General features: G+C 37.0%; 6 protein-coding genes across 7 annotated transcripts; 3 read left to right on the top strand and 3 right to left on the bottom strand.

Annotated features, from left to right (window-relative positions):
• Positions 1–24,034: 24,034 nt before the first annotated feature.
• LOC140135654 (uncharacterized) lies at positions 24,035–29,613 on the bottom strand. Its single transcript, XM_072157230.1, has 4 exons — positions 29,508–29,613; positions 28,028–28,163; positions 25,938–26,261; positions 24,035–24,933 (listed from the first exon to the last, which is right to left on the bottom strand). Exons 2-4 carry the CDS (start codon positions 28,053–28,055, stop codon positions 24,557–24,559), a joined length of 729 nt encoding a protein of 242 aa, XP_072013331.1. The 5' UTR covers positions 28,056–28,163; positions 29,508–29,613; the 3' UTR covers positions 24,035–24,556.
• An 18,378-nt stretch (positions 29,614–47,991) lies between these two features.
• Positions 47,992–63,612, bottom strand: LOC140135653 (deubiquitinase OTUD6B-like). Its single transcript, XM_072157229.1, has 9 exons — positions 63,493–63,612; positions 59,024–59,196; positions 58,501–58,599; positions 56,867–57,004; positions 55,688–55,753; positions 52,207–52,315; positions 51,808–51,869; positions 50,456–50,562; positions 47,992–49,524 (listed from the first exon to the last, which is right to left on the bottom strand). Exons 1-9 carry the CDS (start codon positions 63,575–63,577, stop codon positions 49,434–49,436), a joined length of 930 nt encoding a protein of 309 aa, XP_072013330.1. The 5' UTR covers positions 63,578–63,612; the 3' UTR covers positions 47,992–49,433.
• A 2,130-nt stretch (positions 63,613–65,742) lies between these two features.
• On the top strand, positions 65,743–84,756 carry LOC140135652 (geranylgeranyl transferase type-2 subunit alpha-like). Its single transcript, XM_072157228.1, has 12 exons — positions 65,743–65,814; positions 69,240–69,350; positions 70,373–70,497; positions 72,331–72,518; positions 73,933–74,130; positions 74,970–75,053; positions 76,137–76,321; positions 77,085–77,187; positions 78,189–78,329; positions 79,520–79,725; positions 80,488–80,686; positions 83,124–84,756. Exons 1-12 carry the CDS (start codon positions 65,812–65,814, stop codon positions 83,279–83,281), a joined length of 1,701 nt encoding a protein of 566 aa, XP_072013329.1. The 5' UTR covers positions 65,743–65,811; the 3' UTR covers positions 83,282–84,756.
• A 9,985-nt stretch (positions 84,757–94,741) lies between these two features.
• Positions 94,742–184,389, bottom strand: LOC140172465 (uncharacterized). Its single transcript, XM_072195611.1, has 46 exons — positions 184,280–184,389; positions 181,061–181,117; positions 179,848–180,003; positions 179,246–179,334; positions 177,573–177,620; positions 176,867–176,986; positions 175,791–175,846; positions 173,911–173,996; positions 173,634–173,697; positions 171,654–172,797; positions 166,090–166,188; positions 164,120–164,279; positions 163,247–163,438; positions 162,241–162,375; positions 161,067–161,168; positions 158,308–158,352; positions 157,389–157,583; positions 156,850–156,978; positions 155,603–155,723; positions 154,454–154,596; positions 153,871–154,005; positions 153,265–153,329; positions 152,403–152,505; positions 151,420–151,698; positions 150,827–150,979; positions 149,954–150,016; positions 146,678–146,869; positions 146,379–146,464; positions 142,409–142,525; positions 141,300–141,543; positions 139,996–140,130; positions 136,615–136,764; positions 135,685–135,768; positions 132,277–132,338; positions 113,531–113,665; positions 113,081–113,141; positions 112,017–112,084; positions 110,814–110,945; positions 110,147–110,272; positions 109,603–109,678; positions 108,170–108,267; positions 105,036–105,437; positions 104,456–104,569; positions 102,770–102,932; positions 96,386–96,482; positions 94,742–95,599 (listed from the first exon to the last, which is right to left on the bottom strand). The coding sequence occupies exons 2-46, from the start codon at positions 181,085–181,087 to the stop codon at positions 95,421–95,423; spliced, it is 6,630 nt and encodes a 2,209-aa protein (XP_072051712.1). The 5' UTR covers positions 181,088–181,117; positions 184,280–184,389; the 3' UTR covers positions 94,742–95,420.
• A 260-nt stretch (positions 184,390–184,649) lies between these two features.
• LOC140135651 (T-cell activation inhibitor, mitochondrial-like) lies at positions 184,650–215,997 on the top strand. Of its 2 annotated transcripts, none has more exons than XM_072157227.1 (10): positions 184,650–184,957; positions 188,050–188,193; positions 202,834–202,978; positions 205,353–205,494; positions 206,671–206,920; positions 208,292–208,512; positions 210,254–210,345; positions 213,872–214,122; positions 214,824–214,955; positions 215,413–215,997. In XM_072157227.1, exons 2-10 carry the CDS (start codon positions 188,162–188,164, stop codon positions 215,642–215,644), a joined length of 1,497 nt encoding a protein of 498 aa, XP_072013328.1. In that variant the 5' UTR covers positions 184,650–184,957; positions 188,050–188,161; the 3' UTR covers positions 215,645–215,997. The 2 variants fall into 2 exon arrangements, with proteins under 2 accessions (XP_072013328.1, XP_072013326.1); XM_072157225.1 differs by having other exon boundaries at positions 206,668–206,920.
• A 23,128-nt stretch (positions 215,998–239,125) lies between these two features.
• LOC140135650 (large ribosomal subunit protein mL38-like) lies at positions 239,126–255,773 on the top strand. Its single transcript, XM_072157224.1, has 8 exons — positions 239,126–239,302; positions 244,183–244,314; positions 249,618–249,829; positions 251,062–251,134; positions 251,298–251,343; positions 253,285–253,443; positions 255,246–255,382; positions 255,599–255,773. The coding sequence occupies exons 1-8, from the start codon at positions 239,158–239,160 to the stop codon at positions 255,712–255,714; spliced, it is 1,020 nt and encodes a 339-aa protein (XP_072013325.1). The 5' UTR covers positions 239,126–239,157; the 3' UTR covers positions 255,715–255,773.
• The last annotated feature ends 13,262 nt before the right edge of the window (positions 255,774–269,035 follow it).

The following is a 269,035-nucleotide window of genomic DNA, read 5'->3' as shown; positions in this document are numbered from 1 at the left end:
CTTTAGTTTGCATTTAGTTAATAATGAAGCCAATTCTATATACATCAAACAACCGTGGGCTAAGATGCCTTAACCTTAGCATATCGCAGTCTAAACCCAGATAAGACATCTAAACCCCAGATAATGCGCCGTAACCCCAGATAAGGGACGTAGACCCAGATAAACCAGTCCCAACCCCAAATAAGGCGCCTTAACCCTCAATAAGGAACATAAACCCCACATAAGGTGTTTTAACTCTAGATAAGGGCCGTAAACCCCAGACAAGGGTCGTAAACCCCAGATAAGGGTCGTAAACCTCAGATAAGGCATCTAAACCCACGGTAAGGTGCCTTACAGTGTTCTTAATTAACCGGTAAATTATAAACAGCGGTTAATTAACCGGTTAATTAACGTTAATTAACCGGTAAGATTGGTTAATTATGGTTGGAAAACATATAAATCCGAGCTTGGAATTCACTATGCCATCATACTGAAGAACATTGCACAAGCATTTATAACATGAGCAGATGAAGTGTTCTTGTCCACCTTTAGCTTTAAAACATTCCATTTGAAAATTTGAAAATTAAAAAATTATTTTCATATTTACTTATATCAATTCAACCTGTTTAAAACAAGAAATGTCTTTAAAAAAAGACAATGCCTCCAAGATACCAGTGGACACCTTTTGTTATTAGTTACGGAGATACTTATAATGCTAGCTTTAATCTTTTTTAAGGTACCGCTATTGGATATAGATTTTTGTCTGATTAAAATATGTGAGTCCATTTTCTCCTAATACAAGACTTTTATTTTAATCGGATATTCGGTTACCAAAATATGGCCTGTCAAAATGGAGCGAAACCAAGTCGTTGGCAACAACTTTCTTTTATTTTTGTTATGCAATGTTGTCAGGTAGGCCTTATTTTCTAATTATATATGCAAGAATTATGCAAAGTAAAATTTTCAGATAGGCTACAAAATAAGATATAAAACCCATGGATGCATTTAGCAAATTTGAACACCACTGCAACAGTCCGACACACCGCTAGTCCGAATCTAAAAACACTTTAACAGTCCGACACACCCCTAGTCCGAAATACACTGCGCTAGTCCGAGTCTGGAAAACACTTCGTCAGTCCGAAACTGCAGAAAACCAAAGCGGTAGTCCGAATCTGAAAATCACAGCGCTGGTCCGAATCTGAAATTACGGCGCTAGTCCGAATATCGGACTAGCGCAGTGTTTCCTAAATTCAGATTCGGAATAGCGCCATGTTTTGCAAATTCGGACTAGCGCAGTGGTTTTCAGTTTCGACTGGCAGAGTGTTTTTAGATTTGGACTAGCGCTGTGTCGGAGGAGTGTTTTCCAGATACTGCCAACTGCCAAGGGCTAGTAAAGGACTAGCCCCGGGCCTAGCCCTAGACTAGTCATGCTAGCATCATGCACTCAGTCATGTACTACACATAACTGTGCGACATACAATGTAGATTTGACACGGGTTCTGTTTTGTATTTTAATTGAGGTCAAACTCATGAACTTACCATTTAAATGTTGATATCAAGATGAACAGAAATAAATAATCCATTCTACTTTCTAGTCATAAACCGGCACGGATCTCACTGTTTAGTGTCATGTATGGTCACTGATGGTATATGGTCATGAGTTTGCAATATTGAAATTGTTATTGAAATCAGTTTGCTAGCCCGGGCCTAGCCCTAGACTAGTCATATGCTAGCATCATGCACTCAGTCATGCACAACACATAATTGTGCGACATACAATGTAGATTTGACATTGAGGTCAAACTCATGAACTTACCATTTAAATGTTGATATCAAGATGAACAGAAATAAATAATCCATTCTACTTTCTAGTCATAAACCGGCACGGAACTCATTGTTTAGTGTAATGTATGGTCACTGTCACTGATGGTCATGAGTTTGCAATATTGAAATTGTTATTGAAATCAGTTTCTTCCAAGTTCAAGATAAAAGTAACATGATTGTATTGAAATGTAAGTTATAAACATTCTTTCTGCTGTCCAGCGGGTATGAACTATTATTATGATGTAGACACGATGATTGCGGCCTAGTCGAGCCTAGCATGCTAGCCTGCATGTCAGTCGGTCTGCTGACTCGCCACAAAAATACCTCCAATTTTGCACAAAACAATCCATGATGTCAAATTATCACATCCAAAGTGTCGCCATGAACGTCAGCTTCAACTTCTCCAGCCAAAGTTTTTCCATTGATAATCAGGTTTCATGTAATCATGAAATTAAACCTTGTTTAATGTGTATTCCCATTGCCACACACAGCATAACGGTTGTCCGACTTTATTTCTACGATATTGCTGATGTGATGAGGCTACAATCCATAATTAAATACCGAATTAAAAAAAATACTAGTTTGCGTCTGACGTCAGGACAAAGGCGCGCTGTGATTGGTTGCTGACCTGCGCAGTATGGCATTTTTGGTCTGGTTGACAGGACGGCATACGCAAGCTAGTCTTTTTAATTCGGTCTTCAATTATACAATATATGAGTTTAAAAAATTATAATGCATAATTCATGAGCTTGATAGACCCGCACCATTGGCGCCACGTGCTAGGTGTTTCTAGAATCCCTATAGAATAAGATTAATTTTAATGCTAATTTATTGCACATGCTGAGGAAGCGTGATACCTTTTTGAACATTCGGAAATGGCGATAGGCGAATTTATGTATGGCGCAAAGAGGTGGGGGATATTTATTGGGCTCTCGATATTGGGCGGAAATTAGAGTACTTGTCAGAATATAAATTTGTACAATCGGCCTACATGCCGCGCAATGTGCGGCATTTTAGGTGTAAATTTCAAAGCATACTACCTCCTGCGGAGGCAGAAAAATTTACACAATGAGTTGACACAGATGCACAATGGCACTGTAAGTCTGAGACTCGCATACATTTGCATTTGTACAACGGTGGTGTGGGGGGGGCGTACTGCCTGGTTGAAGATATACAATGTGCCACGGTTTTGGGATACCTTTTCAGCAATTTTGGTATATCTATGGGTAAAGACGGAAAATGTGCGATGCGCAAAAAGCGCTGAAATTTGCACATTTTGGGTCATCAATTTGTAAGCGCTCTTTAGCAATGTCATTCATTGAATTTACAACTGTATGACAAAACAGATGAAAATAGTAACTTTTTGCACAAAATTTTTCAAAGAAACACCCCCCCCCCCAGATTTGTACATGTGCGCGCATAGACCATGATATAGTCTGCATGGTCTATGATGATAAATATGATATTTACTATTTTAATATTTCCGGTCGCATGTCACAAATAGGTCACCTATTTGGCATCCTTGTAATATAAGCTTTCCAGAAATGTATACTTTTAATGGTCTAAAATGTATTCATTAAAAGTTGTGTTGAAGTGAATCAAAATTGGTGATATTTTTATCATTAAACATTATGTTACACAAAAGATGACCAATTCATGACATGCGACCTTCCAGTGAAAGTGATATTTAAATGTTAAAACTTAAAAAGTGTCAGAAACTCAGAATAATTCAAAATTCAGAATTAACCTATTTTACCACCGGTTAAGGCCGTATAAAATTAATATTTTGGTCCTCGTCCAGAGGATTTTCATGAATTGATGAGGGCGGGAGGTGTTTTTTTTTTTTTTTTTTTTTTTCAATGTAAAATCAGCATTGTCAGTAGTTTTCGGTCTTTTCAAACAGTGCTCGAGGAAACGATGAGGCGCTTTTCTTTTTTTTTTTCAAATGTGAGATTCTGAGGATAAACCCCTAGGGTACCACAAAAAGACTTGGAAGTGATCCTTGTTCTCTAATAAACTTATTTATATGTATGAAAAATTCATGAATCATTCCAAAGTCTAAAATAATTGAAAAATCTATAAAAAAACAAAATATATGACAAATCCCAGAAATTGACGAGGGAGGGGACGAGAACCAAAACATTAATTTTATACGGCCTAAATATGATGCGGTTAATTAACCGGTTAATTAACTGGTAAGATTGAGGTTAATTAACCAACTAAGAACACTGGTGCCTTAACCACAGATAAGAGACGTAAACTCAGATATGGCAGTCTAAACCCCAGATAAGGCGCTTTAACCCCAGATAAGGGACGTAGACCTCAGATAAAGCAGTCCCAACCCCAAATAAGGCGCCCGAACCCTAAATAAGGAACATGAACCTAAGATAAGAGAAGTAAACCCCAAATAGGATAGTCTAAACCCCAGATAAGGCGCTTTAACTCCAGATAAGGAACGTAAACCCCAGATAAGGCGCCTTAACTTCAGATGAGGGACGTAAACCTAGGATAACACAGTCTAAACCCCAGATAAGGCATCTAAACCCCATATAAGGCGCTTTAACCCCAGCCATGAGACGTAAGCCCAGATAAAGCAGTCTAACCCCCAGATAAGACGCCTCCAATCAGATAAGGAGCGTAAACCCCAGATAAGTCATCTAAACCCCAGATAAGGGACGTTAACCCCGGTTAAAGCTGAAATGATATACCTAATTCTTCCCTAACCATTACTTTTTCATAATTAGCCAAAGAAAAGGGAGTTAATTCATGATCCTAGGTGCTCCCACTCGAAAATTACATTCACGCTCTACCAAATGGGGGCCATCTTTGATTTCTGGGCAAAAATTATGTTATAACGTCAAATTAATGTCAAATTCGGATTTCTTGGAGTCGACTTACCCGAAAAAGTGTCTTTGTACACGATTTTAGGTACTCTGGTTCAAAACTTATTTTTTCAAGACTCGGCGCCGGCGGCCGCCATCTTGGATTTCTGGGTAAAAATGAGGTTATAATGTCAAAGTAATGTCAGATTTGAAATCCTTGTGATCGATTTATCCAAAAAAGTGTCTTTGTACACGATTTTAGGTCCTCTGGTTCAAAACTAAATTTTTCAAGATGGTGCCGGACACCATCTTGGATTTCTGGGTGAAAATGATGCCGTAATGTCAAACTAATGTCAGAATCGGAATCCTTGTGCTCGACATACCCGAAAAAGTGTCTACATGATTATAGGTTCTCAGGTTCAAAACTTAATATTTCAAAATGGTGGCGGCGGCCATTTTGGATTTTGGCCTCTAGTGAAAAATGCCGGGATTTTCGCGAGGGACATGGGGGCTAATTTTTTTTCTAAATAGTCCTTAGAAGTCAAATCAATCGTCAAACCTTACTAGCCAGAGAATGGTCACGGAATTGAGGTTTTTGCCTACACTATATTGATATATTAAGAATAACGATTAAGCATCATTAATTTGATCTCGTGCGCTAGTTTGTAATGTTTCCATGTTCCAGTGTATGATGCGTAAGCCTCTTTCTCTGTTTGTACAATGTAGACGATAATTGAAAATATTTACTAAATCAAAGGTTAAAGTGTTCTTTGTATTGTAGTTCTGATTTCTGTTAATCACTACTCCATCGTAGTGAATATAGTCCGGTGGCAGACCAAGGTAGGTTGGTTTTGCCAGTTAAAGTGTTTTTGTTTGTTGATTATTGTTCTATGGTGGTACAAAATTAAATTCCGATGGGTGTAAAATTGTCACCCCTAAGCTATTCGAGATCGAAGGTCAAAGTTTATACAGAGGTCAAAATTAAAAACGTGTCCATGAAAGAGAGCAAAGCACCCCCGGCTGAAGCCACATGGTCCAGCTATAGTGCGGTAACCGCTCTGGTTTATTTATTTAGTTTACTTTGAACTTTGTCATTAGGCCGTGTAAAATTAATATTTTGGTTCTCGTCCTCTCCCTCCTCATTTTTTGGGATTTGTCAGATTTTTTTTTTTTTTATAGATTTTTCAATTTTTTAGACTTTGGAATGATTTATGAAATCTTCATACATATAAATAAGTTTATTAGAGAACAAGCATCACTTCCAAGTCTTTTTGTGGTACTCTAGGGGTTTATCCTCAGAATCTCACATTTGAAAAAAAAAAAGGGCCTCATCGTTTCCTCGAGCACTGTTGGAGAAGACCGAAAACTACTGACAATGCTAATTTTACATTGAAAAAAAAAAAAAAAAAAAACACCTCCTCCCTCATCAATTCATGAAAATCCTCTGGACGAGAACCAAAACATTAATTTTATACGGCCTTATAATGAAGATAAGAACATGCGTAATGACCGTGCTACATACCAATCGGCATACACTTGAGTTTGAACATAAGAAATGAAGAGCTTATTTCCAAACCGTGTTAAGTCCACCCACCTTCAAAATTGAGATTTTGATGAAAATGGGTAGTGAGTAACTAGGGCTATCCAGCAATGTGTTTGTTTTTCCCCAAAATTAGTCAAGTTCCGAAATATTGACACACAAAGTATCGATTTTTTTCCAAAACGTGTATAAAGTCCAATCCAGTTTTGTAGCAAACTGTGTTAAGTCCACGAACACTGCCCTTGTGGGCAGCTTGTAGGCAAGTAGCACGGCATACTGGCTTCCAATAGTTATTCACCAACGTTCTTGTTTGGTCCTGAGACTAGTATACATGAATTTGGTCTGCATAAAAAGTTGTTGTTGTTGTTGTTGTTTTTGTTTTATATTAGTAGGCTTAGTTTGTATGGGATTTCTGAAATATTTGATAGATACCTCCAGAAAGACATGAATAGGGTGGGAAGGGGGAGAGGGAGAGGCTGTGATGGTAGAATTAATGTTAGAGGATGGTTTGATATTATTATTTTGTATGATTATCAAAATGTGCTACTAAATTCAAGGTATAATTTTAAAGTTAAAGGTATAAAAAAACTTAGGACTTAAAAACTTATGACTGTCAATATGAGATTAGGGTGGCAGCATGGGGGGAGGGGGAAATATTTGTGATAATGTGATAAAACAAGTGGATATTTCAGGTCATTACTTATTGTCAGTGAAATGATGTTTATTTAATTCTGAGAAATGCAATTCAACTAAGTTTTGAATTTTGAACTATTTTAAACGTCAAATTTTGGTAAAAAATGGGCAGCAGGAGGGGGTTCGAGATGCAAGGTGTTTTGTGGCAAAATTGTGTTTTATAGTAGAGAGAATCACATTTTGTATGTTTTTAATAAATTTGTTTTCTTTTAAGACTAGTTTGAGAAAAATATGGTTAGTTCTGTGTTACAGATACTATATTTTGTGTTAAAATGTGTTAAGTCCATGCCAGAAATTGCGTTTTGTGTCAAAACGTGTTAAGTCCATGCTATTTTTAAAACAAATTAATTCATTAAAAAAAATCATAAGTCTCTAGATTTTAACTTAACATGTTTTTATGGTCCTATATATGTCACCTTCACTTCATTGTAATTTTATAGAAATCAAACTTTTTTTCATTGCCATAAAGAAAATTCCTGATTTTCTTCAAAGTGAATCTTGTGGACTTAACACGGTTTGGAAATAAGCTCTTCAAATACTGCTTCACCTAGTAAGTTATAGGTAGCAGAAGTAGTGAAGAAGTCTTTTGAAGATACTGATTGTCTATGGCCATGGATTCATCTTCTAACAATAATCCAAGACCAGCCATAGGACCAGAGTATTCATTTGGTGTGTGCCGCGAACACTAGGAACCGCCCTCACCAAATGTCTGAGTTATGTTGACGGAATACAAGTATTCAACGAGCCTTGTGGAAGCGCATTTTCTTATGTCCTGAAGGGAAAACTCCAAGTCCGGATCTTTCCAATTTCATAGACGGTGCTTCTTCAAACGAACAAGTGATATTCGAACATGCCTTCGATGATAGCAAGTGCACCTATGCATGAAGCGGATCGCGACATCATGAAAACATGGAAAGGATCTCGTATTCTTCTACAAGGAAATCTATTGGAGAATGAAGGGGGTATCTATGAAAATGCAATGAAAAGCAGTAGGTTCCTTCCGGGGACAGCAACACCCAAACGTAGCGAATTGTCACAAGATATTCAGGAAGCTGCAGATTACTCTATGCCCTTTTATGAAAAAATGTACCAAATGCGTCTAAAACCGTAAACTACAGACTGTAGCAATAAAAAATTATACGATTACAAATTCGCTTGTTAGAAACAAATGATATATTCAGTGGAGTCAGTAAATATTGGCTAACAGAAAAACTTGGTTTCTTTACCAGTTCGGGCTCATATCAAGCTTGCATCGCGTAATGTTGACTTTCATGACAAGCAATTGCATTTTGCTTTTCAAAAAAGAATAAATAAATATAAGAGGTCATAGCGTAAATGTGATATCCAATAGAATCAGTAATATCTTGGCTAACAGAAAAACTTTACTTAGTTTCTTTCATGGTTCTGGTTCAAACGCTTTGTCCGATTATCGCCCGAGTTGGGCCCGGGAGTTGGGTCACCTATTGCCATGTTCGCACGTATCAAGTTTGGTTTGTACCGCGTAAAATGAACTTTCGTGCTTATCGCCAAAGATTTCAGAACAAAAACAAAGGTTTGTCATGTTTTTCTTTCACCTAATTGACATTAGTAAATAAATTATGATATTTATTTCAAATCTATCAATTAAAATAGGCCCTACCACTTCAAATGCCACATTGTATACAATTACCCACCTTAAGAGCACCGACCAGATGTCCCGCATATGGTTCATGATGCAATTCAGTCACTTTTGCTATACAAAGACACGAAAGTGGTCCAAGCTGATTTAGGACTATTATATACTTTCCTCAATTGGCCATATTTTCGCTTGTAGACCACCGGTGTTATTGAAACAAAACTTATGTATAGTAGCTTAAGAATTTCCTTGACGACCAAGTAAAATTGAATACAATCTTGAAATAAGTGACTTGTTTGCCTAATACTATTTTCTAAATTGTATACATTTGTTTTGTTCCAACCTGTATAACAATAAATATATATTACCATTGATTAAAAAAGAGATGCGAACATCTAAAATGAATCAACAAGAAGCTGTCGGACCACTAAATCATAGGTCCAACCCTATATCTGACTGAAGAAATAATGTTTCCATTCGCTGACCATACCTGGTTGATTTTAATGAAAAAAAAAAGGATTTGGAATCTTAAAAGGCTGATGTGTCCATTTTTTGTGACAGTTGTGCTGTGTGGATGTTTTTCTCACTATCTACATGATCTAAGCATAAACAAATTGAAAACAACATTACAATTCTGAAATTTTAGGAAGATTTTTTTTGTTCTGTTCACCAAATTACGTCACAACATAGAGACGCTGTGCTGCAGAGCTTGGGATGCAGAGAGTTAAAAAATATATTTTAAAAATAACATATGCAAATTTGCACGCAATAAAGCTAATTGTTCGTGTTACATTGTAGATATAAACAAATAATAATACAAACATATCCTAGCCCTTGCTGTCACTATACAGTTGGGCCAATTAACTTAAAATACCGTGATGAATAATTTGAATAAAAAATATGTCGAAAAGGCTGAATTTTCTGTGACAGTGTTTGATATAAATAAGATTGATTGAGCCCATATTTATTGGTCGAGCTATAAGTTTTAATATATTTCAAAACTCATAGCGAGACCAACAATGTATCATTATTATGTTTTGGATCCAAGATTTTCACACACTTGGACTCATCAAAACATAGCTCGAAAACGCATTTTCCCTTCACGTACGCCACTATGTGTTGCGACCGACAACTATCTACTGCTGATAGCACGCTACTTCATCAACTATCTACAGCTGATAACACACTACTTCATCCACTATTTACTGCTGATAACACACTACTTCATCAACTATCTACTGCTGATAGCACACTACTTCATCCACTATCTACTGCTGATAGCACACTACTTCATCAACCATCTACTGCTGATAGTGCACTACTTCATCCACTATCTACTGCTGATAGCATACTACTTCATCACATATCTACTGTTGATAGCACACTACTTCGTCACCTATACTGCTGATACCACACTACTTTATCCACTATCCATTGCTGGCAACACACTATACATCAACTATCTACTGCTGATAACACACTACTTCATCCACTATCTACTGTTGATAGCACACTACTTCATCAACTATCTACTGCTGGTAACACACTACTTCATCCACTAGCTACTGCTGATAGCACACTACTTTATCAACTATCTACTGCTGATAGCATACTACTTCATTAACTATCTACTGCTGGTAGCACACTACTTCATCACCTATCTACTGCTGATAGCACACTTCTTCATCAACTATCTACTGCTGATAACACACTACTTTATCAACTATCTACTGCTGATAACATACTACTTCATCAACTCTCTACTGCTGATAGCACACTACTTCATTAACTATCTACTGCTGATAACACACTACTTCATCAACTATCTACTGCTGATAACACACTACTTCAACTATCTACTGCTGACAGCATACTACTTCATCAACTATCTACTGCTGATAGCACACTACTTCATCAACTATCTACTGCTGATATTGCACTACTTCATCCACTTAGCGCTGATAGCACGCTACTTCATCAACTATCTACTGCTGATAACACACTACTTCATCCCCTATCTACTGCTGATAACACACTACTTCATCACCTATCTACTGCTGATAACACACTACTTCATCACATATCTACTGCTGATAGCACACTACTTCGTCACCTATACTGCTGACAGTGCACTACTTCATCCACTGTCTACTGCTGATCCACTATCCACTGCTGGTAACACACTACTTCATCAACTATCTACTGCTGATAGCACACAACTTTATCAACTATCTACTGCTGATAACACTCTACTTCATCCACTATCTACTGCTGATAGCACACTACTTCATCAACTATCTACTATTGATAGCACACTACTTCATCACATATCTACTGCTGATAGCGCACTCCTTCGTCACCTATACTGCTGATAGTGCACTACTTAATCCACTATCTACTGCTGATCCACTATCCACTGCTGGTAACACACTACTTCATCAACTATCTACTGTTGATAGCACACTACTTCATCACCTATCTACTGTTGATAACACACTACTTCATCACCTATCTACTGTTGATAACACACTACTTCATCACCTATCCACTGCTGGTAACACACTACTTCATCACCTATCTACTGCTGATAGCACACTACTTCATCACCTATCTACTGCTGGTAACACACTACTTCATCACCTATCCACTGCTGATAGCACACTACTTCATCAATTATCTACTGTTGATAGCACACTACTTCATCACATATCTACTGTTGATAGCACACTACTTCGTCACCTATACTGCTGACAGTGCACTACTTCATCCACTATCTACTGCTGATCCACTATCCACTGCTGGTAACACACTACTTCATCAACTATCTACTGCTGATAACACACTACTTCATCCACTATCTACTGTTGATAGCACACTACTTCATCAACTATCTACTGCTGGTAACACACTACTTCATCCACTAGCTACTGCTGATAGCACACTACTTTATCAACTATCTACTGCTGATAACACACTACTTCATCAACTATCTACTGCTGATAGCACACTACTTCATTAACTATCTACTGCTGGTAGCACACTACTTCATCACCTATCTACTGCTGATAGCACACTTCTTCATCAACTATCTACTGCTGATAACACACTACTTCATCAACTATCTACTGCTGATAACACACTACTTCATCAACTCTCTACTGCTGATAGCATACTACTTCATTAACTATCTACTGCTGATAACACACTACTTCATCAACTATCTACTGCTGATAACACACTACTTCAACTATCTACTGCTGACAGCATACTACTTCATCAACTATCTACCGCTGATAGCACACTACTTCATCAACTATCTACTGCTGATATTGCACTACTTCATCCACTTAGCGCTGATAGCACGCTACTTCATCAACTATCTACTGCTGATAACACACTACTTCATCCCCTATCTACTGCTGATAACACACTACTTCATCACCTATCTACTGCTGATAACACACTACTTCATCACATATCTACTGCTGATAGCACACTACTTCATCAACTATCTACTGCTGATAGTGCACTACTTCATCCACTTAGCGCTGATAGCACGCTACTTCATCAACTATCTACTGCTGATAACACACTACTTCATCCCCTATCTACTGCTGATAACACACTACTTCATCACCTATCTACTGCTGATAACACACTACTTCATCACATATCTACTGCTGATAGCACACTACTTCGTCACCTATACTGCTGACAGTGCACTACTTCATCCACTGTCTACTGCTGATCCACTATCCACTGCTGGTAACACACTACTTCATCAACTATCTACTGCTGATAGCACACAACTTTATCAACTATCTACTGCTGATAACACTCTACTTCATCCACTATCTACTGCTGATAGCACACTACTTCATCAACTATCTACTGCTGATAGCACACTCCTTCGTCACCTATACTGCTGATAGTGCACTACTTAATCCACTATCTACTGCTGATCCACTATCCACTGCTGGTAACACACTACTTCATCATCTATCTACTGTTGATAGCACACTACTTCATCACCTATCTACTGTTGATAACACACTACTTCATCACCTATCTACTGTTGATAACACACTACTTCATCACCTATCCACTGCTGGTAACACACTACTTCATCACCTATCTACTGCTGATAGCACACTACTTCATCACCTATCTACTGCTGGTAACACACTACTTCATCACCTATCCACTGCTGATAGCACACTACTTCATTAACTATCTACTGCTGGTAGCACACTACTTCATCACCTATCTACTGCTGATAGCACACTTCTTCATCAACTATCTACTGCTGTTAACACACTACTTTATCAACTATCTACTGCTGATAACACACTACTTCATCAACTCTCTACTGCTGATAGCATACTACTTCATTAACTATCTACTGCTGATAACACACTACTTCATCAACTATCTACTGCTGATAACACACTACTTCAACTATCTACTGCTGACAGCATACTACTTCATCAACTATCTACCGCTGATAGCACACTACTTCATCAACTATCTACTGCTGATATTGCACTACTTCATCCACTTAGCGCTGATAGCACGCTACTTCATCAACTATCTACTGCTGATAACACACTACTTCATCACCTATCTACTGCTGATAACACACTACTTCATCACATATCTACTGCTGATAGCACACTACTTCATCAACTATCTACTGCTGATAGTGCACTACTTCATCCACTTAGCGCTGATAGCACGCTACTTCATCAACTATCTACTGCTGATAACACACTACTTCATCCCTTATCTACTGCTGATAACACACTACTTCATCACCTATCTACTGCTGATAACACACTACTTCATCACATATCTACTGCTGATAGCACACTACTTCGTCACCTATACTGCTGACAGTGCACTACTTCATCCACTGTCTACTGCTGATCCACTATCCACTGCTGGTAACACACTACTTCATCAAGTATCTACTGCTGATAGCACACAACTTTATCAACTATCTACTGCTGATAACACTCTACTTCATCCACTATCTACTGCTGATAGCACACTACTTCATCAACTATCTACTATTGATAGCACACTACTTCATCACATATCTACTGCTGATAGCACACTCCTTCGTCACCTATACTGCTGATAGTGCACTACTTAATCCACTATCTACTGCTGATCCACTATCCACTGCTGGTAACACACTACTTCATCAACTATCTACTGTTGATAGCACACTACTTCATCACCTATCTACTGTTGATAACACACTACTTCATCACCTATCTACTGTTGATAACACACTACTTCATCACCTATCCACTGCTGGTAACACACTACTTCATCACCTATCTACTGCTGATAGCACACTACTTCATCACCTATCTACTGCTGGTAACACACTACTTCATCACCTATCCACTGCTGATAGCACACTACTTCATCAACTATCTACTGTTGATAGCACACTACTTCATTCATTCATTCATTCATTCATATTTTATTTCCATAAAAATCAAAGACATTACAAAAAAATATATAAAAACACGGTACATATGGAGGAAAAGGCTGGAAGACCAAAAAGGTCTGAAAGTTAGCCTTTCCCTGAAATCAAATGAAATTAACAAAATAAATCAACATTACATAACATAACCAAAAGACAAGGGAAGGGGAGGGGGTGCTCACGAAAAAGATTAATTATATTTAGAGATCAGTTTTGTTTTGAATTGATTACGGAAATGTTTAACAGATTTTGAAGCTTTCAGATTTTTATCTAAAGAATTCCAAAGAATGGGACCTCTTGTACGTATAGCATGATCAGAAAAGACTTTCTTATTTTTGGTTAGATTTAGGTCATTTACATATCGTGTCTTGTAGTTATGTATGTCAGAACGTTTGGTAAAATAATTATCAAATGAACAGGGCAGCTCATTTATAGAGTGCCTGTACATGAATGTACCTAATTCCAGTGTGTACATATCTTCAACTTTTAATATGTTATAATTAGCAAACAATGGCACTGTGTGGTCTCTATAGTGAACGTTTGCCACCGTTCTAATAGCCCATTTTGAATTTTTACAATTTTATTTAAGTAAGTTTTACATGTATTTCCCCATAAAAGTACTCCATAATTCAAATAAGGCAATATTAACGTACAATAAAGTGTAAATAAAATACGACTTGGAACAAAATGTTTCAATTTATTCATGACACCGACATTTCTTGAAATTGTTCTAGATACGCAATCTATGTGACATTTCCAAGTGAGACATTCGTCTATTAGTACACCAAGGAATTTAGTTTGATGCACTCTTTCTAAAGCCGTGTGATCTAGTGTGATTTGCAGGTCTTGATTCATCGATGTCATTTTGGGTGTGCCAAGTATCATGTAATTTGTTTTGGTAGCATTAATTGACAATTTATTAGCTTTAAACCAATTGCTTACTTCCTTTAACTCTTCATTAACAAGGTTTGTCTGGCGTTCTACGTTTTTATGGGAGTATAAAATGGTGGTATCATCTGCAAAAAGGACGAATTCGAGTACTTTAGATGCATTAGTTATATCATTAACATAGAGTATAAATAGAAGTGGCCCCAGGATTGATCCTTGTGGAACACCACATATAATATCGTGTGATTCTGATTCATAAGAATTATAATAAACATATTGTTTTCTGTTACTTAGATAATTTCTGAACCATTCTAACACAATACCACGAAAGCCATAGTGTTCTAATTTATGTAAGAGTATGTTATGATCGATTGTATCAAAGGCTTTTGATAAGTCCAGAAATATTCAATAGTTGTTTCGTTTCTTTCAACTGCTGCAGTAACTTTGTCTACCATTTGCTCTATAGCCATAAAGGTGGAATGTTTTGACCGAAAGCCAAATTGTTTGGGGTTAAGGATTTGCTTATTGTCAATGTAATCCGTACATCTGTTAAAAACCAACCTTTCAAGAATTTTTGAAAAACACGGTAGTAGAGAAACTGGACGATAGTTTGAGAATGCCTCGGCATCATCTTTTTTCTATATCTACTGTTGATAGCACACTACTTCGTCACCTATACTGCTGACAGTGCACTACTTCATCCACTATCTACTGCTGATCCACTATCCACTGCTGGTAACACACTACTTCATCAACTATCTACTGCTGATAGCACACTACTTCATCAACTATCTACTGTTGATAACACACTACTTCATCACCTATCTACTCAGTAGCGGAGCCAGGATTTCAGTGTGAGGGGGCAAAGCCAAATTTTCCCAATTTTTTGTCCCATTTTAGTCATCCTAAAGACACTTTACTCTTTGCCGTCACACATCTTCCCCGGGTCATTTTCACGCATTTCAACACATTTTGAAACATCAATTTAAGACCCATATTCAACTTCATGCAAATTTTGTTTCAAAAAGGGGGAGGCATTATATACGAGGTCAGTCAGTATGTTTAAGAGTTGACTCGTGACGTCATATGTGGATTGTTTTCATGGCATTTCTCAATGATAAAATAAACACTGTGCCTTTGTCTTTCAAACAACACATGTAAAAATTATATCATACACATGATTACGTAACAGCATTAGCATAAAATCAATAGACTCGGGACACTGCCAAATCACGCAAAAAGGCGGGCCTAGTTTTAAATTACAGCAAAGACACGTGTTTAAAATGTCCGAGAACAACAAAAGTACAGGGTGCATATGGCTAGTTTTGGGCAGGATTTAACACTAGGTCCTCAGTTTGCATTTGGTCTACTGCTTCATCAACTATCATCTACTACTTCATTCCCTATCTACTGATAACCCACTACTTCCACCACCTAGAAATGGTGAAAACACACTACTTCATCAACTATCTACTTCCGATAACACACTACTTCATCACCTATCTACTGCTGATAGCACACTACTTCATTAACTATCTACTGCTGATAGCACACTTCTCCATCCATTATCTACTGCTGATAGCACACTACTTCATCCATTATCTACTGCTGATAGCACACTACTTCATCAACTATCTACTGCTGATAACACACTACTTCATCACCTATCTACTGCTGATAACACCCTACTTCATTACCTATCTACTGTTGATAACACACTACTTCATCATCTATCTACTCAGTAGCGTAGCCAGGACTTTGTGTGATGGGGCAAAGCCAACTTTTCGTCCCCATTTGTCAATCATGTCAATTTTATGTCCCATTTTTAGTCATCTAAAAGACATTTTACTCTTTGCCGTCCCCATTTTCTCCCTGAAAAATTTCTGTGGGGAAGTTTGCCCTCCGCCCCCCCCCCCCCCCGGCTACGCCCCTGTATCTATTGCTGATAACGCACTATACTTTATCCACTATCTAATGCTGATAGCACACCACTTTATTACCTATCTACACACTACTTCATCACCTATTTACTATTGATAACTCACTACTGTACTTCATCAACTATCTCCAACTGATAGCACATTACTTATCACATATCTACTGCTGATAGCACACTACTTCATCACCTATCTACTGCTGATAGCACACTACTTCTAAACATATCTACTGCCCATGATAGTACACTACTTCATCACCTATCTTCTGCTGAGAGCACACTACTTCATACACTATCTACTGCTGATAGCACACTACTTCATCCACTCTCTACTGCTGATAACACACTATGCTTCACGTATCTACTGCGGATAGTGCACTACTTCATCCATTATCTACTGCTGATAACACACTACTTCATCACCTATCTACTGCTGATAACACATTACTTCATCAACTATCTACTGCTGATAACATACTACTTCATCACATATTTACTGCTGATAGCACACTACTTCATCAACTATCTACTGCTAACACACTACTTCATCAACTATCTACTGCTGATAGCACACTACTTCATCTACTACTGATAGAACACTACTTCATCCCCTATCTACTGCTGATAACACACTACTTTATCCACTATCCACTGCTGGTAACACACTACATCATCACCTATCTACCGTGGATTTCAGTGTGAGTGGGCAAAGCCAAATTATCGTCCCCATTTGTCAATTTCTTGTCCCATTCTAGTCATTCTAAAGACACTTTACTCTTTGCCACCCCCTGGCCGTTTTCTCGCATTTCAACACAAATAGTCATTTGAACCATCAATTTAAGACCCATTCAACTTCATTACAACCAAAATTAATTAGTGGCAGGTCCTATTTGTGCAAAGTTTTGCGCGAAATTGTTTCAAAATGGGGGTGGGGTGCCATTATGTATCCTTAGCCCTGGGCGGCACAACGCCACTGATCTACTGCTGATAATACACTATACTTTATCTATTAACTACTGATGGTAGCACACTTATAGCACACTACTTCATCACCTATCTACTGCTGATAGCACATTACTTCATCCACTATCTACTGCTGATAGCACACTTCTTCATCCATTATCTACTGCTGATACCACACTACTTCATCAACTATCTACTGCTGATAGCACACTACTGCACTATCTACTGCTGATAGCACACTACTTCACCAACACACTATTTTATCCACTATCTACTGCTGATAACACACTGCTTCATCCACTCTCTACTGCTGAAAACACACTACTTTATCACCTATCTACTGTTGATAGCACACTACTTCTTCATCTATATCTACTACTGATAGCACACTACTTCGTCAACTATCTACTGCTGATAGCACACTACTTCATCAACTATCTACTGCTGACTAAACATATCTACTGCTGATAGCACAGTACTTCATACACTATCTACTACACTACTTCATCAACTATCTACTGTTGATAGCACACTACTTCATCATCTACCGCTGATAACACACTACTTCATCACATATCTACTGCTGATAGCCCACTACTTCATCAACTATCTACTGCTGATAATACACTACTTCATTAACTATCTACTGCTGATAACACACTACGTACTTCATCAACTATCTACTGCTGATAGCACACTACTTCATCAACTATCTACTGCTGATAACACACTACCATCTACTTCATCACCTATCTACTGCTGATAACACACTACTTTATCACCTATCTACTGTTGATAGCACACTACTTCTTCATCTATATCTACTACTGATAGCACACTACCGTCAACTATCTACTGCTGATAGCACACTACTTCATCAACTATCTACTGCTGACTAAACATATCTACTGCTGATAGCACAGTACTTCATACACTATCTACTACTGATAGTGCACTACTTCATCCATTATCTACTGCTGATAGCACACTACTTCATCAACTATCTACTGCTGATAACACACTACTTCATCAACTATCTACTGCTGATAACACACTACTTCATCAACTATCTACTGTTGATAGCACACTACTTCATCATCTACCGCTGATAACACACTACTTCATCACATATCTACTGCTGATAGCCCACTACTTCATCAACTATCTACTGCTGATAATACACTACTTCATTAACTATCTACTGCTGATAACACACTACGACTTCATCAACTATCTACTGCTGATAGCACACTACTTCATCAACTATCTACTGCTGATAACACACTACTTCATCACCTATCTACTGCTGATAACACACTACTTCATCACCTATCTACTGCTGATAGCACACTACTTCTAAACATATCTACTGCTGATAGCACACTACTTCATCAACTATCTACTGCTGATAACACACTACTTCATCCACTCTCTACTGCTAATAGCGCACTACTTCATCCATTATCTACTGCTGATAGCACACTACTTCATCATCTACTGCTGATGACACACTACTTCATCAACTATCTACTGCTGAATCACACTACTTCATCCACTCTCTACTGCTAATAGCATGACTACTTCATACACTATCTACTGCTGATAGCACACTACTTCATCCATTATCTACTGCTGATGACACACTACTTCATCAACTATCTACTGCTGATAGCACACTACTTCATCCACTCTCTACTGCTAATAGCATGACTACTTCATACACTATCAGACTATCTACTGCTGATAGCGCACTACTTCATCCATTATCTACTGATGATAACACACTACTTCATCCCCTATCTATCGCTGATAGCACCTACTCCACTTTAGGCCTACCACGTTGGGGATCTTTGTTTTGACAGTGGCGATGCCACAAGGTTAAACTTGACTAAGTTTTTTTGATATTCTTAGGAGAGTAAAATGAATCTTTAAAAATTTAAATTTCATGTAGGCCTATATGCCTAAATTATTAAGTTATGAGGTGTGACATAGGCAATGGTTACGCTATTATAATTGGTTATGTCATGTCTTCCATAGGGGTGTATGGATTTCAACTGGAATAGCCCATTGTTAGCCAGACAAGTATTGTCAATAGCTGTGGTTGCTATGGTTACTTCCTGTCTGTATCTGGAGAGTGACATTGGGCTATTCCAGATAAAACATGCATCCCCCTATAGAGGGCAACGGAAATCCAGATTTTTTGGTGGTCTCTGGGGCTCGGAATTCCAGCCAATTCTACAATATGCTTGGTCAAATTCCAGCCTATTCTGCCTAAATTATTAAGTTATGAGGTGTGACATAGGCAATGGTTACGCTATAGCCCTATAGGGCCTATACATGTATCATGTGGTTAACATACTTACAGTAGTATCAATGAACCTTCAAAAATTAAAAATTCATGTAGGCATAATATGCCTGTATTAAATAAGCTAAAAATCTTGCAAACAAGATCAAGGTATGATACTAGTAACTGCATGGTATTATTAATACCTGGTAACTTGTGAGGGCACTATTTATAAGTCCAGGGTGTGGGATATTTGCATTTGATGTTTAAGTTGTCTAAAACTATAGAAAGTGGTGACAGATGCAACATGGGATCCATTATAGACTAGCCATTACACAGTGATAAACATCCAAGAAACCACCATGAGTTATCAGCACATTTATTGGCAATTTGATCTATGAGGGGGTTTTGTGACATATAGGCCTATCATGACTTAGCCCCAAGCCTTGGACCAAGACTACTTTAACTAACATATAGTGTTAATTTTAAACTGCATGCATTTAGTGTTAAAACATTATTACACTGTTTTTATAATGTTGACAAAATAATATTGATAGCAATGTGTTTGCGAAATTTCAAAACATTTTGAATTCCATAAACATAGCTGTATCAAAATTATTGGTACCCATCACCTTTCTTTGAAAATGGTTGAGTTCGACACATCATAACTCAACATAAGATCTATAATTTGTAGATTAATTGGGTACCAATCATTTTGGAGTCTGATAACAAATAAGGTAAATAGTTAATAAATTGGGCTGAATTTCTATTCATTCAAATTTATTGATATCATTTGACAGCCAACAATCTAAATGACATGATAAAAGTACTACTTAATGATATTTACATTATGTACAAGCATCAGTGTGGTATTTGCAAAAAACAACCCCAAAAGAAATTTTCAACCCCATATAACCCACCAAATGGTGTAAAATTGACAATTGGCCCGGTTAACATAAAATTTCACCATCATTTTGAGCAAAAATAATGTATAATTGTTATTGGCCTGGTAAGTTACACAAAATTTCACCTTAATTTTGGCCTTAATAGTGTACAATTAGGGATTCAATCATGTTTCACAGTTGTTCATCACCGCAACGATGTCTCCACGTCGCCTGCAAGCTGACTGAGCGAAGTAAACCACGCAGAGCGCGGGCTGGACGCGAAGTTGTTAATCGGTGATGAACAACGGTGAAACATGATTGAATCCTTTCAATAACAAAACAAACTTAAAGATTGTCTAATTCACATGATTCTTTCATTCGGAATATTCGTTTGTCATTGCCACTCAACCTTACAAGAAGATCGACAATTTCTCTGTTGATATCAGCAATAAGACTAAAGAATAAAGCGGTAATGTTTAGCTGTAACTTTAATAACATATTAGGAAAGTGTTACTTATAAGTTCCAAGCATGACAAATTTTACGAGCTCACATGTCTCACACATACACATAACCTTGTGTTCGCGTACACGCTACTGGAAAAGTGTGGATTCATCACGGATTAACAACGCTTGGCTCCTGTACAAAGGTATAAGAAGAGTTGTTGAATTAAAATCATCAGTAACACTGGAAAAAATTGTGTACACCAGGTTTGTTTGGTCCTTGCCCCCTCAGACTGACAATGGTCAGCCCTCGAATTAACCCACGGCACCCATGGCATTTTGCGCAATGCCCTCAAAATATGTCCTTTACCCAAGGCAGTCACTTGCCGTGCCCTCTAATGAAGTTGCCGTCTGTGCCCCAGCCCTGCCCCTTCATTATAAAATCATCTATCTATGTTTGTGTGTGTTTTCTTCACTTTTGAGAAATTGCCTTGGTGCCCTTCTCAAATTTTCAACAGTTGCCATGATGCCCTCTTGAAATATTACAAACTGCAGTGCTGCCTTGACTTTTCAGTGAAAATCCGAGGCAATTTTCAACTTGCCCTAAAAAAAGTTGCTGTGCCCCTTCAGATCCTTAATTCGAGGGCTGACAATGGTACGCCACTGAACAAGTAAAATATGTGGACATACCCCCAACAAGATTTTTACAAAGACCACACTTACAAGTATTATTGTTAAAATTATATCAAGGGGTTTAAACAAGACCCTATTTGCAATAGCTGCCCTATATAGTTTATGACAATTATTTGCATTCAACTTTGTACATGTATATAAAATATGACACCTGGCAGCTATTGCAGATGTGGTCTACTTTCACTAAACATGTGGTGTGATCAAGCAAAATCAGTCAGAACTCGGAAATATTAAATTTTCAGTTTCTTACAGGTTAGTAACAAGCATTTACAAAGCTGGATTTCGCAGAAAACCCCATTAAAATTGAACAACCAGTTCCAAATATATGAACAATAAAGAGTTTCCAAAACAACAGGAAACAAAAGGAAATATTTCCTTTGTATGGCTATATCTCAAAATCAATATTTCCGAGTTCTGACTGATTTTGCTTGATCACATCAAATATGTGACATGATCAGGGGAATGAGTCGCATGTTGGCCCTGGTCGAAAATGAGTTTTACACATGTTTCTAAAGAGGACATTTAGAGCTTTCAGAAATTGAAAACCCCATGTTGATACGACTTTTCTTTGTGAAGTTACGTCAATTTATCAATCGCTGAAAACAATATAATAAAAAAAACACCAATTTTAACACTTTCTTTGCCAATACCTCAAAATCAATATTAGCAACATCCAACTCATTTCCCTTGATCGTGTCACATATATAGTCAACTCAGAAGTACAAAGTAAATAGAGCTCGGAAGCTGGAGGTATGAGAATAATTATTTCAGTGCAATGTGTATGTAAATACTTCTTTGGCACACCAACTGCTGCACGATTTGTACTTGCCGAGCATACCACGTAATGCTCTTTATGCATTGCATTTTTTGACACGCAGTGCATGTGACGCAAAGCATCAACCCCCAATGTCACAGATTTGGTTTGTACTTCTAGGTTGAAGCAGTATAAGTACAACAGAAATCAGCAAACACAAAAATGTTTTTAAAATTAAATAAATAAATAAATGTTGTTTGATTTAACGTGCGCTTCAGCTAGGCATGGCCTAATTATCAGCACACTTCAACAATTATTCGCTGCCATTAGGATATATCAGAATCATTTCCGCTTCACCAAGTCCGCAACTGATGCGCAGGTACTTTCAGCGACTTAGATTGTAATTACCCCCAGCAGCTCCCATTTTACACCTGGGTGGAGTGAAGCAATTGGGAATTAAGCTATCTTGCTCAAGGATGCAACACACTGGCCGTGGTGGGACTTGAACCCGCAACCTTCCGATCATGAAGCTCGCGCCCTAACCATTGGGCCACCGTGCTTCCCACAACATGTTATACATGTGTTATTAAACACGTTTTGGATTTGGTCAAAACGTTTTAATAACATTTAAATGTCAGGTTTTTAAAATGGCCAAGAAAACATTTTTTAAACGTTTATATGGAAAAAAATAATACAAAATCTGTTTTAAAATGTCCAAATATTATGGCAAAATACTTGTTGGCAAATATCTGTGCAAAATATTTTGTCAACACTTTATAACATTTATAGAACATTTTGCAAGTTTTCAAATATGTTTTTTGAATGTTAATAAAATGATTTATATTGTTACCCATTAGCTCCCTTTATATAACCTGACATTTAAACATTTTCTGTAAAACATTTTGTGTTCGCTGGGTTTGCGGTTGCCTCTATTAAACCATCATCATAATTATAGTTTTATAACAGCAACACTGGCAAGAACCTATGGTTTTGGAAACAATTGTTTTTGGAAAAGTGTGTTCTGTATAATAATTATTTACAGTTAAAATTACTGACTTTCTATACAAATTTTTATGACCCATACAGGTCTACTTTACTCAAACACATCCAATTTCTGGGTGCTTTGGAGGGGAAATGACTAAAAAACTAAAAAATAAGCACAATTCATGTAATTTGGGTGCATTTGACTCTGCTGAAACTGACTGAAAATGCAAACCCAAACTGTGGCACATACACATACCATCAGAAAAGTAGAAACCTGCTAAACATTCTTTTCCCACTGTCAGCACCTCAGACGAATATAACTGAAGAGATAGGAAGCAACACACTTTTACCGTTGTCCACTGTGAACCATGTCTTATGTGGCTGGCATCATTTTAACTCATTTTGTGTATCAATTCCTGCCAAATTAATGCAACCTATGTGTTCGATTTTTTGTTCATATTAAGAATTGAATGTTTGTGCATGTACTGAGTATGTTCTTTTAGTGATTGCACAATGCAGAAAGTGTGACAATTTGATTGAGGTATTTGTATAATGATGCCAGTAAGACATGGTTCAGAGTGGACAATGGTAATTGCTTCCTATCGCTTTAGTTATATTCGTCTCAGGTCAGCACTAGTTTTTGCTTGTTAGTATATTTACATGGCTTTCTTATTTCATTGCCCATAATAATCCTTGAACTTCTTTCTGGTTTCCAGCCCTGGCAAGATCATTGAAGGGAATGAAATAAAAACAAATGATTCATATACCAAACAAGTCTCTAGTACACACAGCACATTGACCCCTTCCCCCATTCCTCCCTGTATGCCAATTAAAAAGCACTTTCAAGATTTTTGGTGTACCATGACCCTTTACAACTTGCAATAGATTACAAACCTTAAGCTTATCATTATTACCATTATCTCTATTATTTACAATATGTTGTAATAGTTGCGATGTGACTGGATGTGTCTCCGGATTTTTATAAAATTCCACATGATCGTAGACTTCTGTCGATATTCCAAATTTGCCTGCTACAACTTTACGAAGTTGTGGTTTGGGATCCATGAACAGGCACAATTCCTGCAAAAAGTTGGCAGAATCCAAGATGTCCTGAATATTGTCATGACATGCCCTCTCTGAAATGTATAAAATCAATGAACAAAAGATCAAACATTTAACCCTATTATTTGAAATGATAATTCTTCATATTGGAATAAGAAGCAGTGGCATAGTGGTGGTGGTGGGGGCACGGTGGGGGCGATGCCCTCCCAAAAATCATGGACCATCGGTATATCACAGGTCATTGGTACAAGATGGTTGCAAATTTTCCAGCACACATTTAAGTTATTGTACAGCACTGTACTGTGGATGGGTCCTGCACAATCCCAATTAAGTCATTGTCCCAGTTAAGTCATTATACGGCACAGAGTGGTGGGTGGTGTAGGTTGGGGGTAGGGGGAGATCACTGATGTGACATATGCTTGATACAAGAACACTCATCGGTGACATCATGTTTTTTTTAGGTACATTCACAAGTGCCCCGTCCCTGGTAAGAAGTAAACATGCACAGAGTGATATGTTGAAAAAATTCACAATCCCCTGATGGTGATATGTCACCATCGATCATTGTTAGTGTTGAATAAAATATCTAGGTTTTCTGGAACCCCTGAAAATCACTAATCGTTTTCAACATATCATCCCGAGTTTGTTTTTTACCTGTCTCACAAACATATCCATATTAAAAACAAAAGAAAAGTTTCTACCAGACATGAAATAAACTGAATACAGTCCAAACTCTTTTATCCGGCCATGATGGGACAAAGCATTGTCTGGATAAGTGAAAAATCCGGATAAGTGAATTACATGTAATTCTGCATTGACTGACCAAGTACTGAAATTGGAACAACAAAAGATTGTTTCAACATATGCAACATAGATATGTCATTCCTGGCATTCAGAGCATGGAATTAAGGTGTCAAATTATCAAAAACATGTTCTCCAGTGAAGATTTCTAAGCCGGATAACAGAGAGATCCGGATAAAAGAGGTCCAGATAAGAGAGGTTGGACTGTAGATGACATTTGGACAATTTGACACAACAATAATTGTTATCTTTGTTTACAAAAACAAAGTTTCATTACCTGGTATTTGGACCTCAGTGATTCCATTAATAGCAGTGGATCCAGCTTCACGTGGCTGTGCCTTAAGTACAAACCTGTACTCATTTCCAGGAACAAAGAGAACATTTCGATATCCCCCAGGAAGGTCAAGAGAACATTGCGTGTAAAATATGTTAGGAAGCGGTACTTGGATTGGTGGTGTTGGATGATCAGCACGGCCAGGACCGATTTGTTCATACCACAGGCTATATGGATAATCTGTCAGGTTGTCTTTATCATACCCTGCATCCCAGCTGAGGCAGACATTCTTATTTGTCCTAAAGGGGACTGATAACTTCAAATTATCTGAAATGAAAGAGATAAACAAATGAACAAATGAATGAATAAATATTTCCAACATTGTAAGTCTCCCTCTGAGACTCTCTTTCGATCTCATTCAAAGACATACACTTGAGAAATCTATGTGTAATTGGACAGTTCTTGGCAGTGCGTGCGCAGCACATTGAAAGTGGGGGGGGGAGGGCAGGTTGTTCAGTTCCCCCGAATGGAGCATGATTAGGAGCAAATTTTGATGTTTTTAACGTTTTTCCCCCGAATCAGCCGACTGACCAACAAAAGTGGGGCCCCCCTGCCCCCCTTTGCGCACGCCACTGGTTCTTGGACACTGCGAGTTTCCAGATCCAAACACCATAAGAATTTAATATTTAGCCAAATGGTAGCCACTGGCTACAGTTGCTGGTGAATTGCCAGGTCTGATTGGATGGTAAAAATTTGAAGAGCTCACTCTGACTCTGGCGTGCGATAATTTTCTCAAATGTGCATCTCCGCAGTTGGATAGTAGTATATAGCACAAACTGAAATTACTCAGCAGATGGTTCGATGTCCATGGTTGCTGGTGAATATGCACTATTATCTTCCATTCAGTGGCGGCACCAGGAATTTTTAGGGGAAGCATGGGGGGGAGTGAATTTCAGGGGGAGGGGGAAAATCAACAAAATTTTCACAAAATTGCTGCGAAAAGTGGAAATTTACGTGATTTGGGATTTTTGGCTCAAAAGTAGGAAGGAAACTGGGGGGGCAAGAAAAATTTTGAGGAGGGCAAATTCCCCCACCCCGTAGTGCCACCACTGATTCCACTTCACCCCATCATGAGAAATATGGGGCACTGGTGGGAATTATAGGATTACATAGGGATTTCCAGTTGAGTGCCCTTCAGAGGTAGGGACATGAAGCTAATATCATATCTATAATTTACCTCTACCAGCAGGGAATGTACTTAAAATATAATCAGTCCAACAGATGGAGGGGGAGCGTGTGTGGGGGTGTGTGTGTGGAGGGGGGTCATGATGTTGCTGTATGTGTAATTTGTGTATGCATGTTTGCTTTATGTCTATGGGATGCCATATAGAATTTTGGCATCCATTGGTGCATCCTTCCCGCCAGCATCCCTTTCTGAGAAGATGCCGCTCATTTGCATATTTCGGCTATTTGGCATCCACATTTCATCCTTTTTGCATCCACATTTCATCCTTTTGGCATTGGGGGGGGACAAAGTGAATTTCAGAGGGGGCAAAATCAACACATTTTGCGCAAAAATGCCGTAAAAAGTAGAAATGTTCGTAATTTTGGGTTTTTACTGGGGGGCAACAGGGAGGCAAGAGTTCTGACTGGGGGCATTTTCCCCCGTGATGCCGCCACTGGGCATCCATGAAATGGCATGTACTTTTCACTCATTTGGAATCCTTTTACTGACATCCAAATGGCATCCATGAATATCCATATCGCCCAGTGTTCGATTTAGAGGGGTTTTACATGCACTAATGCATGTAACTTTGGCTCTGTGCATGTAGAATTTTGCCTGTGCATGCAAAATGTTGTGTTATTCAGCCCATTTTGAGGAAAAAATCAGAGTTGTGCATGTAAATTTTATTTTCTAAATCGAACCCTGATATCGCCTGATTCATGGCTTGGGATATATTTTCCCTTGATCTTTCACCCACCTCTCCCTCCCTTCCCCTTTGTCTCCCTCTCTCCCCATCCCCTCTCTCCCTTGCCCCTTTCTCTCTCTCTCTCTTTTTCTCTCTCTGTCAAGAAATTCACTAAATTCTTACTTGAAATAGGTTGCTGCCCAGCTGACATGGTCCCGGTTGTTTTGGTGACGTACGTACGTTGGCAGTATGCTATTTCCCTGTAGCAAAAGATGTGTACTACACTACTGCTACTTCAAGTTTGGGTCCCTAAACAATGCTAAGGAAAGGAAAGTATAACACAAAGTTGAAAATTAGAATAGCCTCAGAGAAAATAAAAATTGAGAATCAGTTTAAACCACGATATGAGCATGTAAGAACATGTATACTTCTCTGTAGTCCACTTCACTTCTTAGAGAAGTGTGCATTTGGGGGAGGCATTTTGATGCCCATAAATGCAATACCAGCAAGTGGCGGCACCCTGGGCGGCACCCGGGGCGGCACCACGGGGGGAAAATTCCCCCAATCAGAACTCTTGCCCCTGTTTTTCCCCCAGTAAAAACCCAATATTTGTTAATTTGCCCCCCCTGAAATTTTGAACAGCTGGGGGAAGCAAATTTTTGGCACACATTTATGAACATGCTCTAAAAAGGCAGAAATTACAGAAATGTTTAGATATGCAAAATTTCATACTCGCTATGCTCCCATATGCATGTATAGTCTGTATACCGTACCAGAATATAACTGGCATCTTGTATTTTTTGAGACATTTTTCAAGGTAATACCGACTCTCAATGTTGCAATAACATTTTATTTTTAAAAGCCGATTATATCTCAATTTCCATTTTATAATACCATACCTTACAAACTTAATATCTTCGCTTATGAATGTCCGATTACATTGGGAAAACAGCATTGCGGAGCAAAAACTCTCTATATAAGGGACCATTCACAAACACTTGTAAGGGGGGGCCTCATGCAAAAAAAATTCATCGCGTCAACCCAATGGAAAAGCATATAAACTCAATTTTCCAGGAAAATTTGTGGTCATTTTTTTCTCGGCCTCCCCTTAGGAGGGTCAAAATTTTCAGGGCCCCCCCTTTTGCATCAACCCCCCTTACAAGTGTTTGTGAATGGTCCCTATAAAAACCTCAAAATTAACCTACCCAAAAGTGTTTTGACATGACACGTCACATATGCTTTAATAGCTTACACTTGGGGTAAATGACATCTTTATAAATAACTTTGAGCTCACTTAGTACCTAAAAGCCCATTCTGAAAGGCTATGCGTTCATCATAATTTACATAGTAGGGCCTTAGCTACTACCTACTAGCAATTTATATTTTATCGGAATTAACTGAAATTTTGGGAATAGGTTTTTTCGTGGATATCTAATGAAAAATGACATAAATAGAGGATGCTAGGATCACGAAATACTCCTTTAAGAGTCTAGAGATAGCAGAAAGCTCTCGTTGAAAGTATTATTAACACACAATGATTCATGTCGTTGCAGAATTCGGCAGCCTCGGACACACTTTTTTCAATCATTCATTTCATCCCATTTCATGCACAATGACATGAATGATGATGCCGATTGCTCGGTATGTCATGAGTCAAACTTACTTTACTGTTAATGCGATGTCAATCACACAAGCAATTCAATTAAAATAGGAATTAAAACAGAAAACTACACATCCACATCATCGACCCACAAAACACAATATTTACGTGTGGTCAAAGATGTTTTACTTTAGTAAAACCTAGATAAGCTGATGCCTATACTGATGCACGGCAGTGAACGTAACCGTTCCGGCTGAAATCCAGAAATGACGTCATTTGTTCTGGTGCTGCCACTTCCGGGTAACGCGGGAGAAGAACATGCCTTTTGCAAACAAAATGGCCGACTCGTCCCGGCCCCTTTCCAGCGAAAATACAGCTTATTTAGCCAATGTGAACATGGGTCATCGCCAGAAATATTTTCCTATGCATATTGGACTAACACCTCAGCTATATGGTATTTCACGATATAACAGTAATTAAAAGAAAACTGCAAACGTTCGTTCGTCGGATGTTTGACGAAGTGACCAGCTCTAATGACGTCACTATGTAAACAACATAGAGGTATAAATAATTAATTAGGTAATACCAAATATGGAGGTATCCAAAAGTATGCTAATTAGAACAGGTTAGAAGGAACGACGAATCAGAATACGATCCTGGTATCCAGCTCTATGCAAATGAGTTGAAGGAGGTTACGTGAACATGTAAACTTATGCGACTCTTGTGTATACCGACCTCTGTGCGTGTGGTAGAGTAACTTAGGTGGTTTCCAATAATTCCCACCCACGACACTAAAATTAATGTGTATTGTATTCGGAGCCACTTTGCACTTGGAATCGGGATTCGGGAATTTCCCGTATGATCTCATTGCTATTTTTGGAGTTTTGGGAGCTGTTATCCCGGGGCTGTTTAAGGGGGTACTGCACCCCTATGGTAAATTTGTGACTATTTTTGCCTTTTTCTCAAAGAATAATAAAACACTGGATACAGAAGTTATGTATATTATTGGGGCAAGGAATCCAATTACTATATAGGCCTAGGCCTACTGAAATTTCAGTGACTCAAGACAAGCGGTTCAGTATATATGATAGGAAACGAGGTAGGCCTACATCCTAGCGGTACCTTATTTCTTATCATAAATAACAAGTCGCTTGTCCTAGGTCACTGAAATTCCAGAGTAGGAATTGGATTCCTTGCCCCTATAATATAGGCCTACATAACTTTTGTTACCACAGTGTTATTAGTTTTTTTTTTTTTTGCAAAAATAGACACAAATTTATCGAGGGGTGTAGTACCCCCTTAATATGATGACCCCTGGTGATGACCTCTGCATCATTTTGGTCACCCACTTGTGCAAAGCGGTATTTTTGTGGGACGTGAGAGCACAGAGACACACTATTCAATACATAGGCCTATTATACTCAAATACGAGGAATGCCCATCTGAATCTGATATGAAATAGGCCTATTAATTTTGATATATTTTTTTTAATTCACGATAGAGGCTAATAGGCCGTATAAAATTAATGTTTTGGTTCTCGTCCCCTCCCTCCTCAAATGTCTGGGATTTGTCAGATTTCTTAATATTATTTATATTAGAGAGTTTATTAGAAAACAATGATCACTTCCAAGTCTTTTTGCGGTACTCTCGGGGGGTTTCCTTCAGAATCTCACATTTGGAAAAAGGACCTTTTCTCGATCGAGCACTGTTGGAAAAGCCCGAAAACTACTGACAATGCTAATTTTACATTAAAAAAAAAACCACCACCCTCCCTCCCTCATCAATTCATGAAAATCCTCTGGACGAGAACCAAACTTTAATTTTATACGACCTAGTACAAATTTTTATGACAAATTATTAACATTTTCTAACATTTTCTCAATTTTAACACTGAGTCCTTGAAGTTCGCAGTGGTGGTCCTCGAAGTAAATCTTATCAATTTACATGCATTAATAGGGTAATGTAGTCCTAAGTGTACCTGTAGATGGGTTTAAAAACCGATATCATATAAAAAATTAACCTGTCGGAGGCATATTTGAAGACCGTGACTAGCTGAAATTATTCCTCTATGCCATAGTCGAATTTTGATAAATAGAAATATGTTATTATTAATCATGATGAACGCATCCTGTTGGAACTCAAAATTATACTGATGTGTATTGTAATTAATAGTAAAATGGTCATAAAGAGTTTATATAATTAGTGACAGTAAAAGTAAAGTATATATATACTTATGTTATTGAATGCAACATATCTTGCATAATGGCTCACTTAAATACTGAACAATTCTGATTTTGGAATCTACCAGTTTATTCGCGAAAGCCTGAGTAAAATCCCCACTTGGGAAGCTAACAAACAGAGGGTGACTGAAAAGATCAGATGTGAAAATCTATCAATTGCACACAAATTAATACAAATCAGAGTTTTATGCTTAAATGTAATAGCCAGAGTATGCAAATGGGCAAGTGGACTACGGAGAAGTACAGTATGTATAAGCTGTCTTGAGTAGATAACAAGTACAGTATGTAGGCATATATGCTGTCTTGACTCTTGAGCAGATAGCAAGTACAGTGTGCATACAGGTGCAACACACTGTACAATAGGTCTACTCAAGATAGCTTATACACAATGTACTTGCTATCTACTCAAGACAGCATACACACTGTACTTGCTATCTACTCAAGAGACATAGACAGAATATACATACTGTACTTGTAAGTACTCAAGAAAGCATAATACACACTGTACTTGCTATCTACTCAAGATAGCTTATACACACCGTACTTGCTATCTATACTCAAGACAGCATAATTATACACGCTGTGTTTGCTATATACTCAAGAAAGCATAATACACACTGTACTTGCTATCCACTCAAGACAGCATTTACACACTGTACTTGCTATCTACTCAAGACAGCATATACACTGTTGCTTACTTGCTTAATTCGAGTGGTGTCCTCGAACTGTGATGGCTTTCCACAACTTCCTGTCCTCCATTGCTGTCTTGAAGTCTGTTGCCTCCAGTCCAGTGTCATTTTCCAGAATGTCAATGTAGGTCAGAGCAGGTCTTCCAGGTTTCCGCCTCCCATGCTTGGGTATCCAATGAACCATTTTTGATGCGGGCTCCTCGCTTCTGGAACAGTGGCCAGCAAACCGGGTTCTTCTTTCCCTGATCTTGTGGCTTATTTTGGGAATATCTCCATATAGGTTTGCATTTGACATATGTTCCTTCCAATGTACATTCAGAACAGTTCTTAGCATGCGGGTGTAACAGCCATCCAGACCCTTTGCAAGTTTAGGGGTGATGGTCCATGCTTCGCAACCATAAAGCAGCACCGACTCCACTGTTGCAGCAAAGATTCGGAGTTTGAAACTCCTGGTAAGAGTTGACCTCCAGATTTTCTTAAGTTTACTGCACGCCCTCCATGCTGCTGCTTTACGTAACTTTACATCCCTTTCAGTGCTTTTCATCCAAGCGCCTAGGTACTTGAAGTCATCTACCTCCTCTAGTACTACACCCTCATTCGTTGTGATGTTTTCTCTCCTGTTATTGTAGGACATATACTTTGTTTTGCTTCCATTCATCTTCAGGCCCACTTTAGCAGCTGAAGTCTCCACTCTATGAAGGAGTTCTTGTGCTTGGTGTATTTCCTCAGACAACAGTGCGATATCATCAGCAAAATCAAAGTCTGTCACCACGACTGGGCCAACTCTCCTACTTCGTCTCTTTTCCAGATGGAATCCTAGCTCCTCTTCGTTTCCTTCAATAGCTATTCTCAATGCAAAGTCGAGGACAATCACGAACAGGTATGGGGCGAGGGTATCCCCCTGAAGTACTCCTGCTAAGATTTCAAACAATTCTGTCTCGCCATCTGGTGATATTACTTTGGCTTTTGTGTTTTGGTACATGTTGCCAATAGCTTCAACAATGAGTTCCGGAATACCGTAGGCACGGAGTATCTTTAACATCTTGCCTCTATGGATGGTGTCGAAAGCTTTCTTGAAGTCGATGAATGTTATTATCGCTGGCAGGTTATGCGCCTTTACCTCTTCAATCAGCCTACGCAGTGCAAGGATGTGTCCAACAGTTGTTCTATACCAACTCTAAATCCATTCTGATTTGTTCTCAGATGCTGGTCAATTTCAGGTCTGATCCTGTTAAGTATCATTCTGTTGTAGGTTTTGGCTACGATGGAGGTTAGACTGATACCGCGGTAGTTGTTTCCGGAACTAAGATCTCCTGTTTTAGGGATAGGAATAATATTAAGTATGGACCATTGATCCGGTTTCTTTCCTTTGAGAAGTGCGTCATTGCAGAACCCTAACACAATGTCATCTAGGTTGCATCTCTTCAGCACTTCTGGAGGTATGTTGTCCTCTCCACAGCTCTTTCCCTCAACCAAAGATGCTTTAGCTTCTTAATATTCTTCTTTGTCAAATGGCCCCACTTTAATATCAAGCTCGTCTAAAACTGGTGTTATTTCTTCTTCCTCATCATCGATGTCAGGAGGGCTTCCAAGAAGGCCTTTGAAGTGGTTGTACCAATTGGTGACCCTTTCACTTTGTGTATTTCCCTTCAACTGACCTGTACTGCATGCCTTTCTACCAGTGATGTCGTTGATCAATTTCCAACTTTCACCATGTTTGGAGTTGACATGCGCTCTTTCAACCTCTTGCAACTTGCCATTTAGGTCTGCCTCGATGACTTCGTTGTATGCATCATCAAGGTTTTTCTTCGCCTTCTTGTACTCCTCTCTTTTACAATCAGTAGTGTCCAGTTGATATTCCTCATACGTCTCCCTGATATGGTCTCTTGCATTTATGACTCTTGGATCACGAGAAAAGTTTGCCCTTCGAGATCGCTTCTTTGCAGGGATAATCTTCTCAGCTGCTTCTTGACTGAATTAGGGACTTTAACCCTAGTGTAGTTTTGGTTCGCCATCATAGTTTTTCGATTGCTGATATAGCTGTGGTCGCAACTCCTACAGCTAGCTTTGTTAACAGAGTTTTCCTCTCCGCTTGTCCAGTGGCCGTATAAAAATGTACATACAAGACATCTTTCTTGCGCCCTTCACACTTGTGCTCTCTGTCTCCAACCAAAGAAAACAAGAAATAGTACAGGTTCCAGGACACCCTGCTTTTGTTCACTGGCCGGTATGGTGAAGTCTAGTCACTACGCCCTCTTGCCGTTTACAGGATACTATCTCCTTACGCCTGAGGTAGTGAACTACCTCAGCTATTTGACCCATAGCTGGGGCAAAGGTTGGTGTGTAACCAGGGCGTGTCCACGCGCCGGTGGGCCTGCGTACCACACCTTTGGGGCCCTTTGCTGCTCCCAGATCCCCTCATGTCTGCCTGGTATCGCAAGATGCCAGTTGCCCGGTAGTGACCGCTGGGCCGGGCCGCTGGGAGGCCATGAGGAGTCTTGAGTAAGGAGAGGCTATGTACTGGCAGGAGAAGACTTACATAATTTGCTTCCCTTTTCGCCTTGCGGCTAGCCAGCGGCAAGTTGGGTTGATCCGCAGTATAGAATCGTTTCAAGCAAGCAAAAAAGAGAAGCGAGGAGATCGATAGAAGAGAAGCTAGGAGAATGCTAGTAGGGTAGAAAGCTAAGAATGAAGGATAGGGAAACAGCAGCTAACTACATCTACAACTACAACTATATGCACTAGACGCATCACCTACCCCTGTGACATAAGTCACCCACTACCTACACTGTATATACACTGTACTTGCTATCTACTCAAGACAGCTGTAGGTAGATAGCAAGTCTACTCAAGACAGCTGTAGGCCCTGTTTGTTATCTACTCAAGACATCATATACACACTGTACTTGCTATCTACTCAAGAAAGCATATATACACACTGACACTTGCTGTGTAATCAAGGCATACATACTGTACTTGCTATCTATTCAAGACAGCATTTACACACTGTACTTGCTATCTGCTCAAGAGTACGAGTCAAGACAGTATACTGTACTTGTTATCTACTCAAGGCAGCTTATATATACATATGAATATTCAAACTGTTTTAGAGTGAATACTGAATAGTCTCAATCTTTTTTTCAACTGGAAAGGGGTTTTCCCTGATTCGGGACGGGAAAAGATCGAAAAATAATGAAAATCAATCCTTTCTACTGAAAATTCAATCGAAAAAGATTTGCCACTAACTTTAATCGCTAAAAGATTGAGAATCACACATTTTGAAAAACTTTGAAAATTCAAATCACCCGACTGAAAGTACAGTTTTAATATGATTTGTCCCTAATTCGGGAAGGCAAAGATTGACAATCAATCTGTTAATCGGGCAATTTAAGGGGGTATACTACACCAAGATAAGATATGTATATTATAGGGGCAAGGACTACAACTACTGGCACTGCACTGGAAATTTTATTTCAACACAGACAACAGTTGTGGAGTTACAGTCAAAAATGAGGGAAAACCAATATTTGATCAATAAATCAATAACTACTTACCTTGAGTTGCTGAATTTTCAGTGCAGTAGTTGTAGTCCTTGCCCCTATAATATACATATCTTACTTGTCACCAATGCGCTATAATTTTTGAGAAAAATACAAAAATAGGCCCAAAATTGGCAAGGGGTGTAGTACCCCCTTCAGAATCTCCTAAACATGAACGAACGTATACGTGCATACCATGCATGTTTGTTTCATGTTCGTGGTCAACGTGTGCATATGATGACATAGTAAGTTCAGAATATTTACCTTCTGTCTGCAAGAGATAACAAAGATAAGATAGATAAAGTGAGATGAAGGATGATGTCAACTTTCCTCGACCATGCTTAGGAATGCTGACTTCAAGAAATCAGTATAAGAGGGACTCGTGAACAGCACGTGAAAATCTGCAACTTGAATGACCTATTTCGTAATATCAATAGTTATAGGCCCGGGTTTTAGGTGAGTCATTGAAAGCCATGTCTTTATATGAGATCTTAGGGGTTCTAGCCTATACATAGGTCTACAGGACAGCTAGGGTTGGAAATGGCAAGTATTACAGAATGGTTCTTTATGACCTTAAATACAGAATCTTTTTTATGTATAAAATAATTCTTTCTGGCCTTTGCAGAACCTTTGCAGTTCTTTATAGAACTGTTAGGCTCTACATACAGGTGTGCTTAAGAAACTTTTTAGGCTCCACTTGGAACATTTTTTCTAAGAGTGTTTACATCCCCTGGACATCACCCGCTGGACATCAACAAAATCATCAAAAATAAAAATGTATTTTAACTGGAATAGCCAACTTATGATGAAGTGATGTAGGCCTATGACATGACTTTAGTCACGGACAATTGACCTTTTCGGTAAATCCCATAACCCTTTGCGAGTACACCTGAGAACTCGTCATTTTACGTCACGCCGACTTGCAATGCGCAGTAACGATGTTCGATAAACGATGTGCGCATCGGCGCAGAGTGGCGTGACGCAGAATGACGAGTTATTAGGTGTACTCGCAAAGGCTTATGGGATTTACCGAAAAGGTCAATTCAGTTGACCATTAATAGTTATAGTAACTAATCGTTTTGGTGGTCCAGAAATCCGTTGCAAAAGACCTAAACTACGTTATCGGCATCGCATTGTCAATGTGCACTCTCCACTATAGTTGAGCAACCATGCTCATTGGATTAATATGCAACATCACCGATGACATAGTTTCGGTTTCGTCGCAAAGGATTTCGGGAAATGCCGAAATGGTCGACTCCATGACCTCGTGCGCCCTTCAGTTTGAGATAACACTTCATATCAGATCAAATAATCGTTCTTGTTTGATCTTTTCAAATTGCGTCACTTCGGATATGCGATGCCATGCATGAGCCTACGAGCACGTCAGTTGCTTAATGAAGGCAAAACGTTGCTATGGAGCTCTCATCAGAGGAAGGCATGCGTCGCACGAGCAAGACGGATTCTGAAAGCTCAAAGATGACTCAACTGGCTCAAATGGCAGTAACCAACTTGATGAATCCTAAACATCGTATTTCAGAAAAATTATTCAAATATCAACGAGTTATGTCCAAACGTGCGGAGAAGAAAACTGTAGCGGCTGATGTATTTATCATTTCTTTCATAGTTGATGCAGTATTTCAAGTTATTCGGCAAATCATGTGGGCAGCATCGCACATCGTCAACAAGGAAAAGTTTCAAATTCCCATTGAAAATTTACAAAACCAGCTCTATCTTCTCAGTAAATACGAACATAAGATAAGAATTGCTCTAAATGATGAAAACAAATACCAATCGGATTTTGTCGATGATATACGTCAACTTCGAAATGACGCAGAACAATTTTTGGAACAGTTGGAGCAAAAATGGTACATTAATTTATGGCTTCATGAACAAGATATTATGGAGGAATTTGAAGCCATCCGTGAAGCAGTAGAAGAGATCAAAGGTACTATCATAGAATCGTTGTTGGATTGTATCGAGATGGAAGCTACAGCAAGAACATGGCATATGGTGCCTATCCAATCCAGGTAAGAACAGAAGAGGCTCTTTCAAGGCCATAATGTCCTGCGTACATTTTGCCGTTGCGACTATAGACCCTATTTGTTGCGACAATATGGGCTACAACTTGAAGAATGTACCACAGCGACAAATGTAGAGAAAAAAATGAGTCTCAAACAAATAAGCTCCTCATTCGAGAGGAATGCAAAGTTTATTACAACAGAAAGTCAAAAACTCCAGAGTATACTCAGCGCAAAACGGAAAAGGCAGAGTATACGCAGCGCAAAACCGAAAATGATGCATTTGCGTCGCAACAGAACAACGCACAGACCCGCCCGGGTAGCATGAGCATGTTGATTGATCACCGATTTCATAATCACATCGACAACAACTGATATTTTGAATGATTCACTTTAGCTATAAGCCTTAAGGGATCTAAAATGAGCGTTTATTGCGTTTCGACAGTATTTTTTGTGGGACATGAGAGCACCTCAGACCTATCGAATTGCATTGTGAATACGAAGCATGTCTTTCTGATATCAAATAATTTGCATTTTTTGAAAATCACAATAAAATACAAATTTTATGACAAATTATAAAAATTTGATATTTTGCAAATTTTTGAGGTATAATAGTCTCAGATAATACAGTCCTCGAAGTAAATTATATAAATCTAATGATATATTCTTAAAGTGTATGTAGCAGCGAGGAAAAGCCGACGGTCAATTGAAAATTTTGACCTTTCATATTGAAGATATGGATTTTTTTCCCAAAAAGACCTAATTTTTTTGGTGTTTTGGGAAAAAATCCATATCTTCAATACGAAAGGTCAAAATTTTCAATTGATCGTCGGCTTTTCATCCCACCTACATACACTTTAAGTATAAATCATCAGATTTATAAAGTTTACTTCAAGTACTGTTAAATATCAAAAATATCAATTTTAATGATTTGCCATAAAATGTGTATTAAATTGCGAATTTCAAAAATCAAAATTATTTGATATCACAATGACATTCTTCGTATTCAGAATGCAATTCGATATGTCTGATGTGCTCTAATGTCCCACAATAAATACTGTCCAAACGTTCATACCCCAGCCCTTAATAATCTCACTGTCATTGACAAAATGCCGACATTTATTACTGTAGAAATTCGGCAGATAAAGACTCTAGAAAATCCACGGTATTTCGGCAATTGCCGAAATAGTTTATGAAGACGTAATATTTAAATGCCGACATTCCGGCATCATAAGAATGTATGGAGAGCTGGTTTTGATACGCAATGGTCATAGTCTTATGCTGATAGGTTCGCGTTTAGGACTGGGTTTAGTATTAGAGTTAGTTTTATGGCAAAGAAAAAACTACAACGAAAAACAATAGCTTGAAGTAACGACGTTATGCTGGGATTTCGGGATGCTGGGATTTCGGAATAGTACCGATCCGACCCCGATTTAGGTCATCGACGGTGGCAGTAATTGCATTTAGATCTGACATTTCGTGATAATCTCTCTATCTATATATATTGTGTCGATTGTTTGAATAGCCTTGTCCGACTATTCGTTAAAAAACTTTTGTGTCAACATCTGTTGGATAAGATCATAAGCCAATATTTGAAAGGGCCATTTGAGCCCAAGGTATCTGAAGCATCAATTTTTGCAGGGCCGGGTCCAAGGTTCAAAATAAGTTTCATTCACACTTTCGATTGTAATCATGCAATGTTTTTAGCCCAAATTGAAGGCACATTTGGCTATTGAAGGGCCAATGCGCGCAAAATTGTTCAATTTTGCCCTATTTTGGCCCAAACGTGATGTTTTTATGTGTTCCACTCTCCCTTAAAATGGTATACCTCTACATCACAGGCTGTGGGTATAAAATATGTCAAGGCCATTTTTTTAGACCGCGCTGCTCCGAAAGACCTTTTAAATTGCTCATTCTTCACATTTCTGGTTATTTTTAAGGCGATTTTCAACCAGAAAGCCATAAAAAGACCCTTGATTTTGACTGTTCGCAGCTCCAAAAGACCCCCTTTTACCTGTTCTATAGGTTCATCAGACTCATTACCAGTACGCCGTCAGATCGCCACTTCAAAATTCCAGGGGAGCATACCCTCTGCCACCATATTGAAGATGTGCCCTCACGGGACTGACACTACTAGCGACATTCACACACGTTGTTCTTTTTTAATGCTCGAGTCCCGAACCGAGTGTCTATCGCTTTGATTTTTTTTTTTTTTTTTGTAAAATATAAAACATATAAATTTATAAATATTTTTTGTTTGTTTGTTTGGTTACAGAGAACGCATGGGACCGGCCAGTACTGAAAAAGTGGATGCACAACTGGTTCAGTGGGATTTTATGTAAAACTTGAGTGCAAATTAATGGAACATTTGTCACACAACTACTATACTACCTGTACCCATGGAAAACTACATACACCAAGCGGTTAATACAAATTGATTTAGGCATCATGAACCGCCTAGCCATTGGACAAACTCCTCTGGGACAAGATATGTGCACATGTAGGGGTGGGTGTGCATGGGGTGCTTGCTCACCACCATCAACTTTTCACTGTTTTGGATATGCACCAGGTCAAACCCAAACATTTCACAATACTCCCAGTGGAGGGGGGGGCAAAGTGTTAACTCAGTGAACCCAAAACGTTTTACAGAAACATTTGAATGTCAGGTTATTTACCGGGTATAGGCCTATAATGGATATTATTATATGAACCAATATACGTTTTGATCAAAACCAACCCCATGCCCCATCAACACCTTATATGAGGGGTGGGTTTGTGTGTGGGGTCATGTTTTGGGGGAATGTATGGGGATGTGGTGTATGTGACTCACACCATCAAGTAAATGGACTGACTTTGACATAGAGCCAAGTAGGGTGTTCAATTTCTTTTGTATTCTAGGCTATTGTTTGTATTAACACCAAACTTACGTTGCATTGTGAGGGTTCATCAGCACTACGTGTCTCTGTATTTTCTGTTTGAAAAACCTCTACTTGGCACTGACCGAGCAAACACCTATTTTGGATGCCAACAAGTCAACAACTCACTCCGTCCAAAGGGCATATAAATATATTTATTAATAATTATCTTTCTTCATCACTATGACTATACAAAAAAAAATATCAGAACAACCCAGCAAATATAAAACGTTTTCCAGAAAACCTTTAAATGTTGGGTTATATTAAACGGGTATTTCTCTGCCAACAGCCCGAAAATACAAATTGGACGACATGCAAGAATTTAAGTAAAGCACACAATCATGATGTAATCCCAGGTTTCTTTTGGTATAAAAATCTTTTTTGGAATGAGTTGGGGATGAGGCTGTGGGTCATGAAGTACCCCTTTAAGGGTATAAAACATTTAAAATAACATTAAAAACATTTTTGAAAACTTGCTGCAAAATATTCTAACATGTTATTTAAGTAATTACAAAAAATCTTGCAGAAATGTTTGCCAAGAAATATTTTACAATAAAATTTTGGCAACATTTCAAAAGTGTTAAGGGGTGGGGTATGAACGTTTGGACAGTATTTATTTTGGGACATTAGAGCACATCAGACATATCGAATTGCATTCTGAATACGAAGAATGTCATTCTGATATCAAATAATTTTGATTTTTGAAATTCGCAATTTAATACACATTTTATGGCAAATCATTAAAATTGATATTTTTGATATTTAACAGTACTTGAAGTAAACTTTATTAATCTGATGATTTATACTTAAAGTGTATGTAGTTGGGATGAAAAGCCGACGATCAATTGAAAATTTTGACCTTTCCTATTGAAGATATGGATTTTTTTCCCAAAACACCAAAAAAAATTAGGTCTTTTTGGGAAAAAAATCCATATCTTCAATATGAAAGGTCAAACTTTTCAATTGACCGTCGGCTTTTCCTCCCTGCTACATGCACTTTAAGAATATATCATTAGATTTATATAATTTACTTCGAGGACTGTTATATATCAAAAATTTGAAAAATATCAAATTTTTATAATTTGTCATAAAATTTGTATTATATTATGATTTTCAAAAATTAAAATTATTTGATATCAAAAAGACATGCTTCGTTTTCAGAATGCAATTCGATAGGTTTGATATGCTCTAAAAAAAAAAAAAAAATACTGTCGAAACGCAATAAACGCTCATTTTAGATCCCTTAATGCAGTGTGTTTTTTAAAAACGTTTTCATGACCTTTATTATCCCAATATTTAATATTAAAATGTTTTGATGAAAACCAAAGCATGTTTATTACGTTTTTACAAACATTTTTGTGTTTGCTTGGAATTTTACTTTGAATGACGGTGATGTATATAGCAACAAGCTATTTGTGTAAATTACTACAATGGCCACAGATTAAATATTTGATACATTTTATTTATTTCATTGATGTTTTTACAGTAGTGATAATTGCTATTAAATGAAAAATTCATTCTATTTTCTGGAGGATAAAATGACCCCAAAATATCACCGAAGGCTTGAATAAAATATTATTGCAGAGCTATTATATAAACATAGGTGAAGTTTTAAGTCATTCTTGATTAAAATTGTGAAATTAAATTATATGTGGAATAAATAAAATTAATGCTTTGACAATTTATACATGAGTGGACTATTTGTTTTCAGTCTTGTTCCAACCCTTTATGGCTTTTATAACTCACGGCTGTTAAACAAAAAGTAGTTTTAAAACTGTCAAATAAAACTAATGAAAGAAGAAAGAACAAGTCAAGTTAAGGGGTGGGGTATGAACGTTTGGACAGTATTTATTGTGGGACATTAGAGCACATCAGACATATCGAATTGCATTCTGAATACGAAGAATGTCCTTCTGATATCAATAATTTTGATTTTTGAAATTGCAATGTAATACACATTTTATGGCAAATCATTAAAATTGATATTTTTGATATTTAACGGTACTCGACGTAAATTTTATAAATCTAATGATATATTCTTAAAGTGTATGTAGCTGGGAGGAAAAGCCGACGATCAATTGAAAATTTTGACCTTTCATATTGAAGATATGGATTTTTTCCCAAAACACCAAACAAAATTAGGTCTTTTTGGGAAAAAAATCCATATCTTCAATATGAAAGGTCAAAATTTTCAATTGATCGTCTGCTTTTCCTCCCAGCTACATACACTTTAAGAATATATCATTAGATTTATAACATTTACTTCGAGGACTGTTATATATCAAAAATGTGAAAAATATTTAATTTTAATAATTTGTCATAAAATTTGTATTATATCGTGAATTTCAAAAAATGAAAAAGACATTCTTCGTATTCAGAATGCAATTCGATATGTCTGATGTGCTCTCATGTCCCACAAAAAATACTGTCGAAACGCTCATTCCAGATCCCTTAAACATAGACAGTGCCAGAGATCTTCCCGCAAATTTACACTGAAAAGTTTTCCAGAAACAGCTAAACCACGCAGGTGTGAAGAAGAAAATCAGCCAGTCACTGCATGTAACAGATTGTTTGTTACAGAAAATATTTGCAAGGTAACTGACAGGCCCGTAACCAGAATTTTTTTTTTTTTTTTTTTTTTTTGGGGGGGCTTATTTTGAAAAAGTGGACTTTTTTTCAAAATTTGGAATTTTTGGACTGGGGGTGGATTTTGAAAAAGTGGACTTTTTCCCAAAATTTGGACCTTTGTTGACCAAAGAGGCATAAAAAACACAATACTTTTTGGGTCAAACAAAGGGGACTTTTGGGGCATTTTGGGATTCCCGCCCCAGCCCCTGGTTACGGGCCTGGTAAATGAAACTGTTCTAAAACTACTTTTGTTTTTTGAACTACCAGAACATATGAGCCTTCACTGCTACACAAGTTATTTTGGACTTCAATCACTGGACCAATGCCAATTTGCTGGATAAGATGTACACAAACCCTAATTCAACACAGCTCATAAATTGTGGAATGCAAGGTTTTTGTATCCAACATATTCAAAGGTCATTTTATCTATACAGTCTTCATCAAAATGATTGGTATCGAAGTATCGTAACCACCCGGGTATAAGCCCACCTTCGGCTATAAGCCCACCCCCTATTTTTCAAAACATTCTGGGAACAAGGGTGCACTCAGGTATAAGCCCAGTACTAAATTTTGGCCAAGTTCTTAAATCAAATCAATGCTTTGCTCTCAGTCTCATATTTAAGAACAATATAAAAAAATATCATTTGATAATTTTAATTATCAAATGATATTTTTTATTCCACCCACACCCGGATTTCACACTTATAATTTAGATGATAGAAATTACTGGTACATTGGGCATATACAAATGGGGGGGTGATTGTTCTTATTTTAAAATTCAAGCACTAGCCCTTCCCCGGTTATAAGCCCACTCCCATTTCTGGAGTGAAATCTGCCATTTAGGGCTTATACCTGAGTGGTTACAAAACTAAGGGCCATGCAGTTCTTTTTGTAGCTCAGGAAGTCAAGATTTTGTGATCACAAGTTCTGACTTCTTGTGTTCCTGACTTAGCCAGTTTGAAATAAAGAAATAGTAAAGATATAAAAATAAAGAAATGATTAAAAGGCTCAGGATCTCAAGATCTCAAGAACTCATGAAATCTGTTCAATTTTCACGGCATCAGTATTTTAATTGTAAGCCCATCCACTTTTTTTAATCTCAAGATCCTATTTTTGTGACTTAGTCCTATTTTTGTGACTTAAAAGTCAGGAACTCATCCGGGAATTCATAAACTCACGCACGAGTTTGTGACTTCTTGACTTAAAGTCACGAAGTTAGGATCTCAAGATCCTAACTTTGTGACTTTAAGTCAAGAAGTCACAATTTTTGCAGGGTATTTTAGTTACTAAAGTATATTACAATCGTCTAACAAACAGAATTTTGAACAATATTGAGGGCGTTCTCTTCAGGAAATGTTACAATATTGCTTTAAAGTACATTTATTTCAATCAATAAACAAGTAAATGTAAGAAAATAAATATTAAACAATAATAGCACACAATTTTATAGCAGTGATTGTATTTTCTTTATTAGCAATTCCGTTCAAATGTAGATTGTTTGCTTTACCTTTTCCCTCCTGCAATCACACATGCATGCGAAGTAATTTTATTTATTATAAATAACCAGCATGTCCGAAAGAAATCTTTAGTGTCTGAACACTAGATAATAAAATACTGAATTACTACTGACCCAATAAGTTTGGTATTTTGTTGCATGAAGTTACTATAAGAGTGCATATTTTTATTTCACCTTTGGCAATTTTTAAATAATACTTTTTTAAATTTCCTATACCTTTTCATGAAAGTGTGCACAAATGTGATGCGATCAAGCTAAATGAGTCCGATGTTGATTAAAATCAAAATTCAGTTTTCAATTTCATTACATGAGCCATTCTTTTAGCTTTATTTTGCAGAAAACCCCATCATAATTAGTTTTAAGGGCCCAGAGATATAGCCATTTCAGTGTTGCTCAGAACAATAAAATACTTAAGAAGTTGAATACTATTATTGGCTGTACCTCAAAATCAACATTCTCGACATCACTTATTTTGCTTAATCACATCACAAATTACTGTAACATGGCAGGAAAGGTATCTATTAATGATTGCTGTGTCAGCTGTTTGGCACACACATATATGTGGCATATTTAAATGTGTGTGCATGTACACCAGCATTTTGAGTGAATGCTCCTGATTTGAAGCAGAGTCCAATGTTTGTGCAAAATATTGTGAACAATACAATTGGGAACAAGAAATGTTAGTAGTTGCAGCTCTATATCGAGTTTTCGTATTTCCCTTCATTTAAAAGGGGTGTAACCACAATCCTTATACCCCTGTGTGCACAGAATATCCCCAAAATAGGTGTGTGCATCCTCTGCATATGCCTCTTTAAAACATATCTTTCCAATTGCATGCTATAGGTCACAGGATGGGGTAAGGGCTATGCAATAATTATGTGTACCCCCCGGTGGTGAATCGCTTGCCCCCCTGGCTGTGCCAAAAATCTTTGCCCCCTCATTTTGATGTGCCAAAAATCTTTGCCCCCCCCCCCCTTTTCACACAAAGATTTTAGGGAACCCGAATTTAAAACCTTAAATTGTCTTATCATATAAATTATAATGCGAGGAGGAAATTTTGCATATTTGAACGTGTTCCTACACCTTTTACGGCGTAATATAGAAACAGTGCCCAAAATATCTGTGCCGCAAATCATTTGCCCCCCCCCCTTTCGACCTCCAAAAAATTATTTGCCCCCCCCCCCCTTTCGACCTGCCAAAAAATGCTTGCCCCCACCCTTTTGGCCTGCCAAAATCTTTGCCCCCCCCATAATTCACCACACTGGGGGTACACATAATTATTGCACCACCTCTAATGAAATGGGTAAATGCCAGACAAGGCAACACAGTGTACTATAAATAATGGGAGATGTACTATATTTATTTACAATAAAAAGTATCAATGTTTACAGTTCTTTCATCGTATTCCTCTTTCAATATCCAACATACGACAGCCTACCATTTGGGCTATTTCAGTTAAAATCCATTATACACCCCCCCCACCCACTCACCTTAATCTTCCCACACAGGAGTGTAGATTTCAAATGAACTCACCTATTCAGGTAATCCCATTTGAAATTCACACTCCCCGTGTGGGAGATTAAGGTCATGTCTTCCATGGGGTGTGTATGGATTTCAACTGTAATACCCCATTGCATACATGAATTTGTCATCCGAAAATTACACAATGTATAATACTACTTCAGAGTACCCTTCAATCAATCACCTTAGTATAAAATTCTACAAAAATAACTTTCAAGTGATAAAATATTTCATTAAAAAGCAAGATGATATTAAATAATGAATGTCCAATATTAAGTACGGTACAATAAACATGCAAAATTAAAGAAAAGACATGTTTTTAGTACATACACTTTCTAAAATCAAAGACCTTGACAAACCAGAAAATACATTTTTAAAGACCATACAAGCATCAAAAAGAATTATGTTCTTGTTCATATAAGTTTAATGCCAAGGATCTTCACCAATGTCTGACTATTTGCTCTCAAATTCTACAATTCACTACGAATTTAAATAGCGCATGACTCTGGATGGAATTATAACTATAGTAATTGGATCAGAATATTTAATGTTTTGCAACAGAGAAATGATTAAAGCTGTGTCTACCTAGGTGGGTTTAAAAAATGTTTCCTCTTGCACGTGAAAACCTAAAAAAAAACCAGGAGATAACTAGATTTCAGGGTGCTTTTTGATCAGACATTCTCTTGTTTCTGTATCAACTTCCAGCATTTGGCAGGCAATAAAGAGGACATTTATTGATGATGTGACCAACTGGTTTGCTATATAATTTTGTCTTCAATATAAGGTTTAAAAATTGTTTGATTGGTGACTTTTTTTTTTCATAAAAAAAAAGAAAAGAAAAAAAAAAGTAAATATTAAATTATATTTAAAAAAAAAGAATAAAATTCCAAGGCCTTTATAAAATTTACAGCTTTAAAAATTAAAAACTTTTTTTTTATGTTACGCCAATCAAACAATTTTTTTAGGCCTAAGGGGATATAATTTTGCTCTCAATATAAGTGGTTACTAAGTGGGACTTTTCAAAAGGTCCATGCACGCTTCAATGTATTTGCAGGGTGGTGCATTACAGTGTCTATTATAAGATTGTCTCTTCAAATGCATTCAAAATTAGGCTATTCCACTTGAAACACACAAACGTGTTCTCCCACACACAGTGTGTAGATTTCAAATGGAATCACCACTGACCAGTTCAGGTTTTAAAGCTATGCACTCTTAAAACAAACTTATCAAAATGAATAGATTCCTCTTCAGAGGAGAACTTACACTGGTTCTCTTCAATTTTACAAGGTCCCTCTTCAAAAATTGTAAATTGAACGAGGGGTCAAATGTCAAACAAAAGCTTAATACTTGTCATAAATATAACAAATACGCATAAGAAGCATACTTCTATATTTCTAACAAGTATTAATCTTTTATTTTTTTGAAGAGAACCCTCGTAAAATTGAAGAGATACATTGTAAGTCCCCCTCTGAAGAGGAATCTATTCATTTTGATAAGTTTGTTTTAAGACACCCCTACCTAAATGTGTGACTCCATTTGAAATCTACACATCTACTTAATTCAAAGTACTGCAAGAAATATAATAATTTCACATTTACATAATTATATATATCACTGTATGTGGCACACCTGTACAATATCTCAATACAATATTTCATAATGGTCACATCACACTACAACATAATCCACAATGTACTGGTGAGATTATAAGATGCCTTTAGACACCACTAAATTCAGTGCATTACTGACTGAACACAAAAATGTACTATTACACCCCGTATGGAAGACATAACCTTAATCTTCCCCACAGTGAGTGTGACTTTCAAATGGGGTTACTTGAATGGGTGACTCCATTCGAAATCTACACCCCCTGTGTGGGAGATAAATGTTACAACTTCCATGTGGGGTGTATGGATTTCAACTGGAATAGCCCAATTTGTCGGTTGCAACAAATAGTGGCGCAGAGTGATTTTTCCAAATTTTCCATTTCACATTGTGACATATACACTTAGAGCTAGCTATAATAGTTATATTCCTTTCTAACTATTAACTATCAAAGATACAGTTTAAGTTTGAACCTTAAACTTCAATTTCAAATGGAAACATGCAACTAAGAGATAACAGTGGAGGAGTATCGACTCTGTTATTAGTAACATATCCTTCAAACTTGTTTTTCTCGGAAACATATTTTGTCCTCCATGTACGACACTAGGTGTTGCGACCGACAAATTCATCTATTAGCAACAAAACGCATTACATCATCTTCCTTTTGAGGCCGATTTAGTAATTGCACAAAACCTTCAAAATTATTTGTCAATTGAATACTGTAACACACCTGTACTGAATATTTTTAAAAAACCCGATATAATTTGTTCAAATTCTTCCATAAATTCTGTCATTTGCTGTATATGTCTTACAAATTCATACAGATTGTTGTTATTCTGCACTAGTCGCTATATCTTTCATGTATATCATAATTATGTCTCTGTATGTTAGGGTGAGCGGGCCAATTATAGCACCTGATTGTCTTGGTATTAACCCCCTGGACACTACTGGTCATCTAACAACATTTCTGATTGGTTGGTAAATTGAAATGCTCATTGCAATTGCCAATTATGACTAGGCTTTAAACTATTTATGGTCAAACTTGCATTTGCAGATGATCTTATTAATACCCTCCTTGATTGGTTCAAAATTTGACACAATATTCATTTTGGCCAATCTGCAGGTAGTTCTCATGGGGTTAAATCACACCTGCTGCTGCAAACTATAGCTATGTGCCTTTGATGCACCTCACACGAAGGAGAAACAACTGCCTCAGCAAATACTATGGGTTTATGGTGGCAAGTTTGGTATTTCCATACTGCTTGAGTTTGCAAACTAGAAGTACAGGTATAAGTCATGTTGTAGATTAAAGTCTGTGCTATAAATCATCTGGTTTAGTGTTCTTTGACTCTTTTACTGGTACTACTGAGTTGTAATGTTCACCTAGTCCAAATGCATGCCTGTGATATCTAGAGAAAGAATGATAAAATAATGAAGGAAAAAAATGTCAAAACAAAAGAAAATAATGAGTTCAAAACTAAGTGTAAAAAAGATGGTCACATATACAACACTGCTTACAAATTTTGTTAGAATTGTTCATCTACATGAAATAGTATGATATATTTGTATGGAAATTGGGCAATTCCATTTAAAATTGGCACTTTCACTGCAGAAGATTTTGTAAATATCTTCCATAGGTGGAGTACGAGTTTCAAATGGAATTAGCACATTAACCAATTCTATTTGAAACTAACCCTTTACTTCCTTGTTCAAAAGATTCATGTTGAATCTTTCTCAGAGGGTGTATGACATTCAAATGGAGCTGCCTAATGTGTTCATTCTATTTGAAATTCATATTCCTGCTGTGGAAGATATTTCAAAAATCTTCCAACAGGGTAGTGTGCATTTTAACTGGACTAGCCCATTAAGATGTGGAATGCTACAAAGAGATGTGATTACATATCAGTGCTTTACGTATCTTGCCGAGTAAGACATTAGCTCTTGGCACTTACGTGAACTTCTAACCAAACCCCTCTCAGGATGTCTGGGTTAAAGTTAAGTCACGATTTGTAAATCCACTTTGAGGGTTACAATGATTAACTACTATCTTAACATCTCTAAATGATTGTAACTTGGGTAAAAATGTCTGAACTCACTTTTTTACAAAACCAGCAGCTTGTAAATGAACATAATTATTGGGCTATCCCATACATCCACTATGGAAGACATAACCTTAATCTCCCACTCAGGGAGTACAGATTTAAAATGAAGTCACCCATTTAGGAAACCCCATTTAAAATTCACACTCCTTGTGTGGAAGATAAAAGCCATGTCTTCCATAAGGGGTGAATGGACTTCAACTGGAATAGCCCATTGCTTACTACTCTTGGTATAACTTACGTGAGTATAACTGGCTGTGTTTCATATTCTTCTCCTATAGTGAGTACAGGACCATCTGCCTGCAATACTTGTATGGGTAGCTTCAATATCTGAACCATTGCACTTATCTGTAAGCATAAGATAGAAATGTGAGTGCATTTATTAGCTACAAAGGTAAAGAAGGAGTTGGACATACTGGAGGGAGTGGGGTACTCAAGTTTGAGTAGGGTATGCTGCTGAGATTGTGAAAGTTGACTCATCCATGCACCAATTTTGCAAGAAATTTGAACCAATCGCTATACCAAAAGTCAACATTTTCGATCAAATTGCCGGAGTGAAAATTGCAAAAAATGACCAATTTATATACAAAATAATTTGGCCTATAAAAGAGGGCCATACATAATACCATATGGCTGAAAATGAGACCTGTGTTTGTCGCACATCCCTGCATGGTCATTTGTACAGCTTGGACAGTAAGTATTTCAATGCAGGTTAAAATCACGCTTTGTACAAGATGCTTTTTACTTGTGTTTTGCACATTGTTTGGTTTGATGCCTTCACAGTACTTGGATATAACAAAGCAAAGTATTGGTTGAACTGCTAATGGGCTATTCCAGTTGACATACATACACCCCCTATGGAAGACATGATCTTAATCTCCCACACAGGGGGAGTGTGAATTTCAAATGGAGTCAGTCATTCAGGCAACTCCATTTGAAATTCACACTCCCTGTGTAGAAAATCAATGTCATGTCTTCAACAGGGGTGTATGGATTTTAACTTGAATAGCACAATTCATGATGAGTCGCAGTTCATTTACACAACTACCTATCAAAGTGGTTTATTGGATTATTTGACATGGAGTGTGAAATTGAACAAGTGACCAACGATGAATTTTGACCAAATGATTCCTCATGACCCTTCATCAATACTTTCACTGTATGGGCAACTATGCGAAACAAGCATACCCCTTATACTGAAATACGACTGCAATATGAGCTACAAATATTTAGTTTACGATTAGAAGATTAGGGTGAACATTTTAACACTCTATGAGCTTGTTTGTCTCAATGGGCTACTCCAGACACCCCAATGGAAGACATGACCTTAATATTCTTCCACACAGTGTGAATTTCAAATGGGGCTATCTGGATGACCCCATTTGAAATATATAGCCTTGTGTGGGAGATTAAGGTCATGCATGTCTTCCATAGGGGGTGTATGAATTTCAACTGGAATGGCCCACTCTCTCTCTTACGGAAGCACACATGCACTTACATATGTCTGCATTACCCAAACAGACACGGACCCCCAATGCAATAAAGAATATACATGTATAATATATCAACATATGTAAGATTTGGATGTTTTACCTCATGCTGGCCACCCCATGCTGCTGTTGTGGCTATTTCATCACAATACTGGCCATATTCCTCTGCAAAATAATCAAATATATAAGATATGTTACAACCATGGGGTCACAAGTGACTTCTTTGTTCATCTTCTCTCCTCTCTCATTTCTTCTTTCCCTTCCGACAGCAAAAAAACCATGGATTGGGTTACGGTAAATGTGTTGGGTCACAAATGCTCCTCATCAGCAGAACTCCGATAAGATTAAATATTAGAAATCATTTTAATTCTTCTCAATCAAATGACAATTGGATACCTCATTTACTGTTTCCTGTGCCCCATTGAAATCAACATTACCGGTCATAACATTTTAATCCACATTACGAACCTAAATGAAATAATTTCAGCAGTTTGTGACTCACCTAATGAGTAAGGATCTCCTGTGTCTGGTTTAGAGAGAAAGCATAAGAAATCATCCACATGACTCCTCATGTATTCTGCTACTTGTCTCCGTAAATCCTCAATGCCAGTCTGTAGAAACGGACAAAAGAAAGAACCTGAAGTTAATCATGAGAAAACTTCAAACTTTTGGGAAAATTAAACTGCCTATACCCAGAACAATACACATAGAAGTTCTTTTAACTGAAAGATTACTTTTAGGTTCTTAAAGTGTTCTTTAACCGTTTGTAGAACCATTTTTGACCTTTATAGAAATTTTTGGTTCATTACAGAACTGTTGAGGGTTAGAGGACAAGTTTTAGAACCTATTTTCTGGGAGTGCACTTTCTTGCTTATGTAGCGGATGCAATGGGATTCTGATTGGCTGATTGGATCGATAATCTACAGTTTTGGGAATATTAAAACGCATACACCCAGAACAATACACAGAGAAGTTCTTTTAACTGAAAGATTACTTTTAGGTTCTTAAAGTGTACTTTAACCCTTTGTAGAACCATTTTTGACCTTTATAGACATTTTCGGTTCATTACAGAACCATTGAGGGTTAGAGGACAAGTTTTAGAACCTATTTTCTGAGAATGCACTTTCTTGCTAATGTAGGGGATGCACTGGTTTCCGATTGGCTAACTGGATCGATAATCTGAAGTATGCAGAGACCTGTGGGTTTGCCATAACACACTGAAAATCACTCAAGCTTTTTTTTCATCACACAATGAAGTGACTTTGGGGCATCCAACATATTTCTAACTGTTGTGCTATAAAAATATTGAAAACAAATTGAACATGCCCTTTAATACAGTTGTATTAAGGTTATACAGGATTTTGAACTTTTGTGTAGGCAAATTGGCTGCACGTAGCCACCTAAAATATTTTGTTTTTCAAAAAATAAACATGGCAGGCCTAAAAATCATACTTCATCTTAAAGTTGACACTCTAATGATTATTATTGTAATACTTTTAACGTCATAGCTCATACACAAATGTACTTGGTAAGTGTTTCAATTTGTGTTCAATTTCATGAGCATGAGGTTTTTTGGGAAAGAGGCCAGGAAAATATGGGGAGAGGGTCCGATTTCATTGCGATTTCGCATATGTGTTACAAACAAACCAATAAAATAATGTACCTATTTATTCTTTCGATAGGTCCTCCTGATTTAAAACAGTAAGCTTACATGTTCACAGAATGGCAATGAAAATGATGGGGTAAATGTCGTCTTTTTTGCAACAACAATATTAATTTAGTGTGCCAATATATTGACACAATTATTCCCTACATTATTTCTTTGAAGTATCAGCTAACACATGCATATCAAAATTTTATGAATCAGCTATGGGAAACATTAAAAATAATTTATTTCATCTCAGCATATCAGGCCAAATGGTCCAAAATGGAGTTCTGAGATATCCACACATTTAGTTTCAAGTACTCACATTTTCTGCTATTTCACAGTATCAATTCACAATCCCATAATATTCCAGGTGCAGTGCTCCTGTATTACTACTGATAATCCTTACTGCATGGGAAGTATCAATTGATTTTCACAAAACTTGCAGAAATTGACAAATTTCTGCCAAAACTTCCACACTATCTATTATCATGTTCAAACCATGTGCTAAGTTGTTTACAATGCTAGTTAGTGTTGCCAGGGCCAAGGTGATAGTACTTATTTTATTGATTTTGTCTAGTATAGTGCTGGTTGAATACTCATGCTCCACTGTGCATATGCTTCAGTGATTTTAGCAATCAAATGAAAATGATAGGGTTGCCAGTTCATGCACTGGAATAATAATCACTATAAGGGGGCACATCACTAAATAAATGTCCCATTGAAATACATGTGAAAATACAATAAAGTAACTAGGTGCATAATAATTATGAGTCCCGGGGAGGGTAGAATGGGGAGGGGGGAGCAGTTTTGGCAAACATTTACAGTGCATCTTTATAAGGCTTAGGAAACACTACAGAAACATTCAAATCTGAATCATAATATCTAGGCCATTTAAAGTTTCCACATTGGCAAAGTTAGGCTGGCCGAGAGCAGGGCCAGGGGGGGATGACAGGAAATGTTGGCATACCTTTTAAAATCTAACCCACGGGCCCCCCATGTATATTTGGGATTCCCCCTTCCAAAGAAAATGATAGCCCCTCACACCTTCTCTTTCTTCCATGAGTTACACCAAATGCGGAAGGATTTAGTGTAGTGTCCCCTTAAAACAAGAACTGTCTTTAAAAAAGAATTAGTGCTGTGGGATATCTAGAGCAAATATTGATACATAAAAATAATTTAAAAAATACTTTGTTGATACAATTTTTTCAATCTACATCTCTGAGATGTTTAATATATACATATACTTCATAAATAAAAATTAAAAAACAAAAGACAAGTTGAGTGGAATTTTCACCCTCCGTAACCTTAAAGGGGGTAACCCTATTGGTTTTGGATATGGATTGTCTTTAAAATTACATAATAATATCAAATATCGCCCCTTTATGCTGCTTTGTGAAAACCAGAGCATTTTCGCGTAAATGTGAATAAATAGCCAAATTTGCAATCCAATACCTTGGTATACGTGAATTGCATTCTGGGTAGGCAAGCAACAACAACCATTTCCGTTCGTATGACATGCTGTACAATCAATGCCCGGCCCGTATTGAACGAAAAATATTTGTTTTTTTCGTACCATTTCAGAAAAAAGGAAACAAAATATATTTCCCTTGCAATATGTACATTTCAAATGAATATAAAAAAGTTTGGGTTAAAAATGGAGAGGAAAAAAAACATTCCGACACGGATTTAGAACCGTTACCTCTCGGGTTGAAACATGAAGCGCGCTAACCGACTGAGCTAATCGCCCGCTGCCTCCATCGTGGAAATTTTATAATTAAATACGGCACACCGTCTAGACGCGTCTCCTCAGCAGTTAGTGTGGTTCGCTTTTTTTACAGAATGTGTATGACGCGAAACCAAAGTAGCTGTTGAGGCGACTGATATTACGAGCTATTTCGTTCATAATTCCCGGCCCATGATCCAAAGTATTTACCATTGTTTACAAACTGGTATACCTGTAAAAGCCGCTGTGTTTCATGATTTCTCCGAAATACATCGACTTGGAGCGCCAAATTTCAGGATAGTAATGAGAAAAATAGTATCTATTATGTGATACCAAAACCTCATCAACAATGAAAAAATCGGGGATGATGCTGTCGATCGGGTTACGGATTTTAAAGGACTATTCCAGTTGAAATCCAAATACTCCCTTATCTCCCACAGAGGAAGTGTGAATTTCAAATGGGGTTACCAGACTGGGTGACCCCATTTGAAATTCCCACTCCTTGCATGGAAGATTAAGGTCATGTCTTCCATAGGGGGTATGGATTTCAACTGGAATAGCCCTATACATTTGTTAAGTATTATTCTGATCAATACATCATAATATACTTACTTTTATACCCCTTCTACTTAATTGATGTAATACAGCATTATAAAGGCAATGACCATCGGATGGGATCTGTAATACAAATCACAGTCAAACTGTAAGTCATATGCAACTTAAGGGGGTACTACACCCCTGCCCAATTTTGTGCCTATTTTTGCATTTTTCTCAAAAATTATAGAGCATTGGTGACAAGTAAGATATGTTTATTATAGGGGCAAGGACTACAACTGCTACACTGGACATTTTATTTCAGCACAGACAACAGTTGTGGAGTTACAGTCAAAAATGAGGGAAAACCAATATTTGATCAATAAATCAATAACTACTTGCCTTGAGTTACTGAAATTTCAGTGCAGTAATTGTAGTCCTTGCCCCTATAATATACATATCTTACTTGTCACCAATGCGCTATAATTTTTGAGAAAAACACAAAAATAAGCAACAAATTGGCTAGGGGTGTAGTACCCCCTTAAAGACACAGTACAAGCATTATCAGTGATCCCAGCCAAAGTGTAAAAATATTCATTTTTAAAGTTCATTCTGCTTATAACTAGCGAAAAAAATTACATGGACAAGTAATATATCAATGTAAAGCTTACTTTGAGAAGAATTTGCTGTCCAATACCTCAAAAAGTGAAAACGTTGACATTACAGCCTATTGGTGGTGGACAGAAATGAACAATGTTGCATATATTTCAAGTTTTTTAAGGAGATATATTCCTGTCAAATAATCCAATGCTGAATACACACTACATGTAATTTGTCAAAAATTAGTATTTCGTGATCCTAGCATCCTCTTTTTATGACATTTTTCAATAGATATTCACGACAAAAGCTTATTCTCAAATTTCAGTTGATTCCGATATTGCGTCTGTGAGTTATGCATGATTATGTGAATTACACTGCTCCATAGACAATGGTCAATGTGTTGTAATTTCGTTCTGGTATACCAGAACAAAATTCAAATTTCACGATATCTTTGCTTAATGAATTAATCTGTAAGAAATTTTTTGTATATAAACATTACGTAGCCAGAGGTTTCCAGTGATATAAAAATCTCAACTTTTTTTGAGAAAAATGGGGGGATGATGCTGTGGATCACAAAATGCCCTTTTAAATAGTAAATAATAAATTCTACTCTTGCACAAATTCAACATCACAATATAATCCCATGGAATCACCTACCTCTTTTATAAGTAGTTCTCTCTGCGTTAGTATGGCCTTAAGTTTACCTTCTTCCACATTTCTTGCACTATACACATTGTTTTTCTCCTCTTCCGTTATTCTTTGCTCCCTTTCCTTCTCTTTTGCCGCCTTTTTATTCTGAATTAGATTAGATAAAGATTTGATGTTACTGCCAGTAAAACTGTATTTATACCATCTCAAAATGGGTGGTGGTACAATGTAGGGGGTGTGGATGTGTGCTTGTCTAATTCCTGTGTGCCTGAAAATACTCATTTCCGTGGACAGTTTTGTGTGTTTAATTACACAACTGGGGACATCTGGGGAGAGACTATAACCCCTTGCATCCCCTATGGCTAAAAAGCTTTAAAATGCAATCAAAAACAGGGACATTACAAAGGTGTAGTGTGTGTGCTTCTGCCATTTAAATTAATAATACTAAGGCAGCAACTTACAAACTGTGTAACAAATGTCTTTCACTTCGAAAATTATATCAGGCAGGATTCCTGTTACAAAGAGTTTACGCTTGATGTCAGCATGGGAGAGGTTGTTGCCAACTAATACAAAGCCATGCAGTCAAGTTAGCTCAATCGGAAAAGGTTATACTCCGGTGTGTTGGTGTTTGGCAATGCCGGTTCGGGCCCCAGCACGTACAGTCCCTGTTTGTTATTGTGAAATAATTGAGCTTACTTGAAATTCCCCTGGACAAGGAACTAACTGCTTATTGTCTAGGTTATCCGTACAAGAAATTGGTGAACTGATCATGGCTGTGGTGGTTTATTGTGGTATGTTTAAGGTGTGCACTTCTTTGCTGCAAAGCCCTGATTGTTGCTTAATAGTTTATATGGTGAGTCTTGGGTCACAGTAGTCAGAACATTTCCTGTGAAGTGTGCTGATGAGGCTTGTGGGTTTATGCTTGTGTGTAGCGCACTACACCAGGCACAAAAAGAAACTCGTCAGTTATATTCATCCTTGCTGTTCAATAACTTGATAATAATTTTGGATTATTCTGAAATATACATTTTGTTAATTGGACTTTTCTTTCTCATTTGACACCTTGTTTGTGAACATTGAGCAAGAATTGACCAAGATATACGCCTCCAAACTTTCAAACCCCAAAATGAAAAGTTGCAATTTTAACGATTCAATTGTGCCTGTTACACTGTGTGCTTTATTGATTGGCCCGTGGTGCTTGTGTGCAATACAACGTTGCGTTCCCATTCAAAATCGTTGAAAATGCAACTTTTGATTTTGGGGTTTGAGGCTTTGGAGGCGATATTTTGAAGTCAATTTTTGTTCGCTTATAACTAACAGGGTGTCAAATGAGAAAGCAAAGTCCAATTAACAAAATGTATATTTCAGAATAATCCAAAATTATCAAGTTATTGAACAGCAAGGATGAATATAACTGACGCAGTTTCTTTTTTGTGCCTGGTGTATATATCGCTGTGTTTAAAAAACATTTAATTTACTTTTTTTATGCCACTGATCATGTAATGAGCTGCCAATCAATGACATTGTGCTTAGAGTAAGTGAAAATTATATAAATCTGTAGAAGAAATCCTGCTGTTTAAAAAATATTTGTTTTTTCTGATTTTGAGTAATACTTGGCCTTGGCAGGTATCCCACTCACTCACCCTTCTTTTCTGTGCTTTACTTAGTTTGCCTGGTTTTTGTTCCTCACCACTTGGGTCAATTTGTAAACTGCTCTCAAGCTGTTCTGATAGGCCATTTTCCTGCAGGTACAAACAAAAGTGGGACATATATTATACCTTTATATTAGTGGGTAATTGGGGCAGGGTAAACATGAAAGGCAAAAGTTTGAAGTTAAAAAGTTTTTATGTTGAAAGGCAATGGCAAACATCAATTTACCAGCTTTTACCCACAAGATGGAGAAAGCCTGACTACCTGTAAGAAAACAACATCGCAAATACAGCGGGTTTTTTCTGGGGGGATAAAATATTGTGAATCAGTTGAAATCCATACACCCCTGTGGAAGACATGACCTAAAATCTCCCACATAGCAGGGGATGTGAATTTCAAAAGGGGGTTGTAACCTGAATGGGTGAATCCCTTTAAAATATGCACTCCCTGTATGGCAGATTAAGGTGATGTCTTCCATAGTGTAAAAATTACAACTGGAATAGCCCATTACTATACCTGTGGTTGACTAGATTCTGTTGCTGCCTTCTCCATATTCTCCTCCAGTCCTTTGCGTTCTTCTGCTTGTTTTGATGCCAGTTCTGCTTCCATCTTACTGATTTCTCCCATTATTTCTTTCTTCTTTTTCTTATCACCTTTTGGAATGCCATGCTTTAAAGCCTGTATCTTTGCTGTGGAGGAGATTAAAATAGAAGAATATCTAAGCAGGTGATTTTCAGTTGCATTTTAAATATCAAACAAATGTTTTAACCCCATGAGAACTACCTGCCGACTGGCCTTCAGGCGCAGTGCTTTCTTTTTGTCGCGTTCTTTCTTTTTGCACAGCCGCCTTCAGGCGCAGTGCTTTCTTTTTACTGCGTTCTTTCTGGCACATGATCATTTCCGGTCAAAGGTCATCCACTTCCCGTCAGTGGCCAAAAACGTGATTTTCCCTAAAAATACTTCTCCTTCCACATATTACATATCACCGTGATGTCACTTGCACACATGCATCATCTACAGGTATGGCCAGTGTCTAAAAGTTCTTCACAGAATTGGGATCATGGGTCATTAATGGGTCACTTCTTGTTAAAAACCCAAAAATGTTAAACATTTTTTATTAGCCAGAAAAAACATAGCAGAGTCACAGTATGTTCACACATGACTTGTTATTACATAGTAAATATTTTTTCATTTGAGGTCAAAGGTCATTAAGGGGCCACTTCCGGTTAGAAACCAAAATGTTTGATTTTCACTAAAAATGATTCTTCTTCCACATATTACATAGCACTGTGACGTCACTTGCACACATGCATCATCTATGGCCAGTGTCTAAAAGTTCTTCACAGAATGGGGATCAAAGGTCATTAAGGGTCACTTCGGTCAAAAACCAAAATGTTCAACATTTTTTATTAGCCACAAAAAAACATAGCCGAGTCACGATATGTTCACACCAGGGTTCCCGTTAAGGGTTTTAACATGTGCGTCATGTGTGACGCAAGTTTGCTGACAAGATTGAAAAAACTTGCGCCCAGACAGATTTTTGTGCGTCCATCTGAAATTCACGACCAATCATACCGGGAAACGCAACGGCAACCCCTCGTTGCTAACACACGTACCCCGCCCGGGTCTACCTCATCAAATGTTGATTGTTAAAATAAAATTTTCGCCGTGATATTCCACCTCCACTCCTCCAGTCGCAATGATAATTTTTCTCATTTCTGCATCAGTTTTTGTCCGAAACATGGTCAGAAACAGCTGCAAAAACATGCGCAAAGTCTGTCAATCTTTAGCAAATTTTCGTACTTTTACTTCCGGGTTTTACTTTTACTTCGATCCACGTGTTGTTGATGATGCTATAAAAGCTAAAACACGCGCTGCCACAAATAATACAAAAAAAGGTTATCATTTGGATTTTGTCTTTAAAATTGCTTTTATTCATCGTAACAATAATACTAATAAAGGAAACGTAGATTATTTATGAAAAAATAAACTTAAAATATTAAAAACTGAATATTGTCAGGTTGTGATAAATAACTAAATAAACATTAACTGCACGTCGTCAGTTCAGCATGCTTTGTAAACAAACAATTGCATCAATTGGGACTTTCCCCATCAAACAGCGATCGCGACGGAAAGCATGCAAAAAGTGCACGATTTCCTGACGTTGCATTTACAAATATTGCAGAATTTACTTCAATTCTTAGCAGGTTGGTCAAAATTTTGGGGCTTTTATTATCGTAAAAATAAAACAATTTCTTATTTTTATCATCAATTAATGATTAAATTTCGCAGTTTTGTCTGCGTCCACATGGACGCAAAATACTTGATTAGCCATGTGAACTTGCGTCCAAATTTGTAAAATACGCGTCTGGACGCAATGACGCACACTAACGGGAAGCCTGGTTCACACATGACTTGATATTACATAGTAAATATATATGATATTTTTTTATTTGAGGCCAAAGGTCATTAAGGGGTCACTTCCAGTATAAAACGAAATACCTACAAAAATTTTTATTAGCTAAGGAAACACAGGACAGTAACGGTATGTTCACACAAGAATTGTGGTTACCCAGTTTATAAATCATAATACTAATAATAGAGTGTTTGTCCGTCTGGCGCGCTATCGTGATTAAGGGGTCACTTCCGGTGTTAAACAAAATACCTGGTGGCAGTGCTCGCTGTCGCAGGCGACCGCAACCGTATCTAGTTAGATTTCTTTTGAGGCATTTAATAGCAGTAGCAAATGCAATAAATTATCAATCTACTAGTTAGTAAAATCAAGGTTTTTCATAATATCACCCTATATATTTTCTTACGCACCCTGTATACCAACCTTGATTTTACATGTAATTGTAAGTAATAGCTGCCTTCTAGGTGGGTTAGGGTTAGGGACGGTTAGGGTTATGGTTATAACACTGTACTTCCACAAGGCAGCTATAACAAATTAACATGTAAGAATAAAACCCCCTAAACAATGTTAAAGGAGTAAAGGTAAAGAAACTCCCAAATTCCGCTACCCTTCAGCTTCACAAATAGGCTAGACTCGCTCGCCAGTCCTACGATACATACTTTACCGTACCTAAGGATTGGCTCACGCCATTTTGTCTGTCTATGGAAAATACACACTTAAGGCTATTGAAACTTGATGTTGAGTTTAGCGTCCCATTTTTTTCAGTTCATAATGAGGCAACTATTTCATTATTCATTATTTTCAAGGTTTCATTATCAGCGGCCTTTTACTAATGCAAATGCGCTTTTGTTCATTCTAATTGGGTATCGCCAGTCGCAATATAATGTCACAAACACACATAAACATTTATAAAAGTATAATTATCTTGCTTTTTGTTTTTCAAGTTTTAAAACAAACTAAATGTATTATGAAGTACATGTATGCCAGTCTTCTTCACTCCAATTTGTACTAACCTCTCTGTATACATTTGAGGATAGGGGGAAATGGGAGGGGGGGGATCACACATTAAATACAAAAATAACATTAACAATCATGCAGAACATTATGAAATACATTTTCGGCACCAATTTGTCAAAACTAGGTCTTTCCTAGTTAAATTATTTACAACATCAACCTGTGACATCAACAATCTGGTAAAAACATTTTGGCTAGGTTGATTTCTCTTCTATTCTACCCTGGCATCCCAAAGCAGGTATAATTGAAATAATTGGATAGAGCAAGGGTCAAAAACCTGTATATTTTTAATGCTAAAATATTTAGATGGATTCATCTAATAGTTCTCAAGGCTTAGGGTTCAAATACAAAAAAGGGGTTTAAAAATTTTGCAGAACAAATTTTCTTTCTGGTTTAGTAGTAAGTTGCAAAATAGAGGTTATCCACTTTACTCATGCGTGACTTCTAACAAAAGGCACTGGTTCCCGTAGTATTCCTCATTCAAACTAATTCAATGCACGACCTCGGAGTTACCTGCATGACTTTGGCGGGCTATTTTGAAATAGTCATGGTTGCACATGCAGGTACTTCTTTTGAAAGTCCTAAACAAGGTAGGCTACATGTATAGGAGTCGCTGGTAGGATATGCAGCTTATAGAACACGGATGTCGGATAACCTCTATATAAATGAATTATTTTCAGATTTTACATCGCAAACGCGGCACAAAATTCGTAACGCGGGCGGTGGACGCAAAACTTAGAATCAAGTTTCAAGTGCCTAAGGCCTAACAGTTTGCGCAGGTCAGAAAAATTTCTTCAAAATTTCATCAAAGTATATAAAATTAATACCCATCTTATTGTGCTTTCTAATTTAAGACTCGGTTGAAACTAAATTAAGGATCAAATGCATTTTAGTGTCCAAAAAGGCAAAATTATCGTCAAAGTTCTGCCGGATTCTCCACCCTCATGACCCTTGCAAAGAAAGGGTACAGAATTGGAATCGGGAATAAAAATATCCGATCTTTGCGATCAAAAACACAAAATTACAACTTTGGACGTACTATTGGCAAAAGACATTACTGCCAAACAATATAGAATAGAACATTTTATGTCAACTTGTCAAAATATTGAAGAAATATGCTCCCTATTAACTTGTAAAAAAATAATTCCCATTCAAACGCATGGGAAACTGAAAGTGCATATTAACACCGTGGCTAAAATAGGCTAATAAACTTCCCCATACTTTGAGCTATAGGCTATAGAGTTGTTTTTGGTACCATTGTCTAAGTTTGTTTTAAATGGCATAATGCTCTTTACAGTGATACCAAATTTGTAGATATTCCTTGAAAAAACCCTAAAAAAGTGTCAGATAAATGAATGCATGAACAATGAATGTCAATGATGAATGTCGAAATGTCAAACACCATGTACATGTACATGCAAAAAATGCATATGTACCAGTCTATTCATGTATTTCAGTCCAACCAAATACCAATGGTTTGACGTTTGAAGCTAATAACATCGTTGATAATAGGGTGCGCTGATTCAATAAATAACTTATGTCATCTACTTAACTTTACCTTGTAATTCCTTCTTTTCTTTTCGATGTTTATGCAACATTTTTTCTTCATTTGTGGAAACTTCGGGACTCCTTGTATCAGCCATGATTACTAAAACTCCTCTCAGTATCGCAAAGTCCAATTTTTTCCAATAATAACGTTTACATAGAAACTGTGTATTGGAGATGAGACTACTACATAGGAGTAAAGTTGCCAGCTATGTTTTGGGTAGAATAACCAAAATTTGAAACGTAAAAATATCACAGTTTACTAAGGATTTAGCCTTTTAGGTTAAAAAAGGCATCTGTATCAGTGCCGGGCTGTATGCTCAACAAACAAACAAATGAATAAACAAAAAAAGTATGTTCCAAATGAGAAGAGTGACTTGTGAAAAAATAACAATAATCAATTTATCACAAAATAATTTTAATAAAGGGTGGTGCAATAATTATAGGCCTATGTACCGGGGTGGGGTGGGGTGGGGGGGTCACTCATATGTAAAGGTGGTATGGGTATCAGTCAAGGGACCCTTTTCAGGCTCTCCAGCATTTCCTAAGACCCGGGCCTAAGACCCACATTTGCATCATGCTCCAGTTCATTGAGCCCGAACTCTGAAAATTGTAGCTCTAGGCCTAGCTTAAATTTGGAAAGAAATTGAGTTTTTTTAGGCCTATAGGGGGCCTAATTTGGCCCAATTTTAGTTCACAAATCCCAACAAAAATTTTGAAATTCAAGTTCATAAGCCCCTTTTTGCCCCAAAATCACGGTTCTTGTCCCAAAGTTCCGAGCTCTGTGCCACACACCCCCACCAAGTAAGTTGAGTCGAAATGGGGAAGTTATTTTTGGCAGGTTGGGCCGGGGGCAGGGGGGGGGGGAATTTTGGCACAGGTGTTTTGGGCACCGTTTCATTTATATTATCTGTATAGGAAAACGTTTTGTTGAAATTTCAGTTCATCAAGCCCCTATTTTGCAGAGATGTAGACTTGAGTCATGTGACTTGGACTTGAGTCTGACTCGAGTCACTATTTTTGGGACTTGTGACTTGACTTGCAACTTGTGCAAAATGACTTGACTTACTTTGTGACTTGGACAAAATGACTTCGACTTGGACTTGGACTTGACAAAAATGACTTGTCACCAACGCAAGTCTGAGGTTGGGAAAGGGAAAACATATATTCATATTAGATAATTCATATTTTTTTCTACAAAATATGAAACACAAAACTTGGCAAACACAAATTGAGTTGAATTAACTTGTTCTTGAACTACCAATGTGACCATTGTATACAATTATAATAAGCTTCACTATTATAGTGATTAGTGCATCAGACTTCGTTACTCTGAAACTCGGCAATTTGATTTCCGCCATCAACAAATCACACCATGACCAACTGGTGAATAGACTTGTAGTGACTTGTGACAAATTGTGACTAACTTGTGACTTGACTTGTGATTTGATGACTTGTGACTTGACTTGACTTGAAAGTTTTTCAAAATGACTTGACTTACTTGGGACTGGACAAAAGGACTTGTGACTTCCACTTGACTTGCAAAAAAGCTCAACAAAATGACTTGTTGACATCTCTGCTATATTTTGCCCCAAAATCAGTTCTTGTCCCAAAGTTCGGAGCTCTGTGTCACACATCCCCCCCGTTAAGTTGAGTCGAAAGTGACTAAAGGCACAGATTATTGCTTTTTTATTTAGTGGAAAAATCCAAAATTTAAAAGTGTAAAAGAGAGTAGGCCTAAGTTTGAAAGAAAGTTTAACATGTTTAAAGAACAAAACAGAAAGTTGAAATGCGAAAGGTTATTAAGAAAATTCCAAAGAAAGAAATAACATTTGATTGAAAGAAAGAAAGAAAGAAAGAAAGAAAGAAAGAAAGAAACGAAATTCAAAAGTTTGATCAAAAAGGAAGAAAGAATGAAAAAAGAAAGGAAGGAAGAAAGAAAGGAAGATGCCAAAAAGAAAGAAAAATAAATAAATAAACAAACAAACAAACAAACAAACAAACAAACAAACAAACAAACAAACAAACAAACAAACAAACAAACAAACAAACAAATAAATAAATAAATAAATAAATAAATAAATAAATAAATAAATAAATAAATAAATAAATAAATAAATAAATAAATAAATAAATAAATAAATAAATAAATAAACAAACAAATACCATATTTTGTGATTTATCTCAGCTAAAGCCTACTTCGATTCGCGAGTCGGTAGGAAGAATAATCTCTAAATCTGGGAAATGCTTTTTTAAATTTGGCATCAGCATTGACAGTGCGGTCAAAGGTCAACAATTAAAGACCCGAAGAAAAAGAAAACACAAAATAAAGATGGTAAGATAAATAAAACAGTGATAATCACCGTTAAGGTGTGTGCAAAGTTTGTTTAGTACACGCTGAAGTTTAAATGTATATGAGCAGCCTTTTAAAATTGAGTTTCATTTGTTCAGTAAGTGGTAAAAAGGCTGAATTTGTTACCGTCTACTATTCGGTCATTTTGCGAGGTTGTCGAATTCGGAAGACTCCCACATTTTTCTTCCTTTTTTTTCTTTCTCCCTTGAAGTGCAGGCTTCATGTAAACGAAGATAACGCGCACTACGATTCGGTACAAAGAATTAATTAGAGGTTAATAACTGCGCATCGGTTATTTGGAGGGCATTGTGAAAAATCTAAACATTTTGCCTTTGGAACCGAGGAATATCCCGACGCCCCGAGGGATATTCCGAGGTCCAAAGCAAAATGTTAAGATTTTTCACAATGCCCTCCATATTACCGATGCAAAGTTATTAACCTCATTCATAACCGTCACTTTAATCTCTTCACCTTACAAAATAACACAACATTTTGCTCAAAAGTTTATAAAAATAGATGATTTTTACATCTTCCCTTGCCAAAAATCGATCAGGCTAAAACAGAACGACCAATAACAAAAGTACGTATCACAATCTGTGCAAATATGGTAGCGCGCAATCCAAATACGGCAGCCAGCGCGGCAGCAGTTTGTTGGATGCACAATACCGCAGACGCAGAAGTCAATTGTGTGCGACATTGGAACAATTACGCATTTTGCGGTCAATTGTGAGATATTAATGACCTCGATTTGCGTTCGCGCCGCAAATAATAAAATATGATTGGATCGCACGCATCGCGTTTATTAAATGAGGTTATGAATTATAGGTTAATAACTGCGCATCAGTTATTTTAATAAATATTTGGAGGGCATACATTTTCCGATCGATTCGAGGGCTGCGCCAAAAATCTCTTGCCCCCCAATTTTATCCTCCCCCCCCCCCCAGGGCTCATTTTATTGCACAGCACCTTAGTCATTTGTGTAAAGTTGAGTTTATACTCAAAGTCATAGGGTACTATGTCTCATCCAATATGTTAAACCTCATATTTAATAGGTATGCTAGGTGAATTCAAATTTGCCATCAAACTGCACCATTTTACATATCAAATTAAAGCCCTTGAGTAAAGAAAGCCAAAACTGAAAACATTTTTGTCATAGCACTTTCCGTAACAAAGTTACATCTTGTCAAAGATTGACTTTCATCAAAAAGATTCAGATAGCAAAATTCCCCAAAACGGCATTTAGGGGTGTTTCTAGATCTTAGTCTCATGGCGATAGCAGCTTTTTTTAATGGAACTGCTATCAAAATCCCTCTAAAATTCCATGTGCGACTTGATTATCACCATAAAAAATCATATATTTGGGTCAAGTGAAGTATAGAAAACATATTTATGTAGGTTTCCTTCACCGACCTATTCTCGAAAAAAAATTCAAATTTCTATGTAAAAATGCATTGTGTTTGGGTCCCAGTCTCGGCGAATTTCACTGACTAGCAAATGTGTTAACTAAGGTTTGCCTGGGATACCTATATTTAATATAGCTCGACCAATATATATGCGCTCAATCGATCCAATTTTATATCACAAATGCTTCAAGTAAAATAGCCTTGATGAATCCATCAGGTAAAATTTGGGCAAAAATGTTAAGTTTTTGAGAAAATTCCCCCAAAACATTTTTTTTTTATTTTTAAAATTTTGATCAACTTCACCAAAAATATTTGAAATTTGGGCAAAATCAAGCTTTTTTATGATTGTTTAGCAAAATTGTGTATTTTTCAACCATTTTGTGTGAAAATTTCTCAAAAAAATAAAAGAGCGGACGTCTTAGATATAAAAAAAAAAATTTTTAAAAACTAGATATTTAAAAATATCTAGTTTAAAATTAATTTTTAAAAACTAGATATTTAAAAATATCTAGTTTAAATTTTTTTTTTTTACTTGAGAATGTTTTTGTTACGTTGTCCAAAAAGAAAAATTGGATTATCGCCCAAATTTGACCTCACAGATGCACTGCAAAAACAAGTGTTAATAGATTAACACTATTTGAGCAACACTTTTTAAACATGTTAAACCGTTAATATATTAACATTTATGTTAAAATATTAACAATTGTGTGTTAAAATATAAACACAAATGTTAATATTTGAACACATTAACGGTTTAACGTGTTTAAAAAGTAACACTTAATATATTAAAACTTGTTTTTGGAAAGTGGTGTTAACGTGTTAAAGCATTTAAAAATGAACATCCTCATTTAATCATAGTGTTAATGTGTTAATAAAAGTGTAAAAGTGTTAATATTTTAACACATAATTGTTAATATTTTAACACAAATGTTAATATTTTAACACATTAACGGTTTAACATGTTTAAAAAGTGTTGCTCAAATAGTGTTAATCAGTGTTCGAATTAAGGAAAAATAAATGGTTGTCCCATGGACAACCAGGTTACAATTTCTGGTTGTCCGTCTAAGTTTTTGGTTGTCCGTATGTACAAAGGTCCATTTTGGCTACAGATTTATGGTTGACCGGTGGACAACCGAATCAGTATTTTTGGTTGTCCAGCCACTTTTTTAGTTGTCCCGGGCAACCGGACAACCAAAATTTCGAACGCTGGTGTTAATGTATTAACACTTGTGTTTGCAGTGTGGATTCATCAAATCTTTGCCATTCTGAATATGTACATACTTTTATTGTGGCCCAAAAGTTTCCATGTAATTCCAGGGTTAAGACCAACCTTAATAAGCATGTGCAATTGTGCATGCACATAAACCTTAATACAATAATGCTGTAAGAATATCCCAGGTGTTATCACTATTGTTGGAGTTTATTGCGCACAGTCTAAAGACTGCACAAAAATTAACACAGCTGTTATAAATATGCCTATAGCGTCAGAACTAATAATTGTGTACATATTATTTCAACATAGACAGAAAGATGATTTATTTGCGTGCATTTTGATACCCCATTTGTCCAATTTTGTTCAATATTCTTATCTTTGGACAAATTTTGTTCAATATTAACAACACAACAGTGTTTTTAAATAAAAATACGCGAATTAAAAAGTTGCAGCTATTTATATTGATTTGAAGTCAGCGCAAAGATAAATGGAGGGTTTTACATGCCACAATACTTGCGTAATATTTGATCGCTGTAAGCGGTAACTTTTAAATTTGGGTATTTTTCTTTAAAGGACTGCTGTGTTGTTAATATTGAATGACATTTGACAAATGGGGTATCGAAATGCGCATAAATAAATCGTCCTTCTTACTATGTATAAATATTGTGGAAACAATTGTTCTGAAGCTATAGACATATTTATAACAGCTGCGTTACTTTTTGTGCAGACTTTACATCCATAAGACACAGTACACATGGTATTAACCATCATTAACTTGTGATTTTTTTTAGCATGGACGCATTAAAGTGAAGACTACAGCTGAACAGCAAGAAGCAAAAAGAAAGGAGAGGGAGAAGAAACAACTCAAATACACTGCAGGCACTAAAAAGGCATTTGAAAAGGTATCACCCATTTAGATATAGTTTTACCGTACACGTTCGCCTAATGGCGCTATGAGCTCCCTTGACATTACTGAAATTTTAGACACAAAACTAAAAGTGCCCTCCCATAAAAATCCCACCAGCAAATAAGGGCACATACCCTTAATTCTTGTTGGGATTTTGTACATAAAAAATTTACCCCAAGGCAAAGGAACCCAGGAGCGCCATTAGGCGAACGTTTACGGTACATGTTTATAATTTGATTCTCAAATGTTTAAGCTAAAGCTCGTAATCATAGTCATATAATCATATGCAGAGTCATCATAGTCTGTGCCTGGCAAAGTTTTAGCGGCCTCTTGGGAACCACCATGGATATCCTCTGTTCTGATTTCTGGGTGGTCTCGTCCCCCTGTTACCATAGGCAAAGCCATAGCCTGAACCTCTGGTCATGGAGCGACCCCTGGCTCGGCCTCTTGTGTTGTACTGTCTGTTATGTCAGGTATAGAGGGCCGGAGGATTCACTTTATCATAATAAAAAAATATTAAAGAAATCAAAGATGTTTGGGGGTAAAAATTGTAGTAAAATGATTTTAATATAACTGACATAATGTTAACTAACGAAACATGAGGTGTCAGACTTATAATCAACGGAGGATAGAAGTAACAGATCGCTGGTTCAAGTCCCATTGAAGCTGTGCAACCTTTTTTTATTCATTTTGCATGATTGCGTTCAGAATTATGAAATATTGAGCAAAAGGATTACTAGTACCTTTTAAATGCAATGTATATGCAGTGATGTCATTACATAGTAAGTAAGTAGTTTGTTTAACTGATGCACAACTTGCCCATCTGACACCAGGGACAGGCGATTTGCGCGGAAAAAAATAGCAAATTGCGCGTATTGCACTGAACTTTTTTTTCAGTGCAAATCATGTATCCCTGCCCATAGGTAAAAAATAGCCAATTGCACGGAAAAAAAAGTTCCGCACAAATCGCTTTTCCCTGATCCCCAACTTACATTATATTTTATTTCTATATTGTAGCGCAAAAATGGTGAATTTGATGAAGAAGCCGTGGAGATCACAGGGCAGCTGTTGTCGGCCAATCCAGATTTCTATTCGCTGTGGAACTTCCGTAGAGAAATCTTCCTACATTTCATAGAAAAGAAGTAAGTCAATGCATTGGGATATGACAGTTTAAAATCCATATACCCCATGGAAGACATGACCTTAATCTTCCACATGGGGGCAAATGGAGTCACCCATTCAGGTAACCTCATTTGAAATTCACACTACCTGTGTGGAAGATCAAGCTCATGTCTTCAAAGGCATGGGGAGTATGGATTTCAATTGGAATAGCTTACTGTACAACTCTCTTGCACAAATAATATAAAAAAACATCAAATAACATATGTAGAGACTGACCGATCAGATCGGTAGCTTCCGTATCGGGCCGATTATTAGCTTATCGGTAGTGATCTGCATCGGCCGATTTTTCCTTCATCCGCCGATGTAATGCACCGATCACCCAATATCATGAAAGTAATTGTTGAAGCTTAACAAGTATTCATTTATTGGTATATTTCTTTGAATTAGACTAGTTAAATCAAGCGAAATTTAGCAAAAGAACAAGCTTTGTAGGCGATAAACATATATAAAATCATACCGTGATTCAGGCACGCAGCTGAGATAATCAGGTAATTCCCCGCATGCACATTACAATTGTAGTTCTTACTTCCGGGTTACACACGTGCGTACGGGCTGTGTGCAAAACTCAACACTTCCGGGTTACACACGTGCGTGTCAGATTGGAGAGAGCTACGGGCCGTGTGCAAACCTCACACTGACTTGAACGTAAACACAATATTAAAATGGGGCGATCGAATGATTCGATGGACTGGGACATCAGGGGGAAAAGGTAAATTGAGCTTATAATAATCATGGTCAATTCAGTATTTTAAATGCATATGGGAGTGTGTTTTTTTGTGCTCAGAGCATACATAATTATGGTAATACTTTGCGTACAAGTACCCTTTCAACATACGGGTGAAATTTACTCACGGTGATGGCAGCCATTGTTTACAATTGGGGAACTGGTAATCGGCGATCGGCGATCGAATCGGCAGATCAAAGAGATAAATGATCGACCAATCAGCCGATTCAGATAAGGACCTGATCGGTCAGTCTCTAAACATATGTATTAAGTTTATAATTTATTGTGCAATTATTTACAAATAATGTGACACTAGAAACAAATATAAACATATAAATAATTGCACACTAGAAATATTGAAATAAAAAACCCATGTAAATAGTGATTATTGTGAACAGATCTGCTGCTAAATATAATTTGATTTGAAGTACTTAAAATGACTGGGGAAATAAAAATAATTCTGGAACAGACTAACTGCTAAATAAAATTTGAATATTTCATATGACAGTTTTATAAAACATTATTAGTTACCACCTGTTTGTTCACAAAATACAGGAAAATATCTACTGTCTGGTGCCGTATTCCATGTATGTAATACGGCACCAGACCGTAGATATTTTCCCGTATTTTGTGAGAACAAACAGGGGGTAACAATTTTATCTTTTGTGAACATGAATTCTATCATCTTCCAACTTGTTCGTAAACTTTGCTGAAGGAATTTAGTTTGATAATCTTACTGTAAAGTAGGCCAGTTTCTTCCTTGCTTTTTGACAGTGCAGCTATGCCGTGCGTGAAGTATAGACGCCAGTTTAGGATATCGCGCGAATCATGTTACGCAGACGCGCGTGTTAGGACTACGCGCAGGTAATACGGGAAATATTACCTGCCTGTATATTAATGAGGAGTACGCAGGTTTTTATCCAAGTGGTGTTTGACCAATAAGATTGCAGAATTCTTATCTAAGATAACATATAGGGGGGGTGTATTCTGAATAGACCAGCTGCTAAATAGGGTTTGATTTAAAATATTTGAACAGACAAAAATGCTAATATTTTTTTATCCATCGCAGACCATCAGAGGAGGTGCAGGAGATATTTGACAAGGAGTTATCCTTCCTGGAATCTTGTCTTCAAGTCAACCCAAAGTCTTATGGTGTATGGCATCATAGAGGCTGGATCCTGGATCATATGCCGAAACCTGACTGGCAACAAGAGGTCAAGCTGTGTAATCTGTTTCTACAGTATGATGAAAGAAACTGTAAGTATCAGTAACTTAAGGGGTGAAATCAAAACTTGACCGGCAGTTGGCTGCCAGTTCCGCCCGGTTTCTATTGTTCTAAACAATCGAAACCGGCGGTAGTCATCATCATCCTTCATCATCTTTTGGCTGTGGAGCAGTCAACTACAAGTTACCTCCAGCTACATCGGTCTTGAGCATTGCTGATAGTTGACCTTGACTCAGCATGCTGTCCATATCCCCAAAAGACACTGGATGTATTTCCAGAACAAGGTTCGTTACCATCCAGCGGTCAACCGCCGATCAAGTTTTGATTTCATCCCTTAGTGCTCCCTACTTTAGTAAGTCACCTGAATTGGGTGTTTAACTCTTTCCATGTGAGTGTCAACTGCAGACGTCAAGTTTCAAATTTTGTTTTAAAGATTAAAATATTTCAGAAATTATGTAAATTTTCATGACCATATTTGGAATCAACATGAAAAATGCATTAAAACAAGTACAAACAAGCCTAAGTATTGTTTTTTATGTCAAAAACTATGGCTAAAGTTTGTTCGGCTTACATAAGGCGGAAATTATTCGGCTTTTGTTACTGAAAGAATCAAGTCCCAACTCACGCTCGCGTAAATTCACATAAGCGTGAGTCACGCATTACACAACACACAACTAGCATAACCATTGTGCCCAACTGTATGCATGCCATCCAATATCAATACACGATGTTATGAGTCTTATTTTTCCTGCCTTATATAAACCAAACAAAATTTAGCACTCAGCGCATTTATTATTTCAAACTTTTGAAAGTCAACGTATGTGTGCAAAACAATGTTGTGATGTAGCAAAATAGAAATAAAGCACATAGACCAAATCATATGGCCATTGCAGCTCAATACCAAGATAATTTTGCTGTGATTTAACTAGCATTTTCATCCTGTATCATGCTTAAAGAAAAGATAATATGTCCATTTTAGACAATTCTGGACTTCAGTACAAAGCTTGGTTCTCATGCTTAACAACCCAACTATAATTCCCCTGATCCCTACCTCTCATTTCCTGAGTATGAATGCAGGGTTCCCGCGGTCCTTGAAAGTCCTTGAATTTGAAAACACCTTTTTAAGGCCTTGAAAGTCCTGAAAATTTGCACAAGGTCCTTGAATGTCCTTGAAAATTGGAATTTTACCTATGAAGTATAATTTTGACAAAATTTGGGGAGTGAAGCGGAGCTGTCACTTTCATTAATATGTAGCTTTGTGTTGTGGTAACTCCTTGAAAATCATGCTTTTGGACCTTGAAAGTCCTTGAAAAGTACTTGAATTTTTCAACCCTGTGAATAGACTTTGAAGCAAACATGAAGGAAACAATACAATGTGTAAAGTTACAGCATTAATAAAATACCAAATAAAAAGCATGTTTTTCCACTCTATCTTTTCATTCTCAGTCCATTGTTGGGATTACAGAAGAATTGTAGTGTCAAGAGCCAAGGTACCCCCAGCAGAGGAGCTCAAATTCACATACACCAAGATCAGCACTAACTTCTCTAACTACTCTTCCTGGCATTACAGAAGTAAACTGCTACCATTAATGTATCCAGACCCGGATAACAAAGGAAGGGTAAAGGAAGATACATTATTAGAAGGTAGGTGGGATCCAACTTCCTGATATACAGAATGAGAAGAAATTCAAGGTATAAAGGAGCTGTTTGGTATGAACCTTGAGCAGTGAACCAAAGAAAAGTATTTCAAAAGTAGAGCCTAATTATTATGTTAGAATTATGACCAACAGTTTATGCAGGATCAAAACATTGATAGATCCAATGTGCGTCTATACTCTTGAGGTTTTGCACAGTATCGGAAGAAAAAGAAGTTTCAGTTGGTTACAGATCCAGTTGTCCCTCTTGGTCTGCTAAGCAAATCGCATAGAGGTCAACCGCATTTTGCACTTTCTTGTATTATTATTAAATGTATAGTTTGCACTCTTTACAATAAGGCTCAGAAAATGTGTCCAGAAAAGGTAATTGGGTCACATTTAGGAAATGTACATGGAAGAGAAAAACTAGTGATTTTCATCTTTGCTAACCATTACCTTTAAGGGGGTACTACACCCCTCGATAAATGTGTGTCTATTTTTGCATTTTTCTCAAAAACTACTAACACACTGGTAACAAAAGTTATGTATATTATAGGGGCAAGGAATCCAATTACTACACTGGAATTTCAGTGACCCAAGACAAGCGGTTCGTTATTTATGATAAGAAATAAGGTACCGCTAGGATGTACCTCATTTCCTATCATATATACTGAACCGCTTGTCTTGAGTCACTGAAATTTCAGTGTAGTAATTGGATTCCTTGCCCCAATAATATACATAACTTTTGTTACCAGTGTGTTATTATTTTTGAGAAAAATGCAAAAATAGACACAATTTACCACAGGGGTGTAGTACCCCCTTAATGTTCATATTATTTTCTTTCTACAGAATATGAGTTGGTGCAGAATGCATTTTTTACCGACCCCAATGACCAAAGTGCCTGGTTTTATCACAGGTGGTTACTAGGAAAAGGTAAGAAAATGTTTTCTCAGCTGATGGGAAACTGATGTCAAATGTTTTTCTATTTATTGGAGTGGAAAAATATGCATCTCAGATTTCAAATTGTTTTCATTGTGCAGGCATGAGTATTTTCCTTTTTTTAAAAGGAATTCCTTTCCCTTCCCCTTTTTTTTGCCTAAATGTCCATGTTTTTATTTCTTTTTAGCCTGTTTTGAGCATTTTTGCCACATGTTACACACTTTTTCCTTTTTTTTCAGAATTTTCCTTTTTTTCCCATCCAAATGTATTCTTATGCCTGATTGTGTGTATTTGGTATTTGCCATACAAAATAAATAATGTATAGCACCAAATTCTTAGAAAGCATATGTGACGTGTCATGTCAAAAGGAGACACTTTTGGGCAGATTATCAATTTTGAGGTTTTTACATATCTTAAATATAGGCCTAGAGATATTTTGCTCCACAACGCCATTTTCCCCAATGAAATTGGATATTCCTAAGCGAAGATATGGAGTTTGTAAGTCATGGTATTATAAAATTGGAAATTGAGATATCGACCTTTAAAAATATTATTGACAATATTGAGAGTAGGAATTACCTTGAAAAATGTCTCAAAAAATGCAAAATGCAAGTTATATTCCGGTCTGAAACTATCAGACAATATTTTAAACATCAATAACATCACATATTCGCAACAAACCCAAATTGTGAATAAATTACCCCTGGCAGATTTTTGGCTATATCTCCATTTATGATCTTGCCCAAAAGTGTCTCCTTTTGACATGACACGTCACATATGTGCTTACAAGTCTTATCAACAAACTTTAAATGCATAATACTACAATGCATTTAATGTAAGTTTGTTGATAAGACTTGTAAACACACAGTCATGCTTTTCTAAGATTTGGTGCTCATTCATGACAATCAAATATAGTAGGTTTTCATTGAGCCATGCAAGGGTGATATACAGTCATTCTTGCTCCATTTTAAGTTCTATTTCCAAACAAACTTTGTTACTTATTCTAGTTGTTTTTGATGATGATGTTATCATTATTTTCCACTTAACACTATTTTTTCAAATAATGTTTGATTTTAGCTGAAAAAGCCCAAGGCATTAATCTACTCCATGTCAGCAGGGATCAGCACCGTCTTGTAGTTGTCTTCACCCAACCCATTCAGCTGTCTACTGAAAAGGATACTTGTCAAGTTACAATAGATGGATCCATTGTAGCAGGAAGGTGGACAAACTCCAAGGGAAGCAATTCACATTCCATGGTTTGGGTATCCTTTGTGTATTTTGTGAGCTAATTTTATACAAAGAAGATATTTAAGCAATTAAAAAAAAAAAAAGGGCAGTGATTTATAGGCGCTTCGCACAGGCACAATGCCTAGACGTTGATCCACAAGCCTCAGCACACTTTACATAATACATTGTGCAGAACGATTGTAAATTTGATATGACCCATAATTCTTTATGAGATGGAACATAGTAATATAAGAATTTCAACCAGAGATAAAAAGAGGAATCTTAATCAACTGCTTTGAAAATGAAATATACACTGTGCATCCTGGGGTTCTCTACCGGAAGTTAGTTTGACAGAAATTCCTTCCCACAATACAGTATGTGTATTGTATAACAAAGGAAATGGATTAACCTCTGAGATGTATCTATTGTTATGCTAAACACCTGTTACCTTGTGGGAACGAATGTCGGTCAAACTGTATTCCGGTAGGGATTTACATATTACTGTGAAAAGGGATATACAAAATCTTGTGAAAGTCAGTTACAGTCTTTGAAATTGACAGGCATGTTAGGATCTTTGGTTACATGTCACTCTTCTGAGGACATGTAGGAGATCTGCCAGGAGAGTGGTCTTAACATATTTGTTTGTGATCTTAGGTGACCTATAAATCGCTCTCCCTATAATAGTTTAAGGAAAGCCATGGGGAGCAATCACTGTCACTTTCCCCAAAACAGTAATGACAGCTAATTAATTGCTAGTACTTTTTAAAATCCTTTACAATCCTTTACAATGTCTATCAGATATTTGATATACCTGACACAGCTCTAACATCCAATAGCCAACATCTCATACAAGTGCAATTAAACCCTGACCAAAGTACGCAGCAGTGTACTCTTCTGAAAGGTAAGGACTTATGATTTGCGACTTATCATCCATGTATGCGGATCTTAAGGATCAATATTTCTGTATTCACTGATATGTTGAAAGCAGGAAGCTGATAAACAGGTGTAAGGTAGATTAGGCCACAAGGTTTTTATACTGAGTCTTATCTCAGTTGAGAGTGTCATCAGTATGTTTACATGGTTGCATCACCAGCATGCAGACAATGCACCCTTCTATGCATGTGTATACACCCCGCTGGATTAGGTTAGCATGCATGATTTGAACCTGCCACTGCCAAATACGCATGGCATTACTCTCGACTTAATGACGAGACACTATATTATGTAAGTACGGGAGGGTGCTAATTAGATAGAAGATGGTGCATTACTTGAAATAGTTTTGGGGAAAATGACCGTACATGATTGAAGTAGCATTTTAAAGAGAGGTGTTGCACTGCAATAAGTAATTCAATTGAATTAATGCGATATTACATTGTAGACACGCAGGTAATTCCATGCATCTGCTGCATGTCTTAAGCACCCTGTATGTGTGTTGTCATGGTTGAGTCGCATGAACGTGGGTATTAGCATGTTCACATTCAATTGAATATCCAAGTACAGTGATTGATACTTGATATTGCCCATATGTGACATGATCAAGGGATTGAGTCGGATGTCGCTAATATTGTTTTTGAGATATTGGCAAAAACAGTGTTCAAATTCTTTTGTTTTATATTGTTTTCAGCCATTGGTAAATTGCTCATAACTCGGTAACCAGATGTCCGATTTTGATGGGGTTTGCATCTAACTGTAGCATTTGTAAACTCCCAGAAAATGATGGAAAAAACTTCCAATTGAAAATTGCCGACATGTGACTCATTCCCCTTGATCATGTCACATATGAAGATCTGCTTGTAGCTCAAGGGTTTCCCCTTTATTCCTGACAAATGTATGTTTTTTTTTATAAATACCAAAATAATCATCATAATAAATGATAAATATTTGTGTTTGTTTTATACCTAGATGCTAGTGAGGTTCTATGGAGAGACACAGAACAAACAGAGAGTTTATTTACCTCAGAATTAAGTGCTGAGAAATCAGATGTCCTCACAAAGGAACTAGAATCTTGTCAACAGTTACAAGAACTGGAACCAGACAACAAATGTAAGTGAAGAAAGGGATAAACAAACTAAACACTATTTAGTATGGTTGCTGATTTTTGGCCCTCGCATGATTTTTGACAAAGCGAGGTCTAATTAAAGTGAGGATAACATATACAAAGTGAGGTTATCTTTTACATAGGCAGACCTTGCTCTGTATGGGGTGTATGAAAAACACACTGAAAAGCTTTTGTCGCTTTTAATGGGGGTAGTGTGTAGTCTTGGGGTGCATGTACAGAACTCTCACACAGTGTTGGCTGTCCTCACTTTGTATGTGGTGCCATGTGGGGTGGGGTGGGCGGAAGAAACCATCAATCAACTTGACTGCCTAAACACAGAAACTTTACAGTTGGCATGGTTGCAGAGCATGAAGACTTCTGGTGCTGTATAAAGTACTTATTTATATGTACATTATTTGGCAATCTTGTATTTGTAAGGCCATCTTAATTTAATAGTTTGTCTCAAAGCCTTTCCAAGCTGAAAACCTGATGCGGATTGCAGGGTTTTTTTACTTAATTTTTTTATCTGTTGGATGAGCTTAGAATCTTCCAAGGAGGTTTCACTGTGGTTATAAGCTGAAGAATTTTATTGAGATATACGATTTAGACTATTTTCACATGGGACCAAGTCAGACTTGTGTGCTGGATTTGGAAAAAAAATCATAATACAGCTGAAAAATATGAAATTTACTCAACTCCAGCAGGAATAACAAGCAAAAAGCGGGCAAGTTAATTAATGGGTGAGACAAACTATTAAATTCAGATGGCCTAATCTCAACAGCATAATGGACTTATGGAAACCGAAAAGGAGATTTGTTGTTTGGAAACTGCTACATGTATTTTTGCCATAAAATATTGTGAGCGATATGTATAAATCTTCCTTGAAAGGAGTAGTATCAATGGGGGAACTCAAGAAGTGTAATGCCCTCTTACCCATTTTCACATGGTGAATTTGTGCTTCTCATATCAAAACCGCTGGAGCAGTACAATTCAAATTTGGAAACATATTGTAGACCTCAATGTAAGATAGAAAACAGAACATGAAGAGATTGGACCACAAACTTTAAGAGCATGATGAGTTATGGTGCTGTGTAAATTGGTCAACTCATTGCATAGTTAAGCAGCTCATTATGAATATTCATAAGGAACTTTCAGCCAGTTATATTGTAGATCATCTCACAATTTGTTCTTGCAGGGTGTGTACTCACCATCATCCTACTAATGGGAGCGATAGATCCATTGAAGTACGAGGCTGACATGATACAGTATTTTGAGACCCTGTTGAAGGCTGATCCTGCCAGGGCAGCTTACTTCAAGGATCTGAGGAGTAAAATTGTCTTGGAGAATGCTATCGTCAGAAGTCTGAGGAGTGATAGCAGAGAAATTGATGTATCTGGAAAGGTAGGGTTAACTGTGGAACACTTTTATGATAAGATAAATAAAAAATAAAGTGAAGTCAGGCATTTATAAATAGAGGGTATGCAATGTGATGTCACTCATGACAGAGTCGTCCTCATTTTAGGGGGAATTTGTCATGATAACACAATAAAATATGTGGTAGGTGTAAATGGTTGTGGAATCAATCTAGAGACCCTCTGTCATTGAGAACTGTCCTCCAACATGGGTATCATTTCAATTGTTAAACTGTTCTGGTTGGTTTATTGCATAGGGTCTATGGTACCTCTAAAACAGTTATCACATGTTATTTCATTTATTCTGCTGCCACTAGGATATCAAATGTCTGCTTAAAAACAAGCGCATAGTACCCCTAACAATGCTCAATTTTACACATTGGCGGAATGGGACAAGTGAAATAGAGTGTCTTGCCCAAGGACACAACATAGCCATGAAGAGGTTCAAACCGACAACTTAGTGATCATTACATATCTTGAGGTCATGGTATACTATAATCAAATTAAGTATTTCTTGGCCAAAGTGAAACATGCCCGTTGCGTCCATGTAATGTACTAAGCGTGTACGCAGTGTAAGGCGATGTATACTTTCTTCTGTACAGCGCTATATTCAAGCGTGTGTGTTTATCATGGAGCCACTAGCGTTCACAGTATTCCAGTTTGGCCAAGAAATACTTAATTTGATTATAGATAAATGTGTCATTTTGACTTACTCATGTTCAATGAGCTTTTATTGCTTGTTTTTTTACAGCAACTGACAGCTCTGTACCACCTGGAACATCTAGCAGGCCACACCCACATCAACCTGTCATCCAATCAGCTGTCAGCTTTGAATGATTGTCACATGTTACAATGCGTGCAGACACTGATTACTGACAACAACAAGATAGGAGACTTGAGTAGAGCGTGTAACCTGTCATGTCTGGAGATGTTGTCATTGAAATCTAATTGTATCCTTTGAAATGAAATTAAGGTGGTACACACCCCTGGCCAATTTTGTGCCTATTTTGCATTTTTCTCAAAAATTATAGCGCATTGGTGACAAGTAAGATACGTATATGATAGGGGCAAGGACTACGACTACTGCACTGAAAATTTTTATTTCAGCACAGACTACAGTTGTGGAGTTACAGTCAAAAATGAGGGAAAACCAATATTTGATCAATAAATCAGTAACTACTGCCTCGAGTCACTGAAATTCCAGTGTAGTAACTGGATTCCTTGCCCCTATAATATACATAACTTTTGTTACCAGTGTTTTATTTGTTTGAGAAAAATGCAAAAATAGTCAGAAATTTATCAAGGGGTGTAGTACCACCTTAAAGATGAAGCCCCACTTTTGGTCTAAGTTCCTTAGGGAATTAGTCAAGGTTAAAATGTATCCATGTAAATTCTGTTCTGTCTGTCATCAAAGTAACAGGTGTAAGTCAGTTCTTCACAGAAGAACTGGCCAAGCGGGGCTTCCTCTTTAAAGAGGTGAATATGTTATGTAAAATTTGATTCATTCTACTTGTAAAATTAATGGTAATTCAGATTTTAAGGCTTAATCCTCTGGATATCTGTGAGATCCCCAGCCAGTGGTTATACTCACCGAATCCTCACCTCTCACCTAATCCTCACAGGCATTTTTAGTGTTTTACCATTTTCTTGATTTTTCTCTTCTACCAAATCAATTAATCATAAACCATATACACTTTACATTGCTGAAAGAAAGAATGCCTGATCAGTGGTCTATTCTTAACATTATCCCAAATACCAAAGTCAGGAGACCTAAGTCAAGGAGGTAATCACCGTGGCATCAGCCTATCCTCAATAGTGGCCAAAACCTTCAATAGGTTGATACTCAACAGGATAAGACCCAAAGTTGATGGACTTCTGAGAAACAACCAGAATGGCTTCAGAGTGGGAAGAACTACTGTCAACCACATACTGGCTCTTAGAAGGATAATAGAAGGAGTGTGTTGGTGTCCTTTGGACACAGGGTGTTGTGATGCGTCTAGTGCATTAGCGAGGTAGATTAGTAGTAGCATGTAGTTTAGTGCTTGCAAATGTCTGCTTTCAGCTTCTGCCGCTGGCTAGCCGTAAGGCGAAAAGGAAAGCAAAGTATGTAAGCCTTCCCCTGCCAGTACATAGCCTCTCCTACATCAAGACTCTTACAGTGCCTCCCTGGACTGGGAACTGGGTACCCCACGGCCCCAGGCGAAACTGGGTACCCCACGGCCACTGGCGAAGTGATGTAATAATCAGATTAACTACCATAGCAGTAGGTGAAATTTTTTTTGAATATACCACGCTGCACTGGTACGTTCATCAGCATTGAACCATATATTATGCTGATCACCCGCACCTGTAAGATTTGTATCTTTGAAAATACCGGTATTGTAATCAATCTATGATTGCAGACATACACCGGTGATGAGTGCAACCTGCTTGTCGTGCAGCGCGATGTATTAAAAAATTGTTTTACCCTATTGCTATGGTAAATTAATCCGATTACTACATCACTTCGCCAGCGTATACATGTATCACCAGTGCCCATGCTTAAGTCTGTTGGAGAGAGGTAATTCGCTACTTGCACGGTTCCGCCATTATGCACTATGTGCGGGGAGAGCCTCGAACTGGCAGCATACATGAAAGGAAGAATTATGTAACCTTACACAGAACGTTATGACTAGTTCAATTCCCATTCATGTATGCTGCCAGTTCGAGGCTCTCCCCGCACATAGTGCATAATGGCGGAACCGTGCAAGTAGCTTAATTGGAGTGATTGAAAGAACCTGTGTGTGGGGGAGGGATGAGTGGCAATTCTTCACGAGCTGTTTTAACTTCACTAACTGGCCGTCTGTTGAGAACAGTGTATTATTACCGACGTTATGTACATGTAGTTTTCACAAGATCAATGTCAATGCATCTAGTGCAGGCTTCCTCAAATAGATTTGTTGAAACACCACATGAAATAAAAGAAAACTGCAAAGCGCCACTCAATGGCTGCGAAGTCACTGGGGGAGTGAGAGGGCGTGTGCCCCCTCTGAAGCTATTGATTTTCTGAAATTTGAGGTGCAAATGACGTCACTGGTGCAACATTTTGTACCATTTTAGCCTGTCGTTACAAGGATAACAAATCTATTTGAGAAGGATAACATGGGAATCGCATTGTTTAATGTTGAAATATAGAATATTGGAGATATTCCTGCAAAGTTTGATGAAAGGGTTTGATTTTTTTTTTGGATTTTTTTTACAATTTTTTTAATCTAAACGGCGCCACACGCCATTCGGGAAGCCACGGCGCGCCACATGTGGCATGCGCGCTATTTGCGGACCCCTGATCTAGTGCTTCATATTAAATCTGTCAATTAACAACTTCTTGACCTTAACTATATATCACAGGTATTACCACCATAGACCAACTGTCACCGCTAGCAACATGCACCAGATTGAGGGCGCTGGATCTCCATGACAATCCTGTGTGTAGTCTACCAGAGTTTAAGGACAAAATTAAAGCACTTTTACCACAACTTAGTCAACTGAATGGAGAACAATTATGAAACTTAAACTTCGTTAATTGATTATAAAATGCCAGTCTTCAAAATGGATTTATGATAATCCTCTCATTCCATAAAAAAGCTTTTACTTATTTTGCAATGCAGTATGATTGTAAAATGTCATTATTTAGTTATGTGGTCAAGAAGTGAGTATATAAATGTAAACTGCAGTATCAAGGAAGATTTCAATTATTTCCTACAATGCAATGGGAACTAATATTTGACCCATCACATTAAAACATGACAGTTGTCAGAAATATTAATATAAAAGATATATGAAGCCCTAAACAAAGATATATAAACCAAAAACAGGTTGTATTACCCTTTCATATTCCAGCCAACAAAAAAAATTGAAAATGTAGGGTTGCATTTTTTTTTTATATTTGAATTTGGATATTTTTGGTTTTTCCTTTTTAGCAATTAGTACCGCAGCCTGATATATTCTAAAACGAGCAAACCATATGTCATTTCATCTGGGGCAACATATTTAAGAGAAATAAGAAAGCGTAACTGACAGACCCTGACTTTGGAGCTTTAAGGGCGTAATACAACTTTCTTTTTGTGCCTAATGAAAATATGTATGGAGAAAAAAATAAGGAATGTGTTTCATATTTGTCACAGAAAATCACTTAATCTAATATTAATGCATGAGGGCCATCAGAGCATAAACATTGCTATATAGGCCTATTCCAGTTAAAATTCATGCACCCCTTTTGGAAGACATGAATTTAATCAAAATTTCAAATGGGTGACTGCATTTGAAATCTGGTTAAGAAATCTGTAAGTTCATATTTGGAGATGATCTACCATGTTTTGATCTGATAGCTTACATTTTGAAGCAGATTATTGATATTTTCAAGTATCATAAAATAACCCGGGGAGTACTTGATTTTGGATTGGGTAGGGGTGAGCAGCTGGGATTCTGAAAACCTTTATAGAACCCATAACATTGATTAACATTAACATAACATTGTAATGATGTCGTCTTTATTTGCCTCAATATTTGAGTGTAAATACCGCTAGATCAAGCTCCCCTCAGCCTTGCCTTCCCACCCCACCTGCCTTGTTTTGTATGGGAGGAATATAAATACAAATATTGACTGCTATGGTTAAAATTATAGGCCCGGGGTGATCTCAAAACCATAACTAGGCCCCGGGTAGCTGAGGGACATAGTCATGGTTTTGAGATCACTGTGGGCCTATATTTTTAACCATGCCCCAAATAAAAAGCAGTCAATATTTGTTTTATATACCAAATCATCTTGTCATCTGTTTGGTTAAAAGCATCAATTTTGGGAAGAGTAATATCATTTTACGCTGGGAACAACCACACACAGAACTATGCCTGGGGAATAGTTACTTTTGCTTTTAACCAATAAGATAGCAGGAATCTTTAGATGAGGTATATAATTGTGTTTATTTAACAGTAAATAATATGTGTATGTAGAGCATCATGCAAATAAAACACAATAACACAATTTATATATTTCTTGTAAATTGTTATTTACTTATAAAAATGTTAAACAAGTATTTAACATGAAAGCACCAAAACATTTACAAACAATGTCAAAATATAAATACACATTCTTTGTGTACATCTGGTTTACTCTAGCAAAACTCAAATTGGTTTGCAACCAGCATTATAACCCTTTTGATCATCTATAGCAAAGTGAAGATACAACAGTCAATTGAAATGAAGTTATGACATTACAAACACAATAGGATCCAAAATGGGACCAACATCTTCACAACTTTCCATTTTTTAAAAGTTTTTAAAACTATACCTATGCCGGTATACAAAAGTAACAATTGTTCCAACTCTTTGGATGGATTTGGGTCCGTTTCCCCAGTCCACACAAATTTGACATTACAAATGATGTAGTACAAATTATGCAATCAACAATCTATCGGTGGACAGCACTGACTTATCATACACTTTGTTCAGCCCATAATTAGGCACAACAATAGAGGCCCTGCATGAAATTATCGATTGGTTCCAAACAAAGGATTTGAGCCGGTGTCCTTCACCGTAGTTATGGCGGAGTGCAGTCCATTCAATCAAATGTTGTCATCAGCCTATTTGATCGTAGTGCAGGGTTATGTGTGTGAGACGAACTGTCATGCATTTGAGTAGTCCGCCATATTTACGGGATGTTACGTCACATGCAAGGCCTCTATTAGGCACAACTCCTAACATTGTGGCTTGATATAGAATGGTGTACATGCAGTTGAGTGCAGCACATGTTAACTGTGCTTAGCGTAATGCATGACTGGCGCATATGCAAGCTTTTGTGAATTCCCTAAAATAATGTCTTACGACAATTTGAAACATGACATGAAGACAATAATGCAAATTTAAGTTGTCTTACAAGGCACAATGGATTACTAGTATTTAATTTATTGCTATGATAGATACCATAGTGCATTGGAGCATTGAGAAAGGTTTTGGATCTCGACATTGTCCAAAATAGATAACTGAATTATGTATTATAATATGATCTCTTCCTAACTGCAAAGTGTAGTGTCAGTGAGCCCTTTATTATACTTTATTCTTAACGAATGTGGAACATATTATAAAGAAGGTTTGTTTTAAGGGTACACTAGGCAGTAAAAAAATTGATTTTTATTAGGCCAATGGAACTCGATTATTAGTTTCCGATTGGATGTTTGAAAAAAGGATGAGGTCGCTATTTCATTATTCATTATTCGGTCTCTTTTCATTATCCATTATGTCAACAAAATCAATGATTTTATGAACAGCTTTCTCCAAATTTAGGTACCCCACCAGTACCAAAGTATATATTGTTGATGAAAGACCATTTCAAAACAGGTATTAATGCTTAGATCATCATTACAGACATTTTGCAACAGATTGAGAAAAGATTTTATTTAAAAAATTAAAATATGAAAAGAAATTTGCAATTTTTGTAATCACCAGAAACATGAGGTAATCCGTAAATTTCCATTATTTACCACATCCTCTACCCCTACAACTAAGAAAAACTGTTGATTATGATCAGCAGGGTATGTCAGACATTTTGAGAGTTTCAATTTTGATTTAGTTCCATCTCAATTTTCAAATAATTGACTTTTTTATAAAAATTAATGAAAGTTTTGGTCAAATTGAAAAGGTGATGCGGGAGGTCAATAGGAAACTAACAATCGAGTTCCATTAGCCTTATCTAAATCAATATATTATTGAAAAATAACACTTTAATGTTTTGCAAAAGTTCATTCTACAAATCATGTACTTTGAAAACAAACTTAAGTTATTGCTGTTAACGAGTTATGTAAGTTTTACAAAAGTGTTGTTTCAGCCCTCTTTACAACATAACTCAAGAACCACAGGACCTACAAAAGTATATCTGTGATATTTGAAATCTTCTACACACTCGCTATGAAATGATCAATACAATTTTTAACAGAGCTCACTACCATTCGCAAGATACTGTGAACAACCAAATCGCAACATTTTAAAATAGTTGCTAACCTTAAGGCATTTCCATACCCTTCTCACATCTCAGAACCTGGTAATGCCATACTGTGAGCAACTGTGGACAAAGTGGTGAATACAATAAATAATGGTGACAGTTTCTCTTCAAATTTAATAGAAGTAGTTCAAAAATTTGATAATTATTGAAATTTTTAAATCAACCAGAACACATGATTTGCTTTTAGTAACAACACTACTTATACAGTATTTCACCTAATTAGCGCCTGGGTTGGCCTAACATTTTTTTTGGTGTAAATGGAGTTTTATCGGAATGACTCGGTTTGAAAAGGTCTATTCTATCAGTAAGGCAGTTGTCACTAGGGGTGCTTATTTGAAGAGGGTGCTAATTAGGTTAAATATGGGACGATAAATTGGTTTTTTGTCCCAATGAACAAAGATACATGTACTACAGTTCTATTGTATACTACCTATACACTACATAAAGTTAAGTCAGTTCTAATTACAAGCTCATGATTCTATCAAGATAAAACGTCAACAATTATATCTTAAAACAGGGTGTCCCAATAAATTGTTTACTCAATGAGTGTTCTGTTTAAAAGATTTAGATTTCGGGCCATGCAGAGAGCAGGGTGGCCCAGCGGTTATGGACGTTGACCACAGAACAGAGATATCTTAGAGAGGCACAAGGCTCATTTGCATGGTATATGGACTCCTCCATTATATTTGTTCATTTGTGTATGGAGAGCGATTGTGGAGCCCTATGTACTAAAAACACCTATTCTTAATTCCGCACTCATTCAATGTTGGCATTAAATTTGCACCGCCTGGCAGCCCTGCGCAATGAAAAATTTACCTACGTAACACAGCAAAATAGGTCAAGGTACTTGGACCTATTTTGTTCCGTTACCTAGGTAACAAAACATCCTAGATGGTGCAATCCTATCCTTATTTGAATTGTTTTATCAAAACGAACAATTTGACACCTCTTTTGTCAAAATCGGAGCACTTTGATGTTTTTGACCCCCATAGAGACAAAAATGTGACCTTTGACCTTTTCAGGAACTCAAGAATGGTACGCCCCAGATATGTCAAACTGCATTTTCAGAATCCTTGTGACTAGAGGAATACAATGAAATGGTTTTTAACACAATTTGAGCAAGTTTGAAATTTGACCCTGTGTAAAGTTTGATGACCTTTTCCCGCCAAAAGCTACTCCGGATCAATTGCTATCAGGCGTTTTTATGTAGCCCATGATGTTAACTACCTATGGTTAAAGTGCAGCTTTGCCCCCCCAATGGTACCCAACACCCCATCTGAGGAGGCAGGCTCATGCAAGAGATGTAACTGGATATCAGTACTTGCATGATTTGTTAGCTTTTTTTACACTTTTCTCCTTTCTTAAGGTTGGTCTGAACCCTGGAATTATGAAAACTTTCGGGTCTCATAACTGCTAAATTATTAGTCTAAAGAATATAAAAGTATACATTTTTAGAATGGAAATGACTTGATGAATTCATCTGTGAGGTCCAATTTGGGCCAAAATGCTCATTTTGGAGAAAATCCCAAAAACGGGTTTTTTTGGCCCAAATTTTTTCGTGCAACGTAACAAAAAAATTGTTTGGCCAAAATTTTTTATTAATTTTTAAAAACTAGATAAAAATATCTAGGGACCGTTTTTTTTTTTTTTGAATTTTGACCAACTTTGAGAAATTTGCACCAAAAATGGTCAAAAAAAGCAAAAAATCATAAAAGCCTGATTTTCGCCCAAATTTCAAATATTTTTGGTGAAGTTCCCTTCATATGTCCCTAGATATTTTTATCAAGTTTTTAAAAATTAATAAAATTTGGGCCAAAAAACCTGTTTTTTGGGATTTTCTCCAAAAATGAGCATTTTGGCACAAATTGGACCTCACAGATGAATTCAGCCAGTCATTTCCAGTCTAAAAATGTATACTTTTATATTCTTTAGACTAATAATTTAGCAGTTATGAAGCCCAAAAGTTTACATAATTCCAGGGTTAAGACCACCCTTAAATGAACATGAGAAGGAACTCAACGTTTCTTGGTTAAAAAATTAATGGCACATGTTTTCATTTTATGTGATCAAATTGCTCAACTGAACAAATAACAAAAACATTTGTTTAAAATGCTTGTCCTGTTCTAACACTTACTTTTCGTTTCAAGAAATTAATTTAAAAAAAAATATTATTTTACCTTGCTTGAAAAAAATACAATATAGACCTAGTACTGAACACTAATCAAACCTGAGAATGCAGTAACATGAAACCTTACCTATAGACAAATCTGATTCCATGCATTCCTACACCTCAATGGCATCCATTGAAGTGGGCCATCCCACCTGAAATGTGAAATGATGCAGGCTTTGCGGGAATTTTAAGCTGTGTTCCATCACCTGTGTGACAAAAGGATGCTGAAAGTTTACAATGCAATGCAATACAGTTTAAGATTGATTCTGAAGCAGCGCTTTTCCACCCAGTTTTGGGCAGTTACAACACCAGTTTGGTGTGGATGGCCCCCAGTAATGGCGGTATGAATTCTGACCCATCACTTGGCTTGTCGGATTAGTGTATAGTCCACTAAAATGTTCCATTTAATATCTACACTTACCCCTGTTGGAAATATCTACAGGAGGAGTATGAATTCAAATGGAATTAGCACATTAACCAACTCTGTTTGAAACTTACCCTCAATCTGTGGAAGTTGAATCTTTCACAGAGGGTATATGTGACATGATCTGGTCCATGGGGGCCAAAGGCGGCAAATTTGAAACTGAGATAAAGGTAAAAATATGGCGTAAAAAACAATAAAATACATAAGAAAATAGACATCAAAAAACTTCATAACTTTAGAACCAAGTATGCTAGGCCTTTGGTGTTTTCAGTAAATGATAGCCTATTGTAAGTATAAGTAACAATTATAGAAACTCAATTTTCAAAAATGCCTCCTTTGGCCCCCATGGACCAGATCGTGTCACATATATGAAATTCAAATGGAGCTGCCTAAAGTGTTCATTCTCATTTGAAATTCATACTCCCCCTGTGGAAGATATTATCAAAATATTCCACAGGGGTAGTGTGGATTTTAAATGAAATAGCCCAATTTATTCCATATTAGGTCACAAATGATTTAAGGCATAAGGCAAATGCAGATTGTTGCCTTGAGAATGATTACAAAATATTGTCCAAATTTGAGCATAAAATCCTATTCTACAAGATCATGTTTAAGTAAATTCAGGTGTTGATTCAGGCAATTGCTACAGCTACCTTCATTCAGAAAGAACCCCCGGTGAAATTCCTTTGTACCACCATGGAGAAGGGTTTCGTTCTGTAATGTCCATGCTGGTTATGCCGATTAGCATTTATTTGCAATTCAGAACAAAATCAACCAAGTTTTAAAATCATAGAGAAAAACAATGCACTGCAGGGTTTGTTGTTCTATTGTATCCGATTTGAGCGCTGAAAATGTTGCCAATCAATATTCATTAGAGTGTACATTCAACGTTCTAAACGTTTTAAAAATTGGGTGACTTGTGTTTGGCAGGTGTGAAATACATCTGAATGGGGTTTTAATTGTGTAACTCATAAAGGCTTTGGCATCATCGAATGGCTGCCTAGTGCTGTTATATGTTTAGTTTCTATAATAATAATTATTATTTTCTTTAATCATTCCTTTCTCTGCACTCATTCTTTTTTATGCCTACACTTTAGGGTTCTATCACTCCCTCGCTCTCCTTCTCCCCTCTTCCTGTCTTTTTGTTTTCCTTCCCTCCCCTCCAATCTCGATCACCCATCCGCATCTCCTCTTTTCACCCAGAAAAGAAACCCATTTGACTTTATTCAATAAGCCTATAACCATACACTGCAAAATAATTAATTATAGAAAGTAACACAGATAGACCTATATACCTGGCATCCACACCACAATGTTATAATTATGGGTAATTGATCAGCAACTCAATTGAATTTATTTAAATGAAGCGCCTAAACTAGGGTGGGTGGTAAATAATTGTACATCAACGGTAAATTGTGCTTTTGTGTGTTGGCGAAAACTTAGTCACACACGTGTGCTGTATGAGAACAAAAGGTACCTCTCATCACTCAAGTGGGCGCTTTCACATGGCATTCTTTTGATCACTTATTGACAGTAGCCTGCATGGTAAAGCGTTAAATCGCTGTCAGGTTAGTTACCTATTTAATGGCAGAACCCTTTTGTCCTGAACAAAAGGTACCTCTTGATGAATAGCTTGTCGGTAAATCAAATCAAAGGAACAATGCATTACGTAAACTATTGCGCCTCCACGGATATGATAGCTCCATGGTGAAAACTGTGTCAAAAACTACATTTTGTAGACCCAACCCTGAAAATGTGGTGGACACAATTAGTCCAAATCAGCTGTTGGTCTAAGGGAAGTTGTGCATAAAAATGCTGACATGCAGTGGCATATTTTCAAAGTGTACTGCAAACACTTAAAAGCACTTTCAGTCTGTTAAAATATTTATGTACATTAATACTGCTACAAAATGTTAACAAAATATATTGTATTGCTTCTTTTTAGAATACCTAAGTACATACACTCTTCACATGCACACATTGGCAGCCTAGTTTGTGTGAATAGAAGCAAGCACATAATATGATATGTATTAATTCAGCTCTGCTCTCCTGTCCCCGGGAGTACTCAGAACAGATGGCCACATAGGGATGTGCCGCAACATGGGTCTCATTTTCAGCCATTTGGTATATCAATGAGTCCATTTTCGAGGCCAATTTTAGGATAGGGTTAGGTCCTTTAAAAAATTGTACCTAACTGTAGACACAAGTTTCAAAGTTTTCTAAAAATGTTGACAATTTGCATTAAATTTAGCCAAAACATTTTGGTATATCAATTGGTATATCAATTTGGTATAGTAATTGGTCCAAATTTCTTGAAAAATTGGTATGTGGATGGATTCACTTTAACATTCTTAGTGGCACACCCCACAGTGTCATCGCCCCAATATCTTCATGGCAGAAATCGCCATGGTAGGTTGAATCCACAGCCACGCATGGCCATTTTGTTCCGACCTTTGAGACGCATAATGAGCCGAGGGACATCCCGACTAAGGCTACTGACAATAGCTCGGTAATTGACTTCTCTGTGTGTAAAGTGAGCTTGTATACGCCATGTGAGTGAGTGCTCACACTACGCTGTGTGTGACCTCTTGTGTGTATACGCCATGTGAGTGAGCACTCACATCAGAAAATCAGAATATTTCTGTCAGTTTTTGAGTCAAGACGCAAGGTTCTTTCTCAAGACGCTAGCTAACAACGATAATATCCGTTGAACATATATGTTCAAGTGCAAGGAGCCAAATCTGGTTTCTTTATACGAAATCATTTACGGGAGATATTCATCATTTTCTACCCCGGTATCCAAAGATTTATCGTCTGAATATCAATCGTGCATAGCACATTCACATGTATCGATCCCAGGTAATCATTTCAGTGTGTCTGGCTGTATAATGTAATTATTAACCGGGCGATGTCGGTGTGCACCCCTACCCAAACCAAACTTGAGTAACCCCAGGCACCTGTGCAGCTGGCCTATGTTATCAAACTAGCTATAGCATATTTGGAATTGAATACAGTATCCGTAGTCTGTTAGCTCAAAACTCCCATTACCACTATATTCTACTGAAAACTACTCTCTAATTAAAAGGATGAAATTAATTTCAGCAAATCATTTCATTGTATACATGTTACAGCTGCATAAACATATCAACCTAAGGCCCCCAAAAAATAACTGTTTGTTTGTCCTCCACAGCTTTGAAAGAGGATGTGCACTGCACATTGTGCGGGGTTTTTTTTCTTTCGGATTTGGCGCATTCCTAGCTAGAGCTAAATGCTACAATCATTCATGGTGATTTAAAAAACCCAACATTTTATTCTTTAATTATGCAGTTAAAGTTATAATTTATGTTCATGTCATAGTCTTTTAATGATTTCAAATCCAATGTATTTTGAAGTCACTAAAAATAATAGACTATGACATGAACACAAGTTATAACTTTGCATATTGAAGACACAAAATGTTTTTGTGGGGCTTTTTTAATTTTCAACCATGAAAGATCTTAGTATTTAGCTCTAGCTAGGTCCAGAGATACTCCAAATCTGAAAAAAAATTTGAATTTTACTTATTTTAATTTTTAAAAAAAATATTGGTCAGGCCTTAATCTGAAGAGCGGGGGCGATGGAGGACAAACAAACAACTTTTTTTTTGCCTAATCAAAGTAAAATCAAAAACATGTGGAATGATCTCGTTAAATAGCACCAAATTTCTTTGGCAATTTCAAAGTGAGTTACAAAAAGCATTTCCAAATAAAAGAAAATGGCATTGACAAAATATTTACATTACAAAATAAATGTACCAGACTTTTTGGTACCACAAAAATTCATCCCTTCGTTTTGTCAATATATACTTCATATAGTACATGCTTTGTATTTACAAGTTAGAATGTATAAGCCATGTAAAACAATCTGCATTTCAATTTCAATTTAGTATGCATTTAATGTTTATTTAACTGAATTGTGAAATTAAAGTATGAAACAAAACATTATTGATTCCAGTTGGGCTGTGTTAGAAATTAAATCCATGTAAAATTAATCACTGCGCATGATCATATACATGTCACATGATATGCTTACAGTTAAAGTTACACAGGGGTCACTGAGCTGAAGAATTTGAGTTGCAACTTAAAATGCTTCTATCTATACATTACAAATAATGTGACTCATTTAAACTATGATCAGCTTGTAATACATGTAGGCGAGAACTATTTGGTTTTTGCTACTGCACGAGTCAATAAAATCACAACTTACACCTACATAAATTAACAAAAGTGCATCAGTCGTGCAATACGCAAAGCACAGTTCGCATAGGTGCTGCGCCCAGATGTGTGTACACCATGTTATATCAATCCATGATGTTATGAGTCTTGCCAATTACGAGCTAATCAGAGTATAGTGTCTATTAGTCCAATCAGCATGACTTCAGGTTCTTTATTTTTATATCGACACCTGCAGTCCTGTATCGGAACACAGTGATGCACTGTACATTGTAGGAAATCCAAACGTGAAAATTCTTTGGGTTTCTTGATTTTGACTTGGAGATGTTGTAAATCAATATGAAAAATCCAAATCATGAAAATTCAAGCAATTTTGAGAGTGCCATTTTGACCACATTTGGCACTAAGTGATGTATTCTCATGCAGGTTTTGGCAGATGATATAAGACCAACTGTGCAAGTGCAATACTTGGTGAATTTGTGTTGTAGGATTTAAGTCCAACAAAGACACCTTTGTTCCATAACCATTAAGGCATAGGACAGTTTTGTTTTTGCTATAGCCCCGAATGAAATGTATTTAATTATGTTTGTACTCACTCAGGTAGCATTGTGTGTGAATTTTACATCCAAACTAAGTGCTATTCTTTTTTTTATGGCCATTTTAGTGCCTAAAATGGCCCAAAATGAGGGTTTTTCAATATTGCCGTCCATTTCTAATCGTCACCCCCATAGACTTTACATGTAAAATAAAAAGGCTCATAAAAATTTAATAGCACCTAGTTCGGATGTAAAATGCACACAAAATGCTTTTTGAGTGATTACAAAGATAATTAAATACTTTTCATGCGGGGGCTATGTAATCCTTTAATGTATTCCTTGTACAATGAAATTTCTCAATTCGCTGTCGTAGTGCACGTTACAATATGATCGTTGCTAGGCCAACTGGATCACGCTTTCTTTGTTACGAACCACTGATCGAAATGATCACATCACAAAGCCTATGGCATATCAAAATTCGGAACAGGTGTATGAGCCCAGGCTTGGAGCAGTAACCAATGGTTACTAACGTGCACTACGACAGCGAATAAAATGTCCATTGGAAAAAAAGGTGAAGAGTCCACTTATTGTGATGTTTCTTGTCTGCACAACAAATACCAATGCACCAGTATTCAGGTTACAGTTACTGGATCTATGAGATGTACAGATTATGAGTCAAAGGTAATTAAGGCATCATTGCACGTTTGAGATTAAAACTTTCAAAATGATTCTTGCTCCACAAAAGATTGTAATTTATGGAACGCTAGATACCTTGTCGTATTGACAGTAAATCACTAAATGTAGTTACATTAAGTGATTGAAGAATCATATCTGATGTCAAATATATTAAGAGAAATTCAGACACCATTTATGTATTTTATCAGGTCTGGTGGTTGAATTGAACACAATTGTATAGTCACAGGTGTGCACCAAAGTAGAAATGGTGTTGCCAGTTTATTTTCACTCATAAATCTGAGAGAATTGCCACAAAAGAGGCATGCAAACCTCTCCACTCTGACCATTAGCTAATGACACATGGGTCCATTTCACTAAACTTTTAACACTTAATAACTCAAGTAACCAGTTGTAAATTACGAATACCCAATACCAGACGCAATTTCACGAAGGGTCCCTGTAGTAAATTCCTATTACTTACAAAGGGTACTGTTCATAAGTAAGTTCAGTGAAATGGAACTTACAACTCGTTACGAACAATTTCGAGACTTACGAAGCTTCGTAAAGTGTAGGAAATAGACCCATGGTTTGATGACTGATATGAAGAGAAAGATGCAAGAATTCCAAGCACCATCTCATGTCGTGTCTGCTACAGGATTGGATTCATCTGCAAATGTGCCAAACTCAGCTTCAGATGACCGTGTGGAGTTGGTGTAATCACTGTAATCCGATTCTGACCCTGTGTCCATTTCTGGTGTGATGCAGTGTACAGCACCTGATTTACTTCTCTTGATTTTGGGTGGTTTGCGTTTGGCTGTTGGAAAGTTAGGAAAAAGAATTGTGCAATGAATAATTCATAGCATTGGCTATGCAGATGATGAATATCACATACGGTACTACACCTCATCAACATTTTGCTCCAAAAAAGACTATACAGTCATATAATGATTACGATATCCAAAACATAAGATATACTTATCAATATTTTGAAAGAAAAACCTGACCCTACTGCTGAATTTGACTCGCAACAGTTTTGTTCATATTCTTTAAGTAACATAAAGTATCCTCAAATGGCATGTGTGCCATTTATTCTGCCGTGTCTATATTATAGAACTGCCTTCATAGGATACTGTTCACCTTTATCCTTAAATTAAACTTTTTAAACCTTGCTGGAGGGAGAATTTCAAGGCCAAAGTGCTCACTCTGACAATCATTCAAGACAGAATTGGAGTAGTACAACACTCTTGACTTCATATAAGTATTCACCTGAGCGATAGCAAACTTGATTTTGTAAAACTCTATTGATGACAAAGCCGTTGACATCCTCATTTTCAAAACAATAGTTTAATACTGTAAAAGAGGTCATTTTAGCAGCATCATCACTGATTTTGAACCATTTTGCTTGTTTTTTTATTAATTTGAATTTCTTACATAGACCTATTCATAAAAGAAAATATTTGTGCATTGCTATTTTTATGGTAGTTGCATTGAGTGTGAAAAGTGAACATTATTGTTCCACAAAAATTTTTACGGCATTCTCTCACTTTCAACCAATCAGAAGACAAGGTCTTAAAAAACTTTTGTGAGGTACGATACTTACGTTTATCAGCTCCTTCATTTTTCTTTTTGTTAGCAATTAGTGGGTCGTCATCTGAGGAGTCTTCATAGCGTTCCCAGTCATAACTCACAAAGCCAAGCTGTGGATGGAATAAGACAAACATAAATAATACCATCAGGGAGTATATGAGAGTTGAAAGTCCACTGAGCAGTTGGTAAAACCATGTCGTCAGCAGAGAACAAGACTATCGTAAGTGCAGTAGAATGTTTCTGGTGCTGTTTTCAATACTAAAGTATTTCAATAAATATACTTATTTTTGATCAATAACAAAAGCGTCCTGGTCTACCTTCAAGTGGCAGGGGTTGTTAACCCTTTGATTTAATTCAATGGGGACGGACAGACCAGGGTGGCTGGGCATATTGAGTCTCAGTGTCTAGTATAATTGAGCAACAAAGAGGAGTCTACATCAATCTACTGATTTCCAGCTGGTAGTGACCTGCAGGGAGAGAAGTCAAGGTCCTTCGCCCGCTTTGGTATAAAAAGACCACTAAACCCAACAACATGATGAGTCGAATTTACAGCACCAGGGTTAAAGCCCTGATATTAACCAGTCACGATTTCCTCAGGGCCTGGAAAGCCAAGAGCATGATGACGCATCAACCTCAAAGCGTATTGGAAGGATGATGATCTTCCTTCATCAGGGGAACACCATACCGATCCCCAATTCGACGGGCTGCTGCTGATAACCCTGACGGAAAGAGGGCTTTTTAAACGCAAAGCAATCAATTGGGATTGGCACATGGAATGTGCGCACACTGCATCAAACTGGCAATCTAGAATTGCTTATAAGTGAACTTGATAATTATGACTGGGAAGTGATGGGTATCGCAAACCCATTTCACAATACAAGGAGAATTCAAACAAGATGGACTCCAATTTCTTTGCTCAAGCAATGAAGATTTTCACAGAAAAGGAGTGGCTATAGTGCTAAACAAAAATGCACAGAAGTCACTTTTAGGATATAATCCAATATCTCAGAGAATAATCTCAGCAAGGCTGTGCACCCAAGTAGGAGCAGCAACAATTATCCAGGTCTATGCTCCAAATACCAGCAACACTGAAGAAGAAATGGATGAGTTCTATGAAGATCTACAACGAACTATAAATGAAGCCCCATCCCAAGACATGTTGATAGTGATGGGAGACTTCAATTCCAAAGTAGGCAAGGATTGGGAACCATGGAATGGTATACTTGGAAAATGTGGCTGTGGTGAAAGAAATCAAAGAGGAGAAAAACTCCTAAACTTTTGCGCCACCAACAACCTCTGCATATCAAACACCAAATTCAAACAATCAAAGTTTAGCCGTGAGTGGACCTGGGAATCCCCAGATGGTACAACAAGGAACAAAATTGACTTCATTCTTATTCAACAAAAATGGAATAGCAGCATATCAAACTCACGGAGCTACCCTAGCGCCGATATTGGATCAGACCATCAGATGGTCCTTGCTGATCTAAAACTCAAGCTGAAAGTGAAACCAAAGGCAAACAGACTTCCTCGCTACGAGGTTACAAAACTCAAATCGGAAGAGATTAGAGAGTCATATGAAGTGACAATAGGTGGTAGATTCAAACCCCTATTAAACATCCCAGATACTGATGTCGGGATTGAAGACCTATGGAATGACATCAGAAATACAATCAATGAAACTTCTGATAAACTTCTTGGAAAGAAAAACCACAACAACAGAAGCCATGGATAAGTACTGAGGTCCTAGAGTTAAGCAGACAGAGAAGTAAAGTGAAACTGCAGCGCTTGGAGGACCCTACTCTGAAACCCAAGTACAACTTTCTAAATAGGGAAATAAAACGGAAGTCGAAAGAGTGTAAAGACAACTGGCTGCGTGAACTGTGCAAAGATGTGGATGATGCGCATGAAGCAAAGAAACCCAAGCAGATTTATGCCACCATAAAAACAATCACAGGGACTCGCTCAACATCAATGTCAAGTGTCAAAGACAAAAATGGCAAAGTGCTAACTGAAGATAAGGAAGTCAAGGATAGATGGAAAGAAAGTTTTGAAGAATTATTCAACAAAGACAGTCCTGATGACACCTCCATCCTCCAAACAATTCCAACCATTCCTGAAGAAGGGAGGAAGCAAACATCCTGATAGACGAAGTTCGAGCAGCCATCAGTCATCTCAAAACAGGCAAATCCCCTGGTTTTGATGGGATCTCAGCAGAGGAACTGAAAGCTACAGGAGAACCAGGTGTCAGGATTATACACAAACTGTGCAACAGAATATGGGACACGGGTGAAATTCCAGAAGACTGGGGAAGAGCTGTTATTGTTCCAATTTATAAGAAAAAGGACAAGTTAGACTGCTCCAATTACAGAGGGATCAGCCTCCTTAGCCTTGCAGGAAAAGTATTCTGTAGCATACTCCATAAAAGAATGCAAACCCGAACAGAGGAAATACTTGCTGAATCCCAAGCAGGCTTCCGACCGGGAAGGAGCACCATAGACCAACTCTTCACCCTAAGACAACTGGCTGAAAAGTACAACTAAAAACGGAAACCATTGTACTGCTGCTATATAGACTACCAGAAGGCCTTCGACACTGTATGGCAAGAGGGTCTGTGGCAAGCCATGCGACACCTGGGCTACCCGTCAAAGACCGTCAATCTTCTAAGAGCACTCTATGGAACATCTCAAAGCACTGTAAGAGTCAATGGAGAGCTTACACCTTGGTTTACCACTAGGACAGGAGTTCGTCAAGGATGCATACTGTCTCCACAACTTTTCAACATTCTGCTGGAACTAGTGTTAAGGTTGGCTATCCAAGACTAACAGATAGGTGCAAAAGTGCAAGGGCAGTACATCAACAACCTCCGCTCAGAGCGATATTGTCCTCCTGGCTGAAACAAAAGAAGACCTACAGTTTCTGGTTACAAGAGTTGATACTCTCAGCAAGAAGTTTGGACTTACTATTAATATCAGCAAAACTGAAGTCCAGGTCATCAACAGAGAAAAAGTGAAACTTGATATTCTGATTGGCGGGGAACCCCTCAAGCAGGTGGAGGGTTTCATATACTTGGGAGGGGTAATATCAGAAACCCCAGCAATGAAAAGCGATATCAAACGTGGGATTGGTCTTGCTATGGGATCCATGCAGAAGCTGAACCCCATTTGGAAGTCGAGAGACATCAAATATTCAACCAAACTTGAATTATACCGAGTATTGGTCCTATCCATCATCACATATAGTGCCGAAACCTGGACACTCAAGAAATCAGATGAACAGAGACTGCAAGTATTTGAAATGGCGTGCTTGAGGAAAATATTAGGAGGCACACGTAGAGACAGAAGCCGAAATACTAGCATCAGGGAGCGACTACATTACTACAAAGAACTGACTACAACTATCATGACCAAAAAACTCAAATATTTTGGTCATGTGAAAAGAATGAACAACACCCGATATCCAAAAATCCTGCTTGAAGGTCACATAGAAGGCAACAGACCCAGAGGAAGACCGGGAAAAAAGTGGCTCGAGGATATCAAGCACTTCTGTTCAGAGACAGGAATACCATCAATTGCAGCGGCAGGACATCTGGCCACCAACAGACAGCTGTGGAGACTCAAACTAGTTGGGAAGCCATCTCCGAGACCTACCTCAGGAGGACGGCTTTAAGTCAAGTAAGTCAAAACTACATGTAATGGTGATATCTTGAATTGGGTTGGGAAAAGGCCATCAGGAAAGTAATGCAGAACATCAATAATTTACGATGAGGGAGGTTGTACTGCAAACAATAGATGTTTCACGTAACACATCTATTACATTCAACTGCACTCTGCCCACGATGTAAGCTGCCATCATGCTTTTGCCGTGCAATAATTGGAACACAACCCGGTCGCATATGTCATGATTGACAGCCGGGAAAAACACATTGGAGGCAATGTTGATTGCATAGTTCTTGAGTACTGGACGTGTTAGAGGGTGCTGGAGACCATCAAGCCTATTGGTAGCTCATATGTGTTCAAATTTGCAATATGCAGCATCTTATTTTCAGGCTTCGTAGCATGCAAACAAGCAATGGGCTATTCCAGTTGTCATCCATACACCCCCATGCAAGACATGATCTTAATTTCACACACAGGGGGTGTAGATTTAAAATGGAGTCACCCATTCAGGCAACTCCATTTGAAATTCAAAATCCCTATCATCATCAGTCGGCTGCGGAGCACTACAAGCTTTCTCCAACTATTGCGATCTTGGGCAAGCGAAACAATTTTGTTTGGCTGCAGCATCCCTTCAGTATCTCCCAGGAGGTGCTGGACATACTGTAAAATACCTTTGTGGTAGATTAAGGTCATGTAGGGGGTGTATGGATTTTAAGTGGAATAGCCCAATGTTTCACAGGCAGAGTCCTAATGCAATCATAACTTTCGGTTGTTCAAACTGAGTAATAGATAACTATATCAGTGGTATGCCCAGGGGTGACTTAAGGGCTTCAGCTCCCCAGATTTTCTGTAAAATCAACCTATTTTGAGCTCATTCAGCTAGGGCCAAATATTTCCAGGCACACCCCTGATTATACCGATATGCACAGATCATAATGTGGGTACCATGTTGTATGTATGGAATCGGAAATATTTAACTCTGATATTTCCATCACTACTTCTCAGAATATTTTTTTTTTTTTATATTTTATTTTTAAGAAATTTATACACTTAGATTTGATGGGTTAAAATTATAGGTTCAAGCCTTTTAGTTCCCCATATCCATTCTTGTTCCAAAACTTGTCAATTTTGCCCTTAAATTGGTTTGTTGTCTCGACATTCACCACAGTGATATATTAATCACTTGATCTTGAGAATATATTTTCATAACAAGTGGTGACCAGTCAGAGGTTTCACCTTAATTTTCTGCAAAATAAAATTGCCCAACAGCTTAGAAAGCACCTGCATGCCCACTGCAACCCATTGAGATTGCCAGTAAACTGCAGGTGGAATACCAGAATACCTGCAAGGACAGTCATGAATCGGTAACCATGCTCGCTTTCGGCATTACGGGGAAGCAACCCCGTGCCGCAGTGGTGAGAGGCGAGTACTAGTACTCCCTATTCCAGAAAAATACAGCACTAATTTTTTGGGATTAAAAAATATTATCAAAGTTCTGACATATGAAACATAGCTCAATCCGAATTATTCATTTAGTCCTAACTGGAGATAAAAGAAAAAGTTCACTATTTTACCAATTTCTTGAAAAAAGAGCCAAAACATGCATTTTTTCGGCATGTTTTTTGACAATCGAGTTACAAAAATCAAAGACTTGGAACAAGTCTAAGCATTCAAAATCTTGAATATATGCTGAAATTTTGCTCTAATTTTCACTTTTTTGTGTTACTTTAATTAAATGAATGGTTATAAGAATGAAACATGTCTTTTCAAAAAATTAGAATGCATAAACTGAAATTAGTCAAGGTACAAGTCTTTAGGCTTGATTGTCACAACATATGAAAAACACCCTAAAAAGGCATGTTTTTGGCCCTTATTTCTAAAAAATGGCCAAATATACTGCGCCAATAAAGTATCCTTACAGTTGGAAAAATAGTCACAATTTCAAAACTGAACAATATTGGGGTAAATTAATTTTTTTAATAGATGCACTACCTAATCCTGCACATTATGACACCATGTTGAATCCAGTGTGACCTCAAGAAGTAAAGTTACAAGCAATTGAATAGACGAAGGTCCAGTTTTAAAAGTGACAAACTGGCCTATACAAGGCGCAAAAAGATTCCAACAAGCGTAACAAAGAGACAACACAGTTTCTTCAATGAAGCGTTATTTAAAGCAGTTTTTATTTCAGTTTTTACTTCTCTGTACATTTTCATAACTTTCATTTTATTTGTCAGTTCTTTTGTTTCAGTTTTCTTTTGTTCCTTTTGTTTTAAATTAAAGCCAAACGCATAAATTAGCCATTCACCACTCTCAAACCAGATGTCTAGTCTGTGGAGTTTTGAATAGGACAGTTTGTCACTTTTAAAACTGTACCTTCGTCTAATCAAATGCTTGTAACTTTGCTTCTTGAAGTCACATTGCATTCAATGTGGTGTCATAATGTGCAGGATTAAATAGTGCATCTATTAAAAAAACAAATTTACTCAAACATTGTTCAGTTTTGAAATTGTGATTATTTTTCCAACTGTAAGGATACTTTATTGGCGCAGTATATTAAAATTTGACTTTTATTGCTAGTTAAGACTAACTAAAGGATTGGGATTGACCTATGTTTCATTTGGCAAAACAAGATAATATTTTTTTAATCACAAAAAATTAGTGCTGTATTTTTCTGGAATAGGGAGTACTTTTTCTCAATACTGCATTTATACATGTAAAGGGAGGATCAACCATACCTTTCCTCTACTTCTTATTAGCCTTGACCACTTGACTTCAGGTGTCTCCTTACAGAGGGTGATCAAAACATCTCCGCCAGTTGAACGGGCTTCATAGTTGGTAATATTCACACTACTATAGAGATTCAGGTGGAATGAATAGACCACATGATCTAACTGGGTACTGTGGGGAAAGAATAAGATATCACTTGACTATAGAATAATACTATAATTATTACCATTACTACTTGCATATTTTGTTGTGAAGCTTGAAGTTTTATATGTCCATGTTCTTATGTTGTTGATTGACTTTTGCTCCTTACTTTTGCCTATATCGCAATTCCATTATTGCCATCTTTGGTCTGACTGGATCTGGTTATGTCAAATATTCATTAAAGTAATTCCATTCCATCTACAAATTTCTTTTCTGGTGATGGATAAACTTTAGGCATAGTTCCCTTTTAGATTTTACAGTGATTTCAGGGTTACCAAAAAATTTCAGAGCGAATCGGGGGTCAAATAATCGAAAACTTGTCCAATTTTTCTCTTAACCATTGGTTAAGTCACGGGAGCCAATGTTGTAAAGTCACCCAATTTTTTTCTTAACCATTGGTTTCTATGGGACAGGACATTGTCAAAAGTCGCTGGGGAAATCTTCAAAAGACGCCCAATTGGACTACCCAATCGTGGGTTTGGCAACTAGGAGTGATTTTACCTTCTAGGATGAGTGGTCAATATATCTTCAGTTAGAATGAACAAAAATGGGATATTCCAGTTGAAATCCACACTCCCCCTGTGGAAGATTTTGGAAATAGCTTCCACAGAGGGAGTATGTTTTTCAAATGTAATTGGTCAGGGTTAATCATTTTGAAACCCATACTCCCTCTGCATTATGACTTTACTTATATCTTCCATAACTGGAGTGAATATTTCAAATAGAAGTCACCCAACTGTCTATTCTATTCGAAACCCATACTCCCCCTGTGGAAGACTTTACCAAAATCTTCCACAGGGGTAGTGTAGATTTTAACTGGAATAGCCAATGTCACTCACTACTATCCGTAAGAGTCAACACATGAAAACATCCGTATGAGCAATGATAATCACTGAACCAGAATTTGACCGAATAATTGGTGTGTAAAATAATACTGTTCAAGTTTATTTAATAGGATTTAGTCGACAAGAGGTACTGTCAACAACTTTTGCTATCACTCATACTTGGGTGAATAGTCATAGGGAAAATACTGTTCAAGTTTATTTAATAGGATTTAGTCAACAAGAGGTACTGTCAACAACTTTTGCTATCACTCATACTTGGGTGAATAGTCATAGGAGAAAATACTGTTCAAGTTTATTTAATAGGATTTAGTCAACAAGAGGTACTGTCAACAACTTTTGCTATCACATTAATTCTTGGGTGAATAGTCATAGGGAAAATACTGTTCAAGTTTATTTAATAGGATTTAGTCGACAAGAGGTACTGTCAACAACTTTTGCTATCACTTATACTTGGGTGAATAGTCATAGTGGTCAGACATGGCGAGTAAGTACTTCTATGTAATATGGTGAAATGTATTTTGCGTTTGTCCTGCACGTACGCCACTATGAGTTGCGACCGACGAATTGTGTTCGTCTCTAAAGGGGAACCTTGTCTTAACAAGTTACATGAAGTACACAAAATATAAAAATGTGATTAACCTAGCTCACCTGAACTGAACTCCTTTTGGATAGACCTCCAAGTCAAAGTCAGTCACCCCTCTGAGAAGAACTCTGAGTGTGATGTATTTGGGTGTCTGAGACCACTGCACACTGGGAGTTGCCCTGTAACAAGCAATGCAAATAATCACATCAAAATTATCAAGCAAGTACTCATCATCATTGACAGTGACAAAACAACACTTATATTCTATGGTTGAACAAATTCACCAGGATCGGTGGTAATCACTCATCATCAAGTGTTGACAAAGGCAACAGTGTTGCTGAAACGTACACTAAGTGCAATTTCTGGATCAGATACAACAAACCTTATCTTACAAATTATCTAGTATATCAACGAATACCAATCACAACCTGTTTGAATGAGCTTTAAAAACAAATCACAACCTACCCACCTACTCTATTTTGGTTTTGCCCATTACGCCAATACAACAATATTTAGGCATAAGGGTTAATTATTAATTAGTAAGCAAATTTCAGTTCTGGCCAATGTTATTTACTTAATATGTACATTGTTTACATAAATGCACAGACACAATGAATGCAACACAAGTATGCAAGTATTACTTACGTTATTGGTATATCTTCATCTTCCTCCAGTGGTGGCATGTCATCAGGCATTTCAACAGCCTCACTGTGCCCATTCACATTAGCATAGCCATTTGATTGGTTAACACTTGTTCCATTAACTACCTCTGATTGGTCACCACCGATTCCATTCACCATCTCCGATTGGTTAGCACCAATTCCGTTTACCATCTCTGATTGGTTAGCTGTTACCCTGCCAGACTCTGATTGGTTAATCTGTTCAGTGGCCGACACTGATTGGTTATCTTGGACTGGCAGTAAACCAAACTCCTCCAGGTTATCGGAAGTGATTCTCTTGTCGTCTCTATCTCGTTCTGTCAGGTGGCTGAATAGTAGGCCTATATATCCCATTGTGGTCTCTGAAAATGGCATCTGCATCATGTACCTGCAGGAGAGTAAAGATAATTGTGTTTTGTGTTGAGCAGGCCTGACAATGTGTCTTTGAAAAAAAGTCTGGAACAGCTACAAAATCTGAAATTATTTAAACCATACATACTTTTGTACACAACAAGTGTAGAAAAATATCTGGAAGTTGAAAAAAAATATCTGGAAACAGATAAAAATCTGGTCCCCTGGTGTTGAGCAAAGAAGCTACAAATGTAATATTTTAGTTACAATAACATTCAGTGATGCATCACTGAAGAACTACACTTCTACTTTTTTCACTTACAGTGTATAGTAGTAACTGATCCCAAATGAAATAGTCGGAAACTGTGTTTCATGTCAACTTATTAAAGGAGATAACTAGAGCAAGCCAAATATCAGATGACGGCTGTTGTTTTAACAACATCTAGCAGGTAATTTCATTAACTGACTCCTGGATGACTTTTGACTTCAAACACTTGCTCTTCAGACCAAGTTTGGTAAATCAAGAATGGTTAGAAGGTAAACCATTCCATTTGAAATCCACACACACCCTATGGGAAAACATGACCTTCATCTCCCACACAGGAAGAGTGAATTTCAAATGAGGTTATCTAAATGGGCAACTACATTTAAAATCTACACACCCTGTGTGGGAGATTAAGGTCATGTCTCCATAGGTGTGTTGAGAAATTTTGCAAGTGGTGCCCGACTATATTTTCTTCAATATGTTCCAGAAGAGTTTCCCCCACAGAAAACTATCATAGCACTGAAGCTTGCGGGTTGACAAAAGTAGCATGGTTTGTAAATCATAACAGTTTCATACATCGGAGGTGTAAGCAGCGAGTAGACTATATTAAAAATTATGCAATGGATTTGAAATTTTGACCAATAACCCAGACAACCCAGGGATGACCTATATATAACCCCAACCAGGGTTGTCACTAGACTGAATTTAGTGCCGGCTAAATTTCCATGATATTTGTCCAAAATACTCTCATGCGTCACTTTCCAGCTGTTTTTTAGGGTAAAAAGTACAATTTCTCTACTTGAGTGCCGGTTGGTCTGCCTGAGTGCTGGTTACTACCGACCGGCACCGACCAGTGTAGTGACAACCCTGACCCCAACCAATGTCAAAAATATTTGATGGTCACATGTTTATACATGTTTTAACTTAGACAAATTTGTATTACTACGATAACTGCATAAAGTGCTCCACAGTTATACGGCAAAGACAGCACATGTAAGTGTTTTTATCTTTTATTGTACCATATTTTATAATCAGTTCTAAATGGATATATAACCTTCTGGTCAGCTGTTACAAATATTTTTAACAACATAAAAAATTGACAGAAATTGTATATTATGGTTTTAAGTAGTGTTATTGCTTACACTAAGAGTGATAATGATGTAATGTAATGGAATGCAAAGGACTACTATACTAACAATAAAAAGTATCCAGAAAAGGAAATCACCAAGAGAATGGATCAACACCTAAAATTGTATACAAGTTAGGGCCATTATAGTTGAAATCCCTACACCCCCTATGGAAAACATGGCTTAAATCTACCACACAGGGAGTGTAGATTTCAAATGGAATCACCCAATCATCAGGTCACCCCATTTGAAATTCACACTCCCTGTGTGTGGCAGATCAAGGTTGTATCTTCCATAGGGGTGTATGTATTTCAACAACAACAGCCCATTTCTGGGATAATGTTGGAAGAAAATTAGTAGATGACTCCATAAATGAAAGTGTTCCTAAAAAAATGTCATAATACAAATGAAATGAACTGAATTCATTAATACATGTATTTAAATAAGTAAGCATAATTTCTGGATTTATGACAGTTTATCCGATGGCATTGACGTCAATATGATGAAAAGTTATTTGTTGCACCAAAAATGACCCAGGTTATAATAGTCACAAATTAATAGCTTGGAAGTTAAATTTTAATTTGTCAATATCTTAATCATTGTGGTATCGTTTTCTGTATAATGTCCTTATGATGAATGATGATTCAAGATATTTTCATTTCTTCTTTTCCCTATCTCTAGTATGGGAGTTAGAAAGGTGAGTTACTATTAATCTTGATTATACAAAGAAACCTAAAATGAAGTTTTGGAATGCTGTACAATAGCACATTATTAAAACTTACCCAGTTTGTTTAGCATAATCTTGTAATATTCTAATGGAGTCCAGAGGGTAGTACGATAAAAGAAAGTACACACTTTAAAAAGATGTATTTATTTTACAAGTGTTCTCTCTCATGAAGTAATAACTCTTCCCTGTATTCCAACTTTCCGTAACCGACCCATCTTACAACAATATAGGACCTCACTGACATTCTGACATGGGTTTTTTCAACACTGAATGGAGGACCAGGTACAAAGACTAACCAAAGGACAGTCCAAAGTGTGCCAACATTTTGGGGCTTTACTTTATTAAAGTTAATTTTTTATTACTTCCATGGTCTGTGTGCCAAGCGTACATGAGCGTAAACACAGAGGTGATAAACATTCACACTGATTGGCTGATCAACGGTCTTGACAACAATACGGTTTACCAATTGATCCGTCGTTGCGTAGATGGGAGGAGACCTTGCCACTTTTATGTGATCGCCGAAGTTTGACAGAAGCACTTTAACCCTAATCTTACCAAATACCACAGGCTGTGATCCTCCGCCACAGCGGGACAGGGATGGGCTCACAGGACACCTCAGACCAGAGTGTTAGGGTTCATTAATAACTTACCCTTCAAGGGCTTCATCCAGCTCTTCATTTAACATAGCACGCCTGTTAGGTTTGTTAGTAACAAGAGACAGCAGGGTCTGGGTTACCAACAAGATGATCTGAAAAACAAATCCACAATATAATAATACTATTAAAGATTTACAGAAATAAAGAAACAAATCAATGGATTTGGGAGGGCGAGTTAGCGCAGCGGTAGTTCCCTCGCTTTGCACCACTGAGGTCCCGGGTTCAAGCCCCGGCGTGGCCCAAGGACTCATGTGCACTTGGTTTATCCCGATTCCATTCTCGCTCTCGCAGGTTTTCTCCAGGATCTCCGGTTTCCTCCTGCTTTCAAAAAGTCGGTGATTAGTTGTTTGGTTATCAAAAACTTCCTTCACCCAATGGAATTTGGGGAGCTGCACAGATAATTGGTGGATGTTACAATCTAAGTGTGGAAAGGTCTGCGCCAGGTTCGGCTGCAACTGGCTTAGATGATACGATCTGATCTGATTGTGATTATTCACCACGGCAGCGAAATTACAGCACTTTGAATCCTTCAAGATCTAGCTGGAAAAAGGCGATATATAAATCCGAAATTTATTTATTCAATTTATTTTATCACCCAAGTGATCCAACCTCAAGAGCGGATGACCTTTATTTTGACCTATAATAGTGCATGGCCAGACCCAAAATGTCACATACTTTAATATAGAAGTCGCTAATCACGGTGTCCAAAATTAATCCATAAATTATTCCAGGAATGCACAGTTTGAGATCAGTGCAAGCCCTATCATAGTTTGAGATCAGCGCAAGCCCTATCGTAGCCAGGATCAGCTCGCCGAGTCAGGGTTGGCACAATTTAAATTTAAATCACCATTTAAATCAAATGATTTTTTTTAAATCACTGATTTTAATCAAGTTTTAAATTTTTTTACCATTTTTGATCAATTTAAGTTAATTTCTTTCTTAAATTGATGCTTTTACTTCATGCTACTAATGCTTCTACAACTTCTGGATACAATTAAAATACCTCTATGATGACATTTTATGTATTGCTAAAAATTCATTTTCAAGGTGCAGAATTCAACAGGTTTTTTCTTAAGATTTTACAAAATTTTTGTTGTTGAAATTTCCACATGTAATATGATTGGTTCCTATGCTCAAGATGATTAAACTTTTGATATCAAATTTGGTATCAACCTTCAAAGGAAAGTGTATAGAAAATTATTATATAAATTATTTTGCCATAAACTCATCAGACTCTGATTAAATGGGGATGAACTAGTGGCGACTTTTTAATTTGGCTGTGTTTATATATTGTACCTGCCTTGCTGTGTTATAGCTGCTTTGAATTACGACTCACTTAACCGTGTCTTAAAATCCACTTGATGGATAAAGATCACACATTATAATCCCTTTTTTACCCCTAAAGTTAAAATACATAATGAGCTTACATTGTCATCTTCAGATTCCCACAGCAGATTGCACAAAGCCTTAATACCTCCTTCTGTTCGCATGCCATCACGATTCCTATAAGGGACAGGAGAGCATCAAAATACAAAGTACAATGTCAGGAAAGTTCATCTGTGCTGGTGTAAATAATGTTTGACATCACTGTGCACAGGACTGTGACAGACAACCCTTTTAGTCTAGTCCAGGCCTTCTCAACTGGCGGCGCGCATGCCACTTGTGGAGTTAGTCGAAGTGGCGCACGGTAAATTTGCTAATTTTTTTCCCCGTTTTTTTTCACATATTTTTTAATAAAAAAGGGGTGAAAATACCACATGCGAGCCTTTAGAAAGCCCTAAAATCTCAGAGCGTCCGGGGGAACTGCCCCTGGACCTAAGACGGGCCCTTGGACCTCACCCGCTATGTGTTCGGTCACACACATGCTCCCTTGCAAAATCCTCCCTTAACATGTTGGCACTTCATGATCACTATACTTTCTCAGTTGGCACTTCAAATAAGCTACTTGATAAGGCCTGGTCTAGTCCTTACCTGATATGTGTAGCTAGTACACTCAGTGTTCTAAGTACTTCTTCCTGTGTTATGCTGCAAGAAGTTGTAGCCAACATCTGACACAAAGCAGCCACTCCACCAGATTCTTTAATCAAGTCTTGGTTTCTATGGATGGGAAAATGACATACAGTAGAAATCATTCACATTCAAAAGATGAATGGAAAACTTTTGAAGCAATCACAGAATTAAGACCAGAGAACCAGGACTCAACCGCTATTTTGATACACACAAATATTGGGGGCATTCATTTTTTGCTTGACTGCACCCAGAACTAATGTGTGCTTGTGTGAGATACAAGACACGCTTCATGGCGCAATGCACTGACGGCGTCAAAGGAGTGACGCAATATGTGATTATCACCAGATTGTTTTCATTTGTTATCATCGGCAAGGTCCCAAATACTCCCAATGTTTCTCCATAACTGACAATGATATTACACGTAGCGGTATAGGGAGTCCTGGTACTTTGGTTTTAATTCTGTCTGTGGAAGCAATTAAAATCCTGAGCACTAACACTTTTCTTACAGTGCCCTTGATTTGGTTAATTCAGAATAATAAAGAATAATTCACATCATGACAAGTCTACTTGGCTGTGCTACTACTAACTAGAAGCAAAGACATTGTACATTATGGTTTACACATCTCACCTTGGATTGTCCGTAGCTAAGACCCCAATACAAGCGCATGCAGAGTTGATGATATGTGTCCTCTGCCCATTTGTAGTAAGCAGTTGACATAATCCATGCACACCTCCATATTCCCTGATGCATTTCTTCACTCTGTAACAATTCATGATGAAACACATCCAGATTAATATCTTGTGTGCATATCAAGATCTCAGACGCAAAATGCGATATAGCCAGAGGCTATACTGTGGATATTTCAATTAATAGTGTTATTTGATGTAATGAGATACTTTGTAATTGCTAATTAGTGGTGATCACTTATTAGTTTTGTATGAATTTGGTATTGAAAGCTATCATTATACAAAGAAATGAAGACTGCAAAATAACACTATAATAATATAAGCCCAATCGCCATTCTAACTTCCGGTTTTTGAGAGCAGTTTTGGGATACTTTGACCTCTGACATATCGGGGAAATTGACGTAATTATTATTAATTTACTTATTATTGTCATAATGTTATCATTGAAAATACTTAAATAATTAATTTATAAAATAATAATATTTTTTACATTTGTTTCAATTATTGTAACACATTTTAGATGATATTTTGTACGTACAAAGACCAATATTTCAGAATTTTCCCAATAGGTCAAAGGACAAAGTGTCCCAAAACTGCAAAAACTGTCCCACAATGCATTCAAACTTCCAATGCCGATTTGGCGTATTGATTATGGCATTTATCATTCAGTAGATATGAATAACGGTTAATAGCCAAATAATATAATTTCGTATTGTTCAGCGTTCATAAATTACCATACAATATATAGCCGTATAATTCAGCTCTTTACCAGTACCGGCAATTAGCGGGCCTGCATACCCGCGTTGTATTTGAAACTGCTGATCGCGTATGCGGTAGAAATGGCAATTACGCACTACCTCGCATCGCGCGCTAAGTGTGCGTTTCGTGTTGGCAATGGTGCGCTGTATTACATGGCCTGGCGGTAGTTGCATGACATAAAACTGTTAAGCATGCATGAAAGAGTTTGGAGTAGGCCTATAACTTGATCATTTTAGGATTGTGGTGTTATTTATTTGAGTTAAATTCATGTTTACTGAATGATAAATTCGTTACCCCCTGTCTGTTCATGCAATACGAAAAATATCACTGGTTTGGACGGAGGCTACAAACAATAGCTTTATTCTCTAAATGGATGGATACTCACATAGATCTAAAACCAGCACATGTTTTCAGAATCCAGCAAATCTGCTCCTGAAGAGTTGTCTCATTAGTCTGGGTATAGAATAACATTAAGATCACGCTAGTTATGCTTACGGAGATGACACTAGTATATGTGTACATCCATATCAAAACGATGCACTTGTTGGCTGCTACATGTGTCTTATTTCACATAATACCAGTAGCTAGGAATAAATACCAGACTCATCTCAAGTGGAGGTAATTCAAACCATCCCCAAGTCGCATGGTTAAGGAATGTTCTGTGTATTCCTAAACCATATGATTTGGGGATGACTTTAAGTGACCTCCACTTGAGATGAGTCTGGTATTTATTCTTAGCTATTATGTGAAATGAGACACATGTAGCAGCCAACAAGTGCATCGTTTAAAAGTCACACTTGTCTGCAACTGAAAGATTTTGGTCTTAAATTTGAAGAATAGGTATGAAGACAATGATGCTTGTAGGACAGACATAATACTAGATAAAGAAATCACTGCAATTCTTGGACTTAGTTACAGATGATAACAGATCGCAGTTTTATTTTTGTGGTAGCTGTATTGAGCGCAAAAAGCACAAAAAATAATGTGCCGTGAAAATTTCCACTTTTACAGTAGTGCCGTTACGATTGCACCACTATTATGTAAAGTATGTTTATTTGTTTAAAGAAAGAACAACTCTTTCTGCCTCACAAGTACTGGTACACAAACGTACAATAAGCAACATGGTCTAAACCAACCAGGGCACAACACACATTTTAAACTAGAATTTTACGGATCTCGGCTTGAGTGGTTCTTGACGCAAACGACCACAATGCATCCACATTGATGCGCGGTGTTGTAAAACATTAGGAAATTGAATTAATATAGGCAAATTAGCTCATTTTCATTTTTAAAAATATGTAAATTAGACACCACAGTGCAAAATTTCTGTTGTATTTATTTGGAGTTTTTGTTGCTCTGTAAGTTTGCCTGTATCTCATTTTCACCATTGTCGCCTTTGCTTTGGTTGGATAATACCACATCACACATATCACATTAAACTTAACCTACTTCTGGTAGTAATTGACATATCTGTTTAAGGCCACCATGTCTGCACATTTCTCTGCAATTTCTGAAATTCAATAACACAAAGTTATAATCATATACAGCTCTTTTACATATTATATGACCTAGTGCCAAACCCCGCAAAATCCCACAGCACAAAGCGTTTGCAAGGAAAACACCCAAGGCTTACTATCCCGGTCTTGTCTTTTGCACTCAAGGGCTCCTTATGGTTTGCGACCAAACTGAAGCAAACAACTTTTCTCTTCATCTTCTTTAGTTCATTCTTCCTTCCTTCTTTTCTTTCCCCAAAAAGCAGAAAGGATGCTAGGGTTAAGTAAATCTTTTTAATGAGGTACATATTAACTCGACATTCTCAAGCTTTTTTAATCAGTGACTTTTTCAATTTCTCAACTCTCAATTACCACTAGGCAATCACTAAATTCAAGCTCTCCTTACCTTGTATTATTGTAGCACACATGAATAAGACTTCTAACTAGTAGTTTGTAGACAACTGCTTCATCTGTTTGTAACATGTACACCAAATGACAGAGGGAAACCAAGGCACCTTCTGTGCATAACTCATCCGGGTCACTGCAATGTACAATAGAGATCATTTTATGTTAGTTTAATGTAGGCCAATATAGAACTTTAAGCATCACGTTCAGTTTACTAACCTTGCCTCTAAATTTTGCGTCAAAATGTAACCTCACCTCACAATATATGAGATTGTTCATCAGATTACATCTAACATCATCAGACTAAGAACAAGACATCACAGGTGTACCAAATGTGTACATCCATATCAAAACGATGCACTTGTCGGCTGCTACACGTATCCCATTTCACATAATAGCTAGGAATAAATACCAGATAACATTCCTTAACCATGTGACTTGGGGATGAATTCAAGTGACCTCCACTTGAGATGAGTCTGGTATTTATTCCTAGCTATTATGTGAAATGGGACACATGTAGCAGCTGACAAGTGTATCGTTTTGATATAGATGTGCTTATTTTACTCTGCACTGTTAATGCTGACATGTTGTCACAATAATACTTGCCTTCTTGCAAAATACCTCTCTGTGACATGGGCATTATGAAGGATAGATTTACTTCTCTATGAAAAGAAAAGTTGAGGGTTATCTCATAATTGTAAAATATTCTGATTGAACAGATGCAACGATAGCATTAGCAGTATAACCCTGAAAAAATTCACTACCCTAAAACTTAACCCGAACCCTAAAATCACAGGGTGAAAATGGTATTCTTTACGGTAGTTTTGCTTTTGTCAAAGGATTTGAACTATAATCAAATTAAGTAATTCTTGGCCAAGCTGGAACACTGTGAACGCTAATGGCTCCGCGATAAACACACGCGAATATACCGCGGTACAGAAGAAAGTATACACGCGCCTTACACTGCGTACACGCTTAATACACTACATGGACGCAACGCGCATGTTCCAGTTCGGCCAAGAATTACTTAATTTGATTATAGTGTCCCATACCATAATGCAGTCTATTCAAAAACCTTTGGCATCAATCTCGGGCATGAGTGTGGGTAACTACACCATTATGCAGGACCTCCACATCGGGATTTTTGCAACTAAAATTGTTACCACTTTTTGTACTATTCCTTCCATTTTCTTTCAAATAAAATTTGTAAGTGAGCTCAATTCAAATTTGAATTTGATCATAAGTCCTCCATAACTGACTAAAAGGTTGCAGCAAAGCATAGCTATTTTACCTATTTTGGCCCAGTGAAAATTTAATTTTGTACACAAAGAATTGCAATTATGTGCTACAATTAGTCAATATAAGGAATTAAATAGCCAAAATTGGACCAAGAATTGCAAATCCATGTGTACAAAATCTAACATTCACTGGGCCAATATAACAACATACAGCCTCTGCGTAAACACTGGTTGAGATTATGGTTGGAGTTTACAGTCATTTTGCTTGGGAAATAATGCTTCATTTGAAGCAAGTTTCCAGCAGCAAAAAGGCTAGCATGAAAGAAAATGAAGACATTTGAAATCTTTTCTGTAAATAACACAAATCTTTCCTCCATATTGATCTAAGGATTGATCTGTCACCTGGGATTGGACCAAATTAACATTATGTCAATGCATACATGCAAGGCTTGTCCATGCACTATCAACAATGCCTTTGCTGAGGAGGATTCCCATAATTTTTTTTTCAGAATTCTTCATTCATATTTTATGACCATTATGTAAAATTACATGACAAGTTTACAAAGATATCAATAACAAGCAATTTTTTTAAGAATGTCAACTATATATAACACACAAAATAAGGTTTCTGAAAGCTTGTTTTGAAGAACCAAATCTACTCATGCAGAGACATGGTCGCATCCGTAATGACTTTTAAAATGGTAATTTTGTCCTGACTGGGAGGTTGTTGTTGTTATGGTTGCGGGTGCATCACACCATGTGCAACCGTAAGGCTGGTTATAGCCTAGCCAGTCGTTAGCCAATGGGAGTAGACCAATTGTTGGCGTAGGTTTGCCGCCATTTCATATCACATTCAGCTTTCATCAAATTCAGATCGAGCAATTCATTTTCCCACCCACCACTACCTAAGTAGTAGTAGTTAAAGGGGGGTAACCCTATTGGTTTTGGATATGGATTGTTTTTAAAATTACATAATAATATCAAATATCGCCCCCTTTATGCTGCTTTGTGAAAAAACAAGAGCATTTTCAGCGTAAATGTGAATAAATAGCCAAATTTGCAATCCAATACCTTGGTATACGTGAATTGCATTCTGGGCAGGCAAGCAACAACAACAATTAGCGTTCAGTATGACGTACAATGCCCGCCCGTATTGAACGGAAAATATTTGTTTTTTTCGTACCGTTTCAGAAAAAAAGGAAACAAAATATATTTCCCCTTGCAATATGTACATTTCAAATGAATATAAAAATGTTTGGGTTAACAATGGAGAGAAAAAAACCCTTCCGGTACCGGGTTTTGAACCGGGTACCTCTCGGGTAAGTACAAACGCGCTAATCAATTGAGCTAAACAGCCCACTACGTGAAGCGTGGAAGTTCTATAATTAAATATGGTGCACAGTCTCCTCAGCAGTTAGTGTGGTTCGCTTTTTTCACAGAATGTGTATGACGCGAAACCAAAGTAGCTGTTGAGGAGACTGATGATCGCTCATAATTCCCTGCCCCAGAATTCGGAGTCATTTTTAGTATTTACAAACTGGTAACCTGTAAAAACCGCTGTGTTTCATGATTTCTCCGGAAATACATCGACTTGGAGCGTCAAATTCAAGGATAGTAATGAGAAAAATAGTATCTATTATGTGATACCAAAACCTCATCAACAATGAAAAAAATCGGGGGGATGATGCTGTCGATCGGGTTACGGACCTTTAATAGTTATAATGATAAGTTCTTTGATTAGTTATCGACAGGTACTTCTGTAAGAAGTACATGCTTTGTTGTGCTAAAAAGTAATGCTGATTGTCATGTCGTGTATTTATGGAGCTTTAGTGTTTAAGAAGGCAACCTTTCAGCTGGATCCTTTCTGTGCTATTTCACCCGAGTGGTGTTTTTCAGCTTAGGTATCAATTACAAATCACATTAATTCAGCTTTGAGCAGCCATAATTGCAAGTCTTTAGAATTCAAAATGTTTTCATTAATTCAAGGATGGTCAGGAATCTCTCTTGAGCTAAGCTCATTGCAAGTGTCGCGTGCCTCGGGGTTTCGTGGGGATTATGACGACAAAAGGTCCGGGATCGAAATGATACAAATTCGTACACAACAGGGTTTATTTCAGGAACATTTTATTCATCCTAAAACCATGCGGGAATGCATCGTTCTTCTCCTTTTACCCTAAATTCCTCCCTTTTAGGGAGCACCCCAAAACTGGGCGAACCCGCCAGAGGGGAAGGGGCCTAAGATCGTATCTCCACACAAGTTACAATTTCCTAATTGTTTTAAAACCCTGTTATTTGGCCAAATATTGCCATAGTCACGGCCTGAAAAACTGTTTTTTTCCCGGCAAGCTAGTTTCACTTTCCCGCGAAAAAAATGGCTCTGAACTCTGCATTCATTTGGGCGCAGTGCCGATGATGCCGCGTGATTTGCTTATCAACAATTCAACTTAGTATGCATTCACGTGTCAAAACATGCGTGACTGCAGAGTCGGTCAGTCGGTGTGTATATTTTAAAATAGATTTTAAATACCAATCTATGATTTTACGCACATGGGGGTTGGGTTTCCTATCTAAATAGCAGGGCGAATGTTTATATTTTTGGGACATCCCTATGACGTAGTCGGGGATTCCCTATGCAATTTTAGACATAGTATTTATCTGATTTAGTTATTTTCGATGACGTACTAGATATTTTACTACCATCATTGTTCTTTCTTTTAGAAATATGTTGTTAATTTTCGTATAATTACGATAAAATTAAGTAAATATTACCGTCGTGAGGTACTAGCATTACCGCTCGCTAGTTTGTTTACGGAAAGTTTTACTGCATTGCAGTAATTGCGCATGCATCGTGCATGTACAGATGTTGTACGGTACTTTCTGTGTGAGCTACCGCTATATTGTGTTGTCTGTAGCACATGTTGTTGTACATGTACTTGCTTGTTTTCACGTAGGGTTTTTGAAGATGGGCGATGGTGGACGCGCGCGGGGATAACCTTGTGAGTGATGGGACAGATTCGGGGAGCGACTGTCGGGCATAACTGGGCGTCCAGTGCTACACTACAGTGGTGAAAAAAGGATATATTTAAAGAAATATTTGGACAACTTTTAAAAAAAATTTTTTTTTCCCCATAGCTCTTGTTTCCCGCGAGTTGTATGAATTTCCCGGCAAGGAGCTTCCCATATTGCCCACTTTTTCCCGCTGTGGCCATAGTTCATGCGTAGGTTGCATAAGCAATCTCGCTTCAATGCAAGTGAATGGGAGTAAGCCACTCTGCTTTTCTGCATTATTTCTTATTTTTAGGTATTTCTGAAGGTTTCGGCAGCCATTGGTTCATATTAATCAGTTTTGCTAAACTTTATATATAGAGTAATTCACCCTGCTGAGCAACCTTACAATTTTATTATATTCTAAAAGTAATTCACCCTAGCATTTGAATGTTTGCCTTAAAATACCAAAGAATTCCCCTACATAGATCTGAGCTGTTTGTTTGTTATATTATGTATACTGCTTGCTGAAATCTTTATATAACCGAACCAGGTCTTATTAAATCTCACTATTAAAACTACTGCTCGTGCATGCATTGCACACGATCAATGTGATGACGCAATCAGCCTAAGTCATATACACCAAGGAAATCGCTGGCCGGGCAAGCATCACCCGTGTGGCTACAGGTCGGTGATCTTCTGCGTGGCATGCAAGGGGTGTGAGGATTGAATACCAGGGGTAACAAGTGACTTTTTCGTTTCTTTTTTCCTTCCGACAGCAAAAAAACATTGTGTTCAGTTGGGTTAAGTTATTGTTGTATATGTTATGTAGAAAGCTGAAAATAAATTCTTGGTTCGGCTTGATGGCTGATATGTGTGGCAACATTAAGTGGTGCATCTTATATTTTATTTCACTGTCTTTTGGGTAATGTCATGATATAAAATTTCATTTACAGAAACTAATATTGCACTTTTAAAGTAGAATTATATAAAAATAAAAGGAAGAAAGAAAAACATACTGATGTTCACACGATTGTAATGTATTTTAATAAACTCACAAACCCTATCAAATTTTAGGCCTTGTTAGGTACTGTATAATGTAACAAAATCCTGAGATTTTTAATAAATTACGGAACACAAGATTGAATTTAAACGAATATTAGTAGAACTTGTGTATGTCTGAAATGTCTAGTTGCATATGACACCAAATTGAGCCAATCGAACTCATTATTTAAAAACAATTGATGGACTGATACACCCATTGATGATATAGGCACTGGAATGAACTTTATTTGGTTTACCTCATTTGTTTGGCTCAAAATTAAAAGGTCACATAACTGATATTGAAAACTCAAAATAATATTTTTCTGGAAATGCTACAATATTGCTTTAAAAGAAAGAACCTGACTTTCATTATTTTACAAATATGTTGGCAGACAAACTATAAATGGCCATATCTTCCTTCCTTCCATACGTGCTTACCTCAAATGGTTGAGTATCAACGCACGGGCTTTACATGCACAGTTTACCTATGCACGATCCTGGAACCTAGGATTGATTGCAGATATCAGAACCGGGGATGGTCCCCCTTCTCTTTTCGAATAGCTCTGACACTTAACGTGCACAGGGTTTGACTCTTCCTGTACACGGGACCAACTGTTTTACGTGACTTCCGAATCACGGACGAAGCACATACACTACCTATATCTGCACGTGATAAGCAGTGTATGGGGGCGAGAAGAAATTCTTCAATTAAATTCTGAAATTAAATTACTGAACCTAATTAAAGGATTCCCAACCATATAGGAACTTTTTGGGAGGGAAGAGAATTTTCACCTAAGGCAAGCCCAAGGCTCGAACCCTTGTCGATCGTATCTCACGGCTGGCAGCGCAACGCCTTAACCACTCGGCCATCTCGCCCTAATCTAGCCTTATTACTTCAACCTTATCCATATTTTTTAACTTACAAGGCATTCTTTTATGTTTCATGCAGTCATGCTGCTGTTATGGAATAATTTCAACAAGTCAATATTAAAACAAATAATTGAAATAATAATTAAAACATCCGCATAAAATATTTCCTACAAATCTCAGAGCACAAATCAGTAACCCCTTTCAATACTATAAACAGGAATTTACAGTTTGATAAATATTTTCAATACTACAATTATGTGAACTTTGTATCCCATGATAACTGTACCGTACTGAAAGAATCACAACAATCACTACTGGTATTAGGCCATTCCACTTAAAATCCACACTCCCCTGTAGAAGATTTTGGAAATGCCTCCCACAGGGGAGTTTGAATTTCAAATGGAATGAACAGATTAGGCAGCTCCATTTGAATTTCATACACCCTCTGAGAAAGATTCAACATGAATCTTCCACAGAGGGAGTGATGAGTTTCAAATGGAACTGCCTAATGTGCTCATTCCATTTGAAATTCATACTCCCTCTGTGGTAGATATTTCCAAAATCTTCCACAGGGGGAGTGTGGATTTTTAATGGAATAATCCATTATGAGCTCTACCTGTTCCAGTGATTTGTCCCCTGAAGGCAAAAGCAACAGACCAAAACTTAACACAATATTTTGCTCTTGTTACCGTGGTTATGCACTTAAAACTTAATTTATAAAGTTTCTTTTTTTCATTAATTTTAATGTTCTTTTTTCATTAATCTTTTTAGGTTTCTGTTTTTCATTAACTTTTACATTTCTTTTTTCAGTATCTTTTTAGGTTTCTTTAGTTTTAAGGTTTCTTTTTCCATTATTTTGAAACCTACAAAATATATATTTTAAATGGAATCATTATAACCAACTCAGTGACTTTGAAAAGTTCACAGATTAGCCACAATGAACAGACTGACGTATGTGGGGACTCTAAATTGAAAATTACACAAAAGAAGCCTACCCAGACAGAAACAGAATCACAATTGACTTTGAAAGCCTCACGAAGCAGACGCTAGTTTCACTTGCTGCTATTGAACACTAGACGGTATCAAACTATTATTGTAGCGTTGTAATCAGACTACAACTAACAAACTATTAAATATGGCTATGTATAACAACAACATTCACACCTGCTGGAAGCTTACAACAAGTATAAAGTGCAAAAGAAAATCGGAAGCTCTAGATGACAGCAGCGCTCTTGTATCGCCATACGGTCTAGCCTTCACAAAGTCTGAAGATCTCATTGTAGCTGATATGGAGCTAGCACAGTTAAAGCAATATGAGGGGCTGTCGTCTGCTAAACTTGTTGTGGACACCAAGATAGGATTGCAACCTTGGCGGTCTTCCAATCCGTGGCAAGTTGCCGTCAGTAGCGATAATTCGCGCTATTTTTTAACCGACTACACAGACTTGCTCAAAGTGTACGGGAAAGATGGTGGTTACATGCAACGCATTGCGACTAAAAATCCACATAGGGAATCCATGGGAGGGGTGAATTCCAATCTACTACTGGCTGGTTTAGCGGTTGATGGTAAAGGGTGTCTATATGTAGGGGAGACTACACAATCCTATATCAGTAAACACCAAGAAGACGGCACACATGTACACAGCTTTCATGTGTCCATAAAACCATGGTACCTAGCCGTCACCTCAAAGGACCAAATCGTAGTAGCTTCTGACAGCCGCAAAGGTGTTCAAGTTGTAGATGCTTCTGGTAGTCTCTTACACACTCTTGAAGTTCCTAAAGAAACAATCACATGGAAGCCATCTGGTGTGTGCTGTAGTCTGGAGTACATCTTTGTGGCAGCCTTATGTGGAGTGTACTGCTATTCATCTTCAGGGGACTGTTCATACATGGGGGCTATTACTAAGGAGCTGCTGTATCCTCGTGGCCTGGCGATAACGGAGGGAGGAAAGAAGATCGCTGTGGCTGAAGAATGGGATGTCAAGGTCTTTGAAGAGAAACAACTGATATCACCCTAACAATTGCAACGAGCGGAAAATTGATAAACAAGGAACGGTCAACTGATATCACCCTTAACAATGAGCGGAAAATTGATATCAACAAGGAACAGTAGTTGATTAGTGTAAAAAGGCGATTTATGTGTACATGTCAAAATTGAAAAACAATATGGTCAGCATATAAAAGGATTAACTGAATCAATTAGCATTTATTTATGTTTAATTACATTTATATATATATGTCTAGGAAAATCAAAATGTTTACATGTATTTAATTTTTCAATATTATCATTGACCCTCCCATTGGTAGCTACATGGAGGAGGCAGGGGTCCTAAAGAAGAAAAGTAGAAAAAATATGGCTTAAATGTGTTGTGTGTAAATGTACAATTATACAAAAATTAGAAATTTGCGATTGTAACAAATCATAAGTCCTATGGACCCCAGTTAGTTACTTAAGGTGGTACTACACCCCTTGATAAATGTGTGACTATTTTTGCATTTTTCTCCAAAAATAATAACACACTGGTAACAAAAGTTATGTATATTATAGGGGCAAGGAATCCAGTTACTACACTGGAATTTCAGTGACTCAATACAAGTGGTATGTTATTTATGATAAGAAAAGAGGTACCGCTAGAATGTACCTTATTGTAATGGGATTGCTTGGGCCTAAGATAATATATTAATATACATAACTTTTGTTACCAGTGTGTAGTTATTTTTGAGAAAATGCAAAATTAGTCACAAAATTGATCAGGGTGTGTGTAGTACGACCTAAGGAGTTAGAAGTACTACACCCTGCAAAATTTGTGTGCCTATTTTTGCATTTTTCTCAAAAAATTATAGCGCATTGGGGACAAGTAAGATATGTATATTATAGGGCAATGACTACATGTACAACTATTGCACTGGAAATTGTTATTTCAGCACAGACAACAGTTGTGTAGTTACAGTCAAAAATGAGGGAAACCCAATATTTGATCAATAAATCCAATAACTACTTGCCTTGAGTTGCTGAATTTTCAGTGCAGTAGTTGTAGTCCTTGCCCCTATAATATACATATCTTACTTGTCACCAATGTGCTATAATTTTGGAGAAAAATGCAAAAATAGGCACAAAATTGGCCAGGAGTGTAGCACCCCCTTAATTTATTACAAATTCTGAATGGAAACCAAATTAGCTGCTGGTTTGGGGAACAAACAAATCCCATTTTGTGCTATTGTTGTTGACAATAAAATTGAAACCTTGCAATGCATAATTGGAAAATAAAAAGCAGCTAAACCATGTTTTACAATTTTGTTAGAGAATTGGAAAGAAAACTTTCAAAATATCACAGAATATAAGTTTTCATATAGTTCACATACAAAAAATCACAAATTCTATGAAAAGCATAAAACTAAAGCGATATATAGCACCCTCAATTATACCACTCTCTCCACATACTTGCATACATATACATGTATGAATTTGTTTTACTCAACTTGTACAGTTAACAAACACACACACAAAAAAGTAACTTTTCAACTGTATATAACACTCTATTCAAAGGTTGGAACCACAATCAATCTGCTTCTGTGGAATGTGCATTGATCTGTGTCAAGTGCACCCATTTCTGGCATGAATTTTACAAGGCAAATACACAAGCCTAGAAGAGCGATTTGTGCGTACGCCCGCGATGCAATAACCTAAATGCACTGATTAGAATCTACCCCTTAAAATCCAACATAAACTTATTCTCATCTTGATACAAGACTACAGCAAGCAAGAGGAGCGTGTGCTCCTTGTAAATATGTGACACAATCTGGTCCATGGGGGCCAAAGGCGGCAAATTTGAAACTGAGATAAAGGTAAAAATGTGGAGTAAAAAAACAATAAAATACATATGAAAGTAGACATCAAAATACTTCATAAGTTTAGAACCAAGTATGCTAGACCTTTGGGGTATTCAGTAAATGATAGCCTATTGTATATAATGTAATAATTACAGTAACTCAATTTTCAAAAATGCCTCATTTGGCCCCCATGGACCAGATCGTGTCACATATGTGACCATCCAGCACAACTGAGCCCTGAAGTCGCCAATCATCATTTTTGAGATATTCAATCAAAATATTCTGCTTCAAATTAGCTTTAAAATGATGTATATCATGTCTATAGTACTTGACATTTAAGTAGTGAAAATCAATAAAACAGTCAATAAATCCTTTGTTTCCTATTGTTTATTGTTAAGTTCAATGGAGCATATCTCAATAGTGGCACTGGCGACATCCGGGCTCAGTTGTAGTGGATGTTCACATATACTACGTAGAAGTCTTGTAGCCCTCTACTTTTGAAATTAAAGCAAAAGCTAAACAACCCTTTGGACTGTGTGGGAAAATTTCTTGTAAAGAGTGTGAGACTGCTTTTTTACCATTCATAAGTTTATCGAAATCAAAAATAACAATTAATATTAAATACTTCATGAAACAGAAAGAATAAACGGAATTCATGTTACATAAATGGAATTCATGTTATATATTGCTGATGTTAAGACAATTGAAGTGAAAAACTCTGAGCAGAGCCATACCAAACTACAGTGCTTTTGGGAGAGTTTGAGTATGAACACAAGAGTAATCTTCACTTAATCATGAAATTCATTTACCGTATTTCCTCGAATAAACGCCCCCGGGGGCGTTGCATTTTCCAAACGGGGGGTGTTTATTAGAGGTCATTTTTAGCACGACAATTCCTGTTAAAATCCTTAGGTAAACTTAAAAGTCATGCTAAAATGACTAACTATGAACTAGAAACACTGACTTTTGGTTCACTTCCGGGTTTCCGATGCAGATTTCCACCAATTATTGCTGCTATTATCGACCATGTGAGCAACTTGGTAAGCTTACTACACAAGATAGCATGGAAATATCAGCATTTTTGAAACATCTTGGTTAAAAAAAGTGGTGGGCGTTTATTTGAGGGGGGGCGGGGCGACTATTCGAGGAAATACGGTATGTAAAATACCCTTTTTACAAAAAACGCCCCCAAATTAAAAACGAGCGTTTTGTTTTATAGATGTCATACAACAGTTCAATTACACAACCTTGTACTTAAAATTCTAAAATATATGTACTTTAAATAATATAAATGAGTTATTCCAGTTGAAATCCATATACCCCTATGAAGCCATGACCAGGGTCCAACGATTTTTGTGGCGCAAAATCGCGCGACGCACAGCGAAATGTTTCCTTTTCCCGCGCAATTTCACTTTATTTGAAATCTACACCTCCCGTGTGGGAGATTAAGGTCATGTCTTCCATAAGTGTATGGATTCCAACTGGAGAGTTGAAATAGCCCAAAGACCACTTGAAACAAAGGTGCCCTAGCCCCTAATAGCATGATCACTTCATTTTGATTCCCAGTTCAGTGTTAATTGAAAAATAGATTGAATATGTTTCATTGGGCAAAAAGGAATACAATTCAATAATTGAATGAAACTTGTACTCCCTATTCCAGAAAAATACAGAACTAATTTTTTTTGGATTAAAAATATATTATCCTCTTTTGCCAAATGAAACAGCTAAATCATAATCCTTTAGTTAGTCCTAACTAGCAATGAAAGTCAAATTTTAATGTTTGGTAAATTTTTAGAAATAAGGGCCAAAAACATGCGTTTTTGGGGTGATTTTCGAATGTTGTGACAATCAAGCCTAAAGACTTGTATCAAGACTAATTTCAAATTTCAAGTCGTAGAATTTTGTGACTACAATTGTAAGAAAACACACTTAATTGCATGTTTTTGGCCCATTTTCCTTCAAATTGCAAAATTTCACTTTTATTGCTAGTTAGAACTAACTAAAGGATTAGGATTTAGCTATGTTTCATTTGGCAAAACAAGATAACGTGTTTTTAATTCCAAAAATTAGTGCTGTATTATTCTGGAATAGGGAGTAGATACTTTTTTTTTGTAAACTGTAATAAGGGAATAAACCCAAATTTCAATGACATCCATAAATGAAAGTGCTCCATCCCTAAAACATAACTGCGAAATGTTGAAAATTTTTTTAACATGATGTATCTATAATCAAACTATGTAATCAAAAATGTTACCCCCCCCCACCTGAAAGGACTTTCCGTTCATAGGACGGCATTAAAACTTTTAGTTTGTTCCCTACCAGTGCCATGACAATTCTAATTTCATTTCATATGTAACAGGGTCAAGCCCTGAATACTGAGGTCATGGTTGAAACCATTCTTATTGTGAGTGTAAATTTTAACTGATTCACACAAGCAAGTATAAATAAAAATCCCTTTAAAAAGGGATGCGTCTGGTCCAGAGAGAAGATTGGGTGCGTTGTGGGCATGGAAACAGACCTGAAGAATCAGGAATCAAATACTAGTATAATATGTACTCTCATGTCGCTTTATTAGTCGATATATAAAAATAATTGTAGTTAGTGGTAATTAAATATAAAAATGATAAGAAAGTTTTGATATCTTGACAATTATAGTGGTATTAGAGATATAAGATGCACTTGAGTTATGTCTGAACAATTATAAAAAAAAGACTTAAGTGAATGTGGAAATTGTATTTGTCTAACTGATTGTATACTGTTTGAATAGTTTAGAAGGCCTAAACTGTTTGAATAGTAATATAGCAGCGACAGGTGTTTTCTCTAATTTGATAAATACTTTTTGACACCATTGACCCCATATGACCTTTGACCAAGGATGACCTCTGATTGATGACCTCTGACCTTGGATGACAATTAATTAATTAATTCATTCATTCGTTAATTAATTAATTAATTAATTAATTAATTAATTAATTTTTTTTAATTTATCAGTTTTCAGTTAAAACTGAAAACTCTTTCTGTCACCATTTATTAAGTTATTAAGGGTTAACATATTTTTAAACCAATCCCTGTCACAAAATATGGCCACAAAAATTGTTGTGTACTTGAGGGCAACACAACAATATATTTTTTTGGCCTAGTTTCATATCGCCAGTCTATTAAATGGTATGTGTGGGATGGAGAAAGTTCACTGACATCGACCTAGGCCAGGTACGCATGCTACCGTCTCTGTCTCAGACACTGTATGTATATCTTCAGCTGAGTTATAACAGATAACTTCTAGAATGTGTCACTGGAACTCACTGGGGATTTAGTTCAGACACTATATCAGCGTCAGGTCCCGTGGGACCAGACGCGAAAAACACTCACTCAAAAATGGTTTCCATATTTTCCTAGACCCAAAGCTATTGCGTCCAATGGCGTCCATGTGTAAATTTCGGACGTCACGGCTAGTAAAGTCGCACCTATGACGCAGAGAAGCCCTTAAGTGCGAAGCATGGTTTGCATAAATTTATTTTAATTACTCATTATTTTATTTAGTGAATCACACAAAAGGTACAAATTGTTTAAAGGTTAAAAGGTTTAAAGTTGTAGGGGTTCCCTTTGAACATTTATGGACCTCCAAACCTCCATCGTCTTTCGTGTCGCGACACATTTTTTACGCCAACCCCTCCATCCCTGGAGTTGACATGGATTGGCTCTGCTGGTTTCCATTTTCTAGATCCAAAGCTGTTGCGTCCACGTGTAAATTTTGCAAGTCATGGCTATTAAAGTCACACCTATGACGCAGAGAAGCCCTTAAGCGTGATTTTCTCGATCATATTTACTGAATCACACAAAAGGCACAAATTGATTTCAGAAGCCATAATGCACACCAGTATTTTCAATTCCCAATAATTGGTGTTATTCTTTTCAATGTCCAATATCTTCTAAGATTTTTGTGGTAGAAATGAATCATTTAAAAGTGAGAAAAGCACTAAAAAGTGTGGTTCACGGCGAAAAATGCGAGATTGCATTTGCTCTCTAAGCCTAGGTATACTTACACAATCTGATCCAAGATTAAAGTAGGAAATACTGCATATTAACTTATTATTATTATCCTTGCTTAACTTGCTCAGTCCCTTAATGCCATATTATAACATTTGCTGAGGAGAACGCCCTCAAAAATTTTTTTAATTCTGGTTTTTACACGATTGTAATGTACTTGAGTAAACAAAGATACTCTGCAAAAATCCAGACGTTAGGTGCTGTAGTTTTTAAATAAAATGCAGGAACCGTTGTTTTATTATTACGATGGAAATATTAGTCTAACACATATGCGATAACAGAGTACGTACACGGCGTGCAGGACACAACATAACACACACGCACATCAGAGGGTCATACCGTATTAAAACCGCTGGAGTAACATGCATTGGCGCTAGTGGTAAATTCCAATTTTCTTTGCTTTACCTCACTTGTTCAGCTCAAAATTAAAAGGGGACATATCTGATAGTAAAAGCTAACATTTTATGGAAAATAAATACTAATCTATTTTTACAGAAATGTTATAATATGGCTTTAGCTATGATGTTGAAATCCCTATTTCCCTAGCATACCTTTTTGGTTGCAAACCTTTTAAATGTCAATTTTCTTACAGTATTCTCTCTAACCAACACCGCTGGGGCGTTGCATTTTCCAAATGCAGGGCATTATAATTATAGAGGGCTTTTATTGATATATTAAAATACATCGCTACTACCATCTGTTGCTAGTAGCCTTGAATGTTCTTTAACTATTAAAACCAAAAGGAACTATTTTGGGGTCACTATGTTTGAAAAAAATTCATTGTAATTAACTAAAGCTGTAGTTTCGAAATGCTCAAATACATCATTTTCCGGATTTAATTAAAAATTCATAATTAAAAAAGTAAATGAGATAATTCAATTTTTCTTTTTGATTTTGAAAGCATTAGTCAAGTTACATAAAGTAGTGCAAACAAATGGGCTCCAATTTTATTGCAAAGGTGGTTTCTAGAAAAGGGGTAAATTTATTTTGTTGCAAAAGCCCTTACATCCACAAAAGGTGCGATATTAAAGAAATAATAAAACAAACCTATTCTTTTAGTTTCTATTCATCAACACTTTATCCGAACCCAAATTGAATCAAATCGAACAAGTAATACTTGCACAATTAAAACAAGCTGTTTTTCTCAAAAAGTCAAAAGTGGATGTAAGGGGTTTTGAAACAAAGCTCTTCAAATATTGTAACCACTGTAAATGGCCGCACTTTTACATGGATCATGATATCAGCAATTAGATGTTAGAAAATTGTGGTACTGTATAGTATTTTGACAGCATTTATGGAACAGTTTGCAAAGGAGGTAAAGGATGTGTTCACAAATTGCCAGCAGCAGGCCTCTTTTGGACTTGCAAGTTAAAGATCCCATCTGGTAATTTGTAATAAAATTAACAGTGTCAGTATAATTATACTGAGACGAAATTCATTGAATTATGTCAAAATGTAATATAAACCTTGCAGCCATTAATTGGCGCTTGCAATTTTCTTTTATTTCATGTGGCACTTCAACAAATCTATTTGAGGAAGCCTGTTCTAGACCAAAGCTATTGCAGAATTGTGTAAATTACACATGTCATGGCTAGCAAAGTTGCACCTATGACGCAGAGAAGCCCTTAAAGCGTAAACAGTCTAGTGTCTGACCGATCAGGTCCTTATCTGAATCGGGTGATTGGCCGATCAATTCCCTCTTTGTAAACAATGGCTGCCATCGCCATGAGTAAATTTCACCCGTATGTTGAAAGGGTACTTGTACGCAAAGTATTACCATAATTATGTATGCTCTGAGCACAAAAATACACTCCGTGCTCATTTACAATACTTAATTTGACCATGATTATTCTAAGTTCAATTTACCTTTTCCCCCTGATATCCGAGTCCGTCGAATCATTCGATCGCCCCATTTTAATATTGTGTTTACGTTCAAGTCAGTATTGAGTTTTGCACACGGCCCGTAGCTCTCTCCAATCTGACACGCATGTGTGTAACCCGGAACCCGAAGTAAGAACTACAGTTGTACATATTCATCTGTTGGCCGTACGTACATGTGCATGCGGGGAATTACCTGATTATCTCAGCTGCGTGCCTGAATCACGGTATGATTATAGGTTTATCACCTACAAATCTTGTTCTTTTGCTAAATTTCGCTTGATTTAACTAGTCTAATTCAAAGAAATATATACCAATAAATGAATACTTGTTAAGCTTCAACAATTACTTTCATGATATTGGGTGATCGGTGCATTACATCGGCGGATGAAGGAAAAATCGGCCGATGCAGATCACTACCGATAAGCTAATAATCGGTCCGATTCGGAAGTTACCGATCTGATCGGTCAGTCTCTAGTAAACACACAATTTTTTTGACCAAAAATGCAAAATGGCAACTGTAAAACCACCAACCATATCCCAATTGTGATACCCACACCACAGAGAAGTGTTTGTTTATTTACACCTGATCTGTACTTATACTATACTTATTAATTACACAATAAATGGGCATAATTTCTCAGAAACAGAGTGTCAATGCCAAGGTCCTGGAATGCAAAATTGTGTGACAACTTTTTCAGTACACAACAAACTGTGACCTTGATAAAGCATCGTGCATCCAAGTGGCATAATCCCATTGAATTGCATTGTCACACAATAGATGCTTACAGATTCCATTTAAAGGAGTCTGATCAGTCTCAACCCCCCCTCCAAAAAAGGAAAAATACTGGATAAAGTAGCAGAATAAAAACTCATCTTGTTTGGATGAAAATTTCAAGTGGGTCATCCGGGTATTTTGTTGTTATTATTGTTTCAAGTGACCCTAAAGAAATATTACTTTGGAATCATAAAAATAATCAACTGGGCAAACAAGTGAGTCCAGTTGATTAATTTTATGATTCCAATTTAATATTTAATATACCTGGATGAATGATAACCTTCAAAAAATTGAACACTAAAGAAACCCTTAAAAATTGAAACCTAAATAAACCCTTAAAATTGAACCCGAAAGAAACCCTTAAAAATTGAACCCTAAAGAAACCCTTAAAAATTGAACCTTATAGAAACCCTTAAAATTGTTCCCGAAAAGAAACCCTAAAAATTGAACCCGAAAAGAAACCCTTAAAATTGAACCTTAAAGAAACCCTTAAATTGGACCCTAAAGAAACCCTTAAAAATCAATTATAAATTTGTTTTTCAGTTTCTTTTTTTTTTTTCAGTCAAAATCAATCAGTTTTGGATGCATACAACAACAACAAAATACTACAGTAATACAGTCTATGAAACTTTTTGAAGCTTGTACTTGAATAATGCCCGATAGCGTAAATAAGAGACATAATTTAAGTCCACCCGCACAGCCCAATTTGAATAATTGTGTTGTTAACCATGTGATGATTTCAATAAAAGCAGCTTTTATTGTTTACATGTTGTGTCAACTCACTACTAATGGCTGCCCTGTGTCACATATATCGAAGCAGACTGGCCTGTATAATCAAACCAGTTGAATCTGCTCTCCACTGTACGGTTCATCGATTGTCAATTGAAAATAAAAATATGATAATTAGTCGCACAACGTGCACTGTTTCACGTGGGCGCTGGATTCAGTTTTCTTTAATCTATGTGCAAGCTATCATGGTATTAAAATAAAATGGAGCGGATCACAGGCTTTGCTGTTTGAAATTTGCAGGGGAGCTTTTAATCGCTCTCCTTGAGTGCTACAGGAGAGCACTAGGAGAGCATTATTACTGTACTGTATATATGTGGTTATTATTGTAGTTACACAAAAGGCAGGCGAGCAATAAAAACGCTCTCAACTTTATTTGAGGGGAGTGATGGGGAGCAAACGCTTAAGCTCTCCTCAAACAGCAAAGCCTGGGATCAACGCACAGCATATGCGATGCTGACAATTAAATCATCATTTTCTAGGAAATATATTGATGAATTTCCACTTACGGAATGGACAACGTGTATTGAACAAAATGGAGTGGTGGGTTAATAGCACAGCACATCCGTTGTTTGTGAGTTTTTATTTTTGCGCTTGAGGATTTATTCACGAAATTTGCAAAAATTCAAATATCTTAATTTATACTCGACCACCAAGCGATTGTGATGCTCCGCTTTTGGAAATCGATGTGCAATCGCCAAATTTTGTGATGCATCGCTCATCCCTTTTGCATTTATACTAATCTCAGCGATAACAATTGCAGACAACAATTCAAATATTCTAAATGCATCAAAATACATTTTTAGAACCTCCATTGCTCTCAATAATTTAATTTTAATAAAATCAATAATCCAGAAATGTAAATTAATTAGTAAAATAATACATCCAGTTGATAAGGAAATGATTGGTTGATGCATTTCATGTGTCAAGCGATATCGCTCAAAAGTTAAGATTTCTTCAACTCGCAAAAGCGACATAGTTTTTGCCTCAGCGATTTGTATCCACTGATCAGCTTGAATTGACGCTCTGAAAACGGAAGTAAACACTGAGCATGTGTGAGAATCGCTTTTCAGCAAAATCGATAGAGTATAAATTCATCTTTACAGAATTAAACTGCATAATTTTGATCTGTCATATCTATGAAGTTGACAGATGGGCAGACATGTCATTATTTTGGTTGCCCGGCAACAAATTACGGTTGTCCTGGGCTGCGGGGCAGCGGATTCTGCAACGCCTGCATGTGGCTCTTATCACTGGAATCAAGCAGTAGGAAAGACAAGAAATGGCTTACCACTTTTTGTGAGTCACTAGCTGATGCACTGCTCTAGCTACCTCCATCTGTCTCTTTTTATCCTGAAAATAACAGTAAACAAAATAAAAATACATAAATATACTGAAACATCAAAATACATTAGCAGATTGAAATCAATCAATCCATCACTCGGTCACTCCCTCAATCAATCGATAGTTCACTCAGTTACTTTCATGTTGCAGACAGTCCGGGGAGGGGATACTCAAGTGTAGAGCCGAGAATTTGAAAGTGGACCCATCCATATATACCAAAATACCATTTTATCAACAAATTTGGACCCATCGCTATACTGAAAGTCAAAATTTTAGGCCAAATTTAATGCAAAGTTTTTACAACTATTCCCAAATTTTTTGGGCAAATTTCAAAAATTTTGGCTATAAGTAGGAAATATGAATAGGCCAATTTTTCAGAAAAAAAAAGAAAAATTCTGAACAAATAACCCATCCACATACCTAAATTGGCATAGAACTAGATGGACCGCGGTTCTCGGATGTCGCGGTTTTCGACGCACAGCGTTGACCGTGATGCCTCCACCAAAGCGAGTGATGTGGCACTCACAAGTGCATACAAAGCTTCAAGCCTAAATGTTGACTGTACCCACCAAATTTGCCCATACGACAGTTTCTATCAATTTGACCTCAGATGACCCCTGGGGCCCTGGTGATCCCAAAATGATCTTCCAACAATTTGGCTTCAAATGTTTATGCCCATCCAACAGTTTTTACTAATTTGACCTCAGATGAACCCCTGGTGACCCCAAAATGGCCTTCCAAAAATTTGGCTTTAAATGTTGACTGTACCCACCAAGTTTCATGCCTATAAGATAGATTTTACTAATTTGACCTCAGATGACCCCTGGTGACCCCAAAATGAACTTCCAAAAATTTGGCTCCAAATGTTGACTGTACACACCAAGTGTCATGCCCATACGACAGTTTTTACTAATTTGACCTCAGATGACCCCTGGATGACCTCGGATGACCCCAAAATGACATTCCAAAAATTTGGCTCTAAATATTAAGGTAGGAACATCGGCTACGGTGTCATGCACAGATTTGGTTAAAAATGATACAGGATGTGTAGTTGGGTGAGAAAAACTTGCCTGCCAAATTTTAATTTTTGCCAACAAAGTGTTTTTGAGTTATGCCATTTTTTATCATTAGGAAACCCCATTGACTTTGTACATAAAGTGGTTTTGACACTAAGCCTCGTTCACTAAAATTGGTAAAAGTTTGAAAATGGATACTATGTTTAAATATTATTTTTTCACCTTTCTATCAACATTATAGAACTGCTTTTTGGATCTTTTTATTACAAAAATGTTACCAAATAATATTAGTGACTTTTTTCCTATATATTGGCCAGTAATAAAGGGGATATTTGAAGGTAATGTTAGTACTTGCTCAAATTTTCTTGATTTGATCTAGAAACACTGAATGACCCAATTTCATAATTATTGTCTGACCTAACCATAGGGCCAATTTTAACAAACAAGGTGTTATATGAAAGGTTATTAAATTTAGAAACTTTTCTCGCCAGCTTTTTTTTAATAAAGTGTTTCTATTTTAAGTTATGGGTGTTTCTAGATTTCCCTAATTTAAAAATAGAAAAAATGATTTTTCTCAAAAAATAAACACTTTATCAAAAAAATCTGGCGAGAGAATTTAGATATTAGGCTTATTAACCACCCCACAAACTATGGAAACCATATCACATTCCCTCTAGGCTAGCAATAATTATTTGTAGAAAAAATTGGGGAATTTTCAAAAAATAAAGAAAAACATAAGAAAGGTTTAAATTTTCATGAAACATTAAAAATAAGTGGAGTAAAGACTTATCTTAAATTGGTTATATATTTGATATGGATATATAATTCTGATTTAATATAGTGGCTATTTTCCTGCATGGGCCTATTATCCGATGATCCTACCTTAACTGTACCCACCAATTTCATGCCCATACGACAGTTTTTACTAATTTTACCTCAGATGACCCCTGGGTGACCCTGGATGACCCCAAAATGACCTTCCAAAAATTAGGCTCTAAATGTTGATTGTACCCACCAAGTTTCATGTCCATACGACAGTTTTTACTAATTTGACCTCAGATGACCCCTGGGTGACCCCAGATGACCCCAAAATGACCTTCCAAAAATTTGGCTCTAAATGTTGACCATACCTACCAAGTTTCATGGCCATATGACTATTTTTGCTAATTTGACCTAAAATGACCCCTGCATGACCTCAGGAGACCTTGACCCACTAACCAATACAAACTTGTTCTGTCTGAGGTCAAGACGCACCCACCCACCAAGTTTGAGGAACGTGTGACCCTTAGTCTCCGAGAAAAGAGGTAAATAAGGAAAATGGGCCCCCTGACCTCAAATGACCTTTAACCTTAGTATATGACCTTGAATCTCACCAAAAAAAAAGTAGCCAGAGTTTTTGACCATGACCCACCTATCCTGAAAATCTGAAGTCAATCCGCCTATCCATGCCCGAGATATAGCATCCGGACGGAAGGACGGAAGGAAGAACGGAAGCACGGACATTGCAAAAACAGTATGCCTCGCGGTGGAGTCATAAAAAGAGGTAACTGATCTATGAAATAGCCAAAAATAAGACCCATGTTTGCAGCATATCCCTGTAAAGTCATTTGTACAAGTACACAGGGAGTGTGAATTTCAAATGGGGATACCTGAAGGGCTGACTCCATTTGAAATCTACATCCCCTGCATATAAGGTCCTGCCTTTCATAGCTGTGCATGGATTTCAAATGGAATTGCTAAAGCCGGCGTCGACAGGTCCTCTGTCGACAAAGTGAATTATGTCAACATATCGACAGTACTTCGTCCATGGCGACATAGTGCTCAGGCAATGGCCTAGTAAAACTCATGGGAAGTCAGGGAAGCTCATTTTCACTCAAAATATTGGCCATTTCCAATGTATTTTCAACAAAATGCAATGCCAAATCTTATGTTTTACCTACTATTTCACCAACTTTTCATGTTATTTGCCTTCAGGGGTCATACTTTTGGCAGTATTTTGCCTTTTTTCCGGTGTAAATTGTACACTTTATCGCTATGTGCTCGCTATGAAGACGGCCATCTTGAATTATGCTGAAATTGCCGATGGTGTTTCTAGATATTTTTAGGTTAACATTTTTAAAATATTCCTAAAATCATGAAAGAAAAAAAAAAGTCCTGGTATTTTTTCGGAACCCAAATGTATGTCGACGTCAAGATACGAAATATGTCGACAACAAAAAACGGTACCGACGCCGGCCCTAGGAATTGCCATTTGCCCAAACCAGGAACGCTTTCTCATCATTCAATCCACAATTGTCTACTTTGTAGAAACATTTTGGAGTAAAAACCATGAATCATACCTTGGCTTCGTAGAGTTGACGACACAGTTTTATTAGCCATACGCTGATGGATTTCTCTTCATTAGCAGCATTCGGGAATAAATTCTAGAAACAAATCAATAACATTAAGTATAATTGAGAACAAGCGATACAAAAATGAAAAACAAGGTAAAGTTAAAAACAACAAGTTTATTTCGAAAAACCAAAATGCACTTATTTATTTATTTTTTTAATATCAGGAGTCAGCAGTTATGGTATAGTTTGTTTGGCTTATAATTGGCGAAAACAATGAGACTCGATGCGAGCAAAGCACAGTCGGAGCACAATGATTTCAGGGTATATCCTATATTTTTTTGTTTAATTTCTAATAAAAAAAAAATTAATATGAAAAAAAAAATCCAGAATCCCCCCAAACCACCAGAAATTCAGAAAACATACATCCCTGTTCTTTTAAGTTAAAAACACAGATATGCACAAAATAATGCAGTACTGAAACCTTGAAGCCAGGATGTCCAATGTTTTGATAATGCGAGAAATGTTCCATTTTCAATTCTGCAATTTTCTGTTCTCAGCTACTGTAGTGTGCTGAGGCTTGTGGATCAATGTCTAGGCATAGAGCCTGTGAGTAGCGCACTATAAATCACTGCATCTTTTTTTTTTCTGCTTTCTTCTTTTAATTTTGATGTAGCATAAAATGCTGCTGTGTTTTTTTTCTGTTCACACTGGTTAATGCAAACAAAAATGTTGAAGCATGTGCAACAAAACACACTGCAGCCGAGGTAAACGCTATCAACCCTTTTAAAAAAATTGTTGCTTTTTACTTTTTTTTTTCACTTTAAAATTTCTGTCTTTTATGGCCCCATTTCTGCACATTTCCGGATGATTTGCATCCGACACTGGCCTTCACTTATCAGAACGAATGACAAAAGAAATGACATCAAAATATCTTACCGTGATAAATCCTTGTTGACCTCTAGCATGTCCTTCTAATACGAGTTGATGTCCAATATTTATATATCTCTCTGTCCTGTCCTTGTCATACAGGTCTACAATGTAACGACTAATTCCTCTCACTTTATCACTGCATTCTGTTGATATGACCTGTGAAGAATTGAAATATGGACCACTGTTAATTTTCTTATAGTAAATAACAGAGCATTTCTATTGACAGTCACCATAGGCCATTTAATAAAAGGCACTAAATTTAAAGGTGAACCTCATTGAAAATAAAGTTATATATCAATGGAAAGCTTATGATGTCAGGAAGCAGAAAAGAATATTTTATTTGCCTAACGTACCAGGCTAGAAATAATCTCCATGCAAAGATTGGATATTTGCACCCCCCCTAAATTACAAAACGAAATCGTTCAAATTGGGCGCCGTTGATGACGCCAGTCAACCGGGACACACAGTTACTCCGGTTTGATTGTAAACACAATGTCCATGCATTACTGTGGCATGCATCGGGCCAATGCACTAATTCAGTCATTGTCAACTTACTTTACATGAAAAATATCTTCAATAAAATAAGAATAACATGAAGGAAACATCATGATCAAATCAAGAATGAAGTTCCTGAATAAAGTGTGTGGATTTAAAAATGGGAAAAGTGCTGGTCGGGTGATTTGGGATAGGCCAAGCCATCCACTGATATGCATAGGGAATATTACAGTCAAAGCACGAAGAGCAAAGATTCGCCGAAGAACCGGAATGAAAACAGATTGCAAAAAAATAACTGCTAGTGCTACCAGTTCAGATCGTCACACCAAGTTGAGATGAACTTATCACAATGAGAAAATGAAGGAATAGAATAAGGTACATGTACAGGATTTTTTAATTATTTCTTAGCTTTACAACCGGTCATGTATGATAGGCTAACTCGTGGGTTTCATACGGGATGAACTCAGTGCGTGACTGACCGAGACTCAGTCGCCGAGTCCGGCGCCGAGTGTTCAGTATCCGCCACTGTACTGTACTTGCAGACAAAATGACCGATTTTATATTCACATTCTGATATTTCCAACTTATTGCTACTTCATCAGCAAAATTTATTCCTGTAAATGTTCCAAATATAAGATAACGATTGATCAAATCTGCTGAAACACACGCAAGCAGGACGAAGCGAGTCGCTGTGCTTGTGCATAAACCCTGGAACCACAGTGTCGGGTCCCTTCAATTTACGCATCATGTGCGGTAATCCATAAAACATGAATGGTTCACTTTTCAGTACCGTATACTGATTGTACTATCATTAAAGAATCGTGACACAAGTGACAATATTTTAATTTTATTCAGATTTCAGAATTCCATCAAATAATGGTCTATCAAGCCCAAATTGTATTTATTTTATAATAAAATATCTATTTCTTTCAATCGTGATTGTGTGGAAATAATGTATTACCGCAATGCGCTAAATATGAAAACCAAGTTTATATGGGCTGGATTTGAAGAAATCGGCGGCTTTTTTTATTAATTTTTTGATTACTGCAAGACGATATTTTTTTAATCAGATATTTTAAAATGAATCAAGAATAGGGAATGTCACAAACAAGTATTTAATTTTGATTTTGATTTAAACTTTTGATCAAACACAAGGAATTAATTCCTACTCGGAATTTTCAGATGGTACTCCATCTTTCATCAGCAGTGAGTGACTGTATCACTCGCTGATGAAAGATGGAGTACCATCTGAAAATTCCGAGGTAGGAATTAATTCCTTGTGTTTGGATCAAAAGTTTAAATCAAAATCATGATTTATACCAACACAGATGAACTTTCATGAAAGTATTTAATTTGTTATTCGATCATGTTTATTCAGTCCATGACATGAACGGCAGCAGCAAGCATTTGCGCATGGAATTGATCCCAGCGCGAAATTCAAACTCAATTACCCAATTATACCCAGCTAGTTATGACTGATTTTGTCAAAAATTTACGGAAAATGTACGTGTTGACAATAATTCTATTATTTCTAATATATATAGATGGAACCAGGAACTTGAAGATTCCTCTAATTTCAAGCTTTATTGTGAAAATCAGACTTGCCGGGCAGCTTGCAAAGTACAGGAAGCAAGTCTTGTTTACATGTTTACGAGCAGGATCACGTGACTGCGAACCCTGAGCTTATGTCACGAGCATTCCCAAGGTCATAGACGATTGATTTGGGTGCTTTTTGGGCGCCTTAAAAAAGACTAAAAATTTATTCGTTTTTTTAATTTTTCAGCTTTATTGGCCATCAAAAAAATCGGAAAAAATAGTTTTTAGTATCCTGACATCATAAGCTTTCCATTGATATATAACTTTATTTTCAATGAGGTTCACCTTTAATGCCCACCTGACCCATGGGTGCCGCCACACCAAGACCACCAAGTGATCAGTAGATGTGCTATAATGCTGAGAGATAGGAATTTTTCAGACAAATATCATCAAAATTGCTGAAAATGTATAATTTTTTTTATAAGGCAAATTAATTACACATTGGGGGATTCTACTTTTTTAGTATGTTTTAAAGAACTAAATTTTGGAAGTTTTCACTGACGGAAAAAAAGAGTTATCGACAGAAAAGACAAAATGACAAATTTGCTAGAAAATTTGGACATGCATCCCGTATTTCCAATTGAAATACACAGGGAGACCACCCGCTGTGCCAAAGGTCACTTTTCCAGACATCCTGTCTAGACGCTGTAATGTCAGCGCCCATCTGGTCATGTGGGCATTAAATTAAGTGCCTTTATTTAAATACCCTAAGACGACTGATTGAGCGCCCTGCATCACTACTCTTTTAAGAACTACAAACACATTTTGCATAATGTACTGCAATGATCAATACCTGCCGGCAGGCAAGATGTAAGCTTAAACTAGGAATGCAGTCCTACATCAACCACTGAAACCACCTCAAAAGGTGGTTGACAGTTGCGATAATATCACATGCCATTGGGCTATTCCAGTTGAAATCCATACATCCCTATAAGACATGACCTTATCTTTCACACAGGGGGTGTGAATTTCAAATGGGGTTACCTGAATGGGTGACTCCATTAAAAATTTACACTCCATGTATGGGAGATTAAGGGGGTGTATGGATTTCAACTGGAATAACCCATTTCATAACAAAGTTGAAGTGATTCCTTCTGGGAGTGTCTATTGCCCTATCCTTACATCCTCTGCTAGCATACACATTGAGCATGATGAATACAAAGTCAACTGCCTGAGTTTCTTCAGGGACAAGTAACTACCAAATTTACCCCTGAAATGTTATTCTCTTGGTCTTGTCACAGACATCAATACATCACATGCACCAATGCATTATGGGATACTTATTCCAATACTAACCTTTAATGTCAATGTGTGGTTAGCAACCTCAACATCTGAGCACATCTCCCACATTGCATCACCTTCAGTATCCTCCCATTGTTCTGTCACAGGACCTATATCAGCAATACTGCACTCAAGAGCTTGGAATGGTAACTACAACAAAAAAGATGGATCAAGTTTTAAAAAAATGTTATGTGTAAGAACAGAATTAACCCTAGCTCACTTGGATACAGCAAATTGCATGTTTATGCGTGTAAGTTCTTACTTTTGACTTGATGGTAAGTTTATTTAGAAATTTGACCAAACTTAGCTGTGCATTGAATAAGGGGCACTGAAACAACCGTCACTTGAACAATTCTGTAGGGGTCTGGGGGAAAATCAGGTGGAATATAGTACATGCTGGTGATGGTATCGTTAATTTGGTTCATTTCCATGTGACAAAATAGTCAAAGGATACTTTCCACAATTACCAGTATGTGCACTGTCGTAAGGGTAAAAAAGGACTGAGTAATGGCAAGAGGGTCCTCCTGTCCAACAGATATTAGGTGACAAGATCCAAAGGAGGCATTTTCAAAAATTGAGTTACTATAATTATTACCTTATACAAACATTAGGCTATCATATACTGAAAACACCAAAGATTTTTGGATACTTAGTTCTAAAGTTATGACGTTTTTTATATCTATTTTCTTATGTATTTTATTGTTTTTTTAACTCCATACTTCTGCCTTTAGGCAACGAAAAAAAGAAAACCTGTTCTATGGGCGGATGGACATTTCAAGTAGGGTCAGCTTTTTTTTTTTTTTGGAAAATGACCTTGAAATCATCAAAATCTGTTAATAATTTGCAATTTGAGAAAATACAAAAAAAAATTGTTTCTGAAATTTGGGTCGGCATTCATTTGTACAGGAATTTTTGTTCCCAATTTGTTCAAAATCTGGGTAGGTTGGGCCCGTAGAACAGGGTTTTCTTTTTTTGACGCCATATTTCAATTTCAAATGTGCCGCCTTTGGTCTCCATGGACCAGATAGTGTCACAATTATTGATATCATGGGACTGGATTCAATCAGGACCTATGCACCTACTCACTTTATGTCATCAAATCTAAAGAATCATCATAGCAGCATTACATTTTAATGCTAACATACCTTTAGTATGTAATTCCATGGTTTACAAATGTCAGTGTTTCCTTTTCTCATGGCAATTGTTTTGATGCATTCAGTATGCCTTTAAAATATCATTCTATGTCTATGTATATCAGCTTTGCCTACATTAAATATTGATAAAATTGTCATATTGATCATATTCTGATGCCAACATACCTTGAGGATGTCATTCCATGGTCTACGTATCTCAGCTCTTAGATGCCACTCTGAATCGCCATAATCCACAAAGAACACATCATATTCTCCCGATTCGTTGACTTCCTTGATACAACCGCGACTCCATCGTCCATCGACCTGGAACCTAGCCAAGCAGATATCTCCAACTTGTGGATTCCATTCATCAGAGTCATCTCCAATGGATTCCATTTTGGTCTCTATAGTGGACATTAACTTTTCTAACCTAGCCAAAGAAATGCAAAGGAAGAATGCAGACTTTTAATATGTTGCACTTAATATAGCTAAACATACCATTTTTCACCCTGATGTGGCAGTGACGTCAACGAGTTGAAGCAGCTGTTTCGCTTGCACATCTATGCAGCGTCTTTATGCGTGTGTGTTTGTGTGTTTGCCCGTGCTTTAAGCAAATGCTATAAATCTGAGGCTGTGCCCAATAAAATGCGCATTGACATCACTGCCACATCAGGGTGAAAAATGGTATAGTGTACCTGTACCTCTACTGTTTTGAATAAAGGCTGATATAATGATGAAAACAGCCTCTTAGAAACTATGTACTTTACAAACTGAAGATTCAAGCAAATTGATTCACTTTTAAACTACCGTATTCATTCCAATAAGCGCTGTGCCCCAATAAGCGCCCACCCAGGAAATTTCCAATTTGCTAAAGGGTACCATCAATGTTGAAGTGACAGATAGACGTCGATACAGTGAAATAGCTGGAGGACTACAAGTCCTGTGTAAACTTGCAATACAATTTCTACATCAGAAGAGCTACTAGAATGTCTCAGGACACTTTTATAACATACGTAAATTCGAAAAATCAACACCCCTTGGGAAAAATTAGGTAAACCAGGTAAAAAATAAGCGCCCACCCAATGACCCTGGGCACTTATTGGAATGAATACGGTACATGTAGATACATGCTGTATTTTTTATAAATAATGCAGGAGTACCATATTTTCACCTTCAAACACAATGACGCTTTCAATGTGATAGTGTTCCTTTATACACATACAAATGTATACATATCTAAATGACTGCATTCAACTTTGGCTAAACAAATCATAGCTTCAAACTGTCTCACTTACTTTGGTAATCTGCTACATTTCTGCACATAGAAGAGACTGGGATAGGCAACTGCCGAGACGTACACTTCAACTTCAGTTCCTGTGATGGTTTCCGTATCCGGCACCAGAATAGTACTACTGTAATACCAAATACAAGCCAATTCTACAACTTTAGTTGAGAATATGAGCAATTTCTTTGCTACATACATAGCACTTTTTACCTAATCTCAAAGCTCTCCTGTTTATGGTGGATATCAGAATCAGTTCACTTCCTGTACAAATCGGCAGCCTAAGGCAGAACCAAGGGCGCATCAGGGCGGATTGGGACAATTAGGAGTTAATGTTAACACCCTACTCTTTTTGAAACTGACTGAGATATGTGTACAGGTAGCATATGTGCTTACTATCGAGAGCTTTTGAAAACATGAAATTGTACCAAAGTCCAGCGCTTTACCAACTGAGCCAATGGGGTTGAGACACAAATTTGCAGGTTTACATGTTCGTATATAACTATGTGTATCAATGGGGCTCTTCATGTTTGCATGTTTTAAAAGCGCTTGATAGTAAACACATATGCTATCAAGTTTTTACGGTAGGACTCCCTATACATGGAACTGACAGCTTAATACCCCCTCTGAAGGATGGAGTATTCTCATGGTTCATTTACCCTATTCCAAATGCACCATGGGGATAGCAGATAATCTGATCTACAGATAAATTGCAAATAAATTTTTACTTTTTTTTTTACTTTCCCAAGTCAATACCCCAGCAAATTACCACTGCCAGAGATTGGAACCTGTGACCTCATTACGAGAATCGAGTACTCTAATACAGTCTCCATAACTGAAGTGAAAAAATATCTGGTTAACAAATGATGTGTCTGGTCCAATGTAGGAATGAGATGTGGAAATAGTTTTGATTCAGTTTCAGTGCAACTGGCCAAGCTTTTCATGCTCACGAGTTATGCAGCAGAAACAGTCGCATTGATCACATGTGACTGAACAAATTTATATAACACAATAACATAAGAAACTGTTTTTGAAGTACCCTATTGAGGCCAAAAAATGATAGTTTGTTTGTCCTCCACAACTTTTTTAAGAATTGGGTCAGTCTGGATTTTTTTCCCAATATTTTTTTAAAGGTCATAGTCAAAATATGACTGTATGCCTTTAATTAGCTTAAGGGTGGGGTATGAGCGTTTGGACAGTATTTATTTTGGGACATTAGAGCACATCAGACATATCGAATTGCATTCTGAATACTGAAGAATGTCATTCTGATATCAAATAATTTTGATTTTTGAAATTAGCAATGTAATACACATTTTATGGCAAATCATTAAAATTGATATTTTTGATATTTAACAGTACTTGAAGTAAACTTTATAAATCTGATGATTTATACTTAGAGTGTATGTAGGTGGGATGAAAAGCCGACGATCAATTGAAAATTTTGACCTTTCGTATTGAAGATATGGATTTTTTTTCCCAAAACACCAAAAAAAATTAGGTCTTTTTGGGAAAAAATCCATATATTCAATATGAAAGGTCAAAATTTTCAATTGACCGTCGGCTTTTCCTCCCTGCTACATACACTTTCAGAATATATCATTAGATTTATATAATTTACTTCGAGGACTGTTATATATCAAAATTTGAAAAATATCAAATTTTTATAATTTGTCATAAAATTTGTATTATATTGTGATTTTCAAAAATGAAAATTATTTGATATCAGAAAGACATGCTTCAGTATTCAGAATGCAATCGATAGGTCTGAGGTGCTCTCACGCCCCACAAAAATACTGTCGAAACATAATAAACGCCTCATTTTAGATCCCTTAATAAGTAGCCCAAATAGTTGTGAATTGGGATATTTCTCTACTTTATACCACTTCATTCATGTTTTTAAACAGTTTAAATGTAGAAAGTAAAAAAAACCTTTTCAGGATGTCAAAAATGTTGAAAGGAAAAAAAACATTTTCTGGAATTTCCAAAATTAGGATTGGTATCATTTGTAGAGTAAAAAAAATAAAACTTTTACCAGATTTTCTAGATTAGGGTCGGTTGGGGAGGACAATCAAACAATCTTTTTTTTGGCCTGAGCCTGCATCAAGAATAAACTTCATCATCAAGATAATTTCCTCAATAAGGACAAGTATGTTCTTTTTCCACCAGAAATTACACCATACTGTATCACCTGAATTAACTCTATTCTTTAACACACCGTTTCCTTAAGGGCTGGGGTATGAGCGTTTGGACAGTATTTATTTTGGGACATTAGAGCACATCAGACATATCGAATTGCATTCTGAATACGAAGAATGTCATTCTGATATCAAATAATTTTGATTTTTTGAAATTCGCAATGTAATACACATTTTATGGCAAATCATTAAAATTGATATTTTGATATTTAACAGTACTTGAAGTAAACTTTATAAATCTGATGATTTATACTTAGAGTGTATGTAGGTGGGATGAAAAGCCGACGATCAATTGAAAATTTTGACCTTTCGTATTGAAGATATGGATTTTTCCCCAAAACACCAAAAAAAATTAGGTCTTTTTGGAAAAAAATCCATATATTCAATATGAAAGGTCAAAATTTTCAATTGACCGTCGGCTTTTCCTCCCTGCTACATACACTTTCAGAATATATCATTAGATTTATATAATTTACTTCGAGGACTGTTATATATCAAAATTTGAAAAATATCAAATTTTTATAATTTGTCATAAAATTTGTATTATATTGTGATTTTCAAAAATGAAAATTATTTGATATCAGAAAGACATGCTTCAGATTCAGAATGCAATTCGATAGGTCTGAGGTGCTCTCACGTCCCACAAAAAATACTGTCGAAACGCAATAAACGCTCATTTTAGATCCCTTAATAAGTAGCCCAAATAGTTGTGAATTGGGATATTTCTCTACTTTATACCACTTCATTCATGTTTTTAAACAGTTTAAATGTAGAAAGTGTAAAAAAAACCTTTTCAGGATGTCAAAAATGTTGAAAGGAAAAAAAAAACATTTTTCTGGAATTTCCAAAATTAGGATTGGTATCATTTGTAGAGTAAAAAAAAAATAAAACTTTTACCAGATTTTCTAGATTAGGGTCGGTTGGGGGAGGACAATCAAACAATCTTTTTTTTTGGCCTGAGCCTGCATCAAGAATAAACTTCATCATCAAGATAATTTCCTCAATAAGGACAAGTATGTTCTTTTTCCACCAGAAATTACACCATACTGTATCACCTGAATTAACTCTATTCTTTAACACACCGTTTCCTTAAGGGCTGGGGTATGAACGTTTGGACAGTATTTATTTTGGGACATTAGAGCACATCAGACATATCGAATTGCATTCTGAATACGAAGAATGTCATTCTGATATCAAATAATTTTGATTTTTGAAATTCGCAATTTAATACACATTTTATGGCAAATCATTAAAATTGATATTTTTGATATTTAACAGTACTTGAAGTAAACTTTATAAATCTGATGATTTATAATTAAAGTGTATGTAGGTGGGATGAAAAGCCGACGATCAATTGAAAATTTTGACCTTTTCGTATTGAAGATATGGATTTTTTTCCCAAAACACCAAAAAAAATTAGGTCTTTTGGGAAAAAAATCCATATCTTCAATATGAAAGGTCAACATTTTCAATTGATCGTCGGGCTTTTCCTCCCTGCTACATACACTTTAAGAATATATCATTAGATTTATATAATTTACTTCGAGGACTGTTATATATCAAAAATTTGAAAAAATATCAAATTTTTATAATTTGTTATAAAATTTGTATTATATTGTGATTTTAAAAAATGAAAATTATTTGATATCAGAAAGACATGCTTCAGTATTCAGAATGCAATTCGATAGGTCTGAGGTGCTCTCATGTCCCACAAAAATACTGTCGAAACGCAATAAACGCTCATTTTGGATCCCTTAATGTATAGGCCTGTAGATGTCTACTTACATGGATTCAGCATCTGGATTGGTAGTTGGTACCAACATTGGTAGCTCTATCTTGCCCTTACATAATTGCCTCAGTTTGCTCAGGTGCTGTGAACAAAGAATGTACAAATCAAAGGTCATGCAGTTGATAAAATTGCCCATATAATTTACAAGGGAAGAATACACCATATTATACAGACTACTTTCCAAAAGTAAAATTCTGATTCAAAGGCTCAGGCAATACAAAAATGGTAAGTTACACATTAATAAAATGCCTACAAAAATGAAATAATAAAAAGAGAGTTACACAATACTGCCTACCTCTGGATTAGTTTCAGCAAATCCATTGTCCAGCAGCTCTTGCCTCACATTGATGTTAATCCCAGTGGATTTGAGATCTTCTAGATATACTCTCTCTACTAATGGATCCAACCACACTGTGTTGCCAAGACTCAGTGCTATCTTGCCTTCTAGAGTCCTACGATAGATTTGGTTATTGATGTGTCTGTCAGCCTGAGGAAAGAAATTATGAATGATTAGGCCGAAAAAAAACAACAGTAAGTCTCAGAGCTGCCTGCCGTCCATGCTCATTTTAGGGTGAACATTTATATCCGAGAAATTGGCCAATTTAATTTTTTCTATTTATTCACAAAAATTTTTACAAAGATATTAGAAAAAATATGTTTAAAAAGCATTGTTACTTTGAAGAATTGCGTGATTAATACTTGAAAACAGTGAAAATATTTCATTATGTGTACACCTAAGAATTAAGGTTTGAAAGTTTTTAGCATCTAGAGCTTATTTCATCAGAGTTTGAGTCACAACGTAAAGCAAAAAAAAGCAGGACACATGCATACCACATTGGATTTTAGAATTTTAGCTAAAATGTCACGGAAAGGAAAATTGAAAATCCAAAAATAAAATAGTAGACTATGATAGTGTCCAGGCTTGGAAGACCCTCCTTGGTCTTATAGTGAATAAGGTTTCAACAACTCTTCCTATACAATTGTACGGGAGCCAACCGTTGTTAATCCACACTTTACAATAGGGTACGAATACGCAAACGTAAGTTATGCGTGAGCCCGGAACTTGCGAACGTATACACACTTAGATATCATATACATTATTTTAGAGGAAGCGGCTATACATTGCTGTTTTATTTTGTAGTTTAATTGTTGACATCAACAGAGAAGCACTGACTGCTCAGAAAGGACAAGTTCTAGAGTCCAGGAAAGATCAATTCCAGTTGAAAGGAAATAGAATCCAGTTTGACTTTAATATTGAACAGAGTAAGAGGATCACAAAAATGATAGGAAAATTCCTGCAAGGGAACACTCCTTAGGAGAATTAGCAGAATTGGAAGAAGCTGTTGGTGAAATAAACAAAAGAAATAAACATATTCACAATTGCAGACAAGTCGGACGATAACAGGAAAGTTATTGATGAGTACATGGCTGATGAATTGGCCTCCGACAGTAATGACAAGAAAAGGATCAGAGCAGCGCAATGGCCTGCTGCTACAAAACGTTGGAAAACAAAGAAGTCGCGAGATCAACTCCATACCGCCAGGTCATGCATGCTAACCCAGTGTATGTGAGCAATAGTACTTTTCTTAGCTATTATCAGCAGAATAGAGGATCCTATGGACCATTTGGTAACCTGCCTGTTAGAGCAACAGACTACTGTTTTGCATGCGACAAAACTGGTCACTGGCTGCGTAACTGCCTAGGATTTGGTGCCCCATCATTCACGTAAAACAAAGGAGGCAAAGAAGGGCCACCAGTCAGTAACTCAGGAATGACAGGCGGAAGTAATGCAGATAGGCATGAATACAGACTCAGTTGTGATCAAATTGGATTCAGATTACAGGTGATCAGGATGAAATATCAACAATAATATTCTGAAATTTATAAATGTATAATATACATTGTATATATGTGACTCCTCGCCACAACTGAGCCCGGATGTCGCCAATCATCATTTTTGAGATATTCAACCAAAATATTCTGCTTGAAATTAGCTTTAAAATGATGTATATCATGTCTATAGTACTTGACATTTAAGTAGTGAAAAATCAATAAAACAGTCAATAAATCCTTTCTTTCCTATTGTTTATTGTTAAGTTCGATGGAGCATATCTCAATAGTGGCACTGGCGACATCCGGGCTCAGTTGTGGCGAGGAGTCACATATGCTATGCACATATCATAGGATCCATGTCATGCTGAAGGAGTGGAAAATTGGTTCAATGTTCAGAAATATGGTTACTGCATAGTATTTTGACACCATTTAAGGAACAGTTTGGTTGAAAAAAAATGGTGGGGGCATATGAGTAACAGGCGTGGAAGCAGTAGCTTTCAGCAAAAATGAAAGTCCAGAATGTTTGGGTCACTGCTTATCTATTTTCACTACTGAATCAACCTGATGTGGCTACAAAAAGATACTGTTTGCTTTTGAACCATAGAACAATAACAGAAGCTAAATCAATACATGTTAAGGCATCCGAGAAAAAGAATACAGTCCGCTGTCAAACACATATTGTAAATGATCAGGTAAACGTTTTGAGCAAGAATTGTATGGAAAACAACCACAAAAGAATGTATAGCAACTGGTGCAAATAGTCATATTAGCTGAAAGCACCAACCAACCCAACAACAACAGAAAACTGAAACCAGACACAGTGAGTGCAATTGAATGTGTCTAAAGCCTCCAGCATACTGCGGCAAGCGGCAGGGCGTTTCAACCAATGACAAGCCTTTATTGTGTCCGTTTGTCTGCAATGCGTGTGCGCCACGCCGCTCAGCGGCAAGCGGCAGGGTAGTATGAAACCAGCATAAGAAGTGTATTTCAAAAATGATATGTAATGTAGAGCAAGTATCACTTTGATATGATGGTACTTTATATGGCTACATGTACGTAATAGTGACATTCCTGATATATTGTGATTAAGGAAATTAATTCTGGTGATGGCAATACAAAGTTTCACACTCTTTATTGTTGACACAAGGGGAGTATACGTTCCGGTGCTTGGCGTAGAAGAATGGTGCTACCTCAGGTTACTTGTAGTAGTGTAGACTTACATGTATGTATGTTTTTGGTTAAGTAAAGGAGTGCAGGTGTAAGGAATAAACACTTATTTCCATTTGAGCTTGCGAATTAGGATATAATGGTACCAGGAAAGGGCACCTTGAAATGAGTGTAAAATCAAATTTGCCACAATCGTTTTAAATGGAGCAAGTACGTACAGCAAGTATTTTTATTCTTTTCAAATTAGTCTGGGAGAGTCTTTTTGTATAATCTCTTCAAATAAACATGGCAAAATTATTGTTTTTTTCTCAACTTTAGAGTAATGTATCAATTCAGACAGGGTTCCCGCACCTTGAAACCTTTAAAATTCAAGGACTTTCAAGGTCCTAAAGCATGATTTTCAAGGATTTACCACAACACAACAATCCATGCAGCACAAAATTCCAATTTCAAGGATTTTCAAGGCCTTGAAAAGGTGTTTTCAAATTCAAGGACTCTCAAGGACTGCGGGAACCCTGTTCAGATCATGTTGCACACAATGAGGACCCCTGAAATAAAGTCAAGTACTTACATGCTCAGTCCATCTTCTATCTTTATCTACTGGCTTCACTTTGCAAATGTAAACCTCTATGGCCTACATGACATTGATTAAAAAAAAATGAAGCACATAATGAAAAAATAAAAAATTACATTATACAAATATAATTAATGGAAAAAACAAGTGGGCAAACTGTAATTCTGGCACGGAAGGATGTTGCCACACCAGCACTCGCTAGAGCTTAGTATGTTATACTTCAGCATAATCTTTGTACAAAAGTTGCAAATGCACATATCCAGGTATTAATAACTATGAACTTATGAATCTAGGACTTACTTTTTATGAGTGGCAATATTGTACATCTTATCTCGGATGCATCATCAGTCCGACTAATGTTAACGCGAAACAACTTCACAACAACAAAGGGGCCTACTGTTCAGCTATCAAGAAGATCCCTCAGATGTTTGGCTCTTCTACGACCAGTTACACAACATCCGCTTCACAGGTCAACAAACTTTTGCCCTGTTAACATCAGTTGGCCTGATGATACATCTGATATAGGATGTAAAATATTGCCACTCATCCATAAAAAGTGAAAATGGTATGGAAGATTGTCCATTTTTAGGCTGCATTGTGAAAAATTCAACTGGAATTTCACATAAAAACTAGCAAAATATCCCGCTGGATTGACCAGAAGGTGCAACTGGAATTTGAAATGGCATTGAATTTTAAAGGAACAACCTATTAATCCTAACATAAATTTAATCTTTTAATCATAATGTTTTGCTATGGACCTCGGTTCAAAAGACAAGTAAGTTAAATTATGATCCACCATGATCTAGTCAGTCTTTTTATGTTCAAACACTACAATTATCCCATAACATTTAAGAATGAAACATTTCTTACCTGGAATGGAATGGAGTGAAATCTGGCCGGCAACTTGAGCAGTTTACTGGCATGGATATCCAGATATCGTCCCTCATCTACAAACTGTACCTGCACACATGCAAAAAATGTAGGAAAATATTTTTTTAAATGAACCTCTTGTCTGCCAAAATCCTGTTCCCCTACATTTTATGTACTACAAATAGAGCAATAATTCCATCGCATTGGACTAGGCATTGCCTCATGATGTTAAGAAATAATCCATTGAACAAAAACAGGATTTTTTTTATACTGATTTTGCCTAAAATATTTCCACAAACTCTGCTCCTGCACACCTGAACCAAACAAACACCTACAACAAGTCAGTGCTTGCAAGTAACTGAAGTTTATATTTTAGGGGAGACTGGCTGTACCGGTACTTGAATTAATTCCTAAATGGAGTCTTAACACCAGTCTAACTCATGAATAATCTTAAATATTTTTGGGGAAGCGTACAGGATGTACCTGCACCCATATATTAATTCCTCAATGGAATCTTTACACTAGTCTAACTCATGAATATTTTACACCAAGGATACCCCTTTGAATGTTTATCCTTTGAATAGCACACCTACCTGGACATTCTTCAACACCCCATTACTTCTCACATTCAGCTTCACCACCCTGACCCTGTGAAACGCCCTCTGGTCATCCTCAAAAGCGCACAGCTCATTGACCTGCGGTGACCCGTGAATCTGCTTATTGGCTGCATCCGCTCCAAACCACATGGCCATGTCCATGGGAAGCTGCGCATACTTGGTTGTCATGTCAACAGGTGCACTGCCCTCGGTGGGGCGATACTCGAGGATGCGACCGTGAAAACAACTGGCATCTACTATGTATGTAAAGAGTACCTGAAAGGCGTAATAAGTTAAAAATCTTCATTACTATCTTATTTCTTTTTAGCAGACAAAGATAGCAGCATAGCAGTATCACTTTATCTGGGTGGCTCATTGTAGATTTTCTGTCAGTGACTAACCAATGCAATTCCGGATTTCCAGAGTTCATTTATGCAGACTTATTCAACCCATCAGATTTTAACTACTGTAAAGCATGAGATGTTTGCGTGCATGAAAAGTGACATGGATTCGCCAAATTTTCATGCTTGCAAAGATTATTTTCTATAGGCCTTTATGAAAATGTGTATATTTTCACATAGATATTGGCGTTAGTTAAATTCAAAGATCAACCTTTCTGTGCACAGGTTGGTTTTTTTTTCTTCCCTTGACCTTATAAAAAGGTACATGGTGCACAAACGATGGGTTATAAGGTGAGTACAACATGCTCACAAACCATAAGAAAGATGCAAATATTGTAAAAGTGGCAAATTTTGTGGGACGCTAATTTTTTGCGCTCAACATAGCTACTGGGAAAATAAAAACACACAAATATGTCCTCCTATGCAGGTATATGTTAGACTATTCAAAATTGTAAATGAAAAAAACGAAGCGAAGTAGTTAAAAATCGGCACAACACTAAAAGTATGACATGCAAAAATGACCACTTTACTGTAGATGCTAAATTGACAAAGATTATAAAAACTAAATAAAATTTTTACCTTGACTAATCCAGATTGTGGTAGATCCATATAGAGAGACTGGCTGCCAGGTGAGTCAATACTAGGCAAGATCCAATGCCTCTCTGGGCATGTGGGGTAGTCCCTAAAAATAGAAACACAAGAGTAAAGATCAGCTTTTCTATTCATGATTAAAAGGAAATGCAGTTTATATCACCTGATTTCAAACACATTATACAGACCACAAAAGAATTAAGGTACCAGTTATTTTTACCCCTGTATATCCTAAACAAAGACAAATATGTCATAATTAGAACCAACAGCCAATAGCGGTATCTTTTAGCTTGTATTTAAGATCTCATTTGTTGAAATTGGTCAAGAAATTAAGACATGATGATCCAAAAGCCAAGGAAGATGCAAATTGCAGTTTGCTCTATGGGTGCTTTTCGACCAAGAGAACTAGCACAGTGCTTTCCATTAATTAGAACATTAAAATGGAACTTTTGATTTTGTTCCTGGGTTTTAGATCACTGTTTCTTTAATGCTCTGCCAATTTCAACAAATGAAGTCTTAAATCAGAGCTAAAGAGTACAGGTCTTGGCTGCTGGTTTTGACATACTTGTCTTTGTTTGGGATATACAGGGGTCAACATAACTGCTACTTTAATTCTTGTACTGTCTGTATGTCAGACTTTTAAAAAAAATGGTTTCGTTATTGTCTAGTTGTTATGCAAGTCACTACTAAATTGGATCACAGACTTATTTATTTTCACAGCTCAGATTTATTTTGTTATTTCAAGATTAAATGATCAGTATGCATCTTTGCAAGCTCAATGAACCAACTCTCTTCAGAACCAACATATATCAAATAGGACAAATAGTATCTTATATCTTTTTGTTCTTACCAGCAGTAGCCCAATCCTTTCAAGTTGTGACATAGACTAACATTTGTCTTCTTGCACTCTCTAGCCTGAAACAAATATACAGTTTACATAGTTTATATTCCATGTTTAAATTCTAGAGGGTCTAATTGAACACCCCAGTAACACTGCAACATAGAAATCAAACGGATTGTAAATGCACAATACATTTGCAATATCTGCAGTTTCATAGAAATAATGCATGGCCGCAATTTTTCAGATCAAAGACATGGGGACACCACATCAAGATGATGACAGGTGGCCCGTAGTTTGACCAATTTCCTAAATATAAAATTTGCTGTTTTTATTACTTAACTTAGTGAAGAATTCCCCCCAATTTCACAAATGGACAATTGATTTACTACACTTTCTTTACACAGTGATCGATCAATTGATGATATGACATATAAAAAAAATTGCAATTAAGGTTTTTGAAGACTTATGAATTACCATACTGAACCAAGGCTAGAAAATTAGCATATAAAGCCACCTGCAAAATCACCCAATTTTTTGCAAAGCATGACAACTTTTCCCATTGTTTGTGTAAGGTGTCTTTTGAAAATACCTGCAATCACACAATGAATATCTTACCTCAATGGCTTCCTCCAGTCCGAGTTGTGAGGCAAGATCCCTACTACATCTTGCTAATAGCTTACTGAGAGAGGGGACATACTGGGAGTGGTCTGCTTCCAGTAGTAACAGCATAGTCTGACAGCTGGAATTTTGCTGTTGGGTAAAATGATAATGTTTAAGCATCATCAACATTGGAGCTAATTTGCATGCTCCAAGCATGTGCAGTGGCTACGCATGCTACAGTTTTGAGAAATGCATAGTGCCATGGAGCATGTACAGTAACATTGAGCATGCAAACTGGTGTTGATAATGTAATTTTGATTTCTTTTACAAAAGACAGAAATAGGGACGGCGGTCCCAGATAGGTCGTCTGAGTATATATTCATGTGAAACTTTTTTTTACAAGCAGTAAGCTCCTTGTCCAGTCCAGGAGAATTTTCAAGATAGTTTAATTTGTCCATAATAACATAATTCTGACACTGTGAGGGCTTGAACTTATACTATCCTGCACACAAGTATACGTGTAGTGCTTTACCAACTGAGATAACTGGACATGTATGCAACACAAGGACAAAGTGTTACCATGGTAAAGTCTCCTTACCTTTTTAGCCATCTGTGAGGCAAAGTTGTCCATCATGGTGCCAAGACGTCTTCCCAAGACACTTTTATTGGTAGGGAAGTCATAATGGACCACACACGATGCATTGGTAATGCCCAGCTCATGTATCACATCATCTGTCATTACTATATCATAGACAAAAATAAAACAGATAAAAAGGTACATTAATACTAGTCATGTTTGATATAACATGACAATATCTGTATCCCACACAACACATGTTTAATGTCTATCCTGTGTACAGATTAGGTGTAAAGGACATGCACAGATTCTCAGATTGGTCACGGCAGACTCTCACCTCTGTCTTGCTTTAAAATTAACTTGTCACTGGCTATAAACGAAATCTTTGATAGGAATGCAGCCCAATTCAAAACATGTGAGCAGATGGTCCAATGATAGATCAATTGACAGTCCATAGAAATATATAGTTGATTCAGCTATTTTATGAAGCGGCATGAGCTGTTAACACAAAATTGACCCGATGTTTGAACAAATCATTGAAGAGGAAGCAGTGCACATCAAAGTTAATGAACTAAAGTCCGCACAAAAAGTAACACAGCTGTTATAAATACGCCTATAGCTTCAGAACTATTGTTGTTTTCACAATATTTCAATATAAAAAGAAGGATGATTTATTTACGCGCATTTTGATACCCCACTTGTCCAACTGTGTTCAACATTAACAACACAGCAGTGTTTTGAAAGTAAAATACCTGAATTTAAAAGTTGCAGCTATTTGTATTGATTTGAAGTCAGGGCGAAGATAACGGCGGGCTTTACATGCTACAGTGCTTGCATGATAGCCATTGATCGCTGTAAACTGCAACTTTTGAATTCGGGTAGTTTTCTTTAAAAGCACCACTGCTTTATTAATATTGAACGACATTTAACAAATGGGCTATCAAAATGCGCGAAAATAAAGTATCCTTCTCTCTATGTTGAAATATTGTCAAAACGATAATTAGTTCTGAAGCTATAGGCGTATTTTTAACAGCTGCTTTACTAAACAAGGACGGGGCAAGTTCAAACTTACAATCTGGGACTATATGCTGGGACCCTGCATCCTTTTGGGCTAATGTGTATTCTTGATCTATGACTCTTTATAAAGTCTGTTTATTGGGATATACTTACCAAGTACTGGTACTGAATCCCCTCTGTGAGTTTCTTTCCAATTACTGATGACTTGGACTATATGTTGGGACCCCATGTCCCTGTGTGCTAATAGTGAGTAGTACTGTGCATTGACAAGCATCTGAAAAATGGCACAAAATAATTCAAAAATCATCTTTAGGAGCATTTGATTTATTTTAAACTGGGCTGTGATTCATATAAGACCAACTTTTCAGGAAATTTTAATTAAGTCTTACAAAATGGTTTTTTAACTTCAAATGACTACTGACCTCACATACGACCTTTAAAACCACAAATACACAAAGGTTCCCATAAAGCAGCTATGACCCAAGTTTAGTTCCAATAGGATTTTAACTGTTCATATGAGACCACTGTTTATCCAAAAAATGATAAATCTGACATTATGGCATTTTACAAGTTGACCTCAAATGACCTTTGACTTCAATATGTGACCTTGATCATCACTAATATCTGAAAGTACCCATAGTTAAAAAAAAAAAAAAAAAAAAAGGAAGGTTTTTATTTCAAACTCTAATGGTGACCCATGAGGTCAAATTGCTAGAATTGTACATTAAACACACCTAAACAGACACAATGCAATTTGCAGGCAGCAGCTTAATCAGCGCCAATATTGCAACATTGAAACAAACAACTATACAAACATCCAATCCAATCCAACCCAACCCATCCCCCAGTAGGCAATGAGGATAAAGTGCCTTGCCCAAGGACACAACACGTTGGCACGAGCGGGGCTCGAACTCACAACCTATGTATCACAACCTAGTTATGACCCAAGTTGGGTTGCAATATGATTTGAACTGTTTATATAGACCACCCTGGGCTGAGATCAAAATTTTAACCGAAAGCCTCCCATAATTATTGACAAACAGACTGACTTGACACACACACACAAACCCCGACTCATCCCAACACGACTCGTGATGCCATTAGGGCTTTTCCTTCGGCACATTTAAAAAGTCTTAACATATTGGTATTTTACTACTTGACCTCATGACCTTTGACCTCAATATGTGACCTTGAATACCTCTAATATATGACTAAAAGTCTTACATATTAATGACATACACACAGACAGGACTCATGCTGCCATAAAGTCTCTCTTTAGGACAACATAAAATTGCTCTCTTTATTATAAACAATGCGTTTTCTTTTAAAAAGATTTGGATTTAATATTCCTGTAATTACAAAAAAAATAACAAGAAAACTAAACTTGTCCACAACTTTACCTTTTGTAGATCTTCTCCATCTTTGGCCCTATTGACAAAGACTACAACTCTGGAAGACACAGCTTGGCAGGAGTCTATTACATTGACTAGATGCTGAAATCGTTGTCTGATGCTGGTCACTTTGGCCATCTGTAATTAACACACATTCACACACACAAATTAATTAGTTGTCATTAACCATCACAGATACTAATAACAATGAAATGAAACATGAACTGTAAAACCTGTAAAATGCTACTTAATTGTTCAAAAACAAATTCAACAGTTACAAATATTCCAGATCTAATATATTTCCATCCATAAAAACTGAAAAAGGTTTGGAAGATTCTGGAATTCCAAAGAAGATTGTTTAATTTTAGGCAAAATTCAATTGAATTTGATCTATTTCAACAAATCTCAGCTGTAATTTCGCATAAAACTAGCAAAATGTCCTGCTAATTGACCAGAAGGTGTAACTCGAAATGAGATGGCAGTAAAATCATCCACAGGGTGTGGTTGAATTTTAAATGGAATAGCCTAATTTCAGTCCTAAGACTTACCCATTTGATTCTTGCATATACAGCAGCCTCTAATGGTGCAGCTATGATCACAGCTGGTTCCCTCAAGAAGTTATTCAGATAAGACCTTAGACCTGGCGTCCATGTTGACGCAAACACCATCTGCTGCGAGGGCGCTTTGCCTTGAGTTCTACGCCTTACTAGAGCTGCTGCATACTCATTTACCAGTTCTTTAACCTGCACAAATGCAAAAAGAGAAATTATGAGCGCATCTGACTTGCAGTTGTGACCTTATATTGGAATTATATATGCATGGGAATGAGACAACCTGTAGCTACTTACATTTTATTTACAAAATACCATTTCTATTGCTCCATCATACACAAATAATTTTTTGATCAACACATGGATTGTCCTGATCCCTCAACAGCTCCTTATTTCAACAAGGCGAGGAAAGCAAGCTAGGTAAAGAAACTTGTCCAAGGAAGGACCCTGGGGGATTCAATCACATATCCTAAAGGAACCATTCAATTTACAGTTTGTCCACATAGAAGTACAGAGTAAATAGACCTCAGAAACTGGAGGTATGAGAATATTTATTTCAGTGAAATGTGTGTGTAAATGCTTCTTTGGCGTGCCAACTGCTGTGCGATTTGTACTTGCCGAGCAAACCACGCTCTTTACATTTAACATGCATTAGCCTGCGTGTCATGCAAAGCATTGACCCCCGATGCCACAGATTTGGTTTATACTTCTATGTGGACAGACTGTAGAGGCCAAGTCTTAATCTTAACCCTGCCAAGGTAGATAGGGTGGGGTGCCCTATCTGTAACCCTGCCCACTCCATTCTAGGGAAGGACCCTCAGGTGTGGAACTTTGTAATTGTAGAATTTGCTAGAGATAAGGCTAATTGCTATGCCAACATGCCCTCTTTCAAGATTTTACAAATATATTCACATACCTCAGCAGTGAAATCTTCAAACAGTATATCTGCATCATCTAAAACCTGCATAAAAATTATAAACATACAAGATTAGATTAGATAAAGCATACATTTTGGTTCTTATATCTATCCAACACAGGAATTGATAACCCAGTGGTCCAATAATGGCGATCCCCACAGGCAATAAGTATGTGGCGTAGGTTAATCCACCTTTAGTACTCGAATGTTGAATTTCTTATACAATTTTAGAATTTTGTGGTGTGTTAAATTTACCCCACACTGCAGTGAAAAATCTTATGTTTTCTCACACAGCAACCAGGATGGCCACCACCCCATCTAAAATCTGCTCATATGGATATAATCTAAGACCAAATTAAAAATGCGCCGTGAAGGCGCAGCTTGATTGGTTGCTGTCCTGCACAGAACAATTTTTTAAACTTCCAAAAAAGCGCCCAATACCAGATATTTGGGCGGATTTACCCGAATTTAGAACGCAAAACACCCAATTGGGCGGAAAAGCACTTCACTTTGAAACTTCTGGTCTTACTGGGAAGTTACTGACCGATCAATAAATGGTCACAAAACCCATTGTAATTTCAATTTTGAGCTTCAAAGACTCAAAACCTTTGTAAATCGGCTAAATTGAAAGGAAAATACATTGAATTAGTGCAGCGGCCTGAGACTGGCAAAAGTAGCCCAATTTTAGACAAGTAGCGACATGCCTTTTTGAGTAGCGGCAAGTGATCGCCAAGTAGCCCAATTGTGCGCCTAAGGCGCTGCGTGGCATCACTGTATGCATACCTGCCAACATTGAAAACCTAGAAAACAGAGTACATGGCGAATGTAGGGCGCGGCGCCAGTAGTATCGCCTCTGACGGGCGGGGGTCCAGGGGCCGCTTAAGGGCCCTTGGTGGGGTCCAGGGGCAAAGCCCCGGTGGGGGTTTAGGGGGCGAAGCCCCCCAAAGCTAGAGGGTTTCTACATTGTAAAAACCCTTATAGCCCCTTCACATTAGACACATTTTATAGAAAAACAACAAGGTGAAAATGAAGCCCTAGGCTTTTATACACTTTGAGGAGGGATTTTATACTCCATATCTAGCAACAATTTCAACACATATTTGATGACTACAACCTTTGAAAAAAATGTGAAAAAACATTCTGGGACCTGTTTTTATAAGTTTGAAAAATATGCTTCCTTCACACAGAAAATGTGCTTTTAAAATGCAGTTTCCTATACTTTTGTACATAACGATCATTCGTTGAAGCGATTTTTTGGCTTTATAACAAGGCCTATGTGACTGATAGGACATTGATATGATGCACAATACAAAGGTGAAATTTTTTTTTTAAATCAATTTTTTCTTAATTTTTTCAAAGTTTTTGGCAACTTGAGAACCTCTAGACCTATTCTGAAGGTTGCATTTGAGGAGGATGTATACTCCATATCTGGCAACAATTTCAACACATATTTGATGACTGCAACCTTTGAAAAAACATTCTGGGACTTGTTTTTACAAGTTTGAAAAATATGCTTCCTTCACATAGAAAATGTGCTTTTAAAAATGCAGTTTCCTATACTTTTGTACATAACGATCATTCGTTGAAGCAATTTTTTGGCTTTATAACAGGGCCTACGTGACTGATAGGACACTGATATGATGCACAATACAAAGTTAAAAATTCAGAAAAAACAACAAAAAACATGTCAGTTTTGTTGACTTTGGAGAAACACTAGGCGTATTCTGAAGTGCTAGGATCATTCACAGATGATTTGAAAAAAAATTGGAAAACATTACAAAAAAATTACAGTTTGTTATCTTTAATATGGAAACCACTAACTAATGTTTACCTCTTCATCTATCACAATATTATACATGCATTGCTTTTCCATGCATTTTATAATATGTGCTAGATGAAGAGGTAAACATTAGTTAGTGGTTTGCATATTAAGATAACAAACTGTTATTTTTTGTAATTTTTCCAATTGTTTTCAAATTAACTGTGAATGATCCTAGCACTTCAGAATAGGTCCAGTGGTTCTCCAAAGTCGCTCAAAACTTTGGAAAGAAATTCAAAAAAATTATTTAAAATAAAAAACAACTTTTTTTTTTTAATTTTTTTTTTTTAAATTTTTTCCAGAAAATCGAGTACTCCGATTTTCGGGGTTTAAAACTCGAAATCGGAGTAACTCCGCGAAAATCGGAGTAGTTGGCAGGTATGTGTATGTCATAAGCAAACTAGTCTTTTTAATTTGGTCTTGAATAATAGCTTGGTAACACAAGTAACCTTGGAACCTAATTAAAACAATTTCAATTAGTTCTAGCTCATTTGCTGCTCATGCAATGCACTTCCTCATACAACAACAAACATGGCATTTTGCAGGGTAAATCAACATTGATTGCAGGATGTATATTATGTAACCTCAATTCTATCAAACAAGATTCCTAGTATGTAGCAGGTTGTGTGAAGGGGAAGCATGAGATTTTAAAATATCTTATTTACTTAACCTGTTACAAGCCACCTCAAATACTTCATTGAGTTCCTTTGACCTACGTTGACCTGCACTATTATGATGAATTGTATGGGTAATGAGAGAAGTTTTACAAACATTTACAGCAAATATGATATTACTTTTATTATCCGAGGCTTAACCCAATGAGAACTACCTGCCGATTGGCCAAAAAGACGTTTTCAATTTGCAAAACTCCATTCTGATTGGTGATTAAAATGAAGACATCATGTAATTGACCAATCAGAGGCAATGTTAGATAACTCACCAGATGGCATAACCTTTCCAGATTAGTGTGTTCTCCTTGTAGTAGCCTAAGAAGACATGATATAGTACAGATTACAATGTCAACACCATTTATCAGCTGAACCTATAGTAACAGAAACAAAGAAATCCATAGTTATTATATTCAGTGTAAATCATCTTCTCACCAATGACAGCAAAACAGAACTAGCTCTGTAAAATATTGGGAGGGAAGAAAGGTGTGAGGTGAAATCAATGTTTATACCTGCTGCTAGCAATTACCCAAAAGTAACACAGATATTCAGTACAACCTTCATAACAAATTAACTTATTTCTCACCAAAAGTCAGTTAAATGTTAGGATGGAATTATGTGGAACTTTACTGTTAACAGTCCACCTAATAACTGTCCGAAATTCTCTACCTTTGGCATGAGCAGGCATGTAACTTTAATGTGCAATTTTCTTATTACTTTGATTTTAAGATAAAAATAGGCCAAATAAAATAAAAAACATGTTTCACGTCCGGGATTTCGAAAAAAAGGAGGAAGGTGGGGCTTTTTATTTTCTATTTTTTTATCGGAAAATCGCTGTAAATACCAATTTTTAGAGCTGATTTAGCGTATGCAAAACATGCCTGGAAAAAGGAGGAGTCCTGTTTGTTGTTCTGAGAGATAGGCCTCTCTAATGATCACAAAACTTTCTAAAAGTATTTCTTGTATATTAGTAAGGCTATAGAAAGCATCTCAACTTCCTAGACATATTTTTGAAAAGTTATAACTGAATTTCAAAAAATAAAAAATATAATTGAAGAAATCTCAAAAAAGCAAGCAGGAGGGGATGGGAAACATGTTAATTTGTTTATTTGGCATAATAACAGAAACTAAAAGGATGGCAAATTGCAAACTCTTTTCATACTTAATTCCTGAAACTGCCAGGGCCCCTGTAATTTTTGCAGATCTATATAATGGAATTGAAAGGATAGTTAGGACACTCACCACATACATAAATGTTATAGGGGTCCTCGAATAGATTTATAACAATATATTTCCACCAAAATTCATTGGGCACCATCCAGGTTGCTGATAGTGGGCGTGGCTTGGGATGAAAATACATAGAAACACTTCACACTGTGGTGTAAACACCAAGTGCAATAAAAATTTAAAAATCTGCACTGGCAGTGTGGTTTCAACTCTTCTTACCTGATTGTTGACCTCTGACCCTGCCCCATGTAGTAGCAATGCTTTTGGTTTGCGATTACTGCCTATAAATGCCAATATCTCGCTGTATACGTCTGAGGCACGTTCCCAACCTGGAGTTACCACAATGGCTAGGGGCTGAAAAGAACGAAAGTGAATCAAACATGATTTAATTATAATTAATTATTAATAGCTGTGTGTTGCTTACGTCATGACATCATTAGAGCTTGTCACTTGTCCGATGTGAGACAAAACGAACATTTGCACTTTTCTTTCCAATACTGTTATATCGTGTTATTCTGCTGATGACCGTATGTTGACAATGACTAAATAAGCTGTATTTGTTCTTGAAAGGGGCCGGCGTTTTTGTTCGCCACTTTTATTATTTTTTTTGAGGTCATTTAGTAGACTTGCTTACCAGATGTGTTTGTTATCCTAAATACAGTCTGCACATTGAAAAGTGAACTGCGACGTACATTGGTATACATATGATCAGTTCTAAAGTTTGTTCAGTTTATACAAGGTGGAAAAAATAAGACTCATAACATGTGTGTATTGATATAGAATGGCATGCACGCTGTTGGACGCAATGCTTACGCTAGGTGTGCGTTGCGTAATGTGTGACTAGCGCACGCTTATGTAAATTTACGCGAGCGTGAGTTGGGACTTGATTGACGTGCGCAGTAACAAAAGTCAAATAATTTCCGCCTTTATATAAACCGAACAAACTTTAGCTGTATTATAGAATTCTGAACTCTCCCCAGGTGTTTAAATGGATACGGCATAAAAATTTAGTGCTGATGGGAAGGTAAAACAGACCTGTTGTGCGTGAATAATAGTGTTGTGTGGAAATCAATATTCTTCATTCAATCTGTGTTAAAGATTCCCAAGAGCTAAAAGAACACCATTTTTACCTCCATGCATGCATAACAAAACAATATGCATTCCCCACAGCACATTGAGCTATGTGAAGTGCACTTCCTCCATTTTAAATTCCTTGGATACTTACCCCACACCCAACAGGAAGTGATGAATACATGGACGGTTGCTTGACTTGTTGAAGAATAGGTAAGAGGTAGGCTAATTTCTTGCCAGATTGTTTGCCTGACACGCCAATCATGTCTCGACCTCGTAATATTGCAGCCCAAGAGTAGCTTTGTATAGCGGATGGTTTGACAAACTTGGTTTCTTTTTGAAGTGTCTGTGAATTAACATTGATAAACAAAGAGTTGTTGTTACACTGCTTACATATACATATAGCAAACAAAGCCAAATAAATATAAATCTTAAATTAAATTCCTAAACTGTTAATATGCAGAATCTTCAGGAACAAAAGTTTATATTGTTGAAGATTCTACAAACCTCCAATACTTGGGTAACACACACATTTTTAAAATCACATATCTGCTAAAAATAAATTCGGATTTTCACCTAGTAATTCCCCTTTGGAGTCTTTCTCTCTGCAATATTATACAGAAGAGATAATGTCTCTGTCAACTGTATAACTATGCCAACTTTTACCACATATGCACTCTTAAACTTATGCACAAAAAGTTACTTTAGCTACAGAACTTTCTTCGGGAATATTATCTAGAAAAGGTGAATATTACTAAGCAAACCACCTATATACAGGCTCCCTTAGAGAGAAGTATTACTAGTACTATCATATACTAACTGTTATTACAGTTATTTACTGTGCATCGCTCATAACATGCATGAGTGTCCATGATTGTACGTACTGATTGACCTATTGCATGTACAACAGGATATCATGTACAGCCATGTTGTGCATGTATAATGTGATCAGGACATGCCTTCATGATCACAACATGTGCCCGAACTCTGTACAATTTTGATACAGTGGGATGTAATTGGTTCTTACCCGTAAGATGGTATCAAGGAAAGGTGCCTCCTCAAAGGAAGTGAAAGGCTCTGGTGGCATATCACCATGCAAAAGTACACCATGTGCTATGCTTCTAGCTCGGGGTGATTTTATGTTGGCAGCATTTTTTCTTGTTGGTTGGTTCATGATTAGATTGATTCTATAATAGCAATTGAAGTCAGACAAAAAGAATCAGTGAAGAATCAGTATAGAGCCAGAGGAAGGGTAACATACAATCAGAAGCATTAATCAACATAACCAGGGCCGTGACACTCATATTCAATCCCTGTATAAAAAGTGAAGTCACTTTACGGCAGTTTGATTGACACATATGGCAGTTTGTGTGACGGTTTGTAGGGAGTTTGGTGCCAAGTTTGGTACCGTAGTAATTGATTGACAGTTTTGGTAGTTTGGTACCCTAAATTTGTCCAAGATGGCGCACATTGACTGCCAATTATTTGGATCCTTTCCAGCAAAAATACAGCTTATTTAGCCAGTCTCGTCATGGGGTTATCGCAGAGAATATTTTCCTAGCATATTGAGTACCGTAACTCCTCAGCTATTTGGTTTTTCACAATATGATAGTAATGGAAAGATTCGACCAATTGTTCGCTGTTTTTCGCCATTTAATTTTTTTTGAAACGATGACGTAAACATGCATCACCTCTTCCACAGGTCAACCTCTTACGCAGCGCATGCATAAACACGCATTGAAGTGTGTGACTGACTTCATTTGCGCAAACGTGTGGCTTATCCTATAGTATATTATTACTTGAGAATCCTTGATATTATTTCATAATCCATGAAACAGTACTCACTGTGGTTGACTAAATTATAGTTCTATTCAACTGGACTTACTATTTATGATGGCTACAGTATCACATCATATCCATGATGCATCATCAGGCCGACTGATCTTGAATTGGCTCTGTATTCTTGACCTGTGATGTCACGATGGTAGATGTGACGTCACACAGGAGTCGTCAAGGGATTTTCAAGATCAGTCGGTCTGATGATGCGTCATGGATATGACGTGATACCGTAGCCATCAAAAATAGTAAGTCCAGTTGAATAGAATTATAATTTAGTCAACTATTTGAGCTACCTAAATGATTGATAATATTCATAAATACAACTGTGGATGTTTTAAAGTCTGACTGACCCCTTTTCCTACACTTCTAATGTTGTTGTGACAACTTGCTGTATATCGCATAAAAGGAACACTTGTAATATTATAAAACACACTAAATACAAATTAAAGGACATGTTTTTCTAGACATGTACTAAATTCTGCCACTTTTCAAAATAAAATGCTTTGTTGGGTCAAACTGGCCTTATTATATGTGACCGTCAACGTCGAAACGCTCGTAAAGTCGGCCCCTGGTCAATTTTGTTTTCTTCCGTGGTTAGAAAATATATATCATAAGCTTTACAATGATATATCATTTGACTTCAAACAATATCCAGAAGCGAAGTTATGGCTCGTTAAACTTTGCTCCTTCAGTAAAAGGGTACATTATTTTGGTCCTACATTATTTCTCTTTTTCCACATCGCTGGTATTACATATCAAATTGTCATAATTGGCAGTCACTTCAAATCATCCCCAAGTCAACCAGGTTCAGGAATGTCCTCTCATTGTTGCTTGTTAGTTAACCCACCACTTGAACAGGATTTGGCCAAAGCAAACAAAGACTAAAGCTATTTACTAACTCTATACATAAGTATAAGCTTATTATCTTCTTCAACAATAGGATTAAAAGATTGGCGTTTGACTGACACTAAAATGAGAAACGTGTAGGACAAACATTACAAAAATATGAATACAACCGTTATGCACATTTTGCATTGTAACTCGAAATACAATTTGCCAACTTTACGAGCGGTTTGAGATGGATGGTCACATATACTGCAAATCAATGTGGTCAATGTGATGTCAAGTCATATTAAAAGCACCAAGTAAATAATTTACCTTTGCTCAATGATCCTATCAGGAAGCCTAGATGGAGATTGGCCAACTTCATCTGAAGAAGAGCAGCTAGTTTGTTTCTCATCGGACCATGCTGAAGGCCTTGTTTTAAAAAAATAAAACATAAAAAATTATGGAAAATTTATCTTACAACCTTTTGATACACCTGCTCACAAACAAGTCTCAACTATGCCAACTTAAATATCAAACTTATACTTGTGACAATGAACAGATAATATTATTTAAGCAAGCTTCTACTTCTCATCATCTGTTTCACACAACCTACTGGCTAAAAACATCAGGAGCAAATGTCAGTAGTAAATATTGAAATTTGAAACCTATAGCCTCGAACCAAGGCTGAAGCTCCATTGTTATCAGTTCTGCCCCTCTTGCAAAATTCATACTATAAACGGAATCTATTTATATGACTGGAATAACTACCCATTCTCATTTTAAGTCATTTACAGTTTCTAACTTCCAACTTAAATTTCTCTCAGCTCTTTTTCTTCAGTATAGTTTTCTTCTTGTAGCTCCTTTCACATTCGCATCACTAAATTTCGTCGTTGGGCAGGAAAAACCTCCTATGTGTTTGTGGCCCCTGAAAATGTTTAAAACATAACTGCCAACCATATACATGTAGGAGGTTTTGCTTTAAGCATGTTCAGGGGCCAATAACACAGGATATTTGTTCTGCCCAACGACGATTTACAGAAGTAGGTTTAATACATATATTTACATACTTGATGGCTTGTATGAAGCAAATAGTCTGTTACTACATGTAGATGATCATCAAGCAAAACACAAATGCTAACTTAAAATAAACTGGCAAATCATAAACTGAAAATGAAAACAGGCAGATGGCATGAGGCAAGAAGTAGAGGAAGCTACAAACTGAAAATAAACGGTGTTAAAATTCAAGTCTTAACTCTCTTCACGCGGGTGTCGCCTGCAGACGACAAGTTTCAAATTTTTTTTAAAAATTCAAAAATTTCAAAAATGTAAATTTTCATGACCATATTTGGAATCAGCATGAAAAATGCATTAAAATGAGTACAAACAAGCCTAGTATTGATTCAGTAGTTGTTAAGATAGCTCTTGATATTTTGAGAAAATGTTTCAAAACTTCAACTTTTTCTGTTGAAGCGCATGGCTAGCACGCAGAGCATGCTTTTACAATGTTTTATGCATTAAAAATTATCCATGTTTTTATGCATAAGCAGCAGCACTGTGCTCGTGATGAAACGGTAGATACAAAAGTGTATACAAAAAGTGTATATAAAATCATCTGCTTTACAAGTAACATGAACTTTTAAGTAGTCTCTCGTAAAAGATTGCAAGTCATGATTCTGAAAATATTTCTCTTTAAAATGGTTAGTCTCATTTTTGATATACAGAAAAATCAAATCAATTTGCATGATTTTTGTACAAAAATATCACACTCATAAATTAGAGTATGTTATAACTTATAAACACACTGATTCATGCATGCATGACAGAGCAGTTTTCAGCATGTACACTGTAGCCTGTACTCTGCAACAATCACAAATATTTTCTCAATGAAAGATGTCCGAGAAATAAAGAAAACAATTCCTATCCTTGGTTGGATCTATATTCATCTTAATCTAGAAAGTTCACACCTCTTAACTACCACTCTTACCAACTGAGCCAATGAGGAAGGTATTACAAAGATATTGGGAGTGTTACAGATAATAATATTTATTTGAATTACTTTACGAAATACAAAAGTAACAAAATTACAGTACATTTACACATTGGCCGAGCCGAACGTAATCGGAAGGTTGCGGGTTCGAGCCCCGGTGACGCCATCGTGTTGTGCCCTTGAGTAAGACACTTTATCTCGATTACTCCATTCCACCCATGTGTTTAAATGGGTACCGGCATTCTTAAATGCTGGGAAGGTAACAGCCACGCTGTGGAGGAGGTGTAGCGATCCCCTATAGCAACATTACATGGAGGAGTCTGGCCCAATCGCCAATGATGAAAGAGACGGGCACGCCGATCACTGTTTATACAGGATCTTCTCCTTACCTTTACACATTTTACATTTCTTACACATGACAATCAAGTAATTCAGGATGAGTGAATGGACACAGAAGTGCCCACTGATCCTGCACATGAAAGCATAGTTAAGTACAATAGTACAAAAATACAAACAAAAAAAGCAAAAAGCTACATTTAGTAACATAAAAGTTAACTGGTATGAAATCTTGAAACAATATGTACATAAAATTCTGGCATTTGCAAATACATAAGCCAAAGCATGTAATATCCCCAAATAAATTAAGCATAATTTATTTTTTCCAAGTAAGAAAATATACATTCAGACTTAAATACATCAAGATTATTACATGATGCAATTAAAAAGGAATTCCATTCCAAAGATGCAGGAGGGAAACAAACATAGAATTAAAGAGAGATGAAAATTTGGCAGTTTGGTGCAATAGCCTAGAATTATCCAAAAAAACTTCTTTGAACCAGAGAACCAAAAGAACTAGGCCCAATCTCATTGACTATTTTAAATAAAGACTAATGTTTGATACCGGTACTTCAAAACAACCTCAAGCTTAATCAATTCCAGGTCTACAAGTCTCTCAGAATATGGAGGACGATCTTCAAAATCAAATTCGGGAACATCTTTGTAGAACAAAGTATGTGTGATTTTCCTCTGGATTTTTTCCAACCTATCAATATGATTCCTTTGAAATGGAGACCAGACACAAGCACAATAAACAAGTGAGAGAATTGTAAAGATTAAATAAAGCAACAGAAGTCATATTTCTGGTACATCTAACTACATGAAAGCTTAGAAATCTTATCAGCAACCTTGCCAATATGAGAATCAAAGGAAAGGTCCTTATTACTAAAAGTAACTCCAAGCTGCTTGAAATCATCAACTTCTTTAAGCTCATCACTATTTATAATATATACAAAGTACAAAATTTAGGAGACTTAGATCTAGTTATGTGCATGACCTTAATCACCATAGATAGGACAGACAATTGAATTATCATCAGCAAATTGGAAAAGAGAAAAAGAAACCACATCATTTAAGTCATTAACAAACAGATAAAATCAGACCAAGAACAGAGCCTTGAGGAACACCAGAAATTACATTACACCATTCAGACACCACACCTTTGAAAATAATCCTTTGCTTACACATGTACAAAAAGTTGACCTCTAACTCCCATAGAATGAAGTTTACCATTTACCAGATATGACCTTATCACCCAAACCAAAGACAATGTATCTACCATACTTACTCTATTAAATACCACAGGGCATTGCATTTTGAAAAATGGGGCAGTTTATTAGAAGTGAATTTTCAACACAAATTTTCTGGAACTTGCGAAAAACAACCTCTAATTTGAAATATAACATGGGAATGTCAAATCCAACATGGGGTTACTCTCAACTTGAGACAAGACACACTATAGACATGTTTTTGAGTTAGCTGATTTACAACTCAAATCTTATTTTGTTTGATCCGGTCACATTGAGTGTCTGTAGGATGTCTTCTCTTTTCAAGTTGACCACTGGAAAATATTTTCAATGTCCTGCTGAAGAATCTCATGGGCTAAATCACCATAGATACATGTTATCATCAGCAAATTCGAAAAGAGAAGGAGAAACCAGATCATATAAGCAAAACAAACAGAAGAAATAAAATAAGACTAAAATGTGGAAAGCCTAGTTAGCACTTTAACATCTTCCTCCACTGAAAGGACATTGCTTCCCAGGAACACAAACTGCTGGACATTCTCCACTGGAATATCATTGAGTGTGATATCATTTGTGTCATCTGTCGTTATCTTACATTAGGCTGGATTGATCTTCATTCTCTACATCTTGCATTTTCTACCCAACTCATCTGTGGCGATCTGAAGTTGTCAAATAAAACATTATGATGGATGATGTTGTCTGCATACCACATGTCGCCTATAGCAATAAACACTGCGTCTGGGCATCAGTCAAATGGTCTTCTATAGTATCCTGTATTCTATTAAGGATAATCTTGCAGAACAGTTTGCCTGGGATGGAGAGCAATGCATTGGTTCTGTAGTTGGCCGGATTCTCGGTAACCGGAGGTGGTACTGATCCAGAAGTGGTGTCAATACCGGGTAACAAGGATAGGTCATCATCAAACAAGTTTTGTTGGAGAAGCAGTGGACCAGATAATCTGTGATCAAGACGTGCAGCAAAGATGGCGAAAGCCGAGAGTCATAAGTAATAATTGATTGCATTAGTCTTACAAAAAAATAACTTTTGATTATCTACAACAACGCTTTTCAATGAATCTGTTCACATAATACAGGTTGTTCTTCAATAACTCTGTGATACCTTCATTGTCACCTTATTTGGTAAGAGCAGTGGTCTAGAGGTCCAGGACTCAAATTCAAGATAAAGAAGAATTGTTTCACATTAACCAATTGCAACATTCAATCAAAAATTTTAAATTATTTCAGAAAATAAAAAAAGCATGTTTGACAAATCAAATGAAATCAAAACAAAATCAAATAAGACGCAAGTCGGCGAATCTGCAAATAAACAAGAAATGATACCACATTTTTAATTTTTACATGTAGCAGTTAAAATCAAGAGATTAAAACAGAAAATAGGGTATGAACTGCCATGCAAGGGTGACACATAAGACATGATGTGAGAGTAGCTAGCAGTGGACAAGATGAAAGTAGTATTCAAAATCTAAAATAATATCACATGTTTTACAGTAAAACAGGAGAAATAGTAGTGTACTTGGCTATTTCAGACAATGACTACTCTTTTAGCAGTCAACCATTTTAGATACATTAATTGGTGGTAGCTATATCATGCAAATGATTGTATCATATGAAGCAGTTCAGATGACGATTTTGTCTTCTAACACTGGATCGCCCATTCATGTCAGTGACCAACTGATATGTTAATTTGAGATTTTCATGTTTTGGGAAATGTTGCAAGTTGTTTATGTAACATGAAGTTAAATATATCTCTTATCATATAAATATATTTTCAAATGTTATTATCTTCAAAATTTCTGTTCCCATTCGGTATTTCTTTGATGGAACACAATATAAATGTTCCAAGCCTTTCTTTCTAAATTCCAAACAAACACAATAAGCACTTTACATAGCTTGATAGCTTAAAACTGCTTTCTTGGAACTTGCAATCAGAAGTGTGAAAAGCTCAATTTAAAGCAAATTACCAATATGATACCAAGGTCCATATGTACAAAAGAATTAGACCGGGTCTACAGTTAGACCTGGTCTAAGTGGAATTTATTACCAGGAGAAAGGACATTTTCCTTTACATTTTCTTAACTTAATTTGTACTATTTTTGAACTTTGCATTTAAATCTTTAGAATTTGCTAGCTACTCTAGGAAGGAAATAAGAGTAAAGGACCATTCCTTATGGAATTAAATTCCACTTAGACCAAGTCTAACTTTAGACCCAGTCTAACTCTTTTGTGCATACAGACCCAAGAATTTACCAGCTCCAACTCAGTTATTATGCAATAAGAATACATGCCTACCTATTCAGTACTTACCTATGACTGTTCTTGGCTGCAATTGTCTTCCTCATAGCTCCCCTGCCCACACCTGACTTTGTAAGACTCTCTTCTTCACCACTCTGTCGACCATAAAGCCCTGTGGTACCATCTTTTTGTTCACCATCACTTGTAGGGGGTCTGATCCTAAATGGTGGCCTGTTTACAGCGCTATCTGGACTTGGACCACTAGTCTCTGGTGAGTGACCTTTGACCTGATGCGGTGGCGAAGTCACATGGGTGGAGCTGTCCGAGGAACCAATCGCACTATATTCCGATGATTGTCTAGTCTTACCCTTTGCCGCCATTTGCTGCAGGAGGGCAAGAGCTTTTTGTTTTCTGTCAGATTTACTTTCATCTCCCGACGAGAAGTCGGATGATAATGGACTGAGGGCTGACTGAGATTGAGGCACCGGAAGCATTCCTGGACCTGATCCTCTTGGACTGAAACCATCAGCGGGAGATTTGCGACCATGGTTTCCAACAGGACTCTGTGATTCTCCCTTCTTTTCACTATCGCTGCCAGCCATTTGGTTGTACTTTTGAAGTGTCAAGCCTCTACCTTTGGGAGGAGTTGTAGTACTTTGACCAAACACTGGACTTCTTGCACTTGCAGTATCCTTCTTCTGCTGTTCTGTGTACCTGTTGTTATCACCAGCAGGTCCAGGTGGAGAGTAATCAATGTCACTGTGAGCATGAGTTCTTGGTACAGTTCCCGACTGTGTCAAAGGCATTCCCAGCTGTTGTATTTTCTCCCTAACTTGTGCCGTTGAAAGCACCTCCATTGGTTGGCTTGGACTACCCTGTTTCCCATGCTCTCTACCGTGATCATCATGTCTGCGTTTCTCCAACAATCCTTCCACAGATACTTTATGCATCTTAAGACTGTCTTGGAACTTTGACTTCAAGACTTGTTGTTCATCGGGTTGTTGTCTCAAACCAGGTGACACCTGTTTGGCGGCGGGTGGAGGGGATGGCAATCTTGAGGCCGATGGTGGTGACGGCATTCTGCTACCATAAGCTCCCATCTCAGGAGACAGTGCCCTGATGCTGCCTTCTCTTGAGCTGGCGGATCCATGGTAGTTTCTTAATGCCATGGCTTCAAGGGACGGTGCAGGCGATGGTGCTCTTGCCTCATAGTCATCTGGGAGCAAAGGAAAATATAATATATATATCAACAGAATGCTTTATCACTGCTTCACTGGTGCACCTAATATGCTATTCCACTTGAAACCCACACCCCCTATGGAAGACATGACCTTAATCTCCCACACAGGGAGTGTGAATTTCAAATAGATTCACTCATTCAGGAAACTCCAGTTGAAATTCACACTGCATGTGTGGAAGATTAAGGGTATGTCTTCCATAGTATATGGATTTCAACTGGAATAGTTTTTTTCCTGCACAATTAATTTTTGTACTTTTCCAATTTCGAACAACTTCACTTGTTTTAAATTTGCAAATTTAAGCTTGCTGACATTGACTATACACAAAAGGAACATATTTTGGTTTGAGGAAGTGCAAAATTTCCACTTTATAACAGTAAATCATGGATAGATGATTTTAGCACTTCCCAACACCTACATACTGGAAAAACTAAATAGTCAACCCAATATGTGAGCCAATATACCATGGTCATGGTCACCTGTACACTGCATTGATTTGGGGAGGTATTTGAATTTTCAATGTTATTTGACCCCAATGTAAACACCAGCCAATAAGAAATTTAACTTGATTCATAATAAGCTTAAACTATCTGTCACCTGTTGAGCTCTTTTGTTGTAGTATTGACTGGTGGCAGTTTCAAAATATTATTTTTCAACAGAATTCAATCTAAATGGCAAACTATACAAAGTAGCAGCAGAAGGCCCTGATAATCAAAACTCGAGCCATGGATTTTTGGAAGCACTTCGATCATCCTGTGAGGTTTGGTGTTACAAAATATATGGCTGTGTGTCCTATAAGGGCTTGATGACATACCTAAGTCATCTGATTTCTTCACAGCAGCAAATTCCCTTCTCACCAGCTCTTCATTAACATTCACCTGTAAGAGTAAAATATTCAAACATTCATTAATATTTATGTGAAAGAACCAATAGGGAGCTGGAAATGGAATAGTATTGAAATAATTTTGGATTAAAAAATGAATGGGGGAAAAAAATTGCCTAACATGGGCACTGAACTTGAAAAGCCCGGTCCTAAGGCGAGAGTACTAACCATGTCACTCAAATGAATGGATGAATTAATCATTGCTTACCAATTCTCTTTCCACATTGATATAGAGAGTGATGAAATGTACATCGTCTCTGGTCTTGCTATGTACTGTCATCTGGGCACTCTTATCTGTCAACAGAAATAATAGTATAAATAATCATTAACATATATTTTAAGCATATTAGTTTCTTTTCCATGTTGAATCTGAAACTGTCTAGAAGTAGCGGATTGGAGGTTTCTATTTATAGCATGAATGTATGAAAATTCAAAAAGTCATGCATGAGTTTACTGGCCAATGATCCCTTGCAAAGGGCATCAGCGTTCAAAATAAACCCAGAGATGCAAATATTGAGCTTCATAAATCATTAGGAAAGTTTTCAAATTTTAGTAAATTACTGCCACGTTGGAGTGCACTCACAACAACATGCATCAAGAGGCCCATTAATTTAAGTTTGTTTAATTCATGCATAATGGATCAATTTTAGCACTGCTTTGGTGTTGAAATACAACATGGCAGCGTCTATAGGGCTATAGGTGAAATAAACATCTAAAAAAAAAGTAACTAACCCCCCTTAAATAATGACCATTATTCAAAAAACAGGCAATTGTATTACAAATCTGTAAAATGCGTTGGAAGCAGAATTTATTTCTGCACATTTTGACACCTCATTTGTTGAATATTGACGTCACAGCATACATTTAAATCAATGTAACCCAAGATTTGAAAGTTGCAGTAAATTGTATTGATTTTGTATTCAGTATAATGGAAGGAAATCTGTGTAACAATATCTGAGTGTTTTTGTATTGTATGCAAGTGCAACTTTCAAATCTGGACCTCGCTACACTAAATTGACTGGTGTTTTATTGTTTTCTGGGCTACCGTATCAAATGAGGTGTCAAAATGCGTAGAAATAAATTTTGCTTCCAACGCATTTTACAGATTTGTAATACAATAGCCTGTTTTTGAATAATGCCCATTATCTAAGGTGGGTTAGTTACTTTTTTTGAGGTGTTTACATACACCCCATATGGAAAACATGACAGTGAGAGTAAATTTCAAATAGGGTTACCTGAATGGGTGACTCCATTTGAAATCTACACCCCCTGTGTGGAAGATTAAGGTCATGTCTACAATAGGGGTGTGTGGATTTACAGCTAGACACCAGGCCAAGTAAGAGCCATATTACGACTTCCAATCTTAAGAATCTGAAGAATATTCTCAACGCTTCTCATTCGAAGCCAACCGAGAAGATATGGTGTGCGCAAGAATATAATTAGTCCACATCTTTTCGCTGGCTGATGTAACTAGCCAGGGTTTCCTTGAATATATTTGTGTCCTCTATGTTTACTATGTGCTCTGGTAGACTGTTCCAATTGTTTATGGTGTTTGGGAAGATTGAAAAGTTGTAGTAGTTGGTTCTGCCACTTAGTTTCTTGAATGATTTATTATGGTTGAGCCGGGATGAGCTGCGCATCTGGACCGGCTGCAAGAATGTTCGCGCTGGAATAGCCACCTGACTGCTGTTGATTTTATGTAGCATGGTGAGTCTAGATGTTTCCTGTCTCTCCTTGAGTGGTACCCATTCCAGTTTGGTCAGCATGTATGTCACGCTGCTTGTCCACCTGTAATCTTTGAAAACATAGCGTGCCCCTCTTCGTTGGATGGATTCAATTTGGTCTACCAGATCCTTAGTGTAGGGATCCCACACCGTGGAGCAATACTCCACATGCGGGCGTACCAGGGTCTTGAAAGCTGTGGCTCTAAGGTCATGTGGGCAAGAATGGAGATTTCTCCTCACAAATCCAAGGACCCTACTAGCTCTAGCAGTGATTTTGGTGATGTGGAGGTGTATGGATTTCAACTGGAATAGCCTATTTCACCCCAAGTTGTAAATATCAACATCAAGACATAAGTCCACTTACCTTTTATAATCTCATTGAAAAACTCAACAGCCGATGTATCCCACACAGTACAGGGCCTGAAAGAATACAAATATATGATGTTATCAGTGGCGGCACCAGGGATTATTTTCAGGCGGGAGGAGGAGGGAAGTGAATTTCGGGGAAATCGAAAAAATTTGACATTTTTGTAATTTAGGGGTTTTGAGGGAGCACGGTGGCACAGCGGTATAGGCTCTACCTCGCTATCGGAGGGTTGCGATTTCGAGCCCCGGTGGTGCCATCGTGTTGTGCTTAGACAAGGCACATTACCTCACTTACCTCTCTCTACCCAGGGGTGAAATTGGGAGCTATTAGGAATATTGGCCATTGAGCACCGCCAAAAGGTATATGCATGCCTTGGGCATTGTATGGCAGCTGACATGTTCTAATGACAGCAAAATAAATGTAAAGCGCTTTGATACATGTGAAAGGCGCTGTATAAATGCCAACATTTATTATCGTATTTACTGTAGGAAACTGAGGGAAAGAGTTCTGACCGGGCCTCCCCTCCCCCCATGTCACAGCAAAAATGTCCACAAATTTATTTGTGATAATCAAGAACAATAATATGTAGTTCAACTTACGTCATGGAGTGAGTGAAGTCTTCAAATGACATGGTCAATGTCAAAGGTTGCGCAAAATGCCAAAAAGTGGACATTTTCGTAATTTAGAGTTTTTACTGGGGCAACTGAGGGGAAAGAGTTCTGACTGGGCCTCCCCTCAAAAACACAGAAAATATGTCCACAAATTTATTTGTGATAATCAAGAATGATTCTTGCACCGTGTCTTACCATTCAGGGTTGTAGCTAGACCAAGTTGAAAGCCGGCTAATTTTACTATCAAATTAGAGTGCTGGCTCTGGGCACAATCTTTTTAGCAAACATGAGGGATTGGGGAATAGGATAGGGGTATACCCCCCCCATTTTGTTTGGTTTTTTACACTTTTAATGATGAATAAATCATTTGTGGGGAAAAAAATTAAAAATTAAGCGCCGACCGGCGTGGCTACAACCCTGTTAACATTCTATTCTAGCCCTGAAGGTTATTGTTCCACTTACGTCATTGAATGAGTGAAGTCTTCAAATGACATGGTCAATGTCAATGGTTGTATGCCATGAAGTCTGCAGTCTTTGGCTTGGAATGGTAACTCTAGGAACTCCTCAGGTATCTCATACATCCTGTACAATCATATACAAGTAATTTACAAAGTCAAATACAAGTAGATATTTACAAAATACAAATTAATGCTCAAATATATGCAGGGTTTAACTTCAATACTACATTATTTTTCACTCACCTGGACGTTTTCACTAAATCAAATAGCTTCTTAGATGGCGATGCTATATTGAAGTTGAACTCTTTAATCATTTTATTTACTACTACATTAGGAAATCAACACTTCAGGACTTGAAAACAAAGGTTGATTGACAAATCCACAGAATAAACCACCTCCGCACTCACACATGTACCTTAACCTCAAACTCACAAGCCCTAGTCCTAAACCGTAACCTAAGCCTTAAACATAGGGCACAGATGTATGAAGGATTTCTGTACTTATATGCCCAAAATAAGTAGATGCATTGATCATCAGAATTCCACTGGAAACCAACAAACAATATAACAAACTTTTCTCCATTAATTCATTACATTATAACTTTATTATTATCATTACATAATACTTAAAGGGCGCTCTCTATGAAGCACACAGCACCTTACCAAAAAAAGGAACAAGGAACAAGGAATGAAAATAAGTTTTTACTTTACCTGTGAACCGACACTTGTATGTACTCTGCATAGTCCACCAACATACAACTGCAATGAAAAATAAATAAAATTTACGTCTGTAATACCACTTGTTCTTAAGTCACATTTATACTGGCATAGTTCAGCCATCAGAGTGATTACTTCCAGTAAACAAGCTATATGGAATCAAAAGTCTGATTAAAAGAGCCATGATGATGTAAATATTTCATAAGTTTGACTCCTTAGGCCAAAAAAAAAAAAAAAAAAGGTTTGTCTCAAAGCTCACGAGAAATTTAAAAACAAATTCAAATCATTTTTTTTTTTTTTTTTTTTTTTTTTTTTTTTTTTATTCTTGACTTTTTTTCATGGTATTTTGGCCTTATGTATAACACTACCGAAAATCCACATTTTTCAAAATATTTATAGAAGGCAAGAACAAAAATGGAGAGTGATGAAGTAGTAGTACTTGGTGAGTGCAATGCAGAATTCAAACATGCATTCACTTAAAATTGAAGATTGCTAAGCACATAGCAAAGCAATCATATCCACTACATGTCGTCGGTCGCAACACATAGTGGCGTACGTGAAGGACAAAATACGTTTCCGATCAAAACGTTTTTGAAGGATATGCTACTAGTAACCGAGTCGATACTCCTCCACTGTTATCTCCCAGTGGTCCGATTCCATTTGTAATTGAAGTTTAAGGTCCAAACTATTAAACTGTATCTTTAACAGTTAACAAGGAATAACTATTATAGGATAATAGCTAGCTCTAACCCTATACGCCACTATGTGAAACGGAAAAATTTGAAAATCACTCTACGCCACTATGTGTTGCGACCGACGATGTATATTCCCCCACACAGGCCTTATATTAAGTATGCCTGAACCAGGAGCTAAAATGAGCTCCTGGTCCCAAAGATGGCTCCTGGTCCTATAGTTTGTAGTGTAAAATATTGGACACACCTGAAACCAAATCTGTGCAACCATCCATGGGGTAAAAAAAAAGCCTGGTAGCTGCTTAATATAAGCTTTGCCCCCTCCATGAGATGAATAAACATAGGAGAGTCTTCCTCCCCTCCCCACCATGAGATGAGTGAACATTTAGGCGGGTCTGCCTTCCCTCCCCTCCATGAGATAAGTGAACATAGGGGAGTCTTCCTCCCCTCCCCACCATGAGATGAGTGAACATAGGTGAGTCTGCCTTCTCTCCCCACCATGAGATGAGTGACCATAGGCGAGTCTTTTTCCTCCCCCTCCGTGAGATGAGTGACCATCTAGGCGAGTCTTCCTTCAGCCCGCCCTCTCCATGAGATAAGTGATCACAGGTCTTCCTTTTTCTGTCTCGTTTTAAGCGTACTACTTCTGAACACCAAGCATTTCACAAAACAAAATTCTCTGAGTTTTCCCTCACAAATTTCCAAAATTGTGTGAGAAATATGTTGACTTTACAGAGGTTTTATCAGGGTGTGGACTGTTTCAAATGATTACCTAGAGACAGAGAAAGGCGAATTCTTTCCCAATGTATGTACTATGAACTCAGTTTATAGCTGAATGGTTGTAGTACAGATTGGAATCATACCTTGCATGCAATACATGTGTATAAATAATTGTCTTCTTGTCTTTCCCTGTTTGAAAAGCTTTTCACTTTCTCTGATTTCCCAGAGTGACTGGGAGTGGAACTCTGTACTTACTGTGCTTGTGTTCCATGTGATGTCTGCAACATAGTCTCTATCTTTGCCCTGTACCACATACGGTCAGCGGTACGCCTAGCCAAACAATACTATGGAGGGAGAAAAATCCAAGAAGCTTAAAGTTATTTTTTTATTTCTTCCGTGGTCAAAGAGGTGAGTATCACATACACAAGCGTAAACACATCTTATATTAAGTTGGGCCAAGAGTTTTAACTAAAAACTTCTCCAAAATGGTTGAATTTGAATACAGTCCAGGTCTTGCCGTTTAGATTTTAAAGGCGAGTGGTTGAATTTCATCACTCATTTGGGTATACTATAATCAAGTAGAGCTTCGATCTTAAAATGGTATCGATGTGTTTATGATGAAATGCGCAAGGCGCACACACTAAAATTTGTAACTTTCTCCGCTTGCAGGGGCAAAGAATCCATTAAATGCTGAATTGGCTGATTCGATGGCTGATTTTGGGAGATTTGCAGCGAGTGATATTTAGTGTCTATGGCGAGTGGAAAAACGCTCGCTAGAAATCGAGTTTGGGCGAGCGGTGGTGAGCAAGAGCGATCGCTTGCCTCAAACGCCAAGGCCTGACAATCATTGAACTTACCTGGCCCCTGGTGGGTGCTACAATCTGGTCTCGCAGGGTATCATTGTAATTGCAGTATTGGTTCATCCTAGTGACTAGATTCTGGAAATCCTTTGCTTCATGTGACATGTCTGGACCAGGAATCTCTTTCACCCATAATTGATCCGGCCCCTTGGCCTGTTAAAGATGGAATACAAAACAGTTTAATCATGTTGTATATAATGTATATAGCACTATGATATCAACATTCCAAGGGCTCAAACTCAGCCCATTTGCACTCAAACTGGTCAGGTCATAACATAGCTCTTACCTGAGAGTAAAATGTGACATGATCTGGTCCATGGGGGCCAAGAGGAATTTTTGAAAATTGAGTTACTATAATTATTACCTTACACAAACATTAGATGGGCAGGAAAAACCTCCTATGTGATTTTGGGCTCTGAACAAGTTTAAAACAAAACTGCTAACAGGTTACATAGGTTTTGCTTTAAACATGTTCAGGGGCCAATAACACATGTACATGTAGGAGGTTTTTCCTGCCCAACGATGATGTGTCTTTTCTCACCTTCTTTGGATGATCCCATTACAGATCTCTTTCACAGATTGTTACGTTACCTTTTAGAAAATGAGCTTTATGGATACATTGAGATTTTCCTTCTGATTAAACCTGAATGGGTAACTCAATTTGAAATCAACAGTCCCTTTGTGGGAGATATTTTTACAATATTCAGTTTTTTATTGTCATGACTCATTTTTTCTTCCAAACATTTTATAATCAAAGCATTGACTAGCGCGGCGTTATGCGATGTTTGGGAATAGCGCATCACGCCGTGTATTATTGGCCAATTGATCGCATTGCAATTTATCACGCATGCGCATTAATCTGTGACAGGTGCATAGATTCAACTATAATAGCCCAATGCCATGTTATTTTACATGGAAAATATTCATTTTAGATCTCATATATAAATATCTAGAAAATAATAACCAATCCATTCAAGTGACTTGCTTTCAAGAGCATCTCGAGCATCTCTTATATCAACATTTTATTCATACTTGCAGGGCTTGAAATAAGGATTTCAGATCCAGGAGCAATTTTTGGTGTTTTTGTGGAAATATTGCCCCTGGTCTATACAAATACACACAGTTCTGTTTCAGAACTAGGAACATTTTGCCTTTTAGCAGGGGTAAATTTGCCCCTTGCTCTTGCTTATTTCAAGCTCTGCATACTTGCCTTTAGAATAGTGATGTTGCGCATCATTTTGACTCAAATTTGTGTAGCTGTGAAAATCTGAAAATAAAAATACAATCCAAGATTTAAAGCTGGCATACGATGCGCGATTTTGAAACAAACCCATATTTTTGAATATATATCTATATTGAAAGAATATGATACAGTACTGATAGTCGTAAGCGTGCCTATTGACAAACAACCATGCGTTTTGAAATCAAAAACTGACAAAAATTCAGATTTTATATGTGCAAAACAAAGCAAAATGACTGCTGCCTTCGTCAACACTGCAGGGTTACAGAACATTGTCGGTACTAGCACAGTCGCAGTGTAGTCTGTAGACCACTGGTAGAGGTAGTCTAAAGCAGACCTGCCTCACTGACATCTACAGAGGTCAGTGACCAGGCTATTGTGAATATAGCCTTTAGTCCCTCGGTCCATGGTCTCAAAACTATTGAACAGGTCGGAACAAAATGGCCATGTGTGGCTGTTCAAGAACTAGTGGATTCAGCCTACCATCATGGTGATTTACATGAAGTCTGCAAGGAAACTCTCCACAGAATGTCAAAGGTCATAAAACACCAATTTGGGGTCTTCCGCTCCAAAGAATATGTACCAGTACGGTACGGTACCTAAAGACCTGTGTATGAGCTGGCCTAGCATTATAATTACACAATCATAGTGTGCAGTGTGATTTTAACCCACCCTTTTTATTTTTAACCCACCCTTTTTATGAAAACACCCTTTATACTGAAAAGCCATAACCCACCCTTTTCATTTTCAGAAATTGTGTAAGTACTACGGTACTTTCATACCCCATTGGGATGAGATATTTCTGATCATGATACCTTGCATTTGCATTTGGTAAGCTTATGCCATCATTTGCGCCATCCACCGCCGGTGATGTATATGTCCACCGCTGGATCAGAATTGTGAACTCAACACGGCAGACTCCGAATCTTCTCCAATCAGGGTTCCTGCCGTATTTCTTCAGTGTCACAATTCTGTCCAGCGTGTTCTTGGTACTCCATCCCGTGCTCAAATCACGATCGGCCATGTTTGTTTTCACGCCACACCGCTGATGTAGCATCACCGTGAATTCCCTAATCGAATAACGGAACGGCCTTGTACAGTCGAAGACGTAATAAATAACTTAAATCTAGAAACACTTTACCACCGTTGTGGCGATAAGAGCAGGCGGCGTGACAACATGTGAAATTTTACGCGATAGAGGGCGGTATATATTTTTTTTTACATCCAGCTAGCGATCGACACGCTTTTTATTTTTCAGGCACGCATTTAACAATAACACGCATTAAAGTGATAGAATACCCAAACCCACGCATTTTCTATGATTCGGGAAATTCATAACCCACGCTTTCTAAAGCGTGGGTTGCACACTATGACAATACAATGTATACTATTTATATGTGCATGCCATGCACAAAAAGTTAACACTATAGATAGAAAAATTATTGAATGTGTGTACATCGACCGTGGAACATACCGTACTTTACTCAAGAAACACTAGCAACGATTTTGCTCACGGATGCCCTCACATTTGTGCTTTGCGTTATAGAGAAGGCGATCTTTTCTTTTAGACCACCCGAACTATATATGGTTAAAATTACAAATTTATCAAATTAAACTTTCGCATCAAGGTTAAACATGTTCTTAGCTATACAAACATACCTTTTACTTCGTCGAACAAGCTTCATTTTGTTCCAAAATCCATGTTTTTATCGCAATTTTTGACGTAAAAGAGCTGAATGCAAAACCGGTGATGCAAACTTCAAAACTTTCGCGTAGCACGAGCGCTCGTTTTAACGGTGATTTACGCTCGCGTATCAAGCATTTTCAAGCGCGTTTGACAGTTTTTTACTACCTGACGCAATTCTGCATTTATTCAAGATGGCGGATTTCTCAAAAAACATGAAGTATATTTCTTTAAAAAATTCAACCATTTCACAAATTCTTTGCCACTTTCCACTCATCTGATCATCTTTTTATGTGTCGGAAGTGATGCTGATTTTATAAAGGTATGTTTCTTGCTTTTCCGATAATTTTTTGATTGTTTTTTGAGACAAAAACTTCTCAGCAGAATAGCCGTTTTCATTTGTTTTCAAAAAGTTGTTTTAACCTTGTTTTTTACCCCATAATTTTCCACATTTATCGAAGCCCTGCCCTCCTTCCAATACAATAAACCTTGACTTCAAAGTGTTTGGCAACTGTTTAACCTTGATGCAAAAGTAAACCTTGATGCAAAAGTAACAATTTAGTCCCTATATATAGCGAGGGTGGTCTAAAGGAAAAGATCGCCATAGAGAATATGCTCGAACAAAAGTTACAAAAGATACTTTGCGTGGTAAAGCTGTGGATACGCAGATAACCATTTGATTTGTAACCTCGCATATATGGACGCGTCATGCGCGTAGAGTAGCGTTGCAAAGCCAATGCTTGTGACATTGTGTATCATGATTAGTCACGGAGTAACAAGCGTTGTTGAATTGTATAAATGTTCATCGCACAATGTACATGAATTAACTAGTACAAGGAACTTATACGATGTCCTCATTCACAAACTGACTGTCCTTTTTCACACAACGCAGACAAAGTAGGGCCAACTTGCCTAGAAATGGTCAAATTTTGGCAAGAAATATCTCTGTGTAATCCTATGTAAGTCCCATATCACATCGTTATCGGCGATCGAGGTGTTTTTTTTCTGAAGTTTGGTTGGTACCCACCAGCGTCATGCATGTGACGTGACACAGCTAAAATAATCGACCGGGAATCGGGGATCGTTAAAACGTCAACAAATTTCAAAACACAGAAAGCAGTAAACTTTGAGCCATACAAGTTTACGTGGTGAACTAATGAATTAACATGCTTTTATAATCTCATTTCTCATTTGTCAGACAGTGTTTGTAAAAACATGATTCATGAAAAAATTAAAATTGTTTGGCGGAAAAATTGAGAGATTGAAAATCAAATTGGCATCTCCGCAACCACATGTTGTATGAAATTAGTTTATGGCTCATCCGATTTCTTTCGTTTAGCTCTTCAATATGAGACTAAGTTGATGGGAATCAAAACAAGTTTAAAAGTCAAGTGTCGAAGCTGCAGAATTTTGATCTTTTTCGTCAACTTCAACTTCAAGCAAAAGTTTTATTTTTTCTAATAAAATGCTTATAAATCAGATATAAATTTAATCATAAGACCTACCATTAACATCTATATGAAGTTGTCATCTGTTTGTTTCAACCTACAAAGTGTAAATTATGCTTGAACCATAAATCATCAAATTATTTGTGATGTAAATAAAGTAAAGTCTGTCATTCATTCATTCAGCATGTTCAGCATGTGAATGTGATGTGAGCAATAAATCGATATGCATTCACGTGTGTGCATGCAAGGTCATGGATTTACGTGCATGTACAATTTTTATTACACAGTGCTTCCAAATCTACACACACTACAATATCGTGCGCACGTATTTGTGACATCAAAGCGTGGGGTAAGAGACTTAATAAATTCCAGGGTAAGGTCAAGGAGAGTTGAGGTCATTTTTATCACAACAACAAAATCAGGAGGTTGAAGCATGATCAATCAATTATAAAATTTCGCAGCAAGCGTCACGTCAAACTGCTTCAAACTGGCTAGTGTTTTATTATTTTACATGGATTAACTGGATATAAATTCACATCGAAGGATACTATCAAGTTTTTGTTTCTATCCTGAAATCACTGAACATTCCGCCTCGAACTTGACTCGACATTCGGAGTATTTTTGTGAACCTGAATTAAAAAGTGAAACGCGTCAAGTGAGTTCAAGTTGCAGCAGTGTGTGTATCATGTCAGTCCCGTGATGCGAGACGTAAACATAGTGTAATTTTTGCCGAGGGTGAGTAAAAAAAGAAAATTTGCATTACTGTTTTGTTCCCCAGCCCCACTGACTTCTCCTCTTCCTGTGAGGAATGAACAACTATTTTAGGGCCATGATATATCTGGTTCCATACAGCAATACGCAGTATTGCTGTCTGGTAAGCAGGTACGAATTGAGACGTTGTGAATTGAGACGTCGGAGCCGGTCAAACACAGAGGACTAGCCTACATCCCGTATCCTACTATCACTCAAACAAGCAAATCTCTTCACGAATTCACTCACCTTGCGATCCTACATCATCAGTTGAAACAAACATCTAAGTTTCCAAAAACAACTTTGTCATTCCTCAAAACTACAAGTAACTTCATTAATAAAAAATTGAAATCATACTATTACCCGTTATTGAAAATTTTGTTCGATTTATGTGAACCAAAAGAACGCACGAGTCGAGTTCAGTTTACCAAAATGGTAGCTCCTGCCTCCTGGTCACCTCAGATATGACGTCAGTATCAAGCTGCTTATTAAACCGTGGATCGGATTGGTTGAAATCAACGCCACGTTTTTGACCTTACAGGGTCAGAGATATGCATATTCATGTATGAAAACAGCGATCGCGGATATAGTATCATCACCGAGAACTGAGAATTGCGACATTTTCGATGTTTGTACCGGGAATTTCAGACACGGAGACTCAGCGGAGATTTGAAAAATTCGTCCAAAGGTAACCAAAGGGTTGGGGATCGCATTTTTAACTATCACTAAATGTTTCGGAATTGAGGTCGGCTAAAAAGTAGACAGTTTCGGGGACTGTAATTGGTGTAGATGTCACATTTTGAACAGTGAGCGATAAGTGACCAATTTCATGCTCAGCACAAGTGACTATCTTTACACAGGGTAGGGCCATGATATTTCAGGCTAAAATTCTCTCGATCGGAGTTGTTCTTGCACTTTATCCTATTTTATGTCTATCATGCTATTGTTTGTTTGTACACAAAACCTCATTCATGCATATTTGCTGTGTGGAACCAGACATAAACATCTCAAAAAAAGTAACTAACCCCCCTTAAATAATGGCCATTATTCAAAAAGGGGCTATTGTATTACAAATCTGTAAAATGCGTTGGAAGCAGAATTTATTTCTGCGCATTTTGACACCTCATTTGATACGATATCATAGAAAACAATAAAACACCGGTCAATTGACAAAAAAAAATGATTGAATGTAGTGAGGTCCAGATTTGAAAGTTGCACTTACATGCAAATTTTTACAATACAAAAACACTCAGATATCATTACACAGATTTTCTTCCATTATACTGAATACAAAATCAATACAATTTACTGCAACTTTCAAATCTTGGGTTACATTGATTTAAATGCAGCTGCCAGACGTCAATATTTAGTCAATTGCTGCAAATGTGGTGTCAAAATGTGCAGAAATAAATTCTGCTTCCAATGCATTTTACAGATTTGCAATACAATCACCCGTTTTTGAATAATGGTCATTATTTAAGGGGGGTTAGTTACTTTTTTTGAGATGTTTACATCATGTACAATACAGTAAGAACAGTAAGGCCTTTTTATTTTAATATTACTATAATCAAATTAAGTAATTCTTGGCCAAACTGGAACATGCGCGATGCATCCATATAGTGTAAAGGCGCGTGTATTCTTCTGTACCGCGCTATATTCGTGTGTGTTTATCGCAGAGCCAATAGCGTTCACAGTGTTCCAGTTTGGCCAAGAATTACTTAATTTGATTATAAGTAGTGCAAGTCAATTTTCTCAGCACAGAAAATACCAATTTGCCTTAGTTGTAGTAACTACATACATTGTACAAATTTTGAATGTTTGAGCCGTGAGCTCCAATTATTAGAACTACAATTTGCCTTGTCTTTGGCCCGGGGTCTTTGGTAATTATTTATTTAAAGTTGATTTCCCTGATAAGAAACCAAACTTTTGGAATTTTTTCATCAAGAGGTTTTTAATTTTGTTTTTTTGGGCATGTTTGTGATTTTCCCCATGCAACGGTAAGTGTCCCCTTCGTGTCCAAGGGGGCGAGATGGAATAGCCATACAATCAAAAACTTTAATAACCAACTCAAAAAAACAAACAACAAAATAGCAACAACATAAAAAAATAAAGCAGTTAGAATTCCAGATTGCTTTTTTTTAAAAACCAAATTGCATTTTTAGCTTACAAAATCATGTTTTCTTGGTGTTATGGTTTTAGGCCGAACCTACATGTTACAACTTACAAATTAGTGCATATTATTTAATTGATCAATTGATGCATGACAATAAAATTATGAAATCAATATGCTCATAAGCCTCATTTTCCAGAGCACTAGATTCCCATCCGAAAGCCATTTGAAACCAAGGGAACAGAGAGCTTTGATGGAAGCAGTGGTCATGCTGGTGTTTGCACAAAAAATAATTTAGATAAAACATTTAGATGTGAGCAAATGTGTACTGTACAACAACTGGTTTTATATGAATTTGTTTTTATATAAGATTTGCCCAGTGTGATCAGACAGGGTCTAATTCTGCATAAAACCGGGCAGCGTTATTTCTATAGATCTGCTGCGCATTCAAATTGCATTGTATTGCATCGTAATTTCATTTGTGTCTATGCTAATTATGTTTACACAACATGAACTCACGTGTTTTCAAGCAAATTCGCCGATAATAGGTGATCAAAAGCGATCGGAATGTTACAAAAGTACAGATCGCATTCAGCTTACTTCATATGAGATGATCTTGGGAAAAATACGGCATAATTTGTCTTGGTGTTTGCGGAATGCCATGCAGTAAAATATTAATACGTTGCGGCAATTCATGATTGACAACTAACAATCGGCTTGTCCTTCGTATCCTCCACTGTCAATTTCTTATCCACTCACTAATCCTCACAAAAGCTTTGTGTTGATTACGTAATGTGTGGAGGCAAATTGCAATAAGTACAATGAAATAATGAGTAGGGCGGGCTCCGAGGCGGGTTTCTTCTTCATCTTACGTAACAGTATTGTTCTCCAAAAAAACCCGGAAGCTTGTCGTTTGGAGCTCTAGCTAAGTGTGATACATGTATATTGTACAATTTATTCTTTTCAGAATTGTGTATCAAATAGGAACACTGTAGACCATTAGCAAAGACTTATTGCCAGCTGCCATTTTAATTACCCTAGCTACCTTTCCAACCAACCTAAAGTACACTACCTCTCAGATGTGGAAAGGGGCCATCTCATCACTTCTCAGGTAAGTCCCCGGTTCTGATATCTGACTGCAATCAATCCTTGGTTCCAGGATCATGCATAGGCAAAAAAAGTGTGCACGTATTATAGCTAGTCCTGCCAGCAAGACTTCAGTCTTTATCATAAACTTAATGACATCTACTGACCTGAAGTCTTGCAGCGGTACATCGGGATGCACTGTACGTTTAAGGGGGTACTACACCCCTGCCCAATTTTGTGCCTATTTTTGCATTTTTCTAAAAAATTATAGAGCATTGGTGACAAGTAAGATATGTATATTATAGGGGCAAGGACTACAACTGCTACACTGGAAATTTTATTTTTGCACAGACAATAGTTTTGGAGTTACAGTCAAAAATGAGGGAAAACCAATATTTGATCAATAAATCAATAACTACTTGCCTTTAGTTGCTGAATTTTCAGTGCAGTAGTTGTAGTCCTTGCCCCTATAATATACATATCTTACTTGTCACTAATGCGCTATAATTTTTGAGAAAAACGCAAAAATAAGCAAAAAATTGGCTAGGGGTGTAGTACCACCTTAAGAAATCCAAACTTCAACCATCAAGAAATATACCTTGTATTTGTCAGTTTTACCTCAGAGATGCAGTAGACCCTCTCTACACAGTGTAGAAACATCACAAGTAGAATGTTGCTCAATATGATAAATCCAAATCATGATAATCAAGACATTTTGCAGAGCAATATTTTGACCACTTTTGCACTAAGTAAATTACTCCCATGAAGATTGCAGGTTTTGCCAACCCTGGGAATTTTGAACCCACCCAAAAGATGAGATCAATGTTGATCAATTACCTCAACTTTGGGAGTATAGACTAGTACAGTGGGATTAAAATCATCCAAGCACGCCCAAACCCTGGTACAATGGGATTAAAATCATCAGTGCATGCCCAAACTGTCCTTGAGAGAGTTCCTCAGCTGCATCCTTAGAGCCCAAAATGAGCCCACATATTGTGATGTTTCTTATTTGTGGAAAAGATAATAATAGAGTGAACTGTAACTCTAGGTACGACGAATTACAGTTACTGTAACTAGTATTATAGCCTGTGTGTTGATACCATACTCAATCAGTGAATATAAGCACGTATACATATGGAAGGAAGCATACAGGGTTGGTAACATCAGTACATGCAGGACCGTGACACTCTGGCGCTTGTTGGAAGACAGGAGTACAGCAGACAGTAGTCCGAATAATCAGACCCAGAACAAAATATTAATTTCTGACATGATCGTGTTCTGGGTCTGAACTGTTTCCATTCGAAATCTTGATGCCAAATTGGACAAAAGAAGCACATGGTCCTACTTCACAGTTTTTTAATCCCCTATTCAGGGGTCGCGCTAACTCTGCGTTTCTGGCAGTACAAGCGCATATTTTGAAGTTTGGCGCATATATTCATTTTTGCATACCAGTTCAGGGGTTTTCATGCGCGCAGAAAAATGAAAACATGTGAAAGAAAATAAAAGCTTCGATCTCCAATATTTACGGCCCGTCCAGAAATTATGTAACATAAAATGCAATGTAACATAAATGTTCAAGTGAAGTCGCCATGGCATTGTAACATAAATTAAAAATAGAAATAAAATACACACCGTCGGCATATTTACACAGATTGCGATATTGTCTAGATCGAATCACTGTTATTGCAGTACTGAATGATGACACGTACGTGAGTTGGTAATTTCTAATTCTAGGGATCGGAAAGAAATGCTTGGCAGGTGGTGTGTAGAGATATGTCATCGGTGAAATACTGACTTAATGATATCGGCCGTAGAAGAAAAAAAATGACAAAAATTTGCCCTTGAATTATGTTTTATAAAATATAGTCAAAATACTCCAGGAATTCAGTAAATATCATGATATTTGACCTAAACTTGAACTCATTTGCAATGAAATGTCATTTTTTATTGAATAAAGCATAGCTTCCATGTGCTTGCAATGGTGTTGAATTCTGCACTTTGCCGACATGGCCGAAGTTGAACTGCGTTTTATGGAATTCGGCGAACTTTTATGGCATAAAGGAACACTTTTATTAAAGTACACTGCTTGGGAACTTTCTTAAAAAGTGCGATAGTTGGTTAATAGCGAGAATCGCGGCATGAAAAGCGTGAGATTGTGTTTTTGCGGGCCTTGCTTAACTATGGTACAGGTAACACATCATTTTTCATTGTAACCAAAATCACAAAATCTGATACTGATATATTAAAGCGGTACATTCAATACTTGACAGATTAGAGAACCCCTCATTTTAGGATTTGAGCGCATATTTTAACACTTTCAGGGGTTCAGGGTTCTGAGAACCCTGGTTTTAAAACCTAGTGCTACCCCTGCCCCTATTCATGTTGCGTGAATCACTCTATTGTGGACCATCCTTTTGATACCGGTACTTGAGTATTTGGACAAGCGAAACAGTTTAGGCCCTTTGTCTACCTCTCTGTTTGTAAACAAACAAGGAGGTCGAAATTGTCCTCCTCGGCGAATACGAAAGGCAGCGTAATAGTACGGCACTAAGCAGACAGTAGTATGTACAATTGTGATTTCCGTATATAATTATAGTTTTGAGAACGTAGACTCGACCAAAGTGTGTACTTCATTACAGAACTGCTACGATTAAAACCAGATCTAGGATGGGTTTTTAACCATTACAAACATGACAAACCGAGAATGTTTTATTGGAATATGTTTTCTGTTATCGAGTGGTCATAAAATGCCCTGAGATTACATAAACATGGTATTAAATGAGTAAATCAACCGAGGACTTCGTTAGAGACTTCGTTAAGATTACGTCATTGCCAGAGCTTGTTTTATTTTTCATTAGAATGATTGACAGCGGTTGGCGGACTTATACTCTTTGTTTTGTGAGCGGTACAAAAATGTGATTTCACGATAAATTAATAAATTACGATTCAAACCGTCTCTTCCTCAGACCTCTATGTAGGACTCTATGGTCTCTACTCATTACACAATCGTAGTAAGACTTGGCCGGCGACGACGCTTGTGAATTGCCTGTCTTCAACTGTGGTATAGCATGGTACCGTATAGGCAGTTTGTACAGAGTGTCGCTTCTCTATCTTTTTTTTCTCGGGTACATGTGTATGGGTCCATTACCAGTGGCGATGTGGCGTGTGCACATTTAAGGGGATGGGCCCTGGTGGGGCACTCACTGTGACCCCCTTTTTTGTTTTACTGAACTCCCTCTCAATGACCCCCTTTTTTGTTTTCATGTCACCAAAAGACACCCTTCTGATAATCTCTCACTGATTTACCTTTTTTTTTTTCAAATTAAAAATTTTTTTGTATCAACTTAATATCTTGACCCAAAATTGTTCCTATTCTCACTGAATGACCCCATTTTTGGTCAGATTTTATTCCCCAGTCTCACAGAAAGACACATTTTTAGGACCTTCTTGACTGAAAGACCCCTTTTTTCTGTGTCAAGGCTCTAGTTTTGAACTGCTGTCCGCACATCCCCGTCACTTCCAAAGTAGAGTCCCCCCCCCAGATGACCGGATGGGACCACCTGTCCACTTTCGTTTTGTCAATCAGTCGGGGGGGGGGGGATGTACCCATTCAGGGAAATGCAGCCTAGTCGTGGACATTTATGTAGCTACATGTACAATGTATATGCATTGGCAATGCATTGTATAAATGTTGAATAATGTGTTTAAAATTTTGTGTTCCATGTTGGATGTAATGTTGTTAAAATGCAATATACCGCAGCAATTTGGTGAGAAGTAGTGAATCCATTTTTGTCTCGCCTGATAAGGCAGGAGACTATATAATCACTTTTCCGTGCAGATGTGTGTATGTGCGTTTGTAAATGCCTCCAACTGTGGAGGTGTGTGTGTCTTGTCACATTCACACTGTGGAGTCTGCTAACAACCGTGGAGCTCCACAGTTGAAGATAAGCTCAAAAATGGGGTTTTTGGGCCATAGAGGGGGTATACCACCTGTCATTTTCTGATTAGAGCAACCTCCACAGTATGGCGGTTGCTGTGAGATTGGTGTAAAAAAATCTCCCCAGTTTGAATGTGGGTGTGTGAATCTCCCCAGTTGGAATATACACACACCTCCACACTTGGCGGCATTTACAAGAGGGGGTGTGTGTGTATGTGACAAATTTGGTCACCAGGGGTCAAAGTAGTAAAAACAATCGTATGGGCACGAAACTTGGTGGGTACAGTCAACATTTTAAGCCAAATTTTTGGAAGGTCATTTTGAGGTCACCAGGGGTCATTTGAGGTCAAATTAGTAAAAACAGTCGTATGGGCATGAAACTTGGTGGGTACAGTCAACATTTTAAGCCTAATTTTTGGAAGGTCATTTCCAGGTCACCAGGGGTCATCTGAGGTCAAATTAGTAAAGACTGTTGCATGGGCATGACACTTGGTGGGTACAGTCACCATCAGCCAGATAATCGTGCCCAGCCGATAACCGCCAAATTCATTTACCTCTACCAAAAGTAATTGAAAAAGCAGGTGGTCGCAAAAGCAGGCGAGACTCGTGGTTCGAGAACCGCCTTGTTTAAAATGGGGTCATAGTACCGGTACAGGTTACAATTTTAGTGGGTAAAACCTGGGAATAAAACCTAAACAGGTACAGCGCTGTACTTGCCCAATGCTGAAAAACAACCCTTTTTACTTGTTTTTGTACACGAGCATCGTCCCCTTGAAATACAAGTGCCCCCACCTCGGAATTGCAGTGCAGTGCAGCAGAAATGACAGGAGAAATTAGATGGATTTTCTAATTCTCAGGGTTGCGCAAATTTTCCGGTTTTATCCGGATAATTTTTTTTGTTTTTTGGATCCGGATCTGGAATCCGGATTTTTCCGGAAAAAATTATACTTAGCATTTTTTATACTTAGCAGGTTTTTTTTTTATTTATTTCTTTTTAAAAACTAAATTAAATTGTCAAATTAAGATTTCGTTTTCGAGTGCTCAAAAGTACACAGCACAAAATTGTGGTTGATTTACACAACTGAAGTACAAATATCAATTATTTTATACTAAAAAAAATCATGGACGCGCTCAAGAAAAACGAACGCACGCATGAGCTCTGAGACATAACAACTTTTTTTAGCCTTACTTGGGTACCATAGGCCTATATGATTTTTCCAGTACAATTAATTGTGAGCCTTATAAAGGACAGTGTAAAATTATATTGATATTGATTGACTCTTATCTTGTATTTGAAATGTAAATAAATACTTCAGGGTCTAGACTGCTTTGTATGCAAATAAAACTATTGTGTATTGACATTACAAGGTCATAGAAATGCATTGAATGCTATTTATTGCAGACATGAAATACCAATACCATGGACACCAACATTCAAGTTTGTTCGGCTTATACTGGTAAAAAAATTTAAAGCAGAACTAACTTCAGGGAAGGGGTATGAACATTTGGACAGTATTTATTGTGGGACATTAGAGCACATCAGACATATCGAACTGCATTCTGAATACGAAGAATGTCATTCTGATATCAAATAATTTTGATTTTTTTGAAATTCGCAATGTAATACACATTTTATGGCAAATCACTAAAAATTGATATTTTTGATATTTAACAGTGCTTGAAGTAAACTTGAAGTGGATATGCGTATTGAGCGTGTCAGCGTGAATAGGCTCAGGCAATTTTTAAAAACAATCAATTTCGATAAATTAATTTTTTAATCAATTATTTTCAATGTATTCAACATCGCATGACTGTAATACATGTAGGTTGTTGCATAGAATCCCACTATTAAACATTGCTGTACATATTTTAAGTGGAGAAAGATGTGTTTCACATTCTGGTTGTAGTTTCAGCTACTAATCACCTATAAAGATGCAACTATTTAAAAAACCACCTATCAGTTGAAAAAATTACTTTAATAATCTATTTCCTTAGAAAAACAGTCGCTTATTTTCGATAAAATCAAAATGTCAATATTTCTATTACGGTGTTTTTTAAAATAATCGAGTACCCGATTAAAAAAAGTAATCTGATTATTTTTGATTAATCAAAATATCGCCCAAGCCTGGCGTGAAACTAGCTACATGTATGTTTGTCCCGGGGTCACTCCCATTGTGGCCTGTACACCATCCGCGATAATGAAAACGCGTAAAAGGGTAGTTTTTCGTGGGTAAGCATGATACTGTAGCGTAACACGTTTAGGGTGTCAAAAACATGAAATATTGGAAAAAAGGGTAGCAAAATTGCAATTGCTAATACGCTGGAAATGAAATTTAGGGTATGAAATTTGATGCAAGGAATAAAATCCCTGTTTAGGGTGTGAAAACACCTGTTTAGGGTGTGAAAACACCTGTTTAGGGTATTGTTTTAGCCAAGGGTTAAATCCTTGTTTAGGGTGCTTTTCAAAAGTACGCCCGGCGGAACTTGGTCGGCGCAAGTTGCTAGGAGTAGCGAGCTGGGTGTAATTTCAGGCAGGCGTAAGTTGCAATGTAAACGCAGCTTACGCCTGGCACCCGGAGTAAGTTTGACCTTTTGTTGGTCGGAACTAAGAAATTACATATCGCATGGTTGATAAAGGTCACAGAAAAACCGGAAGTGGTAGCCAATGTTTACGCCGACCAGAAGTGAATACTTGGTGGAACTAGTCGGCGTAGTGCTAGGAGTAGGCTAGGTGTGGACACGCGGTAGGAGTAGGGAAAATATTTGTGGAATTTTGATCAATGTTAGCGTAAGTTTACACCGGGTGTAACTCAAAATGTGAACATGACTATTGTCGTAGACCAGCATCAAATGTGCTCTAGGTCAGACTGGTCACTTCTGGCTATTGATCTAGGTCATCAGGCTGGTCATTGATACATGACTGATTGGGTCTATACAAATGTACCGGTACATTAATGATCTAAAACTATTGTTTTTATACAGGGTTAGGTTTATTTTTTTACAGGTCAATTTCTGGGAAAGGAATTGTTCCCGGTGGGGTCACTCCCTGACAGGGGGGACACGTAGGACCGTTACCACAAGTACAAATTACTCCCTTTCGCAGTTGATTTCAAGGACAAATCATGAAAATTTACCCCCTTTTTTACTCCAAAACAAGGACAAAATGGTACTCTGAAACACCCCTATTTTTTAGATTCCGAGAACACATGATGCTATTTTGACCCTATTTCAACATTTCAAGGACGAGGTTTTTATGAATGTTTTTTTCAGTAATTTACAGGGCATCACAATTACAAAATGTCCGTGAATCTATGCTAAGGCTACGCACGAAACACAACCGAGAACAATATTGATCATGGAATGAGTACGAAGTAGGAAACCAAATTTATTCCTTATTTATCTGGCCAGCTATCCACGGGATCGGGAGAAAGTAATAAGAACCCCTTTTTTTTCAATTTCGTGGACACTTGTGCGATAAAACACCCTATTTTTCCAATTTCATTTTGTCCGCAGACAAGCCCTAAAATGACCCCTTTTTCCGCATGATTTTGGTAACGATCGTGCGGTCAGTATTGCAAGTTGAGTGACCCCACCGGGGAATTGTTTTTCCTGTACGGCCTACATGTATGTGTAGACAATCTACAAAGGGCTTTGAATTTGCTCACTTGTCATGTCAGTTGTGTGAATTTTCAAGTAGGCCTATTGTCCCGATACAAGTTAAATAAACCGGGTGGGGCAATTATTTATTATATACCCCAGGGTGGTATTTGTGATTATAGGGGGGCCAAAGATTCTTTAGCAGGCCAAAAGGGGGGAGGCAAGCATTTTTTGGCAGGTCGGAAGGAGGCTCAAGCGATTTTTGGGAGGTGGTGGGGGGGGCAAGCAATATTAAGCGATATTATTTAATACTAGTGTAAGAAGTGTCCACCAAATGTCTTCATTTGGTGCTCATTTTGTAATATTTTCCAGCGACTGAGGATAGCACATCCCCCCCCCCCCCCATGAAGACACCACCCTGCCCACTTCCCGATCTTATTTCATTAACATTGTGATCAACTTCGGATTGACGCCCTTGCCAACTGCCATTGAATTCAGTTCTAATAGGATCTGTGGTGAATGCCACAAAGCGCTTCCCTGCACAAAGCAAGTGCAATGTTGTTATTTTGATGGATTTGAAAGGAAATGAGTCAACCAGACCAGCTACTAGTCTTTAGTACACTCTACTGCACCGGCTACATGGAATGTTATTGAGTAATAACAGTTTTTGACAAAGACTAAAATAGCTAGTCCCAGGGTACTAAATGAAAATAACAGCACGCAATTTATGATCCACAGAAATGCCAATGAGAAAATATTGTTAAAGTCCAAGGTCGAATGCTTCACTGGTGAACTTGAAAATGAACTGTGGAAGTAGTTAAATATTGATGCAAAGTCAATTTGATAGAATTACAAGGAAGGGGTCATGCAGCCTGGGATCATTGAAGTAAATTATTTATTAATTTGCATTTTATTTGCAAATTATTTTATTCATTGACACAAAATTACAGAAATTCATTAAAAATATACCTGAAAATGAACTTCAGGCTGAATTCCATAAAATTTGAGGCAAATGAGGCATCTTGAGAAAGAAAGTAAGGGGTAAAAATAAATGGTGGAAACATGCATAATATGAAATGAACTGTGAAATGCCAGTGTGAGGAATGTTTTTCCCTAGATAGTGTTCAATTAATTATCACAGCTACATGTATGATGTAGGCCTATTTCAAACAAGAAATGTCTTTAAAAAGACAATGCCACGGCTGAAGATCAAGTTTCATAATTTAGCATTGCTGGTAATTTGTTTTGTGTGTAAATTAATTAACCGGATGGGACATATGGGTATTTATTGGTAAATACCACCAAGGATATACTAAGAAATACAAATACAAATTTACTCTTAAAATGTGTGCTAAATATAGTTAAATCAGAATCTTACTATAAATAGGGAAATGTTGTATTGAATTTTGGTTGAAAACGGTCATGAATTGGCCTCAAAATCAATGAAAATGTAGTCGGTTGCATACAACAATCAATTCAGTTGACCTCAGATAACCTTGACAATTTTCCCCGCTGAAAGATGATGACACCCACCAAATTTCATTATCGTCCAACAATCCAACAGCAGACCTCGGATGACCTTGACATGACCTTGAATATGTTTGGCACCTAATTGTGATCACATCCATGCAGTCATCCACCACGTTTCATGGAAATGCTCAATTGGCCACATTATGACCTTGATATGCCTTTAAATTGTGGGCGCTTAATTGTGATCACATCAAGCAAAGTTTCACGACAATCTATGACTTTTTGGCGCTTACATCTGATCTACCATGTTTCATGACAATCCAAAAGACCACCAATAATGGGAAATGCACCCTTTAACTACAAACCAAACATTAACTCCTATCCTAAAATTTTCTGTCAATTCTCTAATTTATAACTCTGTTTTCTGTCCTCGCAAAATGGCTCGCATTAGATCAATTTAGGGGTCTAGTGCGCTGTTTTGGTCAAATTCAGGGGTCTGTGTGGAACTGCGCTGTCCAAAAGCTGGGGTCTCTAGTCTCTACCCATATGACCATGTTGTGTTAGGTGTCCCCCTCAAGCATTAAAAGAGAGCAATGTAGGAACAATGTTAAAACAAACATGACAAAAGAGTGTTAGACCGATTAAAAACCATAGACCATTCAACAAGCTTGTCAGATACATGCCTAGGCCTACATGTGATTAAGCTATATTTATATACTATACAAGTCACTTTATTTCAAACCCGGTTTTTATGTTTCATTGAAAAGACACAATTAATTTTAAAAATATTATTTAGTTCAATTTATTATAACAATACATCACTACGCTGAACGAAGACGCCGTGATGGTGTCGCAAGCTACGTCGCTGCTCAATGATGACTCTGAAAAAGGTAACTTTTTAAGCAAATGTCAAACATGACAGAGTCCAATATCAGTATCCATGCTGCTACTTTTAACTAGTCGAATAACATGAAAGTCCTGATGTTTCGCTTAAATCTTGTTGAACCAAGGTCATTTATTTATAATAAATAAATAAATTATTAAATTAATAAAATAATACAATAGTTTATTTATTTACCTACATATTTATAAGTACATATCAAATGGGGTAAATTTGTTCAATATTATAGGCTACATGTATAAATTATGCCCATGTCACAACTATGCCCTAAAAACTTGGGATTTTTCCTGTTGAAAAAACGAAACTGATGTTTGTTAGATATCAATTATTTTATCAATAACATTTTAGTATCCACAAATATAAAATAAACAGCATTATATCAAATGCATCAGCACACTTCACATGGAATCATCATTGTCCCGGTCCATCCCCTTTTAAAGGGATTTTTATTATCCATAAAACGATTTATAAGGATAGGATATTAATTCTACATGTATATATAGTCTATAGATACATTAGATCTGTTATCAACCCGGTTATCAACATGATCAAACATATCATGCTGTTTCAGTGGTCTTGCATGTCTCCAAACAAGGTGATAGGAGGAGAAAATAGCAAACATTACTTCAAAGAAAGGATATCATATTTTTCTCAAAATGTTAAACAACTTGAACGTGTTTGGTGTCAATCTGGACTGAAATTGAGTCATGCACCAGATTTCTTTGAGTATAGCAAAATTCACCCACAAACAAAAAACATATCCAGCACATTTCATATCTGCCTAAATTCTTCTAGTTAACCCTAACCCAACTAGGACTCACTAAAGCTCACTATTAAAAACGCTCTGCGTGCATGCATTCCACGGGACTTGATGACGCAATCAGACCAAGTCATATATACCCAGGGAATCGTTGGCCGGGCCAACATCACCTGTGTAGCTACATGCTGGGGATCTTCTGCGTGGCATGCGAGGGTCCCAGGTTGAATCCCGGGGTGCCAAGTGACTTTCTTCTTCATCTTCTCTCCTTTTTCGCCTTCTTTCCCTTCCGATAGCACAAAAACCACGGGTAGGGTTAGGGTTAAGCTATATGCATGTTTTCCCTATATGCCTTCTTAACCCTAACCCAACTAGGACTCACTAAAGCTCACTATTAAAAACGCTCTGTGTGCATGCATTCCACGGGACTTGATGACGCAATCAGACCAAGTCATATATACCCAGGGAATCGTTGGCTGGGCCAACGTCACCTGTGTAGCTACATGCTGGGGATCTTCTGCGTGGCATGCGAGGGGTCCCAGGTTCGAATCCCGGGGGTGCCAAGTGACTTTCTTCTTCATCTTCTCTCCTTTTTCGTTCCTTCTTTCCCTTCCGATAGCACAAAAACCACGGGTAGGGTTAGGGTTAAATTAAATAAACAAAGTCATCGCCAGTAGTATAAGGCCTACTCTAATCTTGAATTGTTTATTTCTCAGGGTCATCAGCTGCATGCATTCTAGTAGACTTAGGGATTCAATCATGTTTCACCGTTGTTCATCACCGTTTAACGATGCGATCGGCAGCGTCGTTTGCGTGGTTTTTTTCGCGAGGGCAGCTTTAGCTGCCCGGCTAAGTAAACCACGCAGACGCTACCGGACGCGAGTTGTTAAACGGTGATGAACAACGGTGAAACATGATTGAATCCTTTCAACAACGAAAAGAAGCTAAAGATCGTATAATTCACGATTATTTCACGAGGAAATGTCAGTTAATCATTGTCACTAAGCCTTACAAAAACTTGATGATTTCTCTGTTAATATCAGCAATAAAACTACAAAATAAAACGGCAAAGTTTAGTCGCTACCTGAAAAATACTGAATTCAACTTGATTCAACTTAAGCTTGCATGCATACGCATAAAGGTTCCAGGCATGACGAATTTTACGCGCGATTCGGCAGTACGCGTAGTCTCGCTTCGGCGTTCGGCGTATACGCTTACAGTAAAAGTGTGGGTTCATCACGGATTAACAACGGTTGGCTCCTGTACAAAGGTATAGGAGGAGTTGTTGAATAGTCAGTGAATTCCATGGCTTGGAGTGCATGAATGTACATGTAGTTGAATAGAACTCAGGACGAAGCATAGTACACTGACATATGAGCCAAGTTTTGGTCTAATCCAACTTCATGCATGCCAATCTGGCAACACATAGCAGTATGAGCCCAAATTAAAGATGTTATTAGACAGACATAAATTCCACCAATATTGGGTGTAATAAATAAAGTTATTAAAAGATAAGAGACCCACATAGCACCCGAATGGGCTATTTTTTAAGTGCAAATTCCATATTATAGCCACTGCTGTGGCAAAAATTGAATCTGCAATTTATATTTTGGGGATTTATAGGAGCTATGTAGTGCTGTTTTGACATTATAATGTGTTGAACTGTGTATGTATGTATGTAGGCCTATTCCCATGCAGTCCGCAGGTTTCACAAGAAATTTAATCAACCTTTTTTTTAGTTTTTAGGTGTAATATGAAATAAAGGGGTGGAAGTGGAGTCTCTGTAAAGGACCAAATACATAGGTCTTGATGTCTCTTTAGAAATCTGTGGTTTCAGGGATTTCCCTTATTTGCTATGAGAATCTAGCATAAAAAATGATCAATTTTGCTATGACTGAGCTCATTTTATTATCAAGAATATGATTTTGCCTAGAATGATTTACATGAGGAAATTATGTATATCCAAGCTTTCCAATGATATGCCACTTGTATAAAAAAAACCGGGTTTTTACCCACCTATTTAATATAAACACTACATGTATCAACATTAACACATACCGTATGTACATGTTCCTCCTCCATGCCAGTTTTACAGGGTCTTGGGGTTAATAAAAACTGTAAATTTAATTTACTGAGTCAAGATATTGAGAATGAGAGTTCATACAGGTCAGGCTTGTGTTTATTAGACCAAAGACTTTAGACTTATGATTAGACTGACAGCACATGCTGGGAGTTCAAGTTCACAACTTTACAGCCTTGCCCTTGCAACCTTGTGTAGGAAGGAATCAGGTTGTGTGCTATAGGAGTTGAAATATCTCATGTTTTAAACATCTGCAAAAGGCTACTAGAAACTATGAACAAACAAACTGAAGAGAGAAAGTTTATTTCACACACATAGGGGCCACAGCGTAGGGGCCAACATGATATTGTAGGGGGCCTACTTTAATATGTATTTCAGTAACAGTGAAAAGAAATAGTTTGCACACTGCTCAAAACAACAAAAATGTGTGCCATTGACTATGAGGGAGAGTGATACAAGTCTGTCATGTATTGAAGTAGAGACTCTGCCCTGTAACCACCCCCCCCCGGTCCCCCTGTGGATTTAAATGTGGAAGGGTCTCACAGACTTGCCGACAGCATGGATTTGTCCAACATTGATTTGGGTGAGCAGGGGGAAGAGATTCACCAAAAGACAGCTATTTAATAAAAGAGTGCCAACATTTTTTTCACTGATTGTACGCCTTGCAGGCAGTGTTTTCAAATATTGTTTTAAAAGTCATCGCTGATTTTAGTCATAAAGGTTTTAAAGGGGCATTTCGTGATCCACAGCCTCATCCCCCCACTTTTCCCAAAAAAAGTTGAGATGTTTACACCACTGGATACCTCTGGCTACATAATGTTTATGTACCAAATATTTCTTGCAGATTAATTCGTTTAGCAAAAATATCGCCAAATTTGAATTTCCTTCTGGTGCACCAGAACGAAATTACAACACATTGTCTATGGAGCAGTGTAATACACATAATCATGCATAACTCGCAAACGCAAAATCGGAATCAACTGAAATTTTGGAAATAAGCTTTTTTCGTGGATATCTACTGAAAAATGTCATAAAAAGAGGATGCTAGGATCACGAAATCCTCCTTTAATGATCTCAACTATTCAATTGGGCCTTATGGTTTCTGAAGTATTGAAAGAACTTTTTGAAGTTTGATACATATATTTTTGTAGTTTGTGATATCTGCCAGGTATAGTGGCACCTCTGTCACAAGCATGGTAAGACCAAGCAACCTTCTCTCTCACCTCACCCCAGAAAACTCAATTTATATACCTATCTGTGTCCCTGGGTTTATGTGTGCAAGGGACGTCCTTGTGACTAGATCATACAATTGGCCAATAATTGTTATCACAAAATCATGCCATATGATACTATTTACTTGCTCTTATCACTGGCTAGACTTCCAAGTATGATTCACAATTTAATCATCATATCATGCATTATTTTAGTATTATATGCATAAATCCTTGGGGAATGGGATACCCCCCCCCCCAATGGTCCATACAATCCCCCCAAATACACCTGTATGTTGGTTTCTGACCAAAGTAACCTCATATTTGTTCATTTTAACCTAAAACGTTGCCAAACTGCAGAAAAGACAAATGATATAAAATTAAGCTTTTCAGATTTGTTTTATAGAAAAATTAAAAGTTTATAGAACTGAAACTTGCAACCCATCTTCACTTGTGAGAATCTTCCTTCAGTCTTAGGTCACACAGTTCCATAGTCTACCTTAGTAAAGACCCTACGCTTTTTAGGTAAGACTTCAGAAAATGGGTATCTGCTCTAAAGACAACTTTGGTCATAGGGTAAGAAATAGGGTTATCATTATAGGATTAGAATTTCAGCATTGAGATTAATTTGATGGGTTTTACAAGGTTGAATGTTGTTAAAATGATTTCTTATAAAATTATTTTTTCTTGTTTGATTGTTCTCTCAACACAGGTTTAACCAGAAATTCCCCACCAGACATGCCGCCTTCCAGCTAACATTGAAGCGTCGTCTGAATGTCTCTCAAACCGCCGAAGCTCTTCGTCCATTTATCTTTGCTGTGCATCCTGATTTCTTTGGACAACATCCTGAAGAAAGAGTAAGCTTGTTTGGTTGGTTTCATAACAAAATAAAAGGCGTGTTGAGTAACAAAGTTGTGGCACGTGTAGTTGTGTACAGAAAGGCTTGTTGGTTATTTTCCTACAAAAAATATTGTATTAGTAATATTACCTAGTAGTTTGAAGAACACCGCCATGACAGGGAGCTGCTCTGCATGGCCTCATGCATTACTATTTGCTCAACTTCTATTGTCTTAGCAAAGTTTAGTAGTTAGCCTTTTTCGCATTTTCAGTAAAGAAGTAAACACATGGGATGATCACATTTCTACCATATACATGTATGGTGGGTGGTATGAACTGGTTTTGATTGCCGACAATTCTCTTGCTTAATTATTACTACAAAATACTATAATACCGAAACATTTTCAAATCATCTAAGTCTTCTACAAACCAACCCCAGGTGCAATCAATGTTATTTTTCATCAATTTCATTCAAGTGCTCTGCAGATTTTTAAGACTGTGCAATATATGTAAAAATGCAAGAACAAAGCATTTTGTTATTTTATGATAAAATATTTAAAAGAGTTTTTGACCATTATCCCCTGGGATCAAATCATTTGCACCTGGCCAGTGGCCACCAATCCCCCAAGTCAAAATGCACATCCTGGGCGTCCGGGGGGCCACTCAATACATGTGTTGTCATCACTGAGCAGAAATCCACGGGAAAGGGCACTTTTTTCACGCAGAGTTGCTGTCCGCGCTGACCCCGAATAGGGTAGCAATTTCATGCTATTTGGGGGTAAAGGGTATAATTTTACCCCGGATCCATCATCCTGGGGAAAAGCAAAAATCGTAAATAATGTTTAGGTTCTTTGCGAAAATCCTGTTCTACTGCTAGATGACTTTTGTAATGTAGGCAAATTGTTTTATTGCATTATTAAATGTCTTCTGGTAATCTAATTGTAATTTAATGAACAGTGGTAATTGTTAACTGTCACATTTATTTACTGTATATGCCATATTGATAAAATGGCAATAAAATATATAGTCAACCAGGAGCTTCATCTAGGATGGGCATTTTAGTCATTAAAATATTTATGATTATACTTTGCATACATTTGCATCCCTAGTATCTAGATTAACTGTCAGCTGAATATTATATTTCTAACTTGGTCCATATATGGATATGAACATTAAACAAGTTATTTCTCTAAATAAATGTGAATCAAAAATTTGAATTTGAAGCAATAGTTGAAGCAATATTTTGAAGAAATAATTGCAGTAGCATGTAAAGCAACATTGTAACATTCCCATAAAAAAAAAAGAAGTTTGCATTTTCTTTTTCACAAAATGTTTGTTTTCAAAGTCAGATATTGTCCCCTTTTAAATTCTGAAAAAGACTCTAAAAACAGGTCGAAAGTCCTGGTATTTCCATCCCTCCCCTGGTCGGTACACCACCTATTTGCTAGTAAGATTTTCAAATTTGGCTTTTTTTATTTCATGTAGTTCCAGTGCAGAAACAGTTTACGGCTGTTCCTGAAAGCTTTTTTCCCCAACATATTGAGTCTTTCAAGGAAAAACAATATTAGTTATTGCACAATAAACATGCCTAAAGCAAAATATAAAACAAGTTAAACCTAGCTCGAGATACTCTAGCTAAAATACAGGTTTACATTTACTATCTTTCATTATCTTGCTGTATTTCAGCTAGAGCTCCAAACGACAAGCTTCCGGTTTTTTTGGAGAACAATACTGTTACGTAAGATGAAGAAGAAACCACGCGCTCGGAGCCCGCCCTACTCATTATTTCATTGTACTTATTGCAATTTGCCTCCACACATTACGTAATCAACACAAAGCTTTTGTGAGGATTAGTGAGTGGATAAGAAATTGACAGTGGAGGATACGAAGGACACGCCGATTGTTAGTTGTCAATCATGAATTGCCGCATAACGTATTAATATTTTACTGCATGGCATTCCGCAAACACCAAGACAAATTATGCCGTATTTTTCCAAAGATCATCTCATATGAAGTAAGCTGAATGCGATCTGTACTTTTGTAACATTCCGATCGCTTTTGATCACCTATTATCGGCGAATTTGCTTGAAAACACGTGAGTTCATGTTGTGTAAACATAATTAGCATAGACACAAATGAAATTACGATGCAATACAAAGCAATTTGAATGCGCAGCAGATCTATAGAAATAACGTTGCCCGGTTTTATGCAGAATTAGACCCTGTCTGGTTAAACCCCTATGATGGCCTACATTATTTCTACCCATCCTATTACCTTTTCAATTGTTATCATGCAGTTATCAAATAACTGATGTTACATCATGTGGATTGTCCAGTGGGTCAAATTTCATAACAAATAATTATAATGTTTAATGTCATCTCATCATTATTTCAGGCCACCAATGAGCATTCACTAAAGCAATTGTATGCCTACATAGATGGCTTGCGGGGCGAGCACCATCAGGTTCGACCTATTGACCTCAAATTCTTCCTGAGAAATTATGGTCAGCAGAAAGAACAGCAGTCAACTACACCTGGTAAGAAAAAAAGCAAGGTACACCAACTTGATGTGGGGAAACAAGTAAAATACAGACTAGACAGTATGCAGGGGGACAAAAACATCAGGCGTGGAGGCAGAAGAAGTAGGCAAAGTTCGATAGCCAAAATTACCAGTTCCAAGGCCCACAGAAGTAAGTGCTGAACCTGCAAAAACAACAAGGATCAATGGTAATACAAAACTGCACTAGAACAAGTGATGAAAATCAAGTGATGAAAATCAAGTGATGAAAATCACTGTGCATATAAACAGACACGCTAAACCAAACATCCAGAGTAGGCACAAAACAGGCAAAGTTCGATGGCCAAAAATTGCCAATTCCAGAGCCCACAAAAGTGTCAGGAAAACAGTACACTGGAAGTGATGAAAATCACTGTGTACATAGCAGTGAAACACTTAACAGACAAAAAACAACCGACGTTTCGAGCAGATAAACTGCTCTTCTTCAGGGACAGACAACAAAATATAAAGCAAACAACAAGAACTACATGCTGTAGTTTAAAAACAAATTCAAGTCAAAAATTGAAGGCAAGTTCAAATTGAAATAAGTAGCAAAATAAGACAGCAAACTCAGAGCAAAATAAGTTGTGTCTTCTCTCATTGAGAGCAAATTCACTACCAAATTCACTTACACCTGGTAAGTTTGAATTAGGCTATTCCAGTTGAAATCCATACACCCCCTATGGAAGATATGATCTTAATCTTCCTACAGGGAGAGTGAATGTCAAATGGAGCTACATGTACCTGAATGGGTGACTCCCATTTGAAATCTTCACTCCCTGTGTGAAAGATTTAAAAGGTCATGTCTTCCATAGGGGTGTATGAATTACTGGAATAGCCCATTCCATTATTTGTTTTCGCTGTATACCTGCAGTGCAAAATATTATGTTGGTTTTTTTACCTTCCTTTTTTCCTCCTTTATTCTCATCAAAGTCTAAAAGTTGCATGCTGTCATCTTATATTATAAGCTACAAGATGTATTTGCCCTTAACATTTTGAGGAAAAGTGCTGAGAAAGTTAACCTGTGGAGAAGGAAAACCTGTAAGAAATCTGTGTGCATCTATATCTTTGAAAAAATGAGAAAAACTTATTAAACTTTCAACCTGTTACAAAATTAACCAAAATAAAAATTTGATTCTTCTTTCTTTTCTAGAAGGTTTTCGGCCAGTCAGCATTAGTCTACCGTTTCGAGATATATACTCTACGGTAACTCACATTCTTGAGTCATGTGACATACCAACGGATCACATCCAACAATCAGCAAGACAAGTGCAATATGGGCAGGTCAAATCAACCAAGGAAGCCACATGGGATGCATTCTTCTATGACTATGTGGAGAAAGCTGGAGGTCCTAGAAGACAACCAAGCAACACATTCTCCAAAGATGACACAGATGTTCCTCTATGGTAAGTCTATGATCCTAAGGATGCACACAGGCTCGTGTTTAGCGGGAATTATTTTAGGTTATTTTGAAATAATCTGGCATGAATTTATGCTCAGTCTCTGAGTGACAAGTGACTGCTTTTGGACCAAAGAGATAGCATACATTATGCGGGGTGGGGATACTGATTGGTCAATTGCTTGTTGTTTATAGTAACTGATTGTAAATTTTGTGTTTTTTCCCCATTAAAATGTCTCCAAAGACATTTAACTCATTTCAAGGGAGAAGGTAGACTGCCATGAAGGCCCATGCATAATGCTATGGGATATCTGCCATCATACATTAGATCCCAAGTGTAAGTGCACCCTAGGCTTTCTTCAGGATATATCCAATCAAGAAATCGAGCTGTATTCACCAGCTCGTAACCTCCGTTCTGCTACAAAAGGACTTCTTCAAGAAACAGTTGCCATAAACCAGTGGGGCAGCAGATCATTTCATGTTTCAGCTGCAAACATTTGGAACAATCTGCCATTTTCGGTTCGCTCTGCCAAGAGCTTGTGTAGTTTCAAAACAAATTTGAAAACACATTTTGTGACCCCTCAGCACAACTGAGCCCTGAAGTCGCCAATCATCATTTTTGAGATATTCAACCAAAATATTCTGCTTGAAATTAGCTTTAAAATGATGTATATCATGTCTATAGTACTTGACATTTAAGTAGTGAAAATCAATAAAACAGTCAATAAATCCTTTGTTTCCTTTTGTTTATTGTTAAGTTCAATGGAGCATATCTCAATAGTGGCACTGGCGACATCCGGGCTCAGTTGTGCTGAGGGGTCACATTTGTTCCAAAATGCTTTTAATTGACTCTATGCATATCATGAACTATACAACACTGATGAACTGTTTTGGTATTAATTGTTAAATTTAATATGTTTGTATCATTGTACATTGGTTGTTTTTGCAAAGTGCCATGAGCGTCTCTCGATGGATACCAGCGCTTTATTAAGTGTACATTATTATTATTATTGTTATTAATATTTGGCATCTTAGGGACTTCAGGAACTGCCTGGAGGCACAAACTTGGATAATAGTTATTTTGATGAGTCAACTGTACCTCAGAGCAAAGATTACTTATTTTTGAGTTGAAGTGCAATCAAAGTTTTACACTGTGTCATGCTTTATCGATTTCTACTAGATTTCGATAACTTTGGACTCTCCAGCCTGGAATGTGAAGCTATTGGTGAGCAAATACTAAGCTAGACTTCTCGAGTAACCACCAACTCACTTTATGTTGATATGTATATATGCACATTAGTAGTGAAGTAGTAGTAGTAGTAGTGTAACTCTGGTAAAATGTTTGTAAAACATCAATGGCTGATTTTTACACCAACAGTCTGTGGATGAAACTGAACATGGAACCAGCTCGCGAGAAGATGGTATCAACGCAACCCATCCGGGATGAAGCAGACAGTATCAAGAAGGAACTCATGGAAAAGCTTAGACTTGAAGAAATCAGTTGGAAATGCCCATGGGATATCAACTTGTTCAAGGGGTGTCTAAAGACGCTGAGAGATCTTGTGGAGGAGTATCCTGATGTATTCCAGAATGTAAAAGGTACGCACAGGAAGGCATGTTTGTTACATGAATATATAGTTAAAAAAATTTGTGGGTTGATATCAAAAAATGAAAAGTGCATGAACCTGTTTTTTGATTTGGTGATTTGTTGTGGGCTGGGAGGCTTGCGATATAACACAAGACTCTGACATTGGCCCCCTTTGTGGTTGATAATGTTGGGTATACATATATAACGTAGAGACTCGCCTAATGGCGCACTTGGGATCCTTTGCCGTGGGGTAAAATGCATGTGCAAATAGAGAGCTTGGTCCTCTGAAATCCTTACAAGAATTAAGGTTCCGCACTCTTATGGGTGGGAATTTAAAGGTTTTACTTTTAGGTTGTGCCTAAAATTCCACTTAATGTTAAGGGAGACCATAGCACCATTAGGCGAATCTTTACGGTATATATTCTGGGTGACTCCCATGATGGGAGTTGAGCAGGATGTCAACTAGGTGGTCACTGTTACAGAAGGATGTCCGACTGACGATTCACACTTCTATAAGATAGCAGTCAACTTGGTGCATGTTTACTTGCCTCCTACTCCATTGGGTTGAATAGCTTTACTTTGGAGGGAATTGGGGTTGGTGGGAATTAAGATAGTAATTAATTACCAACTACTGTTTATTCTATGTGATGCAATTAAGCAAAATGATTCATGTCAATGGCAAAATCAGATGTTATTTGTTTCATTTATTATTCTACTTGTGTAACAGACTATTGACTAGTAGTAGATGCTGAAAATCAAACTTCAACATACAGCTCCTTAGATTTATATGTTTAATACCTTGCGTTGCTTTGAGTTTGATGGGGGCATCACTGCGTAGTCTTGAAACCCGGGGGTGGTACTCAAATTACATTTTGACAGGGATGTGCTGCTTGAACTCTGAAACCCCTACCCATTTTAAGGGATTTTTTTAACGAAACAAACAGCTGATTTGACAGTTTTTGACAATTTTTTTTCAAATCGGGACCCATGTTTAAGGATTTTTACCTAAAAAATGACTGATTTTACAGTTTTTGACCATTTTTCAAATCGAGATCCATGTTTAGGGATTTTTTCTCAAATTGGGACCCATTGTTCAGGGTTTCCTAGCAAAAAAGCGACCCATTAGAGCGGCAAGCGGCACATCCCTGTATACCTTATGTGAGTCCCCCCCAGCTAGAAACAGACACAGCATATTTGGACTCGCAGCATAATACGCTCATAAAGGCAGCACAATTGGTATGCTCTTTCACATACAGAGTCAAATTTGATGTCACTACAAAACTCAAAGCAACACAAGGTATATCAATGTTTCCGTATTAATTGCCACGATCAATTCATTTCGCTTAATTCCATCAAGATTTTAAATATCTTCTTTTCAAAAACAAATCTTATTTGTTGTTTCTATTTTATTAACATGCTCCTGTAACATTAAGGTTGATAGACACCCATATCAATAACCTTATTTAGGTATCTACTTTAGCAACTCTAGCAACTGAAGCTCAAATGCAATTTGCTGATTGTTAGGTTGCCATGGCAATGCTAGCTGACCAAATGCACATTGGAGATCACAGATTGCATGCTGCAGTTTGGCTCCAAAAACAAAAACAATGAACAACAGATGAGTTTTAGTGTTGTACATTTGGTGCGTAACCTACCAAATGTTAGTAGTTTTAGTCACAATTACAACCATACTAAACGGTCCACTTTTGATTTTCTCCTCCTCCTCCTACGGCGACTAATGTCCCCCCTTAGGTGGTAAAATGGTTTTCGGCCATTCGACAAGACTCTCATATGAAGGTAAAGCAGTGCTGGGTCATCGTGATGTGCCACGTTATTGGTTAGGGGTAAGTGTTTAATGAGTGTTAACCTCATTACGATAGCAGATCATTTCTATCATAAAGACTTCATCAGCTTATATAGAAAACTCATCTGACGATGGAAGACGGCGTGGGTGGAAGTGGAACAGCGGATGGTTTAGGAGGTGGATAAAGCTTTCACCTTGACAGTGAAGGAGGAGGAGTTTGAATAAACATGTTGACAAATGTGGCCCAATATGATCAAGTAGAGCTAAACAGAAGCAGTGCCAGCACCAGGGGCATGGGGGGAAAAGTTCCCCCTACCCCCACCATCTTGGACTTTGTCATACCAATAACCCTCCCAGCCAAATAAGAATTTCTTAATGCCAGCATTCAGCATCATTATTTCGTCATTACAGTTTTGATGTTTATTACAATTAAATGAATAATTTAACCGACTTTGATATTTCTTTAGAGAACTTTGTAGATCACCAATCTTTTGATATACTCGCAGCATGGTCTTTAAAGGGTGCCTGCCTATTTACATGGTATGCTGCTGTCAGGAAAGATCAAATTTTCAGTTTCTTGTTTGGTTGAATTTGATCATATAAGTTCACAGGAAAACCAAAAACAGGTGTCTTATCTTTCCATCTCATTTATGTAAATCTAATTACCATGTTGTTACTTTATATACACTGTATTTTTCCTTATAGAAATCTCCTGTTATACAATTTCCACTAATTTTCAATAATATACTTAAATGCTGCTAAATCCAGTGCATTTTAAAAAACTTAAAGAATACTTTTTTATAATGTTCAAAACATTTAGTATTCCAAAGCTGATGTGTTTTTGTTAATATGGTGTAAATTTTGAATCAAAGTGATGTATTTTAGGCTTGTTTCATAAACCATTAAGGTGGTACTACACCCCTGATAAATTTTGTGACTAATTTTGCATTTTTCTCAAAAAATAACTACACACTGGTAGCAAAAGTCATGTATATTATAGGGGCAACAAATCCATTTACTTCACTGAAATTTCAGTAATTCAAAACAAGTGGTTCATTATATATGTTGAGAAATGAGGTACATTCTAGCGGTACCTCTTTTCTTATCATAAATAACGTACCGCTTGTCTTGAGTCACTGAAATCCAGTGCAGTATCTGGATTCCTTGCCCCTATAATTTATATCTTTTGTTACCAGTGTCATTATTTTTGAGAAAAATGCAAAAAAATATCACAAATTTATCAGTTGATATATAGTACCACCGTAATACAGACATTCCCAAGCAAAAAGGTGTAGATAACACCTTGATTATCTATTTGGAAGTGTACAGTGTATATAATGTGAAAAATCACCAACCAAAAAACGGGTAAAAATTATATTTGCTGCTTTTTTTTCAAATTTATTATTACAATGTAAGCTACAAAAAATATTTGTTAGTACAATAATCAACACATTGAACAATATATGTATTTTTTTTAACTTTTGCTCAAGTTTTTTATTACATATTCTTTAGTCATTTGCCCTATTTATTTCTGATTTCCCGTTGTTATTTTATAATTTAATTTTCCTTTTTATTTTTAGTACATATTTCTACTCCTATTTTTCCTTATTTCCTAAAGCCCCTTTTCTCGACTAGAATATTTTGATAGATTCAGGTTAATAGCAACAATGCTGATTGACTGGAGTAAGTGTACTGAGAGATTTTTGAGCTGAAGTCTACTGAAAAGCACAAATTACTTTAATTTATACAATTTAAATTGAAGAATTTAAAAGAAATTTATTTTTCTTTAATAGTATTTGAGATTATATAGATGCCCTGCTATTCCATCCATTGAGGCTTCCATTTCAGACCCAAGTTAGCTTGTACTAAGAGAAAAGCCTAAAGAGGAAGCCTTGTCAGAGCCATTCTTCTGGGGTGAACCAAACCTGGCTGATTATCAAATCAATCAGTGAAAAGGTTATCATTGAATTTGACTATGCAGTAACATTAAAACATCAATTAGCATATGTCAAATTCAGAGATAAACTTGTCACTGATTAATTTGATAACCATGCAGGTTTTGTTCACCCCAGAAGAACTGCTCTGGTGGGGCGGGCTTCTTCTTTAAAAATGTCAAATTGACTGACATTTCTGATTTTTATGACATTTTAGTGAAAGCTACATACATTTTGTTTCATTTTCTACTTTGCAATCAATTTATGTAATACTTCATGTTTTTCAAAGTCGACAGCTGGAACATCTCTAGTACCGGATTGTGTATATGATTTAACTTGTGAACTGACTTATATACTGTACTGACTATGGTATAATCCCATACCTAATTATGATCCCACCCCACATTTTTTTAAATCTCCAGAGATTACAGAAGATTTATTTAAGCTTTCCTCCATTAAAAAATACAACTATGATGATCCCATCCTCAAATTTTGACCTAAAAAGTTTGATTGCAATCTTGTTCAAATGGGCTATTCCAGCTGATCCATGCACCCCCTATGGAAGATGTGACCTTAATCTTCCAGGGAGTGGGGATTTCAAATGGGGGACTTAATTTGAAATCTACACCCCCTGTGTGCGAGATTAAGGTCATGTCTTCCATAGAGAATGTAAGGATTTCAACTGGAATAACCCAATATGGATCTGTAATGAAAGGATATGATTCCACTAAATAAAATAACCTGGCAGACAACTTGAGAGCAATTGCACATTTTGTAATTGGTAGCAGTTGCCCTGGTCAAATTGATGCATATTTACTAGTTTGGTTTGAGGTCCAAAGAAAAAAAAACAAATTGGTAAAATCAGTTGAATTCTGCATCTTGAAGATGAATTTGTACCAAAAGAAAGATGATAAGAGGTATTTTAACTTTATCCAAAAGTTGTAGGATCATTAGGATTAAGTAAAGCAGTCAATTCAAGAAAGAAATTAACTTATATTTATCAAAAATGGTATAAAATGAAAAAGTTAAATCAGTGTTTTAAAAAAAACATCATGTGATTTAAATCACAATTTAATCAAGCAACCCTGCCAAATTTTAATCCCATTTATAAGTGGGTTGGGACTATACCAGAGTCAGAACAATATATCCCTACAGAGTAAACAAACTAATTATATTACATGGAAGGTGTGGTGTACTGCAGTCATCTGGATTCCAGGAAATATATACAAACCCAACTGTTGGGAGCAGCCAGCCGTAGCAAGCAGTCTAATATTGACTTAAAGACAATAGACTTATCTCTGAGAGAGAACACACCAGCTGGATTCACTTTGAATCACAATACATTTGCTCAAATATTGTAGCAGGCTTTTTCCATAGGAGGATACTAGCAGAAATATTGGAAAAAACTAATAACAGTTGTTGCAGTAAATCACTTTGAAGGTGACCTGGTGGAACTAATTATGATGTGGATTTAACTGAAGGACAGCTTTGTACAAAAGGACCATATGTATTTAGGCCAATTTGTACAAAGAAAAGGGCTTTCTTTGATTGACAGCGTGGACTAATTAGGTAAGTGAAGATCAATATACTGTGAGCTTGAATTAACATTTTTTCCTTCATCTTATCACATAGCTTGTCAACGGTCTGAACGAGATGTACCAAATGTACGGTTCCATGGCAGGATTGGAGCAGCAGATTAGCGCTTGTCTAGGAGGCGTCCAGGTTTGCCGAACCCACCTTGACAAAGCCCAGGCAGCTCCATTCAAGGCCTATTATCAAGTGCTAGGTCAGATGCTCAAAGGTCTATATGAAGAGCAGCAGGAAGAGGACAGTCTAGTCATTCCAGCGGGAAGTCTGAAAGACATTCAAGTACAAATCATAAGGTGAGTGCAGGGCTATGCATAAACTGAAGCTCAATTTGTACTTGATCATCTTCATAAAAACAAAAAGCCTCTGCTTATGCGCAATCAAATCCTGAACACAGCAAAACAAAATTTCTATGAACATGGGATCAAATTTGCTTCAAATAACATTTCAATGACATCTTACTGTAGTAGGGAAAATATATAATAATGTATATCCAATCCATTCATGACATAATAGCGTTACGATAAATGGCCAACAGTATGTACTGCAGAGCAATAGAGAATTAAGACAGGTAGTATTAAGAAATCAATTGGATTATTTTGAATTTTGAATATATTCAGTCCCACATCATAACAGCATTTTAGGAAAACCAATGTTATGCTGAACAAAAACTTGGTCCTTGTTACATCAGTACTTTACCCAAAGCAAACTACATAACAGGTATATATGACACAATATAACCAGCACTTAACAAGAACGCTTAACCTCTGGTAAGGTCAGTAGTCTTAAACACAGTATGTTTTAGTATGCCTAACTACCGTGTCTTTTAATATCATTACTCGCAAACAAAACACATGTGGCATGGTTTGGCTGTTTGGGCTTATCAAATTGAAGAATGGGTCAGCATTTTTTTTGAGGTTTTAAGAATAAAAGTAAAACAAATTCCAACCTTTATTTTTACCCTTATTTTGGAACTTTCTCACTTTTTTTCTTACAGTGACTCAAGACCGCCAGTGCTGTCACCAAGTGGCAAAATCTATATATCCCACACGGCTCCACCAAAAGCTGTGAAACAATTCCTAATAGATAGCAGAGACGATGCAAGACGAATCCTGGAATTAAACCGAGAGTAAGTTACTGAAAATTTACTGAAAATGTTAGATTTTGTTACAGAATTGTCTTTTGAAATGAGCAGGGGAACATCGTAAAGCTCTTGTAGATCCCTCAAGGAGAGCAGTAGTTGAGCAATGTAAAAGTCACCTCTGGGGCAATATAATCAAGGAGAGCAATTCCCCAACTCTTGGAAAAAGCAGGATTCTGTAAAATATATTGGGTGTAAGACACACTATTTAAGTATGTAGCAAAGGAGAAGAATGCTGGGTGTAACAGTGTTTTAACTTTTGTGTAGATGCTATGGTGAGTGATAAATATAGTACACATGAAGCATGCGAGGAGAGCAAGAGCTTGATTGATACTACCTGTTGTCTTCAAAAGACCGTAAGGTACTACATACCTTCATACCAACTTAGTTGTAATTGTGTTTTCCAGTCCATCCATATAACCACTAAATACATTTTATTTTTCAGCTTCAAAGCAGAAGTGGCTCAGCTAACCCAACAATGCAAACAAGAGCGCAGCTTTAGCGAGTTCAGCCAGAAGGACACTGTGACCAATGAAGAAATGAGGTCATGTTGCCAGAGATTGCTAGAGGACCCTGCTATTCAGTCAATGGATCTACGCGGAGCCAAGATACGAGTTGGCCGCCATTATAACCTTCTAGATAGTGGTGAGATGTGCATTCCATGGAACTGGAAGTAGAGAGATAGTATATATGGAATTATTTGTATTGTGCTCAAGTTTGACCATTTCTAACTTGACATCAAATGAAGACATCTGGGGGTCTAATTGCAATGAATTATGGGATTTGCCGAAAAGGTCACTTAAAGTGTTCATTCTGCCATTTTGGAATTGGTCAAACTAAAAAAGTGCCATCAATTCTCTTTAATGTATCACACATGGCGAACATTTCAAAATGCATAATTTACAAGAAAAGAACTTCTTGTATGATACCAAATGTATTTATTGTCTTTGGTATGAGTGCATCATCCCAACATAATTTGAACATGTTATGAGGTAAGGTTCCAGTGGTGTAGCGTGGGTCATCATATGGGGGGGGGGGGGGCACTGACTATGATTGGGGGGAACCTGGTCGGATGGGGGAGACAAGCCATTTTTTGTCCATTTTCCTATTGGATTTTCTAAATGTTGCAATCGATTGGGGGCACATGCCCCTCCCCCGTGCCACTATGACGCTACACCACTGTAAGGTGCTGTTTCTACAGATAACATGGCATCTTCTTGAAGAAGAACATGCATGGGGAAAAGGGTTACAAACAGACATGTGGCCAAGGCATGGTTACGATGTACCCCCACTACAAAATTCTATTAAATTAAAAAATCTCAAAAATTTGAAGAAACATTCCCACAAAAATGCTTTGTTAGTGGAAGAAACACTCAATTGATTCCATTTTATTGGCCAGATGTGCTTTTTTTGCAAGCAAGTAGGCCATATTTTGGATATTCTGCAATTTTCCACTACCATGCAAAACTTTGGCTACAGGCCTGGTTATACTATACTTAGGCTTAGAGAGAAAACGCAATCTTGTTTTTCTCGCTGTGAATCTCGCTTTTTAGTGCTTTTCTCGCTTTTAAAAGATTCATTTCTACCACAAAAATCTATTTCTGTGGCAAAAGGTTGCAGAATTCGACAACCATTGCAACTAAAAAGGCTTAAGTTTGACCTGATTTTCCAGCCTTGCAGTATATTGACCTTTTAAGCTGATTTATGAGGACAAAATTTGTGTATTTTTGATAGTCCGGTCGGCAATTTCCATGCTTTGTTTTGGTATCACTGAGGGGTATGGAGTCAATGAAATACTGCCCTCACTCAATTTTTTACCTTTTTTGATTTCGCCAATTTTTGGGCATAAATCTTGTTTTTTTCTCGCATTTTGAAGTTGCCATCTCGCATTTTTGGTCAAAAAATTGTGTTTTTTTCTCTAAGCCTAACTATACTGGCTCTTTTCCACCACCTCAGAAATGGACAAACCTATAAATTGCAGCTGACAGTCATGTGTGAACCATTAAAATGAATATAATATACAGTGGAACATTGGGCTATTCCATTTGAATTCCACACTACCCCTGTGGAAGATTTTGGAAACATGTTCCACAGAGGGAGTATGGATTTTAAATGTAATTAGCACATTAGGCAGCTCCATTTGAATTTCATACACCCTCTGAGAAAGATTCAACCTGAATCTTCCACAGAGGAGGTGGAGTTTCAAATGGAGCTGCCTAATGCTAATTCCATTTAAAATTCATACTCCCTCTGTGGAACATATTTCCAAAATCTTCCACAGGGGATAGTGTGGATTTCAAATGGAAGAGCCTGTTTCATGTATGGGCATATGCATGTATTATTAAGATTACATATGAGCAATAATATTAGGTCAACATATCATGGTGCCTAAGAGTACTCTATATTTATGCTCCAATCGAACAAAACATGTGAAGTCAACAATGGTCAGTTTCAATTTGAGCTCTTTAAAGGGTATATGTGACCGTCCACGTTGAAACGCTCGTAAAGTTGGCCCCTGGTCAATTTTGTTTTCTTCTGTGTTTATAAAATATATATCATAAGCTTTACAATGATATATCATTTGACTTCAAACAATATCCAGAAGCGGAGTTATGGCTTGTTAAACTTTGCTCCTTCAGTAAAAGTGTACATTATTTTGGTGCTACATTATTTCTCTTTTTCCACATCGCTGGTATTACATATCAAATTGTCATAATTGGCGCTCATGTCAAATTGTTGATTGTTAGTTAACCCACCCCTTGAACAGGATTTGGCCAAAGCAAACAAAGACTAGAGCTATTTACTAACTCTATACATAAGTATAAGCTTATTATCCTCTTCAAGAATAGGATTAAAGATTGGTGTTTGACTGACACTAAAATGAGAAACATGTAGGACAAACATTAGGTAAATATGAATACAACCTTTATGCACATTTTGCACTGTAACTCAAAATACAATTTGCCGACTTTACAATCGGTTTGAGATGGATGGTCACATATGTGATACGATCGACTGGGCCATGGAGTCCAAAGGGGTATTTTTGAAAATTGAGTTATTCTAATTATTACCTTAACCAAATATTAATACTCAATCATAAACTGAAAACACCAAAGATCTAGCATACTTAGTTCCTAAGTTTTGTGATGTCTATTTTCTTATGTGTTTTATTGTTTGTTACTCCATATTCTTGCCTTTATCTCAATTTCAAATTTGACACCTTTGGTGTTTTCAGTATATGATAGCCTAATTTTTGTATAAGGTAATATTTATAGTAACTCAATTTTCAAAAATGTCTCCTTTGGTCTACATGGACCAGATCATTTCACAAATAGGGGTAGAATTTTGTTGCACTGTGTAAAAGAGTTGTGAAGATCATTTGATTCTCACCCAATCTTTGCTGCGTAAATGTAATTGATTCGCTGAATCTTGCGGAAATTCTCTCCCTCCCAAAAGTAGACATGAGATTTTTTAGTCACAGACTCTCAGAAAGAATAAGAAAAATATTAATTTTAAGTGTACGTCCATGCCTCATTGACAGAAAGGCTTGGCTCCTATTAAGCTGGTTTGTGTATGAATGCCTGGGATATGCATCGGATCACTCATGCATGGTGCATGCAATCACTTGTTCACTGTGCAATTGGTGATCCCATACATATCACAGCCAGTCATACACACAGCAGTTTAATGGAGATACAGCCTTCTGCCGCTGAACCATCAAAGTACAGGTCTCCTCTACTATGTAGTAAATTAAGCTTAATTAGTATTTACCTGGTACTCTCATATATATGATATTATATCACAAAGTGTTTCCAGATCTTGCTATTTAAACAAATAAGAGGCTGTTCAAACATAGGTTTGCCTGTGCAGAGCTGGCATTTAAAACATCAGCTTATATTACTTGATAATTACTTATAATGACATTAATGTTATGAATATTCATGGTGCTATGGAATACAATCAAATCTACCGTATGCTACCTAATTAGTGCCCTGTACATTTAAGGGCAGAGTAGCTTTAGAGAACATGGATCTTGTCAGAAGTCCAAAGTATATAAACTATAATGTTTTTGGAAAGCAAGTGAATCGAGAAATCCTTACAATATCAAGCAAGATGAATATAAGATACATGTGTCTTATTATGTAGCCTTTTTTTCTCTTTGTGGAGAATTGTTGGGCTAGATGACACTTCACTTACTTTAGACATGATAATCTTATTTGGCTAAAAATATCTTCAGCACTGCCTTGAAAGTGTGGATCTCTATACACTGTTTGATAGTGAAGTCAGCGATTTTATGTGGCTGGGCAGTGTTGCCAAAACTTTTCAGCACCAAGGTGCGGCGCATTGACTCGCCAGGCCGCGGTAAAGGATTCTCAAGTAGCCCAATTTTAAGCTTCCAAAAAAGCGCCCAAAACCGGATATTTGGGCGGATTTACCTGAATTTAAAACGCAAATCACCCAATTGGGCGGAAAAGCACTTGACTTTAAAACTTCCGGTACTTAGTGGGAAGTTACTGACCGATCAATAAATGGTCACAAAACCCATTGTAATTGCAATTTGGAGCTTTGGAGGCTCAAAACCTTTGTAAATCGGTTAAATTGAAAGGAAAATACATCAAATTACTGCCGCGCCCTGACGCTGGCAAAAGTAGCCCAATTTTAGGCAAGTAGCGGCATGCTTTTTTGAGTAGCGGCAAGTGATCGCCAAGTAGCCCAATTATGCGCCTAAGGCGCGGCGTTGGCATCACTGTGGCTGGGTCGCAAGTGAGTCTGCAGACTACCCTTGTGTATGCATGTGTATGCTCTGCGGGATTAATTTGGTGCATGTAGTCACTGCCAAACTCAATGTGAAATCAAGTATAACAGTATACTACAGTTAGCATAATAAATTATGACCTACACCCAAAGTGAGGGTCCATTTCCAAAGTCAAGATGACAATAATGACCGCAAGGATGTTTTCTTTAAATATCGGTGATACAAAAAAAACTATGGAAAGTACAGATTCAAAAGTTACAATGTTCACTTCAGTGAACACCAGCGTTATCTTCAGATTGTGAGTCACTGTCATTGTTTTCATCACAGCTTCCTTAATTTTTAACCAATTTCAACGAAGGAGGGCTCAAATTAAAGAAAATGTCCTTGCAGTCATTATGGTTACCTCGATTTAAGGGCTGGGGTATGAACGTTTGGACAGTATTTATTTTGGGACATTAGAGCACATCAGACATCGAATTGCATTCTGAATACGAAGAATGTCATTCTGATATCAAATAATTTTGAAAATTGATATTTTGATATTTAACAGTACTTGAAGTAAACTTTATAAATCTGATGATTTATACTTAAAGTGTATGTAGGTGGGTTGAAAAGCCGACGATCAATTGAAAATTTTGACCTTTCGTATTGAAGATATGGATTTTTTTCCCAAAACACAAAAAAAAATTAGGTCTTTTTGGGAAAAAAATCCATAGCTTCAATATGAAAGGTCAAAATTTTCAATTGACCGTCGACTTTTTCCCTGCTACATACACTTTAAGAATATATCATTAGATTTATATAATTTACTCGAGGACTGATTATATATCAAAAATTCGAAAAATATCGAATTTTTAAAATTTGTACTATATTGTGATTTTCAAAAATGAAAATTATTTGATATCAGAAAGACATGCTTCGTATTCAGAATACAATTCGATAGGTCTGAGGTGCTCTCATGTGCCACAAAAAATACTGTCGAAACGCAATAAACGCTCATTTTAGATCCCTTAAGAAATCAACCCTCATTTTGGCTTTGAGGTTGTGATTCATGAACAGCGACATTTTGTATATCACATTAAATGTATATTATGTGATGGAAACTGCAGCATGGATGATAAAATTATTTCATACTTCAGGTCAATACAACTTATCATTCTGTAATATGATAATTTTTGTAATATTATGTATAATAAAAAAAGTATATATGTATAATTGTACATAACTATTGAATATGTAAACAATATTGTTACCATTTTTGACCATTTAATGGTCGGATGTATACCTTCATGTTATAATGCTAACAAAATGTGTTAACTAATGTTAGTACCGTATGGTACAGCAATGGGAGAAGTAAATGTGCTATTCCAGTTGAAATCCTTACACCCCTATGGAAGACATGATCTTAATTTACTGCATAGGGGGTGTAGATTACAAATGGAGTCACTCATTCAGGTAACCCAACTTGAAATTCACACTCCCTGTGTGGGAGATTAAGGCCATGCCTTACATAGGGGGTGTATGGATTCCAACTGGAATAGCCCAATTGTAATAATACAAATGGCAGCTATTACTTTTTATGCATTCACACAACAAAATGTTATGATACCAATATCTGTGCAACTCAAAAGCTGCCCTGATGGGTCATTTAGAACAGACAGCTCAGTAGCTGTTCTAAAGACTAATATTAAAGGTGCAGTAAAAATATATAAGGTATTGGTACATGCATTATAGTATCCATTCATGTGTACATTTCTCATATTCTCCCAATGCTATACTTAATATGGGCTCAATTTCACAAAAGCATATAACATTGTATCATAAGTGCTCAAGTCATAAGACTAGTTAGCCCCGATTAATTTCCCACCTGCCTTTTTTTAGAAAATGTTAGTTGGAATGGTATTGTGACATAAAAAGAAAGGGTGAAGATAGCATCTCATCAGTACCAGAAATTTTATACTATGAGATAAGACACTCTGTACAAACGACCTATACGTACCATGCACGCATGTACACCAAAGTTGAGGACAGCAAAAATGTGATTCTTAATCAAATTAATAATCCATTAAGTGACGGACATGCAGAACCAATCACAGAACAGAGTTTTGCCTAGTCTTGGACCAGACTGCACGTCAGGACCGGCACAACTGGTTGTGTAGAAGACGGCACGGGTTTGCACGATTATTAAAAATCACATCCATATATGGTATGTGTACTGTCATATATGGTTATGTGTACTGTCCTCAAACTAGCTGTGGAGTGTCACATGCCTGTCAGCACCCTTGTGTATGAATAGCAAATAAGTGCAGGGAAGAAATGCATTGTGGGATGTATAAGATATCTGTTCGGATATATTGTGACTTTGTGAAATTGAGCCCAATGTTTTTGTTACAATTTTTTTTTTTTATTATGAGTTATTTTTGTATTCTTTCCTTATAAATATTCAGTGTTAGGCCTATATGTTATGTTTTGTTATTAAGAATTAGCTTGAGCTATATTATGTGAATACATGAAGGGATTGTAATCTTATTTGATAGGGTATACATGTATATAAAAGGAATAAGCGATCCAGTCTGCCTTACAAGGTAGACAGGGTTATGCCAGGCCCACCAGAAAATGTTGCAGATGCATAACTTTACTTACAGACCGTAAGCGGAAGTGGTTTGAAATTGGTTATGGTTTGGTCTCATATTGGTGATAAAATTGCTGTTTCCTTACTTTTGCAAAAGAAAAAGTAAAAAGTGCACATTATGGTATTCCTGTTTAAATCCATACACCCCCATGGAAAACATGACCTTAATCTTCCACACAGGGGGGTGTAGGTTTCAAATGGAGTCATCCATTCAGATAACCACATTTGAAATTCATACTCCCTGTGTGGAAGATTAAGGTCATGTCTTCCATAGGGGGTATATGGCTTTCTATTGGTATAGCCCATTATAGATATGTGGCATGACATCGAGGAATGAGTCTATGCTCTGATCAGCTCATAATAGGCAAGACTTATAACATCGTGCTGTGGATTGATATGAGAAGAGTGTACAAACAGCCGACACAAACCATGCTTTGCGTGTTGCTTGCCTGACGCGCGTTTTTGTGAATTTACGCAGGCGTTGGGAATTTATTGATTCGCAGTAACAAAAAACGAATAATTCTCGCCTATTACGAGCTGATCATAGTATAATGTCAACAATTTTCAATTTGGCATACATGTGTTATTTGTTCATTCATACATAAAATTACATAAGTATGATCCAATCGCCACTTACATTGGAATTCTGGTTACTAAGTGTTGGCAGGTTAATTCTCTAATTTTAAAGAATGTTGTATCACCTATTTCTGTCAATAACCCGGGAATCAATAGAAGCGATTCATTCCTCTCGATCATATCATATATGTATATGTAATTAAAGTAGCTGAGATTTTAGGTAAAATATAACCAATAATTAACAGTGAACTTAGTTTTAGTTTTATGATAGGAGATTTTAATACGGGTATACTTATAATATTTTGGTGAATCTATACACTTTTGTTATTCAAATGTGAATGAGGCACATTATGCGAATTCTCATTCAAAGAGTTATAATTTGAAAACAAGGTTAGGGATATAGCACTTGGAGATTGAAAAGGAATGTTGCATTTACACTAAGCAAAAGTTGTCATTGAATTCAACATGGTCATAGTTGATTATTTCTATGCTTCTTAAAACATGTCAAATCAAACCAGTTTAGTGGTTATAGACCTTTCCTAGACATCAATGATCAATTAATATTGGGAACAGCATGGGCAGTAGTCATTTATGCATGAATGTATAGCACTGCACCAGTGTATTTGATCCACACATAGGACAACAAAGATAGTTAACATAAGTAACCATCACTGTGTCCCCTCGCTCACTTGTACATGAAGCTAGTCAAGTTGATATTTCAAGTCTTATCCTTGGCACAATATTAGAATTCTCATGATTTGCTTCATGTACGAAAAGGAGGGGAAAAGTGTTGGTTACTCATGTTACATATCTTTGTCCCAACACAGTGGAATGACCCTTTGCATTTCTCCTATGTGACAAACATACAAGTCTGTGCAAATAGTGGGTCGTTCATAAACCTGCATTGCAGTAATCATTAATCACAAGTGCTAGCACCTGCTAATATCAAATTAATTTATTTTGATCCATAGATAAACAGCAAAGTGTTGAAATTGATATCAACTTTTGCCAGTGTTTAGCAATTTAATCCTAAAGTGCTACTTGCAGAAATGATTTGGGATATCTTATAAATTGGTGCTGTACCATGTATTCTTTGGTAAATGTAAAAATTAGTATTAATTTTGCGAGGTTACTGCAGGATGTGAATTAACAGTGTTAATAAGGTGAAGTGTTACGGGAAAGCTTCAAATTGAAGATCCAATCCAACAACACCAGCACAATATGTAAACTACTGCCAGACAATCACTGCCATTTGTGACTGTCCACCACAGATGGGCTGTAATGGGCTATTCCATTTAAAATCCACACTACCTCTGTGGAAGATTTTTGAAATATCTGCCACAGGGGGAGTATGAATTTCAAATGCAACTGGCACATTAGGCGGTTCCATTTGAAGTTCATACATGCCTGATTTTAAATGGAATATCCCAATTAAGTCTGATAGCACTGGACACACCCTAATAAAGATGGTTGCAAATTTGATTTTCAATGCTTGATTGGATTCCAAACTAAAATGCATTGATGTCATGTTCTTTGTCATCATAAAGAGCTTCTCAATCCTATGTGCCTGTGTAAAATTGTCTTTGTATTTTGTTTCAAACAATCATGTACAAATGCATCATGATTATTATAATAAAAATCAAGAAAAATAATTAGATGGTTGTTATTGTTGTATTGTGTGTTCATTATTATTGTTTACAAATATTTATTGTTTTTTAAATAGGCACAATGATGAGAATATGTTATTCAGTGTAATCAAGATGGAACTAATGTACTCTCTATTTAAGGGATCAGATAGCGATATTTGCACAGTATTTTTTGTGGGACCCGAGAGCACATCAGGTACACCAAATTAGATTCTGAATACGAGGAATGTCCGGATATATCAAATAAGTTTTTTTTTAATTCATGATATTTATGGCAAAATATTAAAAATTGATATTTTTGACAGTTTTAATAGTCCTCAAAAAAATCTAATGATATACACTTAAAGAGCATGTAGTTGGGAAATTTTGACCTTTCGTATTGAAGATATACATTTTTTTACCCAAAAGACCTACCGTTACACGTGGATTGTAGGCCATTAAATTATAATTTTAAAATTGGGTCTTTGGGGCTGAACATTGAGAGCATTATTTTTACTTTTGAAACTGGGTGTTTGGATGAAGGTTAAGCTATTATACATTTTATAAAGTACCACAGACCCGCAGTAGCTCTGGAAAACTCTGGAACCGACACCCCCCCAAATAATGTTGTTGGCCATAGGGCTATGGTGCACTTCAATAGGTGTCATCATCCCCCCCCCGCCCCCCCCCCCCTCTCCATTTAAAATTTTCCGAAGGCCAGCATAATGGAAGTAGCTGATCAAATAAGGGGCTGTACAATAATTTGGAGCCACGGGGGGGGGGGGTAACATTTTGGGGCAAAGATTTTTGGCAGACTGAGAGGGGAGAAAGCAATTTTTGGCAGGTTGAGAGGGGTCAACACAATTTTAGGCACACATTTATGGGGCACCTTTTAACACGCTTTAAAAAGTCTTGGGGATGGGAATCAATACATTAACATTCAAATATGCAAAATATGAAAAAAGTTTTCAAATTGGGTACCAAAACATTTGGCATGTGAATTTTTGACACGCCATGACATTGCCCAGCCCCTAACACACATCACACAAACAGGCCCGTAACCAGGAATTATTTGGGGGCTGATTTTTAAAATGTGGACTTTTTTTTTCATAATCTGGACCTTTTTGGACTTGGGAGAGGCGGATTTGAAAAAAGTTGATTATTTTTTCAAAGTGAACCTTTTTGGGCCAAAAAGGCATAAAAAAATATTTTTTCGCTACTCCAGTTGTTCCTGATAGGTGTAGGCCTCAGCTGGTGAACTATATTGAAAGAGCTGCTATACTATTAAGCTAGGTCCAGTTCACAGTATGGGTGGTGTGCCAGGGTTGTGGGTGTACTTGACTTTCAAAGTCCAGCAAAACAAAAAACTAAATCATTGGGTGAGAGGGAGTTGAAACAAAGGGGATGTGGCCACACAGTATCAGCCATTTTCAGTGACCCCCTCACCACACGGTGAGTGCCACAGAGGCCTACATTGCAGGTCTTTGGGTGACAGGGAATATCCTTGTGTATCTCAGATGTATTGTGATTGCAAATTGCACCGTAAATGGATAAAAAAATTGCGCCCGCAATGCTATCTTCAGAAGATATCCGTTTGCGAGTGTGTTGCGAGAAAATGATGCAGATCGTAAATGATGCAGATCGTAAGTGGGCTCACGCGTACGTGTGTTCACAGAAGATGGTGGATGTCGCAACGGGTGATTTGCAAATTGCACCGTAAATGGATAAAAAACAAACAAACAGACAGACAAACAAACATGAAATATAAAAGAATATACCAAATGATCTTTCTGACTCGTCTCATGCTAAGTCTTATGATTTTCTTCTTTTTTATATTATTTCATTAGGTTTAAAAATGCTATCATCAGTAGATAGACCTAACAAAATATAATTATTCAACCTTTCTCAATTTCTTTGTATTTTACAAATAATTACTATCTTGAGTAGATAGCGGAAAACTAACAAGCAAACAAATAACAAAAAACATCAAAACAAACTTTCCTAACAGACGTTTTCTTAATATTTTCTGTTGTTTTATTACGCCCGCAATGCTATCTTCAGAAGATATCCGTTTGCGAGTGTGTTGCGAGAAAATGATGCAGATCGTAAATGATGCAGATCGTAAGTGGGTTCACGCGTACGTGTGTTCACAGAAGATGGTGGATGTCGCAACGGGTGATTTGCAAATTTCACCGTAAATGGATAAAAAACAAACAAACAGACAGAGAAACAAACATGAACAAAAAACATCAAAACAAACTTTCCTAACAGACGTTTTCTTAATATTTTCTGTTGTTTTATTACGCCTGCAATGCTATCTTCAGAAGATATCCGTTTGCGAGTGTGTTGCGAGAAAATGATGCAGATCGTAAATGATGCAGATCGTAAGTGGGCTCACGCGTACGTGTGTTCACAGAATATGGTGGATGTCGCAACGGGTGATTTGCAAATTGCACCGTAAATGGATAAAAAACAAACAAACAGACAGACAGACAAACAAACATGAAATATAAAAGAATATACCAAACATCAAAACAAACTTTCCTACTAAAAATAAAGTGAACGCTCCCATTTACTCATCTAGCAGAGAGCCGCGCGAAGCGCGGGTATCCCGCTAGTTTTACAATAAATTACTATATTGAGTAGATCGTAAATACTATCTTGAGTAGATAGCGGAAAACTAACAAGTAAACAAAAAACAAAAAACATCAAAACAAACTTTGCTAACAGACGTTTGCTTAATATTTTCTGTTGTTTTATTAGGCCCGCAATGCTATCTTCAGAAGATAGCCGTATGCGAGCGCGTTGCGAGAAAATGATGCAGATCGTAAATGATGCAGATCGTAAATGGGCTCACGCGTACGCGTGTTCACAGAAGATGATGGATGTCGCAACGGGTGATTTGCAAATTGCACCGTAAATGGATAAAAAACAAACAAACAGACAGACAAACAAACATGAAATATAAAAAGAATATACCAAATGATCTTTCTGACTCGTCTCATGCTAAGTCTTATGATTTCCTTCTTTTTTTTTTTTTTTTTTTATCATTAAAAATTCTATCTTCATTAGATAGGCCTAACAAAATATAATTATTCAACCTTTCTCCATTTCTTTGTATTTTACAAATAAATACTATCTTGAGTAGATAGCGGAAAACTAACAAGTAAACAAAAAACATCAAAACAAACTTTGCTAACAGACGTTTGCTTAATATTTTCTGTTGTTTTATTAGGCCCGCAATGCTATCTTCAGAAGATAGCCGTTTGCGAGCGCGTTGCGAGAAAATGATGCAGATCGTAAATGATGCAGATCGTAAATGGGCTCACGCGTACGCGTATTCACAGGAGATGATGGATGTCACAACGGGTGATTTGCAAATTGCACCGTAAATGGATAAAAAAACCAAAACAGACAGACAGACAAACAAACATGAAATATAAAAGAATATACCAAATGATCTTTCTGACTCGTCTCATGCTAAGTCTTATGATTTCCTTCTTTTTTGTATTATTTCATTAGGTTTAAAAATGCTATCATCAGTAGATAGGCCTAACAAAATATAATTATTCAACCTTTCTCCATTTCTTTGTATTTTACAAATAAATACTATCTTGAGTAGATAGCGGAAAACTAACAAGTAAACAAAAAACATCAAAACAAACTTTGCTAACAGACGTTTGCTTAATATTTTCTGTTGTTTTATTAGGCCCGCAATGCTATCTTCAGAAGATAGCCGTTTGCGAGCGCGTTGCGAGAAAAATGATGCAGATCGTAAATGATGCAGATCGTAAATGGGCTCACGCGTACGCGTATTCACAGGAGATGATGGATGTCACAACGGGTGATTTGCAAATTGCACCGTAAATGGATAAAAAAACCAAAACAGACAGACAGACAAACAAACATGAAATATAAAAGAATATACCAAATGATCTTTCTGACTCGTCTCATGCTAAGTCTTATGATTTCCTTCTTTTTTGTATTATTTCATTAGGTTTAAACATGCTATCATCAGAAGGTAGGCCTAACAAAATATAATTATTCAACCTTTCTCAATTTCTTTGTATTTTACAAATAATTACTATCTTGAGTAGATATCGGAAAACTAACAAGCAAATAAATAACAAAAAACATCAAAACAAACTTTCCTAACAGACGTTTTCTTAATGTTCTCTTGTTTTATTAGGCCCGCAATGCTATCTTCAGAAGATAGCCGTTTGCGAGCGCGTTGCGAGAAAATGATGCAGATCGTAAATGATGCAGATCGTAAATGGGCTTACGCGTACGCGTGTTCACAGAAGAGGGTGATTTGCAAATTGCACCGCAAATGGATAAAAAACAAACAAACAGACAGACAAACAAACATGAAATATAAAAAATATATAAAAAATATACCAAATGATCTTTCTGACTCGTCTCATGCTAAGTCTTATGATTTCCTTCTTTTTTGTAGGCCTATTATTTCATTAGGTTTAAAAATGCTATCATCAGTAGATAGGCCTAACAAAATATAATTATTCAACCTTTCTCAATTTCTTTGTATTTTACAAATAAATACTATCTTGAGTAGATAGCGGAAAACTAACAAGTAAACAAATAACAAAAAACATCAAAACAAACTTTGCTAACAGACGTTTGCTTAATATTTTCTGTTGTTTTATTAGGCCCGCAATGCTATCTTCAGAAGATAGCCGTTTGCGAGCGCGTTGCGAGAAAATGATGCAGATCGTAAATGATGCAGATCGTAAGTGGGCTCACGCGTATTCGTGTTCACAGAAGATGATGGATGTCGCAACGGGTGATTTGCAAATTGCACCGTAAATGGATAAAAAACAAACAAACAGACAGACAAACAAACATGAAATACCGTAAACGTTCGCCTAATGGCGCTATGGAGTGCATGGAAATGAGAGAGCGCCATCCCTGTAAAAGCCGACTATCATCACTGATCATTAAGGGTACGTGTAGTTAAAGGGTGAAACCTATCGACACATACAATTATGAACAAGATCGAACAAACTTGTTCATGATAATGCGGTAATCATTCACCTGATACGTTGTGGCCCAGTGAGCAGAGCATTAGACTATAGTGCGAGGATAAAGAGAACTTGTGGAGAAGATTGATGGTTCGAATCTCATGCAGTAATTTCTGACAGATTATGATGTCTGTCAATGGTTTTTTTCTGATTTGAGGAAATTTTATTCTCTATTTTATCTTTAACATTGTTTATATAGTTTTATTATTTTATCTTGTATGTGTCTTTTTTCATGCTTTGTTTTTATCGTTTCATTTTAATCAAATGTTGTAATGAACCTATTTGATTGTATAAGCATTTGTTATGTGTGTGAGACGAACTGTCGTGTGCGACAAGTCTTTCAATTCGCGCGAGTGTCCTTGCCTGCATCAGTGGTCATAAGAGGTATATCATTTTATTTGAAGGGGGGGTCCCAAATATACGGGGGTCATAAAGTCTTGGAAAGAATAATAGGAGGGGGTCATAAAATGTTTTATGACCAAAATGTAGGGAGTCACACGATGACCACAGAAAGTGTGTTATTTTATTCAAAAGACTGATTTCAATACAATTTTGGGGTTTGGGATCATAAAATTTTTTTGCCGTAATAGGGGTGCGCAATTTTATTGACGCTGACTTTTTGTAAATTTGGGACCCCCCTTCCGAAAAAATGATAGCCCTCTAAGAGGATTCAAAAGATAACCTCTGCCCCAATAATCCCTAGCTATATTTGTTTGAAACTGTTCCACGGAGGATGTATCATAATAGGCTCAGTCTTCAAATGATATAAATAAAATTTGAATGAGTGAACGAACAAAATCATACAACGACCAACTGAATAGAGGCTGTGCATATGACGTATCATCCCGTAAATATGGCGGACTACTCAAATGCATTTAACAAAAGCATGATTGCATCTACCGCGACAGTTTGTCTCACACACATAACAAAATGCACTACGATCAAATAGGTTGATGACAACATTTGATTGAATGGACTGCACTGCGCCATAATTACGGGGAAGAACCGGTTCAAATCCTTTGTTTAGAGCCAATCGATAAACGCAAGGCCTCTATAGCTATCACTGAATACTGGCTAGGATTCCACAACACAATGAGAACATGTTATAAGGCGCTTTGGAAGGCACACAATACCCCAATGGCTTTCCATATTATGTGCACTCAACAACTATTCAGTATCGAAGCCCGGTATCGAAGTTACGTAATGTTACTATGTCAACGGGATCAAGCGCTTAAGTAATGAACCACGATCGAAACAATCAGTACAGAAAAAAGGCATACCAAAATAGCGTGATCGTAATGATCGCCATACAAACAGTGCTTGGTTTCGATACCATCACGGAGTTACGTAACTACTTCGTGGTCTGATAGTTATATGATCAATGGTCTGATCTACTTGGGTTCGGTCCTTTTAATAAAAGAAAAAAATAGCTGATCATTTATAATGCATAAATGAATAAAGTAATGTAGTTACACAATTTGAAACATTGAGGCCGTTCTATTTTTCAAAGGTCATTTAACTGTTAAATGTAGTGGAATATATCACGCATTGATAGGTAGCAGGTGGAGCAAATTTTGTCAGCGGTTTTTGTTGCCGTTTGTTCGCAGTGCCTATTGGGCTATTCCAGAAAATAGATGCACACCCCCTATAGAGGAGTTCGGATATCCGGACTTTTTGTCCAGTCGTAAGTGTTGGAAATCCAGACTTTTAAAGTGTCCAAAGGTGAAAAAATCCAGCAGAAAAATAGTTCAAAATCAGAAATCCTCAATTTAAGAGCTCATTTTGGACATTTCCGTGATTTTTCCTTCATTTAATTGGATTTCCAGGCTTTTTCAAGTGACATTTGTAACTGGAATTCCAGTCGTTTTCAGAAAGCAGACCTGGAAATCCAGACATTTCTTTGATTGAAAAGTTACTCCTCTATAGGGGGTGTGCACTTATTTTCTGGAATAGCCCATTTATCTAAAAAAAATAAGAAAATTAAAATTAAATTTAAAAAAAATCACAATATTCATTCGTAAAATGGGGACAAAATCCAAAAACATTTCTTGACCCTTCTTCACATAAAAGTGGGAGCAGAAATCAAGATTCGAACAAGTACCATTCACCATTCAAGGCGCACCCTCTACCGACTGAGCTAACGGGTCAGACAATAGCAGGGTGTAATTTTCAACTGAAGAATATTTTTAAAAAATATGAAGAAATTACAATGTTATAAAAAGATTTACCAAAATGAGTTAGGTATAACGTATGAATCGATTTACAAATTAAGTCAAATGGCACTTTGAGAAAGAATACCTGAAGAAACCCCAAAACATCTACCGCTCTAGCAACTAACCTAGTGACCTAAAGTATTGGGTCATGTCACGATATTTTTTTCTGAGGCATTATATCCAGGTTGCTCAATTTAACATACACGTATCCTTAATGCTGTTGAGATTTTACAAGGATGGCGCTCTCACATTTCTAAGAATCCAAAAGCGCCATTAGGCGAACGTTTACGGTATAAAAGAATATACCAAATGATCTTTCTGACTCGTCTAATGCTAAGTCTTATGATTTCTTTCTTTTTTGTATTATTTCATAAGGTTTAAAAATGCTATCATCAGTAGATAGGCCTAACAAAATATAATTATTCAACCTTTCTCAATTTCTTTTTATTTTACAAATAAATACTATCTTGAGTAGATAGCGGAAAATTAACAACCAAACAAATAACAAAAAACATCAAAACAAACTTTCCTAACAGACGTTTTCTGTTGTTTTATTAGGCCCGCAATTCTATCTTCAGCAGATATCCGTTTGCGAGTGCGTTGCGAGAAAATGATGCAGATCGTAAATGATGCAGATCGTAAGTGGGCTCACACGTACGCGTGTTCACAGAAGATGATGGATGTCGCAACGGGTGATTTGCAAATTGCACCATTGCACCGTAAATGGAAAAAAAACAAACAAACAGACAGACAAACAAACATGAAATATAAAAGAATATACCAAATGATCTTTCCGGCTCGTCTCATGCTAAGTCTTATTATTTCCTTCTTTTTTGTATTATTTCAGTAGGTTTAAAAATGCTATCATCAGTAGATAGGCCTAACAAAATATAATTATTCAACCTTTCTCAATATCTTTGTATTTTACAAATAAATATAAATACTATCTTGAGTAGATAGCGGAAAACTAACAAGCAAACAAATAACAAAAAACATCAAAACAAACTTTCAACAGACGTTTTCTTAATATTTTCTGTTGTTTTATTAGGCCCGCAATGCTATCTTCAGAAGATATCCGTTTGCGAGCGCGTTGCGAGAAAATGATGCAGATCGTAAATGATGCAGATCGTAAGTGGGCTCACGCGTACGCGTGTTCACAGAAGATGATGGATGTCGCAACGGGTGATTTGCAAATTGCACCGTAAATGGATAAAAAACAAACAAACAGACGGACAGACAAACAAACATGAAATATAAAAGAATATACCAAATGATCTTTCTGACTCGTCTCATGCTAAGTCTTATGATTTCCTTATTTTTTGTATTATTTTATTAGGTTTAAAAATGCTATCATCAGTAGATAGGCCTAACAAAATATAATTATTCAACCTTTCTCAATTTCTTTGTATTTTACAAATAAATATAAATACGTACTATCTTGAGTAGATAGCGGAAAACTAACAAGCAAACAAATAACAAAAAACATCAAAACAAACTTTCCTAACAGACGTTTTCTTAATATTTTCTGTTGTTTTATTAGGCCCGCAATGCTATCTTCAGAAGATATCCGTTTGCGAGTGCGTTGCGAGAAAATGATGCAGATCGTAAATGATGCAGATCGTAAGTGGGCTCACGCGTATGCGTGTTCACAGAAGACGATGGATGTCGCAACGGGTGATTTGCAAATTGCACCGTAAATGGATAAAAAAACAAACAAACAGACAGACAAACAAATATGAAATATAAAAGAATATATCAAATGATCTTTCCGACTCGTCTCATGCTAAGTCTTATGATTTCCTTCTTTTTTGTATTATTTAATTCATTAGGTTTAAAAATGCTCAGTAGATAGGCCTAACAAAATATAATTATTCAACCTTTCTCAATTTCTTTGTATTTTACAAATAAATACTATCTTAAGTAGATAGCGGAAAACCAACAAGCAAACAAATAACAAAAAACATCAAAACAAACTTTCCTGACAGACGTTTTCTTAATATTTTCTGTTGATTTATTAGGCCCGCAATGCTATCTTCAGAAGATAGCCGTTTGCGAGCGCGTTGCGAGAAAATGATGCAGATCGTAAATGATGCAGATCGTAAGTGGGCTCACGCGTATGCGTGTTCACAGAAGATGATGGATGTCGCAACGGGTGATTTGCAAATTGCACCGTAAATGGATAAAAAAACAAACAAACAGACAGACAAACAAACATGAAATATAAAAGAATATACCAAATGATCTTTCCGACTCGTCTCATGCTAAGTCTTATGATTTTTTTTTTTTTAAAATTATTTCATTAGGTTTAAAAATGCTATCATCAGTAGATAGGCCTAACAAAATATAATTATTCAACCTTTCTCAATTTCTTTGTATTTTACAGATAAATACTATCTTGAGTAGATAGCGGAAAACTGACAAGCAAACAAATAACAAAAAACATCAAAACAAACTTTCCTAACAGACGTTTTCTTGATATTTTCTGTTGTTTTATTAGGCCCGCAATGCTATCTTCAGAAGATAGCCGTTTGCGAGCGAGTTGCGAGAAAATGATGCAGATCGTAAATGATGCAGATCGTAAGTGGGCTCACGCGTACGCGTGTTCACAGAAGATGATGGATGTCGCAACGGGTGATTACCGTGATTTGCAAATTGCACAGTAAATTGATAAAAAAAACAAAAATAGACAGACAAACAAACATGAAATATAAAAGAATATACCAAATGATCTTTCCGACTCGTCTCATGCTAAGTCTTATGATTTCTTTCTTTTTTGTATTATTTCATTAGGGGCGCTATCATCAGTAGATATAGGCCTAACAAAATATAATTATTCAACCTTTCTCAATTTCTTTGTATTTGACAAATAAATGCTATCTTGAGTAGATAGCGGAAAACTAACAAGCAAACAAATAACGAAAAACATCAAAACAAACTTTCCTAACGTTTTCTTAATATTTTCTGTTGTTTTATTGGGCCCGCAATGCTATCTTCAGAAGATATCCGTTTGCGAGCGCGTTGCGAGAAAATGATGCAGATCGTAAATGATGCAGATCGTAAGTGGGCTCACGCGTACGCGTGTTCACAGAAGATGATGGTTGTTGATTTGCAAATTCCACCGTAAATGGATAAAAAAACCAAACAGACAGACAAACAAACATGAAATATAAAAGAATATAGGGGAGAGCGGGGAGTGTTCGCCCTATATTTTTCTGACCAGCATAGCGATGTCAATTTTAAGGTTAGGGATGACCTGATAAGCCCATGTGAAAGCCCTATGTCTTAGCTATAATGGCCACAATCCCAGAACTATATGCCTTACAATAGCAACAGGATAGAGCAAAAAAAAAAAAAAAAAATTGCAAAGTGGCGAACTTGCCCCATATTGGGGCAGGTTCGCCCATATGGTGGGGTAAGTTAACCCTAATCACAAAAATGGTTTAAACATTGCAAAACAATAACATATTAAATGCAAACATTTAGCAAGAGTATACAGGGCATTCATTCTCTTCTGGGGAGTCACTAAATTTGTTGCAGGGGTCGGGTCAGGGTAAAATGCAGGGGTCCAAAGTGAGCTTAAACGTATCATGTTTACAACTTCGGGAAGATTATGGATCAGGACATAAAAGGTGGTATGAGTAATACTGATACCACATAACTTTAAAAAAACATGCTTTTCAGTAGTTTTACCTTGTTTAATGGTATAATTATAAATATTTTGCATTATACGCTGATGGGGCAAGTCCGCCCTCCAGTTTGGGGTAAGTCCGCCCGGGGAAGATATAGGGCGAACATGCCCCATCCTCAAAGGGCGAACGTGCCCCTTGTGCACATTTTTGTATTTTCTTCAGGGTATGCAAAATACAAATCGAATACGGTATGGAGTTTATAACTGCATTAAATCTTTGACAAATCCCATATGTTCCCAATACATATTTCCATTAAAACCATCTGTATTTATGTATCAATGAAAAAACAACATTATTAATGCAAGAAAAAATTACGTTTTGGTGTAATTATTTTGTTTTGGCTGCAGTTCGATGAACACGTCCCTATATGTCGCGTAGCTAATATGAGAAGTTTATAATGACCTATGTCACCTAATTTTGCCATCACCAAATTCCCCGATAGCCGTAGTGCTGAGAAACAAGGGGTGGGCGAACCTGCCCCTAGGGCGAACACTCCCCGCTCTCCCCTACCAAATGATCTTTCTAACTCGTCTCATGCTAAGTCTTATGATTTCCTTCTTTTTTGTATTATTTCATTAGGTTTAAAAATGCTATCATCAGTAGATAGGCCTAACAAAATATAATTATTCAACCTTTCTCAATTTCTTTGTATTGTACAAAATACTATCTTGAGTAGATAGCGGAAAACTAACAAGCAAACAAATAACAAAAAACATCAAAACAAACCTTCCTAACAGACGTTTTCTTAATATTTTCTGTTGTTTTATTAGGCCCGCAATGCAATCTTCAGCAATAATGTATACAATAATAATGAAAACTTTCCACGAATGGCTTCAATTTGGGCCTTCATTTAACCCATTTTCGGATTTTTCAAACTAATATTGTACAATAATAGTGCCAGAATGGTCCACCAAATGGCTTCAATTGGGCCTTCAATTTGCAAAAGTTTCTCACTTCTGAGGGGGACACCAGTGGCGTAGATTTCTTTTTGACATTGGGGGGGATGAAGTTGGAAAAAAATCTGGAAGTATAGTCAATCCAGCACCCTTTGGCGACAGAATTAGTTTGTGATATAAATGCGCGCGAAGCGCGCGAAAATTTCTGCTATTTTGAGGCTAAACTGATGAAATATGGTGTAAAAGTAGATTAAATTCGCGAAAATTTGCACTTTTGGGGCTAAAATGGGCAAATATGAGGTTAATTTGGTCAGAAACCCATTATCAGGCGTCAACATTGGGGGGGATGATTGTATGGACCATCCCCCCCTGGCAAAATATTGGGGAGATAAATCCCCCATCCCCGGGATCTACGCCTATGGGGACACATCACACATCCCTCCTCAGACACCCCCTGCGTCGCGATGGCCGCTTCGCGGACATTATTTCGATTTTTTTTACATCACCCTGACTGCCCCCCCCCCCCAACTTTCAAAATCGTTCCGCCGCCCCTGATTGATAATCATTTCTCTTGTAGAGTGCCGCCATGATTTTGTCGTGGTGTGGGGACTACGCTGGATGTAGTAAAATAATTTAAGGGTATTGGAATTTTTAAATGAAACACAGCGCAAGTAGTAGGCCTAGGCCTACTAACTGGCAATAAAAGTCCAATTTTAATACTTGGCTAATTTGAGGGGAAATGAGTCAAAAACATTAAATTTTGCATGTTTTCTTCAAATAATTGCAGTCCAAATTCAAAGACTTGACCAATCTAAGCATTCTAAATTTTGAGTAGGCCTATAAGCTATGAGTTTGACCATAATTTCAATATTTTATGTTAATTTTGATAATTGGAAAGATGTCTTTTACAAAAATAGTAAGTCTTTGAACAGTTGGTCCTGTGCATGCCGATATGAAAAACGTCATAACATGCATGCCCTGTTTTTGAACTTTTTAGCCCTTACTTCCAAAAATTGGCCAAATAGGGCCTATTAAAATTTTACTTTTAATTGCCAAATAGGCCCTAGTTCTTTTTCTAGGGTCAGTGGCGTAGCTGGGATTTTTTCCAGGGGGGGGGCAAGCCTGTATCATACAGGCTTGCCCCCATATCATAATGGGGCGGGGGCCCAAATCCACCAAACAAAAATTTTGCCGCCCCTTCCTCAAAAAGGTTGACCCAATGTTTTTTTCAGTGGTTTGAAAAAGTGAAGAGCAAAAAAAAAAAAAAAAAAAATACAAGGGATAGCGACTTCATTTTGATATAATATAGTTCCAATTTTTAACAAAATTTTAAAATTGTTCAAATTCTATCCGCAACGTTGGCCTATGGATTCTCTCTTTCTCTGTCTTTTCCCCTCTCACTCCTTTATTATTCCCAAATAGGCATTGCCAGGGGGGGCAATTGCCCCCCCCCTGCCGCTACGCCAATGTCTAGGTATAAGGAATAGGATCACGGCCGGGGGGGGGGGCTTCAATATGAAATGGATATACCTAGGTGTAGGGCTGGCACTTTCACACTAAGGGGCATTCGGTGAGAGCAAAATGTAAAAAATATGGGGTCATTGGGTGAGGGCATGATTTTTGGCATTCGGTGAGAGTTAATGTAAAACTTTATGGGGTCATTGGGTGAGTGAGAACATGACCTTTTTTAAATGGAATCTTTGGATGAGAGCCGAAACAGCGCCACAGAAACCTTGAAAATCTAATTTCTATATAGTTCTAGATGGCTTCAAATTTATTTATTTTTTCGAAATAAGTAACAAAATCAGTGATAAATGAAAGTTGCTGTTCAACATGTTCAAATTGAATTTGTAAGGTCTTTGGGTGACAAATCAAATGGAAAAAATAGGGGGTCTTTGGGTGACACCGCTAGAAAAAGGGGTCTTAACAGCCCTACATACGTGTCACCTCGAAAATTGGAGTGCCCCCCCCCCCGGATCACAGGCTACTCGGCTGTTTCATTTGACATATTTTTCAAAAAAAAAAAAAAAAATGAGTGCTGTATTTTTCTTGAATTGGGAGTAGCATTGAGCATTGACAAAGGGGGGGGTAAAGCCCAAGTTGGGGGGGTCCCATTTTATAGTTTGAAACTTTTGAATCATTGTCATGGTGCACAGTGTCATCGACCCTATATCTTCATGGCAGAAATCGCCATGGTAGGTTGAATCCACAGCCACGATTGGCCATTTGGTTCAGACCTTTGAAGCTCTTTGAGACGAATAATTAGTCGAGGGACATAACTAAGGCTACTCACAATAGCCGGGTATTGATCCCGGGGTATTGATCTTGGTTGTGCGTGAATAAGCTTGTATACCCCATTGAGGTCAATGGTCATCGACTTTTATACTGCCTAGTAGTGAGTGCAGCTGTACTACACGCTGTAGCCATACTGGACCAACGCAATATAAAATTAGAGTTTTGGTTAGATTTTGAGTTCAAAGCGCACGGCCAATTTTCAAAGCGCATTCTAGCGACTATCATATCTGTTCAACACGTATTTTCAAGTGTATGAGACCAAATCTGGTTTCTTGAGAAAAAATCATTTACGGGAGATATTCATCATTTTCTAACCCGGTATCCGAAGATTTTCGTCTGATATCAAAATCGCGTGTATCGATCCCATGTATTCATTTTAGTGATGTGAAGTTGTGAACGCCACAGCAGAGCTACCCAGGTGCTCCTACGCAAAGCAGGAATTTTCAATTGCAAACAGAATTCAGAAAAGATGGCAGCGCCCACGGGGCTTTTTCGGAGGTTACTATCAACACAATTTACAGGGATTTTAAGCCGTATTCAGGGATCAAGTGGACCCTCTTTCCATCAGCAACGATGTAGATTATCCAGAACAACAAACTGTTACCATGAAGGAGGTAAGTTAGCCCTGTAAGCTACACTAGAGCGTAGCCGTAGAGTTTAAATTTTAAGCTTACCAAAATTTACATGACCTGGACAACATGTCATGCATGTGTTACTAATACTCATGTACTGCAGCTGCATTCCTCTCTACAGGCCTTGTCTTTTGAGGCGAGTGAGAGTGATCACTCGCCATTACTCGCCTTAGAAAATGAAGCTGAGCCTGAGGAGAGCTTCTTCATGTTCTTATCATAGTCAGGCAAACCTTAATTAGGTATGTGAGCATTCCTTTCCTGAGCATGCGCAATATTCAGCCTCTCTCAGCATAGGGAAATCGCGCACCCGGCGCCATTTTGGAAATTCATTACCGGTAGTAAATTTTACGGCGAAAAAAAAAAAAAAAAATTTGGGGGGAATTAGATCGAGTTAAAAACAGTTCCAAAGCTTACAAGGTCAAGTCAAAAGGTTGAACTTGATCATAACACGGAAGAGGTCAGATGATTCGCACGTGGTCGCGGCAAATTTTGGCGACTTTCTAGTGGGTTTGAAAGTGACGATTTCGATCTATTTTTTTCCGGAAAATACTCTCCAAATATCTAAATAACGGAGTTGAGCGGTAAGTTAAATGGAGCACGCGGTGAATAAAAATAGTTTTTGTACATAAAAATGTTTGGTTTGATGAGATTGGATGGATGCCTTGCGCAAAAAGTGAGTGAACTGGGGACTTTGTGTAGTAATAATTCGGCTACTTTTGCCAGTGAGTGAACATGTTTAACCCGGCATGGTTTGCTATGATACTAATTGAATGGGCTCATGCTGTGGATGCTGGGATAGATTCTCACTCTGTGCCGACTATGAGTCGGGGGAAGAAGCAAATTTGGACCTTTTCTATTCCTATCCCATCATGCATAGCGCTATCAGATTTTTGCTATGATAGACGCATGAATGACTGTGCCGTGGGCACATCGGGTATGATGGCCGGGGGATACAGGCCGTTTTTGGCCATTTTCCTATTTGATTTTCTAAATGTTCAAATTGATGGGGGGCGTAGTCCTATGGCGCCACGTCATGGGGGGGTAACTTGAGCAGGAGTGACCCCATTCTAATGATCAAGTGAACTGGCCCTCGAGTTTCCGCAATGATCTTTGGAATAGGGAGCATGCGCCAGCCAGTGCTCCAAAGGGTGCCTGCTCAAAGACAAAACTTAAGCTGGGGGATGGGGGTGGGGGGGTTCATACTTGAGCAGGAGTGACCCCATTCTGATGATCAAGTGAACTGGCCCTCGAGTTTCCGCAATGATCTTCGGAATAGGGAGCATGCGTCAGCCAGTGCTCCAAAGGGTGACTGCTCAAACACAAAACTTAAGCTGGGGGAAGGGGTGGGGGGGTTCATACTTGAGCAGGAGTAACCCCATTCTGATGATCAAGTGAACTGGCCCTCGAGATTCCGCAATGATCTTCGGAATAGGGAGCATGCGCCAGCCAGTGCTCCAAAGGGTGCCTGCTCAAACACAAAACTTAAGCTGGGGGAAGGGGTGGGGGGGGTTCATACTTGAGCAGGAGTGACCCCATTCTGATGATCAAGTGAACTGGCCCTCGAGGTTCCGCAACGATCTTCGGAATAGGGAGCATGCGCCAGCCAGTGCTCCAAAGGGTGCCTGCTCAAAAACATTTTCCTGGGGAGGGGTGAATGCATCAGCTAGTGCTTATAATAATTAAACATTTTAAAGGGTGCCCCTCAAACAAATTACCCCCCTTGTATCAGTGAAAAGGTGTACTGGTGGGTAGTATCAAAACCGTGAGTTTTTCAATGACAAAAAAATAATAAGACACTTCAACACAAATTTCATTTTTTTGAATAAGTTTTTCTTTATTTTTGCATATGCTGTTGGCCCTCACTGCTCTCCTTAAATCGGAGAGTGATTTTTAGCTTTCCTTAGTTGACCATTCTCTCACTACATTTTATTGTTAATGTTCTAAACAGCTCTTGAAGGCTCTAGAAGAGCTATGTAATGCTCTCCTGCAAATTCCAAAAGACAGTCCCTGGTTTCCATCCTCTGTTAAAGCTGGAATCTGCATCAGAAAACAGAAATAAAACAAAATGTTACTCATACATGTTCATTTGTATATTAGGGGGCTATCATTTTCTGCGGGGCTCCCAAATTTCCAAAAAGTCAGCATTAATAAAATTGCGACCCCCTATTTCGGCAACAAACTTTTATGGCCCCCTCCCCCATCACCCACTGATACACCTTACAAGTCATGTACCCCCTGAAGAGGCTAAAATTGTATTCAGTCTTTTGAATAAGATAAACACACTATCTGTGGTCATCTTGCGCCTCGCTACATTTTGGTCATCAAACATTTTATGACCCCCCCTATTTTTCTTTCCAAAAATTATGACACCCCCCTGTATATTTGGGACCCCCCTTCCAAAGAAAACGATAGGCCCTTATGTTCACATCAATTCAAATTCAATCAATCTAGGATTACATTTACAGTTCAGTACCGGTAAATAGCAAGTGCTTGTTTCTTTAAATTGTGTACTCACAATGCACAGTATAGGCCTATAAGCATTTTAATATGTGCATGCACAAAAAGTTTGTACAGGAAATTGGCTGAAAAATTGAGACATTCAAATTAGCATATCTCCGCAACCACATGTCGTATGACATTCATTTATGCCTCATCAGTTTTCTTTCATTTACCTCTTTAATATGAGATTACTTTGATGAGAATCAAAAAAAGTTCAATTTTTTTTGTATTATACCTACCTTAATTAACACATTTGTTAATCAACCAACAAATTCGCCTAGAACACAATACATATTTTACATAGAAATTTAAAAGAACAGGTAGGTCAAGGAAGCCTACATAAATATGTTTTCTATACTTCACTTGACCCAAATATATGATTTTTTATGGTGATGAGACAATCGCACATGGAATTTTAGAGGGATTTTGATAGCATTTCCATTAAAAAAAGCTGCTGTCATAATGAGACTAGGATGTAGAAACACCCCCCAAATGCCGTTTTGGGGAATTTTGCCAGCAGAATCTTTTTGATGAAAGTCAATCTTTGACAAGATGTAGCTTTGCTACGGAAAGTGTTATGACAAAAAGGTTTTCAGTTTTGTCTTTCTTTACTCAAGGGCTTTAATTTGATATAAAATGATGAAGTTTGATGGCAAATTTGAATTCACCTGGCATGCCTACTTATCACTCGCCTACATTTGGTGTATTAAAAGTGATTAAAATCACTACAACTCGCCTGACAAGTTTTGAGGAGAGTGTTTTGTCACTCGCCAGCAATTTTCAAAAGACAAGGCCTGTCTCTAGCCTTCTACACTCCACACGAAGGCTAGAACATCGTTGTATTGATAAAAGCAGGGTTCCTCGACCTGGCAGGGTCGAGGACCCCAAAAATTTTTGGTATATTTGCATCACCACCTTCAGTAAAGACCGCCTGAAACGATACCAGTGAATTAACGCGGCTGTGTACTCTAGCCATTGTTTCTTTCTCAAAATTGAGGTTTTATGATATGTTTGTACCTTGTTATGTTTTTTATAAATACAAGGAATGAAAATCCAGATTTGTAAACTCCAACTGCAATATTTTAAGGATTTTATTTCACTATTCCACTCGTGTTTGAAATTGAAAAGGAAAGAAAATCTTTGTTGACCAGCAAGGTACACGCGCAAGCAACAACTCATCGCGTTGCGTATCGCGCAATTTGTTAACGCACAAATCGCGACGATACGCTAACGCTTATCTGCACGCTGCTGCGCATCTTATGGAAACACCACGGAAGCAATGATTTCACAAAAACCTAGCAGTCAAATGGCTCCGTTTTAGCTGATAAAATGTGGGTTTTTTTCAAGTTCTTTCCCCCGATTTAAATATCAAGTTATGAATGGATTTCGCTCAAACTTCTCAAGGGAATGTGGATTTACCCGATGTTCACATAATATAAGTTACAAAAACGAAAACTGTCGCATTCTCCTGTGAGATTCGATGAAAGTGCAAAATGTGACCACTTTAAACTTCAACGGCCATTATTTCAATGTTCATTTTCTCGGTAAAATGACGATTTAGGTACACGATAACTCAATAAATACAGCATCTATAGGTAAGCAAATATGATCATCGTAAAAAGTATGATCAACTCAAGAAACGGTTTTCTCATTTTTTTATATTTTGGTCTATTTCCGATTTTGGGCATCATTTTGGGCAAATAGGCGTTTTTGAATTTTAAAAGTTCATTTTGATGCCTTATATGGTCAATATCTCAAAAAATAAGGCCAATATCAAAAAAATAAAAAAAACCTTTTTGGAATGGAGCCTCAAGATTGAGCTAAAAACAAAATAAAATATTTTGGAAAGAGTGTTTTTTGTTATGATGTACCTAACAAATATTGCCAAAAACTCACCTTTTGTGATTTTCTTCAAAATTGTTGTTTTTACCCCAAATCTGTATTTATATTAAGATTTATTGATGTCTTGCCTTCATAAAATGTATACTTTTATATGTTTTTGCTTGAATAATTACAAAGTTATTGCACTTTTACTACATGCATGTCTGAGAGTACACAGCCACCTTAAGCGTTTCTAGATGATATCAAGAACACCACTAGGGCATTCCGCTAGTTAGTATAATTTGTAAAACTCATTTTAACATATGAAAATCAACAAATACTTTTTTTCCCTTAAAAAAAAATTGATTAAAAAATATCTATTCACCTTTTGAGACTTGCAGTCATTTTCATCATGAAAGTATTTCAACACTTTTTAAATGTTGCCATCTACAAGGTACATTAACTGATATTCCTTTTAGGTTACAGAATTAAAAGCCAGTTCTAATTTTTGTCATTTTATTTTTTATGTTTCATTTTGGCAGCCTCTGCCGGTATAGATATAGGCCTCCCTGAGAGAAAAGTGTCAAAGCGACGCTTCATGAGAGAGCAGACCATTGAACTAAGGAAGATCAAGAAAAATGTTGAGTTGGAAAGGGCAGCTCGAAGGAGAACTTGTAAGTTAAAATAATAATAATATAAAACACCAAAAGTAAAAAAAAGTAAAAATTACCTGGATAATGATAAAATATTGGTATGTTGTCTATCAGTTCAGTTCAGTTCAGTTCAGTTCAGTTTATTTCATCCATTCAAAATACATGTTAACATAATACAGAATAATATTTTCTTGTATAAAACAGTGTGGAACATTTTAAATTATATGACAAAAGTATGAGAAACAGAGGATGAGGATGCCACCAAACGCACAGCGTGATGACGTGGCACCCTATACATAGTGTTTCAATTTTACAATAAGCAAAACAAAATTTAATAAAAAAAAAAAAAAAAACGAACAAAGACAAACAAGCCTTGTAAGTAGAGAAAATACAAGATTTACCAATGCAAAATTCAAAGTATACAATGCATATTAAATAAGAAATAATTTTATAACCAGTAGGCATATCTAGAATATTAAGTCATTTTAGGCAATTTCCAAAATATTACATGAAAAAGATGTATTGTAAATGTAACAAGTATTGGATATAGGCCTACAACCTTGAAAACAAAACATGTATGCATGAGCAAATCAGAGGCCTAAATCCAACATTTACATGTGAATTTGTAAAAAGGCTAGTACCTACAAAGTAAATGATAAATATAGCAAATGATAATGATATTCAATATTGGAGTTACATACAAAAAAATTGTTGGAAAATAATTTATTGGGGACAAACTCCAACCAAGATCTACCCGCAAGGCAGAGGGACAATATAACACAAACACACGAAAACAAGTCCAATCTGAGATATATTTTAATATAGTAATAATAATAGAAATATAAAAAAAATATTTGATCCATTAGCCAGAAATGTAGCTACTGATGAGATGCTTTTTAAAATTAGTTTTGAAGGATGACACAGAGGGGCTGGATTTGATTGACTGGGGGAGTGAATTCCATAGTAGAGCACCTTGAATCTTAATGGTATTATCAGCAAGTTTTGTTTTGGTTAAATTGACATGGAAATTACTGGCTTGTCTTGTGAGGTGATCGTGAATACTTGCGTTTGTAATGAACAAGTTATTTAGAGACAAGTCAGTTGGAAATAATTTGTGGTGGGAATTGAACATGAACGTTCCAAGTTGGTGAAAATGTATATCTTGAATCTTAAGTGTGTTAAGTTGCTTGAAGAGGGGTTCTGTGTGGGCCAGCCAAAGGGAGTTAGTGCACGTGCGGATGATTCTTTTTTGGAGGAGAAAAAGTGATTCAAGGTGCGAGTTGTTTTGTCAGCCCAGATAATATTGCAGTATGAAATATAGGGAACTGCAAAGGTGTTGTAAAGTGTAAATAAGGATTCCTGAGGAAGAAAAGGACGAACTTTACGAATAATGCCATTATATTTAGAGACTATTTTAGATATATGGGACGTATGAGATTTCCAGGAAAGATTATCGTCAATTAGTATGCCAAGAAATTTGCTTGTGTGGACTGTTTCTAGTTTATTATTATTAATATGAATATTAATTTCCTTTTGATGTTTGGTAGTATGTTTATTTTTAAAAATCATGAAATTAGTTTTTTTAACATTTAATGAGAGTTTATTTAGCTTAAACCAGTTGGAGATAGTTTCCAATTCATTATTAATCAGGGTTTCGAGAGAATTTTTGTCCTTGTGAGAAAAGAGGATATTTGTGTCATCTGCAAAAATGATGAAGTCAGCTGTGGTAGAACAAAGGGGAAGATCATTAATGTAAATTAGAAACAAAAGTGGACCTAATATCGATCCATGCGGGACACCGCATGTGATTGATGTCATTTCAGATGAGGTTTGATTGAATACAACGAACTGTTTCCTGTTATTAAGATAACTACGGATCCAATTATTAGCAATTCCTCTAATGCCGTAAGTGTCAAGTTTATTTAAAAGAATTTCATGGTTGAGCGTGTCAAAAGCTTTGCTGAGATCAAGGAAAATACCTACAGTGTGAATTTTATTATCTAAATTCTGGGTAATTATGCTATAAAGTTCATTAATTGCCATATAGGTTGATCGTTTTTGCCTGAATCCAAATTGGTTGGGACTAAGAATGTTGTGCGATGAAATGAAATCATGGATTCGGTTATAAATAACCTTTTCAAGTAATTTAGAAATGGCTGGAAGGATTGAAATTGGTCTGTAATTCGAAAAATCATGGGTGTCACCAGATTTAAAGATTGGTGTCACTTTGGCAATTTTGAGTTTATCAGGAACTAAGCCATATTTAATTGAAATATTGAAAATGTGGCAGAGGACCATGCTGACATTGTTTATGATTGATTTCAATAAGATAGTGCTGATGCCATCCATGCCTGAACTATGGCTTGATTTTAGGTTAGCACATAATTTAATTAGTTCCTCCGGTGTTGTTGGGGATATAAAAATGCTATTCATTAGTGGCGGTTTTGATGGAGCCTGAAAATCGCCACATGGAGGTGGAATTTTATCAGCAAGGGAAGCACCAATGTTTGTGAAAAAATCGTTGAATTTGGTGGCAATTTCATGGGCATTGGTGATTTTGCTACCAATGTCATCAGTAAAAAAGTCAGGAAGTTTTGAATGTTTGTTACGCCCGAGTAAATTGTTCAAAGTTGACCACATTTTTTCATGTCATTATTGTGGAGCTCAATTTCTTTAGTGTAGAATGATTTTTTGGCAACACGGAGGAGACTATTAAGGTGATTTCTATATTTTTTATATTTAATTTCATTATTATCAGTAGGTTTAGAAATATACTTTTTGTATAATTTATCTTTAGTTTTGATCGATTTAATTAGACCTTTAGTAACCCAGGGTTTTTAGGAGTATTCGGTAGTTAGATTTAGTAGTTTTTATTGGGCAGTGAATATCAAGTAAAGTAAGTAATTTATCATTAAACTTATTATAAGCTTCCTCAGGGTCATCAATATCATACACAGAATGCCAGTCGGATTGAGAAAGAGCATTATTAAGGCCTTTGATGTTATCAGGCTTGAATTGTCTAGCTTGCCTAACAGTTGGTTTGGGTGGTGGGAAGAACCTGGAGCCCTTTGATATGGTGAACACAGGGAAGTGATCCGAGAGATCTGTAATTAAAGCACCAGACTTGTGATTAGTTGACACAACGTTGGAGAATACATTATCAATACATGAATAACCAGTAACGCCAGGCCGGTTGCGATATACACGAGTCGGACGATCGATGCATGGATAAAAATCATGAGAAAAGAAAAGGTTAACAAATCTGTTAACTTTAGGCAATTGATCGTATTTTAGAAGATCGATGTTGAAGTCTCCCATAATATAACATCTTTTCTTTTCTTTAGAGATAGTTTCAAGGGTCTTTGTCAACTGATTGATAAAATCGTCAAAAATCACATATTCCAGCTTGTATATAATTCCAACAATAGTTTGTTGAGACTTGTGGTTAATCTCAACGAACACAGAATCACAATGTTGGCAATCTAATTTAAGATCACATCTTTCGCGAAAATTGATACATGGATTGATATAAATTGAGGCGCCGCCACCATTCCTTTCATGCCTTACACAATTTACTGATGAATAATTGCTAAGATCAGCCAGATTTGCATCATCATCATGAGAAAACCACGTTTCCGTGAAGCCATAAATATCAAAGTGATGATCGAGCATAGAAAGATAGTTTGCAACATCGGTGGTATGTTTGTTGAGGCTCCTGATGTTAAAATGCAGAATGGAAAGGTCGCTGGCGCCTAATTCAGTCGCATCGGGTAAATTCTCACTACTATAATATTGAAAGTTATTGATCTTGTTATAATTGAGGTTCAAGGTGTCATCAAAGAAATCATTATGAGAATTAAGTGAGCAATTAAAAGAAAATGGATCAAATTTGATATTGGACATGAAATCGGACATTATACCAATAACACAAAACTTAAACTACCAATAAATTTACTTAAATTACAACTTGTAAACAAATCAAAAGATTTGAATAATTAGTATAGAAGCGGGAGAGGCTGTGCCCAGTGATGAAAAAAAAATGCACCAGTCTCTTAAGCTCTCAGACTCAAATATACATGTAAAATATGAGCGAAGCGAACTTGAATAAAAAACCAATTAAGTGAACTGAATAATTTAAGCAATAACCAAATCATCAATAGAAAAAACAAATATAGCTCAAATGTGAGCATGGTATAGTAAATCAAACTATTTTGGTATCAAAATGCAAAAGATGAAACAATAAGCACATGTTAATAATACCTTTCGACATAGAGAAATATGAAAACAATTCTAATAGTCAGATCAGTCATGAAATAACAGAAATATAATGAAGTAATAATCTGACGAATCATGACGTCATATATAGGTATTAAATTGTACAGATAAAACAAATAATCAAAATGATGTGGATGACATAGAATATCTGCAGCGTTAATGGGGGATGGAATGGGAAGTGAGGATTTGAACTCATGTACACAGATGATATCAGAAAAGATCAGATGAAAATGGTAATGTGGTACGAGCAGCAGACCAGATACCAGTAGGTGTACAAGAGAACAGATCTGGTTTCCACATAACACAGTCTCTGGTATTATGTGCTTTTATTTTACACCAAGGCCATGGAAAACAGCAGGCACAGGAGTGAACCTCAGAACATTAAAACACAGAACTTATTAATCATGACAAGCATATAGAATACAGAAAGTAGTAAGATCATGGCGATTGAAATACAGTTAATTCACTGAAATATGTTTGTACGGATAAAACAACTATACATGTATAATAATACATCCAAAATAATCAAAAATATTGATGTAAATGACAAAGAATATTTGCAGAGCTAATGGGGGGATGGGAATGGGAAGTGAGGATTTGAACTCGTGTACACATATGTGATATCAGAATAGAGCAGTGATTAAGGTCATGACTTCCATAGGGAGTATAATGGATTTCAACTGGAATAGTCCTTTACAACAGTATTATACTATTAATTTCGCGGTTCTCGACTGGCTGCGCGGTTCTCGACGCAAAGTGTCGGCCGCAATGCCTCCACCTTGACGCCCATCATTTTAACCGGTGCAATTTCACTTGACCCCAAAGTGTCTGTCACCTTATTTGCCTCACTAAGGTGGCTGTTCCCATCAAATTTCATGAACCTGCAGCAGTCTATGGTGATTTGACCCGGAATGACCCTAAAATGACCTTGACATTTTTGCCTCGTCTCAGCGGTCGTCCCCACAAAATTTCATGAACCTGCGACAATCTTCCATAGGGGGTATGTAGATTTCGACTGGAATGACCCATTTATTTTGTTATTGTTTCAGTACTGGTGCCATTAGATGACGTGTATGATGAGTCTAGTGGATCCTCAGGTCAGTTTCAAACAAGACGTATGGCTCACCACTATGGCATCTTTGCTGATCTCTTTGATAGCGCTGATTTCTTGGATGTTGTACCTATGACAATATGTTATGAATGCAGTGATGGAGAGAGCGTTATGCCTGTGTATACAGGGAATGTGGTCACACCAACAGAGGTAAGTTACTAGATAGATCAAGCTTGAGTTATCGATAGAACCCTTTCATGTATAAAAGTTGTAAGCATCCGCGTGAATTGACTTTCAAAAATGACCCTAAGTTAGGATGTCGAAAATTTGTCAAACTAAACCTAAACAAGGATTTTACTCAAATGTGACGCGATCAAGCAAAATCAGTCGGAACTCTGCAATATTGATTTTGAGATATAGCCAAACAAAGCGAATATTTCCTTTTGTTTCCTCTTGTTTTGGAAACACTTTAATTGCTAATATCTTTGGAACTGGTTGTCCAATTTCAATGGGTTTTTCTGCAAAAGCAGCTTTGTAAATGCTATTTAGTAGCCTATAAGAATCTGAAAATTTAATATTTCAGAGTTCCGACTGATTCTGCTTGATCGCATCACAAATAAAAACACCCTTTAAACAAGGAGAGACATTATATAAACACCATTAAGTGAGGAATTGGTTTGAAATTTGTCCCTATTCATTGCGTGTGTCGGTAGAGTGCTATTCAGTGACAGTGATATCGGTAAGCTTAAAATTGGCGCTGTTGAAGTCGGCTCCGATTTTTTTAAAATCTGGTTAGTAAAATTGCTCTTAAACCACTCTTTTGTGCCGAATAACTTGATAAATATGTCACCACTAATGTCCGTTAATTGGGTAATTAAAAAAAACTACCCCTTCTTTTAGTAAAATGAGTGTTTTGAGACCCTAATCGCGGATCCGTGCGGATCCTCGTTTTGCTTTTCAAAACCACCCTAAATCCGCGTTTTCTTTCACGCGGATGCTTACAACTCATATGAATGAATGTGAATGTGGGGAAGCACTTGAAATTCAAACGATGGAGCACATCATCAATGTCTGTCCCATCTACAGTACCCACATGGTGCCCCTGGACTTCAAGAGCTTGATGATGAAGACATCATCAGCTGGCTGTGCAGGGATCTACTGTCTAGCTATGACCTTACATGCAAGAAAAATTATGTAGGAACAGCCCATTAGTATTAAGAGTCCAAAAATGGTTTTAGGTTTAGGGCATTTTAGGGTAGGATTAGGGTTAAGTTTAGTGTTAGGGTTAGGCTAAGGTAAGGGTAGGATTTAGGATTAGAGTCAGGGTTAGTGCTTAGGTTATAGGTTAAGGTTGGGTAGCATTTAGGGTTATGTGCTTTCATACTGTTACTCTTAGTCTTACTCATATTTTTAATGTGGTTTCTTTTTTTTCATCATCTCAGGCTTGCAAGGCACCATCTGTTTCCTATGACAGCACAAAGGACAGTTTATGGACACTAATGCTAACAAATCCAGGTAGGTTTGTATCTTGTTTATACCCAAATTTTAAGGTTTTAATTTTTATGGATTTTATTCTTGACAAACGATTCATTCTTTTAGAAGATTGTGTCTACATTTAAACATTCAACCTGTTAAATGTTGTTCAGTTTTACATTTGTGTATTTTTTTTGTTTTGCAGATGGTCATTTACAGGACAACCAAGCAGAATATATTCATTGGCTGGTGTGAGTACATTGATAGAGTACATTCAGATGTTTTGTAAATGTATATTATATTTTGTTGTTGTTATTTACAACAAACAAACCAAATCTCCAATTTTACGATATCCATGTGTGCATCCATTGTTCTCAACCTTTTTTACTATTTTTGTAGAAATTCCTTATTGTTTGTGGAGCACCGCAAAAGAGACACAATTTAATGTGTGATTTGTTGGACACTTGCAATAGAAATATTGGCCCTCATGAATATGCAAGAAGCTTTTAATCCTTAAAAGGGGGCACACAGGATCACTCAAAGTCGGAAATTTTAAACATTATTTTGTATTGTATCTTTAAAAGTAATGATGATAAGTACATAAAAGTATACATTTTCAGAAAGGAAATGACACAAGGAATCCAATTAGCACGGCAGATTTCTGCAAAAATGAGCAGTTTTTGAGAAAAGCGCCAAAATTGTTTTTCCATGCCAATTTTTTTTCGGTCCGCCATAACAACTTGCCCAAAATATCAAATTGGATGAAAATCGCATATTTGTGTTCTAAAGACACGCATCTAGAAAGTGGTTTCTTAAATTTTTGAATTTTTTCTTCGTTTTAAAAATATGGGTCAAAAAAGATCAAAATTTGACTTTTTTTCAATTTTGACCAAAATTTGAGATAACTTGAGGTATATTTTCAAAGCGAAGGAAAAATTCAAAAATTTGAGAAAACACTTTCTAGATTTGTGTCTTTAGAACACAGACATGCCATTTGTGCTAGTTGGATTCCTTGCATCATTTCCTTTCTGAAAATGTATACTTGTATGTACTTATCATTACTTTTAAAGATACAATACAAAACAATGTCTAAAATTTCCAACTTTGAGTGATCCTGTGTGCCACCTTAAGCATCACTTCATACTAAGGGTGGGCATCATTAGGGTTTTTTATGTCACAACATCGCATCAAAATTTATCACAATATCGATCATATGCGACAAAATTTAAGACTCAAACAAATTTAATATAAGCTTATGGTGAATAATCTTAAAAAGTTTCAATTATGTCATTTCTAATTATCTTTCTCCCCCTCATTGCATTGCTTCAGTATATTTAGAAAGGTAAAATCTCACTACAAACTTGGAATATTATTGCCAAATTGGCAACTTTATTCAGCTTTCATTTGTGAGTTGTTGAGTCTATAGTTTATTGTGGGGTCATCAATGTAGCAGTGAGAATTATTGCATTGCGATAATTAATATTTTATCATGATATTGTCGCCTAGCAAGATATCGCACACCCTTACTTCATACAGACACTGGATCTTTGCACATATGTGACCATCCATCTCAAACCGCTCGTAAAATCGGCAAATTGTATTTCGAGTTACAGTGCAAAATATGCATAGGGGTTGTATTCATATGTCCCTAATATTTGTCCGACATGTTTCTCATTTTAGTCCAGTCAAACACCAATCTTTAATTCTATTGTTGAAGAGGATAATAAGCTTATACTTATGTATAGCATTAGTAAAAAGCTTAAATCTTTGTTTGTTTTGGCTAAATCCTGTTCAAGTGGTGGGTTAACCAACAACTAACAATGAGAGGAAATTCCTGAACCTCATTCAGTTGGGGATGATTTGAAGCGACCGCAAATTATCACCATTTAATATTTAATACCAGCAATGTGGAAAAAAAGAAATAATGTAGTGCCAAAATAATGTACGCTTTTACTGAAGGATCAAAGTTTAACAAGTTATAACTCTGCTTCTGGATATCGTTTGAAGTCAAATGATATATCATTGTAAAGATTATGATATATATTTTCTAAACACGGAAGAAAACAAATTTGACAAGGGGCCGACTTTACGAGCATTTCGACCTGGACGGTCACATATGCCTTTAATCTCTTGTTATCCTTCCCTCACTGCTCTCTAACAAATAAGCATTGCATCTGTACTTGATATTTCAGAGGTAACATACCTGGTGATGCAGTGAGTGATGGTGATGTACTATTGGACTATCTACCTCCTTTCCCAGCTAGGGGTACAGGCTATCATAGGCTGGTGTTTGTACTCTTCCAACAGAATGGCAAAGTAGATTACAGTCAGGAAACAGTCTCACTACCATGGTATGTATAGAGTTTTATATAGATATATATTCTGTCGGTCAGATATCTGGACTTTGTGTCAACTATCACTCTTACTCCCTGGATCTGGAGTGTCGCTGCAGTGAAACTCTGCCTTGGAGTGTACAGTCCAGTTTCTGTATTCTTTTTGGTTTGACACAAGGGATTGACATTTTCTCAAGGAGAAAGTGAGAGAATATCTAACTGGACAATATGTTAGAAGTTGGAACTTTTTTTAATGAAATGGTGAGGCTTCTGTTTCAAAGTCTGTTAACTTTCATATTCACTGCAACAGCAAGCTTTCACACCAGTGTCAGAGGGAGGCATAGCCATGGCATAGCCAAGTTACGACAACACTACAACCGACAGAATAGGGACTTCGGCTATATGTACCATAATACTAGCCAGTTTGGTTACTTTGGAAATTAATTATTCTAGATCATCACATGAGGAAAGTGATTTCACTTCAAATAATAAAAATCACCTACAATATTAAAAGTTGCTTGTGGTATCAAAAGTATTTTAATAAATTGGCAAAAAAACCCTTATTGTCTGCGAGTGCAGCAACTTAAGGGATCTAGAATGAGTGTTTAGTGCGTTTCGACAGTATTTTTTGTGGGACATGAGAGCACCTAAGACCTATCGAATTGCATTCTGAATACGAAGCATGTCTTTCTTATATCAAATAATTTTCATTTTTTGAAAATCACAATATAATACAAATTTTATGACAAATTATAAAAATTTGATATTTTTCATATTTTTGATATATAACAGTCCTCGAAGTAAACTATATAAATCTAATGATATATTTTTTAAGTGTTTGTAGCTGGGAGGAAAAGCCGACGGTCAATTAAAAATTTTGACCTTTCATATTGAAGATATGGATTTTTTTCCCAAAAAGACCTAATTTTTTTTTTGGTGTTTTGGGAAAAAAAATCCATAACTTCAATCTGAAAAGGTCAAAATTTTCAATTGATAGTCGACTTTTCATCCCACCTACTTACACTTTAAGTATAAATCATCAGATTTATAAAGTTTACCGAGTACTGTTAAATATCAAAAATATTAATTTTTAATGATTTGCCATAAAATGTGTATTAAATTGCAAATTTCAAAAAATCAAAATTATTTGATATCAGAAGGACATTCTTCGTATTCAGAATGTAATTCGATATGTCTGATGTGCTCCAATGTCCCAAAATAAATACTGTCCAAACGTTCATACCCCAGCCCTTAAGTTTGATTGACGCAATTAGTATAAATCCAAAAGCAGCAAGCAATGCATTACTTTCAAGAGCATATGCCTGTCCACTGTGCTCTGCCATTTAAAATCCACACTACTCCTGTGGAAATATCTTCCACAGTGGGAGTATGAATTCCAACTGGAATAAACATATTAGGCAGCTTTATTTGACTTTCATATACCATCTAAGAAAGATTCACCCTGAATCTTCCACAGAGGGAGGGTGAGTTTCAAAAAGAGTAGGTTAATGTGCTAATTCCATTTGAAATTCGTACTCCCCCTGGTGACTCAAACAGAGAAGATATCTTACCCTTCCCAGAATCCTTTGCAACATGATGTATCACCTCGTGTCATCAATGTGGGTTGATACTCAAGAAATAATATGCTTTGGATATGCTCTCTGTACATTAAAGTACAAATTGGTACTATCAACCCATGTTGTACTATAAAATAGCACATCAGTAATGAAAATTGAAATGAAAGAAAAGCATTGTGGCAAGTGTAAGATATCTTAACCACGTATTCTATCAGTAACCATTTCTTTTTTCTGTTTTGACAGCACAAGTCTACAAGACAGGACATTCAGCACATTAGAATTCTACCGTAAATATCAGAATATGATCACTCCTGCAGGGTTAAGATTCTTCCAGTGTAGATGGGATGAATCAGTACAAGGAATTTATCATAATACACTTAGTAAGTTCTGCTCTTTTTTTCCTTATTAAAATTTTTTTTTTCATTGGTCAGAGTATTAATGTTCATATGTGATTTACATTGAGTATCTTTAGCAGATCTCTGCTCGAACTTGTGATCTGTCAGGAGACTGGTAACCTCTCCTCATAATTAAAAGGCTATCTTGCAATACCGAAGTTTCATGGAATCTAATTTCTCTTTCTAATTTTATTTCCACAGATATGCGTGAGCCAGTATTTGAATATGATTTCCCGCCAACTTACTTAGCTCCACAGAAGAAATGGCCCCATAAGAAACCACTCCATTATTTAGAACATTTCATGCCCAAGGAATGAGAAGCTATGTCAGTGTTAAATGATGGAACATAAGACAAACACATTTGAATCTTTGTTTGCAAGATAACATTTTGGTTAAGATTGAAAAAGGTTTTCAAAATATAATTCAAATGTTATATTTGGCTTAATATTTAGGCCATCTACATTTCAAGCTTGCCTGCTTTCTAGTCGCAAGTATGCAGATCAATTGTAGAAATGTTAATTTCAAGAAACATTTACCAATGTATGTTGATCTAATCTTGAACAACTCTTCCTGTACCTTTGCACAGGAGGTAACCGTTGTTAATCTGTGAAGAATGCACACTTTTTCAGTAGCGTATACACAAAAGCAAGTTAACAGAAGCATTATATAAACATGTATAATTTATGGGGCCTGGAATCTCTGTGCGTATACACGCTTACATGTTGAATTCATTATTTGGAGGTGTAGCGGCTAAACATTGTGATTTTATTCCGTCGTTTTATCGCTAATAAAGTGGCAATGACTAGCTGACATTCCTAATAATGCTATTAACTTGTTTTCATTGTTGTAAGGGATTCAGTCATATTTCACCATTGTTCATCACTGTTTAACAACTCACATCTTTGTGATTTGTGACGTGTCATGTCAAAAGGAGACACTTTTGGGCAGGATCGTAAATGAAGAAATAGCCAAAAATCTGCCTGGGGTGATTTTTTTCACAATTTGGATTTGTTGCGAATTTGTGATGTTATTAATGTTTAAAATATTGTCTGGTAGTTTCAGACCAGAATATAAGTGGCATCTTGTATTTTTTGAGACATTTTTCAAGGTAATTCCTACTCTCAACATTGTCAATAATATGTTTAAAGGCTGATAATCTCAATTCCCAATTTTATAATACCATAACTTACGAACTCAATATCTTCGCTTAGGAATGTCCGATTTCATTGGGGAAAACGGCGTTGTGGAGCAAAATATCTCTTTATTTAAGATATGTAAAAACCTTAAAATTGATAACCTGCCCAAAAGTGTCTCCTTTTGACATGACACGTCACATTTACTTTGATCGGGCAGTTACAGAGATAACACAGACACATTGTTGTTAAACAGTGATGAACAACAGTGAAACATTGAATCCTTAACATTATGCTTGATCAAAATACAGACTGAAGGGAGATGAAACAGAGAGGGTAAGATGAAAAAGCAAGAAACTGAATATATTTTAAGAACTTTTACTTGATCACCCTAATGCAAATAACAAGATAGTTGCAGATAGATATGGATTGGAATATGTGCAAGAACTTCAAGGGAGTTTGCCTAGATTGGATTGGAGCATAACTATACTATATTATACTTTAGGTTGCGCAGCCTTGAAACATGTGTGCTGTTTTCAGAATCACAGAATAATATGTGCACATGTAAAGGCAGCGCAATCCTAATGTTACTGCACGTGTAGAGATGCTGTATGACGTCACTATCAAACTCAAGGCAAAACAAAGTATAAGCAACAATAATTAAAGACAGAATTAAAAAGACTAGTTTGCGTCTGACGTCACTGCCAATCAAACTCCCTACGACCCTTAATTGGTTTATAGCTAGCGCGTAAAAGCCTGCATAAGAGGAAGATCAATTCATCTGGTGCCAATCAGAGAAAAGGAATCACAGTAAATGGTGAGAAATTATGTACTTTTAAAAGGCAAAAAGCAACTTTTCTAGGCATTGTTGACATGGTGCCTTCATGAAAGAAAGTTTCCTATTATGAAGACCTAACTTTTAAGATGATTTGTATATTTGAAGGTGCAAAATTAACCATAAGGCTTCCTGTATTACCACCGTGTTCAGCAAACGGCTCAAGTTTGATTGACAGATGATGTCAGATGCAAACTAGTCTTTTGAATTCTGTCTCTGATTATAGCCAATATATTGATCATAAATTGCTAGCATGCCCAGGGTACCAGTTATACTCATCAACTTGGAAGTGACACAAATCATAGACTTTGGTTCAGCTCAAGTCATGATCAGCAGAAATGAATCATGTGCGTAGATTTAATCTGGCAAAGCGTACACACACGTTTGCGGCGTAACTGTAAAAAAAAGCATTGCCATCATCACTACTGAACTTGATGTTAACAGGAGTATAGAATCGACTGAATTCCAGCATTTGATCACCAGCAAATTGTCTTCTTGATTGGCAGGCATGATTGACTCTGAACTTTTTTCTCACCAAGTAGATTGCAGTTTTAAACCCATAAATACTACGCTTCATACACTACCAGATTCCTATTGATGCCACCCGAAAAGTACACTGCTGCCAGCGACTTTGTGGTTACTCTATAATAGAGTACCAATGCAGAACCAGTCCAGTACTAGTGCCAGTGCGTATACTGTACTGTACATGTAAAATAGTACCAATGAAGTAGCTGCATGGCAATGTACCTCTGAGTGGCAGGAATAAGAATCTAGTAGTGTACACAGTGCAACCTGTATTACAAATAATGTGCGTATTAGAGGTTAAGATGAGGTGGCGTGTGATGTTATACCAAACATTTGGTCTGCAGCTGTCATTATTGGCCTATGCGCACTGTGCAGACTTGCACTTTTGAAGTGTGCAGTGATCAAGCATATCAAGAGACTGGTCCCTTGCCTTTGATTATAGCATTGATGTCACCTTATCTATAGATTGAGTTCACCTCAATGTGGACCAACAAAGGCAAGGGACTGTTATATCAATAAGCTTGAGTGAACGGCATACAACCACTACACTGTTCAATAGCCTTATTATGTGGCAGGAGTTTTAAAAACGTAAATCCTGAAAAAATGATGCGCGCACATACTGCCAGGCAAGGAACAATGGGAATTGTGATGATTCGCGAGCACACTGCCAGGCAATGACATCACAAGTCAACTCATCTATATAATCCTGTCCTACACTTCCCCTCTTGTTTATCATGTATTTTTATGTAAGTTTTGTTCCATAATGGGCTATTTCAGTTGAAATCCATACACCACCTATGAAAGACATGACCTCGATCTTCCACATAAGGGTTGTAGATTTCAAATTGAGTCACCTATTCAGGTACTCGTTTGAAATTCAATCCCTGTGTGGATTTCAACTGGAACAGCCAAATTACCTGCTTGGTATGAAAATAAAAGAATGACAAAAAATAAAATTGATATCTCTTGCTTGGATTGTGGCAGTATTTCAAGATATATTAGGGACTTGTTCTTAGGGTACATATCGGAAGATCAATGAAGCCCTATTAGGCCACTAACAGTCAATTTTGAGTTTCCCGTCACATAATTTCTGAAAACAAGTGAGGTAACTTTTTCATTATTTTTCTGCCTTTCATTATATGACCAACATGCATGTAAAATGTGTTGTTATTTGCCGCTCACTCACTTGAAGATGGGTGTTTAGCCCAAATGAGATTCAGTAGTATATTAAAAAGAGTCTGCAAGGTTAACAGCAAAATGTATGTTTTGATATAAGGGATATTCATAATTTTTTTGCAAATATAACCAGTTTTTATCGGTATTTTTTGGAAAATCACAATAATGAATTCAAGTGAGGGTCAGAAAATGAAGTGAGGGCAGGTGACGGGAAACTCAAAATCGACTTTCCTTGGCCTTAATGATTAGAAGTACAGTTTCTGGCAGAGAAGAATGGCAGTTGTTTACTGAGAGCTTGCACAGCATAAACATTGGGCAGCAAACACAAAGCTCCACGTATGTCGCTCATTAACAGGGCTCTCGCATCAATCTGAGCCAGGGACTATCATTCTTATCTGAAACTGAGTGTAGTTTAAATTACGGACACATTGTACACCATTGGTCCAATCATTTGGAGCCAAACTGCGTTCACACTCGTATAAAAATTAGCAAAATATTTGGGTGGCGTTTCCTTTTGTTATTCATTGATCATTTGGTTTGTTAGAAGAATTGTTACTATGACAACGAGACAAACACTCACCACTGCAATCTTCATTTTCATTTTAGACATGATTTTATTCTGCAATATTTTCCATTAATACATTTTCCAATATTTACAGAGGTAGTGGCATATTTTACATCATTTTATATATAATTTAACATACAATGTTGGCTGAAAGCATGATTTTTTAAAACCTGAAAGTAAAAAAACAAAATGAAAGATATGTTTTTATGCTTTATTAAGCATCTATACAATGCAACACTTGGCAGGTTTACTATATTGTATTCAATGCACCATCAAAGAGAGTCTAATTTTATTGATACGCTTTGTGTTAAAGCCACTGTACTATCAGTGATTTGCTAATCAGAAAATATAAAAAATTGTGATCAAAAATTAGATTTGTGCATTTTTGTTAAGAGTATAGGTGTGCTTAAACACACTGAGGGTCGAGAACAAGGAAGCCATAACTCACAATGATTTTCATTGTGAATTAAGGCTATCTGGTTCTCAACCCTCGATACCCTGCATGTGATAAGACCGAAAATGATCTAATAAGTTTTAACGAAGTTCACATTTAGTCAATATTGGATGAGTCTGTCCATACGGACACTTGTAGCTATACTTTGATCAGCTCGTAATCGGCGGGAATTGTTAGGCTTTTACCACTACGCCGAAAAAGTAGATTTACGTTAAGAGTGATATTGTTCATCTGGAAGATCTACAATGTGCATGTTAAAGAAAGTAGGCAGGAACAGGACTTTAATTAATAATTTGTGATGCTTCTGGCGAGGTGTCACAAGACAATTCTCTAAATAAGATATATTGATATTAATCCGCGATGTTAAAATTCCCGCCGATTACGAGCTGATCAAAGTATACACACAATTGAATACAGTTGCATATTCAGCGAAACTGATGTGTTCTTACTATTTATATTGACAAATCCTTAACTTTTAATATTTGTACTCTTTCACTGATATCATTGATAGTCTACATATAAGAAAGACACAAGTTACACTTACACTGGTGCAAACATTAATCAGAATGGCAAATGAATTAACACAGCAAGATGAATACTCGCATACACTGCATGACATGGAAGTGAATTCAACTCGCTTCTCATTTTTCGATGTCTTTTGATTAGTTTGATCAGTATTTTTGCATTGTCTACATTTTGGTCTTTGCAATACAATCACCTGTTGTGTTTTTATTCATTTGCCATTCTGACTGCAGCATTAAAATGTACATTACAAAATAAATAAAATACCCATCTCTAATTAAAGGAGTATTTCGTGATCCTAGCATCCTCTTTTTATGACATTTTTCAGTAGATTATCCATGAAAAACCTTATTCCCAAAATTTCAGTTGATTCTGATTTTGCGTTTGCGAGTTATGCATGATTATGTGTATTACACTACTCCATAGACAATGTGTTGTAATTTCGTTCTGGTATACCAGAACGAAATTCAAATTTCACGATATCTTTGCTAAACGAAGTAATCTGCAAGAAATTTTTGTACATAAACATTATGTAGCCAGAGGTTTCCAGTGATATAAAAATCTCAACTTTTTTTGAGGGGATGATGCTGTGGATCACAAAATGCCCTTTTAAAGACTCATATTTTTATCAATGCATAACATTTCAATTACCTTCCTTCCTAATGAAAGGATTTTCATTGATAGGATGTCATCAAACGTCTGGTTTCTTCCTTGAACAAATGTTCCTTTATGATGCAAATATTTACATGACCTTAATCTTCCACACAAGGAGCATGAATTTCAAATGGGGTTACCTGCATGAGTGACTCCATTTGAAATCTTCATCCCCTGTGTGGGAGACTACAGTAATGTCTTCTATGGGGTATAGAGGCCTTGCATGTGACGTAGCATCCAGTAAATATGGCGGACTACTCAAATGCATTCAACAAATGCATGATTGCAATCTACCGTGACAGTTCATCTCACACACATAACCCTGCACTATGATCAAATAGGTTAATGACAACATTTGATTGAATGGACTGCACTCCGCCATAACTATATGGTGAAGGACACCGGCTCAAATCCTTTGTTTGGAGCCAATCGATAATTTCATGCAGGGCCTCGATTCGCTGTCGTAGTGCACGTTAGTAACCACTGGTTATTGCTCCAAGCCAGGGCTCATACACCTGTTCCGAATTTTGATATGCCATAGGCTTTGTGTTGTGATCATTTCGATCAGTGATTTGTAACAAAGAAAGCGTGATCCAGTTGGCCTAGCAACGGTCATATTGTAACGTGCACTACGACAGCGAATATGGATTCCAAAATGGAATATCCCATTGTCTGATAACAATAAGAAACCTTCGAGACCTCATCCATAAAGATATTACTTTTGTTTACTGTTTGGAAAACAATTTGGTGAACACATGCATACAAAAATTAATTTCAGCAGTTACCATTTGATGAAAAATATTGCAAATTAAATGTCTATTTTCAAATATAAATAGCAATATACATTAATAATAATATATACAAGCTGTCTGCACAATATATATATATATAATTTGTTTTAATTTTGGTCATAAGCTGACTTAAAAGTTGCACACACACCACAAAGGTGACATACATATCAAGAAAAAATTCCTGAAATACTTCACCGCACCAAATATCGTCGAGTTCATCACATAGTGACGGCTACAACATGAACAATTGGGTAAAATTTCACATAGTGACTGATAACTTGGGCAATCTATAACATATTTGAGATGTATGATTTTTCAATATTTTGGAAATAACTTTCAACATTCTACTTTTAAAAGACACGCGAATTGCTAATGGCAAGTTTATAAGCTATGCCCAATTTACCTGCTCAATGTTTTCCCAGTGTTCATTTATTGATCAATTTGCTATTGAAATCTGTCACAATGTGATGCACATGTACCCTGTTAACATCAGTAACTATGTGATACAACCAACGATATTTGACTTTGCATATGGCATATAAATTGGACCACATTTATTCACAAAATATTAATAATAGTATTTCACATTCATATTGCAATTAAGTACAATTATAACTCACATTTTATTCAGGATGTACAACAATGCAACTGCAGCTCACAGGAATATTTCTTAAGGAATACATTACTTGCTCATGGTTCTAAACTAGGCCATTGTTTGTCTCCCACCGCACATTTTTGGTCAGAAAATCTGCTTCTTTTACTAAATCTTTTCATTACTAGCAGGTGTTCAAACACCTGCCCCTACAGTACCTGCTATGTTGTGTACTTTATAGATACTGCATTTATACTCAGTGGCGGCACCAGACATTTGGGGGGGGGGAGAATGGGGGGGGGCAAAGTGCAAAAAGTTGAAATTTACGTAATTTTGCGGGGTTTTGCCTCAAAAGTGTGGAGGGGTCAAACTTGGAGGACAAGAAAAATATTTAGGGACAAGAAAAGCCCCCTTGACTCCCCCAATAGCACTGCCACTGTTTATACTTTTGGAACAGTCTTATTCAAAAAACCTGTCCCAAGGAATATGACTGTATCTCCTATGTTATTGACTTGTATATACTGCATTGTGACTTGAAAAGAGCAGAGCTGCACACTGATCATTAGATATAATACCCTTGAGATAAAAAGAACAAAAGAACTAGGCTAGTAACATTTGACAAAATAATGATACACATACTTGTAATAATATATGTTCAAGTTTCATTGATGTTCACTGTTTAGTGTTGAAAATGCCACAGCAACTTATCCAATTTTGACATTGGTATAATACTGTAACGGGAAGTTGATGGCCAATTTGATAAATTTGTCACCAATTATTAATATAAATTTAGGCCAACATGATTCTTCAGTCCCAAGTATTTTCATTTAGATCATGTATTTTCTCCCGGAATTACAACTCTGTACACTTTTTGATCAAAAACACCTAACATATTTTCCACCAGAACCACTGTGTTCCAATGAATGAAAGGAACCAGCAACAAAGGGACAAGTTAACCAGGTAATTACCATGCTTAACAATTTGCTAGAATGGAAGAACTCTGTTGATGATAAACTGACAAATTTTGGAAATAGACTTGAAAATGTTGAGAGCGCTGTTGTTAAAGTTGATAAAAACACCAAATCAAATACTTACCAAGTGAAAAACATAGTTGAACTAGAAGCTGAGCTGAATGAAACGAAAGAAAGATGTCACGCTATGGAAAATGACCTAAAAGCTGTAAAAACCAGACTGGATGAATCGGAAGACAGATCTCGAAGAAACAATCTTTTCTTTTGTGGCATTGAGGGAGAGGCAAATGAGCCCTGGGATGAATCCGAACTGAAAGTGCGTCACTTCGTCAAAAATAACTTAAAAACTAACATAGGTGAAGGAGTAGAACGCGTGCATCAAATATCAAATGGCCCCAAGACAGAGGGTTTTGTACCTATAATTGTTCAATTCTGGCGCTTTAAAGATAAACAACACGTTCTAGGCGCAGCCAATAAGCTGAAAGACCCCAATTATTACATCTGTGAAGATTACTCGGCAGGCACAAGACAAAATTTTGCCACCAGTGGGGTGGAAATCTTGTACCGGATAATGAAGATTCATCACCTGACCTATCACCTATTAAATATGGATCAGATAACAAAAGGGTCAAGCAAATGGTTTTGGAATCAAAGTCTCTGAAGTTTAGTGAAGACCAAATGACATTGCTGCAGTCGCTAAAAGAGACACTCAAGAAGGATACTGAAGTACATGACATTGTACAAGACGAACAAGTTCCTCTTATCCAGGGTAAAAAAGGCACCAAATCAGCTGGTTTATCAAAAGTGAGGAAACCACCTAAGCATGCAACTGTAAAGATAACAGTTCATGTTCACCTTCATAAGGTGTCTGGAAACGTAAAAGAGGTAAATCATGGTTTTAAGATTGGGGCATCTACACTAAAACTAGATGTCAAGCACAGCAGCAGTGCAGTTCAGTGGGCATAACAGGCTGGGAAAATGTTTTTGCTGAACATCGCCTTATGCCTGTGCAGAGTTCTGGTGGCACATTAAAGGCTATCAAAAGGCCGGAGGCGTTCAAGATAAAAGACCTCACCTCCGGGAAAATGTCCAGGCATTATGTCGTCTGGAAAAGAAAAAGAGGTAAATCATGCTTTTAAGAATGGAGCATATGTTTATTAGGCACAGCAGCAGTGCAGTTTTGTGGGCATACCAGGCTGGGAAAATGTTTTTGCTGAACATCGCCTTCATGCCTGTGCAGAGTTCTGGTGGCACATTAAAGGCTATCAAAAGGCCGGAGGCGTTCAAGATAAAAGACCTCACCTCCGGGAAAACGTCCATACTCTAAGCATGTATATGATGCAAGGGGAGAGACCCATGCTACTTGTCACTGATCAGTATTAAATATCCAGGATGCAAGAAGGTGGTCGGAGCAGAACTGAGCATTTTCAGTGACCCTTGTGTAGAACACTCATTCAGCATTATGACCAATGTGGTCAGTTGGACCACTAATAGACTGGATGTAGACACGTTTGCGGCAATTCAAACAGTTAAATTTGACTTCTTGAGTACAAACGAAACATCCATTCAACGATACCACAGGTAGGACAAACTAACTTCACCTGTGGATGCGGCAGTGGTAGATCATATAATATAGCACCAGGGGATGTATTAGGGTCGGCTGAAACAAAAGTTTGTTTCACATTGGTATCGCATGAACATTGCACAATTATCCAACATTATATGTCCGCGCATGAGACAATAACCGAGCGTATGTGTTACGATGTGACCACCATCAGGAAAAGACGTGTCTCCAACCTCTCTCATCATCATCTGTATCAAGACTTGCTATTTGTATTTATCATCAAGAACATTTGTGTTCATATCAAGGTACCGTTTTTGTGGTCGATTGTAGATTATAATATAGCACCAGGGGATGTATTAGGGTCGGCTGAAACAAAAGTTTGTTTCACATTGGGATCACATGAACATTGTACAATTATCCAAAATTATATATCCGCGCAGGCGACAATGAATACTTCTGCAGCCTCGACTTAGCACATGGTTTCCACCAAATACCTGTAGCACCTGAAGACAGAGAGAAGACCACATTCAGAGCAGGGACTGGAGGATAGTATGAATTCATCAGAATGCCATTTGGCTTAGCAATGCCCCTGCGACTCATATCGTGAATCCTCAGATGGCCTTACCAGTTACAAAGCAGAGAATAAGAAGCTTGTGAGTTAGCTGGCAAAGGAACTAAATGTAGATGAAAAGCAAATAAAGAGCAAAATTGATGGACTCAACAGAGACAAGAAGTAGAAGGCGAAAAGACAAGCAGAAGCAGACCGTGACCAGCCGGTGCATTTGAAAGGCTGTAGTGCCTATACTCAGTTCATGGGAGATCGAGTCTCTAGACGGAACTAGTAAGTTTTGATGGGTGACATATCAGGGGTGGTCAATAAGTTTGTAGAACACAGTGTTTTAATTGACACAGGACAAAGAATTTGGTTTTATTGTTGTGCATAACAAGAAGACGGAGGAGGGTGACCATGAACAGAGCCATGCCAACCAGCAACAAGATGACCAGCTGCAAGAAGACAAGGAGGAGGTACAGCTACTGTTCGGCAACACTGGAACACAGACGGAAACTCAGACCATAGACGTAGCAGCCTACAACAACCTGCAACGATTTTCGCCACAAGCACAGACTAAATTTACCTAGCTAGAGTCAAAATTTGGCATTTCATTAGCACTGATTACTCAAGACTTCAACCGATCAGTGGGTAAATTGCTAGAAGGAAGACTAAGTTGTAGGATAGAAGATAAAGGTAGGTGGCACTGTAGTAAATTGGTTGCATATATAAAAAAAGAAAGAAAAAAATCTCCCCCATCTTGTTTTTATAAAATGATGTTAGTGTTATTTTATGTATGATTTTGATGCAAATAAATTGAATATGAATACATTGCCTTTGAGGAACTAGATGACAAAGCTAGATCATCGTTTCATTCATTAGAATCAGCATTAGAGCTGCGTTTCAGGGATGCAAATCAACTAAGTTATTTGTCGCAATTACAAAACTGGGATACGACCAGCAAGGAATATGTTTCAGACATACGACACCTTGTACATAAGGGTTATCCTACTGCATGAGGCGACAAGAGAAACTATATCATTAAGATTTTTCATAAAGGGGCTGAATGACCAGCAAATGGTCTTGGCGGTGGGGAAAAGAAAGACTCACAGACTTTGGAGGAAGCAAGACTAGTAGCAGAGACGTACATGACTCTGACAGACGAAACAGCAAAAGGTAACGCAGCACAGGCAATTTGGCAAGTTAACGTTATTATTGAGGGTCAGGAGCCATCCTAGCTTTACTCCAAAGCCAACCTATTTCCATCCAATTGAAAGAAAAAATGAAAAACAATGAAATGAAAAAATGAAAAACAATGCCCTCTACTGTAGCAGTGTCAGTGCCGAATTTTGGCGATCAACCGACTAGAATCCTTCAAACGCTGCAACATTTTCAAGTGCCATGCGATCCGGGTACTATCTACCGGCTCGGTGACAACATCTCCAGCTTTATCATTTCCATATAATGCGTCACGCTCAAGTGTATCCGGGATGCCCTCAACCCAGTCATTCCAATGGACCCAATTGCCGCGACCAGATGATACTCCTACCCCTCCCAAGCAAAGGAAAATGCAACCGCCACAAGAACTGTCGCTCGTTGAGGATGTACGGAGGCTGGCAGATACGGTGGCTACAATGTCCCAACGGCTTCGGTCGGTGGATGATAAATTAACTAATCTCCAGCAGTCCCAAACGGACCAAGTTTACAATCTTAAGGAATATTGCCATACCCTCTTTGGACATCTTCAACAGGACGTAAAAAATGCATTGGAAAACTCTTAAAGGTTACATGAAATGGTGATACAACTTATTTTTTTTCAATTCTTAATCATAAAATAATCACGAAAATACCAAAATTCGCCGCGAATAACGTTCTGATAAACAGAAATAATTTTTAGAAAATTGTTCCCAGGCCGTGTCAACCTTGGTCTGGCTGCTCAACCCACGAAACACATCGATTTTGGGCTGGGAAATTATGACGTATATAAGTGTTACTCATTTCTTCAAATACCCGGATGTACAACACTGCCTACAGTTGTTTACGTGCCGCTAGTGGATGAAACAAACAAACTTCTTGCAGCATCTATTCGTTTTATTTCCATTTTATTTACTCTTATACAAGTTTATATACATATTTAAAGAATGTCAAGTGAAGTGTTGGAGAATGAGTATTTAGAAGGAGATTGCGGTACTCCAGAACCCAGCAGAAACGAAGAAGATGTAGAAGATGAGATGGCGCAGGCTGGAATACTCGCAGTTCGAGGCAACAGGCCTCATCAATTTGAGCCGCTCGCTGCCGTAAATGCAGATCTGAACAACCCGGCCGGTGAACTTGCCATTGCCAATGAGGCAGAATTTTACCGCGGGCGCGGGGGAAAACAAAAATCTAAATGTGAATTGGTGAGTCATCTTCTTTCCTTCAATTTCCATTTTCAATTGAAATTTATAGAACTTCTTAGAATTTACCATGCCTCCTATGCACTTTGTGATCAAACCTGGGCGACCGTCCATGATAGATGCTTCGACTCGGCATGTTGTACGATGCTAGTTCTTGCGGAAGACTGCTTGAATCGCCGGTATTTTATGGTCTCACATACTGATTTTGAAATTAATTGTAAACCAGAATCGGTCCGATACGGTCCATGCACATATAAACTTCCACAAATCTGTTGATATATTTATTAGTTTTCTCTCTTATCTTGCATGAATGCTTTGATCGTAATCGATGTCCAATTTTGTGTCATGCGTGTATTGCGATTACAATGTTTACATCCGGTGATCAGACTTCTGTGTTTACCCCCATGTTATTTATCCCGTTGCCATCATCCCCGGACCATCATCAAAATATGAAAATTGGACGCCTAGAACAAACATCCTTTATATTTACTCCTTGCAAAGACCTACCCCCTTGCACCATTTATTCAGTTTGTTTTCGATGAGTTTTGCTCTTTCAGTTCCACTATAAAACTACTACGTACGTACTATTTCCATGGTAATATTGATTTGTTTTGAGACTGTACATGTTGATACTTCTGGTTTGTTTATTCGTAACTTGACCCATGCACTTGACCTCTCAAGGACTTTCAATTATTTATTCAGATGGTTATGCTTTCTGGGATGTTTTTATTGCGTAACTTTGTTAGAAAGAATCATGGTAGCCTAATTGGTAAAGGTTTTATACGGAAACACAGTTACTTATTTCACCTAGTCACTGAGGGAAATTTAGTTTATCTGGTATACAGCCTGTCTCAAAAAAAATTGTGCAAGTGAAAAGCGCCCTCTCTGGCAATTAGAAAATACCGCTGTG

The sequence above is a fragment of the Amphiura filiformis genome, chromosome 16 (assembly GCF_039555335.1).
Source record: "Amphiura filiformis chromosome 16, Afil_fr2py, whole genome shotgun sequence".
NCBI lineage: Eukaryota > Metazoa > Echinodermata > Ophiuroidea > Amphilepidida > Amphiuridae > Amphiura > Amphiura filiformis.
This window is presented reverse-complemented; position numbering and strand designations above follow the sequence as displayed.

Excerpts from the sequence above, each read along its gene's own strand:
- LOC140135654 (XM_072157230.1), bottom strand. The coding sequence starts at position 28,055 with ATGTCAGCTGGGCAGCAACCTATTTCAA. Across the intron at positions 26,262-28,027 it reads TGGGCAGCAACCTATTTCAA|ATAATTTGAAGTTATCAGTC; the intron begins GTAAGAATTTAG and ends CTTTCATTTCAG. Across the intron at positions 24,934-25,937 it reads CACTGAGGTCCAAATACCAG|AGAGGGCATGTCATGACAAT; the intron begins GTAATGAAACTT and ends TATACATTTCAG.
- LOC140135653 (XM_072157229.1), bottom strand. The coding sequence starts at position 63,577 with ATGGCTGATACAAGGAGTCCCGAAGTTTCCACAAATGAAGAAAAAATG. Across the intron at positions 57,005-58,500 it reads GTAAAGCACAGAAAAGAAGG|AATAAAAAGGCGGCAAAAGA; the intron begins GTGAGTGAGTGG and ends AATCTAATTCAG. Across the intron at positions 51,870-52,206 it reads AGGAGATCCTTACTCATTAG|AGGAATATGGCCAGTATTGT; the intron begins GTGAGTCACAAA and ends ATTATTTTGCAG.
- LOC140135652 (XM_072157228.1), top strand. Across the intron at positions 70,498-72,330 it reads CTACATTTCATAGAAAAGAA|ACCATCAGAGGAGGTGCAGG; the intron begins GTAAGTCAATGC and ends TATCCATCGCAG. Across the intron at positions 80,687-83,123 it reads GTTGTCATTGAAATCTAATT|GTATTACCACCATAGACCAA; the intron begins GTATCCTTTGAA and ends TATATATCACAG.
- LOC140172465 (XM_072195611.1), bottom strand. The coding sequence starts at position 181,087 with ATGATGCGCAACATCACTATTCTAAAG. Across the intron at positions 172,798-173,633 it reads GAAGAAATCAGATGACTTAG|ATGACTATGAGGCAAGAGCA; the intron begins GTATGTCATCAA and ends CTTTGCTCCCAG. Across the intron at positions 161,169-162,240 it reads GGTCAGAGGTCAACAATCAG|GTTCAGCTGATAAATGGTGT; the intron begins GTAAGAAGAGTT and ends CTGTTACTATAG.
- LOC140135651 (XM_072157225.1), top strand. The coding sequence starts at position 188,162 with ATGTGGAAAGGGGCCATCTCATCACTTCTCAG. Across the intron at positions 210,346-213,871 it reads TGCCACGTTATTGGTTAGGG|CTTGTCAACGGTCTGAACGA; the intron begins GTAAGTGTTTAA and ends CTTATCACATAG. Across the intron at positions 214,123-214,823 it reads ATTCAAGTACAAATCATAAG|TGACTCAAGACCGCCAGTGC; the intron begins GTGAGTGCAGGG and ends TTTTTCTTACAG.
- LOC140135650 (XM_072157224.1), top strand. The coding sequence starts at position 239,158 with ATGGCAGCGCCCACGGGGCTTTTTCGGAGGTTACTATCAACACAATTT. Across the intron at positions 244,315-249,617 it reads GGCAGCTCGAAGGAGAACTT|TACTGGTGCCATTAGATGAC; the intron begins GTAAGTTAAAAT and ends TTATTGTTTCAG. Across the intron at positions 253,444-255,245 it reads GAAACAGTCTCACTACCATG|CACAAGTCTACAAGACAGGA; the intron begins GTATGTATAGAG and ends CTGTTTTGACAG.